The sequence below is a fragment of the Buteo buteo genome, chromosome 8 (assembly GCF_964188355.1).
Source record: "Buteo buteo chromosome 8, bButBut1.hap1.1, whole genome shotgun sequence".
In the NCBI taxonomy this organism is placed as follows: Eukaryota; Metazoa; Chordata; class Aves; order Accipitriformes; family Accipitridae; genus Buteo; species Buteo buteo.
In genome coordinates, this window is record NC_134178.1 from 47,268,742 (window position 1) to 47,553,025 (window position 284,284).

Here is a 284,284-nt window from a genome sequence, read left to right on the forward strand (position 1 = left end):
TTTTTTCCAGATAGTCTTCAAAAGATTTTGCACTCAGCCCAGAAAGTGCTCATTAGAACCAGACTTCAGAAACTTAGAAGAACAATTTTTCAGAAATACTCATTAAGTTGAATAGTTGAATATTACATGGCTGTATAAATTTCTTATATACTGTCTCCTACTGAATGGTGTGTAATAAGGAATGAGATCAATATGCCAGGTATCAGTAGCTATATACTCTAACACAGAAGGACAGAAGCTTCAACAGATCTGAAGGCAGAGCATGTCAGACAGAGTGAGAGGGTAAGTGGAATTTTCAGTCCTGCAGCAAGACTAGTAAAGCAACTTCAAGGGGCATGTTCCCTACAGAGATCTCTGGATCTAAAGGAATCTGTACCCTATTCACTGTAAGATTGTATATCAAAGGTGTTCTGCATTCCTCACAGGGAGTGTAGAATACTTTCAAGTCCTCACCTGCACCTCTGAAATTCTTTATTTTACCAAAGTAGGTAAGTAAATAGATGCCAGACGTGGAAACTCATACTACTACTACTGAAGTCATAGTGACATACTCATTCTGGCGTAAGTCCGGGCTCCTGCCTCAACAAGGGATCCTGCCACAGGACGCTTGCTCCCACATCTTTTCCTGTGCTAATGCTCGTGTTGGTGTGGCTCCATTAATGAAGCATATTAGGTGACAAAACCGTTTTAAATACAGGTTTTATTAGGTCACTTTTCTAATGGGTGAGTTTTGGATCCAGTTACCTGTGCAGTCACACAAATCCCAGTCTGTGGCTAGGCAGTAGAAACAAATGGTTGGGGTGGGACAGAGGGAGGCTAGACTGCCCTTTTCTGAGTGCCGGACACTACAAATTCAATAGAAGCCATGGCCTTAAAGAGACAGAGTGACTACGCAATCCTTGCTTGAGTTCAGAGAGTTCTGACTCTTTTTTTCCCTCATTTGTGGTTATATATGTTCACCAGCAAAGAATATGCGCAGTGAGAATAGGAAAGGGATGTACTAAGATGAAACGTTAAGTGAGAAAGATTTAAGCTAATAGCAGTGCTTCTGAAACACAGCTCCATGGCTGAAGAGTTCATAAGATCAAAATGCAAAATTCTTTTTTAAAAAAAGAAAAAAGGTGGAGAGCAGAACCAGACTATCTAGCAAATGGGTTTTTACTCAGTGTGACTGACAGTAGTAGGATATTCAGCTGTCCATCTCAGACCTTGTATGCATATTTCTCTGGATGTTCCCTGTCACAGTGTTTCACATGTGTGGGTGCGAGTATGTGTGAAAATTTCAATTTGTATGCATTCAGCACAAGAAAGATAGAGCAAAAAAAGGTTGAAAGAATCAAAGTCATATTAACCTTTTTTTGCACTTCATCTCTATTCCCAGAATTGAATCACACTTTGTCAGCACTGATACCCCATGTGGAGACAAAGAGTGCTCTACATTATACAACTCTACCTTCAATCAATTAATTAAACTGATTCGTTTAAGAAATAGTTGGATATTGTGCATAAGTGGGACATATTTTGAACTGAGTCTTTTTGTGCTTGGGCTCCCTGGCCTGCACACTAGTAGGTTAACATCACCTCCTGCTGCTGAAGAGGACTGACTTGCATTCAAAAATCTCACTCCACGTGGCCTTGTCCTTTTGTTTCTGCTTATTGTCACACTGACTGCACTGGACAACAGATTCCTGCCTAAGGCTGTGCTTTTCTAACCAGACCAAGAGATACAGGAGCATTTCTGTAGCCAGTGGAGTGAATTCTCAGTGCAGTCCAAAGGACTGCCCTTGGACTCCTCTGAAGTAGAGGCTCCAGGGTAGAAAAGAACAGTGGATACGGATTCCTCTGTCCATGCAGTGGATCCAGTAGTGGGGAACAAGCAGCCTATGAGAGAGATGAATACATTGAAACAATTGGATAGACCAGAGTCATAGCAATAATTTATCTTTCTAGGGATTTTGACTCAATATTTAATTTTTCCTCCCTCAGCTAATTCTGCAGCATGACCCAGTGTGAGGTGCAAAAACAATGAAAATATCCAAGCCAGTGCAGCACATTGGCCACTGCTCTCATATTGGGCTGGGGGAGGGGGATAAGACAAACTAGTTAATGTATGCTTTCTCCCTCATCAGGTTGAAAGAGCTGGTGCATGAAATCTAGTAAAGCAGCTCTCCGGTCCAGTGAAGCACGGGACAATTGGCAGCACCGGGAAGGTTATCACTGTCTGCATCAGATGACTCTCCTATGTGAGGTCAAAACCCCATTGGATTTCTAATGAGGAGGTGGACGAGGCTGTAAAGTCATTCCCAAGATGGAGCAGCGAGGCCCTTGAGGCAAAAAGGAGCCAATGGAGGGAGGAAAGGAAATGGACTGAAAGATCATAATCAGTGAATTTCTGCATCCTACCCCAAGGCTGTATTCCTCAGAGAACAGGATAGTTCCAGGCAACTCAAGGCACACCCACTGGCTGATTTTGATGCCACGATCAGAAAAATGATAAAGATGGAGAACTTGGGGGTACTCCAGTCTGTAATGGGGGACTACAGAACATGACCGAGAGCAGATCCTCTTGGGAGTGCCCAGAACTACAAAAGCCAGGGAATAGGGTAGGAGGGAATGGCACAAGTAGAACTGTGTGAAGATCCCAGAACAGAAATGAGTGGAGAGATGCAGGGCAGGACAGAGGGAATTGGCAGAGGTTTTGGGGGACCATGGGATGGGAATGACCAGGCAGCTGCAAGACATGAACAATGGATGTTGGAAGTTCTGGGTTTGAGATGGATGAACCGCTGCAGCTCAGGCCACAGGCAGTTGTGAGTGGAGGTGTGTGGTGAAGTGACTGCACACAGTTCTACATTATGGCTAGTGATCTGGTGTCGCAGGGAGTCAAAAAGTGCACTGCAAATTCTGAGAAACTAGTTCCCCTCTGGCAAACAGTTCTTTTTATTTTTCTGTCATGCTTATTATCAGAATGGTAACTAGTCTGCTGGAATCTGTTTTTCATGACTGTCACATGCGTTACACAGGAAGGCATGCACTCTCCCCCTTCGCTTTCTCATGCAGAATTCTAAGGTCATCAGCACATAGAAAACTTGGAAAGAGGGGTGAAAAAGAGCAGCAGCCTGCCTGGGGTTTCAAAATGTGGCCATTTTTCATCACTAATATTGGATCCTGAAAATAAAAATGTGTTGCCTCTAACAGCAGATACCAGAAATCAGGTTGTATCATACCATGCAAGAGAGGAAGATAACATCCTTACCCAAGAGGTTTCATTTATCTCACCATTACACAGTAACAAGAAATGAAAAGCTCCTGATCTGGGAGTGATGGTGACAATGGCTGATGACCATTTAAAAAAAGAGTACAAATTGGATTTCCACTGAAGCATGGGCTATATTGCTGCTTTCTCTTCTCATTCTCTTCTTATGCCATTTCTGTTTTCATCTGCTCATCTTGATTACTGTTAATTATTTAAAATAATAACAGTGGAAGCATATACAAGATACGTAGTGTGAATCAAACCTGTATTAAGCCTAGTATTCTTTAATAACAAGAGAAAGAGGCACTTCCATGAGGCAACCCTTTCCTAACAGCTTGAACAGCTGTAGTAGGACACAATAAATTAAATTACTTTTTACATTAACTCAGACTTAACTAAATTTTAAATATCTAGATTTAAGTGAGATAAGCACCCCTGCTTGTTATTTTGAAGAAAGTGAATTCAGATAAGAGAGGAAGTTCACAGCTGGAGCTTCTATATTGGACTACTCCACTGCTTGCCTGCCAGGCCCCTTCTTTTAAAAGCATGAAGAACCTGATGTCTTCAGCAGCAGCAAAGGAGTCAGCGTAGCCTAAGGAGAAACAGCTTTAACTGTCAAAGCACCTTTCTGTCTGTCCTGTCAAGCCTCACATCATTTATCCAAATATCTTTATAACAATCATCAACCACCTCCCTATGCATTCAAAAAATGTTGAAATCTCCTTTACAACAGTCTTAGTATGTTTGTTTTAAAGCGTTCTCATGTTTTTTCTCTAATTTACTTCAGGCTACCCTGGGTCAATTTAGACATAAGATAAGACAGAAATGACTTCAAAAGAGTTTCAGCTTCTTATACTTATTATTTCAGAAAGTCACAGTTGTTAAGCAAAATCTTAAGAAAATTAATAAACTGTCTTTAAGATTATAAGAAATACAATATGCAAAATGTTGTTTGCCTTCCGCTTTCTGAATATGCTTGCTTAATATTTTCAGGGTTCTTTTGTTTTAGTAATGAAATCTAGGAAGCCACTTTTTAAAAAGCTGGCAAAATTCAGGGACTTAGTCCAATATGCACTGTAGGCTTCAAGGTCTTTCTGCAGAAGGCATTGTAGTGCTTGTACAATGCAAATTATGTTAATTTCCCAGGAAATCTGCATATATCCATCCCTCTGGTTTTTATTCAGCTTTTATGATGCAGATATTAATGGTTTTCTTAATTTGTGAAGTGATCTAAGGCCTATGCGGACAAAGATACAATTTCATGATTATTTAATTAAATTAATAAATATAATTAGTCATTATTGTTTAATAAATGAATATATATCATTATGGCAATAGAACGAGGCCTCCAAACGGGTGGAGGCTACATATACCCAGAGTTCTTGCAAATGAGAATGTGAGGCAACTCTCCATGCACTTATCGAAAGTACAGAGAAGAGAAATGGTATAGCTACCGTGGGAATGCAAAAGTCATTAGGTGCATTGTCAGGGCCTTGAATCCCTTTCTCCCCAGGCAAAACATCAGCAACATTGTTCTGACATGCTTTCTTTATGAATGGGCCATTATACAAGGTTCTGTCTTAATTTCTCTTGAACCTGTTCCAGAGTTGACCACATGATGTAACTATTCATTAGATAAGGTACACAAATCACTGCTGCAGTCTCCTTCCAGACTGTAATTTGGTTTGGGGTAAATGAGGGCGGTACAATGATAAGATGGAGATCCAAGATAATTAGGTAGTTTGTAAGAAACTGTGATAGTTCACTGCTGTCAGAGGTGTTACTATGAACTGCCCCTGAAGCTGCACAATCTGTATCATGCAATATATTTCAGTCACTCTTACTAGCAAGGAAGAATATTTAGTATTAAAAGAACCAAATAAATAATTCTGTGTTTAAACAATTAAATGTGATTATTAAGAAAATTACTCTTATTTCATTCTTATTATTCTAATCATGTTTTCTAAATAGCCATGGAACACTGTATGTTAACCTCAGTGACTTTCACTTCTGAATTTCCCGTGGGATAGATATCATTCCAGTTTCTCTCTGTTCAGAGAAGTTTCAACCCTCCAGTCTCACTGTTTCTTCCTTCGGTATTTATAAGCCTGGTTTTGCAATACTGACTTGCTGTAATGGAATAGGCAGATGTAAGAGATTGCACTGCCACTTTAAATGTAACCGTATTCGGATTTTGAAAAGAAGTCAGTTGCAAAATAGCTATGGCTTCATTTGGAGCCAAGATTTTGCTTAAGAAGTATCTGCATGTGTACTAGCTAAGTGGGAGTATTACAAATAGTCTTCAAGGTGCCTGCCATAGGTAGTTACACAATACAGTACTCTAGAAGTTTGAGAGTGCTTTTTTTTTTTTCTTTCAGTTTGCTGAAAAAAACCTCAGTCAACCCAAAATTGAATGTTTCAATGTGATTTCTTGGTAAATTGTTTCAATTGTATAAATAGAGTTGTGTGGAGAGGGAGAGAGAAGTATTTGTGTCCCACTGTGAAGCATTTGGACTGAGAGGACTGTGTTGCAGGACAGACTGGACAAGTAATGGGTGCAGCTGCAAAGATATGATCTTAAATGTCTTGCATTATCTACATCTTCTGTAATGTGCTTGACCTTCTCTTTATCTATTGGATAAAGCTCTTTTAAACGTGGGCCCCGCCCTTTTACAGATACTCCTTCAAAAATGGGAATACATTGATCCTGTCAACCAACTACATTTCCCGTTTACAATGCAAGTGAACATGTTCTGAAAGTGTAGTTGTGGCAGAAGTACTCCCTAGTACCATAATACTGTTATGCTTTCTCAGAATTGCAACAGAGGGCAGAAGTTGCCAGAACGTACATTCTTCCCATAATACTCTTGATAATGTGATGCCCAATCTGTAATCTGATCTGTATGTTTTGGAATGTGAACCGTACCCACCACTGCAGCATCTGAGCTCAGCTTCATATTGACTTTCTTTGTGTGTCTTGTAGTCTAGCCCTGGGAAACAAATAGCAGGAGCTGTTTTGAAGATTTTTTTTTGTTGCTGTTCCCCCTTCTTTCCAAAGATAGCAGATTCACAAGTGTTTTTTGTGAAGATAAACCCTAAAGGTGGGGAAGTTCAAATGCCTGATGTTTAGTAACTTATGTGACTGCCTTTTGAGCTTCTTTTCATGTGAAATGACATAGTTAAAAGGTATATTGTTAGGGTTTTCTCCCATGACTTCCTAATCATGGCTTGGAATGTTTGCTGTTTCTACATAACATAATCAATATGCTATTAATATAAAAATATTTTATATAGTTTCATAGGAAAGGATAATATTTCACAGAGCATAGGCAATATTAAAAAACTGACACGAAATATAAAATGGTAGAAATTGTATTTGCTTCCTGGTAGTGAGGAGTATTCTTAAAATTGCAAAATGATCTTTTATTAGCCCTATAGTAAGTTACTCCTGGCTTTTAAAGTCATTTGTTTATTTGGGTAAGGTTTCAATGTATATCACTCCCCTGGGGTAGATAGCTGTGGAAAAACTCTGATAATTTAAATTATTTAGTGTTAAATTATCTTACAATTTATTATCAGATTATCATTTCTCTATTTATTATTTAAAAGTTTATCTCCCACAGATCATGCAAAAAAGCAACAGTAGCTGAATGACTGCCCCAATTCATAGAGTCATCACAAAGATATCTTTATGAAACACTCACACATGGCAGCATGTGAACTAAAAATGCAGCTAAGAGTTTGTCATACCATGGCAAAGAAATCAGTATAGGTAGTTTCAGACATAGCCGCAGTAGCTGAAGGAACTACCAGTTCAGGTAAGAATTTTAGTAACACAGTTTAAATTTATATTGTCAGTATTGTTTCTTCCAATTTTTTTAAAAATAATATGTAACTATCAGTCCGCAACTTCTCCTTGACAATAATGTATCCTTTGAAGAGGCACTTTTAACCGAAAATGTTACGGAGCTGGAAGTGTCCATGAAATAATTGCAGAGCTGTAGAGCACTCATGGATCTGCAAATCAGCAGTGTTTTGTGAACTGTGGAAATGAGCTGGCAAAACAATTCCTATGGGTTTTATAAGCATTAGCATATTGATTATATGTACATGCTTCCCATACTGCAAGTTCTGATTACATTATTTCTGATAAAGAAACAGGTATCGGAGTTTTGTTACTGGATGGTGGAAATGAAAATCTCAAACTGCTGGGAAAAGGAAATTTCCAAATGAGGAAAGATTAAAAACACTACATAGCCTAAAAAAGAAAAGAGCAAGAGGTGACATTACACTTTTTATAAAGACTGGAACCAAAACACTAAACCGATGATCTGGTCTGTAATAAAAACAATCAGTTTTCAAATAAAGTTTGTATATGGCATCATGTGAAAATAGATTGGGAGTCAACACTTATAGTTGGCTTCAGAAGGAACTTAAGAGGCAGAGAAGGCTTTAATACATAACATTTTTCCTTGGCAATCCTGCATACAGGAGAAGCCAAATGGAATAAGCATATTCGGTTAGCATTTCTTTTTCAGTAAACTTGGTGACTCCAAAGGGCAAATTATGGAAAAATGCCGTGGGTGCACAGGTGATGTTCAGGCGGAAAAATACTTTGTGGTCTTTTCCCCAGGGTTTGGATGAAGGTGACCCAGATGTAGTGTTCTTACAGCAGTTCTTAGAGATGTGATATCTGATCTTACAGGCTTAAAATCAGAAGATGGGCAAAGACTTGGGCCCTAATGCTGGTTACTCTGCTGTATTAATGGGAAATCATCTACTTAAGAGCTTCAACTAATCTGACTTAGTGTTTGTGAAGGTGTCACTCGAAGTGAGAGGTTACACTGGATACCTCAAGAGGTCTCTTCCCAAAAAACTGTGACGCTACCATTTTATTTTTTTGGTAAATGATGGCCTTGCACCTCCAGCAACTTGACTTTGAAATCACTCTGAAATCTGAAACATGAGGAGCAGATGAGAAGTTGCTTCTTCCTAACTATAAATGCAAATTTCATATATGTTTCAAGAGATACCAGATTAAGAAGCAGAATGGTTCCTAGGGGACTCTTGCGTGCAGAGAAAGCTAAAAGGGTCTTTGTTGAAGCAGGTTTACCCTGCAGCCTGTAGTTGTGAGATACCCAAGCTAGCTCTAAATTAGCTAGCTTGGTTGGAGGCAGCAGTTATCAGTTTACACTGAATTCTTAGCTGCTGTGGCTGTTTGGTGGCAGGCTCTCACCCAAAATCCTTTAGCTAATACACAGAGATACTATGGTGACTACAGTGTGCTTGTACCCTTGGTGTCTATATATTCCAAACAGGTCAAGCTTAAAACTATTTGGTAGAGGGTACATCTTGGGAAGACAATTGTTTTCCAGGTGTTAATGAAAGGCAAATTCTTCTTTTTTTCCCTGCACATTGAGATCTTGCAAGTTTATTTTAGCAAAATTCAAATCCCCCAAACCTCATACACTTCAGTTCAGAAAATAATTAAAAAATTAATACTACAAAGTGAATTTTCTCTTGTTTCCTAAGGTCAGCCTTTAAAAATTACTTTTCAGCAGAAATAAGAGATGCAGCTTTAGCTCTTTGCTACTTTTAAGTATAATTTGTTGATTTAGTTGTAACAATTTATGACTCTATCACAAATTGAAGTGTGTTTGTAAGCAGTATTCAGGTCTCAGCAAGTGCTGAAAATACAAATAGAGCTGGTTCACACAAAACTCCCTGAAGGACAACAGAGTCACATTTATTGGATAGTTGTTCACCTCCAGTATCTGCTTTGGCTGATGCTTGAAGAAGATGACAGTGATGTAATTTTGATGGCTGTACAGCTCTAGCATGCACCAACATCAGTGAACAGGTAGATACAGGAAGTTCATATGTTAATTAACAAAGTATAATTAAAGAGTTGTCAAATTTTTAGTTCTTAAAAGCACTTCTATAGATTCATAGGCTTTAAAAAGGCTGTGCTCTCTTCTGGCTCAAAGCAGTGCCAGCATCAAAACTAGATCAGCTTGTTCAGAGTCTTGTTCAACTGAGTTTTGAAAAGCTCAGAGAATGAAGATTTTACAGCCTCTCTTGACAACCTATTCCACTGCTCAGCCACCCTCACTGCAGCATTTCAAAGTTGTTGCTTTTTGTCCTTGGTACCTCTGCAAAGAGTCTGGCTCCATCTTCCCTATGACCCTGTTTAAGGTGGTTAGACACTGCAATTAGACCTGTGCCTTCCCCTCCCCTCCCCACCCCCTCCTTAGCTATCTCCATGATAAACAAACCCAGCTCCCTCAGGCTCCTCAGACAGTGTTGTCCATCTTAGTGGCCCTCTGTTTGACATGCTCCAGTTTGCCAGTACCTCTCCTGCACTGGGGGGCCCAGGCCTGGACATAGTCTCTTATAAGCAGCGTAACTGCTCTGAAATGGAAGGGAATAATAATTTTCTCTTGACATACTGCCTACCGTATTGCTAATGCAGTCTAGCATGTGGTTGACCTTCATTGCTGCAAGGGGACACTGCTGGCTTATGTTCAACTTGCAGGCTCTTTTCAGCAGAGATGGTCCCCAGCTAATCTCTCCCTAGCCTGTACTGACACGTAGAGGTTTTTCTATCCCAGACCCCAGGCTGGGTATTTGTCTTTGTTGAACTCCATGAGCTTCCTGCTGGCCTGCTACTTCATTTTATCAAGTAGTCTCTGAATGGCAGCTCTGCCCTCCAGCATAGCAACCGCTCCCCACATTTTGGTGTCATCTGCAAACTTATTGAAGGCGCCCTTTGAATGTATTTGTGATACCATTAACAATGTGAACGAACTGTCATCACTCCAGGAGAGGGCAGTCAGTCTCTGCTAATTAACACACAGGGCACAGAGGAATATCAAAACATACACACCACCCCTACACCAGCTCTTGTTGTGTGTCATAGGTAAGTAGGTTAAAAACTAGGACACCCACTACAGAGACCGTTGGCAATAACTAAAATAAAATATGCATTTATGTTTGATATTCAATTGTTGGGCATTACATTGAGCCTTGAGCTTGTGTTTAGTGATAGTGGATGTACCGTGACCACACCTCTATATTGGGACGTAAGGACTGAACCAAGGAGAAGTGAGGTTACTACTGAGTCATCTAATGCCATTTTATGATATCAAATTTGTGGTGCTTTGTTAAGTTGTGATCTTTGTGTCACATTACCTATACTCCCTTCAGCAGCACGAGTGATATTTTTGTTGCTCACTCAAGGAAAAAGTGTCATTTTGGATCATCTAAACAACAGCAACAAAAAGAAATCCTTGGTTAATATGTAGTTTAAAGAAGATGTAAACATATTTAATTGTTTGGTCCGTGGCCACTGACAGTAAGAGATTTCCAGGAGGCTATAAATGAGCCTCTGCCTGGAAAATGTCATGAATCATGACATTCCCTTGCAAAGAAAAAGGTAACTTTTTATTTCAAGTTCTAACCTCAGAAACCCTCAGAAAGATAGAACACTTGCTCTAATAGTTTGTTTTCTAAATGCCTGTCCTATTCAGTTATGTAAGTCAATGGAACTTCTTTCCCCTTAACCTAGTTAGTAGTCACTGAAAACATATGCTTCATATGCTTCAGGAGACTCTTCATAATAGAAGAATTCAACTGCTCCTGGCAAAAAAAAAAAAAACCAGAAAAAAAAGAAAAAGAAAAAAAAAGACCCAGAGACAACAGGTTCATCACTTTGGCTCAGCCCAGGCACTGCCTGGAGTATGTACAAGTGCATGAAGACCTGACTTCTCAGAATAATTTCTGTTCTGTACTCAGTTTTTAATCAGTGCAGGTCTGTTTTAGGGAACAGCTTTATGGTATATTCAACAATCTCAGAGGGAATAGAGGGTAATGGTTACTTTTGAATATTCATTATGTTCTTAATTAGGTAGTTGTAATGACAAACCTGGTTCTGCTATGGAGTAAAACTTCTCTCAACTTCTTGGTGGGGATGGGGGGAACAAATCACCAACACAAATGTAGCTCTTGTAGCTCTTTGGGTGTCATAGTGTATCAGGCTCAAAATTCATTACCTGATGAAGTCTAATTGGGTAACATGAATGTGAAGAACGCCTCAACTTGTTAGTGCAAAAGAATGATAATGAAATTAAACTTTCTGATCCAGCACAGTGTTATGGCAGGCACAAAAAAGAAGAATTCTGCATTATTAAATAGGGTGAAAACAACAGAATCTGAGGAACAACAAAAATCCAAACAACAAAAAAGTCTCAACCACCAACTTTTCCAGCAGAAATAAAGGGGAAAATAACTAAATGCTGATAGGTAACTAAATTTACAAATAAATTATTTTAGTTTTAGTAGTTACTTTAATAAATACAAAATTAAATAGAAGACAACCAGTTCCATTTTATAGATTTGTCATTTCCTTTCTCAGTGCTGTTAAAATTTCATTTAAAGTTTAGTTCACTGCCTTCTCCCTGAATCAGATCCACTTTGCATACAGCACTCTTCAGTTTCTACCATAAAATTTTCCATGAGGTGTATTAACAGTCCTTTTCCCAGAAGCTCAGGACAATGAGTGCTACAGCCTTTGAGTATCTTTCTTAACTATTGTAATACCATACCTGCACAGAGAGAAAAGGATTGTTCAGACAGTAACACAGTAACCTGAACCTTCACTGGGTTAGCTAACCAAAGATGATAAATAGACAAATACTTCCTCTGTCTATGGGCAAGTCATTTGATGAATATCCTTCTTCAGGAAAACTTGCTTGAGAGGAACGTTTCTACCTTCTCTGCTCTTTTTCAGAGGGCACCTTTTTAAACTCTGTCTGCCTGGCATCAAGCTGTGATATACTCACCTAATCAAAGGTCTTCCAATAGTTAATGCAAGAAACCACTGGCTCCTTTGTCATTTCTCTACCGGGAAAATTCTATAAGCAGTTCTTCAGATACCGTAAGTGGACTTCACCATTTTTCAGTGATTATTTCTGTTGTTGAAAGCATCAAGTTCACGAAAGCAGAGATTTTGTTTTCTACTTTAATACCACTTCTAGGAACAGTGGGTTGTTGAAATTAAGTTTGCAGAACAACCAGTCAGATCTGGCCTCTTCCCATGATCTCTTGCTACTGCCAGAACTTTCAGAACAGGTCAAGACTTCACTGGGACAATCTTTGATACTGTAATTTGAAGAGTAATATGTGCAGAGTTATTTATAGGACCTCTTAAATTGTGAGGGAAATGTTAGGAGCAGCAAGGGCTGGCTGCACCCTAAGGGATAGGAAGCTGAGCATGACTTCACACCAGACAGTACAGGGGGCTCATCAGCTAGGGTACAGCCCCACACTACTTGGGCAAGGTGAGTAGGCAGACCTGGAGATGGAAGCCAGGTTCAAGCAAGAGTCTGGATTGTCAGGCAATTTTGCGGTGATGAGGCAGGTCTCAGATCAAGCTAGGAAGTTAATCCCTTGATCAGAATGATGTCCAGTGATGGTGACCAAGGTCCACTTATCACTATGTAGGTCCATGTTGACAAGGCAAGTTTGAAGTTAAGCTACAAGTCAGTCAGTAGGTCAGTGTCCAGACCATTGGAGCCCATGGCCAAACACAAGCATAACTGTAGCTCAGCTAAAAATTTATGCTCTTACAAAATAGCTCAGGCAGGAACTGAAGGCCCAAGACAGATCTTAAATGGGGCTTCTATACTCATGGGCAGGGCATACGTGTGTGTGTGCGTGCGTGTGTGTGTGTGTGTGTGAAGGCCCTGAGTTACTCTGGTCAGGGCCTTCAAAGCCCATGAGCGCACTCAGGCACCTAACAATAGTGTTCCCTCCCAGCAGCATACATCCTCACGCCTTACAGGGGTCTGGGGTCAGAAAGGACTGTTTGTAGAGTGGCTTAGTTGTCATGGGTTTTCACAGAACTATTTCAGGGGACACAGAGCCAAGCACAGGGTACTGAGAAAGAGAGAAGGCACGGGAGACTTGGGGGTGGGTAGTGGAGCTCAGGCTGCCTGTGAGGTCCTTAAAGGCTGGGTGGGCTTGAGAGGCGAGGGGGGACGAGTGGGAGAGAAATTCACTCTATCCCTGACAAACGCTGGGAGCGGGGCAGGGCACGGAGAAGGGTCCAAACTACCCCCAGGAAACCTGGGAGCTTGGACAGGCTTTGAGGTGATGAGTGTGTGGGTGGAGACCCCAAGTGAGGCTGGTCAGGGCCATTAAAGCATTTTAGTACACTCAAGGACCTCAGCAAGGTGGAAGAGGGGAATAAAAGGAAGTAAAATATTTTGACTGTGCTCTGGGATTTCACAGGTTACAGATGTTTGTAATTTGTCATATTAGCCAGGCCCAACGCTGAACCCTTGTCATCAGGAGTTACCTTCAAAATTCTCCCTCTTCCACCAAAACATATATTCAGGAGCTCCCTAATGATGCTTTGGACACCAGCATAACTCAGAGCTGTGTTCCAAGTGCTAAGTGGTGTCACCCATTCTCATACAAATAAACAAGTCATAATCCAAGTTTGATTTCATGTCTGCTATCCTGACATAGTAGCACAATTACTACAGGCTAAGAATCAAAAAACTCAAAGCCAAATCAGGATGGATTCATTTTTCAGAGGTTGCTGAGAATCTTTAAAGCCTGATGCCAGCTATGAAATTGGGAGTCAGCGTACTCACACCTAGTCTTAATTCAACACTATAAGGCATGAACACCAAGCAGCTGTCACACTACTTCCTTTTTCCAAACGGCAAAAGTGTTGCTAGCCACAGATTTGGAGGTTAACATTCCCATGGATGCATCCCAGATATGTACTTTCACCCTTTTGTGTATCTTTAGGAGCAAGGAGAACTTCTACTAAAAAAGCAGGTTCTACCAATTTCAAGACTCACACACAGAACTTTACAGTTACTGAATTAAAGACTTAGGTATTCTTATGGCACTCCTGACCACAAGGTAAAACTAATTAGTGAGGTGCTCTTTTTTGCTAATGCTTTCTCCTACTGTGTTACAGGCTGGTTTAGAGATTCCTAGCAACACCATTGGGCTATCTTAAAATCCCAGACCTCCTTTGAGGAAATCCAAATGAGAAGGCTCTCATGGCTTGATTTCAATATTTTATAGCTTCAAATCCTACTGTCACAATTTTTATGTTAGTCTACAGTCCAGGTGAGGTTCCAAGCTGGACACCAGAGGTCTTCAGTTCTTGCTATTGTCTCTTTTGGCTTTTCCTGGAAATGCTACAAAGTCTGCTGCAAATGTTGGTGGGGTCAGTTTTATGAAGTCTAGTGATCTTTGTGCTGCTGCACCAGGATTTTCTGTAACAGCCAATGGAACTATTGCTGATCCCTCATCCAACTCACCAGGACCTTGGGAATGCATCTTTCAAAGGAGTCTGTGCCTCTGCTGCCATACTCCACCGCAACTAGTTAGCCTTGGTTCTGCTGCTCCAAGTCAAGAAGTGACTTTAAGTCTTTTCTTAATCAGGCTTACTACACACACACGTTCATACACAACAAATACACGCTATTAAGATAATTCAGCATAATAAAACAAGCTTGCCTCCAGACTTTTGCACTCCTTCAGGCCAGGAGACAGATTCGCAGAATTACATGTCAGGATTAGTTGCATAATACATAGCAGCTTCTTAAAGGACACCTATGCCCTGACATAATTTAGAATGCATTGTTTAGTTACTTCTGTTTCTGGGTTATCTGTGATTTACTGGTGGTTAAGTAATTCCTATTTACACAGTAGACGAGATCTTGTGAAGATAAGAGTTTCTCAAGAGTGGTGGAGATGACACTACTAGTATGCTTTTTGTGGAATATCTAGTTATTTTACTCTGTTACATAGTTTGGGGTTTTGATATACACCACCACTCAGTTTTGTGATATGAAACTGTACATAATACTGTGCATTTGCATGCAAACATCCATGACTTTGTTTTCCTATGCTACACAAGTAAGATACTATAACCTGAACTTCTGGAAATCTCACAGTCTAACAGGATTCCCTAAGATATCTGTAATACATCAAGCAGTTGTTGGCTAGTCATTATTAGAACCTTCCCAGATGGAAGATTATCCATTATACACATGGAAAAACTACATCACAATTTACTGCTGACTTGGCGAGTTCTTGACTTTCTGTTCCGTGTTCTGTTTGTACTCAGAAACTGTTATTTTTCATTGCTTTTTCCTGTACTTCTGCTTCTCTCCTTCTTTTATCTCACAACTCACATCTTTAGAGATTTTATTAGGTGCTGCGATTTCAGACAAGAATTGCAGTACAGCCAGAAATGTACAGAGGCGATGTTGAAAGACTGAAGTCTGGTTGTAGGCTGCACTTCCACTCTTGCTCTTAAGATGGTAGCCTAAACTTGGGTATGCATTCATGCACTTTGTTTTTGCTGTTGCTGAAATGACAGTTTCTCTTGTGATTTCTGAATGTGGGAATTTTTTAAGAGCAAATTTTTATTAGAGGTAAGGTGAAAGATTTTTGTGAATTGGAGCAAAAAATAGAAAATGTCATTTTATTTTTAAGATTTAAGCATATATGGGAATCAGAAAGAATATATGGAACAAGACAGGGAGTAATATGCAGTGGAACAATAAGAGCTTCTGAAATGTCCTGGCAGCCTGTGGCTCTGATGCTGTCCCTGAGACAGTAAAACAGGCAAATCTTTGTGCTGAAATTTGTCCAAGCAGATGGGTTGGGGCAATACTTATCTCTGACATGAACAACCTGGACTGTCTATAGGCTAGCCAAGACAACTTGGCTACTCAGTGTCTGTACAATGCTCTGCAGATGTGTTAAGCATCAAATTATGCTACTTTATTTGTCTACCAGATGCTTAACAGGGATTTGGGGGGAAAATTTGGAAGGCAAATGTAGAAGACACTTTCAATTCATCATAACAAATAAGTTGACTTCCCTTTCTTTCTTTTCCCTTCAAAAGCCACTTTGTGCAAGTTTTCCTGATACCATTCATTACATAAGCACATTCTGTGCTTAACAGAAACCTTTAAAATCCTTTCAGAAGATAAAAATGGGGACTTTTATCACGTGCAGCTAATATTGTTTCTCCTTTAGGTTCAACAGGCTTCCTTACTTTTACAATGCCTTTTATCTTCCCCATTTCCTGCTAATCACAGTTCACATTCTCATGGACTTTGTGAAAGACTAGGATTACACTTATATCTTCATAGTAACTTTAAAATATCACCCAGGTCTTACAATTTTACCACCTCTAAAGAAACTGTAAGAGAAAAGCAGAGAAAGAGAAAAAAGAATATGCACTTCCATCCTGATTTGTCACCAGATAAGCACATTGGATTCAATCCTACATACCTTCAGCACTCAAAATTTCCAGGAAGGTTAACAGGATTTTTGTGAGAACATGGAATGTAAGGGTCAGAGCCATTCAGAAGGAAAGGAATCCATGCCATGTACTGTGCAAATTATGTCTGTCTCTACATTAGCACTGAAATTACTTTTATAATAGGCCAGGTAATAGCCATTTTGATTTATGTTTGAAAGAAAGAAGGAACCGAAGAAGTGGCTGGGATGAAGAGAAAATTGGAGACTATGTAGAAAATTTTCCTGTAGCCACCTTCTATGATTTTTCTGTAATAATTTTTCCTTTTCAGGTATGTTGCTGGAAAAGGCTAATTTAAATTCCAGGGTGACCAAAACTCCACTGTCACCAAAAGTCAGTTCATTCATACCCAGCTATTCAGATTTATGGTTTGGTTGGTTTTTTTTTAATGTAGGCTGACCTAAAAGAAATGCAATGCACTACAAAAAAGTGCAGTGTCTCTGGCAAGATCACAATCCACAGTGGCAAAGGTTGTACCCTTGTTACCTTGTATTTGTAGCAGGTATGTGAAAACAGAAATTTCTTGGTTGTTGCTGAAGTATTTCCACATACTGGCTTATTTATACAGGGGAGCACATCCTAACTGTATCATATGCAATATTGATAGATCCCCGAGAACCATGAGGTGACTGAACTGCACAGAACTAACATCATCCTATCATTGCCAGTCTGCTCCTGATTTTGTGTTGTAGACACTGTAGTGTGAGGAATACATTTGGCCAGGTTGTGCTTTGTATTTCTTCATGCTTACATTGCTACTCGTGGCCTATGGACATAGGAGGGAAACTGTGCGTAAGGAGATTTTGACATCAGCTGTCATATTGAGATAAAGACAGTTTAAAAGGACAAAAAGGAAGAAAATAATAATAATAAAATGTTAATATTAATAATAAAAGAATGGGAATACACAAAACAAGTGATGCAGAATGCAATTGCTCACCACCTGGTCATATTTGTTAGGTAGGGCCAAGCTGGAATCAAGATATTCCAGGAATCAGGTCAGTCAGAATCAGCCCAAGTCAGAAACAAGAGAAGTCAAGACACGCACCAGGAAAGGGCATCACTGGCAGCCAGGATAAAGACCCTATTCGCAGTAGGACCCTGGAACAAGGAACAGGTAGAGCTAGAAAAATGTCAGAAGCTAAAGTCAGGCCTTGAGAATGAGAGCTAGGAGCCAGAGTCACAGTATGACTCGGGAGCTGTGGAAAGGGATACAAAGAGCTAAAAGAAGGTATAAGGTGTGTGGGAAACCACATACACCAAAACTGTACAGACTTACAATCCACCCCTCAACTACTAGGCTTTATCAGGTCCTTAGTTTTTGAAAAACTGTTTATAGCCTCCCGCTAGACTGCAAGCCCAGCAGTGCTTAAGAGGTATGACCATGATCTGCTAAAGAGACTTTGGTCCATGCAATATTCTTACATATTTCATATCCATCTTTCACCTCTGTATTCTATTACCTTTGAAAATTACTTCTATCATGAATTACAAGAAAACAATCTTTTGCAATATTAAGATTTTATATCCATACAGATGGGCAAAGGAAAACTATTGAGTCAGATTTACTGCAATCTGAAGCTATAATAAGAGCTGGAAAGAGCCCCCCCCCCCCCAAGAATGTAGGGAGTCCACCTGAGATACTGGTTTGCAGTTGTTTGAACTGCGCTGGCTGCTGCAGCTCTTGCCTTCATGGCTGGCTGCGAACTCTCTCCTCAACCTGCTGTCTGACTGTTACTGAATTCTTATACCTCAGCGCTGCTGCCTGGGTGGCAGTAGCACTGCTGCCCAGAAGAGAGAGGAATGTGTCACTGCTTGCTTGTCCTGCTGATACCAGTCTTCTAGGGCTTTTAGTCCTTGGAGAGGCAGTAGAAAGTATTCTCTGCTTGGGAGAACAGCCCGGGAAAATAGAGATTGTGTTTGTCTGTCATAGGCACTTAACACTTCAGTGTCCAAATAGTTTGAGTGGACTTGCTTCCCCCCCCTCAGGAATGTTAGGAGGGATACATTATTGATATTGTTAAAAACCCTTCACACTTTGCTCCTAACATCTGGCTGGTGTTACACTCTAACCTCTCAATGTAGCAAGTAATGAATTTTTGCCATTATGACAGTTTAACTTGACACTTCCTCCTAGAATAGGACAATTCAGTGAATCTCACATTTTAGGATACAATTCCTCAAGTTTGCCTTAAAGCATTGTTTTTTCTGTGTGGCAATTTACATTTTTATAGGATAGGATACATCATGAGTTTACAGAGGTTTGGATGTGAATCTTGGTTTGGTAAGTCTAAGCAACCTCTAAATAAACCAGGAGTTTCAAAGTGATGACTGAGCCCCATTGCTTTACACGCTTTTCTCCCTTACACACTGATTCTGCCTAGGTCCAGACATCCTGAACAGAATCCTTTTCTGCTACAGCAGGAGTAAGAAGGAAGGGACATTTCTGTTGATTCGAGATGCAAGAATATTAGGACAAGTCTTTAGGGGAAGAAGATTAGAAACTAGGGCTTTTCTTTTCTTTTCTCTTTCCTTTTCTTTCCTTTTCTTTTCTTTTTCTTTTCTTTTCTTTTCTTTTCTTTTCTTTTCTTTTCTTTTCTTTTCTTTTCTTTCCTTTCCTTTCCTTTCCTTTCCTTTCCTTTCCTTTCCTTTCCTTTCCTTTCCTTTCCTTTCCTTTCCTTTCCTTCTTTTTTTTTCTCCCACATAGCTTCCAGCTTCTTCACAAGAAGAAGGATGTTTCCTTTCTTTATTTTGATATTTTGTCTACTGCTTTGCAGACACCCCCCACATGACCTTGATGATGTCTTTCTACACCAAAACCTAGTTTTTGTTAAATAGAAATTTTCATCCCTTTCCTAAATAAGCTTTTCTGGAAGAAATGTGAAGAAATGTGAAGAAATACTGAGAGATTGTAGAACATTAAAGGAAAATGAAATATGCAAAGTTTACACATTAATCTACACAAAGTCTTCTAACTTGTGAAGTAAAGTGATTTTGGTTGACATAGAGAAGGTGGAGTCTATAATGATAATTTCTTTAATGGGATTTGCAGATAGTTGGAGTGGGAGGTGTGTCCTCCTCTATACTACCTTCCCAGAGCGCAGTGTCTTTTAGGGCACGTTCCCACATGTTCACTCACCTAAAAGGTGTTTTGCCTGACTTGTTCAGCTGTCTATTTCAAAATTGCTTACATGTTGCTTTCCAGAGGAATTCAGAGATACATACGAAGGATGATTACTTCTAAATTCTAGATGTCAGAAGTGAAATACTAGAAGCTTAGGACATTGATGCTGTATGAATTCTTCAGTGCTGTATAGGGTCCTTGTGAGGGGTAAGCTGCTGGCGAGCTACTTCTAAATCAGACACACCTTTGGGTTGGGCTATTTTGGAAACTAAGTACTCGATGAGGCTTAAGGTATGGTCTGCTAGGGACAAGTGATTTTATTTTGTGTTTTTTACATGTACTTTGATCAGCTGATGCAGCTGATGGACAGTCTCCTCTGTAAGTAACAGACTGGGGGCGGAGGAGTAGTGACCTGTAGTAAGCCTTCCCTGACTTTTTTCAAAGTGGGATTGCTGGCTTTCAGGCAGCTAGGCAAGAGAGAAAAAGGGACGTGCTATGGGGGTACCTTTATTTGGGAATAGCAAGCCCTTCTATTTCCGGATCTGGAATGGACTGAGTCAGAAGTTGCAAGGCAAAAAATCCTGGGATAAACATCTGGATGAAATCTACTTACTCCAGCAGAAAAGGTACAGTGCATTTCAGCCTTCTTGTCTTCCTTTTCTTCTGCTGCTGTCCCCTTGTAGCTGATTCTCACTCTTTTCCCTCAGGCTTTTCTGCCAGTAGATAAACTTTAAACAACCCTGGAGCACTTTTCTCTATCAGATTTCTTCTTTCAAGGTGGAATGCTTCTGGAGTTCCAATCTTATCTGCTTTCACAGGTGGGTTTACTAGGTCACAACTGAATTACCTTGAGTGTTGGACTTCAGTCACAAATTAATAACATATGCTCTTGTCTTTCCTGCTTCATTGGTAAAGCTCATAAGAAAATGCATGAGGGACTGGTTTGTTTTTTTTTTTTAATTAAGGGTGTGTGTGACGTATATGCTGCACTCAGCTGAAACAATGGCTTTTTTGCAAAGATTCTGCTTTCTGTCTCTCTAAACGTTGCCCTTACTGTAGGATAGAGTGAACTTAATGTTGTTCCACATTCTGGTGGTCAGTCACTTCCTGGGTCGGACTGCTGTTTCTCACCACCATGGTGCCAGGGTCAACATGTACAGTGACTCCTCTTAGACCTTAACATTATCACGAAGATTGCCTGTGTCTTCACAGGTAAATACTGAATCAAGGCTGTTTGTTACTGCTGTGCAGGGTTGCTCCCTCCACACACAGGAATGCAGGAGTATTCATGGAAACCCAGCTGAATCTGTTTTTCATTGTTCCTTGTCATTTCTGCATGCACAAACACTGCAGTACTCAATTAACAAATTGCTTCCAGTCCTTTGTAAAATTTGTTTTTTCTTTCCTCACAAAACTCTGAACATCTCTGGGAATAAAAAGGTGGCTATGTGGGACAAAATCTCTCCCTCTCTCTCTCTCCATAGGTATGTATACACACATATATGTATAGAGATGAGTAGACTAGTACCTTAAGAGAGACAAATTTACACATCTGTCTTTAGGGAAAGAACTTACATATACCGTCATCTAACTTCTGACCAAATAACAAAAACCTGTTCTATTTTACTTCAGAGCAGTAGGACTTAAATACACTTAAAATGGGAGGGACAGTGGGAACAATAGTGTCTCCATAGAATGTTGAAGTGTTTACATTTTGGGATGTTCATGAGAAGCATCACAGGTAACTGAGAAATAAGTTCTTGGCAGATTCATCAATATCCAAATGAATGTGTGCAAAAGTCTAATTATAATTATAACATTATCTTCACATTTTAAAGTCACAGAGATGTGGAAGGGACCTCTGAAGGTCTCTAACTCATCTCCCACTTGAAGCTGGACTATTGCCAGCAATAGATCACATTGCTTTGGCTTTTTCTAGCTCAGTCTTGAAAGCCATCCAGGACAGAGATTCCACCGTATCTTTAGGTACCTGTTACAGTGTTGTAGTAACCTCCTAGTGAAAAACTTTTTTTTCCAAATGTTCAATCTGAACCTCCAAAATCATCATTTGATGCTGTAGCCCCTTGTTTTCCCATCTGCTGTTAACAAGAAGGGTTTGGTCCCTTCCTTTTTTGTTGCTCCCTTTCACATAGGCTGCTATTAGATTCCTGTTCAACCTTCTGTTTGCTTGACAATCCTCATTAGTCATGTGCTGCAGGCCCATGAACATCTTGTGTGTTGCTACTGATTAGGGAAAACAGAAAAACTGTTAGGCATATAAACCCTTCTTCATAAACTCTCTTAGATTGCTATAGTGCAACCCCAGTGGTCCCCAAAACTAACATTTCTCGGTTTCTTTATAAAACTGTGTAACAACACATGTAGTGCATATGATATCATTATCTGTGAAATCAGGGTTGCATGGGGACACAACTGTTCCCTTCCACTTTAGGTCTATATGTTTCCCACAGCTTTCAACTAACATAAATTCGCCTTCTGCTATTTGGTCAGAAATTATGTGGTGCCAACATGTGGATACTCTTTTTCTGAAGAGGGACAGGACCATTTCTCCCGCTTATTGTCCTACTCTTTCCTTTCCTTTCTTGTCCCCAGAGATGCTTAGAGTTTGAGGAGAAAGAAAATTAACATTTTGCAGAGGATTGGAATCAGTTTTATTGCTTTCATATTCTTAATTATGTACAGATAGAAAAACACAAGAGGAAAACCTTTTGTGGTGACTTGTATATAAGAGCTACTCTTATAAAACCTTTGTTTTTGTGGAAAAACTGTTGTAAGCCAAGAGGGCTTTTACTTGATCCTGTCATTTTTGTTGTGTGGAATTGCAGTGTTGTGGCTTCAGCTTGAATTCTTCTTAGTGTTAATGGTGCTGGAATACATACAGCAATGAGTAGCAATTAAATTCTGCTATTATCTTATTGAAAGCCAGTGGTAACTATATTACTATTTAACTAGTATGCTGTGACTGCACACAGGAAGTCTGCAAGAGAAGAACAATGCTTTTTCCTGTCCTACAGCTGGTGATGATAATATCTGAAAGCTAACTGTTTTGGTAGTTCTCACCTTCACTGGAATTGCTGTTCATTCTCTTTCTTCATGTGTAATAGTTCTTTGAATCTTATTGGCAGTTGATCTCAGCATTATCTACAGTGAGGGATTTCTTTGGCTTAATCCTGCATTGTATAACATTTCCCAGAGGGCCATCCAAGTTCAGGAAATGTGATACAATCTCCTAATATTAAAAAGGACTTTGAGTTTATTTTGCCTTACTCTGCTGGTTTCTTTCTATCCAAGACTCTCCTTCTTAAACAGCCTGTGGACTCCCAGGGACAGTGGTCACATCTCATATGTCCTTTCTAGAACTACCTTTGGAAGTAAACTCTGGGATCTACATACATTGGAGCATATGAACATAAAAATCCAACATAGTTCATAATCATGGGGAACAAAGAGACGAATACTTAAGAAAATTCAGGCCTGATAGAGGTGAAGAGGAATCACATGCCTGTCACAGTCTAACAGATCTTCCAGAAATTATGAAAGCCATTGCTTGATTTATTTTTTTAGTCTGGATTTCAGTGTAAGAGGTTCTAAGGAGATGTGAACAAAATTTCCCTAGCATGTAATTTTAGAAATTCCACCGTATGAGGTTTGCACTGTTCATAAAAAAATAACTAAAAAATAAATCAGAAAGCAGTGCAAATGAGTACATGGATCCAGGACAATTATGTAATATTTTTCTTTCTGCTATTTCCTGCCTCTATAACTTTGATTGATAAATAATCTATCTTCTGTGTGTCTCTTCTCTTTCACAGCTGCTGCTTAGGGATTAGTGGTATCACCTGGCCTTTGTGGGATGCTTTGAGGCTTAATTATTCTAATGACAATAAAATATTTGTGTGGTACATTTTAAAAAAAAACCCTAAACACAAAACAAAGCATTTTTACACACTAATTAACTATAGAAATCTGTGCTATGAGAAATAATGCATTAGAGGTGCTTGGGACAATTTGCATAACTTGCAGAGAGCTATGGTCATGCCAAACATGTTGCAATAGAAACTTTATATCCCCTTTAGTTTCCAAATTTTTTTGTGACTTTTTAGTCTCACAGACATGTTAGCGAAGTGCTTTGCTTATACTGAAAACAAATCTTTCTCAAGCTGGTAGTGAATGAGAGATGTCACCATAGTTTAGCTGTTCATTTGTCTAAACAACATTACTGAGTTTTCAGTGCACAAATTAATGTAGGACTGTCCTGTCTTAAAATCCACAACGCCTGTCAGTATTAATTGGTTCCTTTGCTCCCAAAGGTGACAGTGAAATAAAGATGCCAGCTCCCATTTCCACTACTTCATTTGTAATATGTTTCAATAACAGTGCTTCTGAGTAGTCAAGATGCAAAGAACATCCTGTTGGAAACTCTGCTGCTGCATGTAAAATAAAGTCAAAGGCATCACTGGTAGCATTTCTGGTCTTTCCTTATGCTGTTACATCATCCTAATGGAAGTTTTGAGTCTAATAATGGAAAACAACCCTCCTTAATTTCACAAGTGCAAAGGTCCTCCAGAACTGACATTTCCCCAACAATGCATGTACACACATCTGACCTCAGTGCCTGAGACGTAGCTTAGGCTCATAGATTTAAGAAGCTATTTGCCTCCTTAAACTTGGCTATAGGTTTCCTTGTGAAGAAGTAAACACGAAAACTGTGCTCTGAGAAAAAAACACCTCAAATTAAAAAGTTGTTACAGAAAACTAATTAGACACTAATTAGAAACTGAGGAACACAACCTAGAATAAATGTGCAAGAAAAGCCCTATTGGAGAGAGTTGGAAGTTTTGATGCAGGATGAGGTTATGCTTCAGAGAACAAATTTGTTTTATGAATAACTCAGTGATAATAAAGAATAACATCTGCTGAAGTGTTAATCCAGTTCTAGCATGAGATTATTCTTAGCATGGTCTCAGATGCAGAATTAAGAATAGGAGATTAATGCAAGGAGATTGCCCTGCTGGAAGTGACTGAGCAAGATTTCTATTGCTTAGTGTGGTAGATAGCTAAATATCTGAACAGATAAGACTTCCCTGTTTTTGTCTGGTAGCATCGGCAATTAGTAACCTGTTTAATTTATTTCCAGAGAAGCTCTGTTTACTGTAAGCTGAAGGGGCTTTGACATACATGCACAAGAGGTTCCAGTTAATTTGCTGAGTCTTGCTGTTGATGCTGAAGAAATTTGTTGGCCCTGTTGATTGTCCAAGCCCCTGTTATCTGTCTCCTTTTCACTTTGTGCTATTACTTCCTAACTCATTCTTTAGCATCTTGTTAGATGATTGCATTGATCCTCTTTCTGGCTGGTTAGCTTCCTCTGAGCACTCCTCTACTGTCCTGCAGTCTTGCATACATTTACATAAACATACTAGGAGAAGGAATGGAGAATCTCCTTTGGCAATTTCTGGATGAATTATTGAGCACGGATATTCTGAGCACCACAACAGGGAAAGAAAAGAAAGCTGAAATAATACCCTGCTGATGAATTTATAGCTCAGTTAGAAAGAATTGCTTTAGAACCTCAGTAACTGACATAGTTATGAGGATAAAGCATGACACTAGCAGATGCCAAACTTAAACTAGAGCAAACAATAGGAAAATTCCATACAGTGAATGACTCAAGTAGTAGAATCTGAGAAGGGAAGGAAAGAAGAGAAAGAGATGCTCCTTTGCACCTCTGCTGAGCTCAGTCTTGAAAAAGAAGCTTCAGATTGGTTGCTGTCCAGACAGTTCATATATTTAACATATTTCCTTGTTTTAAAAGAATAAACCTATAAATCCAAATTCTTCTTTTTGTAAAAGAGTTAAGACTTACGGACTTGTCCTTGCATTCTTTATCTCTTCATAAGTGTAATGAGCAGGATGCACTCCAAAAGAAGTGCTTAAGAAGCTGTAAATCCAATATAAATCCAACATATTACCAGCAGAAAGTGCTTGTGAAATCCTTAACCTTGTTTAAAACTATTTTACGTGACTCCCTCAGTCAGAATCTGACCTACATTCTATCTTCTCTGTTTCACAATGGATTTTCGTGTGTTCCTGATTTTGTCCTCACCTACATTGAAAAACAGCTTCCTGAGCATATAATTGAATCATCTGTTAAGAAAACTGACTGATAGTAATGCATGATCAAGGCTTCCTAAGTGCCTCAACACAGCTACATTCCTTAGCTCAGTAAGAAGACCCAGGAGCAGTTGCAGGTGGATACTGTTGTGGTTTTCATTGTCCGTCAAACTACTGGTTAGCCATGTAGCTATGCTTATCCTAAACTGATCCTATAAGGCAACATCAGTACTGCCTAGTGCTAAAGACCTAACTTAGCTGGCTAAATTAAGAGCTTAGTGTCCCTTGACTTCATAGCTGATGAAGAGAGATTGATTTAGAACAGGATCTTAACTTAGAATTGCTGAATTGTCTTCTCAGAGTGTCTAAACAGGTCTCTGCTGAATCATTTTCTGAAAGCCACCCTCTCCACACAATGGTACTTTATGGAAACTAAGCATCTACTGTAGGCAGCTCTGTTAAGAGACTAAGTTACAGATTTTACCTGCTGCTGCCTTGACACACAGAAAGTAGACTTGTAAAATGTGAAATTCATGCTGTGTTTGATGGGCCAGGAAGAAATTAAAATGTTTTGAAGGTTCTAGATTGAGGTGACTTTGTTTTATTTTTTATATTAGTGAATTTGGCTCACCTAGTACTTGACATTTATATGCTCAGCACATTGCTGTAATGTATTAAAAAGGAGTTGATAATTATAATGGTACATTTTAAATGAGAGTAAAATGTTTCCCCAATTATGGGACAGAAAATTAAATGAGAGTAAAAGCATATAGGATAAACATGTAAGTCACAGACCTTTCAGGCATCAGAGGCAGCATGCCATGACATTTGCCAACACTTCTGGGATCTTCACCAGCTTGCTGTTTGGCCTGGGATCTCTGATTCTTTAAGTCCAGTGGGACATTCCTACAATAAGTGGAAAGGTTTGACAATTTTGCCCTAAATTTCTGAAAGCTGAGTATAGTAGTTATTAGGTGTCTTAGCAGGCTTGTAATTTAATTAGTTGTTTACAAGGGCTTCAGAGAATTTTGTGAGAAAGGTATTGTGTTTGTTTCCTCCCACATGGTCTCTTGCCCAATCCTTCCTCCTCTCTGAGGTCATTTGAGGGATAAAGGCCTACCCAGTAAAGCATCAACATATTAATTGTAGCATTGTTTATACTATTGACACCGCACCTCCTTCCCACTTCCTGCCTCTGAAACTTTACATTGTCCAGGAACACTGATTCCTTCTCAGCCAAAATAATGGCAGAGGTGGCAAGCTTGCTTCACTGATACTGAATCTTACAACTTTTGCTCAGAGTGCCTCTCTATTTTATTCCTATTTGTCTGATCCTAGATGCAATGTTCTCATCAAATCATCTTGTAATTAGCAACTAACGCAGCTGAGGCATGAGTAAGCTAAAGAAGGAATACTTCTCAAAGCAGCAAGGCTAAGAGTTTGAAGGACACATAAAAATATCTCAGAATGGCTCCCTGGTTTGTTCAGCATGGTTCATTACATTCCGAATGTTTTTATTTCTCCTCTGTCCTTCAGCATTTTTCTAGTCTAGTTTCTAGTAACTTAGATAATGGGGTGCTGCTGGTGATGGGAAATGTTCCTTTTATGGAATGATAAATGTAATGTTCAGTTATGCTTTTATTACCTGTAGCCCATGCCCATTAATTTACACTTATTCAAATGATTCCTATTTATCTGTGTAATTCTGATACTTCTCTTTGTTTTGCTTTATCCTCCAAGTTCTCTCAAGCGTGTCAGTATTTTCTGCTACAAAGGTGTGCAGCACTTGCACATTTCAGGTGGATTAAATCCAGAGATAATGGCATATCAAATATTTTTTTTTTTGTTCAAGGTTCTATTGTTCATAAAAGACAATAAAGCATAAAAGACAAAAGTTCATAAAGCAATAAATACATATTGCTATAAGCCACAGAATCTATGTTGCCTGTTTTCCTACAGTTTTATTGTTAAATTATGCTATACCTAATAAGCACAAGTTCTGAGAAAACATTTTGTGCAATGGGCCATTTATATTCTCTCTCTTTCTCTGATGTGGGTTTTCTTCTGGCTTATAATAGAGTTATATTAATAATATATTCCAACATCAGTGTTATCACTTAGTGCAAAACACCTATTGCTTTATATAGTATTTGCCCTATAAACTGTATCCCGAAAATCTTGTAACTAAATAATATCAGAATACAAGGAAGAAATCTGGGACATCACAAGGAAAAAGCATTGAATATATCTCCAGGTATATGGTTTAATTAATGTATTTGTCCCACGTGCTTTTGTGTGTGTGTGTGTGTGCGCGCGCACGTGAGACTAACATCCAGTCTATTGGCAGCTGTTAGATTGTAGTAAAAGGACAGACTGGGGCTGGTAGGAAAATGAGGGCTGATGTTCTCCTTTTTCATATCAGCTTGAATTTGTCATTGTTCTACTGTGTTCCTTAGACTTATTCCACATCACACATTACAGCTTGACCTGAGCCATGCTAGATAATTAAGAACAAATTAAACATCTGTACTACAAGAAAGCAGAGGTGAGATAAAAGCACAACATTTGTATCTGAACAGAGATCTAAAACTGAATTTATCCTATTTGGAGAGAGGAATCTCCTTTTATTTTATACTGAAAATTCATGAGATGTAAGCTGTTTCTTTGGGTTTGAGGGTCTTTCTTCCCCTTAAATCTTTAGCTCCTGAACTCGGGCTACTTTAAATTCTTTATTTGTATAAAAACAAAAATAAAAAAACCCTACCCCAAACCACTTTTCATGAACTAAAAGATAAATCTGAAAATGTTCAAGGATAACAGAAATATTTACCCCAAATTAGTAGATTTAGTTCTATATTTTGTGATTTTTGGGTGGCCAACTCATTATTTTGAACATTGGCAAAGCTCATTTGGATGCTGAGCAAACAGGCATTACAGGTAACTCTCTGCACCCTCCCTTCAGGTACTTATACACATTGATAAGAATCCTGCCCGAGCTTTCTCTTCTCCAGGCTAGACAGTCCCAGTTCTCTCAGCCTTTCTTCATATGAGAGATGCTCTAGTCCCATAAACATCTGTTTTGGGTTTGTGTGGCATGGGTTTTTTTTTGTAGCGGGGAAGGGGCCGCAGGGCCGGCTCCTGTCAGAAGCTGCTCGAAGCTCCCCCGCCTCCAAGCCGGACCGGCCTCTGGCCCAGGCCGAGCCCCTCAGTGAGAGTGGTAACACCTGTGGGAGGACAGATTTAAGAGGGGAACCTGCAGCGAGTTGGGGGAGTGGAATGTGAGAGGAACTTCTCTGTGGATACCGAGGTCGGTGAAGGAGGAGGAGCAGCAGGAGCGGGGGAGGAGGGGATGCCCCCGCAGCCCGCGGGGAGGCGGCAGGCTGTCCCCCCCAGCCCGTGGAGGGGAGCGGATGTCCCCCAAAATGGCCGCGACTCCCGCGCTGGAGCAGTCTGTGACTGAAGGACTGCACCCTGTGGAAGGGACCCACGCTGGAGCAGTTTGTGAGGAACTGCAGCCCGCGGGAAGGACTCACGCTGGAGAAGTTGGTGAAGGGCTGTCTCCCGTGGGAGGGACGGACCCCACGGCGGAGCAGGGGCCGAGTGCGGAGTCCTCCTCCCCCTGAGGAGGAAGGAGCGGCAGAGACAAGGTGTGAGGAACCGACCCCCGTCCCCTGTTCCCCTACGCCGCCGGCGGGGGGAGAGGTGGAGAGAACCGGGAGTGGAGTTGAGGCGGGAAGGAGGGAGGGTTGCGGGGAAGGTGTTCTCAGGTTGGGTTTTACTTCCTAATATCCTTGTTTTGTTTTGATTGGTAGTAAGTTAAATTGATTTTGTTTCTTCCCCGAGTTGAGCCTGTCTTTTGCCCGTGACCTGTGGGGAGTGATCCCTCCCTATCCTTGTCTCGACCCACGAGCCTGCCGTTATATTTTCTCCTCATCCCACCGTGTCTGGGGTGGGGGGGCAGTGAGCGAGTGGCTGCCCGGTGCTTTGTTACCGGCTGGGCTGAAACTACGAATCCGTCTTTGTGGCCCTTTGCTGAACTCTCTCCAGTAGCTCCATATGTCTTTTGTACTGAGGATCCTAGAACTGGACACAGACTCTAGGTATGGCCTTACCAGAGCTGAGTAGGATGGGGAGGATCACCTCCCTTGACCTGCTGTTTGCATGAAAGGACCTTGCTGTAGTGAAGTTTGGTGACTGTACTTGTAAATTCTTCATCAGCCCCAAAGGATATACTGAAATAGCCCAGAGCCTCATTGCATACTCAAAGGCACTCTTCAGCTTTAAGTGAACCATTCAGTCTGGAACTTGTTTGATGGATGGCATGCTCTTTCCCAGTACAGGCATACATTTCTGTTCTCAACAATTTCCTCAATTTTCTTAGCATCAGAGAAAAAAATAGCATAGCTAAGCTTTCAAATTTTTCATCATAAACCTATATGATGAGGAACTACATTTCAGAGCTCTTTCTTTTAATTATACCATAGGAAGTGTTGCTACAACACAGGGGGAATTCTTGCTTGTACTTTTCCATCCTTTATGGGAGTAATTCAGATGATAGCTGTGCATTACTCATTTTTCAGTGGAAGTGTTGAAGATACATACTGTCTCAAGCAAAGGCCATGCTAGGTTTGGAGAGAGGCACCATGTATTTAACTGTTCCTTATCAGCTGCTTTTTCTTGACTACAGGATCTGGGAATCCCCACTCCTCCAGGCTGCCAAAGAGAACAACCTCCCAGCCATTAGGAAGCTTCTCACTGATGGAACATGTGATATTTATCAGAGAGGTAACTTTATTATTTGTGACAGATGCTTTTCTGTGGAAGGCAAAAGTCTGCTACAATGAGAAGAGTAGTATGTTTGTTTTCTAAAACATTTGCATTAGCAGACTCAAACTACTTAACTCTCTGTCAGCAGCTTTGCAGCAAAGTGAGTTTTCTGACTTGGACAGCTCATCAAACCCTAAGGGAATGGTGATGATCAGAGGTTTACAGCTTGAATGGGCCCATTTTTCTAGGGGGACTGAGGGAGGTGGTTTACTGTGAAAGGTGGTCAGTGGAAGGGCTGTGTGTTGATTCACTCCACACCTGAGTCTGCTGTCACTTACGAACACCTGAAGTCTCTGTTCAGCTTTCAGATTTTGATGGAGTGAAGGACAGAGTCTATGCAGTTATGTGGCTGTTACCATGTCATATGATGAGATGGCACCTGGCAGTACTTAAGGGGGGACATAGCACTCCTGTAATTCTCTACCCCAATAAATCCATTTCTGCTTTTGTCCCATGTAGTTGGATGTCTAGACGACTCACATGCTTCTCCTACTGTTTCTAGGTGCAGTGGGGGAGACTGCCCTTCACGTAGCTGCTTTGTATGATAACATGGAGGCAGCAGTGACTCTGATGGAAGCAGCTCCTGAGCTTGTCAATGAGAGGATGACATCAGAGCTCTATGAAGGTAACGACTCATGCAATGAGGATGGGCAGGGTTCTCTGCAGGGGGAGAGAGGAAGTACTACCTGTACATTTAGGAAAGTGGCTTATACTGTTCCTGGTTCAATATATAGCTAAACTGTTACATAGCAAAACCAACACATAAATGGCTCCTGACCATTTGTGGAAGGTGGAATTATATTAAACCCAAGTACACAATGTGCAAACATGCAGATGCGCAATTGATAAACCCTTAACCACAGGTGGGCCTGTTGGCTGTAGTGGGATTGCAAAGATATGTACAGTTTGCTTTCTGGCATACTCATGTGTAACAAATGGGTAACCTACCTGATCTCCTCTGAAAGAAAAAAAAATAGTTCTTTGGTTGACAAAGAATAGGGATTGAAAACAAATGTGGCCACTGCTTTTGAGTCTAGACTCTGAGCCAGGTTTTTAAAGAATGGTTCTGATTGACTACACAGGAATACCAGACAGAATCTTGAAACCACTAAAATAATAATGAGGGGGTTTTAAAAATTCTATTACCTAGTTTGAAGGATTAGAGCAAGTCATCTTTGGGAGCTTTGTCTTGACGTGATCTTCATGTCCCATGAAGGAAAGCATAGTCAGTCACACAGCTTTCAGCATGTTTCCTGGAAGAGCGTGGCATATCTTGGTTTCTCCCAGAAAAAATCCAGAAAGTGCATCCTGTTGGATTTTTTGGCAGGTTGTAAAGTCAGTTTTCATGAATTCATAAAAAGATTTTTGTAGAATGGGACCTCTGGAAAATCAGTAGTCCAACACTCTGCACACAACAGGGATAACTTCAAAGATAAATCACATAGCAACTATGGATGCAGTCCCAAAAAACTTTGATGTACCATGACTGAAATGTGAACTGCATGCTACTGATCAGCCTGAAGTTGCTTGCTTGGAAGGTGAGGTTTTATTTCTGTGTCTTACAGGGCAGACAGCTCTCCACATTGCAGCTGTGAACCAGAACATCACTTTGGTGAAGGCTTTACTCAAGAGAGGGGCCAATGCCTGCACAGCACAGGCCACTGGGCACTTCTTCAGGCGCAGCTCCCAGAACCTTCTCTATTTTGGTATAGTCTTGTCTTCTTCCCTTGCTGCTATGGGAGGGAACCAGCAGAGTGATGAGGGAACATAAGGGAGGCTTGCTTTAGTATCCATCTAAACCGGATAAGCAGAGGCTTATCTCTAAGTGTCTCTAGGTGTCATCAGTCACACACCTTTTAGCAGACAGTAGGATACATCTGAGTATGTAAATACTACATAAATATATAAATCATACACCTTTTATATATCTGCATGTATGCAAAAAAATATACATTTTATAAAAATTGTAATTTACTTCTTCCTAGCAGCATATACTGCAACTTACTTGTCAACTTCCTTATTTAGATAATATCCCAAAAAGAATACTTCTGCCCCCCCTAACACTAAAAGGAAGGCCTTTTTCTTCCTTTCTGAGTAGGATGAGGAGTGGGGCAGGAAATTTACAGGTTACCCGAAGTAACTTTTCCTTTCATATCTCTGGCTTCATAGCATAGATAGCTTTCCTTCAGCATGCTTCAACCTCTCCTGCCTACTGGGGTCTTAATGTTGTTTCTCCCCATTCCTTTCTTTGCAGGGGAACATGTTTTATCATTTGCTGCCTGTGTGGGAAATGAGGAAATTGTACAGTTGCTCATTGAAAATGGAGCTGATATTAGAGCTCAAGATTATCTGGGTATGTGCTGTGTGGCCTAGTGAATTGCATACAGTGGATCTGGATGCTTTAAATCAGACTGTCATCTGTGCATGCACATATTTTTCTCTCATTACAAACAGCCGTGGGATGTGAGGAAAATGAAAGCCATTAGTCAATTGCCAGTCTTTGCACAGGGCTGGGCTATTCCACATACTTTATCTGGTCTGCTTCCTTCATAGGTAACACTGTTCTTCACATCCTGGTTCTCCAACCTAATAAGACGTTTGCCTGCCACATGTACAGCCTGATACTTTCCTATGACAGGAACAAAGAGGGACCAGGTTCACTTGAGTTGATTCCTAACAATGAGGGGCTTACTCCATTCAAACTGGCTGGAGTTGAGGGTAACACTGTGGTGAGTTTGTGTGACACAGTTGCCTCCATATAGAAAAGAAATGGAGAACTTGAAATAACATCATGCAGACCAAGGGAGTTTGTGCATATTCTTAGTGGGTAGAAGATAGATAACAAGTCCTTTTTTTTTTATAAGTCTCATGTAGGACCAGAAAACCCTTTATAAGAAATTTCTTTATCCTAATGAAAGAAACAAGTGCTTAAAGAATAGATCTTTTGACCCAATTTTTTATGTATTTTGAGTTAAACAGGTATTAACAGAAATATTCAGCCCCAGTAATTTTTTGGAAGTCTGCCTGAAATTATTTGTCTTTGTCTAGATTTCACTACCTTAAGTGTGACACATGGGGAAACTTCCTCAGGTATCCACAGACAGTTAGTTATTTATAGACAAGAAGTCAATATTTAATGTAAACTCTCATCCTTTCCCTTAACAAAAAGGCAAAGGTGGTTAGTGTTTCTTCTGTAGATCTAGAAAAGACAGGATCATTTCCCTTGCCACACCTCTTTCCTGATAACTTTTAGAAGAGTATAAAAGGATTTTTTCTAATTAACTTATTCCATATGAAATCTGTTGTCAAAATGTATAAGTGTGTCAAATAACTTCAGGAGTTTGATTAGAATTTGAGTAAAAATCACTCATCCCTTACCTCAAGCATGAGCTGATAATCAAATGGGAATCAGAAAAAGTTCTTCCACTTATTAACCTGCTGTAATTGTCCCTGAGAGATATGAGAACCACAACAAGGAAAATACATTGTAATTAAGGGTTATAAAAACTTTATTTGTTCTCATTGCAAATACACTATATACTGGAAAGCTTGTGATATCCTTGACCCCTTTTTCTCTTCAGATGTTTCAACACCTTATGCAGAAGCGGAAGCACAATCTCTGGTCCTTTGGCCCCTTGACCACTGTGCTCTATGATCTCACAGAGATTGACTCCTGGGCTGAAGATCAGTCCTTCCTTGAGCTCATTGTCTCAAGCAAGAAGAGAGAGGTACTGTGGGCACCACATGCTTTCTATATGCAGACCATGGTGATTATAAAAAGAATGATGAGTTTGAAGGTTCAAGCTCTTTTATATTATGCATAGAGCAAGGACTTTGTACTGTGTGCTGCAGGGAATATGTGAAATGTAGCAGCTTACTAATGTTTGGGCTACATCTGATGCTTGATATACAGTTTCTTCTGAGGTGTGAAACTTGCAGATGACTGAAAGAACTTAATATGAGCAAGCTACAGGAAATGACATTGTGTGATTCAGTAAAGGGTTGTCTCTCTTTCACCAGGCTCAAAGATATCAGTAACAAGTACCTCTAGAGTAGCTCTAGCAAGTAGTTTTCTATAACTGGTACTGATTAACTCCCACAATGTCCCTGTGAGACACGGCTATGTTCAGAAATACTAAACTGGAGTGCATTTTAAAACCACTCATTATTATTTCCTTTACTTAATGACATTGCTCGTCCAGGTTATGACTCAAAGCAGGTGAATTATCTCTGCTATAGGCTCAAAAATTTATAAAGGGATCACTGAGATAAAAATAGCAGAGTGTAATGGCAACCATAGGCAGATCTCCTTAAGACTTTAAAGGTACAGTACCCTGTCAGTTGTAATTGCCTTAAATAATCCTAATAGGACAGGAAATGAATCAGCAGACACTTTAATTACCACAATTCTACCCATCCTATATTATTTCCATCTATCAAAATTTTAGTCAAACTTCTCTAACAGAAGTTTCAGCTACTGGAGAGCTTTGCACAGTGTGAAGGAAGTTTATGAAAGTCTCATTTGCTTTTATTGAAAATCCTCTAAATTTCTATGTGTGGTGGTACATATGGAAATTCAAGGGAAAGCAGTCTATGTCAAAAAATAGAACACCCTTAGAAGTTGTCCAGAAGACTAAACCATAATTTTCAAGAAAGCAGAATATTGTGCCCCTCATATTATCCCAAAACATGTAGTGCATGCAGATCTAAGATTCCTAATTTCAGAGGACAAGATGTTCCCAAATACCATGAGATATTATGATTTTTATTTTCTAGAATACTCTTAAATATGAACAATTGCAATTTTTGCATGCATAACTAGTAGTTCTTTTTTGCATTTCATATATGTTTGGCCCAAAATGTTTGCTGTCTCCTCCAGAAGAATGCTATGTGGTCACCCCATCCTATCATACCCTCCCAGTCCAGTATTGGACCAGAGGAGCATCTTTAGGCTCCAATCAGAAGCAGGTTCCTCTTGTGTTAAGGGGAATACATGCACAAGTAGGTACTGAGATATATTTTTCTGACCCTTAAGTGGATGAAAAGTGGAAAAAATAGAAGGGAACTAAACTACAGGGAGATTATAGTAAGCTTCAAGCTTACATCATCCTTTTGCAAATGAAATTTTCTCTCTTGTGCAAAGAATTCTAGGATACTGACTTCTGCAGAAAACAGAACACCTCAGGCTATCTAGCTAGGTTCATTACCTCTCACTTAGTTTTGATCCTTTAGGATATTTCATGTCCATTTACTGAAACATACGTATTCCTTGCACTTCGTGCAATCTGGTTTTGGCTGACTTAGAGGAAGCAGGGCAATGTAGCAAGAGAAGGAAAACATCTATAGTGCAATAAGAAGTTTTCCTTTAAAGTAACCCACTTATGCCAATTTGACTTACTTCTCCTTGTTTATTTCAGTGGTCCCCTAAATATTACAATAGGAAGTAGGTCTAGAAGCATTTAGTAAAGTTTGTGGGTGAAATTTATAAGCAAGGTGTAAAGTATACCCTGTTTGTCCTACTTATGTTTTAAGTGTCAGTCTACTAGCAGAAGGTGAAGGCTTGATATAGATGACAAGTACTAGTCTCTTCTGGAAAAATGTTCCAATTTTCTTATCCTAAATATTCTGATACAAAAGACTTGTATTGCTGTACTAACAAGAATATTCTGTCATCCGCAGTTCTATGTTCCTACAAACAACAAAAACATTTCAAAGATTTATCAGATAAATTTTAGTTCTTAGTTTTCTGTTTTACCCTCAAGATGTCATCAGAACTGAGGATAATTTCCAATCAATTATATATATATATATCTTTGTTTCCCTTTTACAGAAAAGGCCTTGTTGACATTTTGGCACTTGGTTGGCAACCTCAGAAAGGATTCTTGGAGAAGTAGCTTATTGCTCATGTGAACCCTGCATATTTTCTATGAGAATGGCCAAATAAATTCTTCCCTTTTTCATAGGTAGACAAACTGCAAATGAAATAACACTGACTGTCTTAAAGTAGCTGAATCCAACTGCCTTTGACTATCTCTGGAGTAGATCAAGCCCCTTGACCTACAAAGCAAACTTTGATCCTTCATAAACATACCAGCCCTAGTCCTAGTTCTGAGCTAAGTATTTACATATTCTACTTACATCAATAGAAATTACACTTCCACATAGGGAAGACAGATGAGGGACTACAGGCTCACTTTTCAACTGTGGGAAACCAGTACAATTATCGCTTCAATTCAGCTATACTGATTTCTTCCAGATTGGGAATGGACCCAAAACAGTTGTGAGATGACAGCAAAACACAAAAAGACTCCATGCTGATTTTCTGGGCTTGCAGGTGCCAGTAAACAAAGTATCTTTGTTTTACTTTCATTTTAACAGAATATGACTTTTAACTGAATGAAAAAGAAAATTTATTTTGAAAATACTTTAGGGTGATCCATTTGATTCCAAAGTAGAGATCTAGTTCTTCAACTACCACAGATCTTGGAGGCCATGATAACCTGAGTCGGTATCATCCATCTACTTTGAAAATAACATTTGTCATTTCTGTGGAACATACTTCCTTACAGTGGGACTCTATGTATTTTATGACCAGTAGGGAATCACAGGCCAAATTTTTCAAAAGAACTCAGTATGAAAAGACGCTAATATTCTGTCTTGCATCTTATTCATATCAGCATAGTGCTCTTGTCACTATGTTGTTGAATACATCCCAATAGTGCACTACATACTAAAATTAACATCTTTCCCATGTGTTTCATTCTTTCCTCACAGACTAGTTTACTAAGCAGAGCATCTAGTTTTGGGTGGGCTTGAGAATGATTACTTTTTTGCACACAATATTGTGTGTTCACATTGGACAAATTAAGCTAAAGAAGTGCACTTGGCCTAGATTCATCCCATCTCATTTTTTCTCCAACTGAAGTGTCTAATTAAGGAATACAGATTCCCTACATTTTACATGTGGATGACAGAGAAACGCAAGTAACTAAGTATCTCCAGAGAGCAGTTTAGATCTTAGGTGAGCTGAATGGCAATCTGTGGGACCCTATTGCCTACAAGGAGAAAAATCTTGGGATAACCGCATCACTAATGAAGATACCTCCTTTAGGTGCCTAAAGTTATGTGATGGGGTTACTGGTAGTAGTGATACTCTAAGGACATAGATGAGGCAAAGTTTGTAGGAAGAAGTAATGACATTTATTAGACATTTCATGTAGTTGCAATTTCATCTTGTTCTGGGAAAACAGTTAAAAAGAGCAGAGTGACATTGATCTTTCCAAGTTTTATAGTTGTCATCCTAGCAGCAAATCAAGAGATTCACTCAGAGGCATAGATGAGCAATGTTCAACAGAGGAAAATATGTTGAACTTTTTTTTCCCCATAACATCTCTCTATTTTCTTTGTCCTTTATATGCCTGTGTGCAAATCAACCAGATCAACCATGAGGGCACTTAAGAAAATTTCTGTATTCTTCCTGTTAGTTTTTGAAATGGAGTTGTATGATAGGAGAGGATTCTTCCCTCCAGTGCTCATAACTCCTCTGTTCTTAATTTTTATAGACCTTCTTTGTCACTTCTAAAACTATGGTCTCAACTTTTTTGATGAAGCTTTCTTTTTTATAGAATTCCTCAGCTACTCAGTATGTGTGGATATATGCAGACCTTTGACAGAAACACAACCCCAAGGCATGCAGCAGCACTATTTTTCATGCGGGCAAGATGCTTACTGAAGCTTCTGTTTATTCCTGAAAATGTCTGTGGTCTTCTAGGTACATTTGAGCTGCACCACTGAGATTCTAAAAAGAAGGGCCAAAACATTGACTATGATATAAATAATCTAAAGGAAGTAAGTTGAAGGAGCCTGGTTTTTTTCATAGTATATCTCACTGGGGTTATAGTGCAGGTTTTATCATCATAGCTTAATGGCAAAAACTTTTGAAAATCCAGTCCATTAACAGGCTGCATTTAGACAGAAGCTAAGGAACTTTGGAAATTGCCTGCTAAATCAAGGTAATATCAGTGTCAGTTTTTCAAAGAGAGCTAATCATCTAAAGGACCTTTTGATATGTTTCCTACAGATGAAGAGTTCTACAAAAGCTACCAAAGTTGATAGAAATAGCTGTTGAAACCAATGTTAACTTACATGTATAAATGCAGAACTCCAATTTGGAGAAAAAAATCTAAGCAAATTTTGCAAGGTTGCACAAACTTTTTTCTGTAGCTGAAAATAGAATCCAAATTATCTTATTTTCAGTTCTGTGTTCTAATAATGTATATTTTGCACAGAGGAGAGTATCTGTTTGTTGCAGAGTGCACTGTGTTGTCTTGCTTAACAGAAAATATTCTTCAAAATTCATTCCAGTTACAGTAAAAGGCAATTCATGAGTAGAAGTAGTTTTGTACGTGTTTGAATCTCTAGAGTTCACAGGATAAATAAACTTTCTGACACTGTAAAGTTAGCCCAACCTTAATATGTATATATCTTGTACTCTGCTTATAGCCTTGTAAAAGATAATGGGATCTTTCATAAAGGATGATATCAAATGCTATTTTAAATAGTATTTTTTATTTTCTGTAACACATCCTCATATATTAGCATTCATGGATCTAGAGCATAGGTCTATCTCAAGTGTTTATACATGTCCAGGCCTACACAGACAACAAACTTATTCCAGTATCTAACATGCTTTTCTTGCGCTTCTCACTGGTACTCAAAAGCTGTTCTCTGCAGGATATGTTTTACTGTTTTTTTCCAAAGCTCTTTACTGGCAAACTGAGCAAATCCAAACCCACTTGAGCATTCCATTTTTGCAAAATAAATTCAGCTTCCAAATGCTCAGTAGAGTAGGTGAGAATAGTATGTTGATGTTCTCCCAGGAAACAGTGTGAATGTTTATAAACAAATGCCTTTATGGCAATTAATTCCTTCTTTCTATCTTTCTCAGGCACGGCAGATCTTGGACCTAACACCTGTGAAGGAGCTGGTGAGCCTGAAGTGGAATATGTATGGCCGTCCCTATTTCTGTTTCCTGGCTTTATTCTATATACTCTACATGGTCTGCTTCACTATGTGCTGTGTCTACCGACCTCTGAAACCCCGAACAGGCAACAAAACAAACAGCAGAGACAATACAATCTATGTCCAGAAAATGCTGCAGGTACTGTGTCTATAGGAGTCAGAGCCTCATAGGCAGCATTGGGCAATTCTCATGTAACCTACTTAACTGGAAAGTCCAAGTATTTCCCAGTTCCCAGCTACTGTAGCTGTCCTCCTCTCTTTCTGCCAGCTGACCTTTGTCAATGAGGAACATGGGGTATGCTCTGTTCTCTGCTGCTGGGGCTGAGCTGGTTCCTGTGGCCTTGTCAGGCCTAGTCATGTTTATTACATTAACAGTGGGCCTTCTTTTCCCCCATCCTCTTTTTTAATTTCCTTTCACTCCCTTTAAAATTTAATTCACTCCCTTTAAAATTTAATTTTAATTTCCATTCACTTTTTTCCTTTTTTTTTTTTTTCCCCAGGAATCATATGTGACATATGAGGATGAACTGAGGCTGGTGGGGGAGCTGATCACAGTCATTGGAGCTGCAGTAATTTTGATCCTTGAGGTAGGAGAAACAGTGAGCTGTATAGTTGCGAGTTTCATCAAGACAGGTTTTACTTCCTAGACAAACATGAGTTTGTACTCACAACTTGGTAGGGGTTATTTGCTCAGTCTAAGTGTTTTGATATACACCTGTGGCAATAGACACTGTCAACAGTATCTGTTGGATGAAACAGACTGTGACAATGTACTAGTAAGAGTCCAGGTGTGGAAGGAGCAATTAGAAGGACTGGCCACACTCAAATACTATCTGCAGGGTAATGCCACAGTTCCCATTCGCACCATCTGTAGGTCCAGCTGAATCCCAGCTGTTGCATGAGATTCTTAGAGATTCTTCACCCAGGACCCCTAAATACTCATGTGTTTAGGGGTGCTGGGTGAAGTAATTTCTGTGTGTACACAGCAAAGTTTATATTTAATTGGAGATCAGTGACTCTGTGGACCTATAACAGGAGCCTTACTCAACCAGAGTTCTGAGGTGGACATGTTTAGGTGTTCTCCTTACTATGAACTCTCCAGAAAAAAACACCAAAATTTCTTTAAGTTAAAACAAATACATCCCCCACTTGATTTTATTATAATATGAAATAGAAGACTGAAACTTTTATATGAGAAAACTCAAAGGACGATGCCAGGGAGAACTGAAATAAAACAGGGCTTGTGAACAGCTTTCTCTCTCCCCATATATGTTCCAGAAGGACAGGTCCTTCTTCCTGTGTTTGGTCAGGATTCTGGGGCTACACTACAACTAACACAGTGAGAATTATAAGAAATGCCTTTGATTCCCCAAGCAGGTATTTTTTGTCTTCCTTTCTGAGGCTCAGCTGTTTGTCTGGTCTCTTCTCAGTAATCTGTATGAACTTCAGGCTCACAGGTCTGTGCTGCAACACCTCTCTGCCACATACCAAAGTCTCTCAATCTGCCCAAGCGTTCTTAGATTTTCTAGCAATCTCTATCACATCGTGAGATGGGCCCAATCATTCTGTTTTTAAAATAATATAGAAATCAAACTGTGAACCAGCAAACAAAGCAGATGCAGCTGGCCCCAAGATCCTGTGAATATTGGTGGTTACCATGACATTTAATGGTATAATGGAATCTGAGTCCTAAAGTCAATAGGATGTCTCTCTTAGATCCCAGATATCCTTAGAGTTGGAGCAGCGAAATACTTCGGACAAACCATCCTGGGAGGGCCTTTCCACATCATTGTGTAAGTACACCACTTTTTAAGTCTAATAAATATATTGCCTCTCACTTTCCCCACTGCTGTCTTTTGCCAGATGAGTCACTTTCTCTGTTCTTTTAGAGTACTCCTTATCTTGATTTATTTCTCTCACTGGCTCAACTGGTGTGTAGGAAACCAGGTGAGCGGACAGGTAGAGTTGACAGTGCTGAGAGGTCTCTGTCTATGGGGCTGGTGGCTGTATATGCCCGTCTTGGAATTTTTGAAAAGAAAACAAAAAGGAGAGTAAGATTCCTTTACTGAACTTTTTTCACTGTCTCTTCTTCCTTTGCAGCATCACATATGCTTGCATGATTCTAGTAACCATGGTGATGCGTCTCACCAGCACAACTGGTGAGGTGGTGCCCATGTCCTTTGCCCTGGTGCTAGGGTGGTGCAATGTCATGTACTTCGCACGAGGCTTCCAGATGCTCGGACCCTTTACCATCATGATTCAGAAGGTATAAGACACAAACAAGTATGGGCTTGTTACATACATCCTGACATCTCTTGCAGATTGGGAGAACTGAAAGAATACTTTTTCCTCCCTCAGGACTAGCATTAATGGCAAATGGACAAGTTCTTGTCTGCACAGAGGGTTTGGGACTTTCACATTCTCTCCTTAGTGTAGAGTCTGGAAAACGGTTTACATAGGGTTGCATTGTGACTTGGTGGGACAGGTGGGCCTTATGGTGGCTCTGTCTTTGCTCTACAGATGATATTTGGAGATCTGATGCGCTTTTGCTGGCTCATGGCTGTGGTGATACTAGGCTTTGCATCAGGTGAGTCTACAAAAGGAAAACAGCAACAAGTTACCCCTGCCAACTTCTTTAGTATGAATCAAGTGCATGGGTTTTGATTTATTCTCAGATTGCCCTCCGAGTTAGCTGGCAAACTTGGTGATGATGTATAGCTTCTGGTTTTTTGAGCATGGTCACTTTCCCAGTACTGATTTCTGTTCTCATGAGTTTGGTTTTCAATTCTTGCTCTTTCCAGAGTAATAGAAATTAGGATAATCCAGATAATTCCACATATATACACAAGTCAAGATTTAAAAGCATACTGCATTTACAATATTTGTCTTCGGAAAATGAGATTAACACACATAGCTTTATTATATCCTTGAAGAAAAGATCACTATTTTGAGAACAAATAAATAATCAGGGTAACTGAGCCATTTTATAATGGAGACCAGTGATTCTTTGTCCTTGTTATGCTGGGTACTGCACTAGCATAGAAACACGTGTAGCTCCTTCCCAGACCACTTTGCGTTGTCAGCATCTCTTTAAAGGACCTCGTTGTTGCTCTTGGAATATGATTCCCGTTGTTAAACTCTCTCTCTTTTTTCCCCATTGGTCTCCTCTAGCTTTTTACGTCATCTTCCAGACAGAGAACCCTGAAAACCTTGGGCAGTTCTACAACTATCCCATGTCCTTGTTCACCACCTTTGAGCTGTTCCTCACTATCATTGATGGCCCTGCAAACTATGATGTGGACCTGCCCTTTATGTACAGCGTGGTATACTTTGCCTTCGCCATCATTGCCACCCTCCTTATGCTCAACTTGTTAATTGCCATGATGGGTGACACCCACTGGAGAGTGGCCCACGAGCGGGATGAGCTCTGGAGAGCCCAGGTAACCTAATTTAGGTGGTAGAGGGTTCACTTTGAATAAAGAGGAGGAAAAGTTGTCCAGGCGAAATGTATTAGACAGTGCAATTACTTACTCTGCCATCTGTGCTCTAGAGGAGGTACTTTAAAGCCTTTCCCTGGCCTTCACTTTTCTTAGGAGCTAATAAAATAAGCCATGTCCTTTTAATTCTGTTTTACAGCTTCTGTACATCAGCCACAAAATTTCTTTCATCCTTTCTATGAGTCTGAAGTGACCAAGTGCAAGACTATTCTTCTGCACATCTTCCCATGTGAAACTGTCTTCCAGTATATCTTTGCTATGTGGGTATTCCTACCTTATTTCAAATAGCAGCTAGAAGCCCGTCCAGCCTTTCTAGTCCATCCTGCGTCTCCAGAGATGTTCCTTATGCATGGAATCTCTTGTTAAATAGAATTAAAGTTGCATCTTTTTTTACAAATCACATTTCTGTGTAACTGAGAGTTAAATTATAATTATAGGGATTGACTGAGGGGAGATGGAATGCAAGGTAATGATTACAAGTAGGTCAGTAACCTCTATAGATCCATTACGAGAAGTTGGTCTGACTCTCTTACTCAAAAGGCAAAAAAATTCAACCAGATCAGTTATATAGCTGTTCAATAGGAAATCCATTTCCTAGTATTTTTCTGTGAGAAAGGAGTAAGTCAAATAGTTAAATGGAGTTGTGTGGCCACATTGGTAAGTTCTAATGATGGTTAATGCAGATATAAATACTGTTCTCTTCTCTAGCTTGCAAATTAATTACCCTACTTGTTGTCATCAGGTATAAAAGGAAAGAAATTTAACAGTGTTTTAAGAGCACTATTGCTTCCTCAAAACATGGCACTGTTAGTGCCTCAAAACAGTTAGGACTGAAATAGTGAATTGCCATATAATAAATGGAGTATTAACTGATTTTTCTTCATTGTATATGGAGCTGTAATGAAGTACATTAATGGGTCAGTACTCATGAAACTGATAATTTTGAAAGAGTCTGATTTTTTTCTAATTCATCTGAGTTTTGTTTTGGTTTTTTTTTCTTATTCTAAAGGTTGTGGCTACTACTGTCATGCTGGAGCGGAAACTGCCACGGTGTCTCTGGCCTCGCTCTGGAATCTGCGGGCGGGAGTATGGGCTAGGGGACCGATGGTATCTCAGGTGGGTTCACTTCTAGTGTGTGCATGTAAGGATCCCAAAAGAAGAATCCAATGTACAGATGTTAATAAAGAGCCTTTCTAGTGGCATTAGGAGGAGTGTTTGGAGTCCTTCCCTTCTGGAATGCAGACCCCAATCTGTTTTCTGTGACTGATGGACAAGCACTGCTCCCTTCAGAAAGCTCTGCTGTGCAATTACTTGTGAAATCAGCTGATGTTTTCTAATCCAGTAGTCACAGGAGACAGACCCCAGAAATTGCATGCGTTACAAGGCCTGAATTTTTCTTTCAAACTTCTTACGATGAGTATCACAAAACTTTACCGCTGTGCTTGGTTGGCTGTCTCTATCCATTAGATGCATGAAATGGCAGAGGCAGAATCAATCAATTAGACATTCAGCAGCAATGAACTGCACTACAGATGATTCCAAAGCAGAACAGGACTAATTAAAGGCATGATTTCTTTCTCGTGTGAACCTAGTAACTATGTTATACTTTGCAAAGACTGCATCAGTTGGCAAAGTCTTAGGTCCTGGATTTCAGTTTAGGCGCTGAAATAAAACAATCTGTAGTCTAGGTAACGCTAGATTCCTCATTATTTCTGATTTTAATCAATATTTACACCAGGGTGAGAAAAGATTAAACTTTGGGCACGTGTCTTTCCTAACTGCATCATCTTTTGCTGATAAAGCCAGAAGGGGGAGTGGAGGCTGTATGAAATAGGACTTTCTGCAGGTTTTAGCAGAGAAATGAACCTTGTGGATTTTCAGGTTTGCTGGGCAGAACAAGCAGACCTAAAGTGGTACCAATATGCAACACCTTCAGTCCAAGGTGCAGAATATAACTTTGCAAGAGCAATATCCCAGCAACAATTCTTCATTGGATGCTATGAGAAAAGAGTATTGGTGTGATCTAGTTCTGTCACATTACATGTATGTTCACTGTATATATTGTGGGACAGTATTTCAGAAGACAAGTCATAAGTAATGTAGAGAAGGGTTGGTGGAAGTGGAGCATTTAAATAAAAGTTCAGCAAAAGATAAGTGACATCCTGAGGCTAGCAGCCATGAAATATCAGAGGAGCAAAGGCAAGAACAAAGAAGATGGATGAATATATGTGTATATACAAAGGATCTGGAGCTAGAGTCAGGTGGGGTAGGTCTGCCAATAGCTTGCAGCTGGCAAAATGGAAAGGGCAAATCATGACTGGGAAATGAGTTAAAGGACAGGAAACCATGGGCAGATAAGGGTACTGAAGTCAATGATGGGGATGAAGGTCTAGGAGATAATTGTGTGCTGGCAGCTGCTAGCACCATGCCTATGTCTGGGTTAGTAGCCATATTTTTGGGAGGGGCTTGCTTCCTGTGGCTGCTCAGTTTTGTTGATGAGCTGACATGTTTCTACATAAGCATTCAGCTTATGTTTTTTAATCCTCTTACAGAGTTGAAGACAGGATTGATCCCCACAAACACAAGATGATGCGGTACACAGAAGCATTTAAGGCTCAGGATAGGGATAACTATGACAAAGGTTTGGAAAAGCTGGAAATCGATAGGGACATCCTGTATAAGAAGGAACTGTCTGCTCTGTCATTGTCACGGAGCACATCCAGGACTAGTTCTCACCGTGGCTGGGAGATCCTGAGGCGCAACACCTTCCATCAACTTCATGGAGAGGTAGGTCATGCCATGGAAGAGGAGGTCTATGATGTCTAAGAAGCCTCTTTTACTCCACAACATGGATCGCTTTTGCCACAACAGTTGTCTTCTCCAACTGTTCATACACACTCCAGCATGCTACAGACATTCATCAGCCTTGATGAACTCTGGTGGTGAACAGTTAATGAACAGCTCATGGCATCTGTGCTATGACATACGAATGCAGTCTTTTCTCTCCTACATTTGAGTGTCTCTGCTGTTGCACTGATGTTTGCACCAAGCTGGTGGGATTGTTGGACTAAGGTCTGTGGTGATTTGTCATGCTTTGCGATGCCCTACAGAAATGAGCAAAAGAAGCCAGCAATGGGATTTCATCTATTTACAGAGAAGCAATCAGTAAACCTTCTCCCAGACTGTTACATACAGTACAGTCATTCCCTCCAGTTTCACAAAATCCCAATGCTCTCATAGCAAAGAGAGCTGACTGAAGTTCTGTTTTATGATTTGGTACAGAACTGAAAAAAAACCCTGTAACTAAGCTCAGGAATGAAGGTAGTTGCTGACACTGTGATGATTAAAAGAACTGTAACTATTCAGCTGGCATTCAGGGCCTGACAGATTTTGCCCTCTGAAGAAACGCAGTCTCTATTAGCTGCATTTTCATCATTGCTATCTTAGCAGGACTGTTTTGGTTTTGGTGTGGTTTGCTTGTTTAGGGTTTTTTGGTGATGAGGTTTTTTTGTTTGTTTTATTTTGTTGTCACATGAATGCACTTTAAGCTTTTGGAAAGAAGTGATTGCTGTTCCTGGGAGGATTCTGAAGAATCTGAAGTGGGAACTTCTTTTCCTAATGAGAGCATATATGACCTGGCTAGGTGACTTTCAGCAGTGTGAAAGTTCAACAAAGCTATTAATCTCCCAAATGAGCTGAAGCTGGTCTTTTGTTTGCTGTAGAAGTGTAGGATTCTGAATCATAGTTCTCCAACTTATAACTGAGCCATCAAGGTTGGGTAGTGAGCTACAATATAGTGCTAAAAGAAATGGAGAAGAAATGTTGGATAGATGAATAAGAGCTATTGCAGAGGCAGTTAATTCAGAAACTGGTGCATGCTCTCTCTCCCTCTCTCTGAAAGTCTAAAACTATCCAATGAACATCTGAGTCATCCCCGGTTCCCTTCCAGGTACAATGCTGTGCCAGTCTGTCAGTTTGTCATCTGCCTAGGGCCACTTTAAGAAAAACGGAGAAATGTTCAGAGAAATGGACTGTCATTTCAGGGATTTTTTATATTCTCAGGAGTGTGGAGTTTCATTTGAATAGAAGTAAGTGGAAAGCAATCCATGGTCTTAACATTTCCTTCCAACAGGACTAGTAACAGAAACTTTGGTTTTTAAGAAACCAAGGTTTATTATCTAGCACTAGACTTTGAGCCAAATCACCCTGTGATAATCAAAGCAGATAACGAAAAAGCTAAATCCAGTGGATTTCTGATTGTATTGAAATATCACAACAAACATCTCCTCTTTTGCAGGTGCTATAATGAGCATCATGATCTTTGCAATTATGTGTGTTTATTTAAATGTCCTCTTTCTCTTACTTGAATGTGTATTTATGCTCCAATGGAAAACTGACAGAAGACTGTCTCTCTGGAATTCAACTGCATGCTTTTGAGTTGACTCATTTTCTTGAACTGAAAGTGTTGTCTGGTCTCACTCAAGTGTTGTCAGTCCTTCCCAAAACCTCTGGGGTTTGTACTGGTAGTCTATGGAGATGGGAACAATGTGGTACATTAACCAGAACTGTGAATTGCTGCTCTAACTGTAGATCAATTTTCTTTCCTAGTGAATAGGAAATAGCAGGAAGGGGAGAACTGATGGCTTCCCCCTCCTCCCCCCACCCCCAAGTATAGTAGTCTTTTCACTAGTTTGAAAACTTGCAGAAATACAATTAAGATGAAGCCCCATAGCCATTTCTACAAAAGGACTCCTCTTTGTGACATACTACTACTAATATTTTAAAAGCTAGTTTGAAGTACAAGCTGTGTAAGCCCTGCTTCTGATGTTGTGTTTATCTCTGTAAACAATAATAAGAATTTTGATCTTCAAACTCAAAACAACATATTGACACTGCAGGAGACAGAACAGAACTCAGTTGACAGTGCTAGGCCTTTATAGATTTCTGCATCTGCTCTCCATATAAAGGAAATATAAAATCCAGTAGCAGGTATTTTTAAGGAAGTGCCTTCTCATGTATTTTTACATTCTGTAACAGTTAGCTTTCAAACTCCTTGCACAGAACCCACCCACAGAACAGCATCAGAACTGTGTGATTTATTTCCTGTCTTTGGAGTTGCCTAATGTAAATAAGACAGAGAATCATAGAATATTTTGGGTTGGAAGGGACCTTTACATGTCATCTACTGCAACCCCACTGGAATGAGCAGGGACATCGTCAACTAGATGAGGTTGCTCAGAGCCCTGTCCAATCTCACACAATGTTTCCAGGGATGGGGCATCTACCATCTCTCTGGGCAACCTGCTCCAGTGTTGCACCACTCTCATAGAAAAAATTTCTTCCTGACTGCTATTAGAATTTGGCTTCCAGTTTCCTGAGGTGACTTCATATTAAAAAAAAATCCTGGAAAAAGACCTTATACAAAAGGGGCAGAATATTTTACCAATAGTAAATTATTCCCCAGTCAACTTTGCATAATCTTTTTGTTGATGGTAAGTGGTTACAGACCATTTTTAGCATTATTTACTTGATCTGGAGGATAAACAGCTATAGAAAAAAATTTGAGGTGGGATAAGTCAGCAGATATAATGGGCACACCAGAAGTTGGAAATATTAAATTTAATATGTAAATGTGGAATACCTACCCTCTTCCATTAGGACATATACACGAGCTGTGCCCATGTGAGCTTCAGATGATGAAGTAATAGGCACTAGACTAACACTTGAGCTGTTTTGATGCAATCTGGCTTAGACGTGGAAACAGCAATGACTACAGTCACACAAAGGCAAAGCACTTCTGCTGTAATATTCTGCACAAATGTGCTGCTTCATGATTTGCTTCAATTTTTTGCATTTTGTGATGCAGTTATATGCTAAAATTCTGAAACCGTGCTGCTGCTTCTTGCTGTTGCAAGGTGTCTTTCCTCTGCCTCTTAACAATATTGCAGTAATTTCAAAGCAGACATTCCTCCCCTCCTTGAAACTGCTAACCTCAGACTATCTTCTATGTTACTGGAGCAACTTCTGAGTTTATGATAATGTGATAAAAATGAATGTTTTGATCCAGTTGCTTGTAGTAAAATGAGAAGTATTTTGCTGAAAATAAAAATATTAAATAGGTGGAGTATCTTGTCTGCTTCTTTGTGTCTAAAATATCATGGGGCAATTTTTGGTTTTGTTTCTCTATTAGCAATCATGGACATTAATTGACAAGTTGTTTGGATTGTCATGTTTGGGTCCATGTTAAAGTTTTTGACCTTTTCCACAGCAATCCACTTCAGAAATTTCTTTATGCAAAATTTGTATGGAGTTTCAAATACTGATTCCACGTTCAAAGAAAGAACTGTCAATGCCCTTATTTTTTAAAGTCATTGAGTGTTTAGTGAAAATGCAGTACAAGCTCTTTGGAGAAGCAGCCGTATTTGCATGTTGGTGGAATGGCCCATTTTGGATGGTGAGGTGATAGTCCTTTCTATAGCTGCTTGCAATAAAATGCGCTTAAGTACAGAGAGTTTTCTCAGTAATACACATGCAAAACATACAGATACACACAAAACTGGGCTATTTTATGAATTTGATGTTTACACCATTTCTTAAATGATTACTATGATTTCCTTTCTAGCCTGGTTAAGGGCTTCATCTTACATTATGCATTAAAGCAAGCCAGGCAAAGAAAGTGCAAGCCAGACTAATGGGATGAATCCTGATGAATGAATTTCCATAAACTCCTATTGAAATGCATTCTGTACTCTTGAAGAACTCAGCTGTAAACAAAGGGTCTTGCTTCTTTATTGGATAACAATACAGTTGCTAATATAGTAAAACAATAGTTTAATTAGGCTTTGAATTTGCACTTGTTTTTTCTCTTTTTTTGTTTGCAATATCTAACTTTAGTCCCAGTAATATTGGCTATTTTTTCAGATTTTTATAATAAATACAGTAACAAATCTGTCTTTATCCATGTCTTAGGTAGAAGTAAACAAGTTTAAACAACACTTTAAGTTGTTTTTTTGAAAGCTTTCTAAATAGGTATAAACCAATCCAACAAATACTTGGTTCATAGAAGTTTAGGGTAATATATAGAGCCATTAACCATTGATTTTAAGAATAAAGTTATTTTTATTTCTGAAATGATAACATTTTAATCAAGCTCTCAACTGTGCACAGAGAACTCTTTGGCAAGAGTTTTGGGCCTGCCTTGAGAAATCTACAAGCATTGCATTTTAGAGCTCAATATGAATTCGTATAGGCTTAGATATATACATATACAAATCACATTAATTACTGCAGTACTGAAGAGGTGAGTTTTATAATTACAGATGAAAAATTTGAGCTAAAAGTATTTGCTTAATGCCACTTAGGAAATAGTATAAAGTCGGACAATTGTCTTGGTGTTTTTCTGATTCCCAGTATGAACAATAACCTTGTATCCCCTGGGGTTAAGGAATACTTGATAGCGCCATTCAGATAGCCTTATTGGTCACCTTACAAACTAGTAAGTTGTGAAGCCCTTACCTGCTGAAGGACATCAGCTGAAGCATTTTGAAAGGCCTCTGAAAGTAATTTGGAGGGTATGGGTCTTCATAAAGTTCCCAGTAGGCTTCACACAAAATGTCATAAATTGATAAATAGGACAACAAGAATAATTTTGAAAACTCTGTTCCCTGAGTGTCTTGCTTAAGGCACATCAACAAGACAACAGAAGCCTGGTTTTCCTTTGTAGCCTCAAAGAAGACTTTCTGAAGTGCTAAGCTCACCATATTTTGCAAAGTTTACAGTTTATGTGCTACAGAAGATAAGACTGAAACAGTTTGGCCTGTCATTAAAGAAAGTATGAGGGTTTTCTCCCAAGTCACTGAATCTGCACCCCACCTTAGCTTGGCACCTTTTTCTTAAATTGTAGTTCATGTGCAATTTTTCATGATTCAGCCTTTCCCTGATTTCACCAAGCTTACAGCATATGGTGTAACATTTACACCACCACCCCAGGGTCTACTCAAGCTTGCTGGCCACGGCTGGGGCTCAGACTAATGAGAAGGTATCAGTACTGTTGATTAAGCCTGTACATGCTGGAGAAGAAACTGGTTGCTGTGTCATACTGTCACACAGTTTTCTATGCTGCTTCTGCACGTAGATACACGTACTGCTTCAACATATTATCCTTCATGACAGACTTGAAACAGAATCTAATGGATTCAGATATAAGTTAGATCTTTATTCAGGCTCATGGTACTGTTAGCTTGCTTGGTCTCCTGGGGAGCGTGCCCTGGACTGTGGAAGCAATAGGGACTGGCTCACCCTAATGCAATACACTGGGGATGCGGCTGAGGTGCTTGAAAACGCTGGCATGCTTATTTCTCCTATGTCTCAATGTTTGGAATGGGCTTCACCAACTCCCATTGGTAAAACCACATGATATTCCACATATGAAATAATCAGGAATGGATCATAAATGTCAATGTGCAAAAGGTCACCTTCATGGCATTTTGTCAACAGCTGGCACTGGCTCTGGACAGCCTGCACATGCATATCTGGGTGTCAATCATAATGCTAAAGCAACTGACCTTTAACAAATACTCATCTCACCAGGGAGGGGCTGATGGAAGGACTGGCTCACCAGTTTGCAGATGGTGATCCTAGCTGGTCTTAGAGCATAACAGTTTCATCAGACTCATGGTCTGGTGGAATCCATGCTGAAAGAAGGCATGTGGTCAGTCCAGGTTATTTGGTTGTGCTAAGATCTTTAGCCACCACCTTTTCGCAATAAGCCTCGATGTTCTCCTCCTATTCTCTGTGAACGGCAAAGATAGGATATTTTGAAATGCTTTTTACGTATAGTGGCCTTGTATTTCCCCTCTCTTCATCACTCCAAACAGCAGTTGCCATTTATGGCTTTGTTCAACATCTTGCCTTCATGAATATTTGATCTATAGCCTTGAATACTGCTTGGGTAAAGCAAGCATGATTGGAAGTGATTTTTGAGTGTTTTTAAGAGGGCTTTCCAATATCAGTACTTGGTGAACTGGGTGCTAGGATAGACTGAGGGAGCACTCCGTTAGAAAAGTATAAATGCAGCCACCCACAATGGTGCTTCTCTTGTTGGCAAAACAATCAATACAGACTGAATGATTCAGTGTCAGAACTACCTCCTCATAATACAAAATAGGTGACCTATTTAAACTCAAATATATATAAATGTTGAAAAGTGAGGGGATTTTCTAACTATACCACAACTCTTCGCTATTAAAAGCAAAAGGGTAAAGTGATATAGTCAGGAGCTCTGTATTTTCTTGGGAAGGTCTTTTCTAACCCCTTACCTCACCAATGCTTTCCAAAGACTTAAGTCCAAAGATTCAGGCATATGATTGAATGCTAAAGTAATAAAACCTTTATATTTTAGTGTGTCTGCCTGTGTGAGACTAGCTCTCCTATTGACTGGTCAGAGGATATTGCTAATAGCTAATTAAATAAACCCTTTAATTTACGTCAGTCATGTCTGTGTTGTTGGTGATAAGTGGTTCTGAGAAATACTTTGTCTAGATGTGCATTTGTCTTCGTATTTTAATCTCCTGTATGTCTGGATTTTCTTTAGTAGGAAGGAAGAACTGTTTTTCTGTTTCTGTCCTTCTGTCCTTCTCTTTGTTCACTACTCCAGCAGCTCCTTCCCTATATACTTCCGTATAATTCTCTGCGTATGGAATAATCTGCCAGCTTGCCTTTTAAAACTCTCTATTTTTATCCCAAATGCCTTTTGTCAATCAGTAGCACTGGGGCCACTCCCTGACAGGCAATGATATGATCAAGACTTTCCATAGTTTTATTACATGATAGACTTAGAAGCTGCTTTAGAGGGTTTTGCAGCTGTGACAAATACAAGCTCCCTTTTTAATATCACATGCAACCTGATACTAAAACTAATGTGCATAGCCTGTTAGGTTATGATTTTATAGGAAGATCTTACCCTGGGGCTAAAATACAGAAAAAATCTCAACCTTCTGAGATATTCCTCACATATATATTTTCCCCTGGGTCTTCTCCTAGTCTTCTGTCTACCTCTTAATCACATCAGTTTCTTCTTCAGACACAATCTTCTTCTGGAGTAGCATACAATTCAAGGAAGCCTAGAACTATATTTGTCTGTGGGGCACCTCCACTTACGCACTGAGCCCTATGCAAAAGGTATGCTATGTTGGTAGATAATGTCAAATCAACAGGAGATATCTCAGCAGCTCTCAAAACTTCCTTGAACTTATGTGCCTAAAAATGGTTCAACTTATTTTCAAGATACAAACCCAGAATACACAGCCATTACATCCAGGCTGTGGCTCTTTCAGCCTGTCCTAATGAAGCTACACAACTTTTTTGTAATTAGTCATTAAAAAAAGATGTGGATTTGACCTTCTGAACACTAAATAAGTGCCTTAAAACCCCACACTACAGAGTGAATCTACTAGTGTTTAACTTGTACTCTGCTCTAATTTTATTTAAATTCATCATTATTTATAAAATACTATGAGATCTGGTAAAGAGAAGTGCAGTATTACAGCTCAGTAGTAGTAGTTCTCTTGAATAATGGCATCTGAATTCCTTCAGTCTTTGTTTTTATTTTCTTTTCTTCTGAGTATTTCAGGTAGCTCATTATTATGGGCTCCTTGTTCCCATTTACCTTCACAGTCACCATTAGTTAAGGGTCACATGTTTTCAGGCCACTCCTTAGTCGTGCTGTTTCAGTCCTCTTCTATTATCTGCAACTGATCTTCAATTTCTACCTCTTTCCTTCATTTTCAAATTATTATGTTTGTTTTATGAGTTGCATCCTTTTGAAATAAGATTTCTGAACCTTTGGAGGCACTTGGTTAGTCTACTTCTATTCATTTTGATCACATCAAACACACACCGACATACACACAAGTGGGAATTCCTTGCCTGTAACCATTGAGAATTTTCATCACTTACAAACTTCAGCATACATACAAGTAACTCTTTCCTGTTCGTATTTGCCACCTACTTGTATGTTTTACCTTTGAGACTGGGAAAACCCTGCTACACATAAAAAAAATAGTCAGCAATAGTGAGAAACCTGTTTGACTAGTTCTACATGTCACTAGATAAAATCCATTGACAGGAGAGTTTTTTAGAAGTGATTAGAAGGAAAGTGAATGCATGAAACAAATCCAAAAGTGATTAACCACTATTTAACCTTTCTGTGGGTGATCTTTCATTCATTGTCTTGTCACTGAAAAATCAGAAGAAACCTAACCAGGTAGAGTTGTTTAGTATGGACAGTGCATATATGAAATAGAGATTTCCCAGAGACATGGAGCAAATGTGACAGGAAACCGCAAAACATTGTGACATGAAGATGTATCCAAGATTCTGCCAGGTCTTTTTCTTTATGTTTTCTGCTTAGGGCATAAATAGAAGACAACAGTCCTCAGTAATTGGTCTGCCAGACGTAGTGTGAAGTATTGTCTTGGCCTAACCTTAAAAAGTCTTAAAGATATAAGAAAACAGAGGATCAGAGGCGTTAAAGGCAGATACACTATTTATGTTTCTCCCTATGAACTCAGTGACTCCAAAGAATGCAAAGGTGAAAAAATCCTGCGTAGACAGAAGAAGGTAGAAGTAGAAAATAGCTCTGATTTCTCATTACAGACAGAGGAATGGTTATGAGGACATGGAATGAAACAGAGAAAAGCAAAATAGAAAACCTATTGACTATTCAGGGGGCCAATGACTCCTGGCTGTATGGATGTTCCCACAGTGCTTACCAGGGACAGCCATTTCATTACAGAGGATCAAAATTAAAAATGTAATGCTTTAAGTAAGCATATAAAGGACTCTGAGCTTTGGCATCATTCATATCTGTGTGCCTGTCACTTTGTGAATATTCATGTGTGCACACTCATGTGTATGAATTTGCTTTCAGTTTCTGTCATATTTTTTTCCTTTTAGTACCGTCAGTCTGGTGGCAGTCCATTAGGGATACATTTATATCTCAGTGATGTTTTTAGCTGAGTGGTGTCATTAAGAGCTTTTTCTCATAACAGCTGCCTAATTTACTTAATAAACTGGTAAGTTACAGTGGACAGTTTCAGTACCTGTTCGCATTGGCTCATGTTAGTATTCAGACCTCCATGCTTCAAAGAGAAACAACAATGTATGAGTTGAGTTTTTACCCTGAGGAAAATACAAACTCTACAAAATGATAGTGGATAAGTGGAACAACAACAACAAGAAAATTAAAAAAAAAATTAAATGCATTTGCTAAACTCAATAAATTAGGACTTAGAACTGCAAAGTCAACCTTGAAGGTAAGCGTGCAAGAAAGAATAGAATTTCTGTGTATGTGTATATGTTGGAGGCTGATGACTGCTCTGATTAAAACAATGACAAAAGTAAAAAGAAAAAACAGATTTTCCTTTTTTAAAATAAAGGCCACTGGAAAATAAAATTTTAACATTGAGCATTTTCTCTTAACAACCAACTCTTCTGCAGTATCTGTCTGTAAGAAAACAACAGAAGAATCAGTACTTTTAGGCAGCAGATTAAGCTCGTCAAAAGTCTTGTACTACAGAGCTCCTATGCTCTGGATCCCAAAGGATGTTAAAATAACAGAATAAACTGCTCAACCTTTTTGGAACTGGGACATGTGTTCTAGTAATTCTAGACACTTGGTGACCACTCTGGTAAAGGCTTACTTTAATAAATAAGTAGGCTGCCTATGAAGAGTCGAAGCGTCCCCTCTCCAGGTTGAGGAGAGAAGAGTTCAGATTTATAATGCTGGATATATGCTCCCAATTTCTAATTGCATCTTTCTCTATAAGACCAAATCATGTGGCCAGTTCAGCTCAAAACCTTCCACTGTGTTTTGTTTCCAGAGTGTGTAATATATAGGAAGCTTTCACCTGCTTTCCTGTAACTTTATCTTGAGTGTTAAGTTGTCAATAACATTTTACATTTCTGTATCCTGAACTATGCAAAGATGTCAAAACACTTGAAATATCCTATAAAGTGGGACATAATTATTCATCCTAGCAATAGTCAAATTTAAGGAACTGAAAAGAAGACTCATTTAAAACTCCCACAGTTTAGAGGGAGCTTAGTTACTGGGTCTACCAAATCAGGCACACAAGATCTGAAGATCCCTGAGTGTTCAACCTAAATGCTGTCCAAAATTGCATGAGAAACTGCTATTAGACCTCAACACAAAAAATTGTTCTTCTCTCTGTTCTTACATGTTCCAAGCACAGAACTGTCTTCCTGTCATGACCTCCTATGGCAATGTCTTGTGGCCCAGCTTTACTGAGATTTTTAATTTGGCTCTTTGTGGAGAGCTAAGCTGATCAAGAGCAAGATTGACTAGCACAGTCATTAAGAATGAGCATTTTCCCTACCACAGCATCTGTTAACACAGCAGTTTGGCACTTACTTTCCAGGGGCAGCAGGTAGGGGTTAAGTTGTTTAACGGCAATTTTCCATGGTGACAGTGCATTGCTCTCTTCAGTCCATAAATCTCCAAGCAATTTACAACTGCCTGATACTCAAGATTATTTTTCCTGTTGGACATATAGGGAATTGGTAGTGCTGCTGCCTGTATAAGAACACTCGAAACCTGTTTCTCGTACAGACAACAACTCTGTCTACATGGAATCTTAAAGGCATTAGTCTTCTATAGCCAGATCTTAATAGTAACAGAAGTTCAGACACCAACCTCTGAAGTGATGTCTATCAGCTTCTAGCTTATGAGGCTAATGATGCTAATGATGCATAGCTAAGTGGATGTGTTTCTCTATTCAGAGCAGTGATGACCTAGCAATGTACTCATTGGGGGTGGACTGTTTCCTCCAACAGCAGCTCTGTAATTGCCTTGTCTAACTCCTCTTTGTTCAGGAAATCGATGCAACCGAAGAACACATTAAAAGGCTTTTCCTTCATTCCTTATATACAGATGATGTCAGGGATTGTTCATATGACTATATTTAGAGATTGTTTTCAAAGCTGGGAGGTATGTTAGCTTTTTTTGCTAGTGCAGAGAGGTAGAAAATTCCATGGTGCAAAACTATATATACTGTGTGCCAGGAAGGGTCATGGAGTTTGATTCCTCAATATCACAAGACCATGTTACCATATAATCCCTTTCACAAACTTAACAAGCTTTAAATAAATCACACAAACAGTAAAAAATAAAGAAATCTCGTAAACAAATACAGGATCATGGAAAACATACCAAACAATTACAGTGGAAAATGTAGACATATTTCTGGTCATATACAAGGTCATCTACTTGATTCCAACTAAAACTACCCAGAAGTTCATTTCTGACATCAGGCCGTGAGTGCATTTCCCTTAGCTTTAATCATGTAAATATTAGGCAGCTGCTCTATGTCAGGTTTTCTCAATGGTCAACAGCGGGAGACTGCTTTAGATGGGAGGGAACTCATCCTGCCTCGGGAGCCTCTCTCAGTTATGGAGGGAACTTGTTGGCTATCTGACTAGTGACATACAGATGTCTACCATTTAGATTAGATGTCTGCCTCTGCATCAATCAAGACCTAATACCTTGAGCTTCAAGGAAGTTTCTTCCTTAGCACTCACTTGCTTAGCAGGATTTTGCTGTGATAAGATACTTGTTACTTTTAAAACATGTGTGACTAGTCTAAATTAACAGTAACTGCAGGTTCGCGAATATTTATGACCTCTAAAAGCAGCAACAGTTAGTGGTGTACATTTCAACTTTGATTCATCTGCAAGTGGTCTGTTTCTTAACAATCATTTCACCCACTTGGGAGCCATTCCTATATTATGATAACAATCTGGACAGCTGTTAAAAGACAGGCAGCTGCATTTGAACCAGAAATAAAACAGCATTGAGAGACTAGATAAAATTTAAACTTTCATGTTTTTCCTTTCAATTTCCCTTTAGGGGAAGTTTATAGTATTTCCCCTTTGTAAGTGGAAGTGCAACACAGCTAAACAGGTAACACATCACCTTCTTTGAGATTATAGTGAAAGTGTCCATTTATTTAATGTTTGCACTTCACACAATTTGTAATTACAGAAAACAAAAGGAACTCAACCCTATCACCTGCCTCAGTATCACTTGGGAGATCTGCCTTCTGCTTTGACCTGAATAACCTCATTTGCAGCATGAACTGAATGCTTCTAAATCTCTAAGTTAGGGCTACTTTTCAATCAGAAATCCATAAGGGATATTTAGCATGTCAAGAAGGCTTACTGGAAACTGCTGGTCACATAGTAGTTCAGTTCTAATGTAGGATATTATTCCGCAGGTATGAGGTTCATATTTACTGTAAGTAACCCCCTTCCAAATGAGATTAAAATTTATAATATTGTAAATACCAACTCCCTAAAGTGTAAATGAGAGATTGTACTTACATTGACTTCCAGGATTATTTCCTCTTAATATTCTTGCTTTTTCCCCCTATTTCTTCAGAATTTTTGTTTGTTTCCTTCTGATTTTTTCTGGACTGTGTCTTCAGTTCTGCCTACTCATTAAATATTTCCTTCATTCTGAAGGGCTTTTGCTTCCTTTCCACCCATCCTTCCATTACCCATGTATTTTTCATTAGCTCAGCTTGCTCTCTTCATCCTCAACTCACTATGAGATGTTACTTTAGCTTGTTCTGCCTAGCCTCTACTTCAGAAAGTAGCAGGAGTTGCAAAGGTAACCAGACTTATCAATACAGCTAGCACTTCACACCTTTTGGGAGCCTGACCATATTAACATTCAGTGATGTTATTGAACAGTTGAATATGGTAGCTAGAGATAGTTTTTGAATTCTCCAGAGAAGGATTTGTGAACATCATATCCCTCACTCCATTGCTATTTCTGGAATACTTCTTTCAGTTAAGAAGACTTTTATGTTGATAAATGTCTATCAGTCCTGGAATTTGTCTGATTATTAGGATCTGAAAAATTGCATGAAGAAGCGCTTGCTTATTTGAGGTATTTGTTATTTCCATGCTTTAAAATTGTCAGGGAGCAGAGCCATTACTATATGATTTTGAAACCCATCACAATGGAATATATTTGTTTTATTTGCTACCATGTAAAATCACTGTATTAATGTGTGTGAGAGTTGTCATCTTGCACTGCTGATCTATTACTGTTTTGATATCTAGCATGCATTGCAACATTTTATTTTATAGGATGACTAAATTTGGAGAACAAGAAACAAGATTGCTTGCCTCTTAGTCCCCAGGTTAATGTGGAGCTAGGCATTTTTAATTTTCAAATTAAAAAGTTGAATCAGAGAGGATACTACCAAAGAGTAGATGGTAAGTATGGAGTTCTGTGTAGGCTACATATTTAGGGTTCACTTCCCAAAGCTGAACTACACTTGAAAATTTTCTTCACAGTAGCTAATATGGTGCTGTGTTTTGGATTTGTGCTGGGAACAGTGTTGATAACACAGAGATGTTTTCGTTACTGCTGAGCGGCGCTTACACAGAGCCAAGGGCTTTTCTGCTTCTCACCCCACCAGCGAGGAGGCTGGGGGTGCACAAGAAGTTGGGAGGGGACACAGCTGGGACAGCTGACCCCAACTGACCAAAGGGATATTCCGAACAATGGGACGTCATGCTCAGCATATATTTCTGGGGGAAGAAGAAGGAGGGGGGGACATTCAGAGTTGTGGCGTTTTGTCTTCCCAAGTCACCATTACGCATGATGGAGCCCTGCTGTCCTGGAGATGGCTGAACACCTGCCTGCTGATGGGAAGTGGTGAATGAATTCCTCGTTTTGCTTTGCTTGCGTGCACAGCTCTTGCTTTACCTGTTAAACTGCCTCTATCTCAAGCCACCAGTTTTCTCACTTTCACTCTTCCGATTCTCTCCCCCATCCCACTGGGGGGTGTGAGTGAGTGGCTTAGTTGTCAGCTGGGTTTAAATCATGACAATGGCTGAATAAGAAAATAATAAAATCAGTATCCTCAAATACCAGCTTTTTTACTCTTGGCAGTGTTTTGTGGAGGGAAAGGAGGAAATGGGAATGCAGGAATGAATTCTTACTTAAATTTAGCTAACTCATGATAAAGCCCTATTTGAGAGAAGGTTCTTGTTAGTGTTAGAGTTAAGAGGTAGTACCATAGCCCGCTTAGGCTTAAACTTGCCTTGCTAACTCTATTGCAGACTATAACCTCCACAAAACTACATACTCCCTTCTCCCTACCCCCTGCAATAGTTCTTACCATCAGCACAGCAAATTTAGTAAGTAATTGATGCACTTTCTGTGCCTTGCACAATGACTGTTAAGCATTTCCTAGCATTTCTTGCCTACAGAGAGTTACAAATATTAAGGACATAAAAGCCATTCACCATAGTAGTATTTGAGATTATCATGGAAGATTGAGAGCTAATTGGTCACACTAACACAAATAAAATTTAGTGGTGTTGTTCCCATTTTGTGTATGATGGAATTGAGATATAGAGTTGAGCTGCCCAAGGAACTAAAAGTATTTGGCAGCACAGCTGCTGTCATATTAATGTCGCTTTAGTATATACCTGAGATAAATATAGTGGTGTAGTAAGTAGAAGAAACATCTGCACTCAACTAACTGAAATGCTTTTTGAAAACACTAGAAAAATATTTTGATATTCCAGAATATTTTCCCCACAAACTTTAGGAAAAGCAGACCATCAGTCTCTTGAGCATTTGTTACATAATCTTTTTTGTCTGGACAAATTTCCATTTTCCTGTGTGTATTGGAGTAACCTTATTTAAAACAATTCTCAGTCTGACTGCTATGTTGTAATGTGTACTTCAGCCCCGTCACTGGTCTGTAGGAATTCCTGCTTGGTATATGCACCAATGTGAACGCTGTGGCATCCAAACTTGTCTGTGTCCTCTTGTGGATAAGCTTGTACTTTGTTTTGGTGGCTGCTGAGCTGTGAGGAAAACAAATTCTATCTATCTATCTTCTGTGTCTGATCTGACTTTTCTGAGTAAAGATAATGTGTCAGATCTTTCAAAGCACCTAAATGGTTGAGAGGGAGTGAGAGACAGTTTGTTCTGAGAGGGCAGGACAGGGTTTTACCCCTTTTCCTTGTCAGAAGTCAGGCCCTTGATATTTAATCACTTCTCAAGAGACTGTTCTTCAGCTAAGAGAACTAGAACAAATGATGTTTGCCTGGTATTTCTAATAAGTGTTCCTGAGAACACAAGCATCACTGGTGTCCTTAAAGGAAAGGCTGGTCACAGCCATCAGCAGAGCAGTTATACGTAAATTGCTTTTGCTGGTGTGAATGCGTGTGTTCCTATCTAACCTGAACTCACTTACAAAGACCCTCACGTCAGAAAGATGATAGGCAGCTATATAGACTGAGTTACATATGTTCCCCCCAACCCTTTAAAGCCATTCATCTGTTTGCATGAAGACAGATCTCTCATCCTGACTGTTCCTGATGCTAGTAGGCAATAGAGGTTCATCTTCCCAGTCACTAAGGTTCTCACACTCCTCCATGTATACCCTCCTCTTTCTCCTTCCCCCCTGCAATTCCTTTGAAAGGAAAGCAGCGGTCTTACATCCATCGGCGTGGTGAGACTCTGAGTTCACAGGGTTTATCCTCATGCAGTTCAGCAGACAGACTGTACCCAGAGACCTGACTCAAGCCAGCCTGCCAAACCTGCAGCAGATTACAATCGTTCCAGCTCATGCTTTATGGATCAAAACAAGTTTTCTTTGGTTTCTGGTCATGATTAGAGAATGAGGCTGACATCCTTGGTTTATGGTGACAGCTAGATGATACCATGGCTTTGTTATGTCTGTTTAACAAGAGACCTATGACCTAACTCAGTCTCATGTATTGGTTTTGTGTTGGTGTGCTTTTCGTGCTCATTCAGTTGAGTAGCATGAGAGAGAAGAAACGACAGTCTGATTCCTGGGCCCTCACATTTTTTTATTGTTAATCCAGCAGGATGAAATTTTTATTCAGGGATAGAAAGTACCTGCAAGGCTATTTTTGTAGGTGCAACAGTGTCTGCATTAAAGAGAACTTACGGAGATGACTCCTTTTCAGTCCCTTTGCTGATATACTTTTGGTTTAATGACTCACACAGGGGGAAAAGAACATCTTAGGATAGCCAAAGGGCACGGGTAGCTGTTACCTGGGACAGGGTTTTAAGCGTATGCATGTGGGCTTGCTTGTGGTGGAAAGAGACATAAGAGAAGTTTGCCTGGAGATTAAAGCAGAAGAGCTTCAAGCAAACCTTCCCATTTGGTCTCCTGTCACTATCATTGCTCCTTCTTCTGCAAACAGGGACAAAATATACCTGAAAGAGAAAGAAATGAAAAGGGAGAGGAGGTGAAACTGAGCCCCTGACAACCTTTGGCACTTCTTTCATAACTCTGCTGTTTCTCTTAAAAATCTGTTCTTGAAAATATGTGCTGGATGTCCTGTGTGGAGTATAAACAAGACTATTCAGGGAACACAGTAGACTTCTTACAGCTTCTGAGGAAAGCTGCTTCTCTTTAAATCAGGAAGTAGTTTGGAAGAGAGGTGTGTGCTTGCTGTCTTTCACTCAGCAACTTTCCAGCAGGCTGCCTGTCTCTGAAACTCAGCCAAGTTGCCTGTCTTAGCCAAGTGTTGCAACTTTCTGCCACTCTTCTGCACCGACCTTTACTGTAGAAGCACCTGTTTCCCGTTTGGATTGTCTTATCCCAGGTGGAACAGGGGGAGGAAGTGCCATTTACAAATTAAAGGGAGAAAGAGATGGAGGTGGTGGTTTCAGTTCAGCTGAGGAGGGCACAGATCCATGTGGATGGTCTTGCCTAAGGATCATGGGTTGCTCCTCTGGCTCTGGAGCTCTTCTTTACACAGCTTACAGGGTGAAAGAACTCAGGGTAAGTGCCTGGGTGAAATCAACCTACTGCAGCAAAAAAAGGTATGTCCAAGACTTGCTGTTCCTTTCTGCTTCTTGCTTCAGGTTTTTTTTCTTGTCTGCTGTCCCCACCTGGTGTTTACCTGTTTTCTGTCCTAGACTTTGATACAGAGAATAATTACTCTCTCCAGGCAGCTTGGAAACAGTTCCTCCTTTCATATATCATTGGATGTTAAGAAATGGGCATTCCAAGGATGCTAAGGACAAGCTAAAGGACACTACAACACAATAGCATACATAGCTGATTTGGCAGCTGAGAATTCAGCAGCTCCAAATTGTCAGGGAAAGCACAACAGAGATCCTAGGAATCTTTTGCCATCATTAATAGTCTGTGGTCTTGAGGGAGCCATGCTCTGACCTTGGGCCCAATCGCAACCAGAAATTTGATGTGTCGCACCCATGATTATTGTATATCCTCTCTGATATGTCTCTGATGAAATATTTGTGGAGAGGGACAAATTTTTAAAGCATTGTAAGACTGTGTGACTGTGGAGAAGAATAAAGCAGAGATTACAGGAATCTTCCACCATCCACATGCAAAGCCCTAGGGGAAGAAAGGCAGCCATGAGAAATTGCATAGCCTCTTCAGTGAGGCTGAATTTACGTGGTCACAGTGAGCTGGTGTTATGTGCTTTGGCTGCCACTGAAAGCAGAAGTCTTCTGGACCTGTGTCCAAAAGCTTCTACATCTACTCTTATCACATTCCTTGTGCCAGCACTAGTGCCAATGTGGCTGTGCTGTGAGCTGGAGCAGAGAAGTGAGCTTGCTGCAGAATAGAAACCTGAGAAAAAGGGTTGTTTTCAGCCGGATGGGTTCTTGATGTGTTGTGAAGTGAACAAGGATTAACCCTGGCACAAGGACGTATGGGAGGATGCATACCTGGGGCAGAGACAAGGGTGGGGCTGAGGCCCCCCCACCCCCCTCAAATGGTTGCGTAGCCACAACCCAAGACACAACATACCAACTGTTGATCCACCTTGCTCTGCTGCTATGCAGAGGCTTTTGACATCCTCCTCTTCTGACAGGGATGCCCAGTGAGGTGGGGGATAGCCAAACTGTCTGAAATCGGGCTGGGAAAGGGACTACCGCTTCAACATGGAAGTGTGCTTGGTGGATGGGTAGCAAAATAGTTCCTCTGAGTTTTAGCTGTCTGAGAAGTATCTCATCCTTACTTGCAGGGGGCTACGTATAACAATCATCATTGTTACTAATTTTCAGGATCCATAGCATAGGGGCCATAGCATCAGTGTTACTTAAATGATATTTTGGAGAGGGAGGGGATGATCAAGGTGACCTGTTGCTCTATAGCTGGGTGGTCAGAATACAGAAAAAACCTTTTGTCGGGGTAAAAAGATTTTCACAATGCTAACATAGTAGCTGCTCTGGACTCTGTTCTTGCAAGGTATTTGGGGAAACGGAGTACTGCAGTGTGGGTGATTATTTCCTGTGGGTGGCCAAATAGGTGAATCACAGGACTGGCTTGATCAGTTATTTATTCTATTAAGTCTTAGGGTGTGCATACTGTAATTCTATGTGGCTTAATCATGATGGCTTACACCTGAGGAGTTCATGAACATGAAGGCAGCAAAACTTGGCTTGAGAACTGAAGTCCAGGGGGCCAGTAATTGCACAGTAACTGGAAGGTTAGCAACTGGAAACCTTTATTCTAAGCCCTACTGCTCTATTACCAATGTTCACTACCACTGAATTAATGAACCGTTCAAAGCAAATAATTAAATTAATGGAACATGTCTGAAAACAGGAAAGGGGTGAGATGTTAGAATATTTTCATTGTTAGTGACTTCCTTTTTAAAATTTTAGCCTATTTAAAAATAGGAAGAGAATAACAATGAGAATATTGTAATGCTTAGGCCTAGAAGCAGCTACAAGCTGAATGAGAGACATAACAGTCACAGAGCCAACATACTTCAGAAAAATTGCCCCTGCCCCATTCTGCAAATGAGTGAAACAACTTTCTGCTGAAATCATGTGTTCAGCTTTGGTTATCCTGCCTCAAAAAAATGAGGGGAATGTAACATCGGGTACGAAAACTTATTTAAAGCATGAAAAAAATATGATGTGAGACAGAGTTGAAATTGTTTGGTTTAGAAAGATTAGTAAGTGGGAGGGTGTGTGCATAGAGGGAAGATTTCTGAAAACAATGAATGAAAAAGAGGAGGATGATCCTGTCCTTCATATAATGGAAGAAATAAGAGATGTTGCCAAATTAAAAAAAAAAAGTGCTTTTTACAGAAAGTGTAATTTACTTCTGGAACAAGATATAGTGAGGTGAAAAGCACAGCACAAAAAAAAATAAAGTGTAGAGAATTTAGAGTTTGGGTTTTGGGGTTTTTTTTTTTGAGGTAGATTACATTCATACCATGGCTAGTAGCATAAATCTACTGTATGCAGTCAGAGATGCAAGAGACTTGTTTAACAGCATTCTCAAGGTGAAGCTCTACAGGGAAGGAAAGGGACAGTTAAACGTACTGCAGATTCTCCCATCGTCAATGCTGTTATGCTAGTTTACATGACACCACCTCCCTACCAACTGGCATTCTTAACTGCCTTATATACTTCATGAGTGGATCTGATCCTGATATTAGCATTTAAAAAACCTCTGGCATCTTTCTGCATCATACATGTCCCTGGCCGTGTTCTGACAGAACACTGAGTTAGTGAGCTGCCATTGTGTCACAGTATGGCCAAGACTATGTTACCTTAGTTTCACGCAATAAAAAGGGAAATCGTTACAAATGTCACATAACCCTGAATTTTAATTGTGATGCATGGCCTTGGATAACTTGTGTTACCTCTCCCCATTTTCAATCTTACAATCTGCAGGGTAGAGCTTCCCTTCTGGTTAACTTGTGTCCCAAAAGGTCAATGTTGGTTAAAAACTTTGACTATATCTTGAGGGGTAACATACTGTAATTCCTGGTTGCCTTAAAAATAGGACTGAGTTGATCTTCCAGAGGTTTTTATTTATTTAAATGATTACATATATTTTGATTATGCATTTTAAAGTTATTATATATCATTAGATTATGCATATATGGTTAAAAATGCATAACATTTTTCAACAACACATGCATTCCTGATGTAGGCAAGGCCAAGTGCTATCAGCGGTGTGTTCATGTTTCATGTTACACCAATGTTGTTTATTCAGATATCTGAAAAGCACCCTACCACCTAGCAGGAACTGGAATTTCATGTAGAACTGTCTGGGACATTCTTCTAGATGATTACATAGATAACATGCTGAGGAATGCAGCACTGCTAATAGAGTATTAGGAAAGTAGTCATTACCATAAATGACTGTATTTTTAAGATTGACTTTTTCTAACAGGTTTATCTAAAGGTTTATTATGTAACGCAAACAGCCCACAGCTGTTGCATTTTTATGAGCTAAATCCTACTCTCAGTGACACTCTCCAACCCCATTGACCTCAGTTAGCCTGTCCAAGTGGGTCCAAGAACAGATGACCTTCTGACCAGTAATCACCTCCTCCTCTGTTGTCTTATGAGGCTACACAAATAGTTTAAGGGTATTCTCATGGTTGAAATCCAGTTTCATTTTCTTTTAAAATTAGAATAGAATAGTATAGTTCTAGTTGGTAAGGACCTACAATGATCATGTTGTCCAACTGCCTGACAAATTCAGGGCTGACCAAAAGTTAAAGCATGTTATTAAGGGCATTGTCCAAATGCTCCTTAAACACTGACAGGCATGGGGCATCGACCGCCTCTCCAGGAAGCCTGTTCAAGTGTATGACCACCCTCTCAGTAAAGAAATGTTTCCTAATGTCCAGTCTAAACCTCCCCTGGCACAGCTTTGACCCGTTCCCAGGCATCCTATCACTGGGTAGCAGGGAGAAGAGATCAGCACCTCCCCTTCCCCTTCCCCTCCTCAGGAAGCTGTCGAGAGCAATGAGGTCGCCCCTCAGCCTCCTCTTCTCCAAACTAGACAAGCCCAAAGTCCTCAGCCGCTCCTCAGAGGACATGCCTTCCAGCCCTGTCACCGGCTTTGTGGCCTTCCTCTGGACACACTCAAGGACCTTCACATCGTTCTTAAACCGTGGGGCCCAGAACGGCACACAGTACTCAAGGTGAGGCTGTACCAACGCCGAATACAGCGGGTTCATCCCCTCTCTTGACTGGCCGGTTATGCCGTGTTTGATGCCCCCCAGGATGGGGTTTGCCCTCTTGGCTGCCAGGGCACACACTGCTGACTCCTGTTGAGCCTCCTGTCAACCAGCACCCCCAGATCCCTTTCCGCAGGGCTGCTCTCCAGCCACCCCTCTCCCAGTTTATACTTGTGCCTGGTGTTACTGCATCCCAGGTGCAGAATTCAGCATTTGTTCTTGTTAAATTTCACGCCATTGATGACTGCCCAGCGCTCCGATCTATCTAGATCCCTCTGCAAGGCCTCTTGTCCCTCGAGAGAGTCAACAGCACCTCCCAGTTGGGTATCATCAGCAAACTTGCTAATGGTGCATTCAACTCCTGCATCCAGATCATTGACAGAAATAGCGAACAGAACTGGCAGCAGAATTGAGCCCTGAAGAACACTGCTGGTGACCAGGTGCCAGCCAGATGTAACCCCATTCACTAGAACCCTTTGAGCCCTGCTTCACCCGGTGCACCGTGTAGCTGCTCATCTCACAGCTGGACAACTTTTCCAGAAAGATACCATGGGGAACAGTATTGAAAGCCTTACTAAAATACAGAAAAATTACATCTACTGCCTTCCCTTCATCCACTAGGTGGGCAGCGTTATAGTGGAAGGATATCAAATTAGTTAGACAGGACTTTCCCTTTGTGAACCCATGTTGACTGTGCCTGATGATTGCATTGTTCTTTAAATGCTTTCCAGTAGCACTCAGTATTATTTTTTCCATAATTTTCCTGGTACTGAGGTTAGACTAACAGGTCTGTAGTTCCCTGCGTCTTCCCTCACGCCCTTCTTGTAAATTGGAATCATGTTGGCTAGCTTCCAGTCAGTGATGACCTCCCCAGACTCCCAAGGCTTTGGTAGACGATTTCATCAGGTAAACAGACATGCATAGTAAATTCAGTAAACTGAAATAAATGGGTGAAAAAAAAATCTACTTAAACACAGTTTTGTGCTCTACTCTACAAAACAGGTGTCTTTAGCAGGTCTACTCTTTTAACAGAAGCTGAGGGACAGCTTCCTGAGCACCATAAAGATGGCTCACCAGAGTAATACGAGAAACTCAGGTTCTAATATTTATTATCTTTGATTCAAAGTAGGGATGAGTCTTTCCTTGCAGGAGACTGCACACATTACTGAACTATAGGATTTTTGCAGAATTAGCAGTTCTCCAGATTTTTACTATTTCCTTTATAATTAGTCCAAAAAGAGAGAAACTATCTTCCACCTGGAGATACTGAGAGCAGTTTAATAAGGAATACCTGGTAGGAGTCTGGTCAGATCCATTTCCTGAGACTTTGATTCAAATCCTGGTCTGAATCATATATTATATGGTTTTAAATTCAGTGCTGTCACAGAGTAGGTGACTGAATTGAAAGACACAAAGTATTTTTTCCTTTTCTTTTAAATTTTGTGTGTGATAGTTCTGCTTATTTGTGCCTCAATCCAAAACGTATAACTGATTCATAATTTTTGGTTATAAACTAGTTGTAAAATTACTTCCAAATTCTTGAATAGGCCAAGAATAACCAAGATAACCCAAACTGCATTTTCCTGCAAATAAAGTATTTGCCAAAAATTATAAAACCATCCCCAACAAATCCTCAATTCCATTAGTTTAAGTGGAGTAAACCCAAGTATGAATATTCAAGACATGCAGCGTTTTTTAGTTCTGATAGATTTCAGGAAGTTTGATATGCCTCAGCACTACTCTGGTCAAGAGGTTCTACAAATGGATATCATGGATAACTGCAAAGTGATTCTCATTTGCAAAACTACTCCAGGTTCTTGTGGTGACATTCTAACAACTTTGCTCTAGAAGTACCCTGAGGCCAAAATTAAGATACGGTTGAGTCCTAATATCAAGAGTATTAGGTTCCAATCTTAACCTAAACTAAGATTTATTCTTAAAAAAAAAAAAAATGAACTCTCCAGTGTACCAAATCAAATATCTCAAGTGTGATACTGTTTCTTTTGATAGTCATTTATTCCATAGACATTTTTTATGTTCACATGGGTTTTCTACTAAAATAACCTGATGAGGATCTCAAACGTATTCACTTTGTTGCCTTTATGCATCAGAAGTTCAGTATGTAAGTGCTTGTCAAAGCTCTATCTTCTTGGGCGAAATAGAGTACTTTTAGAGTTACAGACACCACTACCTTATAATGTCATATAATCTATATTCCTTCTAATGAAGGTCCTTCACCTTTAGCACATTTCTCAAAGAACTCAACCCTTAAGACTTTTAAAACCAAGATATATTGGCGGTGACATGATCTTCCAGGGGAGAGGAAATCCTTATCTCCTGAGTCACCTGTACCTGGAACAAGTAGAGTAGTAGATATTATGTTTCTAGCCTAGCTGTATTTTGGAAAAGAACTCTGGTCTAGTAAGGAAAGATCACAAGTTTTATTTGGAACTTTCCAAGTTTTTAATTTTGATGACCATAGTAGAAGAGTATTTGGTATTGTTCCTTTAAAATTGTTTTCATTGAATAGGTCTGAAATAATAAACTATTATTTTAGTGGTTTTAAACTTGGACTGACCAGAGGTCTTTCTAATCCACTATACCATCTCTGTTGATACCCTGTGCTATATCATTCTGAAGAAGGTAAAAGAGCACTCACAGTTAATACCTTGGAAAATAATCTATTCACGTTTGGCTTTTATTTTGAAACAAAGGCTACATTTTCAAGGTTTACTGGAATGTCCCTAAAGAATTGCCCTAGATTAATTATTTCCAATAATACACTGAATATAGTGTGCTGGCAATTCTGGTTTCTGCTGAGATGGAGATGAGGATGGTAAAAAAGCAAGCAGATATGATCTGTCCTGTTTCTCTGTTACTTAGGAGCTGGAAGGATGAAGTAACAGCTTGTCCATGCAGTGAATTTGGCTAAAATAGCCACTAACAGATAACCTGCTCAGCATGTATTCCTGAAAGGCTCTTGGTGATATAGTGTTACATTTTCTTACAAAACTGTATACACTTCTGAAGCACAATATTTATTCTGGAAAAAAGATCTGTGTTGTTCTGGAATAGAATAGCTGTTACATAGGAGTTTACTATAACAGTAATTCTAATCAAGTGCTATATGGTTAATTCCTAGATTACATTTGGGTATGTCTGGAAAGGAGAAAGAGGGGAAAGACTGTAGTTTGGTTTGCTTAATTTCGTGCCAAATGAATCACCATAGCATATTCAGAGTGATGAACAGAAAGGATAACAGGAAGTATTAATATATGAAGAGATTATGTGTTTTGATCAGAAACTGGTGTGCTGAAATGACTTGAAAGGGTTGTTAGTGTTGAACTCTTGTGTAAGATATATCATCAGCAGTCACCATATATATGTTTCAATTGTTCCTGATTAGAAACTGCATGGACTTTGCAGGACCACTTTCCAGAGAACAGGTACTGTTGCAAACAATGCCAGTGTTAGAGTCACTTGTAGTCTTTTTTATTATGAAAATGGTGAATGTCACTGATTACAAAAACTATAAGTAAGGGGTTTTTTGTCTAGACTAACAGAAGAATTTTTTGATTGAGGTCTTAATTTCATTCAAAAGATACTTTTATATATATATATAAACTATCTGGAAACAAATATATTTTATCTGCCTATTACTATAGTTTATATCAGGAACTTTGGGAGTTTTATAAAGTTCTGTTCTCTGAAAGGAAGCACAAATAGAAAATTGTCTGTAGTATAGACTTCTGTCTTGCTGTTTTTATTTTCGTTTTGGTTTGATGTTCAGTCAAATGGATCATCCACATGGAAGTGTGTAACTTCCAGGACAGTTGCAACTAGGGTGACATCTATGAGCAACCTATTCTGTGAATACTTAAAAGTATTCACAGAAATACCATCTAAATGGCAGATGAGATGGATCCAAGGATTCTCTGCTAAAACCCCTGATGTTCTGGGGAATCAGGGTATCGAGAAGTCACGGAGTCACCAATGATCTCAGTGGAGCACAGAACATTCCCTAGCAGCAGAAATGGCTGGTAGTGTGGTGCTACTGGTATGTTTAAGATATCTAGTAAATCCTCTGAGGTAAGAGCAACATGATCCAGTTAAATTGCTCTTGGAGCCTGTGACTGGCCTGGTGACCATGAGGAGCACAGCAGGTGTGTCTGCAGCATAGCAGAAGTGAAGGAAGGGGACCTGTGTTCCTTTCAGTGCCCAAGGCTAGACACAAACTAGAAGCTGGGGCTCTTTGTTGCATCATTCTATTCACGTGGCAACAAGATTACTGGCAGAAAGACAAGCTTCTTTGAAAAAAGAACACATGATTTTCACAGTGTTTCTCATGTCAAATTCCCAGGGTGCTTTTCGAGGGTTACCCGAGTATCTGAGACATAAAAGGAAATGTTCTGCCCAGAGCTACAGAGTCCTATAACTGGCTCAGGTCTTGTCCAAATGCGGTGTGTTGTGGAAAGTACCAAGTCCTTGTTCGAGGACCTTGCTGAGTGTAGTGTGAGGGATGAAGGTTACTGAGTTGCTATATGATGTGACTCAGTCCCATTCCAGGCTACCTGGTCATTTGTAGACTTCACTGTCCTTCACTAGTGATTCTCCTTTTAGATGGAACAATAGCAGGATTATGATATGGCAGAGAAGAAAGTGTAGGGCAAAAATCCTAGAAAAGCAGCAAATTTTGGATTGCCATCAGGCAATACACGGAGTTCAGACAGCCCCTATTATTCAGAGTATCTGAATGAGATGTGCATCTTTGTGAAGTCACAAAATGCCTTTGTTTATGACACATGTGTACCCAGAGTGTTTGCTGAACAGCATTGTAGCAATAGCATGTCATAGATATAAAATATGATAGCGCTGGCTTCAGTTCTGTGCTGAGAGATAATCTGCAGTGAGGGGTAGTGATAAGGAGTGGGAATACATTAAGAAAACACCCATCAGTCTGCTGTTTTATCATTCTGGAATTGCTGTATTCCTGGGCTGAGTCATAGATACAGAAGTGACAGTAGGGAATTGCTCCAGAAAAAAGTGCTATCCCAAGCTCCTTTTCTACCCACAGCTCTTCAAACTGACTCGGCTCTTGTTAGACTAAACATCGGTTCTGGAGGGCACAATACGTAACTACCTGGATATGATGTTTGTAATACTCGGGGAAGGAGTTTGTACTGTGGGGTTCAGGAGCCGAAAGTATAGCACAGTTAAGGAAAACATAATAAAATCCAGCAGAGGAAGAAGGCTGCTTCCCGCCCCCCCCCTTATTACAAGAGCTCTGTTAGCTGATAAAATAGCATCTTCAAATGAAATGTGAGACTTATTGTTTGAGCCAGGGTGGAGTCAAGCCTGGGAAGAAGAACAAGGTATATAGTTTTATGGACAAACTCCCTGACTTTAGAGGTAGCAGCTGCATTCCAAGGTTTTAAAACTGGCCTCATAAAGCCTGTGCACATTTTATACTTAGTGTCTGATTTACACCGAGGTGTCAATGGCTTAGCCAAAGATGAGTCTTAAGATGGGGTTACGTAGCAATTTGAACTAAAACCTAGTTCAAATTGTTTGTGTTTAATTGAGGTTGCTACATATGTGTTTTCTCTAAACAGACATGTACTGAGCAAGTCTTCATCTCTTGGGTTCAGGCAGATTAATTTCCTCAAGCCCTTCCTGTTTTCTGCTCAGATCTCTGCTGCTATCTTGTGGTAATTTAGTTTCCCTGCAGTAGAATGGCTATGGTATCACCACAAAACTGTCTAGGATCTCAGAGTAACAATCAAGATTGAGAGTTTCAAGTTTAGAGAAGCATTTGAGGTAGTCATCTAAGGTAGGCCTTTTTGTGCTGAGTCATGCTAGACATTTCTCAGCTCAGCAAATTCTTTGCAGATTTTAGTGTTAAAAATAAAATAGACTATTGTTCCTGTCTCACATCAAATGAATTATATTTACTTCCAAAAAATAAATCGCCCCAAAACCTAAATCTGGAAACTTTGCATGGAAACTGATATGCAGGATTCCTTTGTGGATGGTTAGCAAATTTAGATAGATCTATTAGTATTAGGATAATTTTCAATCATATTATTTTTTGCATCTGCCTTTGCATTTGTAGAAATTTGTGTAAAAAGGTTTCCCATTCAGGCCAACAATCCACTGAATCTGCCTACATATGTTGCTCTGGATGGTTTTTTTGCCTCTTCAGCATGGCAGCAACATCATGTAATTTACTTCTGGAACAGGATATAGTGAGGTGAAAAGCACAGCACAAAAAAATAAAGTGTAGAGAATCTAGAGTTTGGGTTTTGTTTTGTTTTGGTTTTTTTGGTAGATTACATTCATAGCACGGCTATTAGCATAAATCTACTGTATGCAGTCAGAGATGCAAGAGACTTGTTTAACAGCATTCTCAAGGTGAAGCTCTACAGGGAAGGAAAGGGACAATATTACCTACTGAACTATTAAGGAACCATTATAACCATTTTATCTTATTTATCTCTTTAATAGATCAGGAATTGCATTGCTGGTAAAGATGAGTAGCTGACAGCACTACCTAGTGTTATGTAGTGCCAGTGAATGCTGAACAAGTGTTGATCATACATTCAAACATACTCCATTCCTCTTCTGTATCTTTTCTGCTTTTTCTTCTTTGGTTTCAGCATGCCATTTTGCAGATGCAGGTCAGCAGAGACATGCAGCCCTTTTCCTAATTTAGTTCTTCAACCTTGTATAGCTGTGGTGTAATACCTGTTGGCAAGATTCTCTGTTGCCCCAATCTTGCCCTTTCAGCAGGTTTGTCAGTGACTTCAGGCTTGACTTCTCATTTTCTTAAGCACAGCCTGCCCCATTAAAAGCAGGCAGAGTAGTTTTCATTCTTTCCTTATGAAAAGCATGCTGCTGCTTGTTGTTAGTACATTTTCTTAGGGTATCGCCTTATTTTACTTGAGTTAATAAGCTGATGAAGCAGCAGCTTCTTTCTTTTTTTTTTTTTCTTTTCATTTTGGCAGATTAAGCTGGCTAGGTACATACAGGCAGAAGCCCTATGGCTCTCAGCATCAGAGATAATTACAATGGGCATGCAGCCAACCTTTATTTTTCTTAAAAATTATTTATTGCTGTTAACAATGACGTCTTTATTTTCAAACTTTCCAGAGGGATCATTATATACTGTATTCAGCTGAAGCTCCCATGCTGGGATGGAGCAAGATGAAAGGTTTGAAAATTTAATAAGGATTCTTTTTCTACCTGAGTTTCCTGGTTAGAGGGGAGGGCTAGGAGTCAAAAGACAGTTTGTGTTCTGCCAGTGTATTTACATCTATCAGAAAGAAAGGATTTGGTTAATGAATTTTGTATTATGACAAGAATCAATGATCCAGCCTACTTGAGACTGGCCGATGAACTTGAAATGGGAACAGAAATCCAGAAATAATGCAGGGAATATGTGCAATTTCTGCATGGATCTCAGATGTCGTCTGCTAGAAAATGCTGAGGCCTAGCAGTGTAATATTTGAAGGTAATTTGACACTTTGTACAAAGTCTAGTCAAGAACAGTAAATGTGCAATTACCCTGGAATGCTAAATTACCTGAGTCAGAATTATATTTCCTTTGTGACATTTTCATCAGCTCTCTAGTCATTTAAAAGCTGAATTATAGATCTTCTTGTTATGCAAAATGTCTGATCTTTAAAAAGTGGTTCATTCAGGAATGTATCTTGACAGTTCTCAAAAGTGTCTGTTATCTTGAGAACAAAAAACTCTAACCAAGTCTGTTTTGCTGATGCAGCAAGATTTCTTTCCTAGAACCACTATGTTTATTTTAAGACTACGAATGGGCAGTTTTTATTGTTCTGGGCTCTGCTCAAAGCCTCAAAGGATAATGATGTGCAAGCTACTCAGAAACTTCTTGCTTGTAAAGCCTGTGGTACTCATCAGAGAGGTAGTGCCCCTTCTTGTACTAGCCTTGACTGAAATACTTTTGAGAAGAAAACTTCTGGGGTCTGCATATTTGGATAACGGGCACAGGGCTGTAGCTGTAGCAGAGAATAAGCTTGCCAGGGTGGAGTGGAAACAGCTGAATGGTGGGGATTCAGCACTGAGATGGCAAATTTATTATTGTCTCTCTAGGTGCACCAGGGGAGACAGCCCTTCATGTGGCTGCCTTGTATGACAATGTGGATACTGCTCAGGCTGTGAGGGAGGCAGCCCCAGAGCTTGTCAACGAAGTAATGACATCTGAGCTGTAAGCAGGTAAAAATGCTGAGCTGAAAGGACAGTGTCGGGACACCCAAATGGTCCAAAATAGTCCAATAATGGTCTAGATCCATGTTAGAGATTCACTCAGGAACCCTAACAGCCAGTGAAAATGACCTACTCAAGGATGTTCTATTTATTGTCCTGTGACTCAGTTGCTTGACACCTCTGGATACTCTGCTTTCATTCCAAGAAGTAAACCGTGTACCTACATTGATCTAAAAAACCTCTGTACCTGAACTGTGTACATATGCTGACCTAGAAAAACAGGAGTTAATTTTGTCCTTGGAATATAACCCATTTGATTTGTCTGGATTGATAACTGAGCAAGATCACTTTGTGGTAAGAACTGCAGATACGTTTCAATGCTGCAAGAAGCAGTATGGATTCAGAAGATGATGCTTTTCCTACCTGAAGCTCATTCTCACATATGTTGCTACACAGAGACATGCCAGAGGAAGCATTGTAAGCAGTCCTGGGGAGGAGCCTCCTCCCTGACCAAACACACTCACTGAGAGGAGAATGCATCTGAAGCTCTTGTACACTCATGTAGCCCTCAGGAGCAGCAGTATTTATTCTGTTGTTTTGCCTAAATCTCAGGGTGAACATTACAGTTAACTCTGTGAATATTTCAAAGAGGATGTCACTTTTTTAGAATGTTTTCATAGCAATTCTGTGCATTGTGTGAGAATTGCATCCTCCTATTTCAGAAAAAGACTGAAAAAAAGTAGGGAGTACAGTGATTTATGTGGAAAACCTAGCTAGGTCATTTGCCTCTCTGTGAACATCTCTCTGTGCCTCAGTTTCTCCACCTGTAAAATATCATGAATTATTTCAGAGCCATAAACAAAGGTTGATGTAAAATTTGGTGAATTAATATTTCCATATGCTTGAGATACTCACATAGAAGCTATTACAAAAGCACATTAGGAGTGACTTTGCAGGAGACATTCTGGATTTTGTCCTGTGAGAAGGACCACAAGATCTGGCCTAGTTTCTTATCTATGCGGTCTTTAATTTGTTTTGATCCAAAGGCAGATATTGTAACTGTGAAGTAAATTGCCACTCAGAATGACCAATATTCACTCTCAGCATTTCTCATTAAAGTGTTTCAGCACCTTGTTTATTCCACTTATGTTCCCACTCATATTTTCACACTTCTGTAATTTGATAAAAACTGGAATAGTGCAATAAATGTCGTTAGCTGATTTATGTTAGACAATGATCTGGCCACTGTATTTAGTAATTGCCAATGCCAGGATCTAAGAGTGTAAGCAAATGAGTTTAGGAGAGAAATTTACTACTACTTTTTAGACTGACTCTTCAATTCTTTTTCAGTCAGACATCTGTGTTTTGTATATATGTATATACCTGTGGTGTGTGTGTATATATATGTATGTTGTGTTTATATATGCATATACATATGTGTATATTACACTTCTACTTCCATTTCTTTCCCAATAACATTAAAATCTACTGCTACTGAAACTAGCATCATGGATCTTTCCATCCCATTAAGTTTTCAATATTCTCCTCTAAAACTGCTACTGGGCCATTGTCTAATTTCAGATTGAGAAAGCATGAAAGCTTCCAAAAGAGGGTCACTTGGCTCTCTGTGTACTTGTTTAATAAAAGCAACTTTTCAGAGACGTAGCCATTTTTCAGATAAAATCTGCTACAGATGGTGGTCTAATCTTACTCTTGATTACTTCACTGTGAATATAGTGGCACTGTGAATATAGTCACTTTTTTTAGAATGTTTACATAGAAATTCTGTGCATTGTGTGAGAATTGCATCCTCAAATTTCAAAGATATAACCAATACCAACTGAAAACCAGGGGGAGTAAACAATCTCCTCTGGGGAGGTTGTGATCCTAGAGCTACCTAGACAGAGAAATGCTCAGTTCCAAACTCACTAGTCCTAAATCAAAAAGGAAAGAGGCTCTTGTACTGATAACCTATCCCATCCACTTCAGTCAGCAGCAAACTACCTTTTTTGATAATTTTTCTTGTGTATTGAACGCCTCTACTTGGCAGCTGCTATCCTTAGATTTTAAAGTGCATTTGTTTGTAGGGCACTGAGGGGGTGCAGGGTGCTAACAAATTGCTTTCTCTTACTGAAGCTGAGTAGAGACAGCCTAAAATTCTGTCATAACTAGGAGATGAGGGTTTTTTATCTTACTGTTTCACGGATCTCATTTTCTGTCAGACCTCTACAGGTAACACTGTTCTCCATATCCTGGTTCTTCAACCCAACAAAACCTTTGCCTGCCAGATGTACAATCTCATCCTCTCTTATGAAAGGAATAACATGGGGTAGGAAGCCCTGAATCAGATTCCTAACAACAAGGGACTCACTCCATTCAAGCTAGCAGGCATAGAAGGCATCACAATAGTGAGTATGTGAATACCATTCAGATTACCTAAAGATATTGTCACTGTATCACCTCCTGAACTGACGGAGTTGATGGATTACCTGTGTATAGGATCATTTAGATGCAACAATGCAGCTGCCCAAGGTAAAATGTGGTAAGACTGGACCTGTGCTGATCCAGTGAGAGCTTCTGCTCTCCTGCATCATCATCAAGTTATCACACAGTGTATCAGAGCGCTATTCTGGTCAGTAGTGACTTAGGAGGCAAAACATCTATTACTAATCACCTAACATCACAGCAAGGACTTGGGTCAGTTCTGGCTGAGGGAAAAGAGGACCTCTGTTAAACTGGTAATGCTTGTAACACGTGGGGATTATTGGAAGTCTTTCCACGCTGCTATTGACCCAGATCAGCTTGTTTAGCTTGAGAACCTGGTAACACCAGAGACCGACAAGTCCATTCCCTCTTTGCAGGAGAGTAAGGCAGCTGGGCAACCTGGAGACACTATAAAGGAGACTGGTTTGAGCAAATGTTTTTATTGTTTCAGCTGTTCCCATCTCATTAATTAGATATTTCAACACCTCATGAAAAAAAGAAAACATGTCCAGTGGAATTTTGGCCCTTTGACTTCCACCTTGTATGACCTCACTGAGATTGACTCGTGGGAAGACAGACCATTCTCTCTTGGAACTTACTATCAACACAAGGAAGAGAGAAGTGTATGATTTGATCTCTAACGCCTTCTTTCACTGACAAAGTTTTGCACACTTTCTAAATATCCCAGAATATTAGAATTGTCTATGTGTTGAAAGCTAGGAGTGCAGCTGTTACAGTGGAACATCACTACTGGCATAATCTCAGAGCAATGTGGGTTGGATGTCCAAGAATGGCCTGGTCCCTGTGTCCTCTTTTACTCGTATGTTCCCCCTTATCCTAGGTTCTTTCTCTGTTGTCATTATGGTGTTGTTTATCTAGTGAGTACACTGGGTCTTAGTCTTTAAATAGGTGCAGTGGCAGTAAAGGAGTGAATAGGTCAGTGAGAAAAACTGTTGCTTTTTCTATTAGTCTTTCTCTGCCTGTGGCATTTCAATCATTTGTGTTTGATAGGCAGAGCGAGGTACAGCCAAGACTGGAAGGTTCTACTTCATCTTGGTTTGTGATAATTTTGGGAATGGCAGTCTTCCCAGTCTGAGGTGAGTTGTTCATAGGTTACTCTTCTCCTGACTGACAATGTAAATTTAGTCTGGCTTCTTTTCTGAGGCCCAGATGGTCCTTGATCTTACTCCTGTTACTGAGCTGGTGAGTTTGAAGTGGAATAAATATGGATGTAGCAGTTTCTGTATCCTCACTGTGTCCTATGTGCTCTACATGATCTGCTTCACCATCCGCTGCATTTACTGACCTCTGAAACTTCAAGACAACACCAAAACAGATCAAAGAGACGATAATATATATGTGCAGAAATTGTTGCGGGTATCTGATTCTTCGTGTCCCCTTCATATCCCGAAGTGACTAAGCCTACACAGGTAGAGTGTAGACTGCCACCCTGCAGACTTAATGGAATGACTCAAGAGCTTCACCCTAGCTTTCCCAGGTCAAAATAACAAGGCAGTATAGGCTTCAGCATGTCCTAGAAGCATATTTGGAGCTCCCAAATAAGCTTTTATGGCCTGCACTGAAGGTCAGCATGACACTACAATAGATTGCCCATATTTTAGGGAGCCACAGTGATGGGCATGCCTGTGCCTGTCTATGCAATATTTCTCATAGTCATAGTACGTCACTATGAAGGAAGAAGTAGCACTTCCTCCTGAGAAGCACACTTTAAATCCTACAACACTGTCCGAAACTTTAACGCATTCTAAAGCTGGCTGCTTCCAGTTCTGGGGACATTTAGGCTACATTATGTAGTCAAGATAGCGGACAGGTCCCCCCTATGTGGACTAGCTAAACAAGTGGCTATTGTGTGATACTGTATTAGTCTGCCTTTTTTATTCAAAACCTCTTCCCTCATTCTCTTCTTGCTCTTGTGTGTGAAAAGTATGTAAAGGTGTTAACAGAGAGCTCTGCTTATCAATACCTCTCAGAAACTGATGATTTATTTCCATTTCATGGATGAGGAAACAGAGTCATGGAAGAGAATCAGCTAGAACTGTGAAAACTGTTTGTGATTTTTAGTGCCCCAGTTCAATGGACAATATGAAATATCCATGGCCATATTCTGTGGAATAGGTATCCACAATTCCAGGTGAACTCTTTGGCAATGCAAATGCCCAGAACCTCTGAAAATCATCCTCTACTAGGTTGTCTACAACTGGGAACCTGACTGTGAGATGATTAGGTAGCCATCTTTTGTTAGCAGTTGAGACCTAAATCAGTTTTCCTTAGACTAAGCTGAATTTGGCAAAGGATGGAAAGAATAGTAAGAAGGGCTTCTACAGGTACATTGGCCCAGAAAAGGAAGAGAAAAGAAAATGTAACACCCACACCCACCCTGATAAGACAAGAGATCTCGTGAAATCTGACATGGAGAAGGCTGAGGTACTAAACAATTTTTTTGCCTCGGTTTTCAATGGTAGTCTCTATTCCCACATCTCTCAAGCCCCTGAACCTGAAGGCAGGGATTAGGGAAATGAATTCCCACCCATTGTAAGTGAAGATCAAGGTAAAAACCACCTGAGGAACCTGAACATACAAAAGTCCATGGGACCCAGTCAGATGCATCCCAGGGTCTTGAGAGAATTGGCTGATGTAGTTGTCAAGCCACTATCCATCATATTTGAAAAGTCATGGCAGTCAGGTGAAGTCCCCAGTGACTGGAGAAAAAGAAGCATCACCCCCATTTTTAAAAAGGGTAAAAAGGAGGACCCTGGGAAGTACCAGCCAGTCAGACTTACCTCTGTGCCCAGTAAAATCATGGAACAGATCCTTATGGAAGATATGTTGAAACATATGGAATCTGGGGAGGTGATTAGAGACAGCCAACACGGTGTCACCAAATGCAAGTTTTGCCTCACTGATCTAGTGGCCTTCTATAATGGAGTGACTGCACCAGTGGACAAGGGAAGAGCTACAGATGTCATCTACCTGGACTTCTGTAAGGCCTTTGATACGGTCCCCCACAACATTCTTGCCAATAAATTGGAGAGATATGGGGTTTATGGATGGACAGTTACATGGGTGAGGAACTGGCTGGATGACCATGCCCAAAGAGTTGCAGTCAATGGCTCAATGTCCAAGTGGAAATCAGTAACGAGTGGTTTCCCTCAAGGGTCCATACTGGGACTGATACCATTTAATACCGCCCTCATTGTGTCAGTGGTAGTGGGATTGAGTGCACCCGCAGTAAGTCTGTGGATGACACCAAGATGAGTGGTGCAGTTGATACACTTGAGGGAAGGGATGCCACCCAAAGGGACCTGGAAAGGCGTGAGGAGTGGGCCCATGTGAACATCATGAAGTTCAACAAGGGCAAGGTCCTGCACATGGGTTGGGGCAATCACCAGGATCAGTACAGTCTGGGGGATGAATGGCTTGAGAGCAGCCCTGTGGAGAAGGACTTGGTAATACTGGTGGATGAAAAAGTGTATGTCAGCCGGCCATGTGCACTTGCAGCCTAGACAGCCAATTGTATCCTGGGCTGCATCAAGAGAAGCGTGGCCAGCAGGTCAAGGGAGGTGATTCTGGCCCTCTACTCTGCACTCCTGTGACCCCGCCTGGAGTACTGCATCCAGTTCTGGGGGCCCCAGTGCAAGACAGACATGGACCTGTTAGAGCAGGTCCAGAAGAAGGCCACAAAAATGGTCAGAGGGCTGGAACAGCTCTCTCCAGTGAAGAAAAGCCGAGAGAGTTGGGGTTGTTGAGCCTGGAGAAGAGAAGCCTCTGGGGAGACCTTCTTGTGGCCTTTCAATATACAAAGGGGCTTACAAGAAAGATGGAGAGAGACTTTCCACCAGGGCCTGCAGTGACAGGACTAGGGGCAACACTTTTAAACTGATACAGGGTAGCTTTAGATTGGCTATAAGGAAGAATTTGTTATGATGAGGGTGGTGAGACACTGGAACAGGTTTCCCAGAGACGCTGTGGATGCCCCATCACTGGAAGTGTTCAAAGTCAAGCTGGATGGGCCTTTGAGCAACCTGATCTAGTGAAAGATGTCCCTGCCTATGGCAGGGGGGGTTGGACCACACCTACGTCTGTGGAACTGAAAGCTGAACTTACAGTTCAACTTGCCAATTGTGCTGCATTCTGACTGTGGCTGCATAAGAGAAGTCTCAAGAATGGTTCACTGATTTTATGATATATATTCGTGTGAAGCTACTCAACCTAAGATCCTCAGTGTTAGCTTAATAACTTGGTACTATTTCCTAGAGAGGTCTTAAAAAAGCATTCTAAATATGAATAAAAAGTCTAGCAGTCCTAACAATAAATATTATGTGCATGCAGTTAAGCAGCTGTTCACATGATCCTAAGTATGTTCCTAAACTGACATTTAGTTTCCTAATTGGTAGGTTTGATAAACTGATCTTTCAGTTTGCAATAATATTTCACCTGTCAAAAAAATACATTGCTTCTCAGCACAAATCACAGGCAACCCAGCTGCTGGACTACTGCTATTTTTACTGCAGTTCTCTTCACTGGGGAAAACCACATTCGTTTTTCATAATCATTGTTATTATTGTTGGTGTTAGTTTGTTCTTGTTATGAGTCTGCAGAGATAACAGGTTAAAATAGCAACAGTTTTGCAACTTAACTTATAGTAGAGACATTAGGGTGCATTATAATTGCTGTCCTTTTTTACAGAGCAACACTAATAGACCTATTTTTAAATAGCTTATTTCAGATAGTGCCTTCTCATTCATATCTGTCAAACTAGCTGACTTCTCTGAATAAACCTGATTTTCTTATTTGTAATCTCCTGTTCACTTTCAAAGTCAATATCATTCAAAGAGGACTAGAGTCTGTTCTCTGCAACTGAAATGTTTATAAATGATCAATCTGTAACAGCTGTCCAACTGCATGGATAGTAGTAGGTTTGTATAAAAGTTACCAAAATGCAATGAGAGAGTTGCATAGATGTAACTAAAATTCTAGTTTTAGCCAGCAGTGTGTATAATTTCTAGTGCCACTGTAAACTAGAAAAAAGTCAACCTTACTTAGCATGGCCCGAATTCAAGGGATTAGTTTTCAGAAGCAAGCAGCATTATCACTGTTAGCCAAGCACACTTGGTCTTGTATAAGAGACATAAATAACAGACCAAACTCTACTACCTAGTTGAGGCATAGATGCTGACCCATTGTACTCATACTTGTGACTTGCTCTTACAGCAGCTGACTAAAAGACCACATTACTCTGGTCATTCAAGAAAAAAAGGTCATGGAAGAAACTAGGAAGAAATCTTGATATGTTTTCATGAATCTGCATGTTTTAGCTGAGACTATTTCAGGAACAGAGTTTTCTCATCATCCCAGAAAAGGGAAATAAAGAATATAAGCTACAAGGCTTTTTGAGGGTAGTCGAGCCTTCTCTTTTGTGTTTGAGGTAGCAGTACACCAGGGGGGCAATTCCTCTCTGAACAGGTCCGAGGTACAACACAGCAAGCTCTGTCTGGAAGACACAGCCATTTCTTACTAGCTCAGTGCAGGCCTTTCAGTAACACAGAAGTGGAACAGCTTCATACACAGAGCACGATGATCTTGAATGCCACAACAAAATGTAAATTCTGAGAGTGCTGCCATTTTTTCCATATAGATTTGAAAAAGGAAGGATTAGACTAGCTTTTTCGTAGGATATGAGGTTTGCTCTTCCATGCTGTCTTTTAATGATATCCAGAGATTCAAATTTACATGTGATGTACAATCCTTAGGATACTCGATACTCATGAATAGTTGCTAGCATGGCATGTATGTGAACAGCTCATTGCATTGCCCTCTCTAGCATCTGCTGGTTTCAGGGAAGAGAAAGAATGGGTTTTGTCCTGAATCCAAATCTATTGCTTAGCTGCACCTGTATGCATAAGAGCTGTGTAGCTGACTGCTGAGAAAGTGTGCCAAAGGCAGGATGGATTCAGGCTGCTTACCTTCACTTAGACTAGCTCCCAGGTAGATTCGTTGGCTGGAATCCCTGACCAAAGAGGATCCAGCGGTAGGGACAGCTCTACCTTTGTTTGCATATTAAAGGTAAGTTCCTGGATGTTGCTCACCGTTTCTCACCGCACCCAGAAGTTTCATTCAGCTTAATAACAAGTGAATTGTCTGGGCCTAAGGAAGCTAGAGGAGCTTTCTTTTTAGATAGTCCCAGGTGCTGCATATATTTGTATTAGATTCTTTCAGCTCTCCTTCGGTAGCATCAAGCAGCTTGTGCTCCCTCAACTAGCCCTAATATAGTGTTATCAAAGTATGCACTAAGATTACATCCTTGAATTTTAAAAAACAAACAAACAAAACAAAAAATAGGGACTGCAAGCTGTATCATCTGCATGTGCACTGAGGATACTTGGGTGCCAAACATCGGAATCACTAAGTCATACTGTCATTGAGCCTTTCCTCAACATCATTTCTGGCATGGATGCAAAAATCTTAGCTTATGTGCTTGTCTTTGAATACTCTGGCTGAGCAGGGCTTGCTTTTGACATAAACATGCCATGGCTTAGTGAGGCAGGGGGTGCACAGACATGTAGCTCCTGGCTGGGGATTTCACTTGGCTGCCAAAGCAGCATAGGTGGGAACTTGCTTGCCTGGTGTGCTCTTTGGCAGCACAATACAACTGACATAGTGGTGCAGACCCAATTGTCTGGGAGGCTGTCCAACAACAGACACCTAAAAGGCAGATGCAAAGAACCTCATCAGGAATAATTACAAAACAGCTTGCCTTAAGGTGAAGTTTCTTCCCGTTTCCAGATAGTGAAAAGTTCATGTTGAGGCAGAAGAGCTATTGGTCTTTGCAATATATTCCTTCCAACTCTAAGTATGAATCTTCTGAGTTTTCATACAAATGCCTAATGCCCCCATGAAGCTCTGCGCATTGATACTGGTGCATTTAATTTACTCAGTCTTCTCATCCACTGCATATTATAGATATCACGTGGAGTAAATGTTGACAATAACTTGTTAATCTCCCATTGCTTCTCTGGCAAAGAATATGGCTCTGTAAGACTTTTTTGCATTGTTTCTCACTCTTCTGGTAAAGTACAGATACCAGGTGCCTAGATGAGCCCCACTCCTTTCCCTCATGATTCTCATCCCTACCTGTTGAGGGTGCCCATATACTGCAGGACATCCCAGATGACATCTGTGGAAACAGAATGTTGGATTTCTGCTTTCACATGACTGAGAAAAGTAAGATCAGGATATTTCTAATGCTTTTGCCATGAGTGCCTTTCCTCCATGCTTCCAGAGTTGAGGGCTAACATGATGACAAACAACACAAGATGCATTGTGACATGAGAGCCTTTGCACCCCAAATTATGGAAGAAGTACAGTACTCTGAAAACAGGGAGCACCCTGGGAATATAGAGAGACTTCTTACAGAAAACAGTTATCCTTTTGCACTCTGTCTGTGACCCCAAGCCTGTCCCTGTGCAGTTCTAGCCACAGCCAGGATATCTTGACACTTTACCACTTGGAACTATCATAGAGACATTTAAACCTTGCCTTAGAACAGGAGGCAGGGCTCTATGACATCCAATCACTACTTGCCTGCCTTAGTATATCCTCCCACTGTGAAAACCACTTTGCCATAGACTTCATATGCAAAAGTAAATGTCCTACTGCCTGAACTACAACCAAACAATTCATTTCACTGCACCTCCCCATAAGGGGCTATTAAACCTCATTGTCATTGGTATGAAATTCAGACAAGGCTCCCATTTTGTCTCCCATTGCATGAAGACAGAGAAAGTTATTTTCTCTATGTAAGTTTCCAGCAGGCTGAAAAAAGGCCATAGGATTTGAACTAGATCACCAATTTCCCCACTAATCTTGACCACTGAAGACATGGAAAACATAGCCTGCCATGTTTCCCCAAATGGCCAGCAGAAATTCTAGAAGACACTCATATATGAATATGCTTTGTTGTCCTCAGGTGAATACATATGGAAGGTGCTAGAGACCACAGATTACCCTCAACATCTTGTGCTCAATACACTTTCTGAAGAGGACATCACTTGTTCAGTCTCAGATGCTGTAGGTGGAGCTGACAGACAGCAAACATGTAACTGGATTTATATTACAAGTTTGTAGAAATCCTTTAAAAAGCAATAGACTCAAATTTTCTAGGGTTGGACTCTCTCTAGTCTGTTTTTTTTTTTAAAATTATTTTCACACTCTTTGTACTGCTATCAATGTTTTATTCTTGTTTCCTTGTATTGTTTTTGTATTGACTTTTTTATATCTTGAAAGAATGCGCTGCTATTCTCCCTCGTCAACTAAAAAAAATTAACAATAATGTTGCTCTAATGGTGTAATAAAGAGTCAGCTGTGTTGGCTGTTCTAGTGCAACTATCCTGGAGCACCTCCTGTCATGTTATGGGACTCTTCAATACATATTAAATATGGCTTCTCAGTCTTCAATTGCTGGGTTGACTGGGAGAATCCTTAAATCTGTACAGGAGTAGTATCTGCAGAAGTTGTGCTATTCTAACCTTGACAGCTGGAGAAATACAGTAAGTTCATGACTAGTTCACAGTAAGCCAACAGATGGGGACATATCGGAACAGCTAGGGTTATTTCCTCTCTAGACACAAAGAAGGTATCTTTTTATGTAATGTCTTCATTGGGCTCTTGCTTAACAAGGCCATTTCCATTTCCTTTCCAATGTGTTGGTGAGGTAGACAAGTGTATAGTTTATGAGTTTACCTCTCAAGCTCAGCTTCATGTTTTCATATTCCTGCCTAGGGATAGATACAGAGATACAGTCCTGAAGCTCTGCTCCTCCTTAAGCAGGTACTAGTCTGTCTGAAGGGAGTCATAAGCTCTGCCATTCTGGTCATTCTCATGCATCTCTACTAGACAACATAGCTGATCCCAAGCACACTGTTACTCCTTTAAGGACTGAAGTGACTTGTGGGACTGATGCTCTTCCCTGATCACTCTTGACAAAAACTTGTGAAAGAGCATCACCTCCCTTGTTCCAAGTGTCTATTTAGAGTTGACTACTGTGGGTCTGCATTTTCTTCAGAAACAATATTCAAACACCTGGGCCCATTGATGTAGCTGGTTAGGGTGAGAAAAAGAGCAAGTATTTTTCAACAGCAAAGGGCTTCAGACTTTTTTGTCATGTTCTTCAATGTCTGTAAGAGGGTCAGAAGAAAACAAAACCCAAATTCTGGGTGCTCAGGATTTCAGAACATCACAACTTATGCCTTTCCTCTTAAGAATGGGCTTGTGAGGACCAGAACCTATTTGTTTCCCTCTCCACTTGCAGATCCAGGAGGATGGATTCTAGGAATCCTTATTGTTCCATTCTGTTGCAGTCCCATAAAAAGAGTTATGTAGCACCAAGGACTTGCTGTTCCTTGCGTCAGCACAAAGGATTAGCAAGTTTCCCTCCTGGATCATAGAGCAGACCCAGTAACTGCACATGAAATAGCATAGAATTTTGAGCCCTTTACTCTCAACCTCTTTACCAGGTGACATATCTTATTGCTTACCACATATTGTACACTAACTGGAACTTCAGTTCTGGACTGAGCTGGCATACCAAGTGATAGCCTGATGCTCATCTCCACCTGAGTAATAATCTCTCACACCATAATGGCATCCTTTGGGGAAAAAAAATGGTCATTTTTTGTTGCCTTTATTATGTCTTTGTAGCTTTGCTGGGCTCCCAGCCACAGATAAAGCCTGCTGATGGCTTTATAAAAATTGTCCGATACCTTTTCTTGGCAGAGAAGAGGCAACATGTGCTTGTGATCTGTCCAAGCTATTATTCCGTCTTCTCCCCACGTTACTATAACTTTCCCTCCCCCAACCCATTCCCGATGCATGATGTCAGCCACATTTAAATGCCACCAGTTATATAGCTCTGCTTTCAAATCATGACAAGGCTTTGTTTTTGTTCATGGAACAGGACATGTAATGTGCACTCTCTGGGTGCATTAAGTCTTCAAGTAGCATACTGACATCTCTTTTTTCTTACAGTGAAAATTCCTCTGAATTCCCCTGAACCTTTCCAGAGTTTGAGACTAGTGGAATAAGGATGGTGTAAACATCACACTTCAACTGGTTCAAGCTGATTCAAATGGACTCGCATGAGCTGGATGCTGTTTAGAATCTTCTTCTGGTGACCAACGAGGGTGATGCCAATACGCTGGATATCTCTGCAAGAGAATAGAGGATGTGGAAGTTGTTATAATGGGCTTCTCGTTCTGAACACTCCCAGTCCATTTCCCTGTAGATCCAAATAAATGTGTATGCGTATCTTTGTCTGAGAAACAGTTGGCAAGGCTTCTGCTTTTGCTTGGCAAATATGTGTGGGTGGAGGGGGTGCTGGCAGAACCTGGTAGGTCATGATACAAAAAGAAGCATTGGAAGTGGGCCATGAAAATGATCAGAGGGCTGGAACACCTCTTTTATGAAGAAAGGCTGAGGGAGTTGGGGTTGTTCAGCCTGAAGAAAAGGCTCCAGAGAGAACTTCTTGCAGTCTTTCAATATATAAAGGGGGCTTACAAGAAAGATGGAGAGAGACTTTTACTACAGGGGTCTGTAGTGACAGGACTAGGGGCAACACTTTAAAACTGATACAGGGTAGATTTAGATTGGATATAAGGAAGAATTTGTTATGATGAGGGTGGTGAGACACTAGAACAGGTTGCCAGAAGTTGTGGATGCCCCATCCCTGGAAGTGTTCAAAGTTAGGTTGGACAGGCCTTTGAGCAACATGATCTAGTGAAAGAAGTCTCTGCTCATGGCAGGAGGGTTGGACTGGATGATCTTTAAAGGTCCCTTCCAACCCACACCATTCTATGATTCTAAGAATGTTCCTTTTCCTGGCTCCTGTCTTCTACATAACACTTCAGCCTAGTATATTGTATGGCTCGTTCTACACACCTCCTTAAAAGTGGTTACTACCTGTGGCAGCTGTCATGAATATTCTGATGTAACAGTCTCTCTGCAATACTGACAATATGTTTTGTAGTGTACATGGGATCAGTATTGGTGCTTATAGAAACAGATTACAAATGTATATTGCTATGGAGGGTGTCCAGAGGCCCTAATAAGATGTAAGAAACAGTAGCTACTTTGCTCTGGCTTCTCTCTCCTTTTTCATGTGTATGTATTCTCCATATAGCCCTTACTAAATACTTCTCAGACTGCTTTCACTTTCTGCATGGAAAACTCAGTGTCTGGTATCTTCTGCTCTCTACCCCTCTACTTACTCCAGAGTCATGCGTGATATGACATCAAATGTAATCAGACCAGCCTGGTCAAAATTCTCCTTGTAACGACCCATCTTGATAGCATCCAACCACTCATGGGCATTGCTGAGTGAAGGGAAATCTGGAGGACAGTTGCTCAGGAGAGGTTGAGATGGTCTGCAAAAGAGGCAGGTTCTAAAAACCCAAGTTATCAACATCAGCTGACCACACCAGTAAGGTAAGAGTTATGAGAGGCAGAGAATGCAATCTCTGAAGAGCACCGAATGGAGAACAATATTTGTTATCCATGCCCTGATTCCTAAAGTCCCACCTTGATGACCTGTTTCTAGACTACTCATGTTCCCTTCTCCACCTGAAAACAATCAACCTAACCCAAGAAATTCATCCTTCCTTCCCATTTTATACTCTCTCAGGCACATTCTCTTCTTGTTGCCCGAGAACTTTCCACACTTTCTGGGTCTAGACCTATTAGATGGGCAAAGAGTTGCAGTGAGAAGGTTTTTGAGGCAGAGATGAGACATTATACCTTTTTACCTCTGTGACTAGCTCTCCCTCTCCTAAATGCACTCCTGGGATCAGAAAGTAACCTATGTGACAATGAGTGCATTGTTTCAGGTACAACACCCATCAGATAAAAGCATAGCAGTAAAAGGCCAAAGAAATGACTGTTTATACACAGCATTTGCTATTTTCCCCATCATCTGAATCTGTCCCAAAGCTGTAACTCTCTTTATGTGCTGTTTTTAGTAAACTGGGCTTGACTAAGCACTTTTTCCCTCCCCCAGCTGTGGAGTACATTCCACTGAGACAAGGTTTATAACCACAGGGGAAAAACCCTCCAGGCCAGCAGGATGTAATTCCACCATCAGCCCAACAGCCATCTAATCTTGGTGCCATTTAGCCCCCAGAGACTTCTCCTTTGCCAACCTCCTGCCTCTGGTTCCATCAGGTTGCAAAATGTGGTTGGGAAAATATGGGATGCAAGCTGCAGTTCTAATTAGTAGAACTAGTCTGTAATCTGTAGCTAAGGCTACCGATTTCCTTCCCTCCATAAACTAAGTTCTTCTCTTCCTTCACCACCTCTTGTGATCACACAGTATTCTGTGATCACAGAGTATCTTGTGTAACTGCACCCAGATTTGTCCCTGCCTTCATTCCCCAAGATCCCTCACTAGTTCATCCTCAGTGCACCTCATCAAGAGATTTATCTCCCCTCAGATTCAGCACTCACAACTCCTCATCACCCATTAAGTCAATCAGGATATACAGTTCTTCCAACCCTCTCCCTAATTTTTTTTTCCCTTCCTAATTGTTTCCAGTCTCTGATGGGAGGGTTGGAAAAAATACTATATAGCCTGATTTACTGCTTTCTTTTCCTCATGATGCCTACTGAGAGACAAGCCCTATTATTTTGCATTAAATCCTCATCTCACCTGCTGCTCCCAGTGCCAGTGGCTTTGAGGGCAGATGGCTTGCGGATCATTTTATCTAGGGCACTGACTATTTGTTCAAATTTGGGTCTCTGGACCCGCTCCTTCTGCCAGCAGTCAAGCATCAGCAAGTGCAAAACAGTTGGGCAGTCCGGGGGTGGTGGCAGGCGATAGTCCTGGTCAATGGCATTAATTACCTGCAGGAAAAGAAGAACAAAGCTTTATTACAGCTGGGAAAATAAAAGACAAACAAGCTTCAATCACTTGGTAGTGTAAGACTTTCTTCTACTTGAATAGGAAGAGAGGCAGATGTACATTCTCACCACTTCTAAAACTTACATCCTGATTGGACATGTCCCAGTAAGGCCTCTCACCATAGGACATCACCTCCCACATGACAATGCCATAGCTCCAGACATCACTGGAGGAGGTGAACTTGCGATACTGGACAGCTTCAGGGGCAGTCCAACGGATGGGGATTTTGCAGCCCTAGAAAGCAGTCAGAGAGCAACCAGAATGTTAGTGAGATAAGGACTGTTTGTGAAAATGACATCACTGAACTGATCAGATGCTGGTAGCATGACACAACTCTGAGCACGGGGTACTAGTCCAGTTGATGCTGTCTTGTAGACATTGTTGGTTTAAATTCAAGCTACGTTCAAGGTTTCCACCTTGTTCTATTGACAAATATAGGTGAAAAAACAGAATCATGCCTCCTTCCTGCTACAAATCCCATGACATAATAGATTTTAACTTTTATAGCTCTTCTTTGCAGCATTTGAGAGGTGGCAGATAATAAAGTCCTCCTGAAAATCACAATCATTTGGAAATCTAAAGCCATTTAAACAATCCCAACCTGCAACATCAAGGACAGATACACTGAGTGGCTAGCATTAACTCCTTTTTTCCATCTTGACCTCTCTGACTGTACATATGACCTGCCAGATGAAATATTATTTAGGTGCTGGTTCTTCAAAACACTTACATCTAAAACTTGTTTCACTTTTCAGTGACTGAATTCTTCTTCATCATCTGCATACCAAATGGTAGGTTCAACCCACCTGTTATACTCCCACCCATTTTGTAGTATGTATAACAGGTGTCAGACCTTCATAGGCAATAAATTCATTTGATGGTTGGTTGTAAGCCCATAAATATACTTATGCCCATTATCTTTTCTGTAGGAGAAAAACAACTCTCGAAGGGTGGTAGTACAGGACTTCAATCTCTCCTTCAGTCCTTTATACTTCTTGTAAGAAGCTAATGTAAGGGGAAAGACAACATCTACATCAGGTTATGAGGTTTGTCCTATTCACCATCATTCCACAAAGAACAGCACTGAGTCTCCATTTCACATGGCAGAGTGGATCAGATATTCAGTTATTTTGGGGTTTTGCTGGTTTGGAATAGACAGCCCACAAGATAGAACGCTCTACCCCACTGGTCTCTCTGGTCTCAAGATGGATGAAAAAGGGTAAACCAAATCAAGGAGGAACACAGGAAAAAATGATAGCTGGCAGCACTGCAGTAACTCACTCGATAGAGGTAACTCACCAGAGCTCCAGTATAGGTGGGATTTGAAGCATCATCCTCCAGAAAGCGGGACAAACCAAAGTCTGACACCTTGCACACAAGGTTACTGTTGACTAAGATGTTACGTGCTGCCAGGTCACGATGTACATAGTTCATGTCTGAAAGGTAGCGCATGCCAGCTGCAATCCCCCGTAGCATGCCCACCAGCTGTAACACACTGAACTGTCCCTCCTTCTGCTGCAAGTGAGGAGGCAAACATAGGCTTTTATGACCAGAGAACATGAAGCCAACAGGGAAGACTAACAAAGAGCAAGGTAACAAGGCGGATTTATGAAGTTAGAGAACATACATCTTAACTTCAGCCAAAATCTGAAGGTTCAGGGACAGCAAATAAGAAAGGAGGGTGGGCTTAAAGCAATGAATCTCAAATAAAGTCAGACACTGGTGATCTTTTTCTGAAGACAAGTCCAATCTTGCGGCCATAGCCTCCTTTAGCATATTCCACCTAGTCTCATTAACTACTAAGATGGCTAAATGAAAGGGAGCAGACAAATCTGCTCTTACTGTTTTAAGATCTTTACAATGGTTTCTACCCAATTCTACACAATGGGTTCATGTGCTCTTCAAAATATACCTGCCAAAGCATTTGTGGTTGAATTAGCATATGACTCAGTAAAAAAAAAGTAGTGAAGCATCTATACTACAAAAATGCCTGTATTTATGTTTCATTACTAGAAAAAACACTGGAAACTCTGAGTCCAAAAATAACTACAAGTTTCATTACTTCATTACAATGTTGAAACTTGAAAACATTCAGTGGAATAAAGTCTGAAAAGCATTATTAGAAAAGCAAACTTTGGAGCATGCACATAAGGAACTGGAAGGCTGTGTACAAAGATAAACAATTTAGTACTGTTTACCATTAATTATTTGAGCTGGAGAAGTCTAAAATAATGAAGAAATTTTATCGGATGGGTGAGCTTTTGGAGTATTTTCACCATGTTGGCCCAAAACCACTTATTCTGGTAATTTGCTATTATTTCTATTGCACCTGAAGAGGGCAACTGAGGACTTATAGAGACAGGAGTGAAGAGGAAGGACAGGCAAAATTATCAGATCTGAGACTGGCACACAGCAAGATGAAGAGGTAACAGTTGTGGAGACTCTAGTTGTGGTACCCTGAGGAAGGAATCCAGTGATCCATTCTCCATGAACTCTGTGACAATCATGACTGGTCGGCTCTTGGTGACCACACCCTCCAGATGGATGACATTGGGATGCTCAAATTGCCCCATGATGCTGGCCTCGCTCAGGAACTCTCGTCGCTGTTCATCTGTGTAACCTGACTTCAGGGTCTTAATAGCTACTGTGTATTCACGCTTCCCTGGGTGTTTTAGGCGCCCAAAGCATACCTCTCCAAACTCTCCTGTCAGGGAGGGAAGAAACACACCTCAAGTAAGGAAACACAGCAAGGAATTTTGGTCAGGTGCACTAAAACATTCTATTGTGGAAGACTCCAGGTACTACTTGGAAATAGGGTTACTAGGACTATTTGGATTAAGGTAAAGTTCTTGATGATGGCTCAGGTTGGAGACTAAATCCTCCGGGTTCAGCTGAGGAGCTCTGAGTCTTCAAAGGGTGTTTTAAACTTGGTTTGGAGCCAGCATCTAAGGGTAAGTAGGTTAAGATGAATTTTGGTAAAAATGAAGGTTAGCTATCCTGAGACACTTGAGGTACCATGGTTGGGTCCATTTGAGGTCAGTAATGTGCCAGGTCTCAAGGTGAACAAGAAGGCACTCCAAAATCTGCAGATTCTCACACTACCTGATCCAATGACCTCCTCAATCTTGATGAAGGACACATCAATCTCCTTGGCAAATTCTCGAATAGCTTCATTGGGATCTTCATAGGTTGAAGGATCAATGTAATACTTCACTCCAAGTCCTGCAGTGGAGGAGACAGCCCAAAACATCATCAGAATCAAACCCTGAGAGACATGGGTGTTAATGAGTCCTGAAAAGAGACAGGCCCTTGCCATCTGTTGCTCAAGAACTCTTACCTCGTGCACTGATATACTGCTGGAGGCGGTCTGTGTATGGAGTCTCTCGCCTTTTACTGCAGAACATAAAGGAAAGGAAAGTCAAAACACACACAAGAGTCTCTCATAGGATGTTGGGGTAGACTTCTCAATGCAAGACTCAGAGAATCCTTGAATTTAGGGATAGGATGGGTGTTAAGATCCTGCCCATCTCTTGGTAACTAGTGCATGCTTGTTTTCTATGTGGTAGTTTTTACACCACTGTTTGCATCCCCACTTTAGATATGACAAATGATAAGGCCTCCAGCACTATCCTGAAAAAAAACCATTAGAGTCTAACATTACTGCCTTGGAAGTTTTTTTGCTATTCAGGCTAAAACTGCATTTTAATTTCATTTAATTACAACAAATCATTCTTTCAATACTAATCATCTAAGCCATCTCCTATGATGCCTTTTAAGTTCTTCAAAAACATTCTAAGAGCCATTTACTCTAATGCTTAATTTGTGTAAATTTCCCCCAAATGTTAATTCTTCTTTGTTTTTCCTCCTGGTCTCTTTAACAGCATTTACTTTGACTATTCTTTTCGTAAGTATGGTACCCAAAACCAACCACACAGGGCCAGAAGGACAGAAATCTGTTCCATTATGTGATTTTTTGCATGTGCAGATCAAAACCGGTATAGTCTTCATTATTGTAATATTTATTGCATATAGGCATCTAATTTCTAGTAAGCATAGATCCTTCTCAGCATAGGCATTTCTCAGATTTCATTCTCCTCTTAAATGTGTGTGATTCAAGCAATTTTTTTTCCCACATGATCGAGTTGTGTTATAAGTTTCATCCTATTCTTGGTTTGCTCTAAACATATTTTCCATTTTCAAGTTACTGCCTTTGTTCCCAATAGTTTTCATTTTTTTTTCCCAAAAGTGTACACTTCATGCTAGTTTACAATCTTTTCTAAATCATATTAATTAGACTAGATTGTAAATCAAACCCCGTAGCATCCTGTAGTATCCCTGCTGTATGCATGGATATGTGTCAACTCACGTGCTTTGCTGTTTCAGCACAAGACCATCTAGCTGCTGATTCAATTAACATCTGATGACAAGATTATCATGAAACCCTACGTTACTTTTCTTTACTAACATAACTAATTCTGTCATTCTAACAGGTAACTTTGTGTATTATTCTTACTTGTCAGGCTTATGTCTTCCAATTCTGCTAAGATTGCAAAAGCACAGAGCGTTCTACCTTCAAAATCTGTTCTGTTGTGGAAAGAAACTGGCTTTACTGGGGGCCTATACGTAAGAGCTCTAACTCTGCTGTTGTATCTGAAAGTCAGGTCTACATTCACAATTTTTTTTTAGGTTATCTGATATACCAATGGTTTTCCATTATTAAAAAACCCCAACAATTAGCTAAAATAGGTGTTTCACATTGCATATTGCCTGGAAAATGTGTACCAACAATTTACAAAACCGAGTTAAAATTATATCATTTGACTCTACATATATTCAACCTTTTAAAGAACTACTCACTTCATGTGGTGTTCCTCATTTCCTACCTCTTCAAACTTACTTTTCTTATCAAGGACAAATTTAAAGTAGAAATTTAGTATCTCCACTTTTTCCAAACAACTGTCTATTTGCACATGATCCTTCAATATCAATGAATCTATTTTTTATGATACTTCTTTTTATGCAGATACATTTATAGAAACCCATTAATGTCTTTCCCCAACACAGTTTTGGTAGTATTAATTTATTCTGGCTTTGGTTTATTTTTTTTAGAAAAATATACGCTTTATTGAGTTGTGCACATAATATCACATTTCCAGCTGTAACAAGAAATTATATTTTTAACAGTTCAAAGCTACAAAGGAGGCAACAGTGCATATATAACAATACTTGATAATTCTTTTCTTTCCAGAAAGAAAAATATTAGAAGAGACTATACACAGAAGGAGAAAACAAATGTAGAAAAGGGAAGAGAACAAAAAAGAAATAACTAAAACTAGATGTCACTTTCTAAAGTTAAGTAGTTTATACATTTTTTAGGTCAGCAGAAAAAGCTAAAAAGTCCCTCTTGTGCAGAGGCAGAGTAGAGCAAAGACACAGAAATCCATTACTGACAATCATCTAGGGGATTAAGTTCAAACCTCAGTAAATTCAAGGAGCTGGTAATGACTTTTTCTTTTCTTCAAATAACAAAACCCCCATTGGTTACTTTTGCACCTCTACAAAAGTAGTGACCCTTACTTTTCTCTCTTTCTCTTTAAGATTTCTGTCCTTCTTTTTTGCCATATCAGTTTATCTCTACATTGACTTATCTGCTCTTTTTTCTTTCCAAAATGGGAAGTGGTATTTGCTTTCTTTAACCTGTATTTTATGAGTTAGTGTTCCATGGAACCATTGGGGTTGTACAGATTTTATTCTTCAGCAAATGAGCTATTGTCTCTTGGTCCTTGGTTAAAGGGCATTTAGCACCTTCTAAATAGTGGATCTAAATACTTATTCCACCAGTCCTTCTTCACTACATTGTTTCACTCTCCACTTGCTTGCCTAAAATGCAATTTACAGTCCCTTCTTTACAGTGATGCATTTAAATGTCTTTTGAGCACCAGCTTTAAAATGCTTCCTTCGTGTTCATATTGCTAACTAGCCAAATATCAGCTAAGTACATGAGCAGTTTACCAAAGGAGAGGCTCCTCAGATAGGAGTAATGGGGCAGGATCTTTCCTTAATTAGAAAATGGCATCTCAAGGACATCTGGATAAATGTAGATCAGGCTGTTTCCCTTGGGACGGGGTTAAGTAGCAGGGGTAGGAAGGTTCCACTGTCTGCAGTGCACATGAGCAGGTCAAGGAATTCACCTCTTGAAGATGATGGCAAGGATGGCAATGGCAGCAATTACCAAGAAGGCTAGACCACCGAGTGCTGAGCCCACGATAAGCGGCAGTCGGTCCTGTACCATCTCCGAGCGCTCCCCTAGCAAGGAAGACACATGCATACACACACAAATGCAGAGGACAGGAACTGTTAGAGTCTCCCCTCTACTCAACTAGCTCTCACCCATAATTCCATCCCTACCAGCCCTTTGCTTCCCAGGCTAGTCCTGGCAGTTCAACAAATGCTTGACTTGGTTATCCCTTTACCCCTCCAGTCACTGTGCTTCTCCAGTGCCTTCCTTCCTACTTTTGAAAAGCCAGTGCTCCCTCTGAATCCACTTTTCCTTCCCCTGGTCCACTGACAGCTGACTAGCCACTTAAGTATAGGCTAGCTCTACACCTGGGCTTTGATCCCATTGTCCCCTGTTAATTTAGCTTGTAGATGACATACACGAATACCTTTGATCCAGACCAAAGAGTATCACAAGGTAATATGTTGCTCTCTGCATGAAGAGATGGTGATACTGCTGGAAGGCAAGCTTCTGGGTGTATGTCCTGTGTCCCACTTGTCTTTAAGACTTTCACAGAGCATTCAGCTGTAAGATGTCCTGTGATGGCTGGAGACCAAACTACAGCAGTGTATAGTGCTACGTACTGTAACACCCTCCTAAAGAGAGTTCTACTGACACACTCTGCTCCTGCTGGTCAGAGCTGCAGGGGCAACAATCAGTAGGACTGGGGAATATGGTGGTAGCATAAATAAGATGCTCTGACAGTATGAAGCTTCTCTGAGTGAACAAATCTTGCATATGCAAATTATGATATACAGAAATACAAGTTGAGTAGGAGTGTCTGGTTGCAGTCCTCCAGAGGATAAGCTAATACTTTCATGGACACACCCAAGTGAAAGATGGTCACATGCAGATCTGAGTACAAAATGGTAGCACTTACCTCCCATTAAAGTCTGGAAATACATCTTTCCACTGTATGGGCCATAGCCCACTGCTGTTCTAGCTCGTACTTGGAAGGCATAGATCTTGCCTGGGCTCAGATTTGATATGGTGGCCATGTTTGTTTCACTAGTCAAGGTGAATGAATTATCCTCATCTTCTGCCTGTGAATGTCAGTGACCAGAAAGGAATGTGAGACTTCTGCCCAGCCCGATCACTGTCCTCACCAAGGAATGCTAGTTTCCATGTTGGCCCAATATTATTTGAATCTGTTACAGAGCCTTCCAACCACAACTGCCATTCCAGACCCGACTTCCTCGCATGCTACTCATTGTTCCTTACTGCTGCTTTTCATTCCCTTGGGCCTGGGCTTCCCACAAAGCTCTGCCAGAGACCCTCAGTCCTGACCTAAACAAGAGTGAGAGACAAAACTACCTTGTCCTGTGGTTCCTTGCTAAGCATATCCATAAAAAATAGAGAAAGCTGCTAGACATTTTATTACAAATAGCAGGCCCTTTTACTGCTAGAAAAACAGTAGCCCTGGACAATCCTGCAAAAATGGTTATGTGAAAGATCAAGAATATGGGATGGGAGCTTGTCTGAACAGCCCTACGTACTTCTTCCCCTCAAATCAGTTGGATTAGGAGTCATGAAAGATGTAAACGGAGAACAAATTTGTATTTGGCACCCTGTAATTCCAGCACATAAACAGGTAACTCATATCCACCACTTAAGTGAATGAAAGAGTGCATTCCTCCTCCCAGAATTTCTTAGAGATGTCTGTCCAGGCACAAATGGGGACACAGGACTTCCCTCCATGAACACAAAACAGAATGTTGCAGTGTGTCCAATTCCAACATACGCATTTGGAAACTTAAGCCCCTTCCACTATTACTTGTGTCAGCTGGTGCTAAACTTACTAGGTTGTTAGCCACAGCTTTTTAGCTTAGCTATCTTCTCTTTTTTTATTTGCATTGCCCCTAGATCATTCCAAGTTGGGAATGCAAATGGACTGAGGTTAGATGAAGCGTGCATTTTTCTCCACCTTACCCATCCTGATCCAGGGGTGCATCTCCCAGACACAAGATTTCCCTGTTCTCTTTTGCGTAATAACTATACAACAATCAGCACTGCATCCCTTTCTGCTCACCTTGTCAAAGTAGCGTAGCTGGTAATCCAGGATGATGCCATTGGGCTGGTCTGGCTGAGGCCATGACAGTGTGATGCTATTGGTAGTACGACTCACCTGATGCATCATAGGGACTGCAGAGGGGACTGGAATAGAAGAGAGGAAGGAGAGATTGCAAAGGGATAAGCTTAACAATGAACTATAATTGAATATTCATTATGATGAGTTAATAACTTAGGTCAGCTCTTCCTGTAATCTCCCTTAATTTCCATTATGATCTACTTTATAAAATAACCAGAGTAAATCCTGGCACAATTCTACTCTGCTGGGAGATACAGTCACTGACAACTTAGAAAGAAAACAAAGAAATCCACATCCAACTGATCACGTACAAGAATTATGAAATTATCTGTTATTGCTGGAACATTATTCTGATCTTCAAATTTGCAAATTTTACATGCAAGATGACAAGGTGTTCAGTGCCACTGCCTTGTTCTAGGATCACGCTTGGACAAACAATGTGATAGTGGTCAGAGCAAACAGAGCACACTACATCTCTTCTGCTTCTCCCCCATAGTATAATTCTTTTCCTGGGGAAAAAATCAAGTATGGGCTATCAGAGTAATGGAGGCTTTTCACTACCAGATCACAGTTGCAAATCAAGATGGAGGCAGATGAGAACACTGATGTGTTAAGGAACAGACTTTGAAGCATTCCTCAGTTCAGGGGTCCCAGTTCAGTTGCAGATCATAGAGAACGAAAGCATCTCAGTTTCACAGCCTGATATGCAGCCTTGTGTTCAGACTAGCTCCTGGATCTCAGGCCAATCCCTGTCAGGGTTGTTGCCCAGATGTCAAAACTACCACTGTATTTGAGACTCTCAGTCCCTCTAGGCCATTGAACCACAGAAGTCCAGTCTGAATGGGCTTCTAACTAGCACTACTGTCTGGAACCACAACTTAAAGGTAACTGTTAAGTGTGCATGTACAGTTTTTCTGCCTGTTCTTAAATAGCTTGCTAAGTTTCTGTCTTTTGGTGAATAGGCCAGCCTGGTACACTACCCAGATGGAACTGCTAGCTCTCTTGATTCCATTATGATATTAAGTGCTTATAGTCTGTGTCAGATAATAATTAATGTGGGAAAATGTCAACTTCCCTTTATGTAGAAAGCAAGGATCTGGACATCAAACACAAAAGAGGGCTTTGGAAGCATGAATCTAAACCAGAAAGCAAGCAGGAACTTGTGTCTACCAATTTTGGAAATCTTTTGATTGCCTGTTCTAAAAGTCTGAAGTTCAGTTCAAGACTTTGAGAGTTGTGTAATTGCCATTACTTCTCACTAACCTGATATTCATTAAATCAGTAGGAAGGAAACAAAATATTATCTTGAAGATAATATGATTAATGATTCAAACACTGCTCACTGAACTAAAATTAGATTACAATAAGAAACAATCCAAGCTACTATTTGGGGTAGTTTTGCTTTTCATTTTTTTGTCCTCCTGAGACAACAAAAGTACAGAACATCTATTTAATAGCGGGCCCTTTCCTGAAGTAGTTAGTTCTTCTAAAAAATGTCCCCAGAGCTGGATGTTCCTCAGAAGGGAGATGAATGGTTGTTAAAGCCACTTGCATGTGAAGCTTTCTGGAGAATGAAAATCCACTTCTACAGAAAACATCCATGAATTTATACACACACACACTCTCCAGGTTCATGCAAAAGCTAAAAGAATATGAGTTTCTTGTAAGGAAGAGATTTCCAAGCAAAAATTTCAGGATAATTGGAAGAGGATCTTTCAGCCTGCCAGCTGTCTGTCCACAAAGCTCTTCTCAAGTTTTGCTTTCTCTCTGCAAGCAAAATGTCACGTTGCCAAGAAACCTCCAGGTAGGCAGCTAGGGAACCCTCATTTTCCTAATGGAAGTAACATTTTCAGCAACATTTAAATTTTCCAGAAACAGCATGCCAATGAAAAGCTGCCACCTAACTCCACTGGTTTTACACAATAGACATAAACTTCCTTGATATGAGGAATGAAGCAGAGACATTTGGCAAATGATCAAAAACTGCAGAATAGCATTTTCTTCCCTCATTAGTTGTGAAAAAGATAAAAGGTTTGTTTTTAATAACAAGATAAAATTATTCTGAAAGACATAATTCAAATGGGCTTCAAACATCTCAGGCAAGTGGGAACCAGTTAAAAATGTAAATGAAACAAAAATGTAAGAGTATAAACAATAAAATGCTTTCTCTCATCCTTACTCCTTTTATTTTTTACAATTGCTTGTCTTTCAAACAAGACTGCACAACTACTTCACCTGCTAATGACAATGTCGAGACAAGGATGGAAGACAGCAGCAATTAACCAAGACCATATGTAGCATTTGAGACATAAACGAATAACACTGTATGCAAATGATAATGTGAGGAGAATGGGATAATTGGTGAGTTAACATTTGATGAAGACAGATTTCACTACATTTTAATGTTGTGAAAAATTTAACTTCCTTCTGATGGGTCATAAAGCATACACAGGGAGAGGTGCAAACCTAAATACACAGCTATAGTGTCAGGGAAGAGCCCACTTCCTTCTAGTTTCAAATGAAGATTTTGCAGAATGATCAAAGTTAAATCTCCCCTCCATTCCTGCCCTTCCATCTCTTTTCATTCCTCTCCTTCCCACATCCATCAGTTATTCTTGCCACCCCTATCATTTCTTCCCAATCCACAATTTTTCCCCTACCTGGAAGGAAGTCAAAGTCAACTAGGGATATTTGACCTGTAATTTAGTTAAAACATATCTATTCTGATGTTAATATGTTCTATGAATTTTCAGCTACCCATCAACAGGTTATCTTTTGCCAAGGGTACAAAGACCTGAGCTGGCACTGTGCATAGTACATTTAGGCACAGCAAAATCTGCACCAGAACAATGATGATAAATGCTACTCTACTCAGATGGGCAGTATGCAGAAGCAGGTTAAAGCTAGTGGAATGAGAAATATTGGGAAACATAAGCAAAATATCACTGGAGTAGCTTTGCCCAGAATTACACTGTGTATATCTCTTAACTATGCGCCGCAGCATTTTAGAATGCCCCTATTATCCAGGTATGTCCATCACTCAGGGTAATTTGGGGGTGGTGGGGATGCCTATGATAACGTAGTCTGCTGTATTAAAAATAGTCATTTCGGTATATGTACCTAATAAGCAGATACTACTTAAGGCAAAAGCCTAAACGAGTAAAAATGCTCAGTATTAAAAATAGCTATGAATCAATGCAAGACGGATTGGCTTTAATCTACCTCTCTGAGACAGAGTTCAGATTTTGATACATGTGTTTGCCTCTCTTTTAAGGAGAAAACTTATGAAATGCTGGCCAGGGAGCTCTCCCACCACTTCAAGTAAAAGAGATATCTATATTTCTCCTTTGAAAAATTTCATACTAAGGTAACGAGAATACTAATACTAAGGTGATGCAAAACATATTTGTGGGTGGACTAAGTACGTACTTCCCATCATTAGTGTATGATAAAGTTACTCTCCCAGTGTTAATAAATTAGGAAATATAAAGCTCAAGGGTTTATGTCTTAACACAACATCCAAACTACACTACCTCTGCTGCCACAGAAGTGCTAAATGAGTATTTTCCTTTGTATGCATGCCGACTATTAAGAACGTTTATAACAGAACATTGCTTTCAAAGCTTGTTTCATGTATATAAGTGTCCAGTTCTATGTTGATTTGCCACTTTTATTCATTTTGCTCTTTTCACATGGGTTTTATAAATGAAGACATGCTAGGTCTGCATCTCATGACAGCTGAAATCACAGGGCCTGATTCAATCCAGTCTGGGAAGTTGGACTAGATAATGGTTGTAGGTCCCTTCCAATTGAACTATTCTATTCTATTCTATTCTATTCTATTCTATTCTATTCTATTCTATTCTATTCTATTCTATATTTATTCTATTATGAGTGCAGACAACATGTGAGACCAGACCTCTAAGGAAGATGGAAAAAGGACTGCTTTTTGCATACTATTTATAAAATAGCAAATGTATGGAAAATTCTTGCACATATAAAACATAATCAAAGCTGTAAAGCAGTCCAAACAACAGAGAAATACACCACCCAGATTCTATTTTTGGTGGGCTGTCAGTTGCAACTCTTCTACGTGGCAGGACAAATTTTTCTTGTTAACACACAGGGGTGGAAAGAAGATATTTTGAGTACCTTGAAAATGCTACATTCTCTGAGTTATTAAAGTTTGACACGTTTCTGCTGTTTTCTAATAAAGCTGATGTCCTTGACTGTAGTATCTGCTCAGACCAACAACATGTGCCTGCAAGCCTAAAAATCTACCTAAATCAACATGTAAGGAAGGAATGTGAGGGAAGTGCAGGCTAGAATAATGGTACATGGTGATCCCCACTTATGCAGACAGAGCACAGCCAAGTGCCATTCTCAGTAGACCATGAACATCTCTGGCACGTGACACTCAGTCCATATTCTGCACAGATACCCATGATAGGCAGCTGAATCCCATCCCCAGTCAATACAATCAGTGGAACCTAATGAGCCGTGGAGCAACTCAGTTGCCCGTACATTTGAGAGGCCCCTGGCAACCATTCCCTCTGTCATCCAAATGGCATTCCAGTAGGTGCTGGGTCTTCCACTGTTCCTGTGTCCTATCTGCCTACGTCCTCACGGAGAACATAGCATGGGCTTTAAGCACTGTCTCCCATAATATCCTCATACACAACCTGATGAAGTATGGGGCAGGTGAGCAGACAGTGAGGTTAATTGAAAACTGCCTGAACAACTGAGCCCAGAGGGTGGTGACCACTGGAATGAAGTCTAGATGGAGGCCAGCACCTAGCGGTGTACCCCAGGGGTCAATACTGGGTCCAATACTGTTCAACATCTTCACTAATGACATGGTTGATGGGGCAGAGCGTACCCTCAGCAAGTTTGCTGATGATACAAAACTGGGAGGAGAGGCTGATACACCAGTGGGCTGTGCTGCCATCCAGAGGGATCGACAGGCTGCAGAAATGGGCTGACTGGATCCTCATGAAGTTCAACAAAGGGAAGTGCAGAGTCCTGCACCTGGGCAGGAATAATCCCATGAACCAGTATAGGCTGGGGGTGACCACCTGGCAAGCAGCTTAGCAGAAAGCATCCTGGTGGACACCAAGTTGAACAGGAGCCAGCAATGTGTCCTTGTGGCAAAGAAGGCTAACGGTACCCTGGGCTGCATTAGGAGGAGTGTTGCCAGCAGGTCAAGGGGGGTGATCCTTCCCCTCTACTCAGCTCTGGTGAGGCCATGTGTGGAGTCCTGTGTCCGTTTCTGGGCTCCCCAGTACAAGAGAGACCTGGACATATTGGAGAGAATCCAGCAAACGGCCACAAAGATGATTAAGGCAATGGAGCATCTCTCACAGGAGGAGAGGCTGAGAGAGCTGGGACTGTTCAGCCTGGAGAAGAGAAGGCTTCCAGGGATCTCATGAATGTGCACAAATACTTGAAGGGAGGATGCAGAGAGGGCAGAGACGGGCTCTTTTCAGTGGTGCCCAGTGACAGGCCCAGAGGTGATGGGCACAAACTGAAACACAGGAGGTTCCTTCTGAACACAAGGAAACACTTTTTACCATGAGGGTGACGGAGCACTGGAGAAGGTTACCCAGAGGGGTTGTGGAGTCTCCCTCCTTGGAGAAATTCAAAAGTGGTCTGGACGTAGTCCTGGGCAACCTGCTCAAGGTGACCCTGCTTGAGCAGGGGGGGTTGGAGAAGATGTCCTCCAGAGAGGTCTCTTCCAAGTTCAGCTATCTTCTGATTCTCACCAGACAGCTGAATCACTCACTCAGCAGTACTGACTAGAGATCCATGGACTGTAACAGGACTTCAGACAACTGGCTCACAGGTCATCACTTAATTGGTTTTCAAACTAAACCCTGTGAGGGTCTCTGTGTTCTTTCTAGTTATTTATGGGTTTTCTTCCCCTTCTGAAAGCATCCAGTGTCTCATTCATTATATTTCATATGGTTTGATCAGCCTCAGCTATGCCTCTGATGTTCTCTAATATGCCTCCATATTCTCTAATACTAGCCCCAAATCTACCACTCTCACATTCTTATTTCTCCTTCGTCACCTCTTCAGGTATCCTATGATACTCATATTCTAAGCAAATGGCATGAAGACCCTAGCTTTGTTCCACACATCTTCCCACATATCATCTTCAAGGACGATCAGTCTGAATACAGCATGGAAATTCCCTTCTTTATGTGTTTAATATCTTATCTTGATTTTGAGAATGTCCTATGTCTTTTCCACAGACTCCAGTTTAGTTCCAACCCCTTTCTCTAAATACCTCTAAATACTTTAAAAGTATCTTGGGTTTTCTTCTATCATAACCTTGTACTTTACTTCCTGTGGATGGAAAGTGCTTTAGAAAGGCAAATTACTTAGTTATTTTCACTTCCCTTACCTCTATTATTACAACTTTTTGTGTATGGGTTCCACTCATTCCTAATAAACAGGACAAAATCCTTTATGCCACAAGGTGCCACGTTTTACTATGCACCTCCTATTTCTACTTGCTGAAAAAGTTTGTCTTCATTTAAACAGTTGCTGAAACCTGAAATGTGAAAACAAGCACATTTATTCTCTGCCCGTGCTGCAGAGATAGGGCATAGTAAAGAGAGAAACTGGAAGTTTCTTTTTGTCTAGCGACCACAGAAATTTTTATTAAGTCCCAGACATAATTGGGCAAATCTGCTGAAGATGGCAAAGTTGACAAATGTCACTAAGGGAAAAATTAAACCTTAAGAGTATTTTTGTTGTCCCTATGTAAGAAGAAAACAATAAAAAAAAATTAAATTCTCAGGAACCTTTGGTGAGTGCTCAGAGTTGGCAATTAGATTGTAAATAAATAAACAGCTTGTTACTTTGAAACTAATGTAGTTCATTCAGAGCATAACAAACACAGAGCTCACACTCCACTTGCTTCACCTGCTGGTTTTAGCCTGGCAAAACACAGTAGTATGTAGCTTTTGACAGCTCTCTTTTTATTCCTTTCCTGTTTTGATCAAGAAAACGCCTCATCTGTGTCCCTGCTCTTGCCAACTAAGTCTACTAGAATCTTGTCTCTCTTTGGAAAAGCAAACATCTTCAAGCAACTCATCCATTTCCCTTTATAATCTCATAATCATACTTGGCATTTAATTCTTTTCCTCTTCTCACACTATTTCACCTGAATATCTTCTGTCAGGTCCTCTTAAATTTCCTGGCACTACCCATAACTGTCCTTGTCCCCATTCAGCCTCTTACACAAGCCTTCAGTCTGTCTAGCTTCCATTTCTGCAGTTCTACAGATTTTTGGTATTGCCAGGTCCCACTGCTCTGAATCCAATGGATGTAGAAGGCTTCTACATATCTTTTCACAGGTACAAGGCAACCTGGTCACATAACCTTTATCCTCGCATATCTCCATTATCTCTCATAATGTCTGGATTCAGTTTAAAAAAAGAATCTACTTGCTTTTAAAAGTCTGCATATATTTGCTCCAACATTTGGGTCTGCTGTCTTTCTCTCTTCCTCTTCATTCTAGGTATGTAACAACTGCCTGAATGAATAAGTTCAGTAGCATGTCTCTGGCAACAGATATTACCACATGCTTCAGTGGAAGGTGTAGGAAAAAAAATGGACAGGTACCTATAGCTGTGCACAGAGAACGTTTTTTTCACAATCCTTTAAAGGAAAACCTCACTTCTGTCCTGACACATGAGAAGAGATATTTGTTTAGCCTGATAAGTACACTTGAATATGTTAAAATAATAATTAAAATTTTAGTCAGTTTAATTTTTTTTTTTTAGATAATATGGTTGGATTTTAAGTTCTTTGCTTTCTTTGTGTCAGGTTCCCATCTGTGAAGAAGCGTAACTCCACTACAATTACACAATAGTCTTTCTTCATGCAGTTCATGCTGTCTGGAACAGCCTCCCAACATCTTTCTATATATCCTGACAGTTCTTTAGGTATCCACCCTCAGCACTTCAAACCTGTGAAAAAAGTGAAAGCAATTCCCTTCTCTCTTGTCTCATCTATGGACAGTTTTTCCTTCTGGTAATTTGCATATCATATTTGCATGTCATACTATTACTATCTAAGCAGGTTTTATTATTACCATCCAAACAGGTTTCAGATGCTTTTTGCTATAGAAGGTTAAGTCTTACTACATCAAAGGAAGTTTTTCAGTGCTAGCCCTTCTTATTCTGTCTTCAGACACACAGTCACTGAAGAGTAGGAACATCATAATCAGACTACCACAGAAAAACAAGATTGTATAACCAAAGGGCTAGCAGACTGTTAGGGATAAGCAAACTCTCAGATGAACAGTGTTTTGGAGACAAAAATGAAGAGCAAATAGCTAGCAGGGGAAAAAGAGACGTAGAACTGTTCCAGCACAGAATATTGCCCAAGATACCCTTAACAAAGGGGCAGAGGGTGGGGAGAAGCACTTTTTGGATCAGCAACTGGAAGAAGCAAGCTAACTCTGACTGATGTATGAGTAAGCAGATATTCAGAAACTGCCAGGGCTGGAGGGTCTTTCTTTGGTCACCTTTAATTCAACAGAGAGAAAATTTTTGCTATGGCCATTTATTCTGAAAGCTTATCTTTCTCCAGTTTGCTTTTTTATACCTGTCGTGGTTTAAGCCCAGCCATCAACTAGACACCACACAGCTGCTCGCTCACTCCCCTGCCCTCCACCAAGTGGGACAGGGGAGAGAATTGGGAGAGGGGGGAAAAAAAAAGGTAAAACTCATGGGTTGAGATAAGAACTATTTAATAATTAAAGTAAAATAAAATGTAATACTAACAGTAATAATAATAAACCATAATAATAATTGTAATGAAAAGGAATGAAATAAAATAAAATAAAATAAAATAAAGGAGAGAAGAAAAACAAGAAAAGACAAGTGATGCACAATACAATTGCTCACCACCTACTGACCAATGCCTGAGCAGTGATCTGCCCCTCCTGGCCAACTCCCCCTGGTTTATATACTGAGCGTGACATTCTATGGCATGGAATATCCCTTTGGCTAGTTCAGGTCAGCTGTCCTGGCCATGCTCCCTCCCAGCTTCTTGTGCACCTGCTTGTTAGCAGACCGTGGGGAACTGAAAAATCCTTAACTTAGGGTAAGCATACTTAGCAACAACTAAACCATCAGTGTGTTATCAATATTATTCTCACACTAAATCCAAAACACACTGTATCAGGTATTGAGAAGAAAATTAACTCTATCCCAGCCAAAATCAGAACAATACTCTTCATACCTTCCTCTCCCCTCCTTCTCTTTCAGAACATAAGATCCTGAAATGTCCAACTCTGCTTGTATAATAATAATAGTAATAATAATAATTGTTATAATAACACAACAACAACAATAAGCCATGCTAAAGTGAAAAGCTGCTGAAGGGATTGAAGGGAGGGGGATATGGATGAGACAGGCCACGTGATGGAGGAAGCAGGGCCTTGTTAGTATGAGCTGTCACTATGAATCGAGGGCAGCTCATCTCAAGCTCACTCCTAACAATCTTGAGGAAGAGCAAGGGAAAAAAACCCAAACACACAAAGAAGCCATTCAGTACACATTGCTGTTTAAGTTGGCCTCCCCTGGAACTGTTTCAGTGCACAAGAGAGGCACCTTAAAGAGAGACACCCAACACACCCAGAGACAGCAAGAGACACCTGGAGGAACAGGAGTGGTCAGAAAAGCCAAACAGAAGCAAAAGAAGAGGGTAGATTTGGTGATTCCAGGCAGGAGAAGGAAGCAGCTACTCAATTAAATTACCTCAGATATAGATGAAGAAGGCTGAGATGAGAAGCACGAAGAAAGAGAATTCTTTAGGATGTTAACAGAACACCCACCTCTCTCCAGGAGAAGCCAAAGGAACTGCCTGCAATTACCATACAAATTACTCAGCTACATCTTTTACTGTAAACAAAAACTGATCACCCACTTGCAGCCAGCCTCTTAAGGGGACCAGGTATCCTATACATGCTCTGCTACTCAATGCCTGTCAGGTAACATTTCAAAGGGAAGAAACTGATGTTGTCAAGCCCCTGGCACCAGATAACAGTAGGAAATTACTTGGGGTGTATATATATTCCCTTCCTTTCCATAGCACAGAAGCAGAAATGACAAGATGTGATTTAACCAAGAGCATGATGCCACATCTGGTTTTGCAGCATTTCTCTTGAGCATTACTGAAGCCTGGTTTTGCAGGGATTTCCACAACTACAGTGTGGAATCTCATTAGGGATTTGTTTGAGTTTAACATTTACACATCTCTAAATGTTTATAGACATTTGCTCTCACTCAGTTCAAATTGTTCCCCCTTTATCCTCCTCCTCACATTACTCCTCATTATATCCTCTTAAACAAGCTGTGTACAATTCCTCTCCATACTAGCTTATACATGCTTGTAAAGAACAACATATGCCCAGTTTCTTATTGTTGACATTTAGCAGAACTGTATGCCTGTATGCATGTGGCTTTCTCCAGTTCCAGTCCTCGTATATGGTATTTACAGAAAATCAGAATTTGCTTGATGCTGTTCTCCATTTTCCTCCATATATATAAGCCTTCTGTATGCTATCCATCAGTCTGACCTACTCTTCAACTCTTTAATCTCTCCCCTTCCTTTGAATGCCCACACAAACCATTAGTATTTCAGTTTAGTCATCCCTGTGGTTTAGTTCCTAGTTACAAGGATCACAGCACCTTTGATAGAACTGTACAAGTGTGGCAGGTTCACCCGCCCTGATAAAGACTGAAAGTTCTCGACCGCTGAAAGGAAAAGGCTAAACTAGAAGCTGTGGTTTGGGGGTCGAGCTGCCCAGCCCATGTGGAGTCACGTACACAGAGTGCCCCAAGTCACGCACTCCAGCTACCTGAGCCTGCCAGAAGCACCTCATCCAATGCATCATCTCGGTTAAGAGAAGTTTCTAGACCCCTGACCACATACGACCACAAGCCCCGACCTGACCTAGGGTATAAATGAAGCCAGCCAGGAGACCCCTTTGAGCCAGTCTTCCTCGGAGCAGTGGATCTGCAGTCAGAGACTCTCCCCTTAGATCAGGACACCATCTAAGTGAACTTCCCGGGATTCAGTGCCTCGCGTAATTGGTGATACAAGCATTTTGAGTCATCATTCTAAGCTTAGATTTCGTTACAGTTTGTGCAGTGATAGTTCCTAACTGACATCCTGAACATGTAAATAAGTTGAGTTTGTCGCAGCATTTACCACCTAATATTCCTGTTCAATCTGGCTGTTATATCTCAATACCACATAACATTCCTGTTTGACTGCTGCATTTTGAAATCATTAAAGAAAGTTAACTTTTGAAACATATCGCTGTTGGCCTAGTGTTTCTGCAACAACACCACATTTTCACATTTCTGCCATGTAACAAGCAAAAAAAAATTAATCTTTGTTTCCTATTGACAGGAGAATAATATTCCAAGACCACTTATCAGAACAGCAAAGTTGAAAAGGCACAAACAAGGTAGAAGAAAATACATGGCATGCAGAAGAACCCAGAGCACTTTCAGTAAACTGTAGTTTTCATATCCTTTTATAACCCACAGGACTGCACAGCATTAACACATCCCATCCCAGGGTCACATATATTTAGGTGATGAGTAAATATCATTGCATACATTCTTTCTTGTCATACAGCGCCTACCTGTATCTTTAACTGTATCTTCATCATTAGACAGTACCTATCTGTCTCTATATTTTCCAATTCCTTACTTCGATATGCAGCAAGGCAAAGGTGGACATATTTGATGAAACACTCAGTACCACTTGTTAAAGTGCACTAGAGTATGAACTGAAATGAGGAGAATGGAAGGTGGTGTATGGCAACAAGAAAGGATGGGAAAACAGAGTATGTCAAAACATAGACAAAAAAGAAAAGTGAACAGGTGAAAAATGCTAGAAAGACTGACTGAAGTATAAGAAGATGAAATGGAGAAGAGTAGGAGATAGAGAAGGTGAAGAGGAAATGAAGAAATGCTCTCTAAGACTTGCTGTGGCAAGCTGATGCTCACAACATCCCCGTCAAACCCCGACAGAGTCCCCTGTCTTGCACAGTGAAGCAATACGCTTGGTCTGACCCACAGAACCACATCTCCCGTTGCCTTCTTCTCTGGGGCAGCGTCCGCCCCAACAACTCTTCTCCATATATAACCACATCAGCTGCTAAACTCAGTTTTTCTGTCAAGAGGGAAGAAAGGAAAGCCCATTCAGAGAAAGCAGGAATGAGAAGGGCAGAAGTGAAATCATGGAGCTAGCAGGGCAAGATGAAAAAGGGCACAACACACAAGTAAGAAGACAAAGCTCTAGGATTCAAAAGATAAAAGCAAATCAAATGAGAGACAGAACTGGAAACTTTGGGACTCATACGCAGGGATCTCCTCACCTGACTGGCTGGTGCTAACATTGATGGTGGCATAGTGGGGTGCTTCTGAACTCAATTCAGTCACCAAGTTGACAGCCTGGATCTCAAAGGTGTACTGCACACGGGCCAAGAGGTTGGAGACTTGCACACGACTTTCTGTCAGGCCCACTTGGCGTGGTTCAAATTGTACGCTGTCCCCACAGCGCACGCATGGCCCTGAGGACCCTGCTGGGCATACTTTGCAGATGACATTGAAGAAAACATCCTTGCGGCCACCCAGGTCCTTGGGGAGGCGCCAGGTCAGGAGCACGTTGGAGCCAACAATTTCATAGCTAAGGTCACGGGGAGCAGACGGGATGCCTAGAAGACAGAAGATCAAAATCCCATGAAAGAATGGGAACGAGGTGGGGGAGGGGAGAAGACAAAGAAGGGGGAAAAGAACAGGAGAACAAGTTGATTTTTCTTCTTATTCTTACTCTTCTCTAGTTGTTTCCCTGAACAAGGCTAAGAAAAATATATTTTTTGATACATCAAACATATACTTACATACACAAAGGAGCAACTGTACTAGTACATTTTAAAGAAACAAAATTAACAGGAAGGGTCTTTGTTTCAAGGGTGCGACTTTTACTTTTCCCTAAAAGAACAGCCAGTGTTTAGCGAAATTCCAAGCCTTTGAAATTTTAAACTTTGCACAAACTTAGTAAAGATTTGTCTCTACTGAGACCTCTAATTCTCTCCTTTGGCACCCAATATCTCGGAACTCTCTCAGACTTCACTTAGCCTGTTCCATCTATTGCAGGAACTGAACATCAGTTTCCCTATGATTATTTCTGTTGCCAGCCAGATTCCCGAATGGCATCAGGAGTAACCTGACAGCTGATAAACTGCCTGTTCTGTGCATCCAACACTTCCCCCACTGGCACAGAGATAGTGAAGAGAAGGAAGAAAATGCAGAGGATGAGAAGATGGCATGGGGATGAGAATGGGACAAGATACTGGAGCCAGAAAATGAAAAGCTCAGACAGGTGAAAATAAGCAGCAGTGTTGCACTGCTAAAGCTGGGCATGGGCACAAAGCAAGACTGGAAGGGCAGGGACAGAAAGGCTGAGCTCAGTAACAGGGAGGGGCAAGGGAAACATGATTTACAGAACATTTCCCTCCAAAGGCCATAATGAAATCCAAGAATCTTCATTCTCATCATTACTCTATCGGGAAGAAATATCAATGAAAACTAAGGGCAAAGCCTTTTCTCTAACACTGATCAGTAGTATAAAGGATGACACCTTCAATTAGTACAGGTGGATGAAGTCTTTTTGGGGGATCTCTCTGGCTGCAATCTAATTCATTGCTAGAGCATTTGAGTATTTCCAATAGCTGTATTTCCCTGGGGACTCACATTTCCAGTATTGTTAAAAAAAATAAATTATGCTGGAAAATTGCACACAGAAGACTGTTTAAAAAATGTATTACTGACAAGATGAAGCATTTGTACATCAGGGAATGTCAGAATTAAATTTTCTTTTGTGATCTTAACTGGGCCACTCAGCATTTGCATTGTGTAATATTTAATTGCATGATCACATATTAGTTTTCCCTGAGGATTCTTATCACAGTCAATGCAAAGGATAGATAACTTTAGATAGATAAAGGAAAAATAATCCCTGTGAGGTAAAGATTGCTTGATGCTGCTGAAGATGGATTCTGTGCAGTATAGGAAGCAAAGGATTACAGAAAAACAACACAATCGCATTTCCTAATTTCTGAGTGTTTAACTTCAGAGCCATAAAGTGTTTGCAAGATGCTTTAGAAAGTTAATTTTTTTCCCTGTCACTTCCACAAAGTTTAAGGGTGATGTTTGATATATTTTTTAAACTATATTTTTGAGTGCTAATCAATAACTTTATTTCATTTTCTGCATCTAATTATTTTCTTGACCTATTAATATTCATAACCAATGACTGTGAAAAGTCAAAACTGATGAGAACCATAGAGAAGCCAATGAAAAAATTAATTATTTTCCCATAAATAAAATTTGCAGAATTTTAATTCTGTGCAGTAAATATGGTCTTCACACTTTCAGTGATAAAGGGAAGAAAATACTGGTCAACTCCTTCAATGAACAATGTTTACCCTGTGTATGAAATGAGTTTAGCATTTCATGAGAAATTAGTATATTATTATTAAAAGTTGTACCTTATGCACATTTGCAATGGACTTATTTAAGGTTGCAGGAGTTATCTAAAATTTGACATTTTTCATTTCTGAGCAGCTAGTATTGCAACACCCCAGTATTCTCAAAACATAGTTTCACCAATGCATCAACATTGTAAAAAGCATGTGGGTACACTTCTGCCTTCTCATTTACATTCAGTGAGTGGATATACACTGTAGTCAACTGGAGGAGCAAAGGGAAGTTTTGGGTTACTTCAGAGGTCATGAGAAGAGGTGAATTGCAACTCCCCTGAATCATTCAGGCACATTCTCTCTCATTAGCTGCCCTTCTTGCTTTCAAACACTCCATCCAAATACTTACCAGTGCAGGGAGCATCAGAATTGTCCGAAGCAGATCGATAGTAGCGGTTCTGACACACACATTCACTGGAACCTGGCAGTGGAGCGTGGCTGTGGGCAGGGCATAGATAGCAGGGGTCATCTCCCACAGATACTTTAAAGAAACCAAGGGGACAGGCTAAGAGGAGGAAAATGAGAGATGCAAAAGCAGGAAACTCATTAATTCAGATTCCAGAAACAATGCAGTCTTATTTACATTAAACTCAGGCTGCTGCTGCAGGGAGAAATTATTACATATAGTATCTACTAGTGGTTTTGCTGCTTTATGGAGCATGTATAGTTGAAGTTGCAATTTCAAAACAGTTTATTTTATTCTATACAATAGGTGCTTAAATTGATTCATTGGCAGATGAAAGAGAACCAGTCCAGAGACAGCTCTGGCCATCTGAAATAATTGTCTTCTCATTACTCACTCAAAGAGCTTTAGTGTTGGAGGAGCCAAAGAGCATAGTCATGTGATCTGTCTGGAAATAGCCTTAGCAGTTACAGGTATCATCCACACCTCCTCCTCCCCACCCAATACAGCTACCAAAATGGATTTTTTATGCTGTCTTCAACAGTTTCATTGCTTAAAGTAATTTAAGCTACCATAGTTGATTTAGCATCAAAATTAGGAGCAGGCGCTCAGATTGGCAGACCTATTGTTTCCCTGTAGGTCTGGAAACTTCCCAATAATGGATAAAAGCCTCCTGATTTAGTCAAATTTAATCTGCAAATGCACAGGAACATGCCTATGCAAAAAACTGAAACAAGGACAGAAATCCATCCTACAGGGAAAGAAAATGAAAAAAATAATAATTTATTAACAATATGGGAGTATGGCAAATTCTAGGTTTGGCAAAGATGCTATGATGAATTACATAACAGAAGGTGCTTGGATCTTACACTGAAGTGGTAGGATAAAGCTTTTACAATTTTTATGTCAGTTTTATGTAAGTTTTCTAAAGCTGATTTTCTATATAAATAGATACAGCTCTTATTTTACAGACTAACAAGCTCAGGTGAAAGTTCATTTGTGGACTGACATTGGTTAGTTAACTTCACAATAAAGAGCATTTACAGGGAAGGGGAAACTTTCAGATAGACCCCAGATGAACATTTGCTGTCAAAAGACACAAGGAACACACTCAAGTGAAGAACTGCCCTAGTGATTACCATAAGCAGAACATTCCAAAGGATTGTGGGTAGCAAAAAGTTATGTAAAAAAAGAAAAATGTGTAAGAGAAGAATATTGCATACAGGTGTTAATACAAAATTAGAGTATTTAATGAATGTTCTGAAACAGAACGCCACACCAGAAGCTGCAGAATTAGCCCATCTGGTTATTACTTACTGTACTTACAGGCTTCCACCTCCAATAACAATTATTTGGAAATATTTCCAACCCACATCGCTGCTGAGTGGCCATTGATGCATCTTTCTTAACAAATAAACAACTCCAGAAAAACAGAGTAGCTTGCTTATCTAACCCTCTTCTCATATGTGTTCAACTGCCTTTGCTGTGGGTTTTCAAAGCCCATTGTAGAATTTTTGATGTATACTGTGGGACTGCAGGTATGCAAACCTTAACAAAGCTGAAAAGGTTACAGCCGCAGTCCAGACGTAACAGCCAATAACATCTGTGGAGTCTCATCAGCTTTATGCCTGTTATATTACTTCATCCTCTCTGTCAGAAGTCTTCTTGGCTGCAGAGTAACCTCCACATGTACTGTGATAAGAGTGGTAAGTCCTGGAACAGTTCAGACCATAAAAGGGACTTCAATAACTCTGAATGATAGCTATTAGATAGGAGAACACCGATTCTTCCCAGCACTCAGAAAATGACAACATGCAGTATGTGATACATTGCCATATGGAAAGGAATGGGGAAGAATAGATTGTAATTTTGCATATGATGGATGATGGTAAGGAAAGAGCAACTGCCTTTGCCTTCAGGCCTTTATCCAGCAGAAAAATCAAATTATTCTCATATAGAAAGATCTGTCCCTATGTTCCTACGGACAAAAAGTAAGTAAAATTTTGTCCACTTTATGAATTGTATCCCTTTCATTCAGTTTAAGGCTCTGCTAACAGCCACAGATGTAGAATATAATTTTCACATTTCTTGGCAAATACACCTGTACTGAAACTATGAGTATTATGAATGGGAAGTTCTCATCCACCTCAGTGCACAGTCATTCAACCAAAATTTACCACTTTCAGGGATCTTCCTTTATCTATTTAAGAATAAATTTAAGAATGCTGAACTGAATGTGAATGTCTTTATTTTCTTACAAGTCATTTTATCTCATCTGGTTTTTCTTGCATTGAACCCCGTCTCAAGCTTTTGTCAAGGTTTAGAACTAATGGCACATTCGTTCCACTTGTCAAGGTAGACCCTGGAGAATGGTTCTTTTTCTTCATTCAGTTATACAGACCCTGACATGAAGTGCGACAATGACCTTGCTGCTAGTCACAATAGTGAAAATGAACAGGTAATTACAATGCCTGCAGTCTATGTGATGCTAAAAGGAAATCTACAGAGGATACAGACTTTATCCCTGCAGTGCAAAAACATACTTGCCCTACAAGGGTAGTGCTAAGAGAATTCAGGTAGATTAATCTCTAGCCCAATTGCAAATCATATGGAAAGCTAGACAAAGCTGTGAATGAAGAAGAATTTGTCTGGTATTTAGTAAATAATATTTATTTTAGAATAAACATGGTTGTGTTAAAAATAAACAAACATTTTTTACATGGTGCTTTGAAGTCTACTGGCAACTTGCTGTTGAGACTGGGGATGCAGGGATAAGGTCTGCAGGGATGGCACACTGTTGATGAGCTAGACAAAGGTATTAAGCAAAAGTGCGATGTTGTAGGTTTTACATAATGGAATGAACGTTCCAGTAGCACTACCACCTCAGTAAAGAAAGCCAGTTTATATAAGGCAGAGCAAGTCTATTGCTTAAAAGGCCATGCAAGATTTCATTAATACTACACAGTCACTCCACCTGACCAAAAGCATTCAACACCTGCTTATAAAAACCAACCAACCAATCAACCAACCCAGCAAGAATACAAACCTTTGTATAGGGACGTGGTGTCTCCTAATGGATTACAATGTTATCTACTCATACCACAGATACAGTACAATACTACAGAGACAACACTTTGGAAAAGGTACTCTTAACAAATACTAGAGAGTGAATACTTACAGCTATTCTTTTGTATTTGCCTCACAAAATCTAATTTCTTCATCCATGCACTGTCCTTGCCGCTATACACTTGCACCATATGCAAAGGCAGGTTACTGCTGTCTCCCCTAGCACTGTCCAGTGTGCTATGCTTTTCGTGCTGTCATACTTAGGTGGTTTCTTGCTATCTATTCTCTCTCTTACTCGTTGAGGCAGTATCTGTTGTTGAATGTAATCCCAGTTAAAGTCAGTGAATGAAGAATTGTTTGTTTATGCTGAAGAGTGATGTCAGCATGAGAACAGGTGACTTTACAGTAAATTACAAGTTTAAGTAAGAATGCTTCTACTAACTAAAGCAGCAGGCTTCTGAGAAAAACTTCCAATACAAGCAGCAGACAAAAAAAAAAAAAAGCTTAACCACATTTAAGAAGGAAGGTAGCCTGTTTCTGAAGTGATTTTGTGATACAGTTGCCACTGAGAGCAAAGTAGCAGACAACGTAAACACATCTCCGCCTCCCAGTGTCTCCCGGTCCAATACTCCCTTGTCCCATATTTAACATCAAGCAGAACGTGAAGCAGCCACATAGGCTCATTTATAAGCGTTCCACTACACCTGTGTAAACTGGACAAATAACATTCCACTGCAGCTGTTTCACCAACAAAACAAATTTCAGTAATATTTCTCTGTCCTCACATGCTCCCTCCCTTTTCGGAGAAGAGGTGGAATTTCTGCCATTTTGGCTATCATATTCCTCCTCAGTGACCAAAAGAAACAGATGAAAGAGGGGTACATACAGTGAGTTAAAGTCTCCATTAAGGTGTATCATTTTTACAAGGTGAGTCAAGTACAAAAAAACCACCAACTACGGTGGCTAATTAATTTTCTATGCAAAAAATCAACCCTAAAATATTAAGTAACCACATCACAGGGAGAAGGGAGCTAAGAAGGCTCCCTGTAAGAAAAAAATCAAGAGAGCAGGCTAGTATAATGGTAAATGGTGATCCCCACTTATGCAGACAGAGCACAGCCAAGTGCCATTCTCAGTAGACCATGAACATCTCTGGCACGTGACACTCAGTCCATATTCTGCACAGATACCCATGATAGGCAGCTGAATCCCATCCCCAGTCAATACAATCAGTGGAACCTAATGAGCTGTGGAGCAACTCAGTTGCCCGTACATTTGAGAGGCCCCTGGCAACCATTCCCTCTGTCATCCAAATGGCATTCCAGTAGGTGCTGGGTCTTCCACTGTTCCTGTGTCCTATCTGCCTACGTCCTCACGGAGAACATAGCATGGGCTTTAAGCACTGTCTCCCATAATATCCTCATACACAACCTGATGAAGTATGGGGCAGGTGAGCAGACAGTGAGGTTAATTGAAAACTGCCTGAACAACTGAGCCCAGAGGGTGGTGACCACTGGAATGAAGTCTAGATGGAGGCCAGCACCTAGCGGTGTACCCCAGGGGTCAATACTGGGTCCAATACTGTTCAACATCTTCACTAATGACATGGTTGATGGGGCAGAGCGTACCCTCAGCAAGTTTGCTGATGATACAAAACTGGGAGGAGAGGCTGATACACCAGTGGGCTGTGCTGCCATCCAGAGGGATCGACAGGCTGCAGAAATGGGCTGACTGGATCCTCATGAAGTTCAACAAAGGGAAGTGCAGAGTCCTGCACCTGGGCAGGAATAATCCCATGAACCAGTATAGGCTGGGGGTGACCACCTGGCAAGCAGCTTAGCAGAAAGCATCCTGGTGGACACCAAGTTGAACAGGAGCCAGCAATGTGTCCTTGTGGCAAAGAAGGCTAACGGTACCCTGGGCTGCATTAGGAGGAGTGTTGCCAGCAGGTCAAGGGGGGTGATCCTTCCCCTCTACTCAGCTCTGGTGAGGCCATGTGTGGAGTCCTGTGTCCGTTTCTGGGCTCCCCAGTACAAGAGAGACCTGGACATATTGGAGAGAATCCAGCAAATGGCCACAAAGATGATTAAGGCAATGGAGCATCTCTCACAGGAGGAGAGGCTGAGAGAGCTGGGACTGTTCAGCCTGGAGAAGAGAAGGCTTCCAGGGATCTCATGAATGTGCACAAATACTTGAAGGGAGGATGCAAAGAGGGCAGAGACGGGCTCTTTTCAGTGGTGCCCAGTGACAGGCCCAGAGGTGATGGGCACAAACTGAAACACAGGAGGTTCCTTCTGAACACAAGGAAACACTTTTTACCATGAGGGTGACGGAGCACTGGAGAAGGTTACCCAGAGGGGTTGCGGAGTCTCCCTCCTTGGAGAAATTCAAAAGTGGTCTGGACGTAGTCCTGGGCAACCTGCTCAAGGTGACCCTGCTTGAGCAGGGGGGGTTGGAGAAGATGTCCTCCAGAGAGGTCTCTTCCAAGTTCAGCTATTCTGTGATTTCCCTTAAACATATGCAAATTAAAATGTGTGGATAGATCCCTGTGGTCTTGGCTGCCCCACTGCCAGATCTTTCACCACATACATGATTATGGGTAGACAGGGAACAATGAATGGAAAGTTGACACTAGGCTACATCTCATTTCAGATGTTCAGAAGTGAAATGAGAATAGGATTGGCAGGTTCCCTCTGAGGGAGGAACCTGAGAAAAGAGTTTAAAGGAGACAGGAAAAGTGTAAAGGAAAGTGGTAAGGAAGAGACTCACCTACGCAGTTCAACTCACATGACAGAAATGACAGCTGAGGAACTATGGAGTGGAATCCAGAGAAACTTAGTAGGAAAGATCTCTCCACAGTGATTATTTTTGTATTGTCTAGTGAAAAAAACTAATGACTACATAAACCTATAATCTCATGCTGGTATTTCCAGGAGAGATGGCAGACACAGAGAAAGGATCATGCTTTGAAACTCTCATTCTGCCCCTGGGTATTTCTACTTCCAGAAGGAAAACAGTAAAATGAAATCATACAGCATACTCCAAGCAAAGCAGATTTGCAGTGATTAAACATGATTCACATCTCCCCCACCTTCCTAATGAAAAGACAGTTGCAAAAAAAAAAAAAGACTATAACCTAAAATTTATAGTTACTTGTATTTTACATTTGCAATTTTGGTCAATAAGGCTGGATTGACTACAGTAGACACTTACTGGCCACCATGCAGCTAAAGAATGGCCTCCACGGGCAGGACTGCAGTTATCACAAACCTTCTGCTTCCACCTAAACCTTACCTCCTGCTGCTGCATCCAGTTAGGGAGCAGCTTACATTCACAAGCACCTTTATCCCTTTCCAAAATTGCCTAAGATATGCTAGCTCTCTGCACTCAGGACTTCAGCCTGCAGATGGCAAGAATAATTGTTCCCATGACACGGAGCTTTTCCTGGCATTGCCTCAGTCCAATCACTCTATAAATAGTATATCAAAGGTCAAGTCGGGAGGAAAAAAATCCCCTAGCAATCTAAATAGGCAAAAGCCACTTCCTTTTATTCCAGCAGTTACAGTAAGGCTTTCCACACACAGACAGAATCCATCTCTCATTTGTTTCTGAAGGATCCCTTTTTTCACACCATGAGATTTTTCAGTTTTCATGTACCTTACATTCCCTTTCCCTGTCCACTTGATGTGGTCCTACAATCTCTGTGCATGACTACTGTGCTCACTGGAGACACTCATAACTAATACCCGAGCTGAAGCAAGCCCACCATCACTAGGACTAGCATGTTTTGCTTTAGTGAACATTACCATCTCAGGACTGTCCCAGAGAAAGCCTGAACAAGAGCAGCTTCTCCTGAAACACCTCCACTGGGTGCCTGCAGAACAACTTCACACAAACACCAATACCAGTTAAGCCACAGGCCTTGTCACTGGGGATAGTACAACTTGATCATCTCCCAGGCACCAGCACTTTCCAAGAAAACACCAATTTAGCTCTCATTGATTCACAATATCCAATGCAAGGACAGAGGGTTGCAGAGCTAGCACCTCAGGGGGCAGAGCAAGCTGCCACTTCCCATCAAGGCAAGGTTACTGTGAAAGGAGAAGGCAGAGTTTGGAGTGCGCAAGCGCTTTTCTTTCAGCTTGTCTCAGTCATTTTTCATATCTTGGCACAGTGTCAGAATGCCACAACAGTTCAGCTCGGCACAGCTCATCCCAGAGACACTGACCCAATTTTCCTCAGCTCCCCCCTACAACGCTCGCCCCTGTGTTGCCTGTATTTGCCTGACTGCTCAATAGAGATAAGTTTCACCTGGGAGGCCAGAGGAGCAGCTTCTGACAGCTTTCTAACAAAAACAAATAGCAGCAGAGAAAAGTGCTGGAATCATGGAGTGTGGAGGGGAGGGAGGTGAAGAAACTGAAAATGGGGAGGGGACAGACCAAGAACAAAAGTAGTTAGAGAAAGAGGCACTGAAAAGCTCACTTGGACAATAAGGGCAGAGAGGAAATATTCCAAGAGTAAAACAAAATACAGCAAGGGGAGAGGGACCAAGAAGGGCAGTCAGAAACTTCAACGGAGGTTTAGGTACCCTAGAAGCATTTTTAGGGAACGTGATACAGGTGACACTGACTTTTGTCACCAACTTTTGATTTGGAACTGAGCTTGGACATAGGAAGACATTAAGAAGAGCATAAAATTGCTCTCTTCTTGGTGGAGACAAGTGATCTGTTTCTTATATGGGAGCTCTGCTCCCAGGTGTAGTATGGGGCAGCAAGAATGAATGCTAGATGTGAGAGTATTGAAAATGAACAGTGTCAAAGCTGGCACTGGAGTCAGACTGGGAGGGATGAATGGACATAGCTGAATTTGAGGCCTGGGGAAAACGGGATGTGCAGAGCTACAGAGGGCCTCAAATGATAATGATGCTAGGCAAAGCAGAATCTGCATGGAGTTTAAAAGAGAAGATAACTGGTACAGGCCACGCCACTTGCTTTAACTAGACAATGGGAGTCACTGTTAGAATAAGCCCTGAACTGAATCAGCTGGGAAGAGGGATGGAGTTTGGCAGTTACAGAGGGAAGGATGATGGCAAGGATTCAATAATTGATAATATTGTAGAAATACGATTTAGACATTACTCTCTTATGATGCAAGAAAGATGGCATAATTAACATGCAGAAGACACACTAGAAAAGAAAAATCTGAGTAACTTTTAGAAAATCACTGCTTTTTTTTGTCGCCAGAAATAAGCCTACGGGTAGCTTATGGTGATAGGAAGTAATTTCCCACTGGGGCAGGCTATTAGACAGTGACTGTCACTGTGTATCTTGCATCTTGTTCTGAATAAGGTGGGATCAGCCAGAGTTAGAAGGCATGGTGAAGCGATAGGGCCCTAGGTTGATTCACAGTTTCATAGTTTCTACAACTGTTTAGGTGGGGAAGAGATAGCGGAAAATAAAAGAAACATGAGGAGAGAAGAGTGTGGATTTTGGGTTTTTTAAATGGAGAAGGAGAGCATCTAATCAACTGAAATAAAATAAACGAAGTGACTAAGTATTGTTTCCCGCTGAACTGTTGATAGGAGATCAGTTGAGTAAGGGATTTTTAGGCAAAAGAGGTGGAGCTGAAGCAATTACTAGCTAGTAATATATTGGGAAGACTGCCAGGGAATGGGCTGTGTGAAGACAAAAAGGCAAAACAAGAGAGGAAACAGAAGGATGGAATATGAGTAGAGAGCAACCACTGGATTTAGGAAAAGCAGCAAACTACTTGAAAGCACCAAAATGTATGTGCATGTAGCAGAATAAGGCTGGAGAAGCTGATGAAAGGAGAAATACGTAAGAAAAAAAAAAAAAGGTAATCTAGCACAAGGCACCAAACATTATTATCAACTGTGAGTTTACCTCGAAGTTGAAGCTCTTACTCAGGAGAGACTAAGACACTGGGTTTGTTAATTGTAAAGAGAAGACTTGCGGGGGGCAACTTATGGGTGGCATCAGCCACCAAAATGGGAGGATATAAAGAAGGTGTAGGCACAGAGTGGTAGAACATGAGACAATGGACACAAGTTGTAATAATCTCTTATTACATCTTATTACAATCTCCTATATAGGAAAAAGAAATTTCACCATGGGTGACAACACCATGGGTGTTGTCATACATTGGAACAGTTGCCCAGGGACATTGTGGAATCTTCATCTTTAGGAATACTGAAAACTACACTAGGATAGGCCTTGAGTGACCTAACCCAATTTGGTCCTGCTCAAAGCATGGGGTTTGCACAGATGACTTCCACAGGTCCCTGCAATGTAGATTATTCTATGGTTTTAAAGGAAGCATCATGTAAGTGATTAAAATTTGAGAAGAGCTTATTTTGGGGGTTTTTTTTTGCTAATAGGATATGCATATTTTTAGTAGACTACTGAAGGTTATGCTTTAACATAAATCTTAACATTTCCTTAGCCTCACACACTGAAAAAAGTTTATCCAGGCTGGTGAGGAAGAACATCTTTTAATAATACAAAAATAATCATGCAATATTCTTCCCAAGTGAACCCTCAAACAGCTGTGTGCAAAGTTACTAGCTCCTGTAGTTATCAGTAACACAGATGTGATTCCTTTGCAATCAGAAGGGACTACATATGGCCACAGGACATGGGCAATTTTATGGAATCCTCTTCTCCATATGACTTCTTCATATACCCTTGCATCCTACAGAAGAAGAGCCAGTTATAGCTACTACAGAAGACAGGCAGACCTTTCCTTAATACTCTCAGAAACATCCAGGGCAAGACGATAGAAGAAGCCGTGTGGTGGGCTAACCTTGGTAAACAGCCAAATGCCCACCCAACCACTCTCTCATTCCCCCTCATCAGCAAGACATAGGGAGAAAACAGGATGAGAAAGTTTGTGGGTAGCGATAAAGACAGGAAGATTGTTTACTAATTACTATCACAGGCAAAACAGACTTGGCTTGGGGAAAATTAATTTAATTTATTGCTGATTAAAATGGATTTGGGTAATGAGAAAACAAAAACAAACATTAAACCAACACTTTTCCTCCTCCCTCTCCCAAGCTCAACTTAACTCTTTTCACGCCAAACTCTTCTACTCCACCCAAGCATCACAGGGTAGGATATGCAGTATACAGTTTCTCTCTGTCACTTCTTCCCCCTCACACTTTTCCCCTGCCTCAGTGTGGGCTCTCCATGAGCCACAGTCCCTTCAGCAAATATCCATCTGCTCCGGCATGGGATCCTTCACAGGCTGCAGTGTGGATACCTCTCTGGCAATGAGCTCTTCCACAAGCTACAGAGTACCTGCTCCAGCGCCTGAAGTACCTCCCCTCCTCCTTCTCTGATCTTGGTGTTCCCTCTGCTGTTTCTCACTGTTTTTGTTCCTTCCTCCCCTCTCTGGCAGATGTTTTCTGCTCCTTAAGTAAGTTTGTACAAAGGTGTCACACACATGGCTAATGGGCTGAGCTCTTGTCCTGTGGTGGGTCCATTGCAGAGCTGTCTGGAAAAAGCTATGTCTGGCACGGGACAGCCCCTGCCCTCTTGCCGCAGAGGCCACCCCGTCAGCCCCCACCACTACCAGAACCTTGCCACGTAAACCCAATACACAATGATACCCAACAAGGGGATCAGCAGCCCAAGTCCAACAAGGGGACTTCAACAGGGATGCAAAGACCTGCCCCCAGTCTCATGACTGAAATAGCTCCCTCCACTCTATCCCTTTCTAAATATGGTTCCATCTACATTTTTCTCCTATAGTCCCATGATCTTCTCTCCCTCAGACATCAAAGCTGGATAAAGGGAGAAGAGTCAGTTCTCTGAGCTACAGAAACAGCAGGTGGGTAGTTGGAGGGTAACTGCAGATTAGGGGTACACCGATATAGTAATGGCACGTTTTCAGTGATGTGGGACAAACATCATACTGGATACTGCTATGGGACTGAGCAGAAAAACAGACATGGAACTTGACTGGCAGAACTGACTTGGAATTAATTTGTATTTGAACTTGAAAGACAAAAAAAGATAAATTCCATATTATTAAATTAATAGTTCTATTTCAGTGATTATTCAAGCTAAGAGCTCACCTTACTTCTTCCTTTGGAAGTCAGCACTTTATCTAGCAGTCATTTGTCTTTTCTTTTTTCTCCACGTCATTTAAAAAATATTTTTTAAAATATCTCAATCATGAATTCTAAGTACTATTTTCAAAAGCATCTGGCAACTTAAATCCCATGTGACTTCTAGCTAAAAGGCAATGATAAGCAGTGGGCAGTGAATCCCAAGAAACATATTATATTGTAAAATATATTTTACGAAATATTGTGGGGATGGAATCTGGGAACAACTGTTTTCAGTAATGAATCTGTTGATCTGAGGGAAGACTTGGGATAACAGCCAATCAGTCCAGAATTTTGGGAACCAGTAGCCTAGGATGGCCTAATCACCCAGAACTTTTCATTTCTGGCCTTCTATGTGGAAAAACACTTAAGAATTGCAGGAAACCTTGCAAGGCAAGGCACCCTGTGGGTATACAACTACAGAAAGAAAAGGAGCTAAGGTCCCAACCTTCCTTTTTCCTCTGTAAACTGCCATTCTCCTTTCTGACTGTTCAGCATGAGAAAAAGTCTACTTGGATAAAGTCAAAAGTGAATCCCACATGACACCACATCCCACATCACTTAAGAGGGCTTACCAAAGGATGTTGTTTCACTCTTCTATTTAGCTGGAGAAATTGGCCGTATAGTAAGAAACAGCAGGCAGTCTTATGAAACTAATGAAAGAAAGTATCTTAACTCATGGTAGGGGACAGGAAAAAAAAAAGGGCTTTCTATCTATCTGCTCAGAATGGCTCTTGTCAGATTCTTTGTTCTAAATAAAGAGGTAACAGCTGGTCCAGGAAGGACTCTACAGGCTTCCATATGGTGAGGGGGAAGGCAATGCCCACACACTCTTCTACTAAAGTATAAGAAGGAAACTTGCTTCTCCTTCCTATCCTTGGTTCACTCTTCAGTCTTATTAAGAAGAGCTCTGCAGGATCAACAGAAATCTGCCCTTGGGCTATTGCTTTTGTTCTGTGTTTCATATAGGACACTGTAGCAACCCTGTATCACAGTGTACTTCTGCTCTTAGGAAGAGAGAACATACAGAGGAGAAGTCCTGGAAAGGAGTCCATGCAAAGAAACACCAAGCGAGGGGACAGGGGACAAACTACACTAGCTGAACGTGGCTCCACTCAGACAGGACGGCAACACATTGTTAGCAGAAGAGATCAGGAATGGTGATCAAGCCAGAGGAGTTTACAAGAAACATGAAGTGAAAAAATACCTTCTAACATTAAGGTTCATTATCTGGTTGTCTTTGGCTGCTCTAAGCTGCTCATGGAATCTCAGGAAGTAAATGATGGGAACAGTGTTTTGTAGTTTGATAGACTGTCTTTTCAGTTATTCCTTAAAATATTTACCATTTTCATCTATCTCCAGCTTCTGTGATAATGGGGCTGCAAGGGAGTATCAGCTTTCATTGAACACTACAAAAAAGGGAAGATAGATTTAAAAAAAATCCCTATTTTTATTTGCCAAGCCTAATTTCCATATTTTTTGAGTGCTTAAGACTACTACTTTATTGACTGGCAGTTCACCTGGATTGTGAACTAGTCATGCTGCTGATGCAGACAACAAAGCTAGTGCCATACAGAGCTGCTCTATGTCCATCTGAGCTTCCTGTCTTAGAAGCAGCACTATATGAATGTAGTTACTTTTTTTTCAGGATGAGCAGGATAAAAAGGCGCACACATTTTAATCATTCTCAAAGCTTATACAAATAAAAAGCACTTACCAATTTTAATTGCTTTATATGTCTCCAGCACAATGAACTGTATTTTAATAAAGTTATTTTACACAACCCCAATCACTTAATGAAATGGGAATTTAAGATAACATATTGACAACCATTAACTATCGACTGCATTTACACTTGGTGCTAACTAGAAGATTTGTACTCTCAATGTCCCAGTTGAACTCTTATTTGAATAAATTACAATCCAACTTTAAAATTGTGCCTGCAGCCAAAACTGGGTTCCACATTACATTTATTTTTTAGAGTACTAACTGTGGTGCAGCAACATTTTACATTGCTAAGAGATCTTGAGTAGAAGCGTATTAAAACCAAGGAAGCACCAGAATAACATTATACACAAAATTATATAAACAACATAAGCAGTTTGGTCTAATGGACTGTCTTAAGCTTGACATAGGAAGACAGTCATGACATTAGACTGGGTGTTCAGGCTTGGCCAGATTTTGGCCCAATACCATTACTGGGTGATACGTAATTTATTCTACTTCCTCCTACAAGCATTTCACACAAAATACCATGGGCCCCAGGGCAGAAAGCACATTAGAAGTAATGATAATACCATTATGACCATTTTTTCTTACCGAGCCAGGTTCATTGATCCCTGCTACGTGTTCTCTGTCCCATGACCAGGGTGCTGCCATTTCCCCTTTATTTTATCACTAGTTCCAACAGCACTAGCAAAAGGGCACAAACTAGTGAGGATGGTAGAGTGTATTAGCTCCATGTGGCATCTTTCCTCTAATGCTGTTGCCTCTTGGTAAAGAAGTGGAACTCTGTTAGATCTGGCTAGATACAACTCTTGCTAATTCTGTATATGTAGCTTAACAGGCTGTCTCTGACAGCAGCTTGAACTAAGGCCTGAGTGGAGTTTCCAAGCACCAAGAAGTGGTCACTCCAACTCCAGTCTTAGGTGCCAAAAGTGTCAGAAGAGGCTGCCAGTAAGTGCACTCTGTGACAAATTATTTAATCTCCTAGCTCTGTGAACTTTTGGTAAATGCCAAACACTACAAATACAGAGAACCAACAAAGAAGCGGCTGCCTAAGGGGTGGGGAAAAAGGGTCTCTCACCTTGGCAGGCTCGTTCATCATCAACAGGCTGGTAGCCAGCCTTGCAGGTGCATCGTCCAATGGCCACCATCCACTCCCCTTCTCCATTGCAGTGCAGCCGAACACCTGAAGACCCAGTTGTGCTTGTCTCTTCAGCATTTGGTACACACGTCCCTGGTGACTCCACCAGTGAGGTCCTTTCCCCTCCAGCAAAAGTTTCAGGGAAGGAGGCAAATCCTTTCACCACAGCTGGGCACTTGTAGAAGAAGACTTGGACTGCCACCAGGGACATGCAGGCTCCTGAGTCCTGGAAGGCCAGGTAGAAGCCATGCTTGGTGAGTGGCCCAAAGCTACGTACTTTAACATTCATCTTTACCACCTTCCCAGTGCTGTCCACCTGGGAAAAGCTTTCATCAGCTGCAATAGTATCCACTTTGGTCCAGGGGCCCTCACGCCACTCTGGCAGTTCCTGAGAGGCTATGTCAGCCTCCGACTGGTGGTAGTAGAGTGTGAAAGTCTCCTTGCAAGAAGAGGCTACAGTGCGCATGCTGGCACAGTCTCTCACTGAGAAACGGAGGCGGACATGGACTCGGTGGGCTCCGCGTCGCTCTATGAAGTGGGTACGCAACCAGTTATTCTGACCTGGTTCAGCCACATTACAGACTTCAAAGGTCCGGATCAGGTGCTTCTTGTCATCCAGGACACTTACCTCATCCCACTATAATGGATATATGGGAGAGAAAAGGAAGAAGAAATAGTAAAAAAACATACGGATTCAGTGTTCAACTGCACCAAAAATACAAGACAGGCCTTCTTCTTCCCCTCCCTTCTCCTTGCCATGTCTATGACAAGACTTGAACCTGCTGATGGCACGTGCAGCCCAGCACTCTAGACAGGAAAAAGTATGACCCTGTAAAGAAGAGCTGTTAAAGCTTGCGAGTAAGAACTGTTGTGATAGAAAACATAATTCATGCAAACCTGTCACGTGGCGTTGAGAATCTTAAAATCAGTGTCACACTTTCTTCCCTCCTATCTCTCATCTCCAGAGACAAGACGCACAACACAAACAAATGAGACAGAGAAACAAGACACTGGAGAAAACATTAAAGCAGAAGTCCCTTCTACCCAACTTTAGCACAGTTGGAGCTGTGCTCTGCCATTTCCAATGCACACAAGCCAACTCAGCATGGCACTATGAGGGTAGGTCCAGGATCTGTTTTGTGCCAGGAGGAAGGCACAAGGGAGAGACAGGGAGGGGTGGAAGCAGGTTAGTACACAAAGCTGTAAGGGAACCCCCCCCCCTTTACCCTCTCAACTAGCTTTACAGAATAGGTACGAGGCCCTGGGTATGATACACGAAATGCATAATGAAATAGAAGGAAACTGTGTAAACACTCTCGCCAAGGTCAGATTGACCAATTCCTCGCAACAAGATCTGCATTAAGACCAGAGCTGAGAAGAAACAACGGCAAGTTATGGTCATCAGTGACTCCCTCCTGGGTGAAACAGAAGTACCCATTTGCAGACTGGACTGTCTTTTCAGGGAAGTTTGCTGCCTCCCTGGGGCATGGATTAGTGATGTCACCAGGCTATGGAAGAGCTTAGTACAGCCTTCAGACTATTATCCACTCCTGCTCTTTCATGTGGGTACTAATGATGTTGCAACAAAAAGTCTAAGGTTGATCAAAATAGATTTCAGGGTCCTGGGAAGAATGCTAAAAAATTCAGGAGCACAGGCAGTGTTTTCCTCAATCCTCCCAGCAATGGGGAGAGACTTTGGAAGAAACAGGTGATCCCAAGATATCAATACCTGGCTTCAGGACTGGTGCCTCTGCCAAAACTTTTGGTTTTATAACCATGGAAGTATCTTTGAGGCACAAGGTATGCTGGGGCCTGATGGGACCCACCTGTCCCAATGGGGGAAATGTGTCTTTGCTTGTAAGCTGGAAGGACTGATTGAGGGCTTTAATCGAGAACTGATGGGGGAAGGGGATACCAACAGGAGAGCTGCAGGTAAGCCAACCGTTGGCATGGCATTGCCTGAGGGTGGCAATGCTAGTGAGAACGTTTATGCTGCTCCTGGGAGCATGGAGGGCTCAGAAGCATATCTGAAATGCTTGTACACCAACGCACACAGTATGAGAAACAAACTGGATGAACTGGAAGCGTTGGCCAGTTCCCAGAGCTATGATATTATTGGTATTAGTGGGAGCTGGAGGAATGAGTTCCACAAGTGGATTGCTGGGATGAAGGGCTACAGGCTGTTCAGGAGAGACAGGCAGGGCAGGGGAAGTAGAGGAGCTGCACTGTACGTGAGGGAGAGGTTTGATTGTACAGCCCTTACAGTTAGTGATTATGTGGTTGAGGGGCTCTGGGTGACGATTAGGGCAGTGGAACACAAAGCAGATGTTGTAGCAGGTGTCTACCACTGATCGCCCAGCCAGGAGGTTAGCAGTGATGAGTTATTCTATAGGCAATCAGGAGAAATGTCTGGATCTTTAGCCTTTGTCCTTATGAGAGATGTCAACCTCTCAGATATCAACTGGGAATACCATGCTGCTGTGATGAGCAAGTCTGGGAAATTCCTGAAGTTTGGGGAAGAAAACTTCTTGCCACAACTACTCGGTGAGCCAACTACAAAAGAGGCCTCCTAGATTTGCTATTTTTGAATAGAGAAGGACTCGTGGGAGATGTGATGGTAAGTGGCTGTCTTGGCCACAAGTGATCATGAATGGTTGAGTTTAAAGTTTTCAGTGTAATGAGAAAAAAGGACAGCAGAGTTTCTGCTCTGGATTTCAAGAGAGCAAACTTTAAGCTATTCAGGGAGCTACTTAGCGGCGTCCCCTGGGAATCTGCTTTTGAGGGCTTAGGACTCCATGAGTGCTGATCAGTCTTTAAGAACCACCTTTTAGAAGCACAGGAGCAGGCAATTCCACTGTGTCGTAAGTCAAGCAAGCAGGGCAGAAGACCATCTTGGCTGTACAGGGAACTCATGGAGCTCAAGAGGAAAAAGAAATTGTATGATGTCTGGAAGCGAGGTCAGGCTTTGCAGGAAGATTACAGAGCTGTGGTTCATATATGCAGGGAGGAGACATGAAACTTGGCCAAATCTCAGTTAGAGTTGAAACTGTCCAGTGTTGCTCCAGCTAACAAGAAGGGCTTTTTAAAGTATGTTAATAGCAAGAGGAGGTCTAAAGAAAACATTGTGCACATACTTGTTCAAGATGGTCACCTGAGTAATAGGGATGAAGAAAAAGCAGAGGCACATCAATGCGGTTTTTTGTCTCAGTCTTTAATATACTGATAGACCTTGGGCTGCCCAGTCCCCTTGAGTCGGAGGACCACAAGTGTGGGAACAGTGACTTCCCTTTGTGAACACTGAAAATGTAAGGCACCAGCTGCATCAGCTGAATGTTCACAAGTTCATGGGACCTGATGGGATTCATCCCAGAGTACCAAAGGAGCTAGCAGATGTTATGGCAGGACCCCTCTCAATCATCTACCAAACATCTTGGGAGTCCAGGGAGGTCCCTGCTGACTGGAAGTTAGCCAGTGTTATTACAATTTACAAGAAGGGCGTGAGGGAAGACGCAGGGAACTACAGACCTGTTAGTCTAACCTCAGTACCAGGAAAATTATGGAAAAAATAATACTGAGTGCTACTGGAAAGCATTTAAAGAACAATGCAATCATCAGGCACAGTCAACATGGGTTCACAAAGGGAAAGTCCTGTCTAACTAATTTGATATCCTTCCACTATAACGCTGCCCACCTAGTGGATGAAGGGAAGGCAGTAGATGTAATTTTTCTGTATTTTAGTAAGGCTTTCAATACTGTTCCCCATGGTATCTTTCTGGAAAAGTTGTCCAGCTGTGAGATGAGCAGCTACACGGTGCACCGGGTGAAGCAGGGCTCAAAGGGTTCTAGTGAATGGGGTTACATCTGGCTGGCACCTGGTCACCAGCAGTGTTCTTCAGGGCTCAATTCTGCTGCCAGTTCTGTTCGCTATTTCTGTCAATGATCTGGATGCAGGAGTTGAATGCACCATTAGCAAGTTTGCTGATGATACCCAACTGGGAGGTGCTGTTGACTCTCTCGAGGGACAAGAGGCCTTGCAGAGGGATCTAGATAGATCGGAGCGCTGGGCAGTCATCAATGGCGTGAAATTTAACAAGAACAAATGCTGAATTCTGCACCTGGGATGCAGTAACACCAGGCACAAGTATAAACTGGGAGAGGGGTGGCTGGAGAGCAGCCCTGCGGAAAGGGATCTGGGGGTGCTGGTTGACAGGAGGCTCAACAGGAGTCAGCAGTGTGTGCCCTGGCAGCCAAGAGGGCAAACCCCATCCTGGGGGGCATCAAACACGGCATAACCGGCCAGTCAAGAGAGGGGATGAACCCGCTGTATTCGGCGTTGGTACAGCCTCACCTTGAGTACTGTGTGCCGTTCTGGGCCCCACGGTTTAAGAACGATGTGAAGGTCCTTGAGTGTGTCCAGAGGAAGGCCACAAAGCCGGTGACAGGGCTGGAAGGCATGTCCTCTGAGGAGCGGCTGAGGACTTTGGGCTTGTCTAGTTTGGAGAAGAGGAGGCTGAGGGGCGACCTCATTGCTCTCGACAGCTTCCTGAGGAGGGGAAGGGGAAGGGGAGGTGCTGATCTCTTCTCCCTGCTACCCAGTGATAGGATGCCTGGGAACGGGTCAAAGCTGTGCCAGGGGAGGTTTAGACTGGACATTAGGAAACATTTCTTTACTGAGAGGGTGGTCATACACTTGAACAGGCTTCCTTGAGATGTGGTCGATGCCCCAAGCCTGTCAGTGTTGGAGAGACATTTGGACAATGCCCTTAATAACATGCTTTAACTTGGTCAGCCCTGAAGTGGTCAGGCAGTTGGATTAGATGATCATTGTAGGTCCCTTCAAACTGAAATATTCTATTCTATTCTATTCTATTCTATTCTATTCTATTCTATTCTATGTGGAGGGATGGCTGGAAACCTCATGAGTATTTCTGAAGGAGGGTGGAAGGAAGAGGGCAAGGAGGAGGCAATAGTATCCCACCCAGTATCCTCCTCTCTTAACAATCTGGCTTTGCACAACATACTGTGTTCAAATTGTTCATATGTACAAAATCCATAAAACAAGTCACATTGGTTCCAGTTTCCCTTTCTTCGTCAGATGCATGCATGCCTTTCCAGAAGAGGTGCAGTCAAGAAGAGGACAAGGGAAATGCTTACCCCATCAGAAGGGTGGGTGGTCCAGCCAATCTCTGAAGTCTCTCCAGTTGTATCCAGAAGTATTTCTGTTTGTATTTTAAAAAATGAAATAAAAGAAGTATTTTGTGCTTTTCCAAGTCAGGCTAAAATCTTATCTGTCCCTCACAAGATTGTCTCTGAAAAAAATCCCCCAAACATGTCTTGTAGAGGGCTTCTACACACCCAGATTATACATTCATGTTTTGAGATTAAATATGACAGGTTATGTCCATACTAGTAAATTAAGCAGGGCCAAGGCAGGGGTAGAGGCACTGGGCACATAATCATGCTACCTCACAGTTAGCAAGTTGCTTGGCAATATTCTGGCCAGAAGAAAGCTTTCCCAGGCAAAGTGTAAGCACACTGACAGCATGGAGCAGAGTTGTTATAACGAGCAGTAGAGATGAGGCCACCCTCTTTTTGGAAAGAAAAAGGGTGGGTGTGGGACAGAGAGATGAGTTATATGAATGCATGCCAGTCTCCTCAGGACCATGGTTGCCTGTTTTATCTGCAGGTGTAAATGTGGACACAAGGCCAAGACACTTTTGTTTGCAGCTCTGGAATCAAATTTCTGTGGGAGTTTAGGATGATGACCCTGTTGATCCTGTAATGGATTCACTTTGTTCTGGAGCTGGACATTAGGCTGCAAGCCTGTGTACGAGTCCCAGTGTTATCAGAAAATTAGTATTAAATAGTCTCTTGCATTATAATGCTCAGGAGTAGGGTACATGCAGAACTCCACAGGCCTAGTTTATTCCCACAACTAGTCTGCATTTCCATTGTTACTGAATCTACCACTGGAGACAGGTACTAGACTTGACGGCTCTTAGAGATGTTTTTCTCTGTTCAGGTACAAAGAAATACAGAAGAGATTGTGACAGTGCAAGCTATACACATAGTATTCTCCAGAAGGCCTCAGACCATCCTGAAACTTATTGGTATGCAAGCACCTGTGCTTTTCTGTGTACATTTATAATGAGGACACAGGGGAAGAAAAAGACTCCTTCAAATAGGTATTTACGTGTGTTGATACATACTGTATGAATCAACTGCTTTTTCTTAAATTCTGAGAAGTTAGTCTCTTTTGTTTGCTTATTTTAATTTTCATTTGTTACTTTGTTTAAAAAAAAACAAACAGAAAAAAAAAACAAAACCCAACAGCAACATCCAGCTTATTTACAAACAGAACTCATTATTCCCTTGCAAAGGTTTAATGATATGATTGTCCCATGTTTTATGCAGGAGAGATCCTCAAAAGTTTCTATTTCCAAATTACAGATTGCTGACTTCACTATCCCTAACAGTGCTCCTGGGGATTTGCTCTACATTAATCAGCAGAAAGGAAAGACTAGACTCGTCCTAAAGCAGACATGTTGAAGTGTGTAAGTTTATCCAGACCTCAGACTTCATCGATGTCCCCAAACTGATGTACTCTATATTCCTACAGGAGATTATATGTTTCTTAGACCTTCCTGAGGAGCTGATGCAGTTCCTTACTTCAAAGCAGGGCAAAATACCTGGGCTGGCTTGCCAGAACTGGAAAGAGCTACTGGTTACAGCTTAAGCACAACCCCACTAAAATTACCTAACAGACCTCAGGAAATGCTGAGCAGCTTGGTACTCAAGGATAGCTCAGCTCAGTTGGCTCCTCTGAGTGGCAAAACATCTGTGAAAGGCCTATGCTTCCTTGAGGCATAGTATTCCCCTGGGCTGTCCTGGCAGCAGAGGGACTTGGCATTCCCCCATGCACATTACTGTCTCAGTTGCACAGTCTGGCACAGAGGTTGCACGCTGCCATGTCAGTACTTTGCCACTGGGTTCCCAAACATGGCTTTGATATGCTGGAATAATATACAAGGTAATTTTTCAACAAAGAAAGAACTTTTTTTCTAATCAGGTCTGAGTCTTCCATTTACCAAAGTATAATGCATCTACCCCATGGAAACTCTAGGAGAAAATAAAATAGAGAAAAGTTAATCAGGGCATGGAAAGCCAGATAAAAAGTGAGAAAGGAAAGGAGAAAGGAAGGGAAAAAAGGAAGACCCGGGCAACTATAGGCCAGTCAGTCTCACCTCTGTGCCCGGCAAGATCACAGAGCAGATCCTCCTGGAAATTATGCTAAAGCACATGGAAAATGAGGAGGTGACTGGTGACAGCCAACATGGCTTCGCTAAGGGCAAATCGTGCCTGACAAATTTAGTGGCCTTCCGTGATGCGGTTACAGTGTTGGTGGATAAGGGAAGAGCAACTGACGTCATCTACCTGGACTTGTCCAAAGCGTTTGACACTGTCCCGCACGACATCCTTGTCTCTAAATTGGAGAGACATGGATTTGACAGATGGACCAGTCGGTGGATAAGGGATTGGCTGGATGGTCACACTCAAAGAGTCGCAGTCAACAGCATAATGTCCAAGTGAAGACCAGTGACGAGTGGCGTTCCTCAGGGGTTGGTATTGGGACTGGTGCTGTTTTAACATCTTTGTTGGTGACATGGACAGTGGGATTGAGTGCACCCTCAGCAAGTTTGCTGACAACACCAAGCTGTGTGGTGCAGTCAAAATGCTGGAGGGAAGGGATGCCTTGACAGTCTTGAGACGTGGGCCTGTGCGAACATCATGAAGTCCAACACAGCCAAGGGCAAGGTCCCGCACACGGGTCAGGGCAATCCCAAGCACAAATACAGGCTGGGCGATGAGTGGATTGACAGCAGCCCTGCAGAGAAGGACTTGTGGATGTTGGTTGACGAGAAGCTCAACATGATCCGGCAATGTGCATTTGCAGCCCAGAAAGCCAATTGCATTCTGGGCTGCATCAAAAGAAGCATGACCAGCAGGTCGAGGGAGGTAATTCTCCCCCTCTACTCCGCTCTCATGAGACCCCACCTGGAGTACTGCGTTCAGCTCTGGGGCCCCCAACATAAGAAGGACATGGATCTGTTGGAGGAAGTCCAGAGGAGAGCCATGAAGATGATCAGGGGGCTGGAGCACGTCTCCTATGAAGACAGGCTGAGAGAGTTGGGGTTGTTCAGCCTGGAGAAGAGAAGGCTCCAGGAAGACATTATAGCAGCCTTGCAGTACCTAAAGGGGGCCTATAAGAAAGCCAGGGAGGGGCTTTTTACAAGGGCACATAGTGACAGGACAAGGGGTAATGGCTTTAAACTGAAAGAGGGTAGATTTAGATTAGATGTAAGGAAGAAGTTCTTTACTTTGAGGGTGGTGAGGCACTGGAACAGGTTGCCCAGGGAGGCTGTGGATGCCCCATGCCTGGAAGTGTTCCAAGGCCAGGCTAGATGGGGCTTTGAGCAACCTGGTCCAGTGGAAGGTGTCCCTGCCCAAGGCAGCTGGGTTGGAACTAGATGATCTTTAAGGTCCCTTCCAACTCCAACCATTCTATGATTCTATGATTCTATTACAAGAAGAGAGAAAATAGACAAGACTTGCTCAGCAGCCTGGGCTCTGCCACTACTATCGGGAAGCATATTCTCCAGATAGCTTCTCACCAGTGAGCAAGGTAATCTTTATCAAGCACATGAATATTTCACAGGCAAACAGATACAGGCAGCCTGAAGCAGACAGAACTCTCACAGTGAGTATTTTAAGTCAGGAAGCATTAGAAAAATAATAAAAGTACACAAGAACATTGTGTGCATAATTCTCATTTGGTCACCTATAGTCAAAAGTCCCTATTTTTCTTCTTTTTCTCCCTCTCCTACTGGCTATACGCCTTGAATCAGATCTGCAGTCACACTAGCTGCATGTACACTCATAAATCTAACAAGATGTTAGACTGCTCTCTAAGTCTGAGGACAACAGGCACAGTATGGTTCATGTTCACATGGCTAAAAACTCCAACCCCACAGAAGTATATGGTTGCATCCAAACCATCTCTCAGGAATGGTTCTTGGTCCATCCTAACCTCTGACCTATGCCCAGGCACTGTTTAGAAGGTTAGTTGGCATTGGCCAAACCCATGACTGTGCTAATAATTTAACAGTATGAATGACTACATACCAGTGTACAGGTATAAGCCTTCACTTTGCCTCTTTTTTAGTACTGATGTAGCATTCCACATCCTCAGTGTGCTGGGCCACACCAGTATTCTGCTGCTCTTCAGTGCAGATAGCAATGATCTTTTCAGCTGAATTTACCTGGAAGAAAAATGGCTTTCACCCTTTCTATCTTGCTCAAAATCAAGGGTCTTGCAAGATCAGATCAGACCCAGGCCTGGAACAGTCTATGATGCTGCTAGAGACAACACTTATTAAGGTGACCTCAGAGTATCAACAGAACAATATTCCACTCTGGATTAAAAATGAGGAATAAGCAAGGTATCAGAGCAATCTGGAGGCTTTTAAACACATGAAATGATGACAATTCTTCTTCGACTCCTGCTTTAATCTTACATTTTTGAAGAATGAGATTCCAATTTCTTATTAAGACTGTTATTTTAGTTCAAAGAAGAGAAAAATAGCTGATGAGAGGTTCTCCTGTATATGTCTTCCCTAAACTAAAAAAAAAAATCATCTTTTATAGCAGAGTCAAATAGATTCATTACATTCTTCGTAAAACAAAATTCAGAATTAACTACACTCTCATTTCTGCATCCTCTGTTCTTGCAGGCCAGAAAGGGTGAAAAAAAATCCCAAAGACTTATGCTAGTACCAGTCTACACTTACACCATAAACCAATCTCTTGGGCTGCACAACATCAAGATCAACTGGGCAGAGGTTGGAAGTTGCCATTACAGATCAGGCTGTTCAGAATAGGCATGTTAATGATTTTCAGATTTTGGTTAGCCTATACTTTCAAGCAGGACACTTTAGTGTTTGCGTTACAGGCAAAATGTACCCCTGATGCAAGAGGATGACAATTCACCCAAGGATGATTGACCCTTGGACAACCTTCATGAAGACAGAGATGGCCTAACAGCTTTCTGGATTGCAGAGATGGCCTAACAGCTTTCTGGATTGAAGAACACTTGTCCTCAGTGTCTTAACAATGGAGTGGTGCAAGAGGGAATTATACAACCCAAGTTTAGGCAAACTATAGCCACTGAGAAGAGGGTTGATCCTGAGAAGACAGCAAAAGAATCCCTTTACCTGTGCAATGAGAAGCTGGTGCTAAGAATGATCAGATGATAGAATCACAGAATGAAACAAACTGGAAGGGAGGTATAGAGGTCATCTTGATCAACACACCTCTCAAGGCCAGGCTAAAGTACACTAGGTTGCTCAAGGCCTTTCCAGTTGGATTCTGAATATATCCAAATGCACATGTACATTGGCAGATAAGGCAAAGGGCACTAGGGTAAAAGGTAACATTCAGGGAGTTTGCTTTGCTACACAGCTGAATGCCCCAAGCAGCAAAGCTCTCTGGCTTAACAGACTTCTTGAAAACAACTGAAATATTAATGGGCTTATTCTGCCTTGTATGATCATGCCTTGAACATGAACAAGTAGGAATACTGTGAATGCTCTCTAAGAGGGCTGGAAAGAGAAAGCATTCTCTGGGCTTGTGCAAAAATACTGTCAGGGGCTGCCAAATCCAGTAACCTCACATAAGCAAGGCTGCTGCACCTCCATGTCCCCAGGTCCAATGAACAGCAAGGCTGAGTGGGTATTCCCAATAGGCACACACACAAACACATGTAGGCACTGCACATAAACAAATGGCCAGCCACGAAGATCAACACAGACAGAAACACTCACCAGTCATGCAAACAGAAAGAGCACCACCAATGGCCTCATCCTGCTCCCCTTTCTGGCTGGTCAGGATGAAGGTCTGTTAGTGGGAAATATATATGCATTTATATACAGTATGGATCCCTGCAATAGCTGTCCTTAAACATTCAGTCTCCGGTAGCTGATCTCTGGATCTGTGGTATCCCCATTTGCTGGCACCTGTGCATATAAGCACCTCAAGCTTGCAGCCCCACTCCTGTTCCTAGTATTCACTCACTGATAGATCACTCTCACTCACTGATAGGTCCCTTCACACACACACACACACACACAGGCATGCTATTGATCCTCTACGAACTGGTTTTAGGCATGCAGTCTACCCAGTAGCTGGCCCTGGATTCTTGTTCTTCTAGGTTGCTGGCACTTGGACATGTGAACCCCCAAGGCCCATAGCCAGTTGCTGTAGTGCTGCTCCACTCCACAGAACCCCACTTACACATACAAACACATGCACAGGCACACACACTACAGATTCCTCCAGTAACTGGCCTTAGACACTCGGCCTACCCAGGAGGTGGCCCTTGGATCGTCTTGTCTCCGGTTGCACGGAGATACACAATATACAGACAGGACTCCCGAAGAACCCCCAGAACTTATGGTCTCCCCAGTAGTTGGCCTGGACCACCTGATGCCCTCAGAAGATAGCTCCTCCGGCTGTCTCACTCACAGAGACACACACATACAAAGAGGTGTCTCATTCATCCCCCAGACTCTCTGGTCTCTCCCTGGCTTCCCAACCCATTTACTCTACTAACCAGCTAGTCTGGCTTGACATTTGCTAGAGATCAGAGCTCATATAAGCTCACTCACTCCAGTTGCTAGCACCACAAATGCACAGATCCTATGACCTGTGGTCCAACTTGAGTTCCTGGCACTTGATTTTCATCCATTCCGGGCTCTCCAGTTGCTGGCAGCACTGACACATGGTCCCCTATGACCTATGGTTCGACTCCAGCTGCTGGCATTTAAACACAGACATACACATAAAATAAAGCCTCCTCACCCAGGTAACTAGTAAAAAATTGAATTTAATAACAAGACAGGATAGACTGCGGTGATCAGGTGCATGTCAAGGCCTAACCGATGTACTGACCAGCAGCCTGTTTACACATGACTGACCCTTTATCACTCTATTTTCTCACACTTGATCCTGCCCAAAACCACCTCAACCCCTTTCCCCACCTATTGTTCCTCCCCTAAATAACCCACAATAAGTTTTGCAGAAGCCCCAAATGACCTTCTCTACATCCCATAACAAGTCCCATGCCCCTGCTGGCAGTAACCCCCCTCAACAGACTGCAAGGTGTTTCAGAGAGCACTTCCATTGACTTATCTTAATGGAACCCACTCACCAGGCTGATCACACTCCTGTGATAGTCCTGGGAGAAGCTGGGACAGGGTGCTGATTTCCCTATTAGGTTATTTAGGTTCCCCTGCCTTTCATTGTTCCTCTGTGCTCCTTAGAGTGTGGGGAGAGGAGCCTTTTATCATGCAACTGAACAAATATATGTATATATGGGGGCTATCACTTGGAGACAGAATACAGTGAAACCTTTGGGAAGCCTTAAATACACTAGAACTTCTTCCAAAACTAAACAGCTATTGTGGTGAAGCAAGTAATATATCAATGGCTAGTGACATATGCAACTGTAACAACTATTTTATTTTTCAAGAATGAGTTGATGAAACAAGTAAAAAATCAAACAAAAATAGCCAAAAAATCCCACTTGTTCATAACTACTTAATACAAAGATTGCTGGTACTTTTTAACAAAAAATGTCTTTTTTTTACAGTTCAGCTATGACTTAACATGAAAAAAAAGCTACAGAGTTATAAAATATGCCTCCTAATATAAGAGAATATATACAAAACCAACCTATATGAGACAAAGGAGTTTGATTTTTTTCTTGGATAAAGCCGTATTGTGAAGCCATTCCTGCAATGAATGTTCCTGTATTACTTCTGTACTCTAATGCAATTAATAAAAAAAGTTATTTGGAGCCAATGGGATATGTATTTAGTGAGTTCCATGAAGTATAATATTTTTTAACTACTTGTCATGTCAGAGTAAAATGCTGACACTATCAGAACATCAAAGTTGTCATCTGCATGGAGGAATTCTCACCCCCCAATCAGGAGTTATGTACCATCTGTGAAAGAGAAATGACAGCCAATTGGTTGAGGATATAGAAATACACAGCTATTTGCAAGGTAGCATAGCTTTTAAGCTTTGTGAATGACTGTGTATTTTTCTCTTTACTTCCCCTATTCTTTTGTTAAAGGTCTAGGGAAACTGCCAGGATTAGCATATTGCACTAATTCCTCTGCTAATGTCAGGAAATGCAGACATCAGGAAGTAAAAAAAAATGACATTAAATGCTTAGTTTCAACTTTGTATATGCAATCAAATTAAACTATTATCTACAACTTTCCTAGTAATACAATATAATAGGTATTCTTCCACAGCTTAAGAGATTCAGTCTGCAAACACCCACTATTGAGTCTAGAACTTATCTAATTGCCACTGCCATCAAACTGGCTACTTTTGATGACAGTACAGTAAGATTTTTAAAGTTTATCTATGTTTTCCTGCCTATTTTTTTTCATAAACATTAAAAAGTGAGCTTGGGTCTTCCAAGGTTTCAATGAAGCATATACTGAATGTCCCAGATACCGTATATTACAAGAACGCTGTTCCTTTTCTTTGAAGCTTTAATTAGCTTTGAATATAAACAGTGTTAGTTGCAGCACGAATAGCTTCTACTGTGCTACTGGCCTCCAAGCAGCAAGAGCTAGCCTGCAGCTTGTGAACAGTTTCAACACAGGGCTATGGTACATACCTGGGAATGGGGATGTCCTAGCAGAGGGACTACAGAGAAATCTATTGTGGGACAAACCAAATCAAGCGGAGCTGCTGAGACTGACTGATGGGATAACCCAAACACCCCTCCCCTTACAAAAAGGCTGCAGATCCAGCCCAGTACCATTCACCTTCTGAATGTCTACAATAGGAGATTCCTCTGCCCTGCGCTTTCCAAGCATGTGGCAAAGATTTTGGCATGCAGAGAACTGTCAGGAACGAACCAGGAAGAACATAACAGAAAACCTTTGCTAGGATTTTAATAACTCATGTGATTCACAAGCAACTGAAGTAAAAAGCTAATTTGACTTTTTCCCCTGAAGTAAAATAACATCCATTTAAACCTTTCTTTGTATATAATAAAACAAAAATCAATGGTATTTTTTACTCTGAAGATTACCTTTGAGGAAAGTATAGTTTTCCTGCACTTCAAAGTCAAGCCAATTTGAGCAATCAGTACATTATTTTCAATAGCCCAAGATGACAACCAGCTAGTAGAAAAGATAGGGGAAAAAATGAAATAAGAATGCCTGACCTCACAACCTTTTTCTTGCATATTCCCTTTTGGTAAGGAGAAACTTTTAATGCAAAAAGTTTCTATCAAAGCAGAATAATAATCCTCACTATATCTTGAACTTCTGGATGATATTTAAGAAAGGCTGTCCAGCCATTCTGCTGGCTGGAGAGTTTGTTGCAAAATAAATGCAGTCACTCACATGCAGAAAACATCATTCCTTTGGAACATATTTAATGAGTTCTGCAAAATGAACTCTGCTTGTGTTTACAGCTGTAAACATTTATAACTCAGTCAAAGCAAAACCAATATTCCACAGAAAATTCAACTCTCTGCCCTAGTAAGAGCTATTTCATTAGCAAGTTATCACTTGTTCTCAGCTATTTTAACTGTAGCCCATCAGGCATTCTTTAATTCTATGCTTCATTAACTTTTACAATCAGAAAGGTTAACCTACAAAAATGTTAAACTGTAGACAGTAATTACATACATATATAGATACTCACAGAAATAAAATTTCTGTGTATTTCTTTATGTACTTTTGAGAAAAAGGAAAAAAATCTATTTTTTCACCCAGTGTGTAGCTCAAAAATAATGCTCCCCAAACTAAAACCTCAAAAACTCTTGCAGAGCCATAAACATTGGGAAATGCAATCTTGTTTCCTTTTATAAAGCTAAAATAATACATTTAGAAATGTCTTCTGTTTGCAAAACAGTTTCCCCTTATGCTTCCCATGCAGGTTTTTTCTAGTCTAAAAATCATGCCTGGAAAATTTTGGACAGATATACTCATTCCTAGTGAAATCAGTGTGTCCAAATACTAGATCTGTATCAAATAAGTTCAGCCTAATGATTCCTTTTTATGTATTAAAAACAACAACAACAAAAACATTTTCAATTGCTTACAAGAACTTCCTTACTTCTGAGTCCTAAAAGGGTTTAAAGTCCCATTAGGTCCTGTAAAAGGGTACTGCCTTCCTTGTATCTAAAAAGCATTCTGCATAAAAAATATTTGCTCTCTTCAGAATGCATAGAAAGATGGTTTGAATACTTTGTCTACTTTTCTTCCCCTCTCTATAGCTTCTCTTTCTTTTCTAAACAATTTACATTAAGATTTTATCAATATTGTTTTTCTCCTGTTAGAAAATTTCAAAAAAAGCTTAGTTTGAGGAAAAAAGTGATTTACATTCATACTGTTTAAATCTAACTCAAATGCCTGAGAAACACTTGGAAGAAGAATTACCTTGATTGATTTTCCCAGTCACTCAATCCCCTTCAGTTAGAGGCAAGACATATTTTAGACACCATCTAAAACTTCTAAGAAACCTTTACAAAAACTAAAGACCGAACTGGATATTCCCTGTATTTTTCAACTTAAATGTGAAACCTGAAGTTCAAGTTTCTACTATGTATAATAATGAGTCAACAAAATGGCCATGGGCCTTTTTTCTTCCTTATGGGTAACTTGGTAGTTATCATCAGACTTTCCTTCCCCTAATGTATAATTCTTCTTTGACTTTTGACCACAACAAAAATACTTACCTCTGAGATGCAAATTAGCTTTGGAGTGCAATCCTAGGACCATGTAGTACAGTCACAATGCAAGGTGCTGACTCCCCTGACTCTGAATTGAGAGTTGAAATTCAGCTCATGGGCACCTTTACTGCTTCATCTCCACAGGCAGAATTTTATTGTCCTATTTTAATCCAGGCAATTCAACCATGTGATCTGTGAAGCTGTATCACACAGTGTTTTCTAAATTCTTTTCTCTCTACAAACTTACAGGAGTGATCTCTGTAATCCAAAAACATCCGTTCCTACAGGCATCACTGAGATACTACATATTTGCAAAGAATGGACATTTTCTCTTCCCCTTCCACCTCAGTTCCTCTACCAGTTATACTAAGGAATAACATAGTACTCTGTAAAATCATTTTTTAAATCAGCAATTAACAGAGTTGCAGAGATTTAAGAATTTGTATTATAATCTTACATCAATTATTTCCTCTCTGAACTCCCTCCCACTCCCTTCCCCTCCTATTAAGAGAAGGGATGCTTCAACAAGGTTTCCTCTTCATTATTAATAAGAAAAAAACAAGCCTTTTTTTTCAGAGGCTTTCACATATGCAAGAGATGAACATTCATCACAAAGCTGTGCAGTTCATTGAGCACATGTAGCTGCAAGGATATTTCTTGGAACAAACAAGAGGATTGTTTACAATACCTCTGCCCTTCTCTAACTCTCTCCCATAGCTCTCATCTTACCTCCTGCTCTCATCACCCTCCTTCCTATCATATGCTCTTTCTTCTACAGTTTTCTTGGCCTCTGTTTTCCCCTACCCACCTTTTCTCTATCCTGTCTTCACTGCTGTCTCCCTCCTCTTCTCTGCTGGCTGAACACAAACTGCCTCTTCTTGTTAATGCAAAGCATTCTCTCCATATCTATTATATGAGGCAAGCTGCTCAGATGGCAGAGACAAAAATTCCTGATTTCAGCCCACTGGATGCTGCCTTGTAGAACAGCATAAGCATCAAAAGATTGTTTCACAAAACAAACATGGTGGAAGAGCAGGAACACAAGCATCAAATACACACAAAGCATAAACAAGGAGCTTATTCCCAGGGCAAAAGTTTTATTCTTTAGGACTGTTGCTTCTGAGATAGCTAGTAGGAATGTTCATTAATGGTCCTTCATAAGAGGGTTTGCCTGTCCCACTAGAAACAATACTAATATCTTTTTACATCTCATGAGATAGTGATCAACCATCACACCGAAAGACATGCGCTCAATGCTCATCTGGACTAGGATAAGCATACTGGAGAGCACACTTCTTTTCCCTTAGAGAAAACTTTATTAAGTTTTTGCATTATATAAAATCTGTTCTTACCTTCTAGCGAGGTGACTAGATGAAGGAAGCAGACCACCCAGAGCCAACCCATTCCTGCCACTCTTCTTGCACTGATGCCAGCATTAGAATCCATGAAGATTCTCTGTAGATACCACCATCTCCAAAAAACACACACCACTCCCTTGAAATGGTCAGAGACTTCTTGGAATGTTTTAATATCTTCCCAAATCAAAGCACAGAGGCCTTCCCACAGAAATACTGGTTAAGAAAAAACAGAAGGTGGAAACAGAAATCAGGTCACAATAATACAGAACTGGCTGTTTTTATACACCCACTCCATCATTTACTACTTCTGAGATACACGTGAAAAAGAGTGGCACAGACCCAGTATTTACCATATACCCACATCTCTCACCCCTCAAGTCTTCAGTCCCAGTTGTTTTGTATACTGACAGTACATAGAGATTTTGAGACATTCATGGCATCAGTGACAGCGGGGTTTCCAGATCAATGTTAATCTGTCCCACAATATAGGCTGTATTCTTACTTAAGTCCTGACCCTTTGCATCTTTGGCAATGTCTCTTGGAAGGTCTCCATTCCACTTCTCCTGTATGCTTTCCAAATTCTGTCTCTTACAATTTATGCTTTGCCTTTTCAGGACTCTGCAGGGCAGTAGCCTTGACAGAAGAGTTTTCATCATTTATGACAATATAAATCTGCACTGCTGCCACACTTGTAACTGCATTTCAGATGCAGGCATTTGTCCCTTTAAGCCTATGACTGTACAACACTATTGAAGCTGGACAGTATTTTTCCCATTAATATGTCGTAGGTGAGGAAGCAAACATTGTGATATTTAAGGTCAAATAGTTACAGCCAGGAAAAGCACACAAGTCCAAATGTATTATCTTTAGTGGGAAAAAAATCCAAACAAAACCAAACAAAACTCCACCACCACCATTAAGAACCTGACATAAAGGCTTATCTCACAGTCAGGGAGCAGCATGTAGCGTAATCCAGCACTGCATTAGTTCAGCCCAGCACAATAATTTTGCTAAGCAAGGTATTTCTGGTTCCATCTGCCCAATTCTTAGCCCACGAGAGAAATATCATGGTAATATGTAGGTTACATGCAAAAAGCCAGTATGTTTTGTTTCTTTAGGTGCTCTTTGCGCAGAGCATTGAAAACACTTCAATGTCTTCAGTGAGACAGTGAAGCGTAGCTAAAGAGAAGGAAAAATGTCTCAGGCAATACAGAGAAATGGCTCAATAACTTGGCTGCAATAGGGGAGAAGAGAGTTGTAATTAAAAGGGGCAGCCTCACTGCAATTATCTGAAAATCTAGCAATGGGGGATTTGAGCAAGTTCGGCATAGCAGAGAAAAAAGCAGCCTAGGGAGTATGAGAAAGGGCAATGGAGTGCAATTTGATTTGCTTTACTGAAGAGGGAGAGAAATTACTGGACAGGGTGGAATAGTTCTCTCTTACACTGTCCCTAATGAGAACCTAGAGCACCAAACACAGATAAACCAAAAGCACACCGAGCATCACTAAAACATAAGGAAACGAAAAAGACCTCAGGAAAAAGCAAAAACCTTGATTCATTATTTATGAGGAAAGAGAAAAATAAAATCAGTTAAGTATACTTGAGGAAAAATGAAGATTAAATGGGAGGATTGATATAATACAGGTACTGCATATTAGTTTATGAAGCATGTATACACCACAGAAGAAAAACACCACTGGATGAAACTGTAAAAGGAGAAATTCCAGGCTGAATGATCAGAAACCCCTTCTTTACAGAAAGAGCTATCCAACCACATAGCAGTGGTCTCCAGGAACAGGGCTGAAGACTACTGCCTGAGCCACCAAACACAAGACTGGGTACACTGGAATCTAGTCTGCATGATTACACGGAGACATGAAAATACTCCACATTTGTACTACCAGTCAGTCTACAACAATGTAACATCTAAAAGCCTTTTTTTTAGGCCAGCCAACATCCTGAGAGATGGGGACTTTCAAACATTTATTTCGAAGGCAAACAGATGCAGAAACTGAGGTCAAATAAACTGAAGAAAACTTTCATTTCAGTCAATAAGACTACATTCATTACAGAAGGTTTGAAAACAGCCCACAAATCAGGCTTTCTCAGTGCCACATAACTTATGAGTGGCAGAGCAGGAAGCAGAACCCAAATATGCTCTGGCTGCTGGATCTCAGGCCAAAGTCTCGAAATTACTAGGTAATATGTGAGGAGGAAATCAGTTTCCTACCACAAAACAGATAGAACTAAAACACCCCTGCTACCAAGAAGCAGACACAAAATAATTTCTGGCCCCAAGGAAACCAATTTTTCTCCTTCCCTCCCTACCTGCACATCTCTCTTACAGTGTCTGTTCAGCTTACCCTGGTAGACCCTGTATCCCAGCAATGTTGCACTGCTCTTCATGAGGCATCATACAGCCTTTGTCTGGATTAGACTGGAAAATTATTTTTTGCTGAAATAAATTGTGGCTAAACCAAAGAGCTGGCTTTGATTTAGCAGTTAAAAAAGGTAAATCTGTCAATTTTTTTATTATTCTGCCTCTTCCACACCTCAATGAAAAATGCTTACTCCACAATGAAGGATAGAGGAGAACATTATGGAAGCATTTAAGGGAGAGTAGGAGGGAAGCACTAGCCTCTCTGAATTAAAGAGTACCAAGCCCCTAAATTGCTAACCAGTGCCCTACCCTTCCCCCCAGCACTTGATGTGTGCAGAATTTGACTACACCCAAAGACACTCATCTTTCATTCTTCAGTTCTCCTACTATTTCTTCTCTACACCAAACTACTTAAACAGAAACCTCAAACCATCCCAACTTTTAAACCACCCTCTTCTCTTGTCCACACAAGCACCTTTCCATGGCCTTCTCAGCTTGTTACTTCTTCCAAAACCACTCTCAGACAGATCACCTCTCCTTGCTACAGAATCCACTATCCCCCAATTCTCCTCCAAATCCAACTGCAAAGTAATACACCTTCCCTGCACAGGATCTTTCAACAAACTTCCTTAAATATCCCTTCTCATCCTCTCTCTTCCAGCTACATAGAACTTGCCACCCATGTACCACCTGTCAATCCTTCTTATGCTAACCCTTCCATAAAGGATTCTAAACCATTTGGGGGCATATACTTCCTCGGCTAGTGGAATGATCTCCCAACTCCTTGGAAGTCCTGAAAATCATAAAGCATCTGAAAATCATGACAGTTCCTGAGGATCCAAATATCTTTTAATAATTCAACCCTATAAAACAGTGAAGATCCCAAGCAGTCAGAAAAGACCAGTTACGTGTTGCCTTTGCTTTAGTACCAAGCTCCAAGAGACAGGAGATAGAAGTATCCAGGTTATCTCCTTATGTTATTCACCAATGCCATCATGACTGTTTACTTTGGCACCATCGCTGGTATGTGGATTACCAAAATTTAATTATGTTCAAGATCCCAATATGACAGATGAATACAACCATCACCAGTATTTTAAAGAATCCTGGTTTCTTAGCTGAACAACCAGCTTCTTTGGGAAGCTTGTCAAGGCAAGTTTTGAACGTCTCCAAGGATAGAGATTCCCCAGCTTCTTTGGGCATCTGTTCCAGTCCTGAACCACTACTAGGGATTTTTTTTTCTTCTTTATATATAGTCAGAATCTTCTTTGCTCTCTTTTGTTGTATATCTCAACAGAAGAGAGTCAGCTCTTGCTCAGCATCTCAAAGCTTCTTCTACACAAGGCTGCAAACACAAACCATTTGAGCTAGAAAGCCTTGAATGTGAAACATAGTATGCCTGGCTTAACTTGCACTGTTTACAGCCTGTTTCTTCTCACCAGACAGAAGCAGTGCTGCAATTTCTCACTTTTTCTGAATTCAGTCTTGTAGTTGGAACACTTTAGTACAGTCTCCAGGCAAATGATGCTCAGTGCTACAGGGCAGATAGCGACAGTGCTCCCATACATACTAGGACAACTGACACTTGTACAGGTCTATGCTTTTGAGATTTCTGTCACAAAGGGGGCTGCTCTGTGCCCATCTGTTTTGGGTTTGTGTGGCGGGGTTTTGGTAGCAGGAGAGGAGCTGCAGGGCTGGCTCCTGTCAGAAGCTGCTTGAAGCTCCCCCGCCTCCAAGCCGGACCAGCCTCTGGCCCAGGTCGAGCCCCTCAGTGAGAGTGGTAACACCTGTAGGAGAACAGATTTAAGAAGGAGAACCTGCAGTGGGTAGGGGGATTAGAATCTCTCTGCGAATACTAGGTCAGTGAAGGAGGAGGGGGAGGAGGTGCACCGGAGGAAGGGATGCCCCTGCAGCCTGTGGTGAGGTGGCAGGCTGTTGCCCCCAGCCCATGGAGGGGAGCGGGGGAGCCGATGCCCACCTGCAGCCCAGGGAGGAGCCCACACTGGAGCAGGGGGATGCCCCCCAAGATGGCCGGGACTCCATGGGAAAGCCTGTGCTGGAGCAGTCTGTGACTGAAGATCGGCCTGCAGAAAGGACCCACGTCAAGGAAGTTTAGGAAGAGCTGAAGCCTGTGGAAAGGACCCATGCTGGAGCAGACTGTGAGGAACTGCAGCCCGCAGAAAGGACCCACGTTGGAGAAGTTGGTGAAGGGCTGTCTCCCATGGGAGGGACGGACCCCACAGCGGAGCAGGGGCCGAGTGCGGAGTCCTCCTCCCCCAGAGGAGGAAGGAGCAGCAGAAACAAGGTGTGAGGAACCGACCCCAGCCCCTGTCCCCTGTTCCCCTGCGCCACCAGGGGGAGGAGGTGGAGAGAACCGGGAGTGGAGTTGAGGCGGGAAGGAGGGAGGGCTGAGGGGAAGGTATTCTCAGGTTGGGTTTTACTTCCTAATATCCTTGTTTTGATTTGATTGGTAGCAAATTAAATTGAGTTTGTTTCTTCCCCAAGTTGAGCCTGTCTTTTGCCCGTGACCATATGTGAGGAGTGATCCCTCCCTGTCCTTGTCTCGACCCACAAGCCTGCCATTATATTTTCTTCTCATTCCACCGGGGCTGGGGTGGGGGGACAGTGAGCGAGTGGCTGCCTGGTGCTTTGTTACTGGCTGGGCTGAAACCACAACACCATCCTGTATCTAAACTGTGGCAAACATTAAGTATTTCATGCAGCCAGTATCTCTGCAGCAGTTTGCTTATGCAAATAAAGGACTCCCTCAAAGTTCAAGCACTGTCAGTGACAATACCTGAAGAGCCACAGGGCACTAGTGTTGCTAAATGGGTCAGCATTGATTCAAAATTGTCTTCCATCAGTGCATGTGTTTTTATTAGAAGGGAAGCAGATTTGCTCCTAGGTTTGTGTAGTCACTTATTTTAGAGTACACCAATGGCATATGTCTTGAGCCTTGATGGAGGTGGTCATTCACATGACAAACCTAAGAAGGATCTCCTTAGAATGGACTGCTTTTTTCTTCTGGGTTTGCCTGGCACTCTGAGACCTATAAAGAATAGTGACAACTAGATAAACTGTATTATTTCTCTGCTGGCCACAGGTTCTGCTGGACCTAAGTGTTAAAGAAAACCCCTTGCTTTCTAATCCTTTTGATTCCACCCATAAGTCTTTAGACAGACCTTTGCTGAAGCATGTTCTAGCTTAGTATGCAGACAATATGTAGACACAGATCAGAAAGTAATGCACATTGACCCTATTTCCCTCTGACAGGTACCACCTGCAGAACCTGACATCAAATAGCAGTTAAGCATTCATCTGAACCATGCACCTGTCTGGGTTCTGCAGGAGGAATTCAGGCATGCCTTTAGGATTAAGAAAAAAGCTAGGATTGTTCGGGCACTGCACAAGCCTCCTGGAGAAAAGATTATGGCCTGACAGGTCCCTCCTCTCCATGTAGGGAATGTAGCTGTTTCTTTGAGTTCTGTGAAAGTAGAGCAAACCAGAGGCAGTAGGAAGAACTGTTAGTCCCATAGCCCCCAATTCCTACAGGAGACCTAAGGGCAGTTCCAAAACTCTATTCCCTAAAAGGTGACAGGAGCTTGATCCACTGCAGAGAGGATGTTCCATCCTGCATTACTTTGTAGAAATCCCAACTCCAATACCAGTCCAAGTATCCCATTCCCAGGAGGCATGGAGGCTAATGGAAACAATAGGGCTGTCAACACAATATAAAAATTGTCAGCTCTTAATTAAGAGCTCCTGACAGCCTTCCTTATTGCAAGAACACTTGTGTTTTCGAATGTGCGGTCAAGAGAATAACAATTCTGCGTGTTTTAGTGCAAACTACATTTCAAAACACAAGAAAGAACACTGAAGCAGATCAACATCCATCTAACCCAAGTTTTATCTATCTCCAGTGCCAGGAAGAGGTGGTATTTGGAGACAGCTTGCAAGCCTGGCCTCTATGTGGTCCACTTCCCTCCTATTCCTCTAGCATGCAGAAATAAAAGACTAGGGTTGCTAGAGAGTATACCCCAATCCATTCCCCTTAGTATCTCTTTACGAATTTATCTGGTCCCTGTTTTGAACTTGCAACAGATTTGAAAAGATATCTATCCCTATGCAACAAAGTACTTCTACGTATTTTAAATTGTTCTGCTAACAGAAGCTGAAATCATAACACTGCCAGATTTTTACTCTTTCTATTCTTCTTAACTATCCCAAGAACTTTCTCAAATCATCTTGTTTCCTCCCACTGGAACAATGCTTTTTCCTCCATTGTTAACTGACTTCTCTAAGCCTATTTCACAGTAGAAATCATTATATGGGTATAGCCTCCCTCTGCTACACTTGATTCAACAGATTTCCCTCATATTTGTCATACTTCTTCCTCACACAAAGCATCTAGATGCAAAATAAATGCACCTCAAAAAAACTCTTCAGGGCAGAGTAAATGCTGTACGTGTGCAGGCACAGTCTTTCCTCCTCTTACATGTTTTGCACTAGGACTCAGAACAGCTTAATATCTCTCAGTGAGAAGTATTAAAAAGATAAATGAGCACAACATCTGGGAGAGTCAATAAACTACTATTCCAATTAATTTGTGCTGCACACTGATTCATCGCATTTAGGCAGAGCACAAAAAATAGAATTAGTACTTCTCATTCATGATAAATAAGGAACCATGATAGTGTTATAAATCAAGCAAGAGGCCTTCCTCTCTCATTTCCCCCAGTTCTCTCCTACTATAACTGCTCCTTCACCACTGAGATGCCCTTGCCACTATGGTCACACATCTCACAAGGTTAAATCTCACAATGCTGTTGTGAAAACCTGTCACTCAATGCCTGTGCAACACTTTGAGCATGACCTAATACTGCCTATCTTCTTTCTTAGACAATAATTATAATAACGGCTATTCATACAAATCTTTCTACACCCCAAACAGGAAGTGAATGGAGGGAGAGCAACAGATAATTTACTGCTCAGAGTTTGAATATTATGAAGTTAATGTGTTTTTCTTCAAAAAAATTATCACTGGGGCACATATAGCAGCACAGGGAAATGTTTAATTGAATATATAAATCATTTCAATAGTTGCTGTATATCCTTTTATCCTCTGTTACTATTTGAGATTATTTCGAATGACTCCAAAATATTTTTAAAATATCTGAGAGTGGAATATGTATCAAAGCCTTGTGGATTTTTTATGGACCATTCAGTTTATTAGTTTAATTTTCAGAGAAAGGCTCTAGGTGCTAATGTATAACTAAGCTTAAAGGAATTCTTCCTCAACAACTTCATAAAAGATTTCCACTAGCTGGCTTGATCATTTGTTTCTTACATATTATCTAAATAGGGTTGCGGCTGTGTCTTTTGGGATTCTTTAAGTTTACAACGACAATCCAAAGGTTGATTTTGAATGTTCTCGAAAGAAAGGGATTAATTTCTTTGTTTACCACAGAAACACCAGGAGTCTTGAAGCTGATCTTCCATGCTCTGACTATACATTTCCTAGTGGGATCCAAGTTAAGAACCTCCATAGCCCTTAAAGGGAACAGATGCTTATTTTCATGAATTTTTATTAAGACTCAGGGCTCAGATAGCGTGCCCAAATTAGAAGCATAATCACTCAGACAAGCTCTACAGTCAGTGGACTGAGCTGAATCATCTTCAGTAGGTACCTAAGATCTGCACTAATTAAAAAAGGGAGATATGGACAGCTAAACAGCCCTTCCAGATGACTCCTTAGGTGCAGCCTAAAGGTATCTGGGGAGGTTCTGACCCTCTGTGCTGTCTTCCAACCCATACGGGTGGCCATGTTAGCATTTCTTTAGATAAACACAGTGCTTTCCTTTAAATCTCTCTTCTCTGCCATAACACATATACTTGGCTAGAGAAGCCTCACAGCTTTGCTTGTGATTCCAGTTTATCTTCCTAACCAAAATTCATTCACCACTACCCTGTGTTTCTGCAGAATCTCCCCATAATGTTTCTGCTATGCCTAACAAGATGGACACGGATCTCTTGAAACTATTACAATCTAGAAAATTTTTATTTTATTAAAGATACAGATTCTTTCTTCCACCTGCTTATTAGGTTCTTGAATTACATGCATATTAAGTACAACAAAGCTCCTTAATAAAATCTCTTCCCACCTCACAAGACTTAATTGACAATTTTTATAGTGATTCATGTACTTTTCAAAGAAACATTGATAACTGTACTCAAGTTTCTAACATTAACACCTGGAAGCAAAATCCCAGCTCTAGAATATTAGTAATATTATAGAATGAAAAATGTGAAGAAATGCATTGTTGTGTATGTTATCCATCACTTGCCTGGTAGAAACTCTCCTAAAAAATAATAAGAATTGGAGTGATACAGAAATTACTCCCTTTGAATTTTCATACAGTAAATAAAGGAGACTGCAGAAAGACGGAGAAAAAGAATCAGCACCTGCCCATCACATTTATCTTCTTTGATGGAAAGAGAAGATAACAGCTGTACCTACTGGGTATGGTTTCACTGTGCTTTTATCAATTTTACTCTAATTTCTCAGGAAACTTCTCTCAGTACAACTGTGTACAGATCCTTGCAATGCACTTTTATCTATGTGGAAATAAACACAATGTTTTCAACTTCAAGTATGATTTACCTTTAACAAGTATACTTTTATCTGCACAAAAGGAAGACATAAGCCTTCACAGAGGAAAAAAATAGGTAATTTACAAGCTCTAGGGCGCAGCAGCAAACCCTTCTCAAGCACTGTGTAAAAGGCTGTATTTCCAAAATTCTAAGCACAGAATTTTATATTTAGGGCATTTGACTTAGGTAGCCCTGAAGATGGCCACATTATTAACTTCTAGGTGAAAAAATTCTGTGGTAGTAAAAATTCTTTGAAAATTGCCATTTCCTTCTCCAGTACAACTGGCAAGAGCTAAGTTTAAGTAAACACTTCAAATTTCACAGTAATCTTGTGACAGAACAAGTTTGAAAACAACAACGAAAGAGATGCATACTATTTTGGCATTAAAAAAGGGAAGGGAAATAAACTTTTTCACTAACAGTATTTAAACAAAGGATGTGTGATGTAAAGAGTATGTCCCTAAAATCATGTTCTCATCTACTCAGCAATACTGAACTTGCTTCTTTTTCATCTGAAATCAAAGTTTTATTATATACCAAGTTCTGATTGCTGATGGATGATAAAGAGGTCAAGCACAGTGTTAGCAATGGCCAGACATGCAACGCCACAAATCAAACAAATAACCTTGACATTTGCTGACCAAGCCTGTGAGAGCATCTGCAAATGTGCATAGACAAACCAAGCACAGAGCTGCAAAAGGGCCTTAAAGGCACTGTCAGGATGCTGGAAAAGAAATCAAGGGCCTGAAGGGTTGAGTGGGGGGAAAAGTCAGAGTGGCTTGCAAAAGTAAAATATGGATAAGCCTAAGAAAATGTATGTTTTATACTAATGCTGTTTCCCATTTTAAATTAAGAATGTAGCCTTACATGGCATGGCTAGAAATATATGAACCAAGATCTATGCACAAACACTCAAAATATACAATGGAGGGTAAAAACCAAACTGAGAATACCTTTCTTAAACTGCTCTTTGTGGACAAAAATTTGCAAAGCCCTTTAGTAATTATTAAGATTTTCTTCAGCTGCAGTAAAGAATCTTCTTTTTTTTTGTAAAAATATACTTACTGACTTCATATCTAATTTTGGTTTTGACTTTATGAGGGTTTTAGAGTAAGGAATATTTAGCATAAGCAGAAAATGCATGCTATTCATATTCACAGTATCCAAACTTATGCTGTCCATTAGGAGATAGTGGCAGCACTGACAGTCAGTTAAAAGGTAATGTTCCTCTTCTATGGATACTCCCTGCATTTTGAAATCGCGTGTCATTGCATGAGAAAAACTGACATTTCCAAAACAGACTGCAGAAAGAACTAATAATATTAAAACATCTTCATTTAAGTGCTGCTCTTTTTATTAACCTCCTTTCTGGCTTCAAGGAGGCAACTTGGGTTTTCAGAGAATGTGCTTCTTGATTTAAAGATTAATTATAACTACTTTTTTCCATTTTAATCAGTTTCACAGCCTTGGGCTGTCATAGAGCTTAGTTCTCAAATTGTTGGCTGCATGCATTTGCGGATAGAGGCTACTTTTATTTGTAAAACTATTTAATTATTAACATTATTTATCATCACCATTTTTATTCCTGTTAAGAGAAGCAAGGAAAGAATGCTTCTTTGTAAAACATCAAGGCAGAAAAGTACTGAAGCACAATCGCTTTACTGACTTGTTAATTGCCCTGATCTTGCTATCCAAACCTCCTCCCCCAGCCCCACTCCATGCAGTCGATTACCAGCTAGCTTCCATCCAGTTATACCCCCACCCCTATTGCAAATATCAGCTTTCAAGTTCGTAGGGTTGCCCTAACAGAGGCCTGTAATGTAACATATTCCCTGAATGGAAGTGGGAATAAGAAATTATCTTCAGTCAAGACGATTCCCTTAAATTTTGCTGACTGCACCAACAGGCTACACAGTACACAAGCTTTAGCTCCAGCATGTAAATTAGAGTGTTTGATGTGGAAATACATGCACAAAACTAGGAAGCTATGAAGGAGAGAGAAAATGGCTCAGAGAAGAGTTCTACTACACAGTTTTCATCCTTATATGACCACTGTTTGCCTAGATGGGAATTCTGACTGTTCCACCGTTAGTTTGAGCCTCATGTTCCCATTACACACTAAAACACCACAAAATAATCCTGCACTGCACTGACCATACTCCGCAGAACTGCACAGCAACACTAACCAGTCTGTCTATAACCATTTTTGCAGAAGGTGTTACTGCACTGTGCAGTAACAAGCAACAAGGGAGCTACCTTGGTAGCAATCACTCAAGGCACAGTAAGAACACAGAGACAGGAACTATGAGACCTAGAACTTATTCTGGGAAAACTTTAAGAAAATAGCTGATTTCTCCAGTTTTGCCCTCTTCAGTTCCAGTCTCCAAATCCATAATCTTCATTCAGACTCAGTCTCCTTCCCTCACATTACCTTGGTCTCACTGTTAAAAAGACTGAACTAAGCAACAAGAACAGACAATATAAGGATCCTATTCAACTTCAGAAACATCTGACTTGGTCTTTAACACTAAGTTTCTTTTACCTTTTGTCAATGATATATAGATATTTATTTAGAGGACAACATTAATGACTCATGCTTGTTCAAGGCTTAGACCAAGCTCTAACTTTGGTTCTGGGAGTCAGGTTGCCCAAAATTGACTCTTGTCTAGGAAACAGTTGAGAGAGCAATGAGGCAGAAATGGCAGCTTGAAGAAGAGAAGTGAGATCAAGGCTGCAAAGAAGAGAGAGATGATCTGAAAGGGAATGACTGGGTGGAACAATTACCTGAGTTCAGTGAAGCATCATAGGGAGTCCATGTGCAGTGAAAGCAGGTTAGAGCCCCACCAAAAATTTGAATTTGCCACTGGCAGAGCCTGCAGAGCAGCCAGTCCCATTCTCAGGTCCTTCCCTCCTCCTCCATCCTGCATTTCCAGTTCACTGTTTCCACCCTCAGGAAACAGGAACCTAACGTGCCACTAATAAATACTTCAGCAGAACAGAAAAAGCCTTAAGAGGAAAAGGGAAGGCCAAGCACGTTACAGTAGAAAGATACTTCAGGTTCATAGCATCTCTTTCTAACGCATGTTTGTATTATTTTTCATGCCAGAAATGAAAGCAATGACATATAAATCTCAGAGCTCATCCTGCCTCTCTGTGTCTCAAAGGTTTATTTATATTTCAGTGTGGATGCTGGGGCTCACTGCTCTTGTTACAGCCATGTCCAACTTCAAACCAAAGGATTACACCAAAAATGGAGTGAGTACAACACACCGCTTTTTTCCTTGGATACCAGCCAGTCTTGGTTGTAACACAGCAGATCCAAGATGCATTTTCTGTTGGGAAGGTAGTCCCTCCCCAGTTGCTGGTAAGACTTTAATAATAGAAACTAAAAGAGGGGGATGGGCATCTTTATTTAGACAACATCTGGCCTACAGTCCCCTGTCAACTGCAGGATTTTTGTCTGCATATTCCTTTAAGCTTTCCTAGTTATATTTTTAAATTACATAAGCAACAGGGTTTCCATGACTTCCTATAATCTACTTAGACCCTTGCTGGAAGAAAACATGCCTTAACGCTGAACCTGAAATCATCTACTTCAGGCAATTTGAGCCAGCCCTTTTACTTTAGCCACATTGCCTAGGATCCTATTAATAGTCTCCCAGGTACTATAGGTACTCCAGAGCAACCCTTTTTCAGTCATCATTAAGCCAGTTCTTTTCAATACCATGCCAAAAATTCCCTACAGTCTCCTAATCACTTCTGTCGCTCTTCACTGAGCTCCCAGTTCCTCAGTGCTGTGGTAGACAAGTTCACACAGTCAAATACAAATAGCCCATGTGCATTTGAATTAGTGCCATAAAGTCAGGGATTGTCCAATTTCAACACCACAGGTTCAGAAGCACAAGAGAAAATACAGGAGAAAACACTGGGTTGATCTGCTATGATCGGGGGGGGGGGGGGGCGGGAAGCAAAGCCTTTTTCAAAAGAATCATCTAAAAATGTTAAAATAACCTTCTGAGGTTTTAGGGCAAGTTCCCCCCTCCCACTCTGATTTCTTTCCACACAACTCTGTAATGCTCTTAGACACAGTGGGCTGGTACTGACTATCTGACAGTCAAGAGAAGCAAGACAGGTAAAACAATTCAATGAGCCTATTCTGATCCTTTTAATTAGAGTTGTCCAGTAGGTGTTATTTTACTAAAGAGAGTAAATCTTGCTTTAGCTTAATTCTTTTAAAGAATTGAACATTTTTATTTTTACTCTGTTTCCAAAGACTGATTTGTTTTCTTTACACCCTGTCACCGCACACACTCTTTTGGGGGTAATTCATTAGACAGAGTCAAAAGAATCTATTTAGGAAACATTTTTTTAAGCTATTCTCTTCAGGTAACAGGGATCTACTAATTTGATTTCCTTAGTTGCAGCAACCTGCAGCTCTCTGAGACCATCCAGACACACTTCTAATTCAAGATGCGTAAAATTATCCATGAGAAACATGCAATTGTCAACATGATTCTTCCAGGCAGCGTTAGGAGGACTTTTGACTGAAACAAGGAGCACAAGTCATGCATCATTCCCATTATGTTATTTCACCAAATGTCTGTCTTGGTGTTCAGCCTGGGGCCCTGAGCAAAAAGGTGCTACAGTAAGGCTCCAAAAGAAAACTAATTACTCTTCAGCATCTGACTCCGCATACGTGTCCCAGCAGAACACACCACCAAGACACATGCATACTACAGAAAATTCCCTCTGTCAAGCCTCTATCTGTCTGCTAGATTTTAACAGACCACTGATTCATACTCAGGTCAGCACAATTTGTTCTCAGATCATGTTGTACTGCACCTTTACTATTTCTAACATGCTTAGATACTGGAGGAGAAGGCCACTAAGATCTCTCTGCACTAGTAATTAAATGAACATTCCTCATCAGACCTACTCCATTCCTGATACCATAATGATGGCAGTGATAACTGCTGATATGGTGGCCCCTTTATGAACAACACATGCTCCAAAAGGGATTAGCAAACTCACTGAAAAGTGAAAATGCCGGTACATATTTGCATTCCCATTGCTGCTGGCATCAGCTCAAAGCCTACTGACATTAGCAAGGGAAGGGACCATCTGAGAGACAACTGCAGGCAAGCATCTCAATCCAGCTGTGCTTCCAGCAGCTTCTTCCTGGCTCAAAACCAAGAAGGAATAATGTCAAACATCTTCCTGGCGCAGAAAGCATTTCAGATTCTTCTTACTGGAATCAAATTGATCCTAGCCGTGAGTGAAACTTAACATTTGGAAATTCAGTTTTATAAACAGTCCAATTTGAATTTCAAAATTGAAATTTTTCAAAACCTTCCAGAAATCTCCACAACAATATCCCTCTTGTGACATCCCACCCTGTTCTTAAAGAATAGTTAGGAAGATAAGAGCGTTCTGCCAAGGAACCCTGCTTCCATTTGTAGACATCCTCAGGATCTAAGAGAACCTGTGGTAAGCCTGATGCTAAAGGCCTCCACACAGGCGTCTGTATCCTACACACTGTCTCTGAAGTGGTCAGCTGGGCCAAATAGATTCATACCATGTGAGTGTTTTACAGTAAGTGGGACAGAGATCAGGTCATTTAGGGAGCTTTGAAAGCTTTACAGTAACTTGGAGGAACATCGGTATGCTAAAACAGAAATAAGTTACAAAGAGTCAGTAGTCCTCAATCTCTAGCTTCTAGGGTTTAATTACATGATTTAGACACATTGGATATTTTCCAGAGACATGGCACAGAGAAAAAAACCTGCACTTGGAAACTGCAGAATCAGCAGAGGAATCATTTACTTGGCAAGCTTGGGAAGAAAAAAAAAAAGAAAAAGCCTGTCTGAAGATGAAGTCATGTATGTTTCAATATACAGGTCTGGGCTCGTGAGAATTTCCATCCTAAGGTGAACCAAGACCTTAAGGATCCAGCCTTCATATGTAAGGCTATAGTTTTCAGACTGCATAGGCTGTGTTCTCATAGTATCCAGCATCTTCTCTACCCCCACGATAGCACTTTTCTTCTCCTCTTTAACTGTTGTGTGCATACATGAGCATGTGCGTGTATACATGCATATGAGACAGTGTGTGTGCACGTGAAACACTTCAACAAAAATTTTCTTGACAAGCAAGCCCTGAGTAGTAGAATGCACAGGGGCCTCTGGAGGCGTGGAAAATTGAAACCAGTGACTGGAAGAGCTTGACTTCCAAAGCTGCTGCTTTTCTCAGAAGTGGTCTCAAGAGCAATATTCAAGTAGCACCTCCACGACAGGAGCATCAGCCTGCTCCACGGTGACTTTTTAAGAGGCAAGACTGCGTCTTCTGTATAAAATATTGTGCTAGTACCTCCATAAAGTACACACTTTTTTTTAAATACCACATGTATTAATAGTACACTTAAAATAAAATACTATTCCTGGTGGCAGAGGAATATGTCTTAAAAGCACAACACAAGCTTCTGAGAAGAAAGTACTAGTGTAGTTCTTCTCTTTATGAAGTTTAAAACTCCTTGTATAAATCAAATGTGAGAAGAGTGACAACATGAAATGGCATTTTCTTACTCAGCAGATTTGCTGCTCACATGCCAGAGTACCATGGCTGACATGAGTAATTAAGGAGTTTTTATTCTTTTGGGGGTCTGTTTATGTAGCACAGCTGGCACCAGTCAAGACAGAGAGCTAGTCTGCTGCTGTACAACATCTACAGAATTATTTACAAAATCCACGTAAGTTATACTTGGGCACACTCCCTGAAGTCCACTACACTGCATGGTTGCCAAAGAGACCAAATATGGAGAGAAGAGGGATGTCCAGTCAACGACTAAACAGGCAGAAGCTAAGTGATAAGGTTGGAAAGAGCTGGAAAACTGCTGAATTTGTGGAATTAGTAGTTGGAAAAAGTATGTTAACTGTATTGCTGTAAGATTATGTAAAACTTCCTAACAAAATACAAATTTTCCTTTTTTTTAAACAGTAAGATATAACAGTAATACAATATTAAAGCAGGTTTAAGAAAAAACATGAGAAAATAATGACAAAATTGTAGGACCCTCATCAGATTCCTCCTAAAGCTTTAATCAACTTTTCTCTTCATAGAAATATGTCTTTTAGCTTTTTGAAAAAAATCATTATACGTTTATGACTGAGAACAGCTGATCTGCGATATTCTTAACAAACACTTTTTCACAATAGCACCTTTTCTGGGTGATATTGCCATCCTTTTTGGTGGCTAAACCACATTGTATAGGTCTAGCTTGACCATACACACCAGTTTTTACTTCTTCCATCTTCTATTGTTTGTACGTGCAGCAAACATATGCAACATGGCCACAGAAATGAGAAATAAAAATAAACTGCGCAACCTTAAATGTGTTCTAAAAATACTTTGCACTCATCTGTAGGGACTTTAGGAGAACCTTCCACACAGGGGCTGCTGTTCATGGATAACAAGGGAAAGCAGGTTTTAAGGGGAGCAGACCTATAGAGGGAAGCATTCCTGAAGCCAGAGGAAAAGCATGCATAAATCTCATAACAGTGCAGGTATCCAGGGAAGGAGAGTTGACCACAAAGAAGCTCTGTCTTAATGGAGGCACACAAAGTAAGGGGTGAGAAACTGTAGATCTCTTACATGATTCTCTGCATATGGCACATGCAGTATCAAAGGGGAGAAGGGGGAGACATCTGCACCTGGGCACAAAGAGGAATGTACACAGTGAATTTGTATATGCATAAACATGACAATTCTCAATGGACTGAAGGATCAGCTCTCTTGTCAGACACATCTGCTGGCAGCCTATGGGAGCATGCTGGGGAATAAGCAGCTGTCTCCTTGGAGCCACCAGCTGCCTTTCCCCCCAAAAGCATTCACACTGTGTCACTGGTCAGCCTGCAAGTCAAATACAGAAGGTGAAGACAGTAGCAGCCTTGGGCAAAAGAAAAGAGAGGAGACATCCCTCCCCCAACCCCCTCCAAAACCAGTCCCTATAACCCAAGCTGCTCTCGCCACAGATAACAGCTTGGAAGAGCTGAGAACCTCAGAACAAAGCAAGAAAACATGCCTTTCTGCAGGGTTTTGGCATACAAACTCCAGTGCCCCAAAGTAATGGTATTTCCAAGTATCAAAACACATGGTCATACAGCAATTCCATGAGGCTCAGTGCAAGCACAAGAAAGTCAAATAGAGAACCCAGAAGACAAGAAAAAACATTTTAGTGGCTAAAGGGGCACGCATACATGTCAAGGAATTAAACACTGCACGTGTAATTTGGCTAAGAGGACATACGTGCAAAAGGCAGTAAAGGAAAGGATGCAATTACATGCAGTTATCTGAGGCTTGCCAAAACACTAGCAAAATAAACTGAAGTGGTACAAGGTGTTGAATTTAGGGAATTAATTTCTAGAGAAAAACATTTTTTTTTTCAGCACAGAGATCAGGTAACATCAAAGAAAAAGGATTATTAGATTGTGGATTATCTCTTCCTTTCCTGCTCCCAAAGGAACCTCAGCACTGGAATGATTTCAAACTGGGAATGAAGAAAGACCTAAAAATACTCACTAAATCTTGTATTAGTGGCTTGGGGCAGGTGGATCAGCTGTGACTAAACAAGAGGTGCACCAACACCCAGTTTCCATGTTTCTGGTTAGAACCTACATAACAAGGAAGAAGGGAGCCTCCCTTGTTCACCCCAGCCCAGGCTGCAGACCTGTCTCTGTAACAGATGTGTCTGGTGGCAGCTACTCTTCCTACTGTCTTGACTTTGTTGTTTCCATTTGCCCTCTCACTCTCCTTCCTCATCACTCTCCTTCCTCATCAATCTGCATGACTTAATATCACTGCTGATGAAGGATGGCCCTTGGGACATTTGCTTCCCCATCTTTACTGTCTTATTTCTAGAACTTGTGGGGGAGGCAGGTGATATTCACTCTTCTCCCCAGCCGAACGAGTGTGGTAATAGCAAGAGAAACTTCAGAGTAAGTGAAATCATCTCAGTGGATCCGTGAAAGGCAAATTTAAAATTACCCATCATAACAGCCCCTCCCACATTCACCGATTTATTTAGCATGGATAGTAGTAACTTGCATCATCTCCTTGAAAAATAGGTTAACATGGCTTTTCTCTGCCACGAGCACTCATACATACTGTACTCATCTGTACTCATCTGTACTCATCATACTCATACTCATCTGTCCCCCACAAGAACATTAAACAACCCTACCCACAGAGAAGGCCACAAAGCCTTCCTTGTGTCGTTGCACGAGGATGGGGAACCTGCACCAGCACACATCTACCCCTGCCTTCCTGCTCCAGGGACTTCAAAGGCACCATTTAACTATTGCTCTTCAAGGAGCTGAGGAGAGAGAGAAACAACACGCATAGGAGCGGACCAAAGACACCATGCATGTGTGGAAGACACTCGGGTTTGAGAGCAATTTCCGTGAGCAGAGAAACCGCGACCCGATTTCGCAGCTTTTCCCTCCGTGCCGGCACACGGCACCTGACAGGAGGGGGGTGCGCTCAGGGGAGGGTCTCTCTGGGCACTCCGGGTCCCAGTAACACAGCCAGGGGACACCAGGAGAGGAGAAAACACCCACAACCTTAGGAATTTTAATCCCTTCCAGAAGTAGTACTCGCGTCTTTTGTGCCCCCCCGACACCCCCCCACTCGATGCCAGAGACCCGAGGATCTCCTCGGCCGCGGCTCTCCTCAGACCTCCTCGGCCAAGGCTCACAATGCCCTTCCCCGCCGGCCCGCTCGCCCGCCACAATACCTTTTGCCGGACTCCAGCAACACCCCCTTCACTTCCCAGCATTACTCGAGCAGTTTTCGCAGGAGCCCTTCCCGCTAGAGCCGTGCCGACCGGCCTCCCGCCATCAGAAAAGTTGGACAAAGACCGTTTTCACCGCGTCGGCCACACCATCTCGACGGGCTAGCGCCAAGTCCCGCTCGCTCCGCAACCACTGCCGCTTTGTCCCCCGGCCCTGGGCACAGCCCCCGGCCCTCGATCGATGCCTTCAACAGGTCGGATGCTTGCGAGCGGTCCCGATCCTCGCGCTCCTCCCCAGGCCCTTCCCCGGGAACGGATTTTTCTCTCCCCCCCCCCCCCCGTCCCGGATCCCTGTCCTACAGCAGTCTCCCTTCCTCCCGCTTCCCGGCATCTGCCTCGTCCCTTTCTCCGGGCTCCTCTCTCTCTCTCTCCTGTTTTCCCCCCTCCCCTCCTCGCCGTGCCCCTCCTCCTCCCCCCGCCCCCGACCTGCTTTCCTTTGCAGAGGCCCAGCCTAGCGCAGCTGCACGCGACGGCAAATGGGGGTGGGGGCGCAGGCAGATCCCACAGCGGGAGGCGGCGGCGGCCCCTCCTGTCACATCCGCGGCGGTCGCCGTCCCCTGTCCCACCGCCGGCGGCCGCCTCGTCCCCCGCCGCCGCGGGCTGCCCGCTGCCGGCCGCCGGGGCCAGCAGGGATGGCTGGAGCGGGGCGCGGAGCCGCCCCTCCCTCTCTCTCCCTCTCCCTCCCTCCCTCCCTCCCTCTCTCTCTCTCTCTCTCCCTCCCTCCCTCTCTCTCTCTCTCTCTCTCTCTCCCTCACAGCCGCTCGGCTGGGCGGGCCACTGGGCGGCACCGGGGTCCGTCCTCGAGTCAAGGCTCGGCGGCGCGGGCTCCCTTCGCGCGTCGCCCACCCACCGTCTGTCAGAGAGGGGCTCTCCGAGTGAGTCTTCCCTCGCCACAGCGCCGGAGCTGCGGGCCCGGCCCGCGCCTTGCCCGCCCCGCTGCCTCGCTGCGGCCGGGCTTGCTGTGGGGACGCCCGAGCGTGATGGCCGGCGTGCCCCCCCCGCCCCGCCAGGTTCCCGCCGGAAGGTACAGTGTGGGAGTACGGGAGTAACGGCCCGAACTACCGAGCCTTGGTCCGTCTCCCTTGGCGTCGCTGAAATCCACGTTGCTCTGTGGCGTCCGTTGTTGTTCTGTGGCAGCCTGGCTTAACGTTAGCATGTATGTGCTTACTTGCACGCCGCTTCCAGATGCTCGAGATCCTATGTCACAGAGGCCAGGTGCCTCCTTGATTCCAGGTATTAACCTCAACTCAGCTAGCAATGGCACAGATGAATCAACCGGGGTTCCTCCATTCTCCCAAAGGAGAACCTCAGCTCCCAGTGTAGAGACAAAGGACTGGAGGCATCTTTTTGGGGCACTCCTGTCTCCTGCTAGTGCAAGAACAAGTCTACCTGCTCAGTCTACAGATGTCACCGGGCTGATGACGGAGAAATGCTAGAGGATGAGGCATGCTGCATAAGCCGCTGATTGTACCTACCATTCGGTGAGTGACACGGACAAGTGGCCGAAAATGAGGGTGCTGTGAGCTACAGTGCAAGCAGAGTGTCCCCATTAGGACTGAATGGAAAATATATCAAAACTCAGTGGCTTGCAATTCACAAATACTTCTGCGGAAACACAGAGCAGAATTTTGGGCTTCTGCTGCCAAAGTAATTTCCTTTGGTTTCAAGTATGAGCTTCACATTACATACAATATAAAGTGACCATGATTCCCTTCTGTGTAAAACGCTGGTACACATACAAAAGCATCAATGCACATTGGACACCCCACTGCATGATAAAATGTATAAACTTCTGCTTAAAAGAAGTACTATCAGCAGATAGTGCCACATCTCAGAGTTCAAAAAGCCATGGCTAGTTTCCACACAGCACAGCCTTTTCTAGCAGTTCTGTATATATGTGGAATAACACAAATACCTACCTCTTCCCAGACAGCATAGTTTCTTAATCCTCTCTGTGGGGTTTTCCAGACACCAATTACAACAGACCTCTTTCCTTCCAACTCCTGCCCCGGCCTGATTCTAAAAGAAATTGACTTCAGGAGAAATTGCAGGTACTCAGCTCCTCTTGGAATCTGGTCCTTACTCAGTTCGGTAGCAAATTTTTGCACATATGTTTTCCTTTCTTCCTCATTGTAGTATAGGAGGAGCGTCTGGCTCCTAGAAAGGAGCAGTGGGACTGTACCATTGCATCGGGGGCTTGAAAGAGGTTAACTAGCTGCTTTGTTCAATAGCTGCAGAAACACTTCCACCCTTTTGTGGTAATGGAATATTTCTCTCCCCCCCCGCCCTCCCCCCCCCCTTGTCGAATGAAAGCCAAGAATGAGCGAGGTGCTACTCTGAACAGGGAAGTTTCGCAAAAGTTCCTGTGCTACAGGGACGCACGCATGCACGGGCAACATCCAAACCCTGTTTAAAATTCACTTGGTGGAAGGCAAGACAACAGACAGTCAGTCCTTTACAAGGGATTAATTTTAAGGCAGAGTTTAAATGTTCTTTCTTCAGTGCTGCAGTATTTTGCAATGCATGCATTTATATATTCAGAATGTAAGCAATCACACCCAGACATGACAGAAACAGAGAAACACAAGCTCTCCATCCCAGACTACCACGGATGTATCGGATTCGCAGGACAATCTTAAATGTGAGAAAACCAGCGTACCTTATGCAACAGTGTGGCTGCATGATATAGATCAGTGGTCTCCAAAATGGGGTGCATGTACCCCAAGGGGTGTGCAAGATGACCCACTGGAGTGCAGGAATAAAACATTAGAGCTTCAGTAGTACATGTATATAATTTGTAAATAAGTAAATGTATGTATATTGGGGGTGTATGCTAAAGGTTTTAACCAATAGGGGGTACATGATCAAAAAAGTTTCGAGACCACTGATGTAGACAATCATGTGCTCCATCTTACATAGACAGACATTGATTTTATAGACACAGAATTCCACACAATAGTGAGTTGCAAATATCCAGATGCACAAACAGATCTCATAATATTTAAAACAAAAGAAGAAGGTGCAGTTATTAAAACAATGGTCACAATAGCAAAGTGTAATTCATTTCATAAATAATCTCCTCACTGTGTGAAACATGTTAGGTCTTGAAGAGAAAAGAGTTGGAATGTGCAGGGCAGACCACACAAACCAAAGAGAAGAAAACCACCCATGACAGAAAAGCTGAGGATAAAAGGGAGGGGTGAGGCTAAGACAAGGGGAATAGAGTTTCAAAGGAAAAAGAGAGAAAAAGGAGGGTAAGAGTGAGAGAGGTGGAAGACAGAGGTAGAGAAAGCAAGATACACACAGAGTAACTATGAAAGACAGACAAGGAAAGAAAGGGATGTGAAGAAGAAAGGGAGGAGCTGGGAATAGCAAATAGAAGAGCAGGCAGGGAAAGAGTAAGAAGGGTACTATTTATACATGAGAGGACATGTTTGACAAGCAGTTTTGAAGCAGAACTGTTTTCAGCGGATAGAATCTTCAAGAAGATTTTTTCAAGGGCAGATTTATCGCTTCAAAAGTCTAAAATAGCACATTTCCTTCCCAGATTTCTGAAAAATAATCATACAGATCAGTAGATTAAAACCTTATAATACCCTTCTGGATACCATATATTATGGTCTTATTTTGTTTGTTGATGTGTTTGGTGAAGTACAAAGGTATTTTCTCCCTAAGAAAGCCCAGCATTGAAAAAGAAGAAGCTTACAGAAAATTAATAAGAGGTAAGTGAAGAGAATTTAAGGAAGCTTAGAACTTCAAGAGGACTGAGGGGCAGCCCAAGATGGAGTGTGAAAGACCAGACCCTGCAGTTTCACAGTCTCTACATTGGCTCTTGGTAGCCATTAGTATACAGTAATGCATTTTTTTATTTATTTTTTAATCTTTGTCACAAATAAGGAGATTTTCTACAAGCAAGGAGGCTTCTTATGGGTTTGAGTTCTCCCTTGGAATAGGCTGCATGTTTCTGCTTACAGAGCAGACTTGTTCTCTGCTTTGTTCCTTCTCTGCCATCACTCACTTCTGCTTAGAGCATTGTTTCCTAAGCTTTGATGGAAATAAATCTAAACCAGAGAGGGGAAAAAAATCAATCTACATTAGCTGAATATGCATCCACCTGTATTTTTAATTACTATTGCTATTAAGTACATGTATCAGTTGTTATGAAAATTCCCTTCCTTAACTATTAGATCAACCAGTCTTTATAGTATGACAATGTATTATCTTTGTTAATATATATATTAGTTCACATTATACACTGTATTGTTATAAGGTAGTGAAATTTTACTGAAGACGTTTGTATTGTTTCTCCAGGTTCCAAGTAAAAGAACCTAAAGGACAGCCCAGTCCTGGAAATAAGGACTTTGCTTCTTGGAAGCTTGCTTTGTCCATGAAGGATAAAGGATACCCCCTGGACAACCAAGATAACGCCAGCATCCTAGGCCATGACTTTGAAACCCTCCCAGCATCATCTGGTATCATAGGTAAGCATAGCTATAGCAAGACTGACTCCAAGGACATCTGGATCAATAGAAAAGTAGCAAGAATGCTGCAAAAATATAGTTGCTTTGCAGAGTTTTACTATGATTAGTAATCAGTACTGTGGGTATTAGTGATTAGTCAAATTGTGTAGTACCTGAACGTTTGAAGGGTATAAGAATCATGTGTAAAACCACATTCGGGTTGCCCCAGTTTGGCTGGGACACCTCATGTGCATGAATTAATATTTACCCTTGTAATTCTATACTTTACATCCTAACCTCCCTCCTCAATGGGCACAGGCCAGTTGCAAATTTTCATGACACTTTTGAAGGTGAAAGAACAGCTAGACTTGTGCCAGTTCACTGGAGCTACAATCTAAATGTCTGTTAATCTATCCATTTTCTAGCAGTCTGCCTATACAACCCAAGCATTTTGACACACACATCACACAGATTGAGTGCTAGTGTTCATAATGCTAACACCCAGAAGGAAAACCAGTCATTTATGCTGTGGTCCAGGATTTGGGGAACATTTAAAAGGAGAAGTAGCTGCCTGGAAATCCATGACTGGTTTTACGATAAGCCTAGTTCCATGCTGGGACTGGGCACTTTGGGTATATTCAGTCAATTCTGTGTAGACCTGCAATCCAGCTGGGTAAATTCAATACTGGCTGCTAGCTTTTTACCTGAATGCCCAGACCTAGTAAATTAATTTGAAGCTTACTGGGACATGAGACACTACAGGGTTTCTGAAGCTGCCAAAGCGGGGGGGGGGGGGCGGAATTCATGACCCCTACAGCCATGACTCAGGAACAGAAACGTGCAGCCGTAAGTGAGAGAGATGTATCTTTATCTTGTGCGTGTTGTTACTAAAGTCCTATTAACTCCCTAGAAAGTATGAATATATCAGTATATCTCTTATAAAGTTGTGTATATCTCTTATAAATGTGTATACACCTCTGACAATCTTCTCTGTATTCTATCAAGCACCTGAGACTAGCCTTTTCTATCTGCTGATCCATGTTCCAACCTTCACTCACTTCCTTTGGAGGTATGCTGTGACCCCAGTTCTTGACCAAGCATGAGACTTCTAATTTCTGCTGGATTTGAGAACAACAGGAACTGCAAAGTCTTGTTGGAATAGCATAGACAAATTACCACTGTACTTTTTTCAGTATTGTCTGTTTGACTTGGAAGGAAGAGGGGCTCAAATAAACTGCAATTATCCCAGTGTTTTGTTGCTTCAGTAAGAGTGTTTGGAAGTATTCCACACTTAGAGCAGTTCTGTGCTAGATTTAGGTGAATGTTGCTCATCTGAAGAATGAAAGATTTAAGCAAAATTGCCTTGCTAAAAAGATCCCATAACATACAACTTGTTCTTAGAAGCCCAGCAGAAAAATAAGGACAGTACATTACTGAAGTTGAACGGCAGAGCAGTGAAGGTTAAACACTCTCAGGAAGCTGAAAGGGAATGGAGCTGAGGTTCTGTAAGAGAACATAAGGTGGCAATGGACTGGTTCTCTTTGGCTCCCAAACTGGGCAGCTTGCACCACCCTGTGTCAAAGTACAGGGTCTCTGAGCCTGCTCCAGGTTACAGTAAGGGTTACAGTTATCTAAATAACTGCAGTTTCAGTTTAGCTCTTGGCTGAAAAATGAGTAGGAAAGGAAAACTACAAGTTTAGTTTGGATTGGAGTAAAATAATTCCTTTTCTTTCTGAGAGAAAAAGAATGTGGGAAGTGTTAAAACAATTAATTTTGTTTAGCATGAAATACTCCGTTTAACTTACTTATTTCAGGAGCTCTTCAAAGAAGGAAATGAACGGCTAGATACATAAATCTGCTGTCAGAGGAGGTGTTTCATGAACAGAACAAGTCTCTAGCCTGGTGGTTCCTGGGTCCCACTCTGTAGCTGGGGTGCCAGTTTCTTCCCCAGGGAATGCTTAATTACTTGTAAGGCATTGAAACATCTCAACAGGAAACATGATTTTCTCCCTTCACTCATTCCATCTCCCATGCACAGACTGGCATGCTCAGGAACCTGGTGGTGACAACATATTTGTAGAAAACAGTTTAAAATCACTGTAGTGCAAAATGGGAACTGCTTCTAAGGCTGTGGTCCCACAGACATTTCAACCCCACAAGAATGCAAGTCTCTACTGAGATAGACAACCTTACTCTCTCTTTTCTCTGGCCTGAGCTGTATGTCCTCATCACCTTCCCTGTGCTGGCAGCAAAGATTTGTGCAGTGACCTGGATCAAGGAACTGATCTGGCTGAAAACTAATTCAGCAAAAATTGTATGTAAAATTTTAGAGTATGTGCAGGAGACTTTACAGAGCTGTACAAATGCTACAGCTGGAAGATGGATGGGAAGGCAGAGGATGTGCAGGCTGGGGAGGGACAGGCAAGACTGCCCCTTTTAGCAGCAATCCGGTTGATGTATGTTTAAAGTGGACATAAGCCAGTCCCTAGAGTATGAGGCCTTTAATACCAAGTATCACATAATAGGGATGGGTTTTCACTACCCGTTGTTCTTGCAGTCAGTGACTGAAACTGTTCTCTACCCACCAAAAATAGAGCTGGAAAACAAAGAAAATCCTTCATAAACTGTGCAGGAAACTAAGGCTAAACTTGAAAATGCCTCTAGAAATTGTTGAAATGCCATTGTTCAGTAAATCTGCTACACTGGGGGGTATGGGGGTGGGAAATCACCCAGGTTTAACCACAGCGTAACATGAAAAGAATAAAACTCCTATGTATTAGGCAGCACTCATGGAAGAGGTGAGCAAGCACCTCGAAGGTAACAGTAGCAATGAACAGCTGCTTCTGTTTGTCATGGTGGGGAATGATCTATTATAATCATCTCATCTCTCTTGCTTATCTTCCTGAATCACAGAATTATAGAATCATAGAATATCTCGAGTTGGAAAGGACCTATAAGGATCATCAAGTCCAACTCCCTTGCTCCTCGCAGGACTACCTAAAACTAAACCATATGACTAAGAGTGCTGCCCAGATACTCCTTGAACTCTGACAGGCTTGGTGCCATGACCACTTCCCTGGGCAGCCTGTTCCAGTGACTGACCACCCTCTCAGTGAAGAACCTTTTCCTAATGTCCAGTCTGAACTTCCCCTGAGGCAGCTTCATTCCATTTCAATCGAATGAAAAGACAATAAAAAATGTTTTTATAAATACATTAGCAACAAAAGGAGGGCTAAGGAAAACCTCCATCCTTTATTGGATGTGGGGGGAAACATAGTGACAAAGGATAAGGAAAAGGCTGAGGTACTTAATACCTTCTTTGCTTCAGTCTTTTACTAGTAAGACCAGTTGTGCTCCGGGTACCCAGCCCCCTGAGCTGGAAGACAGGGATGGGGAGCAGAATGAAGCTCCCATAATCCAAGGGGAAATGGTTAGTGACCTGCTACACCACTGGGACACACACAAGTCCATAGGTCAGATGGGATCCACCCTAGAGTACTGAGGGAGCTGGCAGAAGTGCTCACCAAGCCACTTTCCATCATTTATCAGCAGTCCTGGCCAGCCGGGGAGGTCCCAGTTGACTGGAGGTTAGCAAATGTGACACCCATCTACAAGATGGGCTGGAAGGAGGATCCAGGGAACTACAGGCCTGTCAGCCTGATCTTGGTGCCAGGGAAGGTTATGAAGCAGATCATTTTGAGTGCCATCACACAGCACGCACAGGACAACCAGGTGATCAGGCCCAGTCAGCATGGGTTTGTGAAAGGCAGGTCCTCCCTCACTCACCTGATCTTCTTCTGTGACAAGATGACCCAGTTAATGGTTGAGGGAAAGGCTGTTGTTTACCCAGACTTTAGTAAAGCCTTTGACACCACTTCCCACAGCATTCTCCTGGAGAAACTGGCTGCTCATGGCTTGGACTGGTGTACTCTTCACTGGGTAAAAAGCTGGCTGGATGGCCAGTCCCAAAGAGTGGTGGAGAATGGACTTAAATGCAGTTGGTGGCCAGTCACAAGTGGTGTTCCCCAGGGCTCAGTATTGGGGCCAGTTCTGTTTAATATCTTTATCAATGATCTGGACGAGGGGATCGAGTGCACCCTCAGTAAGTTTGCAGACAAAACCAAGTTGGGCGGGAGTATCGATCTGCTTGAGGGTAGGAAGGATCTACAGAGGGATCTGGGCAAGCTGGATCGATGGACCAAGGCCAATTGTATGATATTCAACAAGGCCAAGTGCCGGATCCTGCACTTGGGTCACAACAACCCCATGCAGCGCCACAGGCTTGGGGAAGAGTGGCTGGAAAGCTGCCTGGTGGAAAAGAACCTGGGGGTGTTGGTCAACAGCTGGCTGAATATGAGCCAGCAGCGTGCCCAGGTGGCCAAGAAGGCCAATGGCATCCTGGCTTGTATCAGAAACAATGTGGGCAGGAGGACTAGGGCAGTGATCGTCCCCTGTACTCTGCGCTGGTGAGGCCGCACCTCGAATACTGTGTTCCTTTTCAGGCCCTTCACTACAAGAAAGACATTGAGGTGCTGGAGCACATCCAAAGAAGAGCAATGAAGCTGGTGAAGGGTCTAGAGAACAAGTCTTATGAGGACCGTCTGAGGGAACTGGGGTTGTTTAGCCTGGAGGAAAGGAGGCTCAGAGGAGATCTTATCGCTCTGTATAACTACCTGGAAGGAGGTTGTAGAGGTGGGTGTCCATCTCTTCTCCCAAGTAACAAGTGATAGGACAAGAGGAAATGGCCTGAAGTTGCACCAGGGGAGGTTTAGATTGGATATTAGGAAAGATTTCTTCACCAAAAGGGTTGTCAAGCGTTGGAACAGGTGGCCCAGGGAAGTGGTTGAGTCACCGTCCCTGGAGTTATTTAAAAGATGTGTAGATGTGGCACTTAGGGATATGGCTTAGCAGTGGACTTGGCAGTGTTAGGTTTACATTTGGACTCGATAATGTTAAAGGTCTTTTCCAACCTTAGTGATTCTATGATTTCCTTGTGTCCTATTGCTGGTCACCAGACCTCCCCCTCCACTGCACCTCTTGAGGAAGTTGTAGACTGCGATGTCACCTCTCATCCTTCTTTTCTCTAAGCTGAACAAACCAAGTGACCTCTTGCTCTCAAGACCTTTCACCATCTTGGTTGCCCTCCTCTGGACACACTCTAATAGTTTGATGTCCTTCTTATATTGAGGTGCCCACAACTGCACACAATACTCAAAGTGGGACCGCACCAGTGCAGTGTAGAGTGGGACAATCACCTCCCTCAGCTGGCTAGCTACACTGTGCTTGATGCACCTCAGGACACAGTTGGCCCTTTTGGCTGCCAGGGCATACTGTTGACTCGTATTCAACTTGCCATCAACTCAAACCCCCAGATCTCTTTCCACAGGTCTGCTCTCCAGCCTCTTATTCCCCAGCTTGTATTTATTAGAGTCCAGGATGTGAACAGAGAGGACTAAGATATGTGAAAATAATAGACAAAAGAATTGAAGAAGAACTTGGAGAAGGGAGTGTACTTTTGAACTGGATCTCAAGAGAATAGAGAGCCAGTGGAGGTGTTTGAGAATGAGTAATAAAATTTTCGTTGCGCTGAAGTCTGTATACAGGGGTTCAGACGCTAAGGTAATATGTGGAGAGTCTAGCATTTCCCTAGTTCTTTCGAGAAAGCATGGAATTCTAGTTCATTGGGGGTCTAAAATCACATAAAGCATGCAATTTAGGAGTGCCTCTTTCAAAACCCACGTGTTGGGGGCCAGAGGACTCCACTTTGTATTTCTGTAATTGAACAGTGCTACTCAGTGGACAGAAGTGGTATTGTTAGCTAACAGAACAGCATGCTGCTTAACATCCAAGCATCCCAAAGCACAACAAAACCTGCGAGTAGGGATATCAGTCTCCACTGATCTCCAGCTGATGCTTCACATGAGTACCATTTACTAGAAGGAGAGGTATAAAAGCATTGTGTACAAAAATTTTAGAAATTCCATGGAAAAAACAAAGCTTGGAAAAGTACTAACCCTCTCTGTTTGAGGGTACTTATTAGCACTGCATAGTTCAGGGTAGGTTTATTTCCTTCAACCAACTGAACTCATTACTGAGAAATTATTTTGAAACTACCTACCATGTCTACCTAGCATTGCAGGGATACTCATGATTTCTAAGTGACTGTGATTAATCACTAACTACTACATTGCTGGGCTTCTCTGTGCTGCAGCAAGTGTCTTGAAACAATGGGTGGTCTCTGTTTAAATTCAGCATTATCCTCGTGACACAATGTGGTGTTACACTGTGGAAAATTAAGTTAGTTTTTAAAGAAGTCTTTTTTTCTGTACGCTTTCAACCAAGACAATCAGAGTCCTGAGTGCACCAATAAGCCTTAATTGCCCTGAACAACCTCACCTGTACCCTCCAACGATTCAGTCTCTGTCCATTGCCCCAGAAGCTGTATTTGAGCTCAAACCTAGGCACACATTCCCTGTCTAAGCTATGCTGTAGGTAGTACCTAGTCTTTGCCTTTGTTGTTTCTGGCATGTTGATTTGGTTCATGGACTTGGCTTGTCACTTTGTATTTATTTGATGATCAGTTGATGGAACCTCTCATTGTTACCAGCCCTGCCTGGGTACTGTGGGACTGTGGCCTTATCAGTGAGGATGCTGCTTCTGCCTGTCTCGTGGTCTTACATTTCTTCTGTTGTGGGAAGAAACAGCCTTCTTCCCTTGCTATTATTGCTCCCAGAAAAGCTCAACATTAATGTCCTTATCACTAGGTTTTTAAAGTTGTTGTCCTATTTTTCTTAAAGCTCGCGTTGGTGGTAAATTCTGGTAGAATAATTACATTTTTGTCTGTAAGTGTGATTCCTTTCCTAGGACATCTCTGTGGGTTTTACACACTGGAAATTTGAGGTTGCAACTGGTGAAACAGAAATAACCTTAGAACATTCAAACACAACAGCCAGTTTTTCTTCACTGAATAAAGTTGCTGTAGAGAAATGTCATCCCGATTAATTTCATTTGGACTACCTAAGGTGACTTGAGACTTAGTCAGGGTGGTCTTGCATAGTGCCACCACAGCAACAAAACCTCCAACCTTTTAGCAGCTTTTTCTTGACTAATACGTGGTTTCTGCCACATGATCTAAAGCTCCTTCAGCTAGTGTCAAGATCATTGTCTTTTTTGCAGACAGCAGAAAATGTGCAGCAGAGGGCAGCAGGATTCCACACCCAGAGCCAGTTAAGTTAGGAGAGACACCTCCTTTTGGAAAAAAAAATCATGAGGTGTGCAAAAGGAAAGCGACGCTGAGTTCTAAAGCAAAAACAGGGTGAAATGCAGCTCAGTCTGAGCATTAGTGAGCGAAGCATTTTTATTCAAGTGAGCTGCAGTGCACAGCTCTGTATCAGGAACATTGGAGTTTCCTTGCAGTGACAGAGCGCATTCAGTTACCAGGAGGAGCTGCGAGCTGCTTGCCTGGGAGGTACTTTTTGTTGTGTTGCTGGGTGAGATGCACCACTGTCCTGCTTTGCATTTGTTGTTAGAAAAAGCGCTAGTGGTCTCTCATGCAACATATTTACAAATTGCCTGTTCTCTTGTTGACAGTCGCTTGCTGCCTCATCTAAAGGCTTTCTCTCCTGCCTAGTGACCACTGGGTTGGTGCAAAAAGGTTCTTGGGAGCATTTTAAAGGCAGAGTGTCATTAAGGAAAGGCCAGCTCAAGGTCTTGCCAACGACACAAGGCCATGTTACTTTGCCAAAACAGACATTGATTGGAAACCTTCTCAGATCCCATTAGAATTACTGAGAGAGTAACTCAGGCCTTGTACAAACAAGCGCAGGGAGATGTCATCCTAGAAACACAGTAGGTTTTATGGGAAACGTCATGGAGCTACTTCTGCAAGGTCTATCAGTGAGAGTCACGCTTCTGAGAACTGTATGTAGTTAGATCTTACCTGCTTCTGTTCATTAGGTTCCGAAGTGCCCAGTTTGTACTTGTGCCCGGTGTTACTCCGTCCCAGGTGCAGAATCCAGCATTTGTTCTTGTTAAGTTTCATGCCACTGATGATTGCCCAGTGCCCCAATCTATCTAATCTATCTGTGTGGGTTGCAGTGTGCATGTGGGGGTGTGAGCTAACTGGAGGACCAGGGAGTTCAGGGTAGACTGAGTATCTAATGCCAGTTACTGGCGTCCAGCATGTGTGTGTGTGCGCGAGCACGTGCACACATGTGCAAAGGAATGCATGAGGGTTTGTACCTGTGAGTGAGGGGCTCTGTACCAGGACGTGGCGTGGGGCTGCAGGCCCCAGGGGCTCATATGTCCAGGTGCCAGTGCATGAGGATACCAAGGATCCAGGGCTAGCTGCTGGATAGGCTGAATGTCTAAGGCCAGTTAGACCTGGGGCTGTCTGCACTGTGATTATATACGTTACCTGCTAACAGACCTTCATCCTGATCAGCCAGAGAGGGACACAGGATGAAGGTCTGTTAGTGCCATCTGTGTTTGCATGAGCGTTTCTGTCTGTATTGATTTGTGTGGCTGGCTGCGTGTATATGTATATTTGTATTGTGTATGTGTTTGCATGCTATTGGGAATACATGCTCAGCCTTGCTAGTGGATGAACCGAGAGACAGGGAGCTGCAGCAGCCTCACTGCTATTGGGCTACCTGATAACTCAAGTCTTAATAGGTACCTATATAGGCCTCTCTATTTAAATTTGCACTGTGATTTAAGCTACATTAATATATTTTCATGTTGTCACAAGTGCAGAAGATGGTTTGAGATGATGTTTCTTTCATGGTTGAAGTAATGGAAATTCTTTAATCTCAGGAGATGGTTAGATCAGAGGATGGAATTAATCAGATGGAGAATGGGGAAGGGAACTCAATTGAAATAAGATGCTCAGAAGGGAACAAAACAGTGATATATCTGTTTTCACTTATGTTAAAGTCTAATAAATAAGAGGGGGAACTGGCATGTGCAGCTCTAACTGAACTTGCCATGTCAGACCAGAAATTTGAAGGAAAGACTAGAGTGAGCAGAATAATATAATTGAGAATACAAAATACACAGTCCAGATAAACTGTGCTGATGACAAGACAAAACAATACTATCTGCAATAAGAATTTAGAACTGGTTCAAATGAAAAAAAAGCAGCCATCTCAATGAATCTGGATTGAAATTCTAGAACTGAGCAGGAAGGTGATAGTACCAGATCTACACTGCCAGTGGCCTAACAGTAAGAGCAACAGTCTTGTGCTGTGCTGAAATTTCCATGACCCTCAGGTACCTTGAGCAAGTAACACACAGGGATCTGAAGCAGAGGCACTATCAATGAGTTAGAGATCTCCTGAAAGGAAATCTATCACTCAGCCCTGAATAATAGTAGCATTCAGAATTCTATCAATAAAGAGTGCTAAGAGACGCCTGCAAATGAACTAAATAATTTCTTAACATCTGTTGATGCTATGAAACAGACGAAATCCATGCTGAAACCCATACTGAAATCCTTTGTGTAACTGGTCCTCACCAGAAGTGTTGTCTGAAATTGAATTGACCAGAGAATAGGTTATGGAACAAGCAAATGATACTAAATTGCCATCATCAGATCTTTTTCAAATAAAAATCCTATGACAATACAGGTCTGAAACAGCTGGCTTACAGACAGGAGTGCATAATCTCTCATGTAAAATGTTCTTGATGGGTATGACTGGAAGGTGGCAAATCTGACATTAATTTTTAAATAAATTGGAGGAATCCAGAAAAAAAAGGGCATGTTTTCTACATTGCATCTTGGCTTTTTTCCCCGACAGGATGATGGTTAGGAGATTCAAACAAATAAACTGTTTTCACAAAAAAGCAGTATTTTTGCTAAACTTTTTTTTAATTGTAGGTGTAATTTTTTTTTCTTAAAAGACATATTTGTATTTACTGAAGCAGTTCTCAGCATGTTTTGTTCTTGTAAATATTAACCTTGCTAATAACAATTTTTTTCCACATTTTGCAATTTCAGAGTCACACAAAAAAACCCAAAATAACTGGCTAAAAGGATAATCACGGCATATTTGGGGAATGGTGCAGTTATGGGATGTGGCTATAAGTGTGTTTATATGTATCCTAGGTACATAGAGCATACAGTATCTGAATATGCTGGTCCAGATTTGTATAATACCCTGTCAGGATGTAGTGGTGTTCAGTGGTCTGGTCCCACAGATAGTAGTGCTGCAATTTTTCAAAACAATTGCTTTATATGCCCTCAGATGTAGCTTTCCTATGATCCTGGATACCAACTTCATGAAGCCCATGTTGCAGACATTCGTTCCTACTGAGAAGAAAGTAAGCCTATCTCAGCATTGAGCTGATGATTACCCAGGTCATGTTATGCTCAGAGACATAGCAAGATGTTTTAATACCTTTATTTTTACAACTCCAGCAAGAAGTCCAGTCTCCCAACAAACTCACTGCCAGGATTAGGTGATGAGGTCTCTCCCTCCAACTGCCCACACTTAGTAGTCCTAGAAGTAAAATACTCAGCTGCAAATTAGCAGACTAGGTTTTATTCTTCCCCGTGCTTGCTTTGGCCTTGACTTAAGCACTGGTGTGTAACAGGATGTCGTGGGCCAGATTTTCCTCTTGCAATTCTTTCACTTTCACTTAAATATTTATTAATCAGACATAGAATCTGTCTCATGTGAAAAGTCTAGGCTATAAATGTGTATTTTTTATACAGTAGAAAAACATTTGTCATTAATCACTTCACGATACCCTACAACATAGTACACTAGAGAGTTGGTTTGTCTGGCTTGAAACAACAACATGGGCTTTGAATCTAGATATCTCCTTGAATGTTTTACCTATTATATTGCTGTAGGCCACCCCTCTGCCCCTAGTCCCACACAGACCCAGAAGAAAACTCTATGTTCTATGTGAAAGGAAGTTTCTTTTTCCAGCCCATTTACCTGGATCTTAGGACAACTTTTACAGCCTGTCTATTTAGGTACCTCATCAACTACTTCACACGCTAGTTCCCTCCCTTAGCTGCATTATGTTGGCTTTGTGAAATCCCATTCTCAATATCAGCTCTGAGATCTTTCTCCTACAGATAAAGAACTTGTGTATTTCTGAGTCAACACATTCAATTCAGCATTTCACCGTCACCAGTTTAATGATAGACATACATACCTCTGGTGCATTAGTTCCAGTTCCCCTTCCATGCAGTTCTGCCAATGCAAAAATAGAAAACTGTGGGAAATACAGCCCCTAGGGATCACTGTAAACACCCATTCGTTCCACCAGATGGTATCCTTTCACTTAAGTAAGAAAGAATAGTTTCAGTAGCACAGATCTTAGGTTGTTTGATTTTGGCATTGGTCTCTAGGGCCTCATTTCAAAGCTACAGATGGCAAATATGACTGCTGTGATGATTCCCACTGTGCATCCAAAATACCATGGTAGAACAGTGATCAGTCTTCTTAACACAGCACAGGTTAAAAGATTGTGTCAGAGACAGTGGTATCACTCTGAATCCTGGAAGTTGAGTTTATAATTAGTACAGGTACTGCTGGGACAACTAAGGGAAAAGAAGTTATTAGATGTTTGCTTCAGGAACAACCCAAGTTTCCTTCACTTTTGGTGTGTGCTAAGGCTACAACAGGCTCCCATATAAAGCTCTTCCCAAAACAAGATCATGCAGGCTCGTTCTGATAGGTGGAGAAGGAAGAAAAATTATTAAGGTCTGAGCATATGTATTGTATCTGCTCTTTTTCCAAAAAGAAAAATTCCAGCAGTCACCGATAGAAAAAAAACTGCTTTGCTTGGTTACACTAAACATTTTCTGTTTTATTCTGGAAACAAAATACCAAAAGGTAAAATAAAACATACAAGGGTAAATAAGAAGACAAGCATCATATATTAAAATATCCTGTCTGGTAGAATAAGAAAAACTTCCACCTGAGTTAGTATGAAACTTTCTGTGTGTTTTCAACAGATACACTTCAAAGTGTTTGCTTGAAATTTCTTGCAGGAAGGAACTTGGTTTTCAGCATAGATTTAGCTGTTACAGAGATCTCTGCTATTGGTTTAAGAGAAACATGTAAAATGGACCTATGTAAGTCCCTTAGAGGAGCATGCTCACTGACTATTGAGGCAGAAATGAGGATGTGGACAGCTTGGGGTGTGGCCGCGTACTTCTTTGGAGCAAGTAAGGAATCAGTAGAGCCATGATACCTGCTCTGCTGCACTGCTGGGATAATGTAGTTACTTGTTTTACTGTGGTTTTGTTTTGCTTTGTCTTATAGGAGCTAAAATGACCCAAACCTCAAGTCTTGTGTTGAAAGAAAATGAGAAAGCTACTCTAACATGCAGTCAAATGATTATCACATTTCTATATACTGGTATCTGCAGCAGCCAGGGAAGGGGCTGCAACTGCTCTATTATTCCATTGGTGCAAATCAGGAACAAGAGGGTGACATTCACACTGGATACAAAGCTAACTGGTTAAACCTCACAGGCTTTTATCTGTGAAGATGAATGATTCAGCTGTTTATTTCTGTGCCAGCAGTTTGGACACAACACTTCAAAGTCGCCTTCTTTACATAAACTTCTCTCCTTTCCAGCACCTTCCCTCAGAAGGGAGCCACTCTCAGCACAGGAGAAGGGCATGCAGGCCAATAGCCTATTCACAAACCAGATGTTGCCAAGGAGTTGGATCAAGAGGGGCAGAATAGTTCTTTGAAGTGCAGGTTAATTGCTGAACTCCTCCTTCCCGATCAGCCATTTATTCTCTATCTCATCAGAAAAATCAATAAAGGTTGTTAACCAAATGCAGACATAAAATAAAGGAAATGGAAACTGCAATCTACACAGCCACAAATTATTGTCCCCTAAGCCATTTTCTTACCTAACACAGAACAGTTACGTGAAATATACATATGTCTAAGTCTGAAATACTTTAGAGATAGTGACTTGTATATGCACTCTCATTCCTCTCTGAATATTATCAAGCAGTGAAAGCCACAATGCTTTTCACTGTGCCTGGAAAGGTTACCCTAATCACAAGAAATCTGTAGAGCTAAGACTGTCAACAGTAATGAGAAGGGGCCTGAAGAAAAGATGAAATAAGAATAGAAGCTAAACAGAACTAATATGCCACAGATTGAATTAAAATGACAGAAGAGCAGCCATTACTGTGGTCTGCAAGTGCATAGACACAGTCCTGAGAAGTTACATGTGTATGGAGGATATAAAGAGGAAAGGGAGATAGTACAAAGTAGTATGCAACCTAAAATGAATTCACATTCAAGAAAAATAACATGTAGATTTCCATTTACTCAGAAATTGTTCTGACTATCCAGTTTACTTCTGGCTACACAGTGAAACACATGCCACTATGTGTGTCACATCTATCTCTTTATGCCTCATACTTATTATACCTCTCTCACAGCTTAATAAGCAGCAACACAGTCTATATTAATTCTCTCTATGGATGAGTTCTAAGTTTTTTTTTTCTCCCAGGCAACTTTGTGATGTTCCTCATTCAAAGTCTTGTAGTTCTCTTGGACTTTGAGCTAAGCCCTAATATGAACACTGCTCCAGAAAGCATTCATATTTTGAAGATGAAAATGTAGAAGGATGAACAAGCAGGATGTGAATGTAATTTTATTTACTATATAAACTCTTCCTGATGTAATATTTCAGGTTTAGCATGAAGAGTCTTGTGTCTTAGATAAAAACACCCACCAGTGTCTTTCCAGCACCACCGTTCTCCCAGATAGTGTCATTGATGCAATGGGATTAGTCATAGCATGAGATACTCTTTGGTGTAAGCATTCAATGATGGTAATATAACAAATTGTCCTAAATTGTCCTAAAGCAAGAAAGCACTAAGCAAAGTCCTTGTGATGTGTAAAAGTCACCTGCATAATTTGCTAGTACTGAAATGAGTAATAATAATGTGTTTCCAGTCAGAGGGGTTTGGAAAGTTTAAAGAAAGGAAGTAGAATGGGAACATTCCATAATTAGACACAGCGTCCACATTCTGAGATTATTCTTATCCCAATCTGAATTATGTCAAATTATATTGTAAATGCTGTAGGGCAAGGGAGTATCTATATTACCACATGTGCAGGATAAGCATACTGATCTTCAAGGGAAAATTTCAATTTGTGATTATTGCACAGCATTTCCTCATTGGGAAAGGAGTTACTGGATTACAGGCACTTTCCCTGTGGAAAGGTGAAAGAACCTTTATCTGAGTCCTTTAAATATCAGCTGACTGGTGAGGGAACAGCTTTGCAGAAAAGCAATTGAACAGGAATAAGCAGCAAGCCCTTTCAGCAATGAAGGCTAATTACATTTTTTGGTTGCATTAGCAAGAAGGCAGTTAGCTTGTTGAAGCACTTTTGAGGCTGTATTTGGAATACTACCTGTATTGTCCATACACACTCCTACCCTGCCCCAGCACCAGTACCACAGAGATAGCAACAAATTGTAGAGAGTCCAGCAAAGGGTCACTAAGATGATCAGGGGACTGGAGCAGAAACATAAGAGGAAGGGCTGAGGGAATTGATTTTGTTCATCTTGGGGAGGAGAAGGCTAAAGGATGGCTAATTGCATGACTCCAACTGCCTAAACAGAGTTTAGGTCTTAGAGGGGCACAGTGGAAGCCAGTGGGAACAAGCTGCAGCAAGATAAACTCTGATTAGACATAACAAAAAAATACTTCCTCTTGAGGGTGCTTCAGCACTGGAACAGATTTGTCAGAGAGCTGTTCAAATCTCTGTTCTTGAAGATATTCAGAAATCACTTGGACAAGGCTCTGAGCAACATGATCTAGCTTTGGAGTTAGCCCTGTTTTGAACAGCAATTTGGACAGAGGGGCCTCCAGATGTCCCCTTCCATCAAAATTTTTCTACAAGCATATGGTTTTTATCATCTTGCTTTGCTGTTTTGAGATAGCTAGAAAAAGTGTGTTGTTGTTTTTTTTTAATTTGTAAAAGCAGGCCAGCAACTCCCCCAAACCCACAAGTCTTTCGTTTTTTTTGTGTGTTGCACAACAGAAACAGCAGCTGCACATGCAAAATCCATCTGCAGACTTCAGTAACAAGAAGGCTGCATGGTAACATGAGACAAAAAAACCACCAGCTTTCATAAGGCCCGTATGTGTCACTATTTCTGTCCAACTGTAATATGGTGAGAGCAGCATGCTGCCTCATCCTGAGAAGCTGGGGTGGTGTTGTGGTAAGAGACACTGATGCTTTATCTGAACATTTTTTTTTGAGTAAATGTCAAACCGCATCCTGTTTTGCTAAAATTCAACTGCTGTTCCCTTAAAGAGATATTTTCAAGTGCATTTTGGCATGTAATCTGCTCTGATTCTGAGGTACTGTTTTCTGCTGAGGCCTTCAGAGATATTTCCCCCTTCTGTTGATGACCCTGACTATGCTAGACAGAAGAAGTTCCCTTCAGGGTCTCCATTCTATGCCTCCTTCAGTCTAAAAGACCATTACATTTACATTAAATTTTAATTGTCTTTCCAACATAGTATGTACTAAATATGCCATCCTATCTATGCCATTTAAATCAAAATCAATAGGTTACTTGAACAGAATGTGGCTCCAGGATTTAAAATATAAAGGTACAGAGTGAGTACAAAACTTTTTCTCTGGCTACTGACAAAATAGCTGAGCTTACTGAAGCTAAGGTACTAATTGAAAAACAATTTAGTTCTCTGGTTTGTTGTGTTAAGCTATAAAATGAACAGGGGGCAAACTGATCCTCTGCATTCATCCTCTATTGTTTTTATCTCTTTCTTTGTATGTCCATCTCCTCAAGTCCTGAGTCAAGATTTTTCTGAAATGTCTTGGCTTATTTCACCTCAATCTCTCCTTCTCCTACAGTTTTAAAAACAAAAATAAACAAATTTACCGCCCCCCAAATGTATAACCTACAAAATCTTTAACCTACAAAGTTTCCCAAAAGAAAGAAGAGTGAATGTGTTTTATTTAGCAAAGAAATAGTAGGCCATCTTTTCTTACCTAAGTCAGTCAGCTTAGTTCCTGCCGCAAAATGTTGCTCATATCCAGAGTAATAAATCCTCCACCTCACACACCTATCAAGCAAAATAAGGATTGGGATTATGAAGGCTTGACTCTGCACTGCTAATACCATTTCCATTCTGCTTGAGGAAAAATAAGTGCACTAGATCCTTGGTGTTTTTTCTTGGCGCCAAAAAGGACACAAGGTACAAGTTTGTTAGACTATGAAAAGAAGCAAATGGTACTTCAACTGTGTTTCTTGTGCCAATGTCACAGGACTTGTCAGCTCCATCATTTCTATTAAAACTACCTCCTATTTTCTCCTTGCATAAACTGGTAGCAATGCAGAAAAGAACTGAGATCAGAAAAAAACCAGGGTTAAATGCTAGACAATAATTCCTCTTGCCAAAATCTGTTTCTCTGTGTCTGAAAATATGAATGCTTGAGATTTGTGGTTCTGTGTGTGCATTATGTATCAATATTTCCCCTGCTACAGAAATGTTCTGTGATATAACCTCTTTAATTCAGATTCTTCCCATTTAACTTTTCTTACACCCTCATTGGATGACTTTACAGAATTTTGTCCCACATCAGCATTTATAGTTTTTCCTGATTTTCTTTCTCAGACTCATTTGACCATCTCCTTCTCCGCTCTTTCTCTTTCCCCATCTGTCTGCTAGGAATGCAGTGTATACATCTGATGAGATGTCATGGTAAAAATAACGTTAATGACTCTAAATAGTGCATAAGAAACCAGACTGCAAGTAAAAATGGAGGGTAGAATTTTGACTCTAATGAAATTGGTGGAAGCTTTATCACTCATTTCAATGAAACACTTTATTTGGTTTTCTATTTCGCTTTCTGGATCCAGTGTTCTGGTTCAGGGTCAGCACTAGGTTGCCTGCATCTAACTTGAGAAAAATGGCATTTTGCCAGTTTTCGTGTAGTTGGATATGCAGGTCATTTCTCTTTCCCTTAAAATGGTATCTGGATCCTACCTTCTCAAAGCATAAATGCTCTCAATTAGGAAATGCATAGATGGTATCATACTATCTACACTGCGAACTGGATTTCTTCAGCTATATATTAATTTTCACCAGAGCCAGACCCCAGTAGGTTTGTTCACTCATGCACAAATGTACTTTGGCACCACAATTGCCATTTGCTTACCTGTTCTTAAGTATCCTGTGTTGCCTGGCTCTTTTCTCTCTATCTTCTAGAGAATCCCAGTGAGGATCACCAGACTCTACTGATTTAGGTGCCATCAAAAATTCTCTTTCTTTTTATTCCAGAATCTTAAAGGAACTCTCTGGTATTTGCTATATTTCTTTCTTACATAGAACTGTTTAGTTGTGTCACTCCTCCAAAATGTAGTTTGTCTGCTCCAAGACACCTATCCCCAAGTTGCTCCCCCGTTCACTTTGACCAAGCTCCCCCATAACCACTCTGAAAGTTTGCGTGAGAACAAGATTGATCAGGATTTTTTTAATAGGCTTGATAAATGCAGCCATTTGCACCAAATGTCCTTATAACCTTAATGTGTTCCAGACAGAGCTGGAATTATTTTTTATACTCCATTCTGCTGTGTTCTTGTCTACCCTAACTTTAGAGAGCATGAATAATGAGGCATCTTGGGAAAAGAACCCATCATCTGAATCCAAAGGCTTCCCTCTGTGTTTACTCTTGTCACACTCCCAGAATCTTGCCCCTTGCACAGCCTAATACACTCTTCTCATGATTCCCACTTGCCCAGAACTGTTACTTTTGTTCCTTCTCCAAAATACTGAGTACTGGCAGAGCACAGCCTCTCAGTGTAATATCAAAACTAGTCACATGTGTCCTGGGATGCTGTCCAGTGATAACCATGTTAAACCTTCAAATACCATTTTTTTTGCAGACTAGTAGCCAAAGCTGTGCTGAAAAGGAAGTATATCAGTCTATCTAAGTAGTACTTGGTTATTAAATATTTGGCATTGTTTTCTAATGATGATTTGGATCACAGCATAAAAACAGCCCCTCATTTCTCTGTCATTAGTAAAGCACTTTACTGTCTGGTGCTGTAGTTTGACATCAATATCCTCACAATTTTTAGGAATCATGATATATATTGTAAGATCCAGTCTCCTTCATTTGTATCCACTCTCACTTTCTTTCTCTCCAGCCTCCACATCTTTTGTCAATTCCTTATGAATACCTGGACATCCTTTCCAGTCCTACTTCTTCTGCCTTTGTCTTTTTCATGGACACACATTCCATTTGGATATAACAGTGGGAGATAGACTGTAGTAATAAGAGGGAATCATAATGATTAGTTCATTCTGTAGGCAATTTGATTCTGGGGAAAAGACTTGGTCAGTCACGCAGTTAATTTCTGGTAGAATAGAGCCAGTAGACTCAGCAAACACAGAGTAAAGTCTCTGGGAGTTCTGCATTGTCGAAGTAGTATATATTCTTTCAAAATACACTTATTTGACTTGAGGTCTCTTTTTTGGTTTTGTCTCATCCTTCTCACTCCCTTCAGTTTATTCCACTAAGCTTGCTTGCTTGCTACCTTTCGCCACAGTTTTATTAATCTGACAGATTAACACCAAACTGTCCTATTCACAGGGCAAATTTAATAACAATAATTCAACTGGTTGATTTGTCCTCTTCTTCTTCACAGTCCCTACTATCTCCTTCTTTCTTGACCTGTCTTTCCTGAAACACCATCTTTAGCCTTCGTAGTGAAGCTCTGCTGACTCAAACTCTTCCACTGCACTTTTTTTTTTTCTTACCTAGAACAGTGAGCCATGTTCCTTTTTCAAAATACACTATTACTTCTGGCCTTCATATAAAAATTCTCTGAGGAGCTTGTTCTCTCTTCCTCCTCCTCCTTGGCACAAAGTTTCTATTTGCTAATCTACCATACCCAGAAAAGCCACTCCTGAAAGATTCCCCACTCCTGAAAGGGTTGTACTAGCTCCTGGAGATGCAATATGCTGCTTCACTTAGGTAATGTCTACAGCATTGAAATACCAGGACCACAGGGAAGATCCTGTTCATCCTTCCCTTGCAGTCCTTCAGTCTCTTTACTTCCCTTTCTTTCAAGCTTAACAAAAAAATATTTTCATTTAATCTGTTTTGACATTAAGTAGCCTCTTCCCCATGAACCTACAAATACTGCTTTTAGGCATGGGATTTAGCAAAACCCTGACTGCTAAGTGTTCCAGACAATGACTTTTCTTTTTTATTAGGCCACTTACCATCATATATCCTACCATTTCACAGTCCAGGACACTAAAGTGTAATCACACAGCCTGACATTTGCCCTCATGCCTTCCTTAATTCTGCAGAATTTTGAATCACCTAATTGGAAATCCCTTACCCATGCGCCCTCCTTCCTATAATTCTTACAATGATCAGGTGCCTAACCCACAAAATCTGTTTTCTCCTCTCCCATAATTAATGTTCTGCCTGCTTCAAGTCATGAGGGACCCAAAACTAGATGTCCTTTTCAAGGTAAAGTTTTATCATCACCACCAGAAAAAATTCCTACTATACACATTTCTTGGGAGATGTTGCTTCTGTTACTTTCAGTCTTCTTCCCAGGATTACATTTTGATAGTAGTCAAACTTTCATTTTCACAGCCTTCCTGCATTTCTCACATGATACCATCATCTCACATCCTTATCCATTGCTGGATGCAGTAGAACAGTGTGTTTATCATCTAGCAATATAAAAACAATAGCATCACCCCAATCACATATCAGGGTGGGTGTGGGCAAAAGTACAGGAGGACATACTGAAGAGCGTTAAACAGTAGTACACAATAGATGGAATGCTGTTCACACATGTCCTGCCAGTACTTGTAGGAGTTAAAAAATATATTTGTTATTTTTTTTAATTCCCATTCTGAAATATATAAATTCTTTTTTGTCCAAATAAGCGTCTAAACTTCATTTACTTGCATTTACCCTTATTTTAGCTTCTGTACTGTGAGCAAAAGAGCAACTCAGTCTTCATGGCCTATGTAGTACTTAGCATCTGTGATGAGAAAGGCAGCAGTGTAACAGCTGTAACAGCAGTAGGGGTTACATTTCATAATAAGTGCATGGGGGAGCTGTGCTGGTGTGTAGATGCTTCCATACTTCCCAGAAGGCAACATGTATAATATTGCAGGCAATACCAAAAAAGACTGAAGACTTCTAGTTTTTTCCTTCCTCTGCAGCCAGTAAATTTATTACTGTAAAACCACAGGCTCACCCCTTCTACCCTCCACCCCCATTTTTCTTTTCTTCATTTAGTCTAAGATTGGACCCATCATTGCAGATTCTGAACAGCTGTGGCACAAAAACTATTGACAAGGTTGGGATGAAACATAGGAAATCTACTTTTCCTAATGCCGACAAAATGTACCACTGTCCATATAAATAGTGCTGTCCCGTAGGCATGGGGGTCATGATTAATGACCTAAATACTCTAAGATGCTGGAAGTGAATCGTAAGTTCTAACTATTTTATCTGGGCTTACTGAATCCAATAGCCCAGTAGTGGCAAGGCTGCTGCAGCTCCCTTTCCCTAGGTGCACCCATTAGCAAGGCTGAGTGTGTATTCCCAATAGGCATGCAAACACATACACAATACAAATATACGTGTACAGCCAGCCAGCCACACAAATCAATACAGACAGAAACACTCGTGCAAACACAGACGGCACTAACAGACCCAGAAACTAGCCTTACACGTGCAGTCTGCTTGCTAGCTGGCCCTGGATGCTCACTCTCCCAGTCACTGGTACTAGAGTGTGCAAGCCTCTGAAGCCTACGGCCCCACTCCAGTTGTTGGTACACAGTGTAAGTACCGGATGAGCCTTCTACTGTTCTTATAACAGATAAGCTGTTCCTATAAGGATTGTCAGTGCATGTTCTTTAATGTGAATTCCTTATGGTACTACACATCACTGGAAGTTTTTGTTGTGGGACATTATTGCTACAAAAGACCAAAATAAAAAACAACAACTCGTGCTTCTTGAATGGAAAAGAAGCTAAAACTTTATTCCTAATTCAAGGAGCTGGGTTCTCAGCTTGTGATCATTAAGAAGGTGTTAGTTTTAAGGACATGATACTATATGATATGATACAATACGATACAATACAATACAATGTGATATGGAAGTACAGGGAACACCCAGCAGTGATTACAACAAAATGGAAAGAACAGGAGGGGGACAGAGAGTCACCAAGAAATAATATTCAGAAGTTCATAGACAGAAGCATAAATCCTTTGCTATGAAAAGGTAGAAAGTATAATTTGCTGTGTTCTTGCTCATGTGATGAAGAGGACTCTTGATTTATTCTCTATACAACTTGCCACCAGCCTAAGTGAAAACAAAACAGAATAAACAAATTAAAAAAAAAAGAAGCAAACAGAACAGATACAATAATTTAGGAAATAAACCATATTTATGTGTCCCAACAGTTGTGTCTCCCGAGAGCATTAACAGAAATGACCATGTACCTCCATGCTTTCTCCCCTTTTTGTACCAAGGAAGTGTCTTAACTTCTACAAATTATTCACTTACATACTGAACGAATATCTTTACATACAACTTTGTGTGTTAGATGACTAATCTGGTGGCCTTCTATAATGGAGTGACTGCACCAGTGGACAAGGGAAGAGCTACAGATGTCATCTACCTGGACTTCTGTAAGGCCTTTGATACGGTCCCCCACAACATTCTTGCCAATAAATTGGAGAGATATGGGGTTTATGGATGGACAGTTACATGGGTGAGGAACTGGCTGGATGACCATGCCCAAAGAGTTGCAGTCAATGGCTCAATGTCCAAGTGGAAATCAGTAACGAGTGGTTTCCCTCAAGGGTCCATACTGGGACTGATACCATTTAATACCGCCCTCATTGTGTCAGTGGTAGTGGGATTGAGTGCACCCGCAGTAAGTCTGTGGATGACACCAAGATGAGTGGTGCAGTTGATACACTTGAGGGAAGGGATGCCACCCAAAGGGACCTGGAAAGGCGTGAGGAGTGGGCCCATGTGAACATCATGAAGTTCAACAAGGCCAAGGGCAAGGTCCTGCACATGGGTTGGGGCAATCACCAGGATCAGTACAGTCTGGGGGATGAATGGCTTGAGAGCAGCCCTGTGGAGAAGGACTTGGTAATACTGGTGGATGAAAAAGTGTATGTCAGCCGGCCATGTGCACTTGCAGCCTAGACAGCCAATTGTATCCTGGGCTGCATCAAGAGAAGCGTGGCCAGCAGGTCAAGGGAGGTGATTCTGGCCCTCTACTCTGCACTCCTGTGACCCCGCCTGGAGTACTGCATCCAGTTCTGGGGGCCCCAGTGCAAGACAGACATGGACCTGTTAGAGCAGGTCCAGAAGAAGGCCACAAAAATGGTCAGAGGGCTGGAACAGCTCTCTCCAGTGAAGAAAAGCCGAGAGAGTTGGGGTTGTTGAGCCTGGAGAAGAGAAGCCTCTGGGGAGACCTTCTTGTGGCCTTTCAATATACAAAGGGGCTTACAAGAAAGATGGAGAGAGACTTTCCACCAGGGCCTGCAGTGACAGGACTAGGGGCAACACTTTTAAACTGATACAGGGTAGCTTTAGATTGGCTATAAGGAAGAATTTGTTATGATGAGGGTGGTGAGACACTGGAACAGGTTTCCCAGAGACGCTGTGGATGCCCCATCACTGGAAGTGTTCAAAGTCAAGTTGGATGGGCCTTTGAGCAACCTGATCTAGTGAAAGATGTCCCTGCCTATGGCAGGGGGGGTTGGACCAGATGACCTTTAAAGGTCCCTTCTGATCCAAGCCACTCTATGATTCTATGACTGTGAACCAGTAAAGTACAAACCTACTCCCTCTAGTATCTTTGAAAAAGGACACAAAACCATAATTGAGATTGTGTTCATACTCACTCTCAACTCTAGCAGTTTACTTTTCAAATACATCTCCCAGTTCTGCTTTTAAAGGAACAAGCTTTGAGGCTTCCACCACTCTCACTAGGAACATCTTTCAGCCATATGAGAAACTTACTGATAAAAAGTATTTCCTGGTAGTTAGTTAAACTTCTCCCATTTGTTCAGACTTAGCCCATTGTTCTTTGTAAATCTTTGTAAAACATTGTTCAGATTATCCCACGTTTACTCCTCAAAAATGCTGTTTATTACTTTCACAGCAGGCATGAGTCCCTTTTCAATGCTTACAAAAAAGTATGATATATCTGATATTTCCCTTCTTTACATTCTGGAGAATTTGTCCTTAATTCTCATCTTTTTCCATGTGTTTAAAGAGTATTTTGAGAAGGAATTTCTCTGCTAGATAGCATTGATTTTATTTGAGTTCTGGAAAAACAATAATAGAAAACTCATAACTTGTGAATTTTCAAATTAGCCTGCATAAAGCCCAGCAGAGCACATGGAGAACGACCCCACAACTGAGGACAGATTTAGTCTGTATCCACTGATCCTTGTACTAGTGAGTAAGCTTAACCTTCAAGTGGCACACTAGCCTACCTTGGCTGTCCACACCAGACTGCTCACCAAAACTGCATAGAGCAAGGCTTTGCCACAGAGAATGAGGTAAGTGAGCTTCAGAGAATTTCCATACCACAAGTAGGACTCTGCAAATCAAACATCATTTGTGTATTGAATTATCATCATCACAAAAGACTAAATCTAATGTAGCTTTAATCACATATGAGGCCTTGAAATCTTTAGCTAAGCGACACAAAGGAACTAGAGCCAAATGAATGGCTCTGTTGACACAAGATAGCAGGGGATGGGAAAGAACACTGTGATTCAAAGAACCAAAAGAGAAAGTGAATCTAGGAAAGACAGAGGCTGGCTTTATGCAAAGAAAGTATGTCCTGATAGGGAATGTTTGACCATTGTGCTGCCACATCTACTGAAAAATTACACTGTTCATGTGAATCCCCTCTTAGAAACTCAAATTAAGCTGCATCACAAGATGGGAATTTTTTTCACTTGTTATAGTCAGTGGCCTTGTGAGTGCTGCTTATATATCAGGGAAGTTTTACATAGCCCAGAATAACATGGTATCTAGAACTTTTATTCTTGTAGATTTTTTTACTCTTAAGGAATTGCAGTAGTATGGAGACACCAGCCTGATCTTGGTTCAGCCTTAAGATTCCTGAAGCATTAAAGAAGTTGGTGAAAAAAAAGAATGTGTAAATATGCATACATAGAGGAAAGAAACATAATTTTTAATATGGATATCCTCACAGTTTGGAGGGGAATGTGGCTTGTAATCAGAAGTATTCTGAACTTGATACTGAGAAATATTCAGAATTCTGGATTCTGAATCTTGATGTCATAATCACTTGGCTAAGTATGAATTTTTTCTTTCATGGCTGAGCAAACAGCTTCCCAGCAGAAGGTAGTGTTAAGGACTGGAGGAGATGATAAAAAGAGCAAATTACACTCTATAGGGAGGTTCCAAAATTTCTTCCATTAATTTGAAAGGGAATCATAAAGAAGAGCTTAAAAAACCAAACCGCAACTACATACAGCATGCACATACAACCATCCCAAAGTCTTTTTTTCTTCTTCTTTTTTTTTTTAATCTAACACACAAATCAGTTAGATGAGGACGTATAAGTTATTCTTATAGTAGAAATCTCACACAGCTTGTACTTAGTGTTAAGTAAAACTGGAATTACAATACATACAGATATTTGCCTGTGAGAAGACAGACATACCTTCCGTGAGCGCACAACCTGAAAGACAAAAATGAACTAAAAGTCAAGTTTCTCTTCAATACAAACAGAACACAAATTTTAGAAGTTTCAGTTTACTATATACTGCCTGATTAATTTTACTGTACTATATGTATTATTATACTATACATTTTACTATATGACAGAGATTTCTTAGCAAAAATCTGAAGAAAACTTTGAAAAACTATAGATGTATAATGATAATGAAGATACAGAGGCCCAGGAGTATGAAGAGACATAGAGGCCCAGGAGCAGGAAGAGACATATGAAAATACCTACATATTTACATATATATTTGTGCCATAACCACCTGTGTAGAAGTTGGATATAGAAGTGTTTCACATCATAACCCTTTTGATTTGTGATTTCTAGTTTGTACAGTGTGGTGATACATATTTTTTACTCACCAGCATCACCGTAGAGTAATTTATGTATTGATTCTGGGGTTCCGTTCTCAAAAAAATTGGCAACACACTCAAAATGATTTAAAGGGTTGAACCATTCCTGGGCTGAGATCCTCAGACGGCTGGTCAATGAGTAGGTACTCCCATTCCATGTGGAAAACTCATCTGTCCCCACCCCTTCTGTCCTTTTAGCACCATTCACCTTCCAGACCAGATTTAGGTGGTCAGGGTAGAAACCAGAGGCCAGGCATACCAGCGTGGCCTTGCTCTTCTGTTGGATCTCTTGCTTTGATGGGGAAAAGATGGCCACAGCTGGAGGTATGATTTTATCATTCTTCCCTGAAACAAAAAGCAATATGGCCCAGAGCCTTCATTACTGTCTTCAGTCAGAAACCCCTTAAAATTGTACTGTATTTGTGCTGTGTGACTCCTGATATATCTGGCCTTTTAACAACTGTCTTTTAGATGATTAATATCTATTAGGTAGGTAGACACCAGGAAACTGAAAGCATTTGTCTTTACTCGCTACACAGAAACATAAAAGGTCTGGCTACAGAAATGCATGAGTGTTTGAATTTCTAGTATTTGTCAGAAGAATAGGAAAGCTGAAAAGAAGCTGAGCAAACAGATAGACAGAAAAGTACCCAGTAGTGCTATAAAGCCTGTATTTGTAATATTGTACTAACAGACATGAGTCTGTGTTAAAAGACACAAGCATCTTCAACTAATTGTTGTATAAGGCACAAGCATCTTCAACTGTCTGTGTTACATTCCTGGAGACATAGTAAAACATGATGGTTATTGCAGTTTTCAGAATTATACTGCCAGGTGATACCCTACATGGACAGCCCTCCCCCCCCCCCCCCCCCCCCAACCCCAGCCCCATCTAAGAGGTGACTTGAAAGGGAGGAACTAATCTTTCTCACTGTCTGAAGTGAAGAACACTTTATGTAGGTAACCTCAATCTGCCTAGGACAAGTTTTGCTTCAGGCCTTGCCATCCTTTTTTAAGACTGAAATATCTCTTTATGTTCTTCATTATTTAGGTTATCCTCCCTCATCCTAGACTACACATCTTCCCAAAATGATGCAAGATTCTATACACTCACAAACCAAAAGCTCTCCCCTGCCCTAAACTGTTTAGTATCTACATATAAGACTAAAGACAATTCTACAGTCAAAAGGATGTACAAGGCAACAATGAGATGTTACTCAGAAGCTAGGTAGTGATTCTAAAAACCACGGGGCGGGGGGGGTGTCATATACTTTATTAGAGTGCCTTTTTTACTCATCCAGCATGATAAACCCACCACGGTTTATTCCAGGTCTGCAGAGTGCACATGGAAACAGAAATGCAGAGAGAAGTATGGGCCAAAGAGAAAATGTTTACTTTTTTTCAGTGTGAAGGCACTATAACACTATAAATTGTAGTTGTTCTTTCTGATGACTCCCTCCTTTCTAGAGTGGAGAGAATTAGCAGAAACTTATATCTTGCATAGATCTTGACCCCTAAGCCCTAGTGTTTGCTTTCAACTGTTAACCTTAATCGTGGTTGTCAGTGCTTACTCTACAAAGATCCCTGGGGTGCTTCTGTGAAAATGTGTGAGCTTGTACAGACTTCAGAAGAGGTAACTAGATAGTAATAGAGATAACTCCCTAGAAGATATGGCACTGCTCTGCTTTCCTTCCAGTGGATATGAGGAGAGGTTGATCACTTTTACTGCTCCCTTCTAGTACTTGGCTTTATGAATTTTTTTCCTATCCTAAAAGTATCTCTGACATTAATTCATTGGCTCATAGCCTAAATGGCTAATGAGTGAAGACACGGAAACAGACAGGGAGGACACAAAAGAAAAATGAGAGAGATTTAACAGACTAAACCAAAAACAGACAAAGAGGAATGCAGGTGAAAAAGGCAGACAGAAAGAATGATAAAACTACTGGAAAGACAAAGAAAGGCAGAGAATGAGCATGCCTAAAATGCAGTAAGGAGACTGGTACAAGCAAGAACAGAGATGAGAAAAAAGTGTTATCAACAGCCCATTCTGTTCTGATCTTCCACAGTGTTCATGGCAGACACTGGCACAATCACTTCCATGCATAAACTCATGCATTCCCTGTCACACATTCTTCACCCACCTTAGAGAAAAAGTACCACAGTTCTTCCATTCCCATCATGGCAAGGTCAGTTTAATGATTTCTTGTTATCCTTCACTCCTACTCTCATTTTAAAATCATCTGTGTATATGCTACTTATCCTTAATGCAAGGGAAATTTTCAAGTGTCCTCCACATTGAGCACTTGGTTTAATCACAGCTACTTACCTATAACTCTGAGCAAAGTGCCAACTCCAAAATTAAGTGGCGCAGATAAAAAGCACGGCTGTACATGATCAGACTATAACCCACAGTGTCATTATGCTCTTCTTGCCAGCCATTTAGTTCCTTAAAATGGTACTGTTTAAAGGAGCAGACACCAGTGTGTATTTCTACACTTTGCTATCAGATGTGGCAGCAGCAGCAGGTGGTTATTTTGCCCTGTTATTCCAAAATGCCTTGATACAGGTGATGTTAAATCCTTTCCTGAGATGGGAGAAGGCAGAGAAAGCAAATGGGGAAAAAGAGAAAGAATAGAGGAGAAAAGTGCACCGAGAGAAAAAGAACATAGTCCTTTTTGAGAATTAGAAGTCGTGAAAAGGACTGTTAGAGGAAGCTAGTGTCCCAAAGCAACTTTAGGCAGCCTGCCCACCATCTATGGAGAAGGGAGCAAAGTACCAGGAAGACTACTCTTTCCCTGCCTGATTCAGCAGGCACAAGAATCCAGACTCTACCTCTGAAATGTTGCTTTTGATCGTTACATAGATGAATGGCAAAAATTTGCAGACCGGAGAACAATCCTTCATTCCCAACCTATACAATGTTTTCTTGGAGAATAGGAGGAAACAGAATTGTTTCTACCTTTCTCCGTGAAGTTCCCAGTAAGGGAAGACAAAGGCAGCACACACAAGGATCTAAAAATTTGTGCCTGCAAATCCTACACATATAGGCACATCCCATTTTAATAAGCAACCAATAAAGCATTAATCCTGTCCTCATGGCTGTATGAAAAAAAATCATTATTCTGCTATTAATTAAGAATGCTCTTGTCCCTTAAACCAGTATCACATATATCACAGAGATACAGCTTCTGTCTTACCTACGACTGTGAGTTTTGTCCCACTGCCGAAGTACAGTTTTTCATTATTCACACTGTTTCGCAGCTGCAGGAAAACCTCTCCTCTACTCTCAGTTCCCTGAGCCAAACCTGTGGACTAACCCTCCCCTCATGCAGTACCAGCAAAAGAAGAAACACAACGTACATTAATTTATGGTTCCCTTAAAAAAAAAGAAAGGTCTGAAAGGGAACACCACCACATCTATGTATCTAACCAGGTGAGATCAATCTCAGAAATACCTTTTCCAGAGCCCTTTTGCTTCAGGCTTAGGGGAATCAGTTGTTGCAACTTTCACCATTTCTTTAGAGGACATTTATCTATTTATCTAGGTGTACTATTAGAAAGTATTTCCCATATGCAGACAGAGTAATGTTCTTTGCTTTTTTTCAACTAAACAGCCTCATTTCTTTAATTTCCTTATTTCCTTTCAACATCATGAATATTATTCTCTTGTAAAACAAATGTCTGTCTGTCTTTTTACTTACAAAATAACTTGTAATATGTAACACAGGACCCTGGTCCACATTCCCCCTTATAGCAGTTCCTAAAGATCCCTCGCTTTCTCCTTCTCTGGAAGGAAGTCTCTGCTTTTATTCTCTCTGTTCTCTTAGCTATGATTACTAAAGTTAGCTGCATAACTGACTATGGTCAATGAGGGATCAATGTATTGATTTTCATCAGCTCAGGCACCTCAGATTCTCCCTGGATTTCAAAAAAATGTGCTGATCACTGAATCTTTCCTATGAAGATTGAATTTTATCACTTGTAATGATTTTACTCTGCAGTGGAATGGTGTGGTACAAAAGCCTGAGGCATCAATTCTTCTGACTCCAGGAACAACACAATGAGAAGACGAGATCATCAACATTTATCAAAGTCTTAGAAGCAGCCTTGTTTTCCTCTGGACAGAGTCCAAATCCAGAAGTGTGACCCAGAGAGAAACATTCCCTGAGAGCTACTTTTATTTGAAACGAACCACATATTCTGTTTCTGTGGTTTTCAGTGGCCTTTTAGCATCTATTCTGAAATAGTAAGACCATTGTCCTAAATGATCTTTTTATCACCATCCTGACGAGCCTGTTTTGTGGAAAGAAACTTGCTGTGCTGTGGAGAGTTGTTATCTATAACAATAAAGAATTAAACAGCTACAGAGAGCTGTTAGTATTGCTTATGATAAAGCTGAGTATTTATTTGTGGCTTCTGTTTTGTCAACTAAAAATGCTAGTACGCTCATTTGTCTTTCCCAGTTATCTGAGATAACACATGCTTTAGTTCACCCTGAAAAGATCCAAAGTAATTTAAGTTTGTAGAGTCTTGATTTTGTTTTCTAGACCTGTCCCAAAGTGTAACTGTAACTTAGTTCTCTCCAGACAGATAGCCTTTCATTGACTTGTCTGTAATCACCTGCAGCCCCAGGAGAACTATCATTATGGAGAATACTTTTGGGGAATAGTGATTTTTGCAGATGTTGATTTATTAAGACAATACACTTATGATATACACATATTTCTTTACCAATTCCTCATCCGAATTCTTTCTATGGACAACTTTTTATTCACTGAAAATGCATTCATTCAGTTCTCCAAAGTGAAATGTGTGTCCCTACCTAGAGTACTAAACTTAGTCTATTCTCCAAAGTAGACTGGGTTACTACCACATCAGGAAAACACCAGTTTAATAATGAAGGGGAGACTAAGTGAAGATCTTTAAAGAGAAAACCTCGAATTTGAAGTGATTTAAAAGAGAAAAATAAAAATTTCTTACCTATTACTGTAAGTTTTGTGCCATCGCCGAAAGTCAGTCTATTGTTGGTCACAGTGACAAAGTGTTGTATCATAAGCTAAGAAAATGGATGCCCTGCAGCTGAGTTTAGTAAGCAGAAGCTTAAGCAATGTTTACGGTATCTGGAAACCCAAAGATCCCTCAATCTCTGTCTGAAGGGCTTTGGCAGAAAACCAGCTTGAAATCCCATTGTATAACCTGTAGTATTTATAAAATCATTTCCCAGAGTTTTTTGATACTTATTTTTATTGTCTACATTTCACCTCAAGTTGTTTTACAACCTTTCTCTAATCTTCATGTTATCTCACTGATATTACCTGCTGTTCTGATTTTGCAGATGTAGAAACCATGCAGATGTACCCAAAGTGGTAGAGATTGTAATTGTCTGGAAATACAATTCCTCTACAACTAGAGCTTCCTTACTGTCAGTCTTGTATCTAAGCATTCCAAAGCCTTCCTTTCTGTAACTTGCGGAGTTAATAATCAAATAATACTTGCTTTGTAGTTGTCATAGTCACATGCCTTTTCATATAGGTGGTTCACCTTTGTGGTACTGAACTAAAACAACGAATCCATTTGTTTTCCCTTCAATGGCAGGCCAGCCATCTTGAATAGTCTTTCTGGATCCTACTCAATTTTCTGATAGCTTAAAAGTAATCCACACAAGGAGAGTCCAGAAGAATCAGTTGGCTGGTCTCAGACAAACCCTTGATATCCATTAGGAAGAACTGCAGTGAGACAGTGTGGAGAAGGATTAGAGAAAACCTTTGTGCTCACAGGCATGAGTCAGTCAGTGGAAACTGGAGGCTTATGTAAGAGAGAGAACCCCAATACATTTTATTTAGTGCCTCTGAAAGATACCGGGTACATCAGAATTATTTTTCTAAAGCTTTTATCACATTAATAAAGAAGCATTTTGTGGTCTATTGCAATCATTATTGCATCAGAAGAAAAATACTAATTCTCTGCTTCACATCCTCTGATAGGTTTTAGGTGCATCTGCAGTCCATGTGGCTTGCTGAAAATTATTTCAATGTCTCAGAATCTCCTGGCTTGTTTTCCAGAGAGGGTGGGCTTGGTTCTCAGATGATGAAAGTAAGTCCTAGCATGCTAGGTCTATCAAGAAAAAACAAGACAGAACATGCCCGCTGTGCTGCAGAATTCTCTGTAGCTGCCTTAACACACTCTCCTACAAGCTTTTCGCACATATGGGTTTTTGTAAAGGCTTCATGGGGAATGTATCATTGTGGAACCTGTCCCCACAACGATACAACCTCGTACAAAAACAATCCCACCCATGGCTCCGCCCTCCCATTTTTGTCATGCAGTCACCATGAAAGATTGCTATGGGAAGCACTGGCCACATCCTTCCTCTGCCGTTGCTGTTTCTGTGTGATAAGACCGATTACCTCTTAATGTGTCCATTATCCCTGAATTTATAATCCCAACAATTTTTTCCTATAGACAAAAAAGTAATTTTTTTTTCTTTTATTAGCTGATTTTAAATGCAGTTATTTTTCACTTGGTAACTTCAAGACAGTGTTCATGCTGCTTTCCTTCCCACTCTTTTTTTTTTTCTGCTCAGGATGATAAACAGACCTCAAGCCCACAGTAACTAGTTTGCATTGAGAGCAATTTGCTTACTACAGACTGTTATTTCTGTTTGTAGCTTGACTAGATTGTGAATATCCTCTTTGATCTGTGCTTCACTTGTGACAGTTGCTCTGAAAGGGAAGGAAGCAGGGTGCTGAGCTCTTAAGTTTGTATTCTTCTGACTGCCCTGTTACAGGAAGCAGAAGCACAAGCTTCTCCAGGTGACTGTGACCCTTACTATGAAAAGGCTTCATCTAGGAGTAGGAGCATGACTTTATTTTGGACTGTCTGAAGCGGATGGGGACTGGCAGTGACAGGTAACAGGATACTTTTGTCTCCCTCCCTTACACATAACTAAATGGAGACACAAAACTGTATTTTTTTCCCCCATAGGTTTGTGCAGGTATGATGTGTAGCTACCAAGAGAGAAAGATCTGTGCCCGTGAAGACTGTGCGTACCAGCACACACTAAGGCAATACAGGGAAAGAGAGGCACATGAACAAACCGGTTTAGGTTTGGGGCATACGCAGCCCATCCTGACCTAGTGTTCTCACATAAAAGGTCAACACCTAGTCGGCAACATGACTGAGTACCTGCAATAAACATGTAGTTCACATCGGTCTTTAATAGTTTCACTTCAGTCTGTCTTAATATAAAAAAATAGGCTGTAGGTACAGAACACAATCCTCCGAAACAAGGTAATTCTACTAGGAAAATCACAAATTATTTTCCCTTATTTTCAGGTATCACAGAAGAACCCATAATTTCTGATACAGCCTGCTCCGCTGGGAACAGCTGTTAGTATGCCAGGGAAGGGAATGAGAAACATAGACTAAGCTGAAACATATAGGACCAAGACATAGAATTCCAGAAGGTAAGATATTGGACAGCTGATCTCAGGTGTCCCTACAGTATCCTCTCTTCTACAACAGCAAAACTGTGCGCTTAAGTCACTAATTACGGGAATGACTGCAGACATTTGTCTTTGTTTAGATTGAAGTCTTTTTAAAAATACATTTAGGATTTTATTTGTCTGGCTCTGCCTAAATAATAACACTAATAGTGAGATCTTATTTGCCTGCCTTGGTCTTAGTCTGTCTCTGATCTCAGGACTGTTTATTCATGTCGAAAACCATTCTACTGAAATTCATTTAAGATTATTCTGTCTCCTTCTCCAGTCTACAGCTCCATTACTGTCCTTACTGTCACTAACAGACTCTCTCCCATATGGTGTCTTTCATTTAAAAAAAGCAAATCACCTCTGTATTAATTTTGAAGGAGTGTTTCTATGTGATGCTAAAATCTCCTCAGGGCATGTTCGTAAGGGAATTTCCAAGATATGCCAGCAGAGACCAGTCTTGCCCCATTTTGTTCATCTGTAACCTGTCAAAAGGAAAGGCCTTGTAGGCCATGAATTTAAATGAGTGAGAGGGATAGAAGAGAGGAAAGAGAATTCCTTGATTTTTATTTCCATATCTCTCATAGGAGGCTTCATGGGCCAAGCTGTGTAAAAATTCAGACAACAAGGAAAGGCAAGAATATGCAAGCAAGAGACATTTAGGGCTGTATTTTCTAACAATGGTGTCATTTTAGTGGAGAATTTCACAGGAAAATAGTGATCGCATCACTTACATCAGTCCTAGATTCTTCTTTAGAGTTTACAGAAGAAGCAGCTACAAAGAAGCAGGCAGAACTACAGAGAGACCCTGAGCTTTACAGATTTGTTTTAGGGACAATAGGAAGTTCTTTTCATAAACATTCAGTTGTTTTGGCCACAAACCCCTAAAATTAAGGAGCAGTCCCTTTTCAGGGCATATCTGTGTACTGAAAAGACAAGATGATGGAAGGAGAGGATGTGAAAAATCACATTCTGTGGTGGGTTGACTTTGGCTGGCTGCCAGGTGCTCACCAAGGCCCTCTATCACTTCCCCTCCTCAGCAGGATGGATGGGGGAAAATAAGACAAAAAAGAACTTGTGCATCCTGATAAAGGCAGTTAATAAAGAAAAAGCAAAGGCCAAATGCAGAAGCAAAGGTAAACAAAAAGATTTATTCTCTACTTCCCATCTGCAGGTGAAATTCAGCCACATTCTGGGAAGTAGAGCCTCAGTACATGTAGCCGTTGCTCCAGAAGACAAATGCCTTAATCCTAAATGTCCCCGCTCGTCCTCCTTTTTCCTAGCTTTTTATTGCTGAGAATGACATCATATGGTATGGAATATCCATTTAGTCAGCTCGGGTCAGCTCTTCTGGCTATGTCCCCTCCCAACCTCTTGCCCACAGCCAGCCTACTGGCCTTTGGAGCTGTCCTGGTTTCGGCTGGGATAGAGTTAATTGTCTTCCTAGTAGCTGGTATAGTGCTATGCTTTGGGTTTAGTATGAGAAGAATGTTGATAACACACTGATGTTTTCGGTTGTTGTATACCAAGTCAAGGATTTTTCAGCTTCTCATGCCCAGCCAGTGAGAAGGCTGGGGGGGGCACAAGAAGCTGGGAGGGGACACAGCCAGGGCAGCTGACCCAAACTGGCCAGAAGGGTATTCCATACCATGTGATGTCATGCCCAGTATATAAACTGGGGGGAGTTTTCCTGGGGGGATCGCTGCTCAGGAACTAACCGGGCATTGGTCAGTGGGTGGTGAGCAATTACATTGTGCATCACTTGTATCTTCCAATCCTTTTATTCTTATTATTGCCATTTTAATATTGTTATTATTATTGTCATTATTAGTTTCTTCCTTTCTGTTCTATTACACTGTTCTTATCTCAACCTACGAGTTCTACCTTTTTTTTCCCCAATTATCTCTCCCTTACCACTGGTTGCGGAGGGAATGAGTGAGCGGCTGCGTGGTGCTTAGTTGCTGGCTGGGGTTAAACCATGAGAGGAGTGGGGGTGGGGAGGGGGGTGTTTGGAGAGACAGCCTTGATGCTGTGTGAGCACTGCTCAGCAGTAGCCGAAACACTGGTGTGTTATCAACACCTTTCTAGCTACAAATACAAAGCACAGCACTATGAGGGCTGCTATGGGGAAGTTAACTCCATCCCAGCCAGACCCAATACACACCCCTATGCAGATAGTGATGCCATACCATCCTATGTATGTATTTTTCCTTTATTTCCCTTCTCTTCCAGCCTGTGTCTACTGAAGCTTCTTGTTAGATGCCATTGAATTGCACCCAAGTTGTTCCGCTAAAGAACAATATTGTTTCCCAAAAGTTCATCTTCTGCTCCCAACCCAATACCTGTATTGGATGATTAACACAAGGTTATCTGTCCTGTTATTTCTGTTCCGTGTCAGTTCTTGTGTCACAGGAACCCTGAGAAACAGCAGCTGTAGTGGGAAACATCTTCTGTTTAATATCTTCATTAATGATCTGGATGATGGGGGAGAGTACACCCTCAGCAACTTTGCAGACAACACCAAACTGGGAGGAGTGGCTGGTACACCACAGGGTCATGCTGCCATCCAGAGAGACCTCAACAGGCTGGAGAAATGGGCTGACAGCATCCTCATGAAGTTCAACAAGGGGAAGTGCAAAGTCCCACACCTGGGGAGGAATAGTCCCATGAACCAGTATATGCTGGGGGCCACCCAGCTGGAAGGCAGCTTGGCAGGAAAGGATCTGGGGCTCCTGGTGGACAGCAGGCTGAACATGAGCCAGCAATGTGCTCTTGCTGCAAAGAAGGTGAATGGTATCCTGGGCTGCATTAAGACGAATGTTGCCAGCAGGTCTAGGGAGGTGATCCTTCCCCTTTATTCAGCACTGTTAAGGCCATACCTGGAGTACTGTGTCCAGTTCTGGGCTCTTCACTGTAAGAGAGACATGAACATACTGGAGAGCACTCAACAAAGGGCCACAAAGATGATTGAGGGACTGGAGCACTTCACATAGGAGAGGGTGGGAGAGCTGGGACTGTTTAGCCTAGAGAGAGAAGGCTCAGGAGGGATCTGATTAATGTATTTAAGTACCTGAAGGGAGGGTGCAAAGAAGATGGAGGCAGGCTTTCTCAGTGGTGCCCAGTGACAGGACCAGAGGCAATGGGCACAGACTGAAACACGGGAGCTTCCTTCTGAACATGAGGAAAGACTTTTTTACTGTGAGGGTGACTGAGCACTGGAGTAGGTTGCCTAGGGAGGTTGTGGAGTCGGCATGCTTAGAGATATTCAAAAGCTGTCTAGACACAGTCCTGGACCACTGGCTCCGAGTGGCCCTGCTTGAGCAGGGGTTTTGGACAAGATGACCCTCAGAGGCTCCTTCCAACCTCAAACATTCTGTGATTCTGTGGTTCTATGATTCTTCGAAGTCCTCCCTGTAGTTGCAGGATAACCACATCACATGGTATAACATCATTATCTGCATAGAGATGTGACTTTACACAGCCTCTCCTTCCATCATCTTATCTTCTGAGTAGCCAGTATAACCTCCAGACTGCAGGTAGGCTGTTCATTGCAAATATACAGCTGTTTACACAGACGTGCCTGAGATATCAGTGGTGAGCACCTAAAACAAGTACCTTTGACTATGGTTTCTGTAGCTACAGCTCCCCTGCCACCTTCTACAGCAGGAGACGAAGAATAAATATGAGGACAGGGAGTGCAACGAGGAGAGTAGCTGTTTCATGAGAAACTTCTTAGAATAGCTGCTTTTTGTGCAGTGCCAGTTCAAGCTGGCAAAAGGAGCACTGCATAGGAGAATATTGTACCTCAGAGCTGCAATAGGGAACTGTGACTGTAGACCTTCAAGATGGCAATGACCACTAGAGACCTCTGTGGAGACCTGGAAATTGCACAGCTGTGACCAGTCAATAGCCAGCTCATTAATCTGCTGGATTTTGAAGGCTACTGATAAGTTTGTTTTCACAGGGCCTTAAAATTGCATTTGCCACTCTAAAATAAAAGTGTTCAAGAGTTGAGCAAATAGAAAGGGATCCTTCCTCTGTTATGTTCCCAGAGCTGATAAAGCTGGCTTTCAGTGTTTATTGCAAGAGGTCTGAGCTAGGACTGTGACATTATGATTTTCATGAACTGGTAATTTATTAAAAGAGAATTAAAAAAAAAAAAATCACCCAAAAGTCACTCCCAAAGTTACCACTATGGTGTTTATATTCCTTAATGATTCTAGCATAAATTACTTTTCCTAAAACTTTCACAGAGTATTTGGATCAGCAGTAGTAATTCCAGACAGCAACAGAGTGAATGTGTTTGGTACCTGTGTAAAGATGATCTCTATATAAGAAGATCAGAGGCTGAAGAGAATAAGGAACTCAGCATGTCTCTGCTATGTGAGACACAATGCTTTCCCAGTGCTTCCCTGCTATATGTCTGTAGCCTGGTATGAACAGTGAGTAGATCATGGACCTGAGAGTGTTCTGAGGAGCAGATGAGTGCTCCCTGGGAGCAAGGAATGGTGTGTAACACTTGTTGCTGAGCAGTTCCTGGAGTCAGAAGAGCACTGGCTACCAAGCTGTGCAAGGAGTGGTGTGTGAAGCTGAGTCTTTCAGAAATGTCTTTGGAGGACTGGAGTAAATCTGGGATGCAACTAGTTTTAGCCTCTTGAGAGCCTCCACCTCCAGGGTGAGACTACAATGAACACAAGTTTCTGTCGTGTCCAGATTTCCCTAGCCAAGAACAGTTTAGCTTCTTTTAGAGCAGAGCCTGAAGGCAAAGTAACATTTACACTGTATGGTTGATCAGGAGACTAGGACCTTTTTTTGCTGTAATCAAATAGTATGTTTCATTTCAGCACATCCATCTTTGCCACATCAGTGAGCAGGATAGTACATTTGCTACCTGTGATAGTTATGTGCTTCATATATGTCTTCCATATGAGCATATGAGATAAACAATTGGTCCATGCTCAATGGTGCACAGACTGTCAAAGACATGACCTAAAAACAGAAGCCCCCAATACACAAGTGTATAGCCATACTTTCTTAAAGATAGCTTTTGCTCTTTTATGTGCCATTTCCCTTTCTTTGAAGAAAAGGTAAGTCCTAGGTTATGCAATAAAAACAGGAGCACAGACAGGCAATGGTAGGTGGGTGAACCCTCATAATACCCTGTCCTCACTTTTCCCAGGCCCATCACAGAAGAGCAATTAGTTCATCAAAAGCTCATGTCTGCAAGCAATGAAGACAGAGGCACAATGGGAGGCAATTTCTGCCTTCAGCTCTCCCTCACAAGGGGAGTACCAGGTGACAGCAGCTTTTTGTGGTTTCCTTTCTCTGCTCATGAGGTTTTGCTGTGAAGTCCTTGGTCCAGCTCAGAACTGTATGCATTTGTGTGGCAAGGAAGAGAAGGATCCTGCAGTTAAGCAGTGTGTGGAGCAGGTGAACAGAAGTGCTGCAGGGTACACTGTTGCTTATAAAGCTGCCAAGGGGTTGTTCCTCCCACAGTGGAAGGTATGGCTGGTCCCATGGGTATGTTTCCTCCCACCTATACTGGTGCCATCCTCCTATGTCCATAATCAGAGGCTGGCATCTCCTCCCACACCAATCAATCTCTCATAGGGCACCTCTGTCTTTGGGTGTATCATGAGTATGTGAAAGAACCTTGAATTCTCCCTCTTGGTTTGTACTCTTTTCTTGGTGCTATGGTGGGGAACTAGTGGCCCAGAACATGGCTGTGCTTCTGTAGCACCAATCTTAAGAAGTATCTGCTGCCTTTCACTAACCACAGCAGCAGTGCCTCAATTCTTATTGCTGATCCATGGGTTTGTATTTCTGAAGGCTTTTTGTCTTTGAAACTAGATGCTGCTGCACTGTTTGCTTTGTCCCTTTTCCTTCCAAAAAGTCCTGGCTCTATTCCCCCATTTCTCCCTTGTTTTTCTTCTGCTCTTCCTCTGCCCCTCTCCAATCTGTCTCACTTTTTTCAGAGACTCCAACTCTCACTCAGCCAAGGCGGGGATTTTATCTTAGTGTTCAACCCCCTCACTATACCGTGTGATCACTTGCAGCACAGACATATGTGGCTGCATCTTTGGATGTCACATTCTTGATGGTCATCACAGAATGTTCATTATGATTTCTGTTTATCTCAAACTTGGCCTCATTGTAACCTTCCTCATAGGAGTTCTGCATCCATGGAGAAGTACTGGCTACTAAATTCAGACCATTTCTTGGAGTCTGCTGATACCACAACATATAGGCAAGTGTAGTATAATTCTGGTAGCAGGAGATGTCCACAGTCTCTCCAGCTCTGTTAAGGATTTCTGCTGGCCACTGCGTGATGAGGCTTCCAACACCAGCACCTGCATGAGTGAGAGAGAAAAAGAGAAAGGGAGGAGAAGAAGTACAGATGATGGCCAAAACGGGTCCTCTACCTCACACCAGCTCTGCATGGCTTGGATGAGAGCTGTGCTGCAGATGGATCTGTTGCCTCTCACCAGGTAAAAGAGCAAGCAAAAGAGTCAGCATGGCCTGTCAGCTGTCCCAGAACAGTGTGTTACTGCTCACTGTCAGTTAAGAGAGAAGAAGCTAGAGAGACTGATGCCCCTCCCCTTGTTCTGATCTTTCCATCAAGCTTGGGCAGAGAAGAGAGAAGAGACAGTCCACCTTTGATACCCTCTTTGGTGAGCCATTAAAAGCAAAGCTAAGTATTCATGTGACTGTAAGTTTTGCTTTAGCCTTTCCACAAGACAGGTAGTGTTCTGAGCTCTTGACAAAAATGTGGGATTTCTTGCAGACCGGTAAGTTGCTGGCTGAATGTTGTACTGTCTGTCATTCCATCATCATGCATGTCTGCATATTGGATCTGTCAGCCATGAACCTGGGAATATTGGCCTCATAAATGATTTTTTGACTCATTTGCACCTGTGTATAGAACTTAGGCAATCTTTCCAGAAGGGTTTATTCCAGTAAATGTAAACATATATTGTTTCAGTCTGGAGAGACATTCTTAATACCTGAAAGGTGATACCTCATAACTCAGAACTTATGTTAGACAGAAGCAAAGATGATAGACCAAGATAGTGGAGGCACAAAGATCGTGTTTAATCATATCCTAATTTCTTCAGTTTTCCAGTGAGGGAAGCATGTTCCCTGCAGTTTAATCCTCCTGAGAGCTCTAATTTACTTTCTAATTGCAAAAACAAGGCATCTCTGCCAGCTTTTTTTTCTGAAAGCAAAAACTGTGGTTAGACATTAGCCTCAACAACAGCCTGTTTCTTCTAGTCTGCCAAGGACAAGCCTTGCCTTAACCTATACCACTCTATTATTTTCTGAATATGTAAGGTTCAAAAAACTTATATTATTGTAGCTGATTCTTTTCTCACTAGTACTCTGAATGAAATATACATATTTAGTTTCAATTATCTTTTTCAGTAATCCTGATGTTGCATCTTCCAAACAATAAGGAATATTACTGAGGTTTTCTCTTTTTCTTCCCACTTTGTTGATATCCCCCCTCCCATATTTGCCTGAAGCTCTAGAGAGATTCATATCTTCCCTTGACCTTTATGTATTTGTAGAAAAGGCATGTTCTGTCTGTGAGCCTAGTGATATTGTACTTTGTCTGGGCCTAAGGCTGAGCTCCTAGGGTCATACCAGAATTCAGAGCAGTGTGGATCTCACAAATTTTGGTAGTGAATGTTTCCTGTCTCACTTTTTCAATCCTGCTTTTTTAAGAAGTTAACACAAATTACCTGAGAAGCTATAGCTTCTTCCCAGACAGGAAAGAAAATATATTCTCTATGATGTGTAAAAGTTTTGTATGATGTCCAGTGTCATGGACACTTAGCATATGAGAAGTAGGGTTTTGACCATGGCTCCTGTTCAGTCCCTGCCAGTTCTTGCCACTGCAGGTTTCCTCAGGAGAAATTATTCCTTACCTGTGCTCCAGCAAGGTTGAGCCCTGTGCTGGGTGTATTATAGTTTCAGTGACTTGTCAAGGAATTGTAGACAATACAGAATTTTTTTTTTAATTACCTTCCATATCTTTTACATTTTTCTTTGAATTTTTGTGCTGCTTTCAAAGTCAGTACAGCAGTTAGCAAATAAGCTTGACTAAATTTAATATGCCTTTATATTCTTTTATTGTTTTAACACGGATTATCCTTTAATGCATATTTTTAGCATTTACTCACTACAACCTGTTCTTCTTTATCTTCCATGGAAGTCTTGTCTTGATTTTGCTTGTTCTCCATCTGAATTTACTGACATTTTGCCCTTTCACCTTGCTGCTAGGATGGAACTCCTTGAGACACTTCCATGGACCATGTTGAGACAGTTCCATGGGACACTGCTGCTTTGATGAATGTCCTAAAATGACCCCTACATGTCTTGTGCATGGAGATACTACAGGATTTTTAGTTTGATTATTGTCTGTCACGCTGGACCTGTTAAAAAAATTTTCTTCCAGTGGTAATCAGACCTCAAGTCCTGGAGGGAGAAACTATTTCAGCAACTTGATGGGAAATGAAACAGGCTATGGAGACTGTGGGAATTAATTCTAAGATTATGCTGTGTAGGGACTCTGAGACATGGCAAAATCATTTCAGTGCAGCTGGGCTGCACATTCTTCTGTAGTCACATGCATTAGAATTTACTACTCATTCCAGGATGAAGATTTTTATTCAGAGTAACTTCTGCATTTTAGGAAACCAAAAAATGTTTGCACACTCTTGGAAAGAAGGAAGTATCTGGAGGATGCAACTCAGGACCTCTAGTGTGTCTCTCAGGAATTACCTAACATGTTGCTGCCTTCTGGAGAGTAGCTAGCTTGACAGCCTTTTAGTTTTTCAGTTCAAAACATCTAATTCTTTCAGTTTATTTTCTGCTAAGATTAAAGAAGAAACAAGGAAAAACACAAAAGTACCAATATAAAAGCAGGTATGGCCGAGCTTCCCAAATCAGAACCTGAACTACTGTATTTGGGGAAGAACAGATGTAAGAAAATGGAGGAATAAAGTTATAAAAGGGTAAACAGGTTGCTGGCGAATATGCTTGTCTGGCTATGCCTTGTGCCTGCTTCATTCAGTGTATCCATGTCTTATGAAATTCCATTTCTAAGTATTTCCCTGAGGGAGGGACTGTCTATTCTGTCCACATGTGTTTTGTGTATGGAGGTCTAAGTGCTAGGAACTAGAGTCAGACCACAGGTACCAGCAACTGGAGAGACCAGAGTGAGTGAACTTAAGTGCCAGAAACTGGACTAGGGCCACAGGTAAGAGTGGCCATGTTCGTCATGCCAGCAGCTGGAGCAAAGGAGGGTATGTGAGTGTGTGTGATCACTAGTGAACATGAAGCCAGACTAGCTAACAAGTAAGTGAAGTGACCTGGGTTCCAGGTGTGTGTGTGTCTCTAATGGCAAGACCAGTGGGAAGTGGCAACTTGAGGGAGCAGGGGAGTCCCTGACATCTATTGGAGGGGGGTACAGAAAGTTTCTCTAGGGCCACTTGTTTGCAGACAATTCTTAGAGAAATCCTTCCTCCTCAGGCTTGTCATCCCAGATTCCTTGCCCAGTCAGACCTGTGCTGCTCCTTTCACTTCTTTCATCCCCAACCAGTACATTCTAATTCCATTTCTAATCCAGCTGTGTCTGCTTATCTGGTGCAAGTTCCCCTTCCTCATCTATTTTATTTCACTGTGCCAGCCTCACTGGCTGCCACCTCTAAACTCCTTCTCCAGCTTTTTTAGACCACCTGACTTTCCATCTCACCACCTTTACACTTTTTCCAGCCCCTCTTTGGCCTCCCTTTTCTTTCCCAAACTCTCCATCCCTTATTCTCACAGCAAAGGGGCAGTTTCTAAGTTTGGAGATGTTAAAATTGCTCAGTAAGGGCCCAGTTTACACAGGCTTAGGGTGCACAGACCCTTCAGGGGAGGTTTTTTTGGCTGCTCACTACAGATCATGTGCTAGATGAGGTGGATTAAATTAATACTTTAAAATCTGATCTCTCTCATCTGCTATGTCCTTTCAGGGTCCTTCCTTTCCTTTCTGGTCTAGCCATTTGCTGAAGATTCCTGGGACGCAGTCTGTTTCCCACCTCAAAGGCTGTGGCTGTATATCCACTTCTGGCTCCATGTGGGACCACTGTTATTCTCATGCGTTTCCTACCCTTCTCCCCAGTACCATGGTCTCTCCTTACTTTGTTATTCCCCCAGTGTGGAATGTGGCCACAGTCCTCCAGGATCCGTCCCTAGTTCCTGAGCTCAGGCACTCTGAAAGAAGACATAACTTTCCTTCTTCTGAAAAAGAGAACTTAACAAAAACCAGAATAGCAGCAGGGTAAACATAAATATGCAGCTAGTGCTGCCCCTGCCCCTCACGTTCCCATCCTTCCTTTCTTAATCAATCTTCTGCCATGCTTTACACTGCTATGAGGTCATGGGCCTTTTCCCCACCTGCTTGCTATTTTCTTCCTTTCCCTAGCAGCTAATCTATGTAACCTGCTAGATCCAGGTGGACTCAGTCCACCTGCCTCAGATGTCCCTGAGGAAGTGAAGGGGAAAGCTGATGATCATTGGTCAGGGCCATTGCCCATGACCTGATTGCTCTGCGCCTGTGGTCTCTGATCACTCTTAGACCTACCACCATAGCTGAAATGACCACTGTCAAAGCTGTCACAGTACCAGTGAGACAATAACTTCACCATTGGCAGGAGCAAAATGGGACTCCAGCCCACAAATGTTGGAACCTCCTCCCTAGGGACTTGTTCCTTCTCCTCCCTTTCTCAGTAAGAGGGCCAGGAGTAAAGAAAAGCAGGTACCTGGCTCAGAAGACTTCCTAGATGGTTGCACAGTTCCCTATCCCCTAGCCCAGCAGTTCTAGGGCACTGCTCCTAGCATACACACCCAAACCAGAACAGAAGGGAAGGTTCGGGAGGAGCTGGTATGAGGCTGCAGGAAACCCCTCTTGTGTATGGTGGTTGTCAGTCCCCAGCACATCTATCTGTACGGCTCTTTAAGACTTTTATTTATGCTATTATCTTCTTAAGAGGAGTGATAGGGCAGGAAGGTAGTGGCCAAGGAGCCAGGCAGTCATCAACATATCACTAGGCTGCAATGGTTTCTTTTATTTAATCAATGTAATTGCAAACCTTGGTGTAGACACTGAGATAACCTTTCAGAGCACACTCAGTTCCCTGTGACACGATTCCCTGGAGTTTTCCCATGCATACAGCTGGGCCACCTGAGTCACCCTGGAGAGAAAAATTTAGAAGCATGAGCTGATCTCACCTTGAAAGGTTTTGACCTGGTACAAAAAAATCCAGGGAATGCAAAATGAAGTGCCGCAAGTCCTGATCTGGGAGCACAGAAAGATAGCACCCCTTATTTGCTGACTCCCCTAATCCCAGCAATTCACTGCTACTTCACTCAGTGCCCAGCAGATGTAGCTGGACCTGCTAGTTTGGGTGAAGTCCATTCTGTACTGAAACCCTACTGGAAGGATACTGTGTCAGAACAGAAAACCTGGAGATGAGGAGGCCTAAGCACTCTGCCAAGCTCTGACATATGCTGTGCGCCTGAGGCACCCTCAAGTGTGTGACCCAGGGCTCTGTGCAGACATCAATGCTTACTTGGCATGAGTCTTTCCCACCATCCAGGAATCTTACACAGATCATGTTGCTGGTGATCTGGCCAGGGTAAGCCTCTTGGCACTTCTGGTTACTCAGAACTGGAGCTCTCAGTTACTGGAGAACCTTAGAGAAATTGGCTGCTGGGACAGCAGTGAAAATTAGGTTTTGTCTTGGGACTCAGCACTGTCAGTGAAGAGAGAAACCTGTAGATCTATATGTGAGAGCCATCCAGCAAAGCAGGGCAACCCCTTCACCTGCATGAGCAAATGCAAAGAGCATTGTTGATTGAGGCACACTGGCAGGACTGTTTGGGGAACATGCAGGCAGAACATGGAAAGGCTGCAAAGCAGGAGTGAAACATACAGGGATGTCATAAGCCTGGCAGTAAAGCAGGAGAAGAGTGACATGCAACATACACTGATACTCACAGCCACTGCTCAGTGTGTTTCCTCACCTTGAAAAAGGCACTTGGGACCCTCCTTGGCACGGGAGCTGGGCAGAGCTGTGGGTTGAATGTCAGCACTGTAGTCCATGGTGGTTGCCAGCTTGAAGAACATAATGTCATTACCAAGGCTTCTTGAATCATATCTAGGATGGTGAATGATTAATGCAGCACTCCTGACTAGTTCACTGTGTTCTTTGACATCAGTGTTGTACTCTCCCATCCTCACTTGTATATGCCTGCAAAATTGCCAGCAGAGAAGAGCAGCAATTAACCATGGGTAGAACAACTTGGTGCCACATGGGGACTGGCAGACACTTGGAACAGAGTAAGGGAGTGTTGCCCTAATCAAAGGTGCATGTGTCACAGAGCTCTAGGAGCTTTATGATTTCATGAAAGACAGAGTCTGGAGAGCCTTGCTAGTTGAGTATCCTGTCCAGTGGATCCCCAGCTGGCAACTGTGGAATTGGTGCCAGAATAGATGGATCACTTCAGACACTGAGAGCAATGCTTAGGGAAGGAAGATTAAATTTCCTGTTGCAGAAGAACATGATCCTTGATCTGTGCTCTCTCTGCAGAGGTATGCCCTAAAATTAGGACAAGAAAGATCCATGGAGAAAGTCTGGAGGAATGCAAATGTGCACAGAAAGGCATGTTAGGATGCACAGAAAAGGATGCCGAGAGTGCAGGTATGTTAGAAAGATCATGTAATGCAGAGAGACAGAAGGTAGTGTTTCTCCTTTGGTTTCAGATACACCATGTGCTGCCACCTTGGATTCTCTTCTTTTGGTAGGCATCATATTCCAAATCTGGTGACTTTGCAAGATTTGACTAGAATCCATATACACAACCCAATCCATACTTACGATTTCTAGCAGTGAGTAGCTGACAGGAACCACTGGTTGTTGGTGAGTGAACCACTGCAGAAATGATACCCAACATTCAAGGACACTGGTAGGGAACTGAATGCTCTGGGCAACTGTAGCATCCCACAATCTTGTCATCATCAGCGTCCCCAGGAAAAGCAACTGAGAGAAAGAGGACTGAGTTTCACAGCACCAGACCAGAATCCATTCTCTTGAAGTGTAGCAGTGGCCAATGAGCTACAGAGGAATTAGCAAGAGCTGAAAGAGTTTGAAACATCAGAAGTCTTCACAGCAACTCCTGAAATATCATCCTGAGTTTTTTCTGTGCTACTTTGAAACATGAGGCTTTGTCTTTACCACCCTGAGTCAGGAAGAGAACAGTAGAGCCTAGAAGCTGCCAAAGAACTTAACAAACGAAACATGTGCAGCCTTCACACTGACACCTTCACTTCCATGGCACCTTTGGAACAGGATGCAATAGCTGTGTCATGGTGGAAAGCACATGGTGCACATTTGTGTAGGTTGAGAAATGGAAAATGGCAAATGCAGTTGAGAGTGTCAGCAGAATTTTAATTTACTGGGGGGAAGCCAGGAGTGAGCAAGAGAGGAAGGAAGCCCTGTTAGTGAAGAAATCCGAGAGAACATGAAGGCTCAGCAGAGTTGGAGGCTGATGTTATAGCAGAATGTAAGAAAGAACGTGTAAGTTATCTGTTGAAACCACTAGAACAGTGGTCTCCAAACATTTTTCATTGTGCACCCCTATCAGTAAAATACTTTTGAGCACACACCCCGAGTATATGTATATTTAGTAATTGATAATTATATATGTGTAATACTGAAGTTCTAATGTTTTCTTCCCACATGCCAGTGGATCATCATGTGCACCCCCAGGGGTGCATGGACTCCCCTTTGGAGACCCCTGCACTGGAACATTGTAAACCAGGAACGTGTCTCTGACCATCGATTGGAGATGCAAAGAGCAGAAGATGCAAACCCCTTCCCCAGACACTCTCCTGGCTTCCAGCAACTGGGGACTTGATGATCCTAGGTCACATGGGGTGCCTTTCAACCAGCTCCTCCCAGGCAGGAGAGACTTGGGAAAAGAGAATCAATGGCACCTCCACCACCAAGCTCTGTGAGATGTACAAGGACTAGCTTGAGAAACTCCTCTGCTTTATGCTCCTGGGAAGCTTTATCTCTGTCAGCCTGCGGTCTCGCCAGGTTTCCTTTTCCCATGATCTTGCATCAGCCTGGACAAACCTATTTACTTTATCTGAGTCCAGTGGTGATACAGTTGACTGAAATACTTGAACTAGGAACATAGATTTCTAGAAATGCAAGCTGGCATTGCTTGTCCATTGATAATACCTAACACATCTGCCCTCCATTCACCAATCCTCCTCCTTCCTGTGTCCCTAGACCCACCAGCATCCTGCTGCAGCATCACTGCATTAAATGAGAAACTTGTCTGCAGCTGGAGATGTATCCCTGGAGTGTATTTTTTGAAAGACTGTGGAAAAAAACCTTATAATGGTCTGTTGAATGTTCAGCAGCATTGAGCAGAAGAGGGTATGTACATTTCAGGTAAGCATTCATAGTCTTAAAGAAAGGAAGGAGGGGCAGGAGGAGATGTTCCAATTTCAGCCTGAATGAAAGAAGTCTGTTCATCATTCACAGCTCTTACTGAAAGGCCTGAAGGACTGTTCTGAAGCAGTCTGTCTGCTGAATGACCTCCAAGTTGTGCATCACAAACACCCCATTTGCCTTCATTTGAGATCAGTTTGCTCTATGAGCTGCCCTGCTGGCATGCACTGTGGAGTTCTAGGCTTCATGGGAGCCTCTAGAAGGGGCCCTGAGAGGCACACAGGAGAATGAGAGGGGCTTGGGTGAGGTACGTTCGTTCACCAGATGTCTGCCATCATGGCCTTAGGAACACAAGAACCACAGGAACTATGACCCAGGACTTCTGCCGTGAGCTCTGGCAGTAGCCTGGGAAGGGGTCAATAGTTGATTTAAGCAAGTAGCATAGAGAGTCTCAGAGACACCTTTTTCTTCAAGGAGAAAGGAGCCAGCCCTATATGATGCCTTTCCTGCTGTTAAGAATAACTGATCAGTTAAAGATCAGAGTAGATTAAATAAGTAACAAGTGAAAACAAAAAAAGTACAAAGATAAAAGCAGGTATGGTTGAGCTTCCCCATTCAGATGCTGAATTACTGGATTTTCCTGACATTTGGGTGGATACTAAACCAAATATTAAACCCTGTGAAAAGAAGGAAAAGGAAGCTGTCCTTCATAGCCTAGGGGTTACCTAATAGGTTATTAGAGCTATATCTCAGGAAAAATACTGGTTTAAAATATCTGATGACAGCCTGTCTCTATGCCAATGGCATGTTTTGGACAAAGAAATAACAAATCCACAGGGACATCAAATTATACACTATTGTAGATTAGGAATTGTTCTTGCTCTGCTTAGTTAGGATGGGATTGGATAGCTTTGGTAATTTTTGCCATGCTTAGTCCTATTATGGATCTTTCCCTCCTCCACAGGAAGATTCTAGTCCTTATTTGTTTCTCAGGATAAAACATGTTTGTAAGAAAACTGTGCACTGATACCAGTTTAAAGCCCAAGACAAGTCATGCATCTCCCTGGAGGAGTCCCTGGCCTTGGACTTGCCCTTTAACATGAAAGAAAATTTCCACCTGGACAGTGCCACTGTGTGTGCCAGTCCTCCAGGGCTCTCAAAAAAAATTGATTAAGAAATGGAGTAGAAAGATTATTCCTATTTAGTCTCTCATGCCATTTCAGCATCTCAAAGCATATGATTTCTGTTCACAGTCACTTGAGGTTATCCCTTGTCTTTCAGGAGCTAACATGATGAAGTTGGCAGCTGCTTGGAAAATGATTTTTCATCAAATGCATCAAGCTTTAGCAAACTCAGCATCATGAGAGAAATTATCACTCTTTCAGAGAAGGATTTCAGAAGATCTCATGATTTGTGGTCACAGTATTTTTGTTCATATACATTACCTCCATAAACATCAATGTTATATTGAAATTCTTCTGTAGCAAAAATGAGTGTCTGTAGAACATTCCAATGCTAAATAAAAGACGTGGTTCAGTACTTGGGCCAATATTTTCATATAGATTAGGGGAAAGAAATTAGGAAAGGGAGAAATCTTTCAAAGAGAAATGTGGGTGTGCATTCCCACATTAAACTGTTTAACTTGGGAGGTGGGGGGGGGCACAGAATAGGTTTTTTGTACTCACTTATTGAAATTACTTTTGAATAATTTTATTTGGGAGAACACTGTGTTCTATATGATAAAACCAGACACACATATTAATCAAGAAAAGGAATTTGCTAAAATAAATTTAACAAACTTAACACTGAGAGGTTTTTTTTGTTTTGGTTTGGTTTGGGTTTTGTTGGTTTTCTTTTCCAAAATAAATGTATAGTATCTTACTGTCCATTACCTACAATATTCAGCATTTTTAATATGCATTTTTAAGAATTACACCATCAGCGCAGAGGAACCTCAAAGGGGTTTGAGGGCTGCTCTCAACAGATGCTGCGTGTAAGAATGAGACGGGCAAACAACTACACATCTTTCAAAGCCCAAACATATTTTTAAATTGAAGGCTGCACTCTGAAATAATTTTAGATAGCTTTCTATCTTAGGAAAGGTTTATGATTAACAGATATGTTATTTGTACTTTCTAGCAGTGCCTGTTAATGCCCACATTTGGATCTTCAAATTTTCCACTGTGTACTTTTTGTCTGCAGAAAACCTTGGACTAGAGATAAGGCCATTTCAAAAAATGTATTTCTAGCAGCTCAGGCTTCCAGTCCACCAGTCTGGGCTTGAGGCTGTGTCAAGATCATGAAGTACATACTGTTTGTCACCTTTGTTGGAGTGGCTGGTAAGTATATTTTTTCCTTCTATTTTTGTAATTTATAAGGAAGCTTATTTTCTGAGCAAATTTACAAGGTAGTCTATTGTGGGAAAGTGAAGTCCAGTTTCAACTTACAAAAGTTTTAAGGCAGAGCACTGTAACGTCTTCTGACTGCTGTCTGTTCATAATTGCTTGTGTCGCAAGATGGGGAATGAATGCCTTCACAGGTGTTCTTGACCCAGGAATACTGAAATGTGTCCATATGTTCAAAAAAAGACTGTCTTTCTCTTAAGGACTATGAGGTATAAAGATAACACCTCTGGCCCAGGAAGTCCTAAAGCTTCTCTAAATTTTTGGACTATGGGTGAGTGCTTCCCAACACTGCTACCATGAGTTTTTATGGAAGTAGAGCCTACAAGTGAGATGCTTCAGTCAGTCACAGAGGCACAAGATTCCTTACGCCAGATGTTGACATATGCCACTTCTTATCCCCCAGTTGCCTTCCCCATTGATGCTGCCGCTGATGATGATGATGACAAGATTGTGGGAGGCTACACCTGTGCGGTGAACTCTGTGCCCTATCAGGTGTCCCTGAATTCTGGGTATCACTTCTGTGGAGGTTCCCTCATCAACAGCCAGTGGGTAGTGTCAGCTGCTCACTGCTACAAGTCGTAAGTAGAAAAAAAAAAAATCCTTCCTAACCTGCTTCTTTGTTCCAGTTCACTAAGTTCCAGGAATTCTGAGCTGTGAGATCCAAATATGTAAGTGACTCCATTCTGACAGGAGACAGTCAAGGAGTAGGTGGCTCATTCAGGAAGCTGGGCTGATGCATCATAAGGGATTTTCCACTTCTGCAAAAGTTTCTGTGAATGCAGAGCACTTTCTGAAGTGACAATGTGATAATCTAGCAATGAATTACAGGCTGTGATTTCTTATAAATTGCATTAATCTTGCTAAAACGTAGTTACTGGACAACAGGAAGAGAAATAAGGTCAGGGTGATAGCGGTTTGCCTTTTGCCAGAATGTTTGTATAAAGCACTGTTAGATATTCAACTTGTCCCAGCTCAGCAAAATAAACCTGCAGAAATTCACCACCTGTAGTGGGATTGGGTAAGATCTCAGTGTGGATCCCCCGGACTTATTGCAGGACAAGACAGACAACCTGCATGGAAACAGCGACTACGGTAGCAATGTTGAAGCGAGTGCATGCAGTAACAGGGAGGTTCCCCATAACCTGTTGGTAGCAGTCACGTATACGCCACTCCTTCTCTTTTCCAGTCGCATCCAAGTGCAGCTCGGGAAACATAACCTGGCACTCACAGAATCGTCACAGCAGTTGATTAATTCAGCTAAAGTAATCCGCCACCCTGACTACAGCTCCAGAACACTGGACAATGATATTATGCTCATCAAACTTGCCAAACCAGCCCAGCTCAACCGCGCTGTCCAAACCATTCCTCTGCCTACCAGCTGCGTGGCCACAGGCACCACATGCCTAATCTCTGGCTGGGGCAACACACTCAGCAATGCCAGTGAGTACTCTGGGGAATGTACAGCATTGTGAGGGCCCGGGAGACACTCTAAGACCTCACAATTGGCTCCAAACAGTACAGGGTAAAGCACAGAGAAGTGCTGTGTGACAGGGCTTTTTGAGCAATCAGTCTGTGTAGGACAGTAACCATTTAACTGCCTTAAAGGCAAGCTTGTACAAGGTCCTTCCTCTTGTTCTGTGTTACGAACATGGAATCACTTAAGTCATCCATGTGCCGTTCATCAGCATGTTCACACTGCCATAAATTTTGTGGCCTGGCGCTATCAGCTGTGCAGTGCCAAGCACTAGCGATTTAACTAATGTCAATAGAGTTGTCGGTTCTCTGAGAACAAGATCAAGATCTGTGACTGTCAATCTAAAATTACTACAAGAGAGCTCCATGGTCAGAGATGTGGATGGTGACTGGTGTCTAATCCACTGGCAACAACAAAACCTGCACCAGAGGAGAGGATGGTTTTCCTGAGGCCCAGGTTCCCTCCAGTGTATGTGCTACAAGAGTAGCTCTTAGCTCCACACTTGCCAATTGATGATTTTCTAGGTATCAGAAAAATTAACATGGCTGCAGTGTAGAATGGTGGACCCATGGGTAGAACCTGTTCTATCTAAACAAAAGGAATCCATGCTGCGATTACTGTTCAGAGGAAAAATGATCACTGCTAAACCAGGATATTCAGTGATTACTTTTCTGCTAAGAAAGATCTTCTCCAGGCTCTGACATGAACTCAGAGATGTAATCAACCATCTCTCCCTCTTTTATTGTAGATGCATATCCAGACACGTTGCAGTGCCTGAAGGCTCCTGTACTCTCCTCAAGCGAGTGCACTAAAGCCTACCCTGGGGAAATTACCAAGAACATGATGTGTGTAGGATTCATGGAGGGAGGAAAAGACTCCTGCCAGGTAAAACATCTTCCTCTCCTTTCACATATGTTTCTCTCCTGCCTTTTGCCAGTAGAAGAGGCCATCATGTTAGAGAATCTGCTATACTCACTGCACTAGCACATCTGAATGCTGGTTTTTTGAACAGAGGAGGCTTAGGGTAAAAGTTGCTTATTGAGTGAGACTAGGTTTTTTCCCACTCAGTTAGTCATTGTCCCTTTTTTGAGTCAGCGAATACCTCTGCCCTATACCTCCACAAGCAGACTATGCCACCTCCTGCACCTTAGGCTATTGAAAATGGAGGAGTGCTGCACCAGAGAGTCAATATTAATCACAGTGACTTTAGAGCTTAGGATGCAAATGTTAGTTTTGGACTCACTGAAAATGAAATAGCCAGTATGCCAAGATCCAGGCAGTCTGGAAAATGAACACACTTGACAATTGCTCTGCATTTTACATGTGCCTAGCTTCATGGAAATATTTGGCAGAATAATGTTTAAGACACACGTATCCTAAGTGTCTGCCAAGGACTGCATCCATCAAAAATAGGGAGCTTACTCATCCTTAGTGGTGGTGCCCTTGGGGATAAAGTAAAGCACAGTAGCATCAGGTGTAGAGTGGTAATCAGAAATTACCTTTGTAGAACTTCTGTGTAGAAAAAGCCCAATGGAGCTCCCTCGAATGTCAGTGATTTCTGGGATCTCTGGCTCACCACTTATGCTGATACCATTTGCTGAATATCTGTTTTCTTTATGTGCACAGGGGGATTCCGGTGGTCCAGTAGTCTGCAATGGGCAGCTCCAGGGCATTGTTTCCTGGGGTATTGGATGTGCGCAGAAAGGCTATCCCGGGGTTTACACTAAGGTTTGCAATTATGTCTCCTGGATCAAAGCAACTATGTCTGCCAACTGAGACACTCTCGTTCTATGTGACCCACTTTTTCTCCTCATCATTTCTTTTGTTTTGGGACTGGGCATACAAAAATTATCAAAAAATAAAGACTTTCAGGCACCCTTTCTTTGTGCAGCGCTTCTCTGGGAACTTCCATAGGCTACGGTATGGAGGACAAAGGCAAGGAATGTCACTCTGGAGAAAATATTTAATATTTGTAGTGCTCTCAACTAGCAGGATCTTGGAACAATTTGCAGACTTATCTTCAGGTGTCTTTCAGTCAGTTACATGCAGCCATTTCTGGAGCAGAACACCTTTTCTGTTTATCAGCATATGCTCAGGTGCTACAAAACTACCTAAACCAGCCGAGAGAGTACACTGAATCACACAGGCAGCATACTCCTACTGTAGAAAACAGCAGGCAGCAACACAAATGCTCCCCAGCCCCCTGCTCCCACCCCCAACAATATGACTTAACATTCCCTGGTGGAACCTCCCTGAAAGCTCTACTTGGGGAATGAAACAACCTCTTGCTAGGACTTGTTCTCTTCATGTACCAGTGCCACTGGGGCTGCTGTCTATACCTTTTTGCTAGGTTAACTGGTCATGCTGGGCTTGCTTAGTTTTCCTGGAAGAGTCAAAAGGTCAGAGATGTTCCTGGGTTCTGATTTTATCTCCTTCTAACCCCAACTGGCACTGGAGTTGGAAGTCCATGAAAAAGCTGCCAAAGTTGCCAAAAGGCTGTATAGCTGTCTTCTGAAAAACAAAAGGGAAATAGAGAGTTGGAGTAAAATAAAAAGATAGAAAAAGCAGAACATAGGTGAAGTGGGGTGAAAATTAAAAGAAATCTGACACTGGAGGAAAGGGAGGGAGAGGAGAAGAGCAGGGCATGAAGGAACAAGTGCCATTTGCCTACAAAGAGGTTTGTGCCTGGCGCTCTCAGATGCATTGTCACTGAGATACCTCCTAGGAGAGTAAGAGGTGTCTGTGTCATTGAGATAGGCACAATATACAAACAGGATCAGACCTTAGCTTTGCGTCCCGTTGCTCTGGAAGCACTTGTTGAATTCCTTCTCTGTGTATACCCATTACCAGAAAAAATCCCTGAGCTGTAGCCTGGCATCCTTCCCTTCAGCCTATTTTGACCAGGGGACAGAGTTCTTATCCAGGAGCAGTTGAAAGTCACAGGCTCTCCCTCCCTGACCACTGTGAGTGGAGGGTGGTTGATATCTTTGCCTGGTATGTTAGGAGAAAGAAGAAAAAGTTGGAGGACAGAGGAGAGGATGCAATGAAAAGATGACAAGATGAAAATGGGGGGAAAGAAATACTTCTATTGTCAGGCAGAGTGCATTCTCAAATGTGACAGACAGGGATGTTGAGAAGAGTAGTCTGGAAACAGTCCCAGTCCTCTGTCACTATCCCCCCATGTGTAAAGGTCTCCAGTCAGTAAAGAAGAAATTGCATTTTCCAGATTATAGGCAATTCTTGATTTTCAGATTGCTGGAATATCCTCACAGGATCTCCACTCTTACATGGCTTACATGGCCCTCTTACAAGCTCTGTTGCCTCTGGGTTCCTCACAGGTGAAAGATATGCTGGAGAAAGCTATGTGTGCTAACAGACTTCCAGGCTTGCACGGAAACGTCTCCTGTGCGCGAAGTGCCATCTGGACCAATGCATAGGATCTGCTCCTGTGGGTTTTGATGCTCATACTTGCCTGTAGCTCCCTGGATGGCTGAAAGCAAATATGTGAGCTGGGGGAAAGAACTTGTGTCACTGCTCACCATTTTGTCCCTGCGGGAAGGGCAGGTGATCCGTGGCATTGTATGAATGAGGGAAGGGGGAGCAGGGAGGAATGGAGGAGGAGAGAAGGTGGTGTTTTGCGAGGAGGTCAGAAGGAGGCAGGGCATTGAAGCAGAGACTTTGGATCTGCCATGTGGAAGAGGGAGCAGGGAGGCTAGCAGAGCCAAAGGTATGGTGGCTTATTGCTACAGAGCACCCTGTGGCTTGGGGCTCCTCACCTACAGGGCCGTGCTCCATCCCCAGATACCATCGAGACGTGGGCTACATCGCATACATCAGAGCATTCAGGTCCCAGGGTCGCTGTGGGAGCACTTGACTCAGTGACCACCTGTGGAAAACCATGAGAACAGTGAAGTTTCCAGCTGTTCCCTTTTGCTGTGATTGTGCTTTATAAAACCCTTGCCCAGGTGATGCTGTGTGGTGTGTGATGCTAGTGGGGCACTTCCCATCAGGTTTAGTAGGACAAGCTCTTCTCCTGGGTGGCTCGAAGCAACAGGTAGCAGCGTGACTCGGGGACCCTGGTGCACAGCAGCATGCCCGTTCCGCAGAGTTTGGAGGGGCCAAGGGATGAGCACGCACATGGAAGTGCTCAGTGGCATGGTCCTGCTGGCACTCTGGAACTCAGAGCCCCTCGCACACGGCAGCGTGCTGAACCCCAGGTTACCAGCGAGGCACCTGTACTCTTGGAAACTGCAGTGTGAGCAATCGCAGGAGACCCTTGAAGCTCATAGACACATAAGCACAGGCAGGAGTGCTCAGTTCTGGGATCCCGTGCCAGGTTCATCTTCAGGTTGGCCTTGGCTTTTCAGCTGGTGGAGAAGGAAAGGGCTGTGTGAACTATTCCACATCCTGCTTAGCCATGAGTTAGTGTAACAGGCTAAAAGGGAGAAGTGGAAGAGGATGAAGGGGACAGGAGGGGGACAGAAGTGAGAGAGGACAGAGCAGAAAGGGGAAGGGGACAGAGAGAAAGAGAGTAGAGGAGGAAGGGGAGAGGCAGTCTATGGATGGCAGAGAAATGAGGCAAGGCAGTGAGTAAAAGAAGAAAGGAGGGTCAAAAAGTGATTCAGAGATGGGAAAGAACAGGAAGGAAATTGGAGACCAGGTAGAAGACAGATGGATGATACCACCACTTTCCTTAAGTAGGCAGAGCTGGAGGGCAGGAGGAATAAATGGGGTGTTGTCAAATGCAGGGCTGTGTGTGTGTGCTGGGGGCAGATCCCTGTATGCATGGAAAGGTTTGTGCTATGCTGCTCCAGCTTTTGCATCACTGTGGGTCTTGCTCAGCACAGAAATATGTGCCTGAGTCATTGAGTAGGGCATGAGCTATCTTCACAGATAAGTGGTTGCCCTTAGTGCCATTACTCTGGAAGTGGTTTCTGAATTCCTTCTCAAACTCTGCCACACCACCTTCCACTGAGTATACAACCAACTGCAGAGTGGCATCCTTCCCCATGGGCAGCTTGTACCAGTACATGGTGTAGATTTCATTTCCCTTTCGGGAACAGCTGAGAGTCACAGAGTCTCCCACTTGGACAACTGTGTCTGGCGATTGCTGAAGGGCCTGGCCTGGAAAGAGAAGGGAAGACATGTGAGGAGTGAAACGCACTGAAGAGGACACAAAAACACATCCCTGAAGTATGATGTGGGGTGGGGTGGGGCGTCATAAGGATGTCGGCAAGCTATGGGACACTGTCCCATTTCTCTGAGAGACACGTAGGAGAAAAAAAACCCACAAAGCAGCTTCAAATACAATTGCAAATTTGTTACGAAAAATAATGACTTCAGTACTCTCAATCGAAGTACTAAAATGGGACAGAAAAAAATCCATTTGTAGATCTGTAGAGTTTTTGGAGTTAAGAGGCTGAGGAAAAGCTCACCTCGTTCACTGCCTACCCTCCCACTGGAAGCCTTGGGGAATGGGGCACTGCCAACAGCTGGGCACACAGCTGAGGCAGCAGCAGCAGCAGCTCCAGTGCAGCTGTTCAAGCGGAAGGGAAGCTCACTTACCTACAGGGGCCAGGATGGCCACAAGGAACCAGTGGAGAACCATGGAGAAAGGCCACCTCCTTCCAGCAACCTGCCCGAGAGATGTGCGAAGAGGAAAGGTTGAGACAGGAAGAGACACGTCTCTTTGCGGCTGGGCAGGGCAGTGAGAGGGAGCCTGAGATGCGAGAAGCCAGTTGGCTGGCTGGGAACAGTGGGGAATGACACCTGCATGCAGGCGTGAGGTGCGTGTACCCTGCTCCACTGACTTCCTGCCATGTGTGAGTATGTGTGTGGGAGATAAATGTTATCACAGGAGCATGATGGTGCTCTGTGGCAGCCTGAGTGTGTGCACGGCACAGGGATGCACAAAGGGGCACCAAATGAAGGGAAGAGAAAGAGAGCTCAGGAGTGCACGTTTGTGTCTGTGCTCCTCAGCTGAGCCTCCTCTCTAGACACCCTCGCACCCGCAGACTCCCAACCCTGCGAGCTGCAATGTGGAATCTCCTCTGCTTCTCCCAGTGCTGCTCGTCACGTTGCCCAGGTATGGGAAAGGCTGCTGACGTGTCATCCTGGTGTCTGTTGTAGCATGACAGAGAGGAGCTCTCTAACTGTTCTCCTCTTCCTCCAAAGGGAGATCTCAAGCAGAGGAAAGGCTGCTTTTGGCTCTGCACTGGGACTGCCTCTCGGGAGACTGCACCACAGAGTGATTTCTGAGAAGGGTATTCACCGTGAGATATGCTGGTACAGACTTACCTTCTCCATGCCAGAGAAGAGCTGATACTCTCCTTTTTGTACCATTCTGCAAAGGAGCAGCAGGATCAGGATGGACAGAAGAAAATCCTGTCTTCCTCTCTACATGGGGCACAGCCTTGTTCACTAACTCAAGGCTGTGGGAAATCACTGCAGGCAGGAAGTGTGGCTTGCTGTCTGTGTACACTGTCACTCTCTGTCTGTCTACACTGACACTCTCTGTCTGTCAGAGGCCTGACAGAGCCTCTGCAGGTCTGTGCCATGCTGTGGGCATAGCAATGCACGCAGTGGAAGGCCGGCCCATACCAGAGAGCGCACGATCCAGCTGCTCAAGGGTGTCATGGGCTTTGCAGTGAAGGTGTTCCTCTGTGTCCTTCCAGCAGAAGGGTGCAGCAACGCCTCCAGCTCCCAGGCCCTCTGTTGCAGGTCCAAGTGTGTCCCGTTGCATTCATTTCCACGAACTGCCTACGGGAGATTCAGGCATGACCCCGGATTCCTCAGAAGGAAAGGGAGAAACGAACAAAGACGGTGGGCTAAATTGTGCAGGCAACAGGAAGAAACCCCCCACACACACTCCCAGCACTCCAGCTGAGAGGAGGCTGTGCCTGATGTGTCCATGGGAGGGGTCTCCATTTCCCATGGGGTTCCCTGGGATGTGCAGGTGGCAGGGCAGCGCATTGGGAGCCTTGCAGAACACGTGGTGTTCGAGGAGTTAGTGATCTCAAACAGGCCATGCCTGCTCTGTTGGGCCTTGTGCTTAGGGCTTGAGAAGCCCACATGTTAACTAACATGAGAAGCTGCAGTGTGGGAACCTGCCCCACGCCTGCTTGTGCCGCACACTGAGGTGTGTTATGACAGAGATAACACTCTAACCAGTCAGGAAACTTTCAGTTAGCTGCACAGCTTGTTAACAATCTGTGATTTATGTGATATTGTGGGGAAAGGTAAACTCTAGGTGGATCAAGGGGTGGAAGGTAGCGATCCTGACCTGGAGACCACTGCACATGGAGGAGTTAGTGGTCCACATAACAGCTCACCCGAGTAGGCGCAGGCCTGTGCTGTGCTGCACGTATCCCTTGGCTGCAGAATAACCTCAAATAGGTCGTTGTAACACAGGAGCATGTGGGCAGCTCCCGCTTGGTACTGCTATTACACCCCCTGCCTGGCCTTGCCTGTATCTAAAGGGGCACCAAGAACTTCTCACACAAACATCCTTTCTGTTTGACAGTGAGAAGGATGAGCAGGGTTGGCTGGAGTCAGAGGAAGCCTGTGGAGTGCAGACTGAAGACAGACAGAAGAAGGTGGGGAGAGAAAGGAAGGCAGAGAGGGGAAGAAGCATTGACGGAAGGGAATATAATGGGAATGAGAGTTAAACGAAGAGGGAGGCAAGGAGGAGTGGGGTGGCAAGGAGAGAAAGCAGGGCGAATAAACTCACAGAGTCTGAGAAGAGGAGGAAGGGAAGGCTAGGAAGCAGAGGAGGTAATGAGTGGAAAGGGATCATCCTGCCTTGTGCAGCACCAACAAGGAGGAAAGCAGGTCCCTTTTGTGCAGGAGGAGTTTTGCGCTCAGCTCCCTCAGCAGCCTAGCCACTGTGTTTCACTCTCAGCACAGTAATACATGCCCGAGTCATTGAGAAAGGCACGCTCTATCAAGAGGGTCATGCTGTCTCCTTGTATCTCACTGCTGCTGAAACGGCTGCGGAATTCCTCCTCAACGTTTGCTTTAATACCTTCTGTTGCAGAAGCCACTAGGATCAGCCTGGAGTCCTTCCCCAAAGGCAGCTTGTACCAGTACATATCTGTGTTGGAGGATTTCTTCTCAGAACAGCTCAGATTTATGGACTGGCCTTGTCGTATCACCGTGTCTGGGGACTGTTCCAGAGCCAACACTGGAAGGGAAAAGGAGGAGCGTTGAGGAAGAGGAAAAATGGAAAAACGTGAACTAGGCACCATGGGTTGGTAGAGAAGAGGATGAGAAGGAACAGGACGGGCTAGGGAGCAGTGGAAGGGATGGGACAGCTCTTCAGATCAGCGGGTGAGTTTCCAGTCTCTCTCCAATAGGCAAGAAACATTCCTGGGCAGTTTGTGTCCAAAAAAGGAACCATCTGGGGGCTGTGCACAGGAGAAAAAATAGACAGCCATTGCAGGGGATTCAGGGATTCCTGCCCACCTCATTCATTGCCCATCCTTGGCTCAGGAAGCCTCGGGGAATGGAGCACTGTCAGCAGCTGGGTACGCAGCTGGGACAGCAGCAGTGGAATCTTTGTAGGTGCTCAGGGGTGAGCTGAGTTCACTTACCCACAGGGGCCAGCATGGCCACAAAGAACCAGCAGGGAACCATGGGGAAAAAGGCCCTGTCCTTTCAGGGACCTGCCTTTTGTAGCTGCCCAGAGATGTGTGAAGAGGAAGCACTGAATGAGGAGGAGACATATCGGGGTTGGGCAGGACATGAAATGTGAGAAAGGATTGGCTGGCTGGGAACACTGGGGAATGACGCACACAATCACAGGAAAGTATAAAGGCTGCAGAGATGCGGGAGGGTAGAAGGGGGTTGCATGGACAGGACTATGCTGAGGCTGCATGTGAGTCTGAGTGTGTGCAAGGCAGAGGAATGCTGAGAGGTCCCCTTCTTCTGAAGTCCTTGAGAGCTGGAGGGATGAGGGATGAAGGACACACCCAGGCCCCTTGCATTTTCCCATGCATTTTACCTCTCTCCCCCAGCCATGGCTGGTTCTCTGGGTTTTTTTCCCCTGGCTGTGTGAGAGTTCTTTTTCTCTGTGCAGTACTGTGAACACAGCAATTAACGTCAGTGAGAGGCAGGACCGGGAAAGACATCACAACAGCCCAAGTGTTCCACCTGCTGAGGGCTCTCATGGGCTTTGCAGTGAAGCTCTTCCCCCATCCCTTTCTCTGAATAGCAAAGCAGTGCCTGCAGCTTCCAGCCGCTCTCCTGCAGGGAACTGTTTCTCCCAGTGCACATAGTTTCTCTTACTCTCTGCAGCAGAGTTGGGAATGTCTGTGAACATCACAAAGGAAAAAGAGCGGGATGGGGGTCTCGGCTACCCCATGCTATCCCTAGCCGTAACACCTCTCATCCTGGGACTAGGAGGGGCAGGAGCCCCTTTCCTAGCTGCTTTCCGCAGCCCTCTGTCCTCCAGAGAGGGACTGCAGGGACAGGAGGTGCTCAGTGTCCCGAGCCTTTGCCCACTCCAGCCAGGCCGGTCACGCACATGTCTGAGCACTGGAAGAGCTCCAGGCTGGTGCGGTAATCACTGTGATGGAGACAGGAGGTATACGAGGGGTCAGTGTGGGTGGGTGTGAGCAGGGGTCCCTCCAGCCCTGGTCCAGCAGAGCTGGTGAGGGGGGTAGGAGAGGAAGGTAAACACCTGTGAAGAGCCCAGGGACAGTCAATGCACTGGCATGGGAAGGAAGAAAGAATCGAGCGTGGCCCGGAGCGGGAGGCAAGGGGGAGAAGAGCTGCTGAGAGCTGGGGCCAGGGTGGCCTCTCCCTCCACCTTCCTTCCTGACAGGCAGTAGCCCAAGTTCTTCCAGAGACGGCTTCTCCCTGGGACCTGGGGCCTAGCTGGGGAGCCCTGGGTGTCTCAGCCTGGTGCTGCCTCGGGGGCAAGGGCTTCTGGCAGCTCTGCTTCAGGAGCACACTTTGTCTGCCAGATTGGAGGAGCGCTCAGGGGCTGAGACCATCTGTGTCGTTGCCCCCTTTGCCCTGGGAATCAACCTGGTTGTCCAAGATGGTTTCCTTTTCTGGCAGGACTGAGCTTGTCCTCCAGAGGCGGGGGTTGCCGCTGGGATGCAGCCGGTGAGACCACCAGGGTCTTGAAAGCAGCTGTGCAGTGCGAGTTCATGCTCTACCAGTGCCACCTCCCTGCTGCTCTGCTCACAGGCTCACCAGGTTCAGGTGAGCATCCTCCGATGCATTCACCGGCATCCTCTCCACAGCGCCCTCAGGTGTTTCTGCTCAGAAGGACTCCCACACGGCCTCTCCTGACTGGGGCAAATTCAGCACAGGCTAGCTGGGGAACGCGGTGGGCGCAGGGACGAACAGCTGGGAGAGTGGCAAGGGCGATAGGAGCCCAGGCAACAAACGACAGAGGTCTCCACCATGCTGAGCCCTGCTGGCAGCACCTTTCCCTTCTCATAGGAACTGTCGGACTCTGTGCCTGGAGCTCTACCTGGCGACAGGGAAGGCGAAGCAGGAGGAAATGGGCTAGGATCCCCGGTGGTACTTCTGCCTCATGGTGCTGGGAAGGAGAAGGCTGGCGGGGTGTCACCCAACTCGCTGTTTCTCTGAGGAAGAAAGCTCAGCAAAAGGCATGAGAAAAACTGTACGCAGGTACTCAGCAGGAGACGCTGGATCCACAGGTGGACACTGGTGTTGCACACTTGTGTCCATGACATTGGGGGTGGGCAGGGCAGTGTGAGGGCGCCTGAAATGTGAGCAAGTAGTTGGTTTCCTGGGATCAGTGGCAGATAACACTCACACGCAGCAGTGGGTCGTCTGAAGCCTGCACAGCTGTCTTTACGTGTGCATGTCTGTGCGTGCAGTCACAGGAACATGATGGGGCTGGATGGGAGCCTGAGTTCGAGGCAGTGCAGGGGGGATGCTGTGGGGTTTTCCTTTCTTCCTTCTGCATCGGCTGAGATGTCCAGAAAAGAGGGATTATGCAAAGGAGACAGAGATATGGGGCATGTTTTTGCTTCTCTGTCCCACATCTGACACTCCATTCCAGACTCTCCGAAACTTCACAGGCCCTGACCCCACAAGCCACAGTGTGGGATCGTCTCTGCTCAGCCCAATGCTGTTCATGCCATTGCCCCTGGCACAGAGCAGGCTGCTGACATAATGATCCTGGTGTCCGTTGTAGCTTGACAGAGGGGACTTGCAGAAATGCACCTTTCTCCTCCAAAGAGAGATCTGAAGGGAGAAAAAAATTCCCTTGGCCTTACACTGGGAGTGAGAATGATTATTTGGGGGTAAGGGTAGTGGGAAGAAGCTGGGCAGGAATTCCCCCTCAAGGACACAGAACAAGGTTAAATCTAATGCCTGCCTCCTCCTTGAGGGTCATTTGTGGTAGAACAGGACACTTTCTTACCCTCACATAGACCGCATCCACTTCAAAACGTCCAGTGCTCTTGATGGTACGTAACATAAAAAGGAGTGTGCTGATGGAAAGACCTGCAGTTTGACATGGTCAGCATATCCGTCTACCTTATGTGAAAGTGAAGGGAAGCAGCAAGAGGAATGCTTGCTGGGACACACACTCAGAGCACTGAAGCCTCGTTTCATCAAGACGCAGCCACATCCACTCACCCGCATCCTTCCCAGACAACTCTGTCCTTGGGTTGATGCGTCTGTTTTCCCTAGAAGCTTTCTTGTTCTTTGTCAGGCTCACATTTAAACAGCCTGGCTCAGTGCTCTGGAGGTACTGTGATATGCAGTTTTAGAAGCATAGTGCTCTATGGTTCTGTTTATGAGTGAAAGGATGAGGAGGAACTTGAAAGCAACTGTTCAAAAGCTCTGTTGCTTCTGGGTTCCTCACAGGTGAAAGATATGCTGGAGAAAGCTATGTGTGCTAACAGACTTCCAGGCTTGCACGGAAACGTCTCCTGTGCGCGAAGTGCCATCTGGACCAATGCATAGGATCTGCTCCTGTGGGTTTTGATGCTCATACTTGCCTGTAGCTCCCTGGATGGCTGAAAGCAAATATGTGAGCTGGGGGAAAGAACTTGTGTCACTGCTCACCATTTTGTCCCTGCGGGAAGGGCAGGTGATCCGTGGCATTGTATGAATGAGGGAAGGGGGAGCAGGGAGGAATGGAGGAGGAGAGAAGGTGGTGTTTTGCGAGGAGGTCAGAAGGAGGCAGGGCATTGAAGCAGAGACTTTGGATCTGCCATGTGGAAGAGGGAGCAGGGAGGCTAGCAGAGCCAAAGGTATGGTGGCTTATTGCTACAGAGCACCCTGTGGCTTGGGGCTCCTCACCTACAGGGCCGTGCTCCATCCCCAGATACCATCGAGACGTGGGCTACATCGCATACATCAGAGCATTCAGGTCCCAGGGTCGCTGTGGGAGCACTTGACTCAGTGACCACCTGTGGAAAACCATGAGAACAGTGAAGTTTCCAGCTGTTCCCTTTTGCTGTGATTGTGCTTTATAAAACCCTTGCCCAGGTGATGCTGTGTGGTGTGTGATGCTAGTGGGGCACTTCCCATCAGGTTTAGTAGGACAAGCTCTTCTCCTGGGTGGCTCGAAGCAACAGGTAGCAGCGTGACTCGGGGACCCTGGTGCACAGCAGCATGCCCGTTCCGCAGAGTTTGGAGGGGCCAAGGGATGAGCACGCACATGGAAGTGCTCAGTGGCATGGTCCTGCTGGCACTCTGGAACTCAGAGCCCCTCGCACACGGCAGCGTGCTGAACCCCAGGTTACCAGCAAGGCACCTGTACTCTTGGAAACTGCAGTGTGAGCAATCGCAGGAGACCCTTGAAGCTCATAGACACATAAGCACAGGCAGGAGTGCTCAGTTCTGGGATCCCGTGCCAGGTTCATCTTCAGGTTGGCCTTGGCTTTTCAGCTGGTGGAGAAGGAAAGGGCTGTGTGAACTATTCCACATCCTGCTTAGCCATGAGTTAGTGTAACAGGCTAAAAGGGAGAAGTGGAAGAGGATGAAGGGGACAGGAGGGGGACAGAAATGAGAGAGGACAGAGCAGAAAGGGGAAGGGGACAGAGAGAAAGAGAGTAGAGGAGGAAGGGGAGAGGCAGTCTATGGTTGGCAGAGAAATGAGGCAAGGCAGTGAGTAAAAGAAGAAAGGAGGGTCAAAAGGTGATTCAGAGATGGGAAAGAACAGGAAGGAAACTGGAGACCAGGCAGAAGACAGATGGATGATACCACCACTTTTCTTAAGTAGGCAGAGCTGGAGGGCAGGAGGAGAAAATGGGGTGCTGTCAAATGCAGGGCTGTGTGTGTGTGCTGGGGGCAGATCCCTGTATGCATGGAAAGGTTTGTGCTATGCTGCTCCAGCTTTTGCATCACTGTGGGTCTTGCTCAGCACAGAAATATGTGCCTGAGTCATTGAGTAGGGCATGAGCTATCTTCACAGATAAGTGGTTGCCCTTAGTGCCATTACTCTGGAAGTGGTTTCTGAATTCCTTCTCAAACTCTGCCACACCACCTTCCACTGAGTATACAACCAACTGCAGAGTGGCATCCTTCCCCATGGGCAGCTTGTACCAGTACATGCTGGAGAATAAATTCCCCTTTTGGGAACAGCTGAGAGTCACAGAGTCTCCCACTTGGACAACTGTGTCTGGCGATTGCTGAAGGGCCTGGCCTGGAAAGAGAAGGGAAGACATGTGAGGAGTGAAACGCACTGAAGAGGACACAAAAACACATCCCTGAAGTATGATGTGGGGTGGGGTGGGGCGTCATAAGGATGTCGGCAAGCTATGGGACACTGTCCCATTTCTCTGAGAGACACGTAGGAGAAAAAAAACCCACAAAGCAGCTTCAAATACAATTGCAAATTTGTTACGAAAAATAATGACTTCAGTACTCTCAATCGAAGTACTAAAATGGGACAGAAAAAAATCCATTTGTAGATCTGTAGAGTTTTTGGAGTTAAGAGGCTGAGGAAAAGCTCACCTCGTTCACTGCCTACCCTCCCACTGGAAGCCTTGGGGAATGGGGCACTGCCAACAGCTGGGCACACAGCTGAGGCAGCAGCAGCAGCAGCTCCAGTGCAGCTGTTCAAGCGGAAGGGAAGCTCACTTACCTACAGGGGCCAGGATGGCCACAAGGAACCAGTGGAGAACCATGGAGAAAGGCCACCTCCTTCCAGCAACCTGCCCGAGAGATGTGCGAAGAGGAAAGGTTGAGACAGGAAGAGACACGTCTCTTTGCGGCTGGGCAGGGCAGTGAGAGGGAGCCTGAGATGCGAGAAGCCAGTTGGCTGGCTGGGAACAGTGGGGAATGACACCTGCATGCAGGCGTGAGGTGCGTGTACCCTGCTCCACTGACTTCCTGCCATGTGTGAGTATGTGTGTGGGAGATAAATGTTATCACAGGAGCATGATGGTGCTCTGTGGCAGCCTGAGTGTGTGCACGGCACAGGGATGCACAAAGGGGCACCAAATGAAGGGAAGAGAAAGAGAGCTCAGGAGTGCACGTTTGTGTCTGTGCTCCTCAGCTGAGCCTCCTCTCTAGACACCCTCGCACCCGCAGACTCCCAACCCTGCGAGCTGCAATGTGGAATCTCCTCTGCTTCTCCCAGTGCTGCTCGTCACGTTGCCCAGGTATGGGAAAGGCTGCTGACGTGTCATCCTGGTGTCTGTTGTAGCATGACAGAGAGGAGCTCTCTAACTGTTCTCCTCTTCCTCCAAAGGGAGATCTCAAGCAGAGGAAAGGCTGCTTTTGGCTCTGCACTGGGACTGCCTCTCGGGAGACTGCACCACAGAGTGATTTCTGAGAAGGGTATTCACTGTACGAGCAGTGGGCTTAGCAATGCACGCAGTGGAAGGCCGGCCCATACCAGAGAGCGCACGATCCAGCTGCTCAAGGGTGTCATGGGCTTTGCAGTGAAGGTGTTCCTCTGTGTCCTTCCAGCAGAAGGGTGCAGCAATGCCTCCAGCTCCCAGGCCCTCTGTTGCAGGTCCAAGTGTGTCCCGTTGCATTCATTTCCACGAACTGCCTACGGGAGATTCAGGCATGACCCTGGATTCCTCAGAAGGAAAGGGAGAAACGAACAAAGACGGTGGGCTAAATTGTGCAGGCAACAGGAAGAAACCCCACGCACACACTCCCAGCACTCCAGCTGAGAGGAGGCTGTGCCTGATGTGTCCATGGGAGGGGTCTCCATTTCCCATGGGGTTCCCTGGGATGTGCAGGTGGCAGGGCAGCGCATTGGGAGCCTTGCAGAACACGTGGTGTTCGAGGAGTTAGTGATCTCAAACAGGCCATGCCTGCTCTGTTGGGCCTTGTGCTTAGGGCTTGAGAAGCCCACATGTTAACTAACATGAGAAGCTGCAGTGTGGGAACCTGCCCCACGCCTGCTTGTGCCGCACACTGAGGTGTGTTATGACAGAGATAACACTCTAACCAGTCAGGAAACTTTCAGTTAGCTGCACAGCTTGTTAACAATCTGTGATTTATGTGATATTGTGGGGAAAGGTAAACTCTAGGTGGATCAAGGGGTGGAAGGTAGCGATCCTGACCTGGAGACCACTGCACATGGAGGAGTTAGTGGTCCACATAACAGCTCACCCGAGTAGGCGCAGGCCTGTGCTGTGCTGCACGTATCCCTTGGCTGCAGAATAACCTCAAATAGGTCGTTGTAACACAGGAGCATGTGGGCAGCTCCCGCTTGGTACTGCTATTACACCCCCTGCCTGGCCTTGCCTGTATCTAAAGGGGCACCAAGAACTTCTCACACAAACATCCTTTCTGTTTGACAGTGAGAAGGATGAGCAGGGTTGGCTGGAGTCAGAGGAAGCCTGTGGAGTGCAGACTGAAGACAGACAGAAGAAGGTGGGGAGAGAAAGGAAGGCAGAGAGGGGAAGAAGCATTGACGGAAGGGAATATAATGGGAATGAGAGTTAAACGAAGAGGGAGGCAAGGAGGAGTGGGGTGGCAAGGAGAGAAAGCAGGGCGAATAAACTCACAGAGTCTGAGAAGAGGAGGAAGGGAAGGCTAGGAAGCAGAGGAGGTAATGAGTGGAAAGGGATCATCCTGCCTTGTGCAGCACCAACAAGGAGGAAAGCAGGTCCCTTTTGTGCAGGAGGAGTTTTGCGCTCAGCTCCCTCAGCAGCCTAGCCACTGTGTTTCACTCTCAGCACAGTAATACATGCCCGAGTCATTGAGAAAGGCACGCTCTATCAAGAGGGTCATGCTGTCTCCTTGTATCTCACTGCTGCTGAAACGGCTGCGGAATTCCTCCTCAACGTCTGCTTTAGTACCTTGTATTGCAGAAGCCACTAGGATCAGCCTGGAGTCCTTCCCCAAAGGCAGCTTGTACCAGTACATAGCTGTGTTGGAGGATTTCTTCTCAGAACAGCTCAGATTCATGGACTGGCCTTGTCGTATCACCGTGTCTGGGGACTGTTCCAGAGCCAACACTGGAAGGGAAAAGGAGGAGCGTTGAGGAAGAGGAAAAATGGAAAAACGTGAACTAGGCACCATGGGTTGGTAGAGAAGAGGATGAGAAGGAACAGGACGGGCTAGGGAGCAGTGGAAGGGATGGGACAGCTCTTCAGATCAGCGGGTGAGTTTCCAGTCTCTCTCCAATAGGCAAGAAACATTCCTGGGCAGTTTGTGTCCAAAAAAGGAACCATCTGGGGGCTGTGCACAGGAGAAAAAATAGACAGCCATTGCAGGGGATTCAGGGATTCCTGCCCACCTCATTCATTGCCCATCCTTGGCGCAGGAAGCCTCGGGGAATGGAGCACTGTCAGCAGCTGGGTACGCAGCTGGGACAGCAGCAGTGGAATCTTTGTAGGTGCTCAGGGGTGAGCTGAGTTCACTTACCCACAGGGGCCAGCATGGCCACAAAGAACCAGCAGGGAACCATGGGGAAAAAGGCCCTGTCCTTTCAGGGACCTGCCTTTTGTAGCTGCCCAGAGATGTGTGAAGAGGAAGCACTGAATGAGGAGGAGACATATCGGGGTTGGGCAGGACATGAAATGTGAGAAAGGATTGGCTGGCTGGGAACACTGGGGAATGACGCACACAATCACAGGAAAGTATAAAGGCTGCAGAGATGCGGGAGGGGAGAAGGGGGTTGCATGGACAGGACTATGCTGAGGCTGCATGTGAGTCTGAGTGTGTGCAAGGCAGAGGAATGCTGAGAGGTCCCCTTCTTCTGAAGTCCTTGAGAGCTGGAGGGATGAGGGATGAAGGACACACCCAGGCCCCTTGCATTTTCCCATGCATTTTACCTCTCTCCCCCAGCCATGGCTGGTTCTCTGGGTTTTTTTCCCCTGGCTGTGTGAGAGTTCTTTTTCTCTGTGCAGTACTGTGAACACAGCAATTAACGTCAGTGAGAGGCAGGACCGGGAAAGACATCACAACAGCCCAAGTGTTCCACCTGCTGAGGGCTCTCATGGGCTTTGCAGTGAAGCTCTTCCCCCATCCCTTTCTCTGAATAGCAAAGCAGTGCCTGCAGCTTCCAGCCGCTCTCCTGCAGGGAACTGTTTCTCCCAGTGCACATAGTTTCTCTTACTCTCTGCAGCAGAGTTGGGAATGTCTGTGAACATCACAAAGGAAAAAGAGCGGGATGGGGGTCTCGGCTACCCCATGCTATCCCTAGCCGTAACACCTCTCATCCTGGGACTAGGAGGGGCAGGAGCCCCTTTCCTAGCTGCTTTCCGCAGCCCTCTGTCCTCCAGAGAGGGACTGCAGGGACAGGAGGTGCTCAGTGTCCCGAGCCTTTGCCCACTCCAGCCAGGCCGGTCACGCACATGTCTGAGCACTGGAAGAGCTCCAGGCTGGTGCGGTAATCACTGTGATGGAGACAGGAGGTATACGAGGGGTCAGTGTGGGTGGGTGTGAGCAGGGGTCCCTCCAGCCCTGGTCCAGCAGAGCTGGTGAGGGGGGTAGGAGAGGAAGGTAAACACCTGTGAAGAGCCCAGGGACAGTCAATGCACTGGCATGGGAAGGAAGAAAGAATCGAGCGTGGCCCGGAGCGGGAGGCAAGGGGGAGAAGAGCTGCTGAGAGCTGGGGCCAGGGTGGCCTCTCCCTCCACCTTCCTTCCTGACAGGCAGTAGCCCAAGTTCTTCCAGAGACGGCTTCTCCCTGGGACCTGGGGCCTAGCTGGGGAGCCCTGGGTGTCTCAGCCTGGTGCTGCCTCGGGGGCAAGGGCTTCTGGCAGCTCTGCTTCAGGAGCACACTTTGTCTGCCAGATTGGAGGAGCGCTCAGGGGCTGAGACCATCTGTGTCGTTGCCCCCTTTGCCCTGGGAATCAACCTGGTTGTCCAAGATGGTTTCCTTTTCTGGCAGGACTGAGCTTGTCCTCCAGAGGCGGGGGTTGCCGCTGGGATGCAGCCGGTGAGACCACCAGGGTCTTGAAAGCAGCTGTGCAGTGCGAGTTCATGCTCTACCAGTGCCACCTCCCTGCTGCTCTGCTCACAGGCTCACCAGGTTCAGGTGAGCATCCTCCGATGCATTCACCGGCATCCTCTCCACAGCGCCCTCAGGTGTTTCTGCTCAGAAGGACTCCCACACGGCCTCTCCTGACTGGGGCAAATTCAGCACAGGCTAGCTGGGGAACGCGGTGGGCGCAGGGACGAACAGCTGGGAGAGTGGCAAGGGCGATAGGAGCCCAGGCAACAAACGACAGAGGTCTCCACCATGCTGAGCCCTGCTGGCAGCACCTTTCCCTTCTCATAGGAACTGTCGGACTCTGTGCCTGGAGCTCTACCTGGCGACAGGGAAGGCGAAGCAGGAGGAAATGGGCTAGGATCTCCGGTGGTACTTCTGCCTCATGGTGCTGGGAAGGAGAAGGCTGGCGGGGTGTCACCCAACTCGCTGTTTCTCTGAGGAAGAAAGCTCAGCAAAAGGCATGAGAAAAACTGTACGCAGGTACTCAGCAGGAGACGCTGGATCCACAGGTGGACACTGGTGTTGCACACTTGTGTGCCAGACAGCATCTCCCTCTCGCCACACCTACAGCATGAACTGGAGCACCCCTGACCAGGCCTATGCATCACAATCCATGAAGAATTTCCCAGCTTCTGACCTTGTTGGCCTGTGAAAATATACCTGAGCATCAGCTTCCCCCAGGGACTTCCACTATCCAGCTATTCAGCAGCACTGGAGATAAAGAAGAGTAGGCAAGTCAGGACAGACCTCTTGTCTTGAGGCAAGCAGCAGGGAATGCAGTGGGTAGGTCAGACCAGATGCTCGGAAACAGTGGAGGTCCCAACAATCCCTTCTGAAACTTCTCCAGGTATTTCTCGTCCTGGTCACCAGGGCCATCCCATGGCTCACCTGGGATATCTCCTGCTGTGGGTGGGGACAACTCACAATTTAGCTCCTGTTGCCTCCCTCACCCCTTTAAACCATAGACCCCACTGCCTGCCAATACAGGGCAGGTGGGGAGACTGCCCCTGCATTTGGCTCAAGGTAATTCCTGGGTTGCCTCCTCCTGAAGGTTTGTGATCTTGATAAGCCCATGTCCTAGATAGCTGGGGTTGTGGTTTGCAAGCTTGAGACTCCCACAAAGTTCCCAACAAATTCAAATGTAGAAATTGCGCATCAGCCCTCCTCACCCCCTCCAAGCTGGTCTGTTCTCTGTGGTCACCATTAGTAGCCTTGGTTTCCCATCTGTGGTTCTCCACAAGCCCAGAGCCTCACAACTCCATGCTGAAGGGAGTGGAGAGCTACACATGGAGAAGGCAGAGGCCTGAGTTTGTCTTTTGGGGATGAGAAATGGGGAGGAACTGACATAAATGGGATGCATCCCTGCTTGAGCCATGGCTGTTTCAGCTGTGCACATGGAAAATCCTCAGATATGTTGCATCCACCCCTCCTTTCCATTGGCCCCAGAAGAACTGGCCTCCTGTGTCCCCCAAGTTTATTTACTTCATGCTGCAGTGAAGTGGCTATTTTTCTTCTTTTCTCTGAGGATTTTGTGGATCTGGGAGTGGGAAGGACTGCCTTAATGCTGGCTTTCTCAGCCTACTTCTGGGAAGCCAGGCATATCTGCAGATTAGAGCCAGGGTAGTGGCCCAGACACCTTTTATTCCTTGGAGGACAGTGGATTTGGGGAATTAGAGCAAGGCATGCGTGGATGTTGGTCTCCCTGAGGAGGAGGGGGTTTACAGCCAGATGAATGAAAAGCCTCCCACAATCACTTCTGGGGAAAGGGTTGGGGGGTGGCTTTTAATGTACCGATGGTATTGACATGGCAGGTGAGCATACATCCCCCTCTTGGCTGGGGGATCTTATGTGGACGCCTGCTGAGCCAGGGCTGGAAGCCCCTCTGCACACTTTGGAGGAGCTGGGTGCAGACTGGGGATGTGAGGGCAGTTGTGACATGGACACAGAGCGGCAGAGAGTCCTGCTCTTTCAGCAGTTAATGGTGCTACCACGTGGTCAAAATCTCAACTGCACCCGTCCAACTGTGCATTCTCTTTCCTGGGGTTTGTTTATGGGACAAATAAACTGCCCAGTACTAGATGGGAAGGTTGTCTGCACTCCACCTCAAATCAGGTGCATCACCTCTCCATCGGGAAAGAAGTATGGGGCTGGGCATAAAAGGAACAGTAACTCCAACATCTGGATTCTTTTTGGCTCTGGGTATGGAGCAGATAACCACAGCAATACAGAAAGGGAAGGAGGTACTGAGAAGCCAGATACCTCGGTCCTGTTCTCAGCTTTCATGCAGAGAGATTTCATTTCTGGCTGTTAATCACTATTGCATTTGGCACGACAGAATGTAGGACCAGGGTGATGTCCACAGCAGGGGACTCTGCCCCAGGAGACATCTTTGGGTGTCAGCAAAACACCCTCCCCACTTATAAGACAGGCACAATTATCACAAAAGCAAGACCTTTAATTCCTCACACATGGGGCTTTAATCCCTCCAGTACAGCTTGGGCATCCAGGCTGCTCCCCCATTCCCTCACTTCTATTCCACTAAACCCTGGAATCTCCCCATAGAAGGGAAGAGGACCCCGGCATTCAGGCACTCAGTCCCCTTTGACCCCCTCTGCCTGTAGGATGTGCATAGTGCCCCAGAGTGACAGGAGTGAGATTCCCTTTCCCCTGGGCATCATATGTGGCCATCCAGTGCTAGCAAGGTTCTCCTCCACACTGGCCCTAGTAAGACTATTCCCAGTGATGATGATTCTCTCCCCTTATCCTTCCACTGCCCATTACCTGAGATCTCCGGGGTTCCTGGTTTCCAGCTGAATGAATCTCAGTGCCAGGCCCTGGACATGTTGCCAATCACTCCCTGATGCAGCAGGCCAGCGAGAGGAAAACAATTACAGGGTAATCATGTTTGGGGGTAGGGGAGACATGGACAAATGGGGACACAAACACACAGAAACACACATGGATGTGTATACACACACACCACTGCACATGCTTACTGTTGGGTACACACCATGGCGTGCACAAACACACACATACTCGTGTGTACTCACAGTTTCACACACACTCATTCCATGTGTACACCCACAAACCACGTTGAACACACTCCCTGTACACACACACCCTGTTGTGATCACACACCATTATACGCACCCCGTTTCTCACACACATAGACACAGCCACACAATCCCATGGTCGCACATACTGACCTTGTGCACGCACGTGCGCACACACACGCAGAGAGGCACAAACCTCATGGCTTACATATACAATGCCTGCTGGACCTATGTGAAGTGCCTAGCACATTAGGCAAGGGCCCTGCTCAGGTTAGGCAGTTCCCTATGGGTGGACAGGAGCAGCCCAGTGCAGACATCTGGTCAAAGTTCCGGTTCCCATCAGCTCTGCTCAGAGACAAACATAGAGGGGAGACTCTTGGCCCTGTGTCTCCTCTTCCTCTTCCTCCTCCTCCTCCTCTTCCTCTGGTCAGAGGGCACATCTCCCCAGCATGGTAGGGGAACACAGAAATCCCCTGTGAATAACAGTGTCAACATGATCAAGTCTGTGTCCCATCCTGAGGGCTCATGGACCCAGCAGATCAAGTACATGGCCCTATAGGCAGGCATCTGGCCTCCTCGTCCTTTCCTACTACCTACCTGGCACTGAGGTGAGAACACAGGCGTTCTGGCTCCCAGCTTCATCCCAGCTCCTTCTTCTGTTCTCCCCTCCTTGGAGGGTCACCAATGTCTCTCTTTCACCTGCAGGGAGCCTGGAGGAAGCTGAGAAGGTGTTGGTTCTGCTGATTCTGCTGCGAGAGGCACCACGGGGACTGTAGGCTCTGCTGTGAAAAGGGGGATGTGTCCAAGACTTCACTGCAATTCCCCCTTTGACCAGTACACTCCACCACCCCCCAGTGACTGGCTCAGCCATGGCCCCTCCACTGAGAATCAGGGCAGTGGAGTTCCTCTGCTGGGAAACAGGGAATCACAAAGGGAATCAAAGCTTATCAATCATCACAATAAAGCCAAAGTTCTTAGTGTCGTCCCAGCAGGGTGAATTTTTGACTGGCTCTAATCACTCACTACTGCTGGCAAGTGGAGGGGCAGAATGCCCGAGTTCTCTCTCCACTTGGGTTTAGGTACCTGGATGCCTCACTTCTTACCCTAGCTTCAGGAGGAGTGACAGAACTTGAGGCTGAGGAGATGGAACAAGGTAGGAGTCAGTGCTCTCACACTTGCCCTGGCCCCATGCCTCACTGCCTGTGGGACTTCAGTTCAGCTCTGGAATGGGGCAGTCACCCCTGTGGAATAGGAAGCCCTTCATGTTCTCATGCACTGTGGTTCATGCCTTGTCTGGGGTTGCAGCAGCTCTGTCCATGCCTGGCAGGAGCTGAATCATGGTGAACACTACAAGGCCCTACACCCTGTACTTCAGGAAGATCCTACTCTGGTCTTAAGTTTCCCCATGTGCACAAGTTGGAACAGTGGAAATCCCACTAGGGCACAGAGAAAAGTCCTTCCCTGGAGGACCCATAGCAGGACAACAGGAAGAGCCTCACTTATGAGCCACTGACTGGGGACTGTGGCAATTCATTGGCGTGGCCTTGAAGTCTCAGAGCCAAAAGCTTGTGTCCCTGAGAAACTGGAGAACGTGGATGAAGAGAAAACAAAGTTGAGGCAAAGGCAAAAGGGAGTGATAGAGAGGGTGATAAGTGACAAGCCATGGCAGAGACTGGCGGTACCAAGAAACCCGGTGGGGATATATCAGGGCTTGGCTCAGACAGGGCTGAGGTGGCAGGATCTGGCTGTTTCTTGTAAATCCAGCCTCAGGTTCAGCATCCTGTAGAGCGCTAACATGAAGGGCACAGGTACCCCAATCCGAGGAAAGAGCAACGGAGGAGCAAGTTTGTGTTACGTTCCTGACTCATTCTTCTGGTGCTGGGATGCATCATGGCAGCTTCTCAGGTAAGATGAGCTTTTCCCTAGGTACCACGGTGCCTGGGAATAGACACGGAGAGGGAAAGTGAGGTTTAGACTGGAGGCAGAGGTGTCTGTCTCACACAAACATCTAAGTAGTGGGGTTTGGGTTTTCAGGAAGACTCAGCCAAGGACTCAGCCAAACTTCTTTCAGAATACTGGCAGTATCAATAACAACAGCAAAGATGATGACAGCTTCAGTGGCAATGGGGTCAGTAGCCGTGGACTCTGTGTGGACAGGACCTCCAGTAACCTTGGCTCAAGGGGAAATTAGGTTCCCCCAAAAATGGGAAGCAACACTTTTCGGGAAGGGGAGGGTATAGAGCTATGGTGGGACTGCTGGGTGGGACTTCCACAGGTGGAGGCAGATGTCACAGCTCCCCAGCAATGAGGGAGTGTCCTGGTTTCAGCTGGGATAGAGTTAATTGTCTTCCTAGTAGCTGGTATGGTGCTATGTTTTGCGTTCAGTATGCAAAGAATGTTGATAACACTGATGTTTTCAGTTGTTGCTAAGTAGTGTTTAGTCTAAAGTCAAGGATTTTTTAGCTTCTCAAGCCCAGCCAGCGAGAAAGCTGTAGGGGCACAAGTTGGCACAGGACAGAGCCAGGGCAGCTGACCCAAACTGGCCAACGGGGTATGCCATACCATGGGACGGCACATCTAGTGCAAAAACTGGGGGCAGTGGGGGCGGGGGATCACCTCTCGGGGACTAACTGGGTGTTGATCAGTGAGTGGTGAGCAATTGCACTGTGCGTAATTTGTACATTCCAATCCTTTTATTATTGCTGTTGTCATTTTATTAGTGTTATCATTATTAGTTTCTTCTTTTCTGTTCTATGAAACCGTTCTTATCTCAACCCACGAGTTTTACTTCTTTTCCCGATTTTCTCCCCCATGCCACTGGGTGGGGGGGAGTGAGTGAGTGGCTGCGTGGTGCCTAATTGCTGGCTGGGGTTAAACCACGACAGGGGGGAGAGCAGAAAACGTGCCAAAAGAGATCAGAAACTGTTTTAAGAGACTCTAGTGTCAGGGCAGAGGTTTCTGGGGAGATTGGACCTCAGCCGGCTAATCAGCTCAGCTCACCCCGGGGGTGCGGGGCTGTGCGGAGGTGGCGGCTGCCGTCAGGTGAGGGTTTCCTCGGGCAGCCCGGGGGTGCGGATCTGTGCGGAGGCGGCGGGAGGCGAGGGAGGGCGAGCGGCTCGATGGGGCGAGGGAGGCCGGTGGGGAGGGGCCGGGCCGGGCCGCGCCGCGCCAGCCCCCCCCGCGTCGGCGCGGTGGCGGGCGGCGAAGGCCGGCGCCTTCACAGCCGCGGTGAAGTGCGGAGGTCTGGCCGCAGCGTCCGGCGTTCTTGGCCGACGAGGGAAAAATCCTCGCCGGGCCGGGGCTGAGGGGCCGGGGCTGCGGGCGCGGCGGCCCTCCGGGCTCGTCAGTCAGGCGTCTGCGTGAGGCCGCGGGGCTTCCCGCCGCTCGGGAGCCGCGGCCGGGCCTGTCAGCGGCGCGGCCCCTGCCCGCGGCGGCGGAGCGGCGCTGGGGCGTCCCGGTCTCCGGCGCGGGCAGCGAGCGGGGGGTGGCTCCGGGCCGAGGTTTGCAAAGGCCGGCTGGGGACGAGCGCTGGCGCTCGGCAGACCCGCGGTGATGTGCTGCGGACCGGCGGCGCCGAGGTGTTCTCGGTGGAGGGAACGTGTTCCTGCGGCCGCAGAAACTTGCGGAGGTACCGGCAGCAGTTAAGCGTGCGAGGAAGCGGTTTTTTTAATGTATTTTTTCCTGTCTCTCTTTTTTCCTCTTCTTTTTGTGCTTTTTACCCGTGCCCGCGGCAATTACTTTTTTTGCCGCCACAATGTTAAGGTTTTTACTCGAAAAAATGTATGTTCTATAAAGCAATCTCTTGTGCCTTTCAGTCTACAGAACTTGTGGACAAATGCGTAGGTCCACGCATTCATATTGTGATGAAGAGTGATCAGAAATTGTTGGAACACTTCTAGGATTTGATGACTTTGACCGTATCCTTTGATGGAGGTGTTTAAGGCCGTCCAGTTTATGCTCCAGCTCAATTATGTTACTGCTTTTGAGAGGTTTGAGTTCACCGGATAGGAGAGCCTTTTTTGTATGGATCAGTTGTATTATTCTGATTTTTTTATTTTACAGGTAAAATCACAGCTCAGTGTGACATGGAAATAACTTTAAATAGTTTTATTTTAAAATTCAGGGCCTTATTTTCCTTGAAACTGGTTTTTCAGATATGGTGTTAGAAGACGTTACAGAATTGTAAGTATTGTTTCTGCCTCCTGTTCCTATTTAACATTTGGTTTCCTGAGGAAAAATACTGTGTAAGGTCTGTAAGCAAAGTGTTTTTATATTTTTGGAATACTTGCCAGCTGAATGGTTTGTACCTTGGACTTAAACTATAGAGGATGATCTATTCAGGACATCCATGTCATAGAGTAGCTGTTGCATGATTTATACTTGTAATCAGGTTCCTACTTTATAGCCTTAACTTTGCGTGGATTGTGTATTGAACTTTCCAGTAGTTTGTTTGTTTTTACATTTCCTTAAGGTCTAGGCAAAGATTTAGAAAGTTAGCAGACTTAAGGATAAGTATTTTTTACTTTGTCATGCCACGTTGCTATTTGAAACCTGTTCTGAGTATTGGTGGTATTCAAGAAATTGCCAAGATTTAGAGGGTGAATCTGTATCTTTACGTGTACTGAGCAGAAAAGTACAATGGATGTTTTTAGTTGCCAGATAGCTTTCTTTATCCAGGTGGTCAATTTATCAAGATCAGGCTGCAGTGTGGCCAATTTATTTCTTAGTTCCAACAACTGCCATCTTAATGTAGAGATTTATGTCAGTTCTGCATTCAAAACTGAAATCGTTGTCCCTGGTTATGTGTTCTTACTTATTTTATTTAATGCTGCTTCAGTGAGATTCCATCTGAGGGCAGAAGAATCACAAAGCTAGACCAGATTTTGCTAAATGGAAATAACATAACAATGGTAAGTCATCATTGTTAAAATGCTGCATGCATTTATTTTCTGTACCTGTAAATCAATCAGTAACTGAGCTCAACTACTTTAAGCTGAGCTTTCCAGACAATTCCATTACACAAGGTAATTTCAAGTAGCTTCTGGGGCATATGTGTGTATGAATGATGCTGGAAAAGTGATCTTGCTGTCTTAGTACATGTTACAGTTTTTAAAAAAAAAAAAAAGCATGTCCCTAACTTTATTTTGGTGAATGTTTTTCTGGTCTTCAGGTGTGCAAGGGAATCACTGGCTTTGTTAAGCACTCTGTAAGCTGGTTCATACAGTGGCTTTTAACTCATGAGTGTTTGCCTGCATATGCGTGTAGGTGGAATGCATCTACATTTTATCCATTATTGTATGTATAGATGTTTTTGCAGCAGTTTGGATGTTTACAAGCTTGTCAAGTCATTTGGCAGTTATGATTACCATGTGATGCCCAGAGAGCTGTACCTTATGTGCTCTGAAAAAAATCTGGAGGTCTGTTGGCTTATACCAAATCAGAAGCACTATGATTTTTAGTTTATTATCTGCTGGTGTATGTAGGTCAGTACTGAAACAGTAATTAAATACTGTGATTATGCATCCCTAAGCTGAATTCTGCAACTTCCTAAATACCACAAAAGCAGACCTAGAATAGTTTTTTGTTTATCGGCATAGATGGCTACAAAGTTGGGACTTCCTACGTAAAAGCATTCCTAATTTTGTGGGAAGAGGAGAGGAAGACCAACCTGAGTCAAAATCAGCTCTGTGTGAACGAGGAACAATCTCCATTTTGCTGTCTTGCCCACCTTGCACCTCCTCACTGTGTGTCTGTGCAAGTGCCATCTTGACTTAATTTCTAAGCCTTTTTCTGCTTTGGTTTTTGTTCTGCCTCCTTAAAGGATAGTGCATGTTCTGACTTCTTGTATGGGGTAAAATTACTACCATCCAGTTAAGCTGGTGGTATACTGCCCTTGAAGCAGAAGCTGGTGATGCTTAGAGTGCAAATTTTCAGCGAGACATAGATACGTTTCTGTATCAGATCTTGTGCCTCTCTTGCGGACACATCTTCCCATGTCAGGAAGACTATGCTTTAGACTTTTTCTTACTTCGGTCCCGAAAGCAGCGAAGTTCTTCCTCTTTAGAAGTGCTCAGCTAATTATTAAGAATGTATCAGTAAAAGCAATGGTTATCCTCTTCTTTTTTCCCTTATTCATGTTTTTCCTTTTGTATTTCTTTTTCTGTTGTTCAGTTCTTTACTTTCTTCCCTGGAAAATTACTCCCTGCTGCCTGTAGAAGGGTTCAGGCTCTTTATCAGTTTTTGAGCTCTGCTTAATGATAGAAGTTGGAAAGAGGAAACCAACTTCCCAGTATAGTGACAGTCTAGGGAGGAATCAGCAATTGGAGAAATTATTCACGAAAGGAAGGATGTTCTTTGTCCTTTTAAAAATGAGCTGTAGTGTTTCTAGACAGAATCATTTCCTTGAGGTGAATACCAAAGATAAAAACCTAAATGTTTGTTATCTAGGAACTCCTTTGTGTTTTGTTAAACATTCTTTGTGTTTTGGAGATTCTGTCCTGTGCTTCTCTGGCAATAACTGGCTTCCTCTGTTGGGAGAGGAAGATAATATTGAATCGAAAAACCACTTTTGTGGTCTACCAGTGAAGTCTCCATCTGCTAAATTGTTGTAAAGCAAGAACTGTCATGTATGGGTTTGTAAAACTCAGATGTATGGCACAAACACAAAATTGTCGTCGTCTTTTATACGTGGTTCCTGGAGGAGAAGGACCTGAAGTATAAATTGATACAGTTGTCATCTGTGAAGACATGGTTTTTATATATATATATGTGTGTCTGTGTGTATGTAATCTAAACAGAGCTTTTGGGGTAATGGTGTGGGTTGTTTGTTTGTTTGTTTTGTTTACAGACTCTTGGAATTGACATTTGATAAAAGAGAAGGATTTCCCCTTCAGGAAAGGTTCATCACTAACCATAATGCTGATTTTGTAAGTTGAAACCATTACTTTCCTGTAAAGACGCACTAATTTGTTCTGAATAAAAGCCTTTCTTTTTGTTCTCTTTGTGTTCTGTTATGTAAGTGCATGAGTGAGTTAGTTTTCCAACTGGTTGATGGAGTGGACAAATAATAGTTACGTTCCAGTTGCTGTCAGTCTTCAGTTTTTCTACATCTATTGTACTTGTTTATGGCCCAAGTCTATATAAAACCCAAATCGTGAGCCAAGAGATTGCTATTCTTTGCACTACAGGCAGATACTAAGCTGGATCATTTGTTTAAACACTGCTTCAGGCTGTGTCACCAGAAACCATGTGGTAGAGTGCTGTAGAATTCTGAAAGCTCTTCAAAGTGGATGCATCTGTTTGATGCTCAGCAGCCGTTGGTTCTGCTGGCCTTGAGGTTCAGCACTCTTGGACTTGTTTTGCTTGGCAGATGTACTCTCTTATAGTAAAGGCATTGTAGTGGTATTTGGCGAGTGAGGACAGACAGACCAGACATCATTCATGTCCAGGGAGCCGGGGCGGGAAGGTTGGTGTTCAAACTTCTCATTCCTGTCAGTGGTGACTCCGCTTGCACCAGTTAAGTGGTGCTGTGTACATATACTTAATTAAATTGGGAGCTGCCTGTGCCTGCCTGCTTGTGTAGTTGAGAGTAGTCATTTTAAAGAAAATGTTCTTTTGGCTGCATTTGTTCTCCTGTGATACAAAAACTTGACAGCTATTGGGGGCAACTACTACTTTAGGAGAATTTCTATAAAGTAAGAAATTGCTGGTTTTATTTTGTCGTGATGGGCAAAAAAATAACTGATTCTAAATCATGTCCACTGCAGCTTATGCTTCCGTAACACTCCACTCAACTGATTTCTATGTGTAAATGTCTTCGGAGAGGAATCACAGGTGCCTGCTGTTACTATAGGGACAAGCAGTATGGGCTCACAGGAACAGAACATGCTTTGCCTTCCCATCACCAGAAGAAGAAAGAAAGAGTTGAAGAAGGGCACTCAGGAGCAAGAGGCTGCAAGGAAGTTGCTGTACATGATCCTTTTGCCTTGCTTTATCTGACAGAAAAGCTGCCTTCTGCTAGTTGTGTCTTGGCTTGAAATACAAGGGGAAAGAGACTCCCGCCCCTCTCCCAGGGAGTGTGCTACTTTTGACTCACTTTTTCTGACTATGTGATCTGCAATTACAATATTTAGATTGCATGGTGACAATCTATACCACTGACTCCCTGAATGGTTTTTCATTTCTGTCCCCACTTCCTTCTCCAGCTTTTTTCAATATATCAATTAAAAAAAAATAAAAAATTTTAACCTTACATGAACATCATCTGTTGGCTTTGGCCCCAAACACTTTATTTCCTAGAAGTAAGTTGAGTCTTTTCATCAGAATATGTAAAAGATTTCTAGCCACTGTAGTACTATTGTATTGTTTGGTTTTTTTAAAATAAGTTTCTATCCAGGTTCCAGTGTGTGCACTAAGTTTCTACTGCAGTAGAAGACAGTCTTAAGCTGAAGAGAGATTCATGCTTGGGAGAGAAAAAGAGCAGATCTTGACTCAAAAGTAACTTTTCTAAGGGAAAGGTAAACTCTTTTGTTTCTTTGGGGATTTTTATTCTGATAGCACAAACATCTTGTTCTCTCAGGATTTTGTTATCTCTGGAAAAAAAACTTGGTGTTGTGTCACTTCCTCCTTCCCTGGTTGTGTTTTTTTCACTCCTTTTGGAGGAAGTGCTAAAACTGTTACATTTTAGGAAGACATTTTAACTTATGACTCGGAGGTCTGCAGACATCACTGTAAAGAGAGTTTCTGTGCATCCAAATGCTGTTAATCCGTTAAAATACAAAATGAAAGGTGTGTGACTTGGAGCTGAGATGTCAAACTATTCCAGATGGGTCTGGAATACTTTGCATTCAGTATTCCTGTAGCCTGTTGCTTTGGAAGTGCAGGTAATAAGCTTTTCAATTGAATAAATGAGTGGTAGTGTTTTTTTGTTTTCCTCCCCTAGAAATGTAGTGCTTAATCATACTGCACTGACCTGTTGAAGTTGTGGACACTGTGGTGTTCTCCAGAATGCTACTTATTTAAAATAATAACCTTAGACTTTAAAAATACATAAAAACTTAATGATGCTTAAAGTTTAGAGCAGAGTAGTCATCAGGTTAAAATAACTTCATGCTTATGACATGCACAGTGATGGTTCCTTTCAGGTTTTTTGGTTGGTTTTTTTTTTCTTTAAGATGGCACTGGTTGCAGTGATCTTCAGTTTTACGACACAGCTAACTGTCTTAGTATGGATATGGTTCCTTTCTGCCTACTATTTCAGTTTACTTGCAGACATAGTTAAGATAGCTCTTTGGAGTTGTGGAGTGTGCGTGTGTATATAGATGTGTGTGTGTGTGTGAATGTGTATGAAAATAATAAGACCTAAAGTGCCCTCCCCACATCATTAGTTTTTGCTGAGCTGTATTTCAGTGTTACCAAGATTTTAAAGTGACCCAAGTATTGCTGTTGCAAATGTTTCCGTGTTTGTCTAACTGTTGTGATGACATAAATAAAAAAAGAAATCAAAACACTAAATGTTTTATTACTTGCTCTATAGCTATATAGGCGTTCCCTGTCTAATATCTATTTCTTTTTTCAGGATTCACTGTATTTTTTTTACCATATGAAATGGAAAGAAATTTCTGGCTTACTGTTGGCTTTTAATAGATGTTTTATCCTTGGGGAATTGCCCACCAATTAATTCATAGAGTTTGGAATTTAACTGAAGGACATTTTGCATGCCCGTGTTCAAATATTGATGCTAACAAGCCACCATACAGTTCATGTTCATAGCTTTATGGATACTTAAAGATAGGCAATAGTCTTATTTTTTAATAATGCTTAACCTTTTTCTCTTTGGCAAGAACAAGCAAGTCTGCCTGGTTTTGTAGTACTTGCAGCTTTTCCTTAACATCAGACTTTAAAAAGGGAAGAACCAGTATCAGGTACACAGTTAGGATGGTGATTTTTAAAATACTAAGCTGCATAACAGTCTCAGGAAGAACATGTGTGACTGGGCGTGAGAGTCTGTGGTACAGCATTACTAACATTTGCTAAAAAAAGTTTTGAAGAATGAAGCATTTGCTTTATGAACGGTACTTGAGGACGAATTCTGATGCTGCTAAAGTTTATTGAAAAATAGGCACTGATTTCAGTGATTATGCAGGTGTGATTTCTGTTCATGCCTTAAATCTGAAAAGAAGAGAAACCTACATTTGAAGGAGGATTTTTTATGAAGGGTAATATAACCTACTTTAAAATGACTTTAAAATATTTGGAGCATTGGTTAAAGGCAAATAAGTAAAGTTTATCATATGCTCCTACATAAGCTGTGACTATTGAATACAGTCAGCAGTCCACCTCAGAACTTTTTGGTGTGCAACTGAAACATGTTAAGTTGTAAGACTTCACAGCCACGAGCTGATGGGCCACAGTTCTCTCCAAGCATAAAGCGCTGTAAGTTTTAGTTTCTTGCACAGCAGTGACTCTTTTCAACATTAGTAACTATACAACAGGGTAAAAGGCAAATTTAGTGAATAATAATGTGTCGTTATCAGAGTAGCTGTTCGCATTTCACCTTGATGCAGATGCTTTCTATAGCAGTTGTGTTGGCACATGTCTTAGAATTCGGTTAATCCTCTCCTGAACTCATTTAAACTTTTGGCTTCAACTGCATCACCGACAATATGTTTCACAATAGAAAAATTATTTCCTTTAAAAAAAAAGGGGGGGGGGGGAGAAGAAGGGGTGGAGGAAGTGGGGATGAAAAGTCTGTTGTCTGCCAGTGCTGTGGGCTGCTCACTCATTTTTCTGTAGAACTCCTGGTTTTTTTTGTTGTTGTTGTGTTTCTGCCTTAGCCTATTAGCCTATCCTCTGCACCTTTGGTCATTTCCTGAAGTTTGTCTGTAGTTTCCTACATTAGTAGGTAAATGTATCTATTTTACTTTACAGAGCTTTGATAGTTTTTAAATTATACAAGTAATTTAAATCTTGGAACAAATGTATTTGCTTATTGATTTTTGTGAGTAGCTGCAAATATCTTATTTATTAGTTGCCCCTTTTAAAATTAAAATAAAAATTAATGCTATGCAAGAAATATGTTGCAAGTAAATGTTAGGGTCTTAGTACTGCTCAGTGTTGAGAGATCGTGGGAAGTGCAGAGAATTTGTGTTAAAAGTTATGGACATTTTTCAAGATAGTTTTCCAGGTCTGAGGAATACTGAAATATCTCTTTCATATGATAGTGTGTTTAGTTTCATTGACTTCAGCAGAATACACAGAATACATTGACTTAAACTAGCTGAGAATCTGATGATAAGGTTTTATACTCTACCTAACATAGCGTTGTGATGACTTGTCCTCTGAACTCAAAATTATATTTGATGATCTTAACAGGAGGCTGGATCTTTGATCCGGAAATTATGCTGATAGTGATGTTACAGAATCCATGCTTGTAACTTCATTGGTTTCTTGCAGCCCCTCAAGTCCATTAAGGACAATAAAGACCCATTCTTTTTTGTTATGGTGCTATAATCAGTGATGGAAGTATTACATTGTCAGTTGTAAGAAGTGGTTTAACTGCTGTTGGATTCTGCTTTTATGCCTGAAAAACCTGTTGATTTAAATGGGTTTGCACAGCTTATGCTAATGATATGGCTGGAATGAAACAGGGTCTTGTGTAGTCTGCAAGGACTGTATGTGGTCATGGTTTATATCTGGGTGGGAGGGGTTGGTTAAAGTTACGTCTTATTTGCACTGTTTAATATCTTAAATAGGAGTGAACAGTGTAATTGGAACAGTTTCATTTTTACAAGAGGAAATTTATAAATCAGTTTTTTTATCCTGTGTTAGAATTAAGATATCTGTTTACTGGAGACAATGAGTCTAGCCTGAACACTGAAACACTTCCGTTTTGGGTACACTATTAGAACTTTTTTAAAATTTTCAAATCATAACAGTCTGTCAGTTTATGCTTGTTGAGTCTGAGACATTACATGATGCCCTTTGAACAGGTAAATATTGCTAATAATTGATATTTGGTTTGTAGACTATACCTTTTGTATGCTCTAAAGTCACATATAAATAACTTCTGTTGTTTCCTTTTCATTTATAAAAGTTCTGTTCATCAAACCATATAAGCACATACCTAAATTCAGTGTTAAACTTACTGAATTGCTATAAACTATTGTGTTGCTGTGAACTATTTTGGCTGATAAACCTAAGCGGTCAGCTTGGTATTCCTACATGTATATGTGATTAAAATGCAATAGCTCAGAACAAGTTACCAGGCAACTGCATGCTCCAGCTGCATAGGAGGCACAAAGCACCTGGCCCGTTCCTTGTAATTAGTGGAAAAGTACAGATTCTCCTGTGACCTTGGTCACTCTTGTCTAACATATAGATAAGAGTATTTTTATGCTCCTCTCACAGTGAGAGAAACACTGTTTGTGTCTGTGCAGTGTGTGAAAATCACTTTACCAAGATGCTTTTATTTCTAAAACCCTTGGGAAAAAAACTCAAAACAAAACAGAATTTTAAGACTTTTTTAACCCAAGGCAAACTTCAGGATTCTTATTCTTACAAAGTATTTTACAATTGTGTAACCTTGTAGACTGTACTGAGAATGAGGATCTTGTATGTGACATATTCAAAAGTTTCATTTTTGGTGTTCTACACACTTCTACTGGTGGCAGTGCCTTTGTTTGCTAATGGCAACTGGCAACAGACAATGCATATTGGTTTCAAGGCACTGTGGAACAGAGAAGGTAGTTTGCCAGTGTTCTTACTGCTGTTGCAGACATTGTTTCAGTGGATTGAAAGTGACGCATTCCAAGTACCTTTTCCTACTATTGCTGCGTATTTTTTTTTTAATCCAGAAGAATGTTTCTGTACTTCCCTTCCCTATAGGTGCATGTTGATTTACATTGCATGCTATTGCAGTGTTCTTAGTCTACCAGTTACAGATTACTCCTTTCAGTTCTTGTGCATTTATGAATGTGTATCTACCTATATACCTACTAAACTCACATTTATTCAGACATGACATGCAACTGCTACAGAAGTCAGCTATTTTGCTAGTTATGGTGTTTGCCCCATCAGTTGTTTTACTATCTAATAAGTACCTGATGACAGAGAAGGGGAATGTCAGAAAATAGACAAGTTAGGCTTTATATTAGAAATGGTTTTCATAAGATTTAGAGAACACAGTTTTGGAATAAGGATTTACATACTGCTCCTGGTGTTCTGTTGGGCTCACGTTTTGCAAGAAGCTGAGGTGTTTAACTTTCCAATGCTGTTTATGTAAATTGGCTTACCTATGAGTAATCTCCTTCAACTGTGTGTAACAAAGAAGTAAATTTGCATATCTAGACATGTGCATATGCAGATATAATTGTAAGTGCAGAGCTGGGGATGATGCTTGTGTTTGAGGGTAGAAATACAGAGAGGGACAGCAATGGGGAAAGAAGAACCTTTAAAGATAGTCTAGTGTTGCTCTCATTCTAGAGGTGAATGATCAACTTTCTGTATCATTCTTGACAAATGCTGGCCTAATTTATTCTTAAACATTTCCTGTAATTATTACTACTGTTGCAAAGATTGCTACATACCCTAAGTTTTTCAGGTTGTAATTTAAGCTCCATGATTCCGTGTCCTGTGTGCAGTGGATGTCCACAAAAGTTTTTCCTTATAGCTACCTTTTAGAGTTTAAACATTGTTATTTCTCTTCAGTATTGCCCTTTCCAGGTTAAGCAGCTGTTTTTCAATTTATACTTTGAAGTCAGACTTCTGTACATCGTTGAGCACCCTCTTGGACTTACTGTAGAGTCACCAGTTATACTACACCCTTCTTGAAAAGCAGTACATCATCTGGAGGGTTCAACAGCTAATCCGTGCAAATGTAATGCTGCAAAAATAATGCTTGGATGTACTAACTCAAGTGTGATGTGTGACGAGGAGTCACTGGGCCTTTTGATTAGCAAGAAACAGTACATAAAAACTAGGTGACAGAAATAGGACATGAAGCTGGCATACTGGTCTTCAAGCTTACAGTGTAGCTTCGTGGGCTTTGGATGACTAAAGAAGAGCATGAGGCACAGGAGAGAACTGCTGCTGGATCTTAGTGAAAGATGGTAAATCATTTGGAGAGAGGTTTTCAAAGTCAGGAATTAAAGTCAGGTGCCCAATTCCAGATTGCCTGTGAAATCACTGTGTACCTCCCTCGCTTGTCTAACTTTGTGTTGTATATTGTCTAGCAGCTTTTATTTCAAAGTTAACAAAGTTACACTTTTGTGATAGGTGATGTAATGATCTCATAATAATAGGCAAAATCCAAGTCACAGAAAATGCCAGCATTTGAAAGAGAGCCCTGATAAATTGCTAGTGCCTTATACAACTGCCACTTACCATGCCTTCCATGTTACAGCTGTCTTAATCATTGATTCTGTTTCCTCAGACTTGGAGCTGTAATATCTGATTCTTGTTTCAGGGTATATTATGAAGTTGCTGATAGTACTGCCTTAACCCTTTGGCTAAGAAGAATAGCAAATAATTTGTGGATTATCCGTGTAAGCAGCAGTCAAACAGCATTCCCTTCGAATCAATAGGGAAGAAAGCTGCACCAGTTTGTCTGGGTTCCCTAATACCAAAGGTCTTTCTCACATTTATTGATCCTTTTATATTTTCCAACTTGTTCAGGGTCAGTTGATGACTGGAACGAACTGTCACGTCTTTGAAAACTGCTTGTAACTGTGAAAAGAGGTTTGTTGACTTCCTCGTGTGATAAGTAGACATTGAAGAAATTGTATGTTGCTCATCTCTTAAGTCAGAGACAGGAATTAGATAGATAATGTGTTACTAGAAAATAAAATACAACTGGGCCCCTTGAGACAGAAATGTGTTGATGAAATCGTGTAATATTATTATAGAGACATAGTGACTGTTTTCTCAACTAACAAACAGATGCTATGCAAAAATAATGTTTTTCCAGGTAATTCTGGTCAGTCTCCCAAGGCAATGGATCTGCTTTGCAAATGAGAAAAAGTGGACCTAAATATCGAAACAAGAAGGGCCATTTTTCTTCCCCAGTTCAAAATTGGCACAGCAGAGCCTATATAGTTTTCAAATTGGTAGCAGCTCCTTCACCTACTTGTTAGCAGACAGAGCAGAATCTGTACTTTCTCCTGTATGGCTCTTGAAAGAAACTTGGTTGAACTCGTTTGCTTGTTGGAAAAAAAAGTGGGATGTTTGATCAAGTGCAACTGTAGCAAATACTGACTTTCCTTAAACTATTTAGAGTTTTCATGTGTTGATACTCATTAGAAAAAACCAAAACTTGAAAAAAATCCTATAAGGATTAAGCTATAAGATTGTTTTCAGGGAAAAAAAAGGAAAAATAAATGGAAGATAGTTTTAGAGAAAGTAACTTTCGTAGCACTTTGAGGTAACATAGCTGTCTGTAAACACGATGTTTAAGGAAAAGATACTTGGTCTCTTTATGATTCTTTCTGTGGCCTTCTAAATTAAAAGTCTGACTGTGTGAACCCTGGTTATCTGTGTTACAGAAAACTGATCTGCTTTGCAAGCTGAGATTATTCTGAAACAGAGCAAAGTATGAGAGACATGGTCTTGTGGTTTGGGTTACTATCATGTAATTTACACAGACTGTATAACAGCCAAATCTTTCTGTGATTTAAAAACTTCATTTAACTGCATAAAGGATGAATGTGCCCCATGAATAGTTTCTTGTGTTCATGCACATTGCCAGTGATTTACTACTGAGAAGTCCTAGCAATTAATTCATCAGAACATCACATGTAAATATATCTCAAATAATTTTTATATCACAGCTAGTCTAATGCTTTAACTTTTTATCTTAGGAGCTCTTCCATAATGATCTATTTCTCATTTTATGGGATAGATAATGAAAGAATTTCTTGAAATAAATAAAACATTGGATGAGAAAAGAGGAGACACAGAGTGGGTTTTAAAGTGTTGATGCAATATTACAGATTGTGTTGCAGTTCACAGAGAAGACTACTTTGGTTATGATACCGAAATATTTCTCGTCTACATCTGTAAGCTACACTAATTATTTTATGCTTAGAAGCTTAAAAGATCCTGAGAAGTTAATTTCAACCTCTTAATAAAGTCTACATGGGTAACATGATATTATTCCCCTTGTGTGGTTTAGATTAACACATATCTTTCTCAGTGACAACTATTAAACTGAAAGATTTATTTTCACAGATCGTGGATATCAGAAATGATAAGACTACGTAAATTGTCGGAGGTTTGAACTTACAAGTCTACTGAAGCTTTTAAGTGCCTGATTAATGTTTATGAGCAGAAGAAGCCCTACTGAATTCAGGTGGGACCATGTTTTTGTGAAGCAGCACAACTTGTTTTAGTACACCCCATGCAACTTTGTACCCACACATACCTTACCCCCTGTGTCCGTGTCTCCCCCATATGCCCCCCCATCTCCTGCTCCAGCCCACCTCCTTCACCCACACGAGTTTTTAACCCATGCGAGTTGTTTCCCGCTGCAACCCCTGCTCTCTTATCTCCTGCCCTGCCTCCCTCCTTTCCCTCCTCCATATTCCACACCACCGCCCCCCCATCATCCGTCAGGCTCCAGACCCCTGGCATGCTGCCTGCACGCCGTTCTCTTGTCATTTTTTTTTTCTTCTTTTCCTTACAAGTTGTTGTTGTTTCTTTTAAATGATTAGACTGTTTTCGTTTCAAACCACGAGTTTTCTCACTTTCGCCCTTCCGCTTGTCTCCCTGTCCCACTGGGGGCGGGGGAGCGAGTGAGCGGTCCCGTGGGGCTTTGTTGCTGGCTGGCGTTAAACCACGACACGAGGTGAGTTGCAAGCCCTGCCTGGCTAATGCTGGAGGCTCTCTATGTTCGTCCTGCCATCTTGACGGGCCGTCCTTGTTCTTCATTGCTGCTTTATAGCGAGCGCCTCTCGCTCTGTAAGCGGCAGTACTGGGGCCGTGCAGGTACTGCGTGTTGCAGGCAGCAAAGGGCAATTGTGTCGCTTGCTGGCGGGAGCGGCAAGGAGTGCGGAGCCACGCTCCTGTAGGGAGCAAAGATGGAACCTCGAGGGCTCTACGGTCACCTGCTGAGGACTACTACTATCCCGACAGGCCTCTTTGCTATCCCTGCTTCACGGCTGATTCCTTTGCACGCCGGAGGGCGGGGCGGTAAGTAGCACCGTGCAGCGTCTCTTCGATAAGAGACAAGCCCCGCACAAGAAGCCTTGCGTGTGCGCAGGATTGGGAGAGCAGAGTTCTGACGGCGCGGAGGTGAGGAAAGGTGCGCCCACCCCAACCGAGCCCCAGGGTCGCCAGGGTATCGCTCGCTTGCAGGTGGGCCGCTGGCATCTGGTGCGCTGGGACGCGGCGTTTCCTGCTGAACAGAGCTGCCCCTCTGGCACAGAGCAGCTTTGGGTCTCTTGTGGCCTGCCTTCAGGCTGTCAGCTGCACCAGGCGTTATTTTTTGTTTTTAAAATCTGTCGCCAGCATCTGTTGACTGGCTGCTGCCACTCCCGCAACCCTGATGCCACATGCAGAGGGCTACAGCAGTCCCTGGGGGCTTGGTCCAGGGGACCACCCCCCCTCCCCCCTGCCGTTTGCAGGCTCCCTGTGCTGCTTCTCCTCTCTAGATAATGGGGTGGGGGGGCAGGGACAGAAGCGACCACCCGAATGGTCTGTTCTTTGCACTTGACTGCTGTAAACGCTCCAGGCACTCGGGTGCTTTTTGGAACGGAGGCGATGAAGATGACTGCCCGGGCTGCGAGTGGGGAAAGGGCAGGGCAACGTAAGCCCTGTGCCCCCAGTAAGTAGTTGCTGCCTGTGTCTGGTCTCTGCTGGGCTGAGCTGTCAGTCATCCCTCATCCAGCCGCTGCTCCGAAGAGGATCGTTGTGGGGATGCTGCTGCCCGGCGACCAAAATGGGGTCCTACAGCTCGGAGGCTGCAAAGGCGCGGTGGTGCCCCTGTAACGGCACCCGTGGTCCAACGGTAACGGCAGTGCGGCACGGGGGGAGAGTGCCGCCGCGCTCGTTGCTTCCTCCCGGTAAGGAAACGCCGCTGCCGCCCCACGTGCGCGGTGTGGGCGGGCGCTCAGCGGGCAAAGCGCGGAACAGCAGCGGCGGCACCGCACAGGTGCGCAGCAGCGCCGCCGCCTCGGGTGCTGCCGCCTTGTGGGCAAAGTGTGGTACTGCAGCCCGGCGTTCGCGCAATGGCTCTGACCCCCCCCCCCCCGGCGCGCCGTCGACGGCGGGCGCATGCGCGGCGCCCGGGAGCACCGTGGCGGCGCGCAGGGCGCGGGTCTCGGCGGCAGCGGGCGAGCGCCGGGACCGCGGGTGAGGCGAGCGATCCGCTCCGGCGGGGGATGCCTCCTGGCCGCCCGGGGCTGGCGGGACGGGAAGCTGCGAAGCGGCCGCCACGGCAGGCTCCCGGTCCGCCGGAGGCGAGCCGGGCCAGGGCAGCGCCGGGCAGTTCCCCGAGAGCCGATAGAAGGGAAGAGGGGGCGGAGGCGGGCGCCCCCCAGGCGCGGCCAACGGGCGCCTCCCCGAGTCGCCGGAGCTCCGACACGGCGTGGCGGCAACCGCGCATGCGCGGCGGCGCTCCTGGTGTTGCCCAGCGACCGGGACGCTTTACGGCAGCTCGGCATCCGCGCATGCGCGGTGCGCCTTTTACGGCGCTCGCCGCTGTTGCCTGGCAACCAAAGCGCGACACTACGCCTCGGCCAGCGCGCATGCGCGGCTGCGCGGTTTACGGCGCTCGTGCCGTTGCCCGGCAACCGAGGCGCGTTACGGCAGCTCGGCACCGCGCATGCGCGGTACGCCTTGTACGGCGCTCGCCGCTGTTGCCTGGCAACCAAAGCGCGACACGACGCCTCGGCCACCGCGCATGCGCGGCGACGCGGTTTACGGCGCTCGTGCTGTTGCCCGGCAACCAGAGTGCGTTACGGCAGGTCGGCAACCGCGCATGCGCGGTGCGCCTTTTACGGCGCTCGCCGCTGTTGCCTGGCAACCAAAGCGCGACACGACGCCTCGGCCACCGCGCATGCGCGGCTGCGCGGTTTACGGCGCTCCTGCTGTTGCCTGGTAACCGAAACGCCGCACTGGCGTTCGGGAGCCGCGCATGCGCGGTGGCGGCTTTTGCCGCCCTCCTGCTGTTGCCTGGCAACCAAAACGCGGTACAGCGGCTCGGGAGCCGCGCATGCGCGGTAGCGGCGCGTTTCTCCGGCTCTCTCTTCCGCCACCTATTGAACAGAGTTCGGTACTGCAGCTGGGGTGCCGCGCATGCGCGCTGGCGCGTTGTGCCAAGCGCTCGCCGCTGCCACCCCGCGACCAATGTTCGGTACTGCAGCTCGGAGGCTGCGAGTGCGCGGGGCTGCCCCGGTCCTGCACGTGCCGTCCGACGGTAACGGCAACGCGGCACCGGCGGGAGGTGCCGCCGCGCTCGTTGCTTCCTCCCGGTAAGGAAACGCCGCCGGCAAGGAAAGCTGGCACGGGCTGTCTCTGCCCGGCCTCCCTCTCCTCGCGGCGCGGGAGCACGAGGGGACAGGCGGGGCGCTTACCGGCTGCGGGCAGGAGCTGCTGCGGCTGAAGCTGGAGAGGCCACAGAAAGGTAGAGAAGAAGAAATGGAAGGCCGGCCGGCCGGCAGCTGCCTCCCGCTGCAGGCAAGAGAGAGCCTGCCTCTCCGCGTGTGGAAGGATCCCTCTTTGTAGTCCGCAGGGTCCGTATGCAGCACCGACGGCGCGGTACGGCCACGTAGTGTGCGAGCGAGCGAGGCTCCGTGCCTGGGAAGCCTCGTCTTGCAAGACCTACGAGGCGCGTGTTCTCCTAGGGGGAGGACGGCCGTGCCCCCGGAGTTACAGAAGAGGAGGGGAGCGGGAGAGGAGCGGAAAGAAGCGTCTGAACTGGCAAATTCTCCTGGCAGCGCCAAGAACAAGAGCTGTGGTGAGCCCCGGGCCCTCGGGGCCCTGACTCCCCTCTTCTGCGTTCTGGTCCCTCCCTGCCCCTCCCCTGGTCCCCTCTCTTTCCCACACCGCTGCCTGTTTTTTTTCTTTTTTCTTTTTTTTTTTGTTTTTTTTTCCTTCCTCCCTTGTACCTCTGATACTGAAAAGCCGGTCGAAGAAACTCCCTAAGACTCGTTTTGGAGTTTTAGAAAGCAGGCATTCTTCATTGCAGCGCTGGATGCACGGGGGATAGTTCCACCTAGCGTGCATGCCACCGCTTTAGCACAAACAGGTTATACAGAATAAGTAATTGCATGTTAATCAGATTAGAATACATATACGTAAAAACGATGGCAACCGATTATCATAGTACTGCCTACGTCCGATCACGCGCAATGAAGGATCCATTTGAGTCGAAGGGCTGCTTTTGCGGCCACCGACCCATTTGAAGTTCTTGCTGGCTGTCCTTGAAGTCTTTATTCTTGTCCTTGTCCTTTGATCTTGAAGCTTAACGCAGTTTCAATCACGTGTGGTCAGTTTCAGCATTGTTCTCATCTAGCGTCCAGGAACATCTAGTCATAAGAGCAAAGAACTGCAAAACTTAGGAGTACCTACCTCTGCTAGTCGATTGCTTGGCTATACTTTTGTCTATTGTTTCAATGGTAGTGTTAGTATAAGATTTCTAATAATTATTTACCAAATCTCACTTTTGCAGTCACCTAGCAGCAAACCAGTTTCCACAGCTGGTACAAAATATTAAAACCATACCAATATTTAGACGTGCCATACAGAATGTATGGAAATAGGCTATCAGAGGTGTCTGAGGGGCAGGGGGAGCGCCGGGGGGCGCCCCGAGCCCCGGAGCAGACTCGCTGGCGGGACTCGATGGGCACGCGACTGACTGAATAAACGCTGGCCGTCCGTCCTCTTTGCCCTCCGGGCTGCGTTTGCGCTCCCTCTGCACGGGGCGAGGGGCTGTGAGGGAGCCCAGGGGAGGAGGAGGAGGCGAGGCGCTGGGGGGGTTGGGCCGTGCCCCCCCTGTTCCTGCTGGGCTCCAGCTGTTGCAAATATTCTGGTAAAGAAATCAAAGTTTAATCACATAGAAGAGTTAGGTTTGATTAAGAAGTAAAATTGTGAAGCATAACGTATAGGATTGTCAAGTTTGAAACGTAGCCATAGAAACTTTAGGAACTGTGTTACGCGTGACTCTAGGAACCTTAATATTGTTAAAGTTTGAAAGAGCTAACCCTAGAAACCTCACCAGGAAGTTACTGGCTTTTCTACGTTCTGTTTCAGGAAACTGTCGTGGACACCAGTTTGCTGCTTGGAAACCCCCTTACCCTTCCCATCTCGATTTGAGTATCGAAGATGCCAGTCAGCAGAGCTAAGTGTAACTGACCAATGATTGTTTTTAAATAAGAATATTGATAAGGTTATATAATCAAAGGACCGATCATTATAAAGGTTAAATTTAAGAACGAGCATAGTATGCATTTTTACAGAAGGAGCTTAGGTAACAATGACCTGACAAAAAAAGTCTGTGAAAACTGATGGATTTTGATACTAAGCGGGGCATGCCTTTGGAGGAGCGATCCCCCGTGTCCCCAGCGCTGCGATAAACGAAGTGCCTGCTTCTTAACTTCACGTTGGTGTTAAGGAGTTTTATTCTGGATTTTGGTAACGGTTTTGGCGACCCAGGTGGGACCTTGCGAGTGAGACTGGACGAGATCGAGTGTCGATCGAACTCCGGCTGGCACCGAGGTATTCTCGGGGAGAACCGTCACCCTCGGCTCGCCAAGCTCCTCGCAGCGTTCCCTGGAAAAAAGCTAAGGCGCCGCTTCTTTGGAATTTGTTTGGAAAGCCTGCCCGTGAGGCGTGGCGAAAGCTTCGCAGGGTTGGGGCTTGGAGGGTACCCGTCTGCAGTGGAAGCCTAGGCGTCTGCCCGTAAGTCATAAGCGAAAGCTATTGCTGGGTTGGACTTTGTGTATTATTTGGGACGATTGTCATTTGCATTTGTTTGGTAGTTGGTATTTGAGTGTATAGAAGTATAATGGCATTAGCAAAATTGTTTAAGAATAAGAGTGCAGGAAATGGAACTGCTGATGAAAAGATACCAAAAACATCAGCGTCGGGATGTTTATTGGCACGTTGGGGTGAGTTGCAGGAAAAATGGTAAACAGACAGAACTTTGAGTTACAATACTATATTGCGATTACTGTCGTTTTGTAGGAGAGAGAGTAACTGGAATAAAGTGCCATATGTAGATTTGTTCTTTTTAAGTGAACGTCTCTGACGGGGACCGGAAGGGAGTCTCCCAGCAGAACCTCTGGTTACAGCTAAACTGGGAGAACAGAAAATTAAATTTGCATTGACACTAGAGTCACCTTCTCAGTTTTAAATACCTTAGAGGGAGAGTTACGTTTTGAAGAAATTGGTGGTGTCGGTGCAACAGGTGAACGAGAAACTAGACCCTTCTTTAAGTCTTTCACAATGAAATTAGGAAAGCAACGGGTCACTCAGCAGTTTTTGTATGTGCCAAATTCTCCTAAACTCCTGTTAAGGAGAGATCTATTTGAGAACTTAGGGGCAGAAATTAAATTTAAAATTTTAATTCTAGAAACTAAACGTATCGAAGCAGTGGCTTTGTTGTTAACAGGATGGTTACCGACAGCAGAAGATTATACCAGTCAAAGTCTAATGCTGTAATTCCAATCGTCTGGACTGGGAAGTTCCCGGTAAATCCGAAAAGCAGAACCTGTGAGAGTTGAGTTAAAGCCAGGATCGAATCCGGTAAGAATTAAACAATACCCCCTAAAACCGGAAAGTCAGAAAGGGTTAGTAATGGTAATACAAACGTTTTTAAGATACAAATTGTTAATAGAATGTGAATCCAGATATAACAACCCGATCTTGCCTGTTAAAAGGCTAATGAAAAAGATGATAGATTAGTTCAAGACCTCCTCAGAGCAATAAATCAAATAGTACAAGATATTCATCCGGTAGTAGCAAATCCTTATACTTTGTTAACAACCCTAACGGAGAAACAAGAATGGTTCACAGTGTTAGACCGAAAAGATGCCTTTTTCCGTATTCCCTTGGATCCCAATAGTCAAGAGGTTTTTGCTTTGGAATGGGAAAATCCTGAGACTGGGAGAAAAACACAATATACGTGGACAGTCTTGCCTCAAGGCTTTAAGAATAGTCTTACCATTTTTGGAAATCAATTGGCACGAGAATTGGAGATTTGGAAGAAAGAAAATAATCAAGAAATCTTGCTGAAATATATGGATGATCTGTTAGTTGTAGCCGAGACGGAAGAACAATGCACAAAGTTAACTATTAACTTTTTGAACTTTTGGGGAATCAGTGGATATCGAGCGTCAAAAGAAAAAAACCAAATAACCCAGAAAGAAGAAACTTATGTACATGAGTTTTAAAATCCTAAAAGGACAGAGACAATTGGGAACTGAGAGAAAAGAGGCAATTTGTCGTCTCCCCGAACCTAAGACGAAAAAAATTAATGACGAGCATTTCCGGGAATGGTCGAGTGGTGTCACCTGTAGATGATAAATTGTGGCTTGCTGGCCTGACCTTGATAGGAGCAGCTCAAAACCTCAAACAATGGATTGGACCGATGCCGAGAAAGCTACTTTCCAAGAATTGAAACAGGCTGTAATAGGGGTGCCAGCCCTAGGCCTGCCAGATCTCACAAAGACACTTGAACTTTTTGCTTGTGAAAGAAGAGGTATAGCTCTGGGTATCCTGGCCCAATATTTAGGGCCAAGTGGGCGAGCTGTGGCCTACTTCTCGAAGCGATTAGGTAATGTGAGTCTGGGATGCTCTGGTCGTCCGAGAGCCGTCGCTGCAACTGTGCTACTGATCCAGGAAGCTCGTAAGTTTAACCTGAGGACAAAGGATTACTGTACGTTTCCCATATGATAACTGTTGTGCTAAAACAGAAAGGGGGGCATTGGTTATCCCCTAGCAGGATGCTGAAATACCAAGTGGTGTTGCTGGAACAAGATGATGTTTACCTAAAAACTACTACCACCGTTAACCCTGTTGCGTTTTCCACAACTGATCAAGTTAAAGGAGAACTGGAACGCGACTGCTTGCAGACAATCGAAAGAGTTTACTCCAGCCGACTGGATCTCTGAGATGTGCCGCTAGAAGAAACGGATTGGGAACTATATGCCGACGGAAGCGGTTCCATCTGTGAAGGAAAACGTTTATCAAGATAGACAATAACTACTGAGGAGGTAATTGCGTTGCCAACTTTGCCTTCGACGATATCTGCCCAAAAGGCTGAATTGATAGCTCTTATTCGAGCTCTGGAACTAAGTCAAGGAAAGCGAGTCAACACTTGGACAGACTCAAAGTATGCTTTTGGAGCAGTACGCGCACATGGAGCGATACGGAGAGAAAGAGGACTGTTACCTGTGCAAGGAACCACCATTCAGCACGCAGAACAAATACTGAAATTGTTAGAAACCATTCAAAAACCAACAGCAGTCACGATAATGCACTGTAAAGCACATCAGTTAGGTAAGACCGGTCCGAACGCAGGTAACCGACTGGCTGATAAAGCTGCTAAAGAGGCTGCAGAAAAAGGCATCCTAGCACTAGTTCCAGAGAAAAGTATAAAGTTGCCTAAAGAAACTCCAATGTATAATGACAAAGATGAAGAATTAATTATTAGATGGCAGGCTAACAAAATGAAACAGGATAGGCTGTAACACCGACAGGTCAAATAATAGTCCCACCCACCATAATTAGAGAAGTTGCCCGAGCTGAACATCACAAAGTATACTGGGGAACAGAAAGTGAAATATGACAAAGATTGCTTAAACAATTATAAGCGGATGTGAAATTTATATATAAAATTATCCCCGAATCAGTAATACGATCATCTTTGGGATTATTAAAGAAGGAAATTTTTTTAGGAGAATATTAGCAAATTGATTTTATAGAATTGCCTTGAAAAGAAGGATCTATCCTAGTTTTAGTTGATATCTTTACTGGGTGGCCCGAGGCTTTCCCTTGTCGCACCGAGAAAGCAAGGGAAGTAGTCAAAGTCTTGCTCAAAGAGATAATACCAAAATGTGGGGTGCCTGTAAGAATGTCATCTGACAACGGCCCTCATTTTATAGCAAAGATTAGGAGACAAGTTGAGCAAAGTATTATCTATAGATTGAGACTATCACACCCCACATAGACCACAAGCAAGTGGGGGGGGGGGGGAAGAGAGGGAGAATGAACTATACCCTTAAGCAACAGTCGAGTAAAATTTGTCAGGAAACCTCACTCCTCACATGGGTTAGAGCATTACCCATGGCTCTATTAAGAATCAGAGTATAGCCAGAAGAGAAAGCAAATTGAAGTCACTATGAAATATTGTATGAAAGACCATATCAAGAGTCCTATGTTCTGAGTATCTTGAATGCCTTTGGAGATAGGTTTTTAAAAGGTGTTATGATTTCTTTAAGCAATTCTTTTCAGGAACTTTGTCAGTATGTCTCCACAGCTGGACCCTTAGAATTGGACGTAGCAGCGCATCCCTTCCGACCGGGAGATTAGATTGAATATATATAAAATCACGGAGAAGTGGAAAGGACCGTATCGAGTCATTTTAACAACCCTTATAGCAGTAAAGGTCTGGGAGAAGAACCTTGGCTTCATTATTCAAGAATAAAGAAAGCACCAACAAGAAACTGCAAGTCTAAAGAAACTGGCCCTTTAAACCTGAAAATCTATAAGTAAGTTTCACGTTATCTATTTGGGAAAACAGCTGTGTAAAGTTTATACTATTGGGGTTGCTATTAGGAATATTGTCGAGGGCAGTAATCTTTTTGTGTGTGTATAGGGTTTATGTGGTTTTTTTTGAGGGGTTCTAAACATGAGATAAACAAAATGAAACAATTATTGTTTGAGCTATTAATCTTGATGTTAACCGTTTTTGTAATTTGGATTAAAAAAAAAATAATCTAGTTTTGTAATTGATTCAAAGTTTGGTAAAGACACAACATTTAACCTCAGTAACAGGCTGCCTTCCGATTCCAAAGTCAGATGAAAATCTAGTTCCGTGGAGAATATTGACATTGAATTTAACCAAAACTTGAGAAAAGATGCAGAACAATGAGAATCATTTTAGCAAATTAAATGGGATGGATTTAAAAGGCAATTATTTTTTTTAAATTTGAAAGAAGGAATTAGAGCGTTGTGAATTATAACATTACCAAACCATCCACCTCGTGGACAAAAGAATTAATTTAATCGCCCTTCGGGAGACACTTGTACGGGCACCCCTTGGGGCTGTCCGTTGCCAAAACCGTAGAGACAAGTGCAAAAAGGAACTTGGCATCATATTTGAAATATAAAACGCTGTTTAGAATTTACTGGAGTTCCAGGATCCTTGTTAGAGCCACCCAGAGTCGGGACCGTCTATGGAAATTTAGACTGCTTTAGACAACCAGAGAAAAATCACACATCCTCAACAGAGCTGTATGAAAGTTTATACTTGCAGCTCCTCTGACCCCAAAACTCCAAAGACTTTCTCTAGTAGCTAAAGCTCTAAGATGGGGATGTATTTGTAGAAAGTATAATAATATTTTAAATGATCTTTGGTCCCCTCTTAATGACGGAAAAAATTTAGCTTGGAGTTGACTGTATTAAAGGACAGGTGAAAAGTTCAGGGTTAACTGTTTGGGTGACTAGTGATGATAAATGATCCACTCATCTTTTCATGAAGGAGAAAAGCAAATCGTGGACTTTAGACTTAATAACTCTATCCTCTCTCTGGAAGAAATCTCCCTTGTGGCCTCGCTGGTGGACCTGGGTAAATGGAAAAGATGATACCTGGCAATCGCCAAGTCTTAGAACTAAAATAAGATGGGTATTAAAATCTGTATTTTGACCCCAGTTAACACCTCTTCCAAATGAGATGACTCTTGCCATCTTTCATTCAATCGAGGAAGTGCCTGCTGCTTAACTTCCCATGGGTGTTGAGAAGTTTTGTTCCGGGTTTCGGTCCCCCAGCTGCGGGCCGGGGCTGGAGGAGCCGCAGGTGCGGGCAGTGAGGCTGCTGGGGCCGTCCCCTCCCTGGAAAGGGGGGGCTGCCGGGGGAGGGGCCGGGGCGGGGCCGGTGGGAGCCGAGGCAGGAGCGGAGCGGAGCGGTGGCCGGGCTGCGGCTGCCCCGCGGGAGAAGGTGAGCGGGGCCGGGCGCCCCTCGGACGGCGAACGTGGCCCGGGGGAGGTGGGGGCCGCCTGTGCCGAAGGCCGGGGGCGGGGGGGGAGCTGGGGGCTCACAGGGGGCTGGGAGCACGTGCGCGCGGGGGGGGGGGGCGGCTGGGAGCACGTGCGCGCGGGGGGGGGTGCTCACCGGGCCCCGTGGCGGGGCTGCGCAGTCGCCCGGCGGGTCCCGGGGAAAGCCCCGAGGAGGACGGCGGGGTCTGTGTCGCACGCACGGAGCGGCGGCGGGGCCGCGCCGTGCCGGGGCGGCGGCGGCGGCGGGCGCTGCCCGAAGCTGGAGCCGGGCGGGGGGGGGCCGCGCCGTGCCGGGGCGGCGGCGGCGGGCGCTGCCCGAAGCTGGAGCCGGGCGGGGGAGGGCCGCGCCGTGCCGGGGCGGCGGCGGCGGGCGCTGCCCGAAGCTGGAGCCGGGCGGGGGGGGGCCGCGCCGTGCCGGGGCGGCGGCGGCGGGCGCTGCCCGAAGCTGGAGCCGGGCGGGGGGGGGCCGCGCCGTGCCGGGGCGGCGGCGGCGGGCGCTGCCCGAAGCTGGAGCCGGGCGGGGGGGGGCCGCGCCGTGCCGGGGCGGCGGCGGCGGGCGCTGCCCGAAGCTGGAGCCGGGCGGGGGGGGGCCGCGCCGTGCCGGGGCGGCGGCGGCGGGCGCTGCCCGAAGCTGGAGCCGGGCGGGGGGGGGCCGCGCCGTGCCGGGGCGGCGGCGGCGGGCGCTGCCCGAAGCTGGAGCCGGGCGGGGGGGGGCCGCGCCGTGCCGGGGCGGCGGCGGCGGGCGCTGCCCGAAGCTGGAGCCGGGCGGGGGGGGGCCGCGCCGTGCCGGGGCGGCGGCGGCGGGCGCTGCCCGAAGCTGGAGCCGGGCGGGGGGGGGCCGCGCCGTGCCGGGGCGGCGGCGGCGGGCGCTGCCCGAAGCTGGAGCCGGGCGGGGGGGGGCCGCGCCGTGCCGGGGCGGCGGCGGCGGGCGCTGCCCGAAGCTGGAGCCGGGCGGGGGGGGGCCGCGCCGTGCCGGGGCGGCGGCGGCGGGCGCTGCCCGAAGCTGGAGCCGGGCGGGGGGGGGCCGCGCCGTGCCGGGGCGGCGGCGGCGGGCGCTGCCCGAAGCTGGAGCCGGGCGGGGGGGGGCCGCGCCGTGCCGGGGCGGCGGCGGCGGGCGCTGCCCGAAGCTGGAGCCGGGCGGGGGGGGGCCGCGCCGTGCCGGGGCGGCGGCGGCGGGCGCTGCCCGAAGCTGGAGCCGGGCGGGGGGGGGCCGCGCCGTGCCGGGGCGGCGGCGGCGGGCGCTGCCCGAAGCTGGAGCCGGGCGGGGGGGGGCCGCGCCGTGCCGGGGCGGCGGGCGCTGCCCGAAGCTGGAGCCGGGCGGGGGGGGGCCGCGCCGTGCCGGGGCGGCGGGCGCTGCCCGAAGCTGGAGCCGGGCGGGGGGGGGCCGCGCCGTGCCGGGGCGGCGGGCGCTGCCCGAAGCTGGAGCCGGGCGGGGGGGGGCCGCGCCGTGCCGGGGCGGCGGCGGCGGGCGCTGCCCGAAGCTGGAGCCGGGCGGGGGGGATCCGCGCCGTGCCGGGGCGGCGGCGGCGGGCGCTGCCCGAAGCTGGAGCCGGGCGGGGGGGGATCCGCGCCGTGCCGGGGCGGCGGCGGCGGGCGCTGCCCGAAGCTGGAGCCGGGCGGGGGGGGGCCGCGCCGTGCCGGGGCGGCGGCGGGAGCGCGCTGGAGCCGCCCGGACCGGCCCTGGGGGCTCGGCGGGGACTGCGGCTGCGCCGGCGTGGGGGTGGGCGGAAACGGAAGTGGCGTAGCCCTCGGGGTCAGGTAGCAGGGCGGGCTGCCTCCCGGGGCATGCCGGGAGCTGTAGTTTTCGCGGACTCGGCGGCCGGGCAGCAGCGCGGCTCTCGGGCGCGGCGTAGTCCTCGCTGCCGCCGCGGCCCCCGGAGTCCGACCAGGTCAGACTCGGGAGCGTTGCCGGTTTCGCGTGGTTTTCCGCGGGCTTCCCGCCGCGCCCGCTCCCCGACCAGCCGTGCGGACGCGCCTCCCAGGCGCATGCGGCAGCCCGGCGTTCGCTCGCCGGCTCCGGCCCCTCCGGCGCATGCGCGGTGTCCGGGAGCAGCGTGGCGGCGGCGGGCGGTCGCCGAGACCGCGGGTGAGGCGAGCGATCCCCTCCGGCGGGGGCCGGGGCGGTGGCGGGGGGGTGCCTCCTGCCCGCCGGCCGCCCGGGGCTGGCGGGACGGGAAGCTGCGAAGCGGCCGCCGTGGCAGGCTCCCGGTCCGCCGGAGGCGAGCCGGGCCAGGGCAGCGCCGGGCGGTTCCCCGAGAGCCGATAGAAGGGAAGAGGGGACGGAGGCGGGCACCCCCCAGGCGCGGCCGGCGGGCGCCTCCCCGAGTCGCCGGAGCTCCCCCGGCGCCTTCCCCCGGCCCCGCTCGGCCCGTGCGGCTGCCCCCAGCTCCAGCCCCTCCCCTGAAGCCTGTGCTGTAGCCGCAGGCAGCCCCCGAGCCCTGTCGTGAGGGCAGCAAGCTGGCCCTCCGATGTTCTCGAGTCTCCCTGAACGTGGGTGCCGTTAGCAGCGGCGCGGGGAACGAGCGGCGTCTGCGGAAGCCCCTGCGGAAGGAGGGGCTCCGGCCAGGGTCGAGCTACGGTAATAATGGTCACTGCTGCCTCTTTCCCTCTCCCAGAGGCCACGCTGTGAGTGCGGTTGTCTGCTCGTCCCCGGGGATGCCGTTGACTGCGGCAGCCTCAGGCTCGCGTGGGCTGTCTCTGCCTGGCCTCCCTCTCCTCGCGGCACGGGAGCACAGAGGGACAGGCGGAGCGCTTGCTGGCTGTGGACGGGAGCTGCTGAAGCTGGAGAGGCTACAGAAAGGTAGAGAAGAAGAAACGGAAGGCCGGCCGGCAGCTGCGTCCCGCTGCGGGCAAGAGAGAGCTTGCCTCTCTGGGTGTGGGAGGATCCCTTCTCGTAGTCCACAGCAGGTCAGACCGCCGGGGTCTGTATGCATGACCAGCAGCGTGGTACGGCCACGTAGTGAGCGAGCGAGCGAGGCTACGTGTCTAGGGGGCCTCATCTCGTAAGAGCAGCGAGGCGCTCGCGTGTTCCGTTATGTGGAGGACAGCCAGGCGACTGGAGTTACAGAAGAGGAAGGCAGGAGAGAAGGAGAAAGAAGCATCTGAGCTGGCAAGGCCTCCTGGCAGCTCCAAGAGCGAGAGCTGTGGTGAGTGCTGGGCCCTCGGGGCCCTGTCGCTCCTCTTGTGCGTCCCGGTCGCTCCCTCCCTCCCCCTCGCTTTCTCATGCTGCTGTGACATTTGTTTTTTTTTTTTTTTTTTTAATTTTGCTTCCCTGTACCTCTCCTCTTCTGTCTATTCTCTTGTCCTACTCCCTTTTCCTCCCCCCCGCCCCTCCCCGTCTTTGTCCTGCAGCCAGTTGCTGTTTTTTCCTTTTCCATCTCCTTGTCCTGATCTGCATCCGCCTCTTTCCCCGCCTCCCAATTTCTCTGGCCTGTTCTCTGGCGTTCTTTTCCTCTCTGTGCCTCTATGTGCTGCTCTGTGTCCCTGCCTTCCTATCTCTCTTCTTCCTACTTTCTGTTTCTCTCTCTCTCCCTTTGTCTTGCTCGCTGTTGCTGTTTATTTTTGTCATTCTGGATCTCACTGGCCCCGTCCTCCTTCCTGGTCATCTCTTACTCTCTGTGACCCTTTGTGCTGCTTCCTGCCCCTTTTTTATTCACCCTCCCTCCCTCTGCAGGGCTCCTGATACCTCGCTTTCTAATTCCCCGCCGCCCCGTGCTTCTCACGGTCTTTGTCTTTCTCGCGCTCTCTCTCTCGTTGTCATCGTTCTTGTCTGTCGCTCTGTCTTGCTTCCTGTCCCGTCGTTTCTCGCTGTATCCCTTTGTCCCGCTCCCTGCTCGTATTCGTATTCCTCTCTGTCCTGAGGACCGTCCCAGTTTTTGATCTCCGTCCTGCCGCTGTCCTGATTTTTCCTTCTCTGCCATGTTCCCTGTCCCTCTTTCTGTCTCTTTTCCTCTGTCCTTGCTGCTTATTTCTCCATCTCTGTCCAGACCCCTGTCCCTTCCCCCCCGCCCCGCCTTGCTGTCCCTCTGCCTTGCTTTCTTTCACTACCTTCTCTGTCTGTCTTTCTCTGCCCCGTTCCCTCTCCCGCCCTTTCTAACTGTGTCCCCCTGTCCAGCTAGCTGTCGCTGCTTTCTTTTTTCTGTTCCTCAGTATTTTTTTCTTTTTTCCGTATCTCTCTCCCACTGCCCATCGCAGTTGGTTTTTTTTCCCCTCCGATGCTGGCCTGCTCTTTGTCCCTTTTGTCTGTCTCCTCTCTGTCCTTCTGTCATGCTCCCTGTGTCTATTTAATCCCTTCCTCTCTGTCCTGCAGCCCGTCACTAATTTTTTTCCCTCTTCCGTCCCTTTGTCCTGCTCCCCGTCCTTGTCTCTTTCCCTTGGTTCTGCCTCCTGTCCTTTTTTCCTTTCTTGCTCCATCTCTCTGTCCTGCTCCCTATCCCTCCTGCGCTCTCTCTGTTTCTGTGTCCTTCTCCTTGCCTTTCCCCACGTTGTCTGTCTTGTTGTCCCTTCTTTGGTTTTCTTGTTTTCTGGGTGGCTGGGCCCGGCTACCCGCGGGGGTGCTTTGTCTGGGAGGTTTGGGGTGGGGGGCCTGGCCGTGCCGGTGATGGCGGGGAAATAAAGCCTGAAACGGCAATCGAGAAGCGACGCCCTGCCTGTGCTGGGGCTGCCCTGCAGAGGCGTGGGGCCGGGCCCTCCGCAGGTCCCGAGCACTCCCCGAAACTACGTGTGGGGCCCCGGGGGTGCAGGGCTGTGGGGTGGCTACGCTCGGCGTCGCCCGTGGGCACTGCAGGGTCAGAAATGGAGAACAAGTTTTCTGTTCCTGGGGCTTGACAACAGGCTCGCGTGGCTGATTTGGGGGCTCGGAAACAGACCGAGCTGCGCGGCTTTGGGCCCAGAAACAGAGGTCCGGCCCTGCGTGTTTGGGCCTTGAGAACAGGCTCAGCATCCGGGTTTTTTGGCTCCCAAATGGGCCCCGAGTCAGCTGGTGTGGGGGCCAAAAGCGGGAGCCGGCTTGGCTGGTTTTGCAGGCGGGTGGGAGGGTGTTGGGGGCTGCGGGGGGAAGCGGGGGGCAGGCAGGGTGCGTGGTCCCTCCCCGGAGATGGGGGTCTGGTTGTGTCGGACGCCGAAGTTCGGGAGGCCGGCACGCAGCCGGCCGAGCTCAACATCTGCGATGGTCTGTGGGGGGGAAAGGCGCTTTTCAGACCCCACGTGCCCTCTTTGAGTCCAGCTCTTCTTTCTGCGCTGCTCAGAATAGTTATTAAGTAATTAATCGCCCAAACTTAATGAATATTTACTTGGCGTGTAACTCTGATGTTTAATCCTAATGCTCCAGTTCTGACAGCAGTTGATATGCAACCTTATGGAAAGCCCAGACCGTTGCACGTAGCTGGAGCTTGTAAGGAGAAGCAGCTGAAATCAGCCGGAGCTTCAGTGCGGAGCTGGGGCTTCAACGAGCCAGAACTGTAGCAAGCGGGAGCTGGAACGAGGCGGGGTGTCCGCTGTCTGGAGCGTGCATTAGCCAGAGGCAAAAGTACCTGCGGCTGTAACCGAGCAGGGGGCGCGATTAGCTGGAGCGTCTTTTCGCTGGAGCGTCCGTCGGCCGGACTGCGCTCCCAGCACGGCGGAAGAGCGGCCGGGCGCAGGCAGGGCTGTCCGCAGCAAGCAGCTCCGAGCAGCAGGGAGGTGAGTTGTCCTTCTGCCAGCGGGGAGCCCGGCCTCTTCCCTCGGGCATGCAATCCACGCCACGCTCCTGTCTCTGCGTGGAGGGTCTCTCCCGGTCCATTCCCACGGGCAGAAGCGAGGTGGGGGTCCCCCGGCTCTCCCGGGGCAGCCTCCCCTGCGAGGGGGCGCGGGCGAGGTGTCGTCGTCCCCTTGGTACCGGGCAAAGGGGAGAGAAACCGGCTGGCGGGAGCTCCTGGGGTGCAGAGCCCTTCCGGCAGAATCCTCCCCTGTCTTTTCACCGTTGGCTGGGTGTGACAAGCAGGTTCATTTCTTTGTCTCCTCTTCTCCCAGCGTCACCTTCCGCATCACACAAAGAAAATCCTGCCTGATTAATTCCGCTTGCTGCTCAGGTAATCACACGTATCGGGCTGGGGGAGCGGAGAGAAACACTTGCGAGTTCGAGGGCACTACAGATGCTCCACGTTAAACCCACAGAGAAGGCAAATTTGCTGCTAGTGCCGAAAAGCTGATGGAAAAATTGCTGTTAACAGATCGTGCCCTGTTCCTGAACTGGTCCCGTGATGTGTTTTTGGTTCAGGTGAAAGAATGAAATTTCCTGTCTGGTAAATTCAGAGCTGCCTGTTAGCTTCTTTAGGGGGTCGAGCGTTTCTCTTCTCTCTGTTCATACTGATTTTATGGGCAAGTTGGAAATAGCCTTTTACTTTTTTATGTATAACTGAATTTTTAGGAATATGTGGTGTCCCTGTAGTTCGTTTTTGAGCACCTAGATGCCAGTAGAAATGTAATGAGTGAAACATGATGGGAACTGGTACTTGATTTTTATTTGTTTTTTTTTTTTTTTCCCTTCCCCCATTAAGAGTGTCGATGGCATGTTGTCCCGTGGCACAATCCCCATTCCGTTCAGCGGAGTCTTCAGTCTAGGACTTTTAAGTGAAAAAGTTTGTCCTTCCAAAAAGGGACTAGTCATTCCTAGGACCGAGGCACAGCCTTGCAAGGAGAGTCGCTTAAGTACGTGATCGGAATGAAAGCCAACTTTCAGTTGATGTTGCTGCTGTTGGTCTTTGCTTTCATTGATTTCTCCACCACTCCCTCGTGGTTGGGAGCTCTGAATCGTAATGTTTTTCAGTCTCTAACACATTTCCACCCCCACCCCTCAAAAAAAGGAGAGGCAGTGTCTGAAAGTTAATTAGTTTCCTCACAAATGCGTGAGTAAATAAAATGTGAGTTATGATGATTAAAACCATAGAAATGACACCAGTCTTGCAGATCTGGACTATTTCTGAACAGGCATTCATCACACGCAAAAGTCGTCAGGGTAAGGATCACCTGCGCTTCATGCTCTGACAAGACAAAATGCTGAGGCAGGGATGAGCTCTGAAAGAAGAAGGGGGGGGGGGGGAAGAAGGATACAGGGTCACGGTTTTGTTTTGTTGTTGTTTGTTCTTCGAGAGTGCAATATTGACTGGTGCCAGCCTGCAGAGCTCTTCTGCTGCCTGACCTCTCCTTCTCTTTCATGGCTGTAATTGTCGTTTGGATAATTGTAGAAGAGCAAGTAAGTTATTTGCCTCTGTGAATGTGCTGGTAATACCAGGAAGGCAAATGCTTGAACCAGTAGTGAATAACTGGGCTACGAGTAGAATTTCTGAAGGAAGAACAGCAGCAGCAACAGGAAGCAAATAGCAAGTGACCAAAAACTTGCGTGTGTCAAACGCATCAAAGCTTTCTTGCCGAATGTTGTTTGGCAATATGTTCCAAATGGCTTTTTTTGGTAAACGTAAATTTTCAGGAAGTTCAGGGCTGCGTGTGGCAAAACGTGTCCCTCTGCGTACGCGTCCCGCTACGTAAATAGCGTGGGTCAGTGGCAAGTCCAGCGGCAGGGCTGCTGTTCCCTGCTCTCGACGTTGCCGTAGTAGTGTTGCGGTATTTAGACCTTAACGGACGGGCTGAGGAACGGAAGGAGAATGCCCGTTTTCTGTAAGGGCTCAGAATGCCGACCCTTTTCTCTGCCTGCCGCTCCCCTGTGCGTGAGATGAAGCTGTTTTATTTTTCTCCCTTGTTCCTGGTCTAAATATTTCTGGAGCTGTTGCTGCTGTGGGTTTGCAATTGGTGTTACTGCGTTTTTGTAGCGTTCTGGCGATGGGTCGTTTCTACTGTGGCGAAGTGTCGAGATACGGTTTTCGGTTTAAAGTGTCAGAAACTACGTTCACCGGAACCGGTAACTCGCGGCGTAGGGGAAACCCATCTGGCGCGTGCAGCTGTGCTCGCAGGGATGCTCGGTGGCTCCTCATCAAAACGGCAGGGTGTGTGCGTGGACATCCGTAGGGTTGCGCTCTGGGTCCGAGAGCGTTAGCGTATTTTTGCTGTTGGAAGATGGAATGGAGCGTGTGCCTGTTAAATCTCAGGGCGGTCAAAAGCTAGGAGGGACCCTGAGCGGGTTTGGTGGCACAACTGCGGTTTTAAAAGATCTTGCCCGTTTGGAGCAACGGCCTGGAAAAAATGATTCCTTTTTTGCAACGAGGCAGTTCACAAGGACAGATGTGTTGCTGTGCTCTTTAGCAAAGATACTCAACTTGGGACGTATAGGGTGATGAAGCCTCGGCTATACTAAGGCTTGAGAAAATGTAGGTAGGTCTCTATGTCTGTCACCTGCGTGTATCTAGGAAAGTGAGTTCTAGTGAAAGTAAAGTTGCCAGTGAGTCAAAAAAGAAAGGGAAAAAAAAAAAAGGCACAGTCGTCTGAAAAATGCAAAAGCTCTAGTGGCCCGTGTCAACAACTGTACCGAAGATGACGCAAAAATAGTTTTTCCTCCGCTCAGTCGTACTGTCTTCACAAACCTTCACAAAAAAAAAAAAAGGCAGCTTTGGATTCCTACCCAGCTTTGTGCTAATGTTTTTTTTTCTTCTCTCAGCTGGATGTCAGCTGGCACCGTTTCGCTGTGGTTGCCCTTTCTTCTGCCGTGACGGTACGAGACAGACGGAAAGATTCCGTAGTGGCCTGCAAGTACAAGGTACGCCTACGATGTGTGTCTGCGTTTTTCCAAAGGTACTTGCGGTACGGACTTTAATGTTGAGAGTGTGCCAACTCTCCTTCTACTTTTTTTTTTACATGAAATATTTTAACACAAATACTAAAAATAAGTTCTGTTCTGGAGCATGTTACACCTATACAAAGTTTACTTCCCTCAGTTTATCTTCTCTTCCTGAAAGCATAATCTTCTGTTTCTGTGTGCTTGCTAGTAAATGATACTGTGAAACTAATTTTGTCCTAAAAGAGGGAAGAAACTGTTCGTAAGAGTTCAGCTGTTCAGAAGAAACAGACTTTGTTTTCATGATAAAACCTTTATGCTTTTACAGTCAATGATTTTTTTTTTTTTAAATATCTTATAGTAGTGCTCAAAAACGTTACGGAGATAATTAGCATCTGTACTAAAAGCAGTCAAGGTCAAAGAAGAGACGTGGACAAAACAGGACAAATGGGTGTCGCATCTGTGTGTTTTCCAGGCTTTCCCAGGAAGCATTAGCAGCCTTGTAACTAGTGACAGTGAGTCCTGAGGTGGTTTTGATGAGTTACTGCTTCAGTAATGTATTTTTTCCTTTCACCTACAGTGTGTAATTTTGACTTCAGTTGGAAAGAGATTTTCCAAAATGGAAGTCTTTCTCTCTCAAAGAAATTTTGTTTTAGGAACTTCCCATCAGAGTGGATCTTCAGAGGTGATCAACTTGACAGTAGAAGTCATCAGTAATGAGACTTTTCACTCTCTTTAAAAAAAGAGAGGAAAAAAAAAAAAAGTCAATTTCCTTCCAAAGACCCAAGCACAGCCCATCTTCCTAAAGTTGATGGCATCACTGGTCTTTGGTTTCTCAGTTGTAACGGTCGAGATAACATGAAAAAGTGTTGCTCTGCATGCTTCAGTACTGCCAAAAGCATTAGGAAATCTGCCAGTCCTTTTTGGTAGTCTGAGGTATTGCAGCGCTGGGGATTTTACAAATTGACTTGCGTTGTTTAAACTGTAACTGCCAGATAGCTGTAGTATATGATTTGTTAGGTGTATGTAAGCAGTTAGGTATTTGTCTAAACATTTAAAAAGAGAGGCAACTGAATGTTATGGGTTTTTTTTCCTGATGTTTTGATGGAGTGCTCTGAAGTACTTTCTTTCTGTCTGGCTTTCAATGGTGCGTTTCCCTGGCAGTTCAGTACACCTCTCTTGGGCAGCTCAGCTGACCAGGTGTCCCTCCGCGTTATGCAACACGCACAAAAACCCCTAGTCCCGTTATAACTGTGTACTTTGGAGAGAGATAATTTAATGGTATGAATTCAGAGCTGTGCAAGCTGAGGTAATGGAAAAGGAAAATCAAATACTTTTATAGTATAAGTATTTTTATTGGATGTATATAAACATGGGCACACCTTTTTAGTGTAAAGTGAATGATTAAGATTTGTTCTTTATTTTTCATTTTGCTCTTTGGAGTTTTCCACTTCACTTTCAGCTTTATTCACCAAACAAGCAAGATGCAAAGCAGCAGCAGCAGCAGCAGCGCAAGGGCTGTAGCTGTTGCGGTGGATCCGTAAGCGTAGATTCTGATTGTGTACGACCTCGTCCTGCAGCCTCCCAGGGTTATCTCCCTGCAGCAGTGCTGTAAGGAAGGGAGGAGACGTTTTCCAACACCGGCGAGAGTGTTTACTTGTATGCTAAGAAGGTGTTCAAAATGGTATCGATTAGCCTAAGTGCTGATTTTAAGTGTTCAAATCGCTCTTAACTTGTAAAGGAGGTGGTGTATTTCGAGCTGACCTGTTTACCTGGCATCCTCCTTTAGCTCAGCGACTCTTCTTGTGCACCCCCAGCCTCTGCTGGCAGGGCGGTATGAGAAGCTGGAAGGTCCCTGACTTAGTCTAAACGCTGCTTAGCAACAACTACAGCATCGGTGTGTTGTCAACATTGTTCTCATTCTAAATCCAAAATGGCCCTGTACCAGCTAGTCAGAAGAAAATGAACTTTATTCCAGCCGAAACCAGGACAACCCCAAACCCCCTGAGTCTGGGTCTGCAACGGAAAAAAACCAAACAAATTTGGGACTCCTGGGAAAGCCAAATCCGCCTGGATTTGTGCAGCTGGAAAGCAAAAAACCCACCCCATTTTCATGCACAAAACCACAACCAAAAGATCACCCCTTTTTATGTTGTGGAAAAGCACTGAAACACACCCCAAACTGAGTATTTTGCAAAAGCAGAAAACTCCCCAGTTTGGGGAAGATTGGGGGTGAAGCACAGGCGGTTTGAGGGGTGTTGCTGGGGGTCCTCCCAGTGTGGATGATCTGGTGTGGATGCTCTGTTGTGGGTTATCCCAGGCGAGTTACCTGCTGTGGATCATCCTGGGTGGACTCCCTGGGGTAGGTCATCCCTACCCGTGTCCCCCCATGCACCTTTGTACCCTCACCTACCCCCCCCCCCCCCCGCCGCGTGTGTTTCTCCCCCATATGCCCCCTGCTGCTCCAGCCCGCCCCCTTCACCCATGCGAGTTTTTAACCCACGCGAGTTGTTTCCCCCCGCATGCCCTGCTCTTCTGTCTCCTGTCCCGTCCCCCCTGTCGTCCCCCCCCGCTTCCTTTCCCTCTTCCATATTCCACACCACCACACCACCACCCCCCCCCCCCCCCGCATCATCCATTAGGCTCCAGACCCCTGGCATGCTGCCTGCACCCCATTCTCTGTCATTTTTCCTTCTTCTTTTCCTTGCAAGTTGTTGTTGTTGTTTCTTTTTAATGATTAGACTGTTTTCGTTTCAAACCACGAGTTTTCTCACTTTCGCCCTTCCGCTTGTCTCCCTGTCCCACTGGGGGCGGGGGAGCGAGTGAGCGGTCGCGTGGGGCTTTGTTGCTGGCTGGCGTTAAACCACGACACGAGGTGAGTTGCAAGCCCTGCCTGGCTAATGCTGGAGGCTCTCTATGTTCGTCCTGCCATCTTGACGGGCCGTCCTTGTTCTTCATTGCTGCTTTATAGCGAGCGCCTCTCGCTCTGTAAGCGGCAGTACTGGGGCCGTGCAGGTACTGCGTGTTGCAGGCAGCAAAGGGCAATTGTGTCGCTTGCTGGCGGGAGCGGCAAGGAGTGCGGAGCCACGCTCCTGTAGGGAGCAAAGATGGAACCTCGAGGGCTCTACGGTCACCTGCTGAGGACTACTACTATCCCGACAGGCCTCTTTGCTATCCCTGCTTCACGGCTGATTCCTTTGCACGCCGGAGGGCGGGGCGGTAAGTAGCACCGTGCAGCGTCTCTTCGATAAGAGACAAGCCCCGCACAAGAAGCCTTGCGTGTGCGCAGGATTGGGAGAGCAGAGTTCTGACGGCGCGGAGGTGAGGAAAGGTGCGCCCACCCCAACCGAGCCCCAGGGTCGCCAGGGTATCGCTCGCTTGCAGGTGGGCCGCTGGCATCTGGTGCGCTGGGACGCGGCGTTTCCTGCTGAACAGAGCTGCCCCTCTGGCACAGAGCAGCTTTGGGTCTCTTGTGGCCTGCCTTCAGGCTGTCAGCTGCACCAGGCGTTATTTTTTGTTTTTAAAATCTGTCGCCAGCATCTGTTGACTGGCTGCTGCCACTCCCGCAACCCTGATGCCACATGCAGAGGGCTACAGCAGTCCCTGGGGGCTTGGTCCAGGGGACCACCCCCCCTCCCCCCTGCCGTTTGCAGGCTCCCTGTGCTGCTTCTCCTCTCTAGATAATGGGGTGGGGGGGCAGGGACAGAAGCGACCACCCGAATGGTCTGTTCTTTGCACTTGACTGCTGTAAACGCTCCAGGCACTCGGGTGCTTTTTGGAACGGAGGCGATGAAGATGACTGCCCGGGCTGCGAGTGGGGAAAGGGCAGGGCAACGTAAGCCCTGTGCCCCCAGTAAGTAGTTGCTGCCTGTGTCTGGTCTCTGCTGGGCTGAGCTGTCAGTCATCCCTCATCCAGCCGCTGCTCCGAAGAGGATCGTTGTGGGGATGCTGCTGCCCGGCGACCAAAATGGGGTCCTACAGCTCGGAGGCTGCAAAGGCGCGGTGGTGCCCCTGTAACGGCACCCGTGGTCCAACGGTAACGGCAGTGCGGCACGGGGGGAGAGTGCCGCCGCGCTCGTTGCTTCCTCCCGGTAAGGAAACGCCGCTGCCGCCCCACGTGCGCGGTGTGGGCGGGCGCTCAGCGGGCAAAGCGCGGAACAGCAGCGGCGGCACCGCACAGGTGCGCAGCAGCGCCGCCGCCTCGGGTGCTGCCGCCTTGTGGGCAAAGTGTGGTACTGCAGCCCGGCGTTCGCGCAATGGCTCTGACCCCCCCCCCCCCGGCGCGCCGTCGACGGCGGGCGCATGCGCGGCGCCCGGGAGCACCGTGGCGGCGCGCAGGGCGCGGGTCTCGGCGGCAGCGGGCGAGCGCCGGGACCGCGGGTGAGGCGAGCGATCCGCTCCGGCGGGGGATGCCTCCTGGCCGCCCGGGGCTGGCGGGACGGGAAGCTGCGAAGCGGCCGCCACGGCAGGCTCCCGGTCCGCCGGAGGCGAGCCGGGCCAGGGCAGCGCCGGGCAGTTCCCCGAGAGCCGATAGAAGGGAAGAGGGGGCGGAGGCGGGCGCCCCCCAGGCGCGGCCAACGGGCGCCTCCCCGAGTCGCCGGAGCTCCGACACGGCGTGGCGGCAACCGCGCATGCGCGGCGGCGCTCCTGGTGTTGCCCAGCGACCGGGACGCTTTACGGCAGCTCGGCATCCGCGCATGCGCGGTGCGCCTTTTACGGCGCTCGCCGCTGTTGCCTGGCAACCAAAGCGCGACACTACGCCTCGGCCAGCGCGCATGCGCGGCTGCGCGGTTTACGGCGCTCGTGCCGTTGCCCGGCAACCGAGGCGCGTTACGGCAGCTCGGCACCGCGCATGCGCGGTACGCCTTGTACGGCGCTCGCCGCTGTTGCCTGGCAACCAAAGCGCGACACGACGCCTCGGCCACCGCGCATGCGCGGCGACGCGGTTTACGGCGCTCGTGCTGTTGCCCGGCAACCAGAGTGCGTTACGGCAGGTCGGCAACCGCGCATGCGCGGTGCGCCTTTTACGGCGCTCGCCGCTGTTGCCTGGCAACCAAAGCGCGACACGACGCCTCGGCCACCGCGCATGCGCGGCTGCGCGGTTTACGGCGCTCCTGCTGTTGCCTGGTAACCGAAACGCCGCACTGGCGTTCGGGAGCCGCGCATGCGCGGTGGCGGCTTTTGCCGCCCTCCTGCTGTTGCCTGGCAACCAAAACGCGGTACAGCGGCTCGGGAGCCGCGCATGCGCGGTAGCGGCGCGTTTCTCCGGCTCTCTCTTCCGCCACCTATTGAACAGAGTTCGGTACTGCAGCTGGGGTGCCGCGCATGCGCGCTGGCGCGTTGTGCCAAGCGCTCGCCGCTGCCACCCCGCGACCAATGTTCGGTACTGCAGCTCGGAGGCTGCGAGTGCGCGCGGCTGCCCCGGTCCTGCACGTGCCGTCCGACGGTAACGGCAACGCGGCACCGGCGGGAGGTGCCGCCGCGCTCGTTGCTTCCTCCCGGTAAGGAAACGCCGCCGGCAAGGAAAGCTGGCACGGGCTGTCTCTGCCCGGCCTCCCTCTCCTCGCGGCGCGGGAGCACGAGGGGACAGGCGGGGCGCTTACCGGCTGCGGGCAGGAGCTGCTGCGGCTGAAGCTGGAGAGGCCACAGAAAGGTAGAGAAGAAGAAATGGAAGGCCGGCCGGCCGGCAGCTGCCTCCCGCTGCAGGCAAGAGAGAGCCTGCCTCTCCGCGTGTGGAAGGATCCCTCTTTGTAGTCCGCAGGGTCCGTATGCAGCACCGACGGCGCGGTACGGCCACGTAGTGTGCGAGCGAGCGAGGCTCCGTGCCTGGGAAGCCTCGTCTTGCAAGACCTACGAGGCGCGTGTTCTCCTAGGGGGAGGACGGCCGTGCCGCCGGAGTTACAGAAGAGGAGGGGAGCGGGAGAGGAGCGGAAAGAAGCGTCTCAACTGGCAAATTCTCCTGGCAGCGCCAAGAACAAGAGCTGTGGTGAGCCCCGGGCCCTCGGGGCCCTGACTCCCCTCTTCTGCGTTCTGGTCCCTCCCTGCCCCTCCCCTGGTCCCCTCTCTTTCCCACACCGCTGCCTGTTTTTTTCTTTTTTCTTTTTTTTTTTGTTTTTTTTTCCTTCCTCCCTTGTACCTCTGATACTGAAAAGCCGGTCGAAGAAACTCCCTAAGACTCGTTTTGGAGTTTTAGAAAGCAGGCATTCTTCATTGCAGCGCTGGCTGCACGGGGGATAGTTCCACCTAGCGTGCATGCCACCGCTTTAGCACAAACAGGTTATATAGAATAAGTAATTGCATGTTAATCAGATTAGAATACATATACGTAAAAACGATGGCAACCGATTATCATAGTACTGCCTACGTCCGATCACGCGCAATGAAGGATCCATTTGAGTCGAAGGGCTGCTTTTGCGACCACCGACCCATTTGAAGTTCTTGCTGGCTGTCCTTGAAGTCTTTATTCTTGTCCTTGTCCTTTGATCTTGAAGCTTAACGCAGTTTCAATCACGTGTGGTCAGTTTCAGCATTGTTCTCATCTAGCGTCCAGGAACATCTAGTCATAAGAGCAAAGAACTGCAAAACTTAGGAGTACCTACCTCTGCTAGTCGATTGCTTGGCTATACTTTTGTCTATTGTTTCAATGGTAGTGTTAGTATAAGATTTCTAATAATTATTTACCAAATCTCACTTTTGCAGTCACCTAGCAGCAAACCAGTTTCCACAGCTGGTACAAAATATTAAAACCATACCAATATTTAGACGTGCCATACAGAATGTATGGAAATAGGCTATCAGAGGTGTCTGAGGGGCAGGGGGAGCACCGGGGGGCGCCCCGAGCCCCGGAGCAGACTTGCTGGCGGGACTCGATGGGCACGCGACTGACTGAATAAACGCTGGCCGTCCGTCCTCTTTGCCCTCCGGGCTGCGTTTGCGCTCCCTCTGCACGGGGCGAGGGGCCGTGAGGGAGCCCAGGGGAGGAGGAGGAGGCGAGGCGCT

The 284,284-nt window shown here is 43.5% G+C and overlaps 3 protein-coding genes, 1 long non-coding RNA gene and 2 gene segments (V, D, J or C); 3 read left to right on the forward strand and 3 right to left on the reverse strand.

The window, feature by feature from the left end:
* The first annotated feature begins 19,735 nt into the window (after positions 1–19,735).
* LOC142033972 (transient receptor potential cation channel subfamily V member 6-like) lies at positions 19,736–49,335 on the forward strand. Its single transcript, XM_075034656.1, has 15 exons — positions 19,736–20,366; positions 30,560–30,657; positions 31,202–31,324; positions 32,265–32,405; positions 32,954–33,052; positions 33,253–33,428; positions 34,281–34,427; positions 39,647–39,859; positions 40,221–40,307; positions 41,437–41,513; positions 41,821–41,986; positions 42,241–42,307; positions 42,892–43,160; positions 44,227–44,333; positions 45,770–49,335. Exons 1-15 carry the CDS (start codon positions 20,236–20,238, stop codon positions 46,041–46,043), a joined length of 2,175 nt encoding a protein of 724 aa, XP_074890757.1. The 5' UTR covers positions 19,736–20,235; the 3' UTR covers positions 46,044–49,335.
* Positions 49,336–83,953: 34,618 nt separating this feature from the next.
* LOC142033973 (ephrin type-B receptor 5) lies at positions 83,954–166,549 on the reverse strand. 8 transcript variants are annotated; one of them, XM_075034665.1, is made up of 18 exons: positions 163,810–163,919; positions 162,222–162,280; positions 145,537–145,755; positions 133,516–133,580; positions 128,302–128,998; positions 114,245–114,400; positions 111,730–112,068; positions 99,258–99,382; positions 98,109–98,271; positions 97,143–97,257; positions 94,289–94,344; positions 94,054–94,173; positions 93,408–93,655; positions 92,251–92,466; positions 91,036–91,185; positions 90,700–90,893; positions 89,267–89,422; positions 83,954–88,207 (listed from the first exon to the last, which is right to left on the reverse strand). In XM_075034665.1, the coding sequence occupies exons 1-18, from the start codon at positions 163,917–163,919 to the stop codon at positions 88,099–88,101; spliced, it is 3,297 nt and encodes a 1,098-aa protein (XP_074890766.1). In that variant the 3' UTR covers positions 83,954–88,098. The 8 variants fall into 8 exon arrangements, with proteins under 8 accessions (XP_074890766.1, XP_074890762.1, XP_074890761.1 ...); XM_075034661.1 differs by lacking the exons at positions 162,222–162,280; positions 163,810–163,919 and adding exons at positions 137,545–137,681; positions 139,242–139,314 and having other exon boundaries at positions 145,537–145,726; XM_075034660.1 differs by lacking the exons at positions 162,222–162,280; positions 163,810–163,919 and adding an exon at positions 166,338–166,549.
* Positions 166,550–167,850: 1,301 nt separating this feature from the next.
* LOC142033974 (trypsin I-P1-like) lies at positions 167,851–221,784 on the forward strand. Of its 4 annotated transcripts, XM_075034667.1 has the most exons (13): positions 167,851–168,140; positions 168,730–168,899; positions 200,824–200,944; positions 201,372–201,502; positions 203,925–205,062; positions 206,706–206,821; positions 207,696–208,014; positions 214,165–214,275; positions 215,321–218,375; positions 218,845–219,019; positions 219,628–219,881; positions 220,664–220,800; positions 221,542–221,784. In XM_075034667.1, the coding sequence occupies exons 9-13, from the start codon at positions 218,336–218,338 to the stop codon at positions 221,689–221,691; spliced, it is 756 nt and encodes a 251-aa protein (XP_074890768.1). In that variant the 5' UTR covers positions 167,851–168,140; positions 168,730–168,899; positions 200,824–200,944; positions 201,372–201,502; positions 203,925–205,062; positions 206,706–206,821; positions 207,696–208,014; positions 214,165–214,275; positions 215,321–218,335; the 3' UTR covers positions 221,692–221,784. The 4 variants fall into 4 exon arrangements, with proteins under 4 accessions (XP_074890768.1, XP_074890769.1, XP_074890770.1 ...); XM_075034668.1 differs by lacking the exons at positions 203,925–205,062; positions 206,706–206,821; positions 207,696–208,014 and having other exon boundaries at positions 214,165–215,151; XM_075034669.1 differs by lacking the exons at positions 203,925–205,062; positions 206,706–206,821; positions 207,696–208,014.
* Positions 189,954–228,549, reverse strand: LOC142033975 (T cell receptor beta constant 2-like). The segment is given in 8 exon segments: positions 189,954–190,253; positions 192,413–192,519; positions 193,618–193,635; positions 194,043–194,378; positions 199,017–199,054; positions 213,237–213,242; positions 224,742–225,039; positions 228,507–228,549. Coding segments are annotated over 8 exon segments (873 nt in total).
* Positions 228,550–236,019: 7,470 nt separating this feature from the next.
* LOC142033978 (T cell receptor beta variable 14-like) lies at positions 236,020–236,758 on the reverse strand. The segment is given in 2 exon segments: positions 236,020–236,333; positions 236,743–236,758. Coding segments are annotated over 2 exon segments (330 nt in total).
* A 7,773-nt stretch (positions 236,759–244,531) lies between these two features.
* LOC142033976 (uncharacterized) lies at positions 244,532–251,069 on the forward strand. Its single transcript, XR_012651420.1, has 6 exons — positions 244,532–244,996; positions 245,184–245,285; positions 245,523–245,550; positions 246,206–246,278; positions 248,216–248,294; positions 249,135–251,069. It is a non-coding gene; the product is annotated as an uncharacterized LOC142033976 (long non-coding RNA).
* The last annotated feature ends 33,215 nt before the right edge of the window (positions 251,070–284,284 follow it).

Excerpts from the sequence above, each read along its gene's own strand:
- LOC142033972 (XM_075034656.1), top strand. The coding sequence starts at position 20,236 with ATGGGGGTACCTTTATTTGGGAATAGCAAGCCCTTCTATTTCCGGATC. Across the intron at positions 41,514-41,820 it reads GGGCCTTTCCACATCATTGT|CATCACATATGCTTGCATGA; the intron begins GTAAGTACACCA and ends CTTCCTTTGCAG. Across the intron at positions 44,334-45,769 it reads GGGGACCGATGGTATCTCAG|AGTTGAAGACAGGATTGATC; the intron begins GTGGGTTCACTT and ends ATCCTCTTACAG.
- LOC142033973 (XM_075034665.1), bottom strand. The coding sequence starts at position 163,919 with ATGGTGCCTTTGAAGTCCCTGGAGCAGGAAGGCAGGGGTAGATGTGTG. Across the intron at positions 94,174-94,288 it reads GCAGTATATCAGTGCACGAG|GACTTGGAGTGAAGTATTAC; the intron begins GTAAGAGTTCTT and ends CCTCCACTGCAG. Across the intron at positions 88,208-89,266 it reads ATATCACGCATGACTCTGGA|AGATATCCAGCGTATTGGCA; the intron begins GTAAGTAGAGGG and ends ATTCTCTTGCAG.
- LOC142033974 (XM_075034666.1), top strand. The coding sequence starts at position 218,748 with ATGGAAGTAGAGCCTACAAGTGAGATGCTTCAGTCAGTCACAGAGGCA. Across the intron at positions 219,020-219,627 it reads GCTGCTCACTGCTACAAGTC|TCGCATCCAAGTGCAGCTCG; the intron begins GTAAGTAGAAAA and ends TCTCTTTTCCAG. Across the intron at positions 219,882-220,663 it reads CAACACACTCAGCAATGCCA|ATGCATATCCAGACACGTTG; the intron begins GTGAGTACTCTG and ends CTTTTATTGTAG.